The 288,358-nt window shown below is 30.4% G+C and overlaps 21 protein-coding genes and 4 long non-coding RNA genes across 55 annotated transcripts; 22 read left to right on the top strand and 3 right to left on the bottom strand.

The window, feature by feature from the left end:
- Positions 1-2,389: 2,389 nt before the first annotated feature.
- Positions 2,390-5,810, bottom strand: LOC105674671 (G-protein coupled receptor Mth2-like). Of its 7 annotated transcripts, none has more exons than XM_012371175.2 (6): positions 5,717-5,810; positions 4,603-5,572; positions 4,081-4,159; positions 3,318-3,499; positions 2,978-3,143; positions 2,390-2,878 (listed from the first exon to the last, which is right to left on the bottom strand). In XM_012371175.2, the coding sequence occupies exons 2-6, from the start codon at positions 5,420-5,422 to the stop codon at positions 2,506-2,508; spliced, it is 1,620 nt and encodes a 539-aa protein (XP_012226598.1). In that variant the 5' UTR covers positions 5,423-5,572; positions 5,717-5,810; the 3' UTR covers positions 2,390-2,505. The 7 variants fall into 7 exon arrangements, with proteins under 7 accessions (XP_012226598.1, XP_012226597.1, XP_067203247.1 ...); XM_012371174.2 differs by having other exon boundaries at positions 5,672-5,806; XM_067347146.1 differs by having other exon boundaries at positions 4,603-5,509; positions 5,717-5,731.
- Positions 5,811-8,760: 2,950 nt separating this feature from the next.
- LOC136997028 (uncharacterized) lies at positions 8,761-11,594 on the top strand. 2 transcript variants are annotated; one of them, XR_010887840.1, is made up of 5 exons: positions 8,761-9,198; positions 9,431-10,603; positions 10,910-10,978; positions 11,067-11,156; positions 11,374-11,594. It is a non-coding gene; the product is annotated as an uncharacterized lncRNA (long non-coding RNA). The 2 variants fall into 2 exon arrangements; XR_010887839.1 differs by lacking the exons at positions 8,761-9,198; positions 9,431-10,603 and having other exon boundaries at positions 10,628-10,978.
- An 8,797-nt stretch (positions 11,595-20,391) lies between these two features.
- LOC136997025 (uncharacterized) lies at positions 20,392-23,563 on the top strand. Its single transcript, XM_067347152.1, has 6 exons — positions 20,392-20,915; positions 21,297-21,449; positions 21,608-21,851; positions 22,134-22,202; positions 22,274-22,363; positions 22,580-23,563. The coding sequence occupies exons 1-6, from the start codon at positions 20,656-20,658 to the stop codon at positions 22,649-22,651; spliced, it is 888 nt and encodes a 295-aa protein (XP_067203253.1). The 5' UTR covers positions 20,392-20,655; the 3' UTR covers positions 22,652-23,563.
- Positions 23,564-23,644: 81 nt separating this feature from the next.
- LOC136997024 (putative gustatory receptor 28b) lies at positions 23,645-26,939 on the top strand. Its single transcript, XM_067347151.1, has 7 exons — positions 23,645-24,031; positions 24,256-24,524; positions 24,903-25,055; positions 25,219-25,462; positions 25,739-25,807; positions 25,883-25,972; positions 26,191-26,939. The coding sequence occupies exons 1-7, from the start codon at positions 23,738-23,740 to the stop codon at positions 26,260-26,262; spliced, it is 1,191 nt and encodes a 396-aa protein (XP_067203252.1). The 5' UTR covers positions 23,645-23,737; the 3' UTR covers positions 26,263-26,939.
- Positions 26,940-26,962: 23 nt separating this feature from the next.
- Positions 26,963-40,995, top strand: LOC136997272 (uncharacterized). The gene is made up of 12 exons (XM_067347828.1): positions 26,963-29,683; positions 29,907-31,310; positions 31,506-31,772; positions 32,151-32,303; positions 32,489-32,663; positions 36,198-36,466; positions 36,808-36,960; positions 37,126-37,369; positions 37,646-37,714; positions 37,792-37,881; positions 38,111-40,546; positions 40,833-40,995. The coding sequence occupies exons 2-11, from the start codon at positions 30,955-30,957 to the stop codon at positions 38,180-38,182; spliced, it is 1,848 nt and encodes a 615-aa protein (XP_067203929.1). The 5' UTR covers positions 26,963-29,683; positions 29,907-30,954; the 3' UTR covers positions 38,183-40,546; positions 40,833-40,995.
- Positions 33,006-35,221, top strand: LOC136997030 (uncharacterized). The gene is made up of 3 exons (XR_010887842.1): positions 33,006-33,079; positions 33,151-33,240; positions 33,466-35,221. It is a non-coding gene; the product is annotated as an uncharacterized lncRNA (long non-coding RNA).
- A 3,538-nt stretch (positions 40,996-44,533) lies between the features above and the next one.
- Positions 44,534-46,826, top strand: LOC136997023 (putative gustatory receptor 28a). Its single transcript, XM_067347150.1, has 6 exons — positions 44,534-44,937; positions 45,275-45,439; positions 45,705-45,954; positions 46,156-46,224; positions 46,322-46,411; positions 46,663-46,826. Exons 1-6 carry the CDS (start codon positions 44,807-44,809, stop codon positions 46,765-46,767), a joined length of 810 nt encoding a protein of 269 aa, XP_067203251.1. The 5' UTR covers positions 44,534-44,806; the 3' UTR covers positions 46,768-46,826.
- Positions 46,827-46,901: 75 nt separating this feature from the next.
- Positions 46,902-50,035, top strand: LOC136997029 (uncharacterized). Its single transcript, XR_010887841.1, has 4 exons — positions 46,902-49,028; positions 49,230-49,298; positions 49,397-49,486; positions 49,738-50,035. It is a non-coding gene; the product is annotated as an uncharacterized lncRNA (long non-coding RNA).
- Positions 50,036-50,360: 325 nt separating this feature from the next.
- Positions 50,361-59,908, top strand: LOC105674302 (uncharacterized). Its single transcript, XM_012370517.2, has 18 exons — positions 50,361-50,598; positions 50,785-51,050; positions 52,436-52,685; positions 52,888-52,956; positions 53,054-53,143; positions 53,395-54,267; positions 54,619-54,884; positions 55,149-55,301; positions 55,639-55,894; positions 56,109-56,180; positions 56,308-56,397; positions 56,778-56,816; positions 57,767-58,032; positions 58,300-58,452; positions 58,593-58,845; positions 59,063-59,131; positions 59,225-59,314; positions 59,477-59,908. Exons 6-18 carry the CDS (start codon positions 54,004-54,006, stop codon positions 59,564-59,566), a joined length of 2,061 nt encoding a protein of 686 aa, XP_012225940.2. The 5' UTR covers positions 50,361-50,598; positions 50,785-51,050; positions 52,436-52,685; positions 52,888-52,956; positions 53,054-53,143; positions 53,395-54,003; the 3' UTR covers positions 59,567-59,908.
- Positions 59,909-60,057: 149 nt separating this feature from the next.
- On the top strand, positions 60,058-63,019 carry LOC137000470 (uncharacterized). The gene is made up of 7 exons (XR_010890692.1): positions 60,058-60,322; positions 60,514-60,594; positions 61,171-61,439; positions 61,739-62,331; positions 62,393-62,461; positions 62,560-62,649; positions 62,890-63,019. It is a non-coding gene; the product is annotated as an uncharacterized lncRNA (long non-coding RNA).
- Positions 63,020-63,252: 233 nt separating this feature from the next.
- Positions 63,253-67,616, top strand: LOC136997145 (uncharacterized). Of its 3 annotated transcripts, XM_067347559.1 has the most exons (7): positions 63,253-64,417; positions 64,928-65,196; positions 65,502-65,657; positions 65,949-66,201; positions 66,263-66,331; positions 66,415-66,504; positions 66,761-67,616. In XM_067347559.1, exons 1-7 carry the CDS (start codon positions 64,124-64,126, stop codon positions 66,845-66,847), a joined length of 1,218 nt encoding a protein of 405 aa, XP_067203660.1. In that variant the 5' UTR covers positions 63,253-64,123; the 3' UTR covers positions 66,848-67,616. The 3 variants fall into 3 exon arrangements, with proteins under 3 accessions (XP_067203660.1, XP_067203662.1, XP_067203661.1); XM_067347561.1 differs by lacking the exon at positions 64,928-65,196 and having other exon boundaries at positions 63,256-64,145; positions 66,761-67,615; XM_067347560.1 differs by lacking the exon at positions 64,928-65,196 and having other exon boundaries at positions 63,257-64,272; positions 66,761-67,614.
- Positions 67,617-67,980: 364 nt separating this feature from the next.
- Positions 67,981-71,403, top strand: LOC136999791 (uncharacterized). 2 transcript variants are annotated; one of them, XM_067354586.1, is made up of 7 exons: positions 67,981-68,028; positions 69,616-69,884; positions 70,204-70,353; positions 70,536-70,785; positions 70,847-70,915; positions 71,006-71,095; positions 71,191-71,403. In XM_067354586.1, the coding sequence occupies exons 2-7, from the start codon at positions 69,625-69,627 to the stop codon at positions 71,284-71,286; spliced, it is 915 nt and encodes a 304-aa protein (XP_067210687.1). In that variant the 5' UTR covers positions 67,981-68,028; positions 69,616-69,624; the 3' UTR covers positions 71,287-71,403. The 2 variants fall into 2 exon arrangements, with proteins under 2 accessions (XP_067210687.1, XP_067210678.1); XM_067354577.1 differs by lacking the exon at positions 67,981-68,028 and adding an exon at positions 68,078-68,303.
- A 4,779-nt stretch (positions 71,404-76,182) lies between these two features.
- Positions 76,183-81,881, top strand: LOC136999793 (uncharacterized). Of its 2 annotated transcripts, XR_010890111.1 has the most exons (5): positions 76,183-77,060; positions 78,171-79,224; positions 79,291-79,359; positions 79,458-79,547; positions 79,786-81,881. XR_010890111.1 is itself a non-coding variant. In XM_067354598.1 (4 exons), exons 1-4 carry the CDS (start codon positions 79,045-79,047, stop codon positions 79,861-79,863), a joined length of 417 nt encoding a protein of 138 aa, XP_067210699.1. In that variant the 5' UTR covers positions 76,183-79,044; the 3' UTR covers positions 79,864-81,881. The 2 variants fall into 2 exon arrangements, 1 of the variants encoding a protein (XP_067210699.1); XM_067354598.1 differs by having other exon boundaries at positions 76,183-79,224.
- A 668-nt stretch (positions 81,882-82,549) lies between these two features.
- On the top strand, positions 82,550-85,082 carry LOC136999792 (putative gustatory receptor 28b). The gene is made up of 5 exons (XM_067354597.1): positions 82,550-83,658; positions 83,758-84,010; positions 84,073-84,141; positions 84,241-84,330; positions 84,569-85,082. Exons 1-5 carry the CDS (start codon positions 83,474-83,476, stop codon positions 84,635-84,637), a joined length of 666 nt encoding a protein of 221 aa, XP_067210698.1. The 5' UTR covers positions 82,550-83,473; the 3' UTR covers positions 84,638-85,082.
- A 4,756-nt stretch (positions 85,083-89,838) lies between these two features.
- LOC136998402 (uncharacterized) lies at positions 89,839-94,479 on the top strand. Of its 2 annotated transcripts, XM_067350978.1 has the most exons (6): positions 89,839-90,423; positions 91,549-91,817; positions 92,084-92,592; positions 92,655-92,723; positions 92,823-92,912; positions 93,151-94,479. In XM_067350978.1, the coding sequence occupies exons 3-6, from the start codon at positions 92,413-92,415 to the stop codon at positions 93,217-93,219; spliced, it is 408 nt and encodes a 135-aa protein (XP_067207079.1). In that variant the 5' UTR covers positions 89,839-90,423; positions 91,549-91,817; positions 92,084-92,412; the 3' UTR covers positions 93,220-94,479. The 2 variants fall into 2 exon arrangements, with proteins under 2 accessions (XP_067207079.1, XP_067207086.1); XM_067350985.1 differs by lacking the exons at positions 89,839-90,423; positions 91,549-91,817 and having other exon boundaries at positions 91,829-92,592.
- A 4,263-nt stretch (positions 94,480-98,742) lies between these two features.
- On the top strand, positions 98,743-116,763 carry LOC105674385 (uncharacterized). Of its 2 annotated transcripts, XM_067350959.1 has the most exons (11): positions 106,307-110,994; positions 111,243-111,486; positions 111,549-111,617; positions 111,706-111,795; positions 112,031-113,272; positions 114,003-114,271; positions 114,571-114,726; positions 114,969-115,218; positions 115,281-115,349; positions 115,438-115,527; positions 115,764-116,763. In XM_067350959.1, the coding sequence occupies exons 5-11, from the start codon at positions 112,976-112,978 to the stop codon at positions 115,827-115,829; spliced, it is 1,197 nt and encodes a 398-aa protein (XP_067207060.1). In that variant the 5' UTR covers positions 106,307-110,994; positions 111,243-111,486; positions 111,549-111,617; positions 111,706-111,795; positions 112,031-112,975; the 3' UTR covers positions 115,830-116,763. The 2 variants fall into 2 exon arrangements, with proteins under 2 accessions (XP_067207061.1, XP_067207060.1); XM_067350960.1 differs by lacking the exons at positions 111,243-111,486; positions 111,549-111,617; positions 111,706-111,795; ... (5 more) ...; positions 115,438-115,527; positions 115,764-116,763 and adding exons at positions 98,743-100,899; positions 101,179-101,334; positions 101,435-101,687; ... (1 more) ...; positions 105,341-105,609; positions 106,143-106,298 and having other exon boundaries at positions 106,402-106,654; positions 106,721-106,789; positions 106,887-106,976; positions 107,212-107,442.
- A 762-nt stretch (positions 116,764-117,525) lies between these two features.
- On the top strand, positions 117,526-121,033 carry LOC136998393 (uncharacterized). Of its 2 annotated transcripts, XM_067350974.1 has the most exons (6): positions 117,528-117,899; positions 118,208-118,363; positions 118,603-118,849; positions 118,915-118,983; positions 119,073-119,162; positions 119,399-121,033. In XM_067350974.1, the coding sequence occupies exons 1-6, from the start codon at positions 117,646-117,648 to the stop codon at positions 119,462-119,464; spliced, it is 882 nt and encodes a 293-aa protein (XP_067207075.1). In that variant the 5' UTR covers positions 117,528-117,645; the 3' UTR covers positions 119,465-121,033. The 2 variants fall into 2 exon arrangements, with proteins under 2 accessions (XP_067207068.1, XP_067207075.1); XM_067350967.1 differs by having other exon boundaries at positions 117,526-117,899; positions 119,073-121,033.
- A 2,446-nt stretch (positions 121,034-123,479) lies between these two features.
- LOC136997130 (uncharacterized) lies at positions 123,480-128,688 on the top strand. 2 transcript variants are annotated; one of them, XM_067347483.1, is made up of 7 exons: positions 123,482-124,007; positions 124,606-124,874; positions 125,206-125,361; positions 125,612-125,861; positions 125,968-126,036; positions 126,127-126,216; positions 126,451-128,688. In XM_067347483.1, the coding sequence occupies exons 1-7, from the start codon at positions 123,711-123,713 to the stop codon at positions 126,517-126,519; spliced, it is 1,200 nt and encodes a 399-aa protein (XP_067203584.1). In that variant the 5' UTR covers positions 123,482-123,710; the 3' UTR covers positions 126,520-128,688. The 2 variants fall into 2 exon arrangements, with proteins under 2 accessions (XP_067203583.1, XP_067203584.1); XM_067347482.1 differs by lacking the exon at positions 126,451-128,688 and having other exon boundaries at positions 123,480-124,007; positions 126,127-126,334.
- A 303-nt stretch (positions 128,689-128,991) lies between these two features.
- On the top strand, positions 128,992-137,084 carry LOC136997131 (uncharacterized). 3 transcript variants are annotated; one of them, XM_067347486.1, is made up of 11 exons: positions 128,992-129,247; positions 129,497-129,743; positions 129,805-129,873; positions 129,962-130,051; positions 130,287-131,859; positions 132,457-132,725; positions 133,023-133,178; positions 133,410-133,659; positions 135,017-135,085; positions 135,175-135,264; positions 136,433-137,084. In XM_067347486.1, the coding sequence occupies exons 5-11, from the start codon at positions 131,566-131,568 to the stop codon at positions 136,466-136,468; spliced, it is 1,164 nt and encodes a 387-aa protein (XP_067203587.1). In that variant the 5' UTR covers positions 128,992-129,247; positions 129,497-129,743; positions 129,805-129,873; positions 129,962-130,051; positions 130,287-131,565; the 3' UTR covers positions 136,469-137,084. The 3 variants fall into 3 exon arrangements, with proteins under 3 accessions (XP_067203587.1, XP_067203585.1, XP_067203586.1); XM_067347484.1 differs by having other exon boundaries at positions 129,497-129,873; positions 135,493-137,084; XM_067347485.1 differs by lacking the exons at positions 128,992-129,247; positions 129,497-129,743; positions 129,805-129,873; positions 129,962-130,051 and having other exon boundaries at positions 130,054-131,859; positions 135,493-137,084.
- Positions 137,085-140,014: 2,930 nt separating this feature from the next.
- LOC105674640 (octopamine receptor beta-2R-like) lies at positions 140,015-165,918 on the bottom strand. 6 transcript variants are annotated; one of them, XM_012371121.2, is made up of 5 exons: positions 165,324-165,873; positions 164,677-165,250; positions 144,142-145,486; positions 143,635-143,868; positions 140,015-142,283 (listed from the first exon to the last, which is right to left on the bottom strand). In XM_012371121.2, exons 3-5 carry the CDS (start codon positions 145,134-145,136, stop codon positions 142,193-142,195), a joined length of 1,320 nt encoding a protein of 439 aa, XP_012226544.1. In that variant the 5' UTR covers positions 145,137-145,486; positions 164,677-165,250; positions 165,324-165,873; the 3' UTR covers positions 140,015-142,192. The 6 variants fall into 6 exon arrangements, with proteins under 6 accessions (XP_012226544.1, XP_067203582.1, XP_012226545.1 ...); XM_067347481.1 differs by having other exon boundaries at positions 164,677-165,606; positions 165,793-165,860; XM_012371122.2 differs by having other exon boundaries at positions 164,677-165,292; positions 165,793-165,849.
- Positions 165,919-167,666: 1,748 nt separating this feature from the next.
- Positions 167,667-170,502, top strand: LOC105674367 (BTB/POZ domain-containing protein KCTD9). 4 transcript variants are annotated; one of them, XM_012370625.2, is made up of 7 exons: positions 167,667-167,849; positions 168,113-168,234; positions 168,391-168,564; positions 169,069-169,229; positions 169,311-169,537; positions 169,633-169,965; positions 170,089-170,502. In XM_012370625.2, exons 1-7 carry the CDS (start codon positions 167,841-167,843, stop codon positions 170,203-170,205), a joined length of 1,143 nt encoding a protein of 380 aa, XP_012226048.2. In that variant the 5' UTR covers positions 167,667-167,840; the 3' UTR covers positions 170,206-170,502. The 4 variants fall into 4 exon arrangements, with proteins under 4 accessions (XP_012226048.2, XP_012226047.2, XP_012226049.1 ...); XM_012370624.2 differs by having other exon boundaries at positions 167,667-167,888; XM_012370626.2 differs by having other exon boundaries at positions 167,669-167,907.
- An 815-nt stretch (positions 170,503-171,317) lies between these two features.
- Positions 171,318-176,466, top strand: LOC105674365 (enolase-phosphatase E1). Its single transcript, XM_012370622.2, has 3 exons — positions 171,318-172,031; positions 172,678-174,775; positions 175,569-176,466. The coding sequence occupies exons 1-3, from the start codon at positions 172,029-172,031 to the stop codon at positions 175,916-175,918; spliced, it is 2,451 nt and encodes an 816-aa protein (XP_012226045.2). The 5' UTR covers positions 171,318-172,028; the 3' UTR covers positions 175,919-176,466.
- A 91-nt stretch (positions 176,467-176,557) lies between these two features.
- On the top strand, positions 176,558-185,755 carry fs(1)N (female sterile (1) Nasrat). The gene is made up of 16 exons (XM_012371072.2): positions 176,558-176,804; positions 176,988-177,495; positions 177,577-177,875; positions 177,943-178,247; positions 178,381-179,073; positions 179,323-179,577; positions 179,642-179,960; positions 180,334-181,173; positions 181,269-181,784; positions 182,030-182,235; positions 182,777-182,915; positions 183,104-183,375; positions 183,760-184,128; positions 184,372-184,719; positions 184,891-185,041; positions 185,154-185,755. The coding sequence occupies exons 1-16, from the start codon at positions 176,597-176,599 to the stop codon at positions 185,351-185,353; spliced, it is 5,628 nt and encodes a 1,875-aa protein (XP_012226495.1). The 5' UTR covers positions 176,558-176,596; the 3' UTR covers positions 185,354-185,755.
- Positions 185,756-186,233: 478 nt separating this feature from the next.
- Positions 186,234-204,950, top strand: DAAM (disheveled-associated activator of morphogenesis-like protein). Of its 4 annotated transcripts, XM_067347477.1 has the most exons (13): positions 186,234-186,470; positions 186,557-186,738; positions 196,861-196,968; positions 198,033-198,341; positions 198,619-198,843; positions 199,103-199,700; positions 199,927-200,201; positions 200,386-200,718; positions 201,055-201,530; positions 201,707-202,143; positions 202,402-202,529; positions 202,705-202,875; positions 203,017-204,950. In XM_067347477.1, the coding sequence occupies exons 3-13, from the start codon at positions 196,927-196,929 to the stop codon at positions 203,281-203,283; spliced, it is 3,261 nt and encodes a 1,086-aa protein (XP_067203578.1). In that variant the 5' UTR covers positions 186,234-186,470; positions 186,557-186,738; positions 196,861-196,926; the 3' UTR covers positions 203,284-204,950. The 4 variants fall into 4 exon arrangements, with proteins under 4 accessions (XP_067203578.1, XP_067203579.1, XP_012226585.2 ...); XM_067347478.1 differs by lacking the exons at positions 186,234-186,470; positions 186,557-186,738 and adding an exon at positions 188,116-190,639; XM_012371162.2 differs by lacking the exons at positions 186,234-186,470; positions 186,557-186,738 and adding an exon at positions 191,556-194,550.
- Positions 204,951-205,275: 325 nt separating this feature from the next.
- Positions 205,276-256,623, bottom strand: LOC105674684 (visual system homeobox 2-like). Of its 3 annotated transcripts, none has more exons than XM_067347479.1 (7): positions 254,003-256,623; positions 242,755-242,796; positions 228,601-228,690; positions 226,559-226,689; positions 210,190-210,364; positions 209,088-209,339; positions 205,276-208,497 (listed from the first exon to the last, which is right to left on the bottom strand). In XM_067347479.1, the coding sequence occupies exons 1-7, from the start codon at positions 254,487-254,489 to the stop codon at positions 208,334-208,336; spliced, it is 1,341 nt and encodes a 446-aa protein (XP_067203580.1). In that variant the 5' UTR covers positions 254,490-256,623; the 3' UTR covers positions 205,276-208,333. The 3 variants fall into 3 exon arrangements, with proteins under 3 accessions (XP_067203580.1, XP_067203581.1, XP_012226613.1); XM_067347480.1 differs by having other exon boundaries at positions 209,088-209,264; positions 254,003-256,622; XM_012371190.2 differs by having other exon boundaries at positions 226,559-226,682; positions 228,600-228,690; positions 254,003-256,619.
- Between the last annotated feature and the right edge of the window lie 31,735 nt (positions 256,624-288,358).

The raw sequence follows: 288,358 nt of genomic DNA, 5'->3' as shown, positions 1-288,358 counted from the left end.
TGTATAATAGATTAACCATTTATCTTTAATTCATGAAATTTTCTAGTTTATTGCATATTTAAATTCTTTTATAATAATGTACAATAAAGTACTAATTTTACACAAGATTTTCTTTAAGTTTTTATTTATAATTTTTTATGGTATTCATATTACATGTATGTACCCACTTTTTCTTATTTATTTATTTGTAGATCAGACCCGAATATATTGGGTTAGTAAGTCGTAAAGTTTGTAGATCTTTTTTAGGACAAAATTAAAAACAATCGTTATATGTTTATATGTCGATTTTTATTCACTAATGTATGCTTTGTGGTTAGAGATGACTCAAAGTTGCCGAAAACAACGATACATACATTGTTGAATAAAAATGGACCTAAACATATAAAAATTGCTTTTAATTTTGTAATAAAAATTGCTACGAACTCTTCGAATATCTCAATATATTTAGATTAACTTGAATCATATTTAATTTTTATATACTATTTAATTTTTTTTATATAATTTTTTTATATAATTATTTTTATAATATTGAATTTTATTCGTGTGTTTATTTAAATTTTTTTCATATTTTTTTATGTATGAGGAAATAACAAAAAAAGAGAAAAATAATATAATAATAATCTTAAATAAAATTTTATTTTAATTTTTTTTATTTATATATTTTGCTATATATATTTTTATATGAGAAAATAAATGACAACAAATTTGTTCCCTTCTTTCTTTTCCTTCAACACGGTAAGTGATTTGCATTTTTATATCCAGGGTTAAATTTTGTTAAAATTGGCGTAGAAAAGCAAGTATTTCAGAGAAATTCAAAATACATATGTGTGTATTGCAAATATGTTAATTAAATTAAAAATAAAAAGCATGTTTTACAAAAAACATAATTTAAAAATTAACATTATATTTGAAATAATTTATTTGATAAATAATGCATTTACAGTTAACCATTACTAAATATAGGTATATGATTTTTTGCTATACGCCAATTTCCTCGTAATCTTTCCTAGCTTATCTATGCATCCGTGGCCCCATGGCGTAATTGATTCCATGGTTCAGCACGGTCATTCGAAATTCGTGGTCCGGTCAAGCACGGATCTCGAAACAACGTTGATACGATCGATCATTGAATAATGGTTAGATATCAACATCAATTTCGGACGCAACTAGCGGAAACTGAGCTGAGCTCTGCGCTAGCGTCTTGCAAAAAACTCCCTCTCGAATTTCAAATGCAAATAGCGGTAACTGAGCTGAGCTTTGCGCTAAGCATCTCGCGAAAAATTCCCAAACGGTTGCGTAAAAAACTTCCAAATGGTTTCGCGAAATATTCAATCTCCTTAAATCTTATCGGTTTACGATTTTTTACGAACTTTTAGGCATACAATTTTTTATTAGGTAGGTTTTTCTGTTAGGTAGAATTTTTATTAGGTAGGATTTTCTATTTAGAGTCGTCGGGTAGGTAGGATTAAAAAATTTTTTATTACTTCTTATTTTTTTTTTATTTTTTGCTGTCGATAAACTTTGAAACTTCTGCCTTGGCAGTTAGTTTATTGCAGTTTATTGATGACAAAAATAAAACTTTGGGTAGGTAAACAGCAAGATTCTTTTCCGCGAGAGCGGAAGAAGTTTCTTACATATCAAAATTTTTAAACTTTTTACCACTTCTATATTTTTTTAATTCTTTGCTATCGATAAACTTTGAAACTTCTACCTCAATAGTTAGTTTGCAGTTTATTGATGACAAAGATAATGACAAAACTTCGGGTGGGCAAACAAGATTCTCTTTTGAGGAAAAGAAATTTCTTGTATATAAGAAACATTGGCTTAAAAGTTTTTTTTCAAATTTTAATTGTTAAGAGAAAATGTAATAAGATAAATGTCTTAGTGGTTAGATCTCCAACTATATAAAAAAGACAATTTTTAAATAGTTATAAATATAACAGCCAGAAGTTGGTACATATAAATATTCTATATTTTTTTGCAAATATTTAATTTTAATAATTGTCGTTCATTAATTATAAATTTAGTTTTATTTTTGTTAGATAAACTTCAATCTTTACTCATTTTTTATTTATTATATAATCAGAAAGATGAGAAAAATATTATCTTGATAGAAAAAAAGTTATATATTTAATAATGATTAACTCTTAATTGTTCAGCTTCTGGGACATTTAGCTTACATGCACTAAATTTGTCAAAATATTGTATAATATATATTTTATTGTTTATTTATTGTATTGTATATTTATTGTATTTATAATAATATATTTATAATAATATATTATATATTGTATATATTGTAATATTTATTGCATTATAATATATTGTATTATGTAAATATTATGTATTTTATATTTTTACTATTTGGCATTTGATTTTATTAAAACACTTTTGCGACAAATAATGCGTTTTATTTGGCAACTTTCTCGGAAAAACATGCATTTTTATGGCACCATAATAAAAAACACATTTTTTTCTTGTATTGCAATATTAAACTGTAGAGACCTATTGATCTTTTTGGATAAACTTTTCACATAATAATTGGTTTACATGTTGCAACTGATTTCTCGCACGAACTTGGTTTTTCGTGGTAGAAGAAGTTTGTAAAGACGTACTATTGCAATTGTTACTCTTTGAATTTTTGCAACACAGACCGCTGTTCTCGTAACCGAATTGTTTTAACAACAGCTGCATAATCCTCTTCCTGCATACAAATACAACGAAAATGATGAAACCTTGTAGGGCACATGTCATGACCACTAAAAACCAGATAAAGACTGGTAGTTGATCGACAAAATTCCGTGCCACTGTTTCCATTGTCCATTTTATGCTTGTAGTTGTATCCATTAGAATAAATAATTTCAAATACATGATAAACCTATAAACAAATATATTAATTTTTAAATCTTTTGTAGTTATAAATGTTTTTATTATTAAGAATTATTATAGATAAAATGGTATCTGTTAAGTTTAAGACCTTTGCTTATTGTTATCGTGACATTTGCTCTCCAAGCTTTTTAGATAACGGTCAGTGTCTTTCTTGGTATACATGATTTTTAATGTTGTAAAAATGAAGAAGCAGATGTTGCAGATAATAATAATTCCTACGGGAATGTAAAAGTATGCAAACTTTGCTTCCTCCGCTGAAACAGAAAATAAAGTTCTTACATTATATGTTTTGTAAATGAATACCATGTTATGTCATTAAATTTTTTATTCTGCGATTCCTCTCAAATTTATTTTATAAAAAAATGTAAAAATTTTGCTGCTTTCCTATAATCAAATTACGAATTTCATATACAAATGTCATTTATTACCGATTCCCTGTTGCTTGACGCAGATTTTTGGTTGAATTAAGTTCTTAGGTATATTGGAAGCAAAATTGATAGTGGTCAAGATGATAGCGTAAATACCAGTGGTACCCCACGCATAAATCGAACATATCACGAGCATTTTCATCTTTCGTCGTTTTATGTTGCCTTGTATCGAATGAAATCTCCTGTAAAATGTTACTTATAAATACATAACCAGTGGAGTTGAAAAGAGCGAGAGAGTAATAGCATTGTAAATTTTAATTAAAACAATTATTGACTTAAGTAAAAATTTTTTTATTGTGAGTTGCACTTGTGTTACTTTTAGTTTGGCATGTACAGCTAGAGAGCAGAAGCTTTACTTTTCAAGTATATTATGCTATCTAAGACAAATTATCAGAATATAATAAATTATATATAAAAATAATTTGCTAATTTTTTGCTTTAAAAAGTAATTTTTTTACTTCAACTATTAAAAAGTTAAGCTAGATAGCTTAAGATTAAGCTATCAAAGTTATTGTAAAAATAGTGTATATGTAAGTCAAAGCAAAAGATTCATAATACTAAAAGTTTTTGTTATTTTTTTTTACTACATTTTACTTCCAAAAATATTTTTTTTGTTCCAACTTTTTAAAAATACCAAGAACAAAATGTGCCGTTCAAGAGTAAAGTGCATTAAAGAAATTAGTTGCTTGCAATAATCCCAATGTGAACTTCCGAATTAAATAAAATTAAAAAAAGAAATTGTATGAGATATTTAATCGCTTACCTAAATGTCCATAAAATATCGAAGCATATCACATTTTGCCACAAGAAACTTGCTACCATAAAGACATTGTATATAAAGGCTGCAACAGTCAAAGAAGTAGTTTTAGCGCGCATTATAATACTGATGAAACTTATAATTATCATATTGATCCATAGAAAAACAAGTTTTGCTATCTTTTTGCAATTCAACACAAGTGTATATATTTAATAATACGTTAATATTATTAAGTGATTAATGAGATATATACAATTTTTTCAATTTCGGAACAAATATTTTACTACACAAATGTTGATTCGTTACACATGTATGTAGATCTAAGATTTAAATATTATATATATATCTACTATTTATTACTGTACTTTTAAAAATGTAATAATTTTCTGATTGTCAAATTATCATTCAAATTATGTATCATCAATTAAAATAATGTAATCAATTATATAGAAAAATTGACGCGTGTATTTATTTAGCTGATGTAAGAAATATATACGCTGCATTACTATATTGTTGCGCAAGCTGTACTTAGTGTAACACAGGCAAAATGCTCCGCTTCATTCATCGTAGGATGGAAAGAAGGAGAGAAATAAATGCTCGTGTATGCGAGAAACAACGAGCTGACGTATGAACGCAATGCGTATCCGTGCATGTTTCGAAGTTCCGGACATATGGAATACACGATGAATATTATCAGCAAACACAGCCAAGATGTTAAGAGAGCTACTCTTATAAATATTTTATATGGCAATTTGGTTAACACCATTTTGATGTTGCCAATAGTTTTGTTATCTTGACATGTTATCTTGACATCCAAGCACTTAGTCATCAACAAAATAAATTTATCTTGACGTGATTGGTAGTCATCATCAAAGAGCATTGTATTCTGGTTATTTGTGTAATTGTCAAACGGGAATTCACTTTCTTTGCATGAATCGATTATCTGTTGAAACACTTTATTCAACGATCTAGACCCGTTGACGTCCTGAAAGGAAAAATTATTCTTCCCAAAAATACAATTGTCCTGAATCAAGCGACAGCAGAATTGAATACAGATATTATCAGGTTCCATCAGTATATTATTATTTGTTTGATAATTTTTTATAGAATGTGAATTAAGTTTATATTGCACTGAATTATTATTCTCTTGATTACACCAAGTAAAGAACTCGTACTGTATTGTCTCATCATTTTGGTTTCTTATGTCATTTGCACGAGGTTCGTATTGCACTGTTGAATTGTCATTCTGTTTATCGCCATTCACAAAATTTTGCCACGATTCTTTTCCCAAAGATGGAACAACAAGCAGAAGCACGCAGGACCAAAATATAAAACGTCGAACACACATTGTCGAACTTCTGACGCGTCGAATTTAGTAAAATTACTTGATCTTTTTTTATTATCAAATGTCCAATAATTGTTGTAATATCGTTAACTGTAAAAATAGAATTCACGTGATAACTTCAATCTGCAGTGATTTTGCCGGTAACTGTTTCATCTGAAAAGCGAAGGATAAAGTCACTTTAGCAAGTACGTAAGAGCATATCTGAATAATAAATGGCAAATAGGTGCCAAAAACTGTTTGCTAAAAAGATACCGCGATAAAACAGATTTCTCTCTTCTAAAAATGTTATTAATAAACCTTATTAAATAAAAGCCGACACTATATTTGGTTTAACGACTTCTTTCCTCGATTGGTAGAAGAGCGCGCGAAGTGTGTATCCACACGAATGGAAGATAACTGAATTACAAGTGACTGTCGGCATTAGAAAGACGGTCTATCCACTTGCTGCAGAACTATGTGTACAGAGTGGTCTGCAAAAATATTGGCGATAAACTTTTAAAGATAATATGTTTTATCAAAATACGGATCATGTAAATTTAGATATTTCGGTGTGTGGATATTTTCAATAAAAAGCGATCATATTTTCAAGAACAAAAATTCAGAATGGATTTATTGTACTGGACACACAAATTTATTTGCATTTTTATCACACCTTATGTATTACAATGCCTGTCAGTAGAAAAGCAGACAATCAAATGTTATGTAAATTAGTTTGCAATCGCCGTCCGTATCTTGGAATTCCGTTTCCTCGTATTTTAAAGGATACAATGGTAAATAATGTCAAGTAATAAATTTCAAGTAGATTGTTAGAATAAAGTGTGCGGAAATACACAATAATAAAAAAAGAAAGGAAAGAATAAAACGCACATTAATAGTGTATAAACATATGCGGCGATCATCTTGATTTATGCTTTCTTATAACGAACAGAATCCTCTATAAAACGCGACTTAGCCAGTAAGTAAGAAAAAGGTAATGGCAAGTTGGCTAATAATAACACTAATAATTATTACTAATAATTATTATTACTAATAATTATTATTACTAATAATTATATTATATAGACAGCAAAATTTAACATAATATGTGAAACGATAAAAGTGATACACTCTTTATGTAATCGTTCCTGTTAAGGAAAATGCTGAGACAACAGACGAGAGATTTTAGAGAACCGTCGATATGAATTATTTTTAGAAATTAAATACTCTAAATAAAAACGAATAGTGTTAAACAGGTATTGTACATTAGTAAAGGAAATTGATCATAAATAAACAAGTCGTAAGTATTAATTAAAAATTGTAAGTATTTATTACGTCACTTTTGTTTTCCGTGACCTGTATGATAATAATGAGTATCCTTGATCAAGCTTAAGTTCCGGGAAACAAGTTTTCTTGAAAATCTGGTTTCATGAGCGCAGTACTGAAGACAATCGTCTGTGATATCACGTGTTTTACAAATGTTAAAGATTATTCATTAGCTGATACTTGATTATCTGATTTTTTAATCGCGTATTGAAAAAGTAGGCAGTTTGAAGATGCATCGCAGAAGATACATATATACATATATTGTCGAAACGAATGATAATCGGATGGATTATATACAGTTTCATTATAAATTTTAACGACACATAATAGTAGCTTTATAAAAAAGAAATAGCATTTTGAGGATTAGTTTTTTAACTCACATAATAGATTATATGATTAATTAATTAAATGATTGTCTTGAAACACAAATTTTACAGTGATGGTCAGTAAAACAAAACTTATAAGATAGTCAATGTAATTATTGTTGAGTATTTTTATTTGATTTTTCGATAAGAAAATAAGTTTAACAGTTGAACACATTTATTGCACATAATACAAATTTCACTGATAGCAAATAAATTACGATAGATAAGAGTTTTTTGTACTATTTCTCGCAACCGACGAATCGCAGGAGAAGAAGAAGAGGAACAGCTTCGCATACTAAATAAGCACGCTATCGATCTGTGATCGTACCGATAAAACTAGTTCACTTTCACAAATGAAGGATTATTTTCTCTTTCAATATCAATATAGATAAGTGACATAATGAACATATCTAATTATTATGAAAAAAAAAATTTACAAATTGATGTAACAGCGGACCTTTTGACAAATGAGTTTAAACAGACTCTGTTAGTTTGCAATAGTAATAGTCATGGCAACTGCTATTCAACATGGCTTGCGTTCTTTTTTAATCATGCATTTCATTATCGGTTTAGGTGTTTATCTCATACAGCAATCAAAGTCAAAGATTGGAAGAATTGTGCGTTTAAGTGTTTTATATTCATTGATAATCTAGTTTAGTTATGGTTATCTTTTTTACTATACAATAACTTTCTTTACACCAAGAGTACTATTTTTGACCATCATTACTAAAGTTGTCCAGTGTATTAACATCTTTATGACATTCACGTCCGTGATTATAAATTTCTATTGTGAAGAGGTACAGTTACGTATTATTATATTATGTAATATGCATGTATATGTATATATGTATGCGTTATATGTATATAAAAAAACTATTTTACGCTTATATCAATGTAACATCTCAACGAATTTATATTCAATTTAAGTTATTTATAAAATTAAAAATTTTTTTAGTCTAAACAATGAACTTCTTAATCATTATCATTTAAATACATATTTATATTATTATAGAAACACAATCGATTATTTTAGAAATTTCAAATATGTATGAAAAAAAAATATATTATTAATAATATTTACATTACATTTATACTATTTTACTTCTATATTGTATCATACGTAGCATGAATTATAAAAATCCAATTTTTGTATTTATCTATTTTAATTTTATATCATATTTTGTACTATGAATTATAGAACTATACGAAATTTAAGATTATGTATTATTATAATTATTACTATCTTTTTTTATTTTATATTATGCTATATTTCTTATTAAAATTTTTTATTTGTTAATAATACGTATTAATAATATATTGCTTTTATAAGCGTTAATATTAATAGGTACCTTTTTTCCAGTTTTGCACGACAATTGTAACATTTGTGATCATTACGATACTGATAAATATATACATTAATTTAAAATATTTTACAACTTAAAAGGTAATAATGAAAATAATGGCTCACTAAACTAGCATTGCAACAATGTACAATATTATTATTAAACAAATATTATTAAACATATTATTTATTTTATATATACATTGATAAGAACAAAATTGAATGTTTACTTCAAAAATATGCACAAAATAGATTAACATCAATTTAATAATTTGTAGCATTCAGAATTTAATAATAAATTATCTCTTTCGCCAATAAATTATCACAAAATGCATCGATTATTTTAATATAAGTGCTGTAATATAAATAATTATTAACATCATAAAACAAAAAAGTATCTAGAAATCGATACAATTATGCTGCTTTCAACAAATGAGTTTCACTCAACAGACATTCAGTATCCGTTTACAATAGTAATAGTCATGGCGTCTACCATTCAAGAGGTTTTGCGTCCAATTTTTGTTACGTGCTTCGTAATAGGTATAGGTGTTTATCCCATAAAACAACTAAAGCCAAAAGTTAAAAAAATTATATACTTGAGTATTCTATATTCTTTAACTATCTGGTTTGTTTATGGATACTTCCTTTATTATACAATAACAATGTTTACATTGAAAGATTTATATCAATCCGTTATTGGTATAATTATATTAATAATTAACATTGTTATCATAATTACGTCCGTAATTATGAGTTTTTATTATCAAAAGGTATTATCACGTTTTTAATATATTTACTAGGTGTACAATATATTTAAAAAATATGATGTGATGTGATGCATGTGTGTGTAATATGCGTAAATTATTGTGATTTTAGACAACAATTTTCAATATAAAATAACAGTTCAATATGACATTAAATATTTTAATTTTTACATAAATATACATATTTTATGTCGTAGAAATATAATACATTTTGTGTTATTGCTGGATATTTTGTTAGAGATTGCAGATGTGCATAATGAAGTTTACTGCTGTGGACGATACTTTAGAAAAATTAGGCACTCCAAAAATCTATCAAAAAATGCATACATTGTCGAAACGAGTGATAATCGGATGGATTATATACGCTCTCACTATATATATTCTTAACTTGACATGGTGGATACATAAGAAAGAAGTTTCACCTTGGAGAATAGCTTTATCATATATATCCAATCATTGCGTTAATATGAACACATTAATTGATTTATTATTTATTACTTTGTTATGGTTCGTTACATTTATAATATTTACCGTTCAATCTACTATTCAATCTATCTTTCGCAATTATTCTTATAAATTATTCTTATAAATTCTTATAAATTAACAAAGTGTAGTGGTGATCAAAATTGTAATTTTTGCTTTAACAAAAACTTTTTAAAAACATTTTTGATAGCTAGCAACATACTTAATGATGACGTTTTTATTTCTTGATTATCTGTAACATTTTTAAACAAAAAATTAAATTTGTATGTATTAGAAACCTATTGTCAAGATAATAATTAGTCGATCTACTATTTTACAATTCTTGAGACATCTATTACAACGCAGGCATATCGGCATTAGATTTGACAAAGTGAATGAACATATACGACGTCTATTAGTAAAAAAAGATCATCAGTTGAGATGTACGTGGAAAAAACCTGTTGTAACTCTTCTTCAACAATATATGTGGAATTACAAACAAACATTATGGACGTTAATGTAAATCGGCACAGTATATATTTAGATACATCGAGTACATATTATGCTAATCATATAATTCAATATTTGAATATTACTTAAAACCGCATAAATAATTTGTCATAAATAAATTGTAAAATTTATAGATTATAGATTTTAATACCTATATTTTTTAATAAAATTTTTTCTAGGCAGGCATCTTTATTTAGAATTATGTCGCATTGCTCGCGAATTAAATTTGATATTTGGAATGCGAATGACTTTCGAAATGCTATCACATTTGTTACATATAACAATAATGTGTGATTTTTTCTACTTACAATGGACATATCAAATTAAATCATCAACGTTTAATTTAAATTACAGTATATTTAATATTACAGTATGGATTCTTGTATTTTTCATAAGATTTTGCATAATAAATTTAATCTGTGAAAATGTCAGTATTAAGGTAAATTTATACAATCTTGATAACAAAAATTTATACATATATTTATTATTATTATTTAATAAGTTATTTAGTAGGTTTGTAGCAATTTTTAAGAGAAAGCAGTTGAAAACAGTTTAGTTTTCATTAAAATTAAAAATACTTATAGTTAGGTTTATTTTTATTCAGTAGTGTGTGCACCGTTCTTTTCGATAATCTCTAGACAAGACATATAATAGCTTTTACAGTAAGATGTTCTGCTATTTATTGCAAATTGTTATAAACTTTTTGAACACTGTAATGTTAAAAATAACTAGTTTAAAATTTTAGGCTAACGAAATTGGCATAGTAATTCATCAATTGACGGATATTCTTCGATATGCTGATGTTTGCAAAGAGGTATTGAATATTTTAACATATTGCAACAAATATATGTTAAAGATTAAAATATATTATTTAAAGTTAACTAATGAGTATTTATTTACAGATTTGTCAGTTTGTTTTACAAACAGTGCAACAACCGTTAAGATTCAACGGGATAGGTCTTTTCCGTTTCGGCACCGTGTTTATTCTAAAGGTTTCTGTCTATATTTAATTATTTTACTTTTACGTTATAAATGATGTGAAAGTTAAAATTATATATCATCAAAATTGTTATTTGTTTTTTAAACTTTATAATACTTCCTAACTTTTAGTTTTTTTAAATTTTTAATAATGATTTTATAATGCATTTTTATAATAAAATAATGCTTTTATATATAATTAGTAAAAATTAATAGATATTTTCTTTTCAGTTTTGCACGACTGTATTAACATTTATGATAATTACGATACAAATGAAAATATATGTCATCATTTAAGTGCCTGATAATATGCTTATAAAGATAGTAAAAAAAGTAGCATGTGATTGATTATGATCAAAATATTGCATACAAAATAATTCCTTGTAGTTATGCCGATTAAATATAATTCATATTGATCGTGTTAATTAAATAAAGGGAAATTGCAATGACTCTATTATATTAGAATATTTATTTTTTTGCCAATAATCTGATATTTCTGAAGATAATTCAAAATTTATATAATATAATTATAATAATTAAATAATAAGTACTTTTTTTTAAATAAAAAAGAATGCAATGGTTTCGAAACCTTTTTCATGATAGCAGAAAAATTTTACATCTTTATACTCTTCTAAATATTTATTTGATGCATTTATACGCCTTTGAAAAATTGCATAAGCATATACGTATACAATATATATAGATAATGATTTTCTAAGATAAAAGGCATTTGATCGAGTTCAGGGATAGCAAATCTTTTTTTGCTTACAATAAATTAAAAATATATACAATCATAATATAATAGGTGACATATGCAAGCAATATTATTAAAGAAATCAAAATTTTAATAAATTCAGAACAGCATTTTTTATAATATTAGTAATGCATTTATAATTACAAATTTTATTCAAATTTTAAAACTATTACGCTTAAATGTTATTTTTAATTAAACGATTTAAAAAATTAAATTTAATTAATGCTGTTTTTGAAAAAAATTAGAAACATATTTACATCGAAAACATACACAAAATGCATAAACAGCATCAATTCAATGATTTCTAGCATTCAGAAGTTAATAATAAATTATCTCTATTGCACATCACAAAAGTGCATTAATTATTTTAATATAAGTAAGTGCTGTAATGAATAACTGTTAACATTACAAAACAAAAAAAGCATCTAGAAATCGATACAATTGCGATGCTTCCAGCAAATGAGCTTCGACATTCAGTATCCGTTTGTAATAGTAATTGTCATGGCGTCTACTATTCAAGAGGTTTTGCGTCCAATTTTTGTTATGTGCTTTATAGTAGGAGTCTATCCCATAAAACAACAAAAACCAGAAATTCGAAGGATTATATGCTTGAGTACTCTGTATTCTTTAACTATTTGGATTATTCTTGGATATTTCCTTTATTATACAATAATCATATTTACATTGAAAAAATTATTTATGTCTATTATTACTGCAGTTGCTTTAATAATTAACGTTGTTATCACTATTACAAGCGTGATTATAAATCATTTTTATCAAAAGGTATAGTACAGGTTTAATACAGTTTTTGTTATTAGATACAATATATTTAAAATATATGACATGATGTAATGCGTGCATATATGTATATGCATAATGTGACGCATGCGTGCGGCGTGAGCGTGTGTGTTTCCGCGCGCGCGTCTAAATTATTGAAATTCTACATAGCAACCATTAATATAATATGATAGTTTAATATAACATTAAATATTTTATTTTTTATATATTTTATATCTTAGAAGTATAATTACATAACTTATTTGTAAAAGCTCTTTGTATTATCGATTAATATTTTTCTAGAGATTAGAGATGTGCATGATAAAGCTTACTGTTATAGACGATACTTTAGAAAAATTAGGTACTCCAAAAATATATCAGAAGATGCATACATTATCGAAACGTGTGGTAATCGGATGGATTATATACAGTTTTATTATAAACTTTTTCGACATAAAATATTGGAATCAGAAAAAAGAAACTTCATCTTGGGGATTAGTTTTACCTTATATATTGAATCATTATGTTCATACCATTACACTCGTTGAATTACTATTTATTATCTTCTTATGGTTCGTATAGTATTTGAATTTATAATTTTAAGTTAATAATTAGTATTTATAAGTTATTAACAAGCTAAGCAAATAAAATGCAAAAGTATGAAATTAACATATACTTTTTTATATAAATCCATTTCCAGATTTAATTTGCGTTTTGTAATTTTTTCATTAATTGGCAAAGTGTAGTTATAACTAAAATTGCATTTTGTGCTTTAACAAAACTATGAAACATATTTTTGGCGGATTACAAAATATTATTCAAATGATGTTTTTATTTTTTATTATTTATGACATTTTTCAACAAAAAATTAGATTTGTATTGATTAAAACCTATTATCAAGATAATAACAAGACAATAATTGTTCTATGAATCTACAATTTCTAAGACATCTATTATAACGCAGGCATATCGGCATCAGATTTGACAAAGTAAATGAACATATGCGAAGTTTGTTAGTGAAACAAGATCATCAGTTGAGATGTACGTGGAAGAAACCTGCTGTAACATTTTTGCATCAACATAGATGGAATTACAAACAAACGTTATGGACATCAATGTAAATCAGCACAAGTATATGTTTAGATACATCGAGTTTATGCTAATCATATAACATAATATATTAATATTGGTTAAAATAATCATAAATAAACTTTAAAAATTATAAATTATAGATTTCCATGTCTATATCATTTAATAAACTTATTTTCTTGGTAGGCATCTCCATTTCGAATTATGTCGTATTGCTCGTGAATTAAATTTGATATTTGGAGTGCAAACGACTATCAAAATGGTGTCGTATTTGTTATATATAACAGCCATATGCTATTATTTGTATATAATATGGAAATATCAACTCAAAATATCAATATACAATATATCAAATCTTACAGTATGGCTTGTTATATATATTATAAGATTTTGCGCTATCAATTTGGCTTGTGAAAGAGTCTGTAATAAGGTAAATTTATGCATATTTGATAATAAAAATATATATTGAGTTATTTAGTAAGTTTGCAGCAGTGTTTATATATATATATATGACAAAATTAAAAACAGTTTTTATACAATTAAATCCATTTTTATTCAGAAGCATATGTATCATTATTTTCGATTATTTTTAGATACAACAATTATTCGATTTTAATAGCTTTTATACACGTTAATGTTTTTCTGCTAGTTATTGAAAATTTTTACGAAATTTTTGAACAACTTAATATTTAGAAATAACAAATTTAAAATTTTAGGCTAATAAAATTAGGGTAGTAATTGATCAATTAACAAACATTCTTCGATATGCTGACATTTCAAAAGAGGTATACAGTTTTGTTAATAGTTAATAATATATAAAATGTATTATTTAAGGTTAAATAATGGTTGTTTATTTACAGATTTGTCAATTTGCTTTACAAATAGTGCAACATCCATTAAAATTCAACGGGATGGGTCTTTTCTGTCTCGGCAATGTGTTTATTCAAAAGGTTTTTTTTTTTACATTTATTTGTTTTATTTTTACTTTATAAGTTGCATGAAATTTTAGAATACATGTTATTTAAAATTTTTGTTGTATATTTTTTAATTTTGTGCTATGTCAGAATTTTTAGTTTTTTTTTTATATTATTATTATCATTTATATTATTGTATTTAATAATGATCTTATAATGTATTTGAATTAAATAATGCGTTTTTATATATAATTAATAAAAATTAATAAATTTTTTTTCCAGTTTTGTACGACGCTGTTAACGTTCGTGATAATTACGGTACAAATGAAAATATATGTCAATGACTTATTCTAAGTGCCTAAGTAGTAGAAAAATATCATCTTACTTATTGTGAGTGTGTCACTGCAACACTATACAAAATAATTCTTTGTAGTTATTCCGATTAAAGATAATTTAAATTGACATGTTGCTAATAAAATAGAGGGACATTGCAATGAATCCATTATATTGTAATATTTTTTTTGCCGATAATTGATATTTTTGAAAACAATGGTATCCAAAATTTATATAGCATAGTTATAATAATTAAATAATAAGCACTTTTTTCAAAATAAGAAAGAATGCAATAGTTTCGAAACATTTTTTATGTTAATAGAGTAATTTTATATCTTTACACTTTTTGAAATATTAATATAATGCATTCAAGCTTTGAAAATTTGCATAAGTGTGTGTATATATATATAAATAATGATTTTTTAAGATAAAGTACATTTGATCTAGATCAGGGATGGCAAATCTTTTTATGCTTACAATAAATTTAAAAAATATATATTATATCATAATAGGTGACACATATCAGCAATATTATTAAAGAAAACAAAATTTTGATAAATCGAGGACAGCATTTTTTATAATATTAATAATGCATTTATAATTTCAACTTTAATCGAATTTTACAACTATTACGCTTAAATGTTATTTTTAATGATTTAAATAAGAGGTGGGAATGAGTTGCAACTTTCGGCTTGATTTCCTGATATACGCCTCCTGCCCCATCCTTGCCGCTTGCATGCTAGCAACGAGTCGCCAAACGCGCTAATAACGCGCCTAACTAAGGTGCGCGATACTAAGCCTCAGGAATTTTGATATTATAAATGCAACAAGATAATAAATACGGGATAAATATAGATTTTCACATCACCTGTGAGGTACTGTTGTTGAAAAACGCGTTAATAATAGTACCTCACAGGTGATGTGGAAATCTATTGCCTCATATTTATTATCTTATTGCATTTGTGATATGGACATTTCTGAAGCTGAGTATCGCGCACCTTAGTTACGGGCGTTGTTAGCGCGATATAGATTCGTTGCTAGCATGCGAGCGGCAAGGAGGGGACAGTAAGCGCCAATCAGAAAATCGAGCCAAAAGTTGCAACTAATTCCCATCTCTGATTTAAAAAATTAAAATAATTAATGCTGTTTTTATAAGCAGCATTAATACGCCTTTAATACATTAGAAAAAATTAAAAATATATTTACATTAAAAACATACATAAAATAGATTCACATCTTCAATTCAATGATTTCTAGCATTCAAAATTTAAGAACAAATTATCTCTTTTGCCAATCATAAAAGTGCATCAATTATTTTAATATGACTAAGTGTTGTAATGAATAATTGTTAACATTATAAAACAAAAAAAGCATCTGGAAATCAATAGAATTGCGATGCTTCCAGCAAATGAGCTTCGACATTCAGTTTGTAATAGTAATCGTCATGGCGTCTACTATTCAAGAGGTTTTGCGTCCAATTTTTGTTATGTGCTTTATAATAGGAGCCTATCCCATAAAACAACCAAAGCCAGAAATTCGAAGGATTATATGCTTGAGTATTCTGTATTCTTTAACTATTTGGATTATTCTTGGTTACCTTTTTTATTATACAATAATCACGTTTACATTGAGAAAATTATTTCAGTCTATTATTATTATAGTTGCTTTAATGATTAACGTTGTTATCACTATTACAACCGTAATTATGAATCATTTTTATCAAAAGGTATAGTACAGGTATAATACAATTTTTGTTATTAGATATACAATATATTTAAAATACATGACATGATGTACTGCGTGTATGTATATGCATGGTGTGATGCATGCGTGCGGCGTGGGCGTGAGTGTATCCGCGCGCGTGTAAATTATTGAAATTTTACATAGCAACCTTCAATATAATATGACAGTTCAATATAACATTAAATAATTTATTTTTTATATATTTTATATCTTAGAAGTATAATTACATAAACTATTTGTAAATGCTCATTGTACTATTGATTAATATTTTTCTAGAAATTAGAGATGTGCATGACGAAGCTTACTGTTATAGACGATACTTTAGAAAAATTAGGCACTCCAAAAACATATCAGAAGATGCATTTATTATCCAAACGTGTGATAATCGGATGGATTATATACAGTTTTGTTACAAACTTTTTCGACATGAAATGTTGGATTCAGAAGAAAGAAACTTCATCTTGGGGATTAGTTTTACCTTGTATATTAAATCATTATGTTCATACCATTACACTCGTTGAATTATTATTTATTATCTTCTTATGGTTCGTATAGTATTTATAATTTATAATTTTAAGTTGATAATTAGTATTTATAAGTTATTAACAAGCTAAGCAAATAAAATATAAAAGTGTGAAATTGACATATACTTTTTTGTATAAATCCATTTCCAGATTTAATTTGCAATTTGTAATTTTTTCATTAATTGGCAAAGTGTAGTCATAACTAAAATTGCATTTTGTAATTTAACAAGAACTATGAAAAATATTTTTTGCGGTTCACAAAAGTTAGTCAAATAATGTTTTTATTTTCGATTATTTATAACATTTTTCAACAAAAAAATTAGATTTGTATTGATTAAAATCTATTGCCAAGATAATAATTAGTTGTTTTATAAATCTACAATTTCTAAGACATCTATTACAACGCAGGCATATCGGCATCAGATTTGACAAAGTAAATGAACATATGCATAGTTTGTTAGTGAAACAAGATCATCAGTTGAAATGTACGTGGAAGAAACCTGCTGTAACATTTCTACATCAATATATGTGGAATTACAAACAAACGTTATGGACATCAATGTAAATCAGCACAAATATATGTTTAAATACATCGAGTCTATGCTAATCATATAACTTAATATTTGAATATTGATCAAAATAATCATAAATAAACTTTAAAAATTATAGATAAAGATTATAGATTTTAAATTCTATATCTTTTAATACAATTATTTTCTTGGCAGGCATCTTCATTTCGAATTATGTCGTATTGCTCGTGAATTAAATTCGATATTTAAAGTGCAAGCGACTATCGACACAGTGTCACATTTAATAAATATAACAGCCATATGTTATTATTTGTGCCTAATGTGGATGTATCAAATTGAAGTATCAATATACGATGTATTTCAACCATCAGTATGGCTTGTTATAAATATCATAAGATTTTGTGCTATCAATTTGGTTTGTGAAAGTGTCTGTATTAAGGTAAATTTATGAATTATTGAATAAAAATATGTATTGAGTTATTTAGTAAATTTGCAGCAGTTTTTATATGAGAAAATTAAAAACACCTTTTGTACAGGTAGATTTATTTTTATTCAGAAGTGTATGCACCATTATTTTCAATTATTTTTGGAGACAACAATTATTCGATTTTAATAGCTCTTATAAACATCAACGTGTTTTTCTGCGTGTTCTTTATTGAAAATTGTTACGAAATTTTTGAATAACCTAATATTTAGAAATAAAAAATTCAAAATTTTAGGCTAACAAGATTGGTATAGTGATTTATCAATTAACAAACATTCTTCGATATGCTGACATTTCAAAAGAAGTACTACATTTTTTTAATAGCAAGTATATAAAAATATATAAAATGTATTATTTAGGGTTAACTAATATTATTTATTTACAGATTTGTCAATTTGCTTTACATGCAGTGCAACATCCATTAAAATTGAACGGGATGGGTCTCTTCTGTCTCGGCAATGTGTTTATTGAAAAGGTTTTTTTATATTTATTTGTTTTATTTTTAGTTAATAAGTTGTATGAAATTTTAGATTACATGTTATTAAAATTCTTGTTATATATTTTTTAATTTTGTACTATGTCAGAATTTTTAGTTTTTCAAATATTATTATTATTATTATTATTTATATTATTATATTTTAATAATTATCTTATAATGTATTCAAATGAAATAATGCGTCTTTATATATAATTGATAAAAATTAATAAATTTTTTTTCCAGTTTTGCACGACGGTGTTAACGTTCGTGATAATAATGGTACAAATGAAAACGTATGTCAATGACTTATTCTAAGTGCCTATAGAGTAGAAAAGTAGCATTTCACTTATTATGAGTGTGTGCAACACTATACAAAATAATTCTTTGTAGTTATGCCGATTAAATATAATTCAATTTGATATAGTGCTAATAAAATAGAGGGACATTGCAGTGACTCCATTATATTATAATATTCAAATTTTTTGTCTATAATTTGATATTTTTGAAGACAAATTTATCCAAAATTTATATAGCATAGTTATAATAATTAAATAATAAGTACTTTTTTTTAGACAAATAAGAATGTAATATTTTCGTAACATTTTTTATGTTAGTAGAGTAATTTTATATCTTTACACTTCTTTAAATATTTATTTAATGCGTTTATATGCCTTTGAAAAATTGCATAAACATATACAATATATATATATACAGCGTGTCCGGTAATTGCTGAATTGCCATATACATATAAAGAGAGATTTTCTATGATAAAAGGCATTTGATCTAGATCAGAGATGGCACATCTTTTTATGTTTACAATAAATTAAAAAATATATATTATATTATAATAGGTAACACATGGCAGCAATATTATTAAAGAAAACAAGATTTTGATAAATTAAGGACTGCATTGTTTATCATATTATCAATGCATTTATGATTTTAACTTTTATTTAACTTTTACAACTATTACGCTGAAATGTTATTTTTAATTGCATGACTTAAAAAATTTTAATAATTAGTGCTGCTTTTACAAGCAGCATTAATACGCCTTTGATACATTAGAAGAAATTAAAAACATGTTTACGATTATCGAAAACATACACAAAATAGATTAACAGCTTCAATTAAATGATTTCTAGTATTCAAAATTTGACAATAAATGATTTCTTTTGCACATCACAAAAGAGGGCATAAATTATTTAATATGACTAAGTGCTGTAATGAATAACTGTTAACATTATATAACAAAAAAAACATTTGGAAATCGATACAATTGCGATGCTTCCAGCAAATGTGTTTTGACAGATATTCAGTATCCGTTTGTAATAGTAATCGTCATGCCGTCTACTATTCAAGAGGCTTTGCGTCCATTTTTTGTTATGTGCTTTATAATAGCCTATCCCATAAAACAACCAAAGCCAGAAATTCGGAGGATTATATACTTGAGTATTCTGTATTTTTTAACTATCTGGATTATTTTTGGTTATCTCTTGTATTATACAATAATCACGTTTACATTGAGAACATTGCATCATTCCATTATTACTACAATGGTTTTAATGACTCACATTGTTACCATAATTGCAACCGTGATTATGAATCATTTTTATCAAAAGGTATAATTCAGAACTTTTATTATTAGACATAAAATATATTTAAAACATTTGACGTGATGTAATGCATGCGTGCGTGCGGGAGCGCGTGCGTTTGCGCGCGCGTGCAAATTATTGAAATTTTACATAGCAATGTTTAATATAATATGACAGATCAACGTAGCATGAAATATTTTATTTCTTATATATTTTATATAGTAGAAGTATATTTACATAAACTACTTGTAAATACTATTTGTATTATTAATTAATATTTTTTTAGAAATTAGAGATGTGCATGACAAGACTTACTGTTGTAGACGATACTTTAGAAAAATTAGGCACTCCAAAAATATATCAGAAGATGCATATATTATCAAAACGGGTGGTAATCGGATGGATTATATACTGTTTTACTATAAACCTTATCGATTCAAAATACTGGATTCAGAAGAAAGAAACTTCATCTTGGGGATTATCTTTATCTTACATATTAAATCATTTTGTTCATATCATTACATTCATTGAACTATTTTTCATTATGTTCTTATGGTTTGTATAGTATTTATAATATATAATTTTAAGTTGATAATTACTATTTATAAGTTATTAAGTAAATAAAATGCAAAAGTGTAAAATTAACATATACTTTTTTGTATATAAATCCATTTTTAGATTTAATTTGCGTTTTATAATTTTTTATTAATTGGTAAAGTGTAGCCATGACTAAAATTGCAAATTTGTGCTTTAACAAAAACTATGAAAAATATTTTTGACGGTTGATAAAATATTATTTAAATGATGTTCTTATTTTCAATTATTTATAACATTATTCAACAAAAAATTAGATTTGAATTGATTAAAATCTATTGTCAAGATGATAATTAGTTGTTCTATGAATCTACAATTTCTAAAACATCTATTACAACGCAGGCATATCGGCATCAGATTTGACAAAGTGAATGAACATATGCGAAGTTTGTTAGTGAAACAAGATCATCAGTTGAGATGTACATGGAAGAAACCTGCTCTAATATTTCTGCATCAACATATGTGGAATTACAAACAAACGTTATGGACATCAATGTAAATCAGCACAAGTATATGTTTAGATACATCGAGTCTATGCTAATTATATAACTTAATATTTGAATATTGGTCAAAATAATCATAAATAAACTTTAATAATTATAGATTATAGATTTCAATTTCTATATCTTTTAATAAAATTTTTTTCTTGGCAGTCATCTTCATTTCGAATTATGTCGCATTGCTCGTGAATTAAATTTGATATTTGGAGTGCAAACGACTATCAAAATGGTGTCGTATTTGTTATATATAACAGCCATTTGCTATTATTTGTACCTAATATGGAAGTTTCAAATGAAAGTATCAACATACAAAATATCTCAACTTTTAGTATGGCTTGTTATATATAGTATAAGATTTTGCGCTATTAATTTGGTTTGTGAAAGTGTCTGTATTAAGGTAAATTTATGCAATTTTAATGATAAAAGTATATATTGAGTTACTTAGTAAGTTTGTAACAGTTTTTAAAAGAAAATTAAGAACATTAAGAATATTTTTATACAATTAGATCCATTTTTATTCAGAAGCGTGTGTACCATTATTTTTGATTATTTTTAGACACAATAATTATTCCATTTGAATAATTTTTATACACACCAACATGTTCTTCTACTATTTATTGTCATTTTACGAAATTTTTTAACAACCTGATATTTAGAAATAACAAGTTCAAAATTTTAGGCTAACAAAATTAGCATCGTAATTCATCAATTAACAAACATTCTTCGATATGATGACATTTTAGAAGAGGTATTAAATTTTTCTAGTAGCCAATAATGTATAAAATGTATTGTGTAGGGTTGACTAATATTTTTTTACAGATTGCTCAATTTGCTTTACAAACAATGCAACATCCATTAAGATTCAACGTGATGGGTCTTTTCTGTCTCGGCAATGTGTTTATTCAAAAGGTGTTTCTTTACATTTATTTGTTATATTTTTACTTTATAAATTGTATGAAATTTTAGATTATATGTTATTAAATTTCTTGTTATTTATTTTGAATTTTGTGTTAGTCGGAATTTTTAGTTTTTTTATAATATATTTTAGTAATATCTTATAATGTATTCGAATGAAATAATGCGTTTTTATATATAATTATTAAAAATTAATAAGTTTTTTTCCAGTTTTGTACGATGGTGTTGACGTTCGTGATAATTACGGCACAAATGAAAATGTATGTCAATAACTTAGAATGAATGCCTAAGTGGTAGAAAATTAGCATCTTACCTATTGTGAATGTGTCACTGCAACATTATACAAAATAAGTCTTTGTAGTTATGCCAATTATACGAGTATATAATTCAAATTGATATAGTGTTAATAAAATAGAGGGAAATTGTGATGACTGCATTATATTATATTTTATTTGTTGCCGATAATTTGATATTTCTGAAGAGAATTATATGAGAATTTATATAATAAAATTATAATAATTAAATAATAAGTACGTTTTTTTTTAAGACAAAAAAGACTGCAATGGTTTCGAAACATTTTTTATGTTAGCAGGGTAAATTTATTTCTCTACACTTTTCTACATATTTATTTAACGCGTTTATTCATCTTCAAACCATGAAAAATTACTTAAGCATGTATAACTAATAATTTTGTAAAATGAATGTGACTTTATCTTAATCAGGGATGGCAAACTATTTTGTGCTTGCATGCCAAGAAATTAAAAATATATATATTTTAGATTTGCTCGCGTCGCTTCAGCATGTTCCTACTCGCTCCAATCTATAGTATACGCAACGTAATACTATAGATTGAGGCATTTTGAAGCGAGTAGGAGAATGTTGTGGCATACAACGGAAACAAAGTTTATAATACGATGGGTGACGCGTTCCAGCGGTATTATTAAAGAAAGCAAAACTTTAATAAATTACAGGAAGCATCATTTTTAATGAATATTAGCATATATTTATAATTTTTATTTTTATTTAAATTTAAAAACTACATTTAAATGTTATCTTACAATCAAATGTAATTTTTGATTGAATGATATAAAAAATTAAAATAATCAATACTGTTTTTGAAGATGTTTACATTAAAAACATGCACAAAATGGGTTAATAACATCAATTCAACGACTTAGCATTCAGAATTAAATAATAAATTATCTCTTTGGTACATCACAAAGTACTTCAATTATTTTAATATAAGTAAGTGCTGTAATGAATAACTGTTAGCATTAAAAACGAAAATAACATCTGCAAATCGATACAATTACGGTGCTCCAAGCAAATGAGTTTCAGCAGACATTCATTATCCGTTCCTCAATAGTAATGGTCATGGCGTCTACTATTCAAGAGGTTTTGCGACCATTTTTTGTTATGTGCTTTATAATAGGTATAGGTGTCTATCCCATGAAACAACCAAAGCCAGAAATTCGAAGGACTATATATTTGAGTATTCTGTATTCTTTGACTATTTGGTTTGCTTATGGCTATTTCCTTTATAATACGCTAAATATTTTTACATTGAAAAAATTATACCGGTCCACTTTTACTATAGCTGTGTTCATAATTAACATTGTTATCACAATTACATCTATGATTATGACTTTTTTCTACCAAAAGGTATAATTCAGTTTTTATTGTTAGATATACAATATGTTTATAAATAGGACGTTATGTTGTGTGTGTGTGTGTGTGTGGGTTTGTGTTTATAAAATATTGCAGTTGTACATAGCAATCTTAAATATAATATAACAGTTCAATATAATATTAAATATATTATTTTATATCCAAAAGTATAATTACATCGTAAATGCTCTTTGTAATATCGATTGATATTTGTCTAGAGATTGGAGATGTGCATGATGAAGCTTACTGTTGTGGACGATACTTTAGAAAAATTAGGAACTTCGAAAATGTATCAGAAGATGCATATATTGTCGAAACGGGTATTAGTCGGATGGATTATATACTGCTTTGCTACAAACATTTATGATATGAAATGGTGGATTCAGAAGAAAGAAATTTCATCTTGGGGATTAGTTTTACCTTTTATATTAAATCATTGTCCTCATAGCAATACATTCGTTGAATTACTGTTTATTTTTATCTTATGGTTCGTATAGTTCTTATAATATATATAATTTTAAATTAATAATTAATTTATTAACAAATTAAGCAAATAAAGTACAAAAGTGAAAGTAACATATTCTTTTTTGTATAAATCCATTTTCAGATTTAATGTGCGTTGTGTAACTTTTTTATTAATTGGCAAAGTGTAGTTATGGTTAAAATTCCAATTTTTGCGTTAACAAAAACTATAAAAAACATTTTTGACGATTTATAAAATGTTATTTAAATAATATTTTTATTTTTGATTGTTTATAAAATTTTTTAACAAAAATTAAATTTATGTTTGTTAAAATTTTATTGTTAAGTTAACAATTTGTCGTTCTGTCATTCTGCAATTTCTGAAACATCTTTTACAACGCAGGCATATCGGCATTAGATTTGACAAAGTGAATGAACATGTGCGATGTCTGCTAGTGAAAAAAGATCATCAGTTTAGATGTGCTTGGAAAAAACCTGTTGTAACATTTCTTCATCAATATGTGTGGAATTACAAGCAAACGTTATGGGCATCAATGTAAATCGACACATGTATATTTTTAGATATATCAAATATATGCTATGCTAATTATATAATTTAATATTTGAATATTGGTCAAAATAATCATTAATAAGTTATAAAAATTATAGCTTATTGATTTCAATATCTATATTTTTTAATAAAATATTTTTCTTGGCAGGCATCTTCATTTAGAATTATGTCGCATTGCTCGTGAATTAAATTTGATATTTGGAATGCAAACGACTATCGAAACGGTGTCGTATTTGTTAATTATAACAGCACTATGCTATTACTTATGCCTAATATGGATACATCAAATTAAAGTGTCAATATATAATATGTCTCAACTTATAGTATGGATTCTTATATATTTTGTAAGATTTTGTGCCATCAATTTGATGTGTGAAAATGTTTGTATCAAGGTAAATGTATCCATTTTTGATAATAAAAATATATTTAGAGATATTTAGTAAGTTTATAGCAGTTTTTATGAAAAAATTAAGAATAGTTTTTAAACAGTTAGATCGATTTTTATTTAGAAGCGTATGTACCATTATTTTAGATTATTTTTAGACTCAACAATTATTCAATTTTGAGAGCTTTTATATACGCTAATGTGTTTTTCTGCTATTTATTGAAAATTTTTACGAACTTTTTGAACAACCTAATATTTAGAAATAACAAGTTTAAAATTTTAGGCTAACAAAATTAGCATGGTAGTTCATCAATTAACAAACATTATTCGATATGCTGACATTTCAGAAGAGGTATTAAATTTTTTAAATAGCAAATAATGTATTAAATGTATTATTTAGAGTTAACTAATAGTTATTTATTTACAGATTTGTCAATTTGCTTTACAAGCAGCGCAACATCCGTTAAAATTCAACGGGATAGGCTTCTTCTTTCTCGGCAATGTGTTTATACAAAAGGTGTTTCTTTACATTTATTTGTTTAATTTTTGCTATATAAATTGTATGAAATTTTAGATTATATGTTATTAAAATTCTTGTTATTTATTTTTTTATTTTGTGCTTTGCCGGAATTTTTAGTTTTTTTACATTATATTTTAATAATTATCTTATAATGAATTCGAATGAAATAATGCGTTTTTATATATAATTAATAAAAATTAATAAATTTTTTCCAGTTTTGTATGGCGGTATTAACGTTCGTGATAATTACGGCACAAATGAATATGTATGTCAGTAACTTAGAATAAGTGCTTAAGTAGTAGAAAAGTAATATCGTACTTATTGTTACTGTGTCATTGCAACATTATACAAAATAATTCTTTGTAGTTACGCATATTATGTATAATTCAAATTGATGTAGTATTAATAAAGTAGATGGAAATTGCGATGACTCCATTATATTATAATATTTTATTTTTTGCCGATAATTTGATATTTTTGAAGACTATTACATCCAGAATTTATAAAATATAATAGTAATAATTAAATAATAGGTACGTTTTTTCAGACAAAAAAGAATGTAATAGTTTTGAAATATTTTTCATGTTAACAGGGTAATTTTATTTCTCTACACTTTTCTACATATTTATTTAATGCGTTATACGTTTTTAAGTCTTGAAAAATTACATAAACATGTACAGCTAATAATTTTGTAAGATGAATGTCATTTCATCTTAATCAGGGATGGCAAATCATTTTGTGCTTTTATGTCAAGAAATTAAAATTATACATATTATAGGTTTGTTTGCGTCGCATACCTTAATATGCTTCTACTCGTTCCAATCTATAATATACGTAACGTAATACTATAAATTGAAGTAGGTGTTCATTATACGTAACGTAATACTATAGGAGCATATTGAAGCGAGTAGGAGAATGTTGGGGCATGCAACGCGAACGCTTATAATACGATGGTTGACGCGTGCCAGTGGTATTATTAAAGAAAGCAAAATTTTAATATATTGTAGAAAGCATTATTTTTAAAAAACATTAGCATATATTTATAATTTTTATTTTTATTTAAATTTAAAAACTATTACATTCAAATGTTATTTTTGATTGACCGATTTAAAAAATAAAAATAATTAATACTTTTTTTGAAGAAATTAAAGATATGTTTACATTCAAAACATGCACAAAATGGATTAATAATATCAATTTAATGATTTGTAGCATTAATGTAGCAGAATTGAATAATAAATTATCTCTTTGGTACACCACAAAGTGCATCAATTATTTTAATATAAGTAAGTGCTGCAATGAATAACTGTTAACATCATAAAACGAAAAAAAACATCTGCAAATCGATATAATTACGGTGCTCCAAACAGATGCGTTTCAGCAGACGTTCATTATCCGTTCGTAATAGTAATGGTCATGGCGTCTACTATTCAAGAGGTTTTACGACCACTTCTTGTTATGTGCTTCATAATAGGTATAGGTGTCTATCCCATGAAACAACCAAAGCCAGAAATTCGAAGGACTATATATTTAAGTATTCTGTATTCTTTGATTATCTGGTTTGCTTATGGCTATCTCCTTTGTTATACGATAAATATTTTTAAATTCGGAAAATTATGCCGGTCCATTTTTACTATAGCTGTGTTCATAATTAACATTGTTACCACAATTACATCCATAATTATGACTTTTTTCTACCAAAAGGTATAATTCAGTTTTTATTGTTAGATATACAATACGTTTAAAAATATGACGTGATGTTGTGTTTGTGTGTGTGTGTGTGTGTGTGTTGTGTGTGTAAATTATTGTCGTTTTACATAGCAATTTTAAATATAATATGACAGTTCAATATGACAATTCAATATAATATTAAACATATTATTTTATATCCAGAAGTATAATTACATATTAAATGCTCTTTGTAATATCGATCGATTTTTTCCTAGAAATTGGAGATGTGCATGATGAAGCTTGCTGTTGTGGACGATACTTTAGAAAAATTAGGTACTTCCAAAATGTATCAGAAGATGCATGTATTGTCGAAACGGATATTAGTCGGATGGATTATATACTGCTTTACTATAAACATTTATGATATAAAATGGTGGATTCAGAAGAAAGAAACTTCATCTTGGGGATTAGTTTTACCTTATATATTAAATCATTGTGCTCACAGCAATACATTCATTGAATTATTGTTTATTTTCTTCTTATGGTTCGTATGGTATTTATAATATATATAATTTTAAGTTAATTGTTTATTTATTAACAAATTAAGCAGGAAAAGTACAAAAGTAAAATTAAAAATAAAATTTAAATTAACATATGCTTTTTTGTATCAGCCCATTTTTAGATTTAATGTGCGTTTTGTAACTTTTTCATTAATTGACAAAATGTGATCATGGCTAAAACTGCAATTTTTGCTTTAACAAAAACTAGAAAAAATGTTTTTGATGGTTCATAAAATATTATTTAAATACTGTTTTTAGTTTTTATTATTTATAAAATTTTTTAACGAAAAATTAAATTTATATTTGTTAAAATCTTATTATCAAAATAATAATTAGTCCTGTCATTCTGCAATTTCTGAAACATCTATTACAACGCAGGCATATCGGCATCAGATTTGACAAAGTAAATGAACATATGCGAAATTTGTTAGTGAAACAAGATCATCAGTTGAGATGTACGTGGAAGAAACCTGCTGTAACATTTCTGCATCAACATATGTGGAATTACAAACAAACGTTATGGACATCAATGTAAATCAGCACAAGTATATGTTTAGATACATTGAGTCTATGCTAATCATATAACTTAATATTTGAATCATACTATTGTATTTTTAATATTTGAATATTGGTCAAAATAATCATTAATAAGTTATAAAAATTATAGCTTATTGATTTCAATATCTATATTTTTAATTAAAATATTTTTCTTGGCAGGCATCTTCATTTCGAATTATGTCGCATTGCTCGTGAATTAAATTTGATATTTGGAATGCAAACGACTATCGAAACGGTGTCGTATTTGTTATATATAACAGCACTATGCTATTATTTATGCCTAATATGGAAATATCAAATTAAAATGTCAATATACAATATTTCTCAACTTATAGTATGGATTCTTATATATTTTATAAGATTTTGTGCCATTAATTTAATGTGTGAAAATGTTTGTATATATATATATATTAAGGTAAATTTGTGCATTTTTAATGATAAAAATATATATTAAGTTATTTAGTAAGTTAGCAGCAGTTTTTATGAGAAAATTAAAAACAGTTTTTATACAATTAGATCCATTTTTATTTAGAAGCATATGCATCATTATTTTCGATTATTTTTAGATACAACAATTATTTGATTTTAATAGCTTTTATATACACCAATGTCTTTTTGCTATTTATTGAAAATTTTTACGAATTTTTTGAACAACGTAATATTTTGAAATGACAAGTTTAAAATTTTAGGCTAACAAAATTAGCATGGTAATTCATCAATTAACAAACATTCTTCGATATGATGACATTTCAGAAGAGGTATTAAATTTTTCTAGTAGCCAATAATGTATAAAATGTATTGTGTAGGGTTGACTAATATTTTTTTACAGATTTGTCAATTTACTTTACAAATAGTGCGACATCCGTTAAGATTCAACGGGATCGGTCTTTTCTGTTTCGGCAATGTGTTTATTCAAAAGGTGCTTTTTTACTCTTATTTGTTTCATTTTCACTTTATAAGTTGTATGAAATTTGAGATTATATGTTATTAAAATTATTATTATCAATTTTTTAATTTTGTATTATGTAGGAATTTTTAGTTTTTAAATATATATTTTAGTAATTATCTTATAATGTATTCGAATAAAATAATGTTTTTTTATATACATATAATTAATAAGCATTAATACATTCTTTTTTCAGTTTTGCACGACGGTGTTAACGTTTGTGATAATTACGGCACAGATGAAAATGTATGTCAGATCTTAAGTGTCTGATTGTTTGCTTCTAAAAAGTGGTAGAAAAGTAACATCTCACTTATTGTGAGTAGCAACTCACTTATTGTAAATATATCAGTGCAAAACCCTACAAAATCATTTTTTGTAATTATGCCAATTAAATATAATTTAAATTGACATAGTCGTAATAAAATAGAGAAAAATTGTAATAGCTTTATTATATTATAATATTTTGTTTTTTAATTTAATATTTCTGAAAACAATTATATTTAAAATTTATATAATATAATTATAATAATTAAATAATAAGTCCTTTTTTTCGGGACAAAAAAGAATACAATAGTTTTGAAATATTTGTTATGTTAATAGAGTAATTTTATATTTCTTTATTTTTCTACATATTTATTTAACGTGCTTTATGTTATTTGTTTTTAAGTCTTGAAAAATTGCACAAGCATGTATAGATAATAACTTTGTAAGATGAAAGTCATTTTCAGGTATAAGAAGCTTTTTTTATGCTTGCGTGCCAAGAAATTAAAAATATATGTATTATAATAAAGTAGGTGACGCGTGCAAGCTGTATTATTAAAGAAATAAAATTTTAATAAATCAAAAACCGCTTTATTTCTAATAATGTTAGCAATACATTAATAATTTTAATTTTTATTTAAATCTTAAAACTATTATGGTAAAATGTTATTTTTAATTGAATAATTTAATTTAAAAATTGATTAAAAAATTAATATAATTTCTAATATAGTTTTTGAAGAAGTTAATAACATGTTTACATCAAAAACATGCGCAAAATGGATTATTAGTATCAATTCAATGATTTGTTGCACATTCACAATTAAATAATAAATTTTTACTTTTGTAGAAAGTGCATCATTTATTTAATACACGTAAGTGCAATTATGAACAATTCTAACATTACAAACAGAAAGTCTGAAAATCGATACAATTACGATGCTCCAAGCAAATGAGTTTCAGCAGACATTCAGTATTCGTTTGCAATGGTCATGGCGTCTACTATTCAAGAGATATTGCGTCCACTTTTTGTTATGTGCTTTATTATAGGCATAGGTGTCTATCCTACAAAACAGCGGAAGTCAGAAAGTCGGAGAATTATATACTTGAGTATTCTGTATTCCTTAACTATCTGGATTATTTTTTGTTATCTCCTGTATTATACAATAATCACGTTTACATTGAGAGAATTATATCGTTCCACTATTACTACAACTGTTTTAATAACTGAGATTGTTACCATAATTATCACCGTGATTATGAATCATTTTTATCAAAAGGTACAGTACAGGTATAATACAGTTTTTATTATTAGATATACAATATATTTAAAAAATATGACGTGATTTAATGCGTGCATGCGTGTTGCGGGCGCGTGTGCAAATTATTGAAATTTTACATAGCAATCTTTAATATAATATGACAGTTTAATATAACATTAAATATTTTATTTCTTATATATTTTATATAGTAGAAGTATAATTACATAAACTATTTGTAAATGCTATTTGTATTATCGATTAATATTTTTCTAGAGATTAGAAATGTGCATGATAAGGCTGACGATTGTAGACGATACTTTAGAAAAATTAGGCACTCCAAAAATGTATCAGAAGATGCATATATTATTGAAACGTGTGGTAATCGGATGGATTATATACTGTTTTACTATAAACCTTTTTGATAAAAACTACTGGATGCAGAAGAAGAAAACTTCATCTTGGGCATTAGTTTTGCCTTACATATTAAATCATTTTATTCATGTTATTACATTCGATGAACTATTTTTTATTATCTTCTTATGGTTCGTATATTTGTAATATATAATTTTAAATTAATAATTAGTATTTATAAGTTATTTACAAGTAAACAAAATGCAAAAGTGTGAAATTAACATATACTTTTTCTGGATAAATCCATTTTTATATGTATTTTGCGTTTTGTAATTTTTTCATTAATTGGCAAAATGTGTCGTAACTAAAATTGCTTTTTGTGCTTTAACAAAAACTTTGCAAAATATTTTTGATGGTTGATAACATATTATTTAAATGATGTTATTATTTTTATTATTTATAACATTTTTTAACAAAAAATTAGATTTGTATTTATTTAAACTTACTGTCAAGATAATAATTAGTTGTTCTATCAATTTAAAATTTCTGGAACATTTATTACAACGCAGGCATATCGGCATCAGATTTGACAAAGTCAATGAACATATGCAATGTCTCTTAGTGAAAAAAGATCATCAGTTGAGATGTACGTGGGAGAAACCTGTTGTAATATTTCATCATCAATATATATGGAATTACAAAGAAACATTATGGACATTAATGTAAATGGGCACAAGTACATGTTTAAATACATCGAGTACATGCTCTGCTAATCATATAATTTAATATTTTAAAATTGGAAAAAATAATCATAAATAAACTTTAAAATTATAGATTATAGATTTTATTTTATATAAATTAATTAAAAATTTTTAATGAAATTTTAATAAAATCTTTTTCTTGGCAGGCATCTTCATTTCGAATTATGTCGTATTGCTCGTGAATTAAATTCAATGTTTGGAGTGCAAACGACTATCAAAATGGTTTCGAATTTATTATTTATAACAGCCATTTGCTATTATTTGTACTTAATACGGAAATTTCAAATCGAGATATCAACATACAAAATATCTCAACTTACAGTATGGCTAGTTTTATATATTATAAGATTTTGCACTATCAATTTGGTTTGTGAAAGTATCTGTATTAAGGTAAATTTATGCAATTTTGACGATAAAAATATATATTGAGTTATTTAGTGAGTTTGCAGCAGTTTTTATATGAGAAAATTAAGAACAATTTTTGTACAATTAGATCCATTTTTATTCAAAAGCATATGCACCATTATTTTCGATTATTTTTAGACACAACAATTATTCGATTTTAATAACTTTTATATACGCTAATGTGTTTTTCTGCTATTTATTGAAAATTTTTACGAACTTTGTGAACAACCTAATATTTAGAAATAACAAGTTTAAAATTTTAGGCTAACAAAATTAGCATAGTAGTTCATCAATTAACAAACATTCTTCGATATGCTGACATTTCAAAAGAGGTATTAAATTTTTCTAGTAGCAAATTATATATAAAATGTACTATTTAGGATTAACTAATATTTATTTACAGATTTGTCAATTTGCTTTACAAACAATGCAACATCCATTAAGATTCAACATGATGGGTCTCTTCTGTCTCGGCAATGTGTTTGTTCAAAAGGTGTTTCTTTACATTTATTAATAAAACATATTTTTACTTTATAAGTTATATGAAATTTGAGATTATATGTTATTAAAATTATTATTATTAATTTTTTAATTTTGTGTTATGTAGGAATTTTTAGTTTTTTGAAATATGTTTTAATAATTATCTTATAATGTATTCGAATAAAATTGTTTTTTAATATACATATAATTAATAAAAATTAATACATTCTTTTTTCAGTTTTGCAGGACGGTTTTAACGTTTGTGATAATAACGGCACAGATGAAAATGTATGTCAAATCTTAAATATATGATTATTTGCTTTTAAAAGTAATAGGGAAGTAGCATCTCACTTATTGTGAGCAGCATCCCTTATTGTAAGTATATCAGTGTAACACTCTACAGTGGCTCACTAAGGATATTTTTCTGGTGGGGAGGCGGGGGGGGGGGGTTTAAAATTCACACACAAAATAAAACAGTATGACCAAAAGTCAGGATAATTTTATATTGTACACTAAAAAATATAAAGATGTTACATCGTTTAATAAAAAATATAATTTATTTTTATATTAACATAATTATAAATTGATATCGAGTTTTCTTGGTTTTTCTTAAATAATCAGATTAACTGAATTGCTTAAATAATCAAAAAATTTGTCTATATATGTATATATATGGCTACTAGATGTTTTTTAAGTAACTCATTTAATCCTTTCACAATATGAATATTTTAAAGTAACTGTTATATGTATACGTTCGAACAGCAATATGCTGAAGAAATAACAGCTGGAGAAACTATCATAATTTTTTGTGTGCAAGGATATTGGCGTGAATTTTGAATTATTAAAATTGTGACTATAGTTAATAACAGACAAAAAATACAAATGTTAAAACGTATTTTATTTAACTACAGATTTTTTACTTTTTGCTATTAAGTTAATAAAAAAATAAGGTATATTAATTAAATTTCGGGGAAGGGGGTTTAACCCCCAAACCCCCCCCCCCCCATGGGTGCGCCACTGACACCCTACAAAATCATTCTTTGTAATTATACCGATTAAATATAATTCAAATTGACATAGTTTTAATAAAATAAGGAGAAATTACAATAGCTGTATTCCCTGGTAGAAAAATCACCATGGTGCTAGGCTGGCGCTAACTTACTTGCCCCACTGCCTGATAAGGAGCTAGTATGGCATGCAGACTATCGCCAGACACAAATTCATTACATTTTTCCAGTCTAATACCCGATTTAATCGACTAGTCAGGCGTTAGCTAGCTCTAGTGTAGTGCTATCTAGCCGTGGTGTGGCGCACGCTAGTTCTGATGTTGTACTATCTAGCCGTGATGTAGCGATAGCTAGTTCTCACGCAGTTCTTATTTTATTAAACTAGAAGTAGTCTGGAGTAAACTAGCATCAGGCTACTTCTAGTCAGACATTATTAACATAGTATATTTCTAGCGCCTCGCTAGAAATAGCTTGACGCTGATTCGAACCACGTCAAAACTAAATTTATTATATTAAATGGGAATACAACATGACAGTCAAGATGGGAGCTAGCTAGACATCAGGATCTAGCATGGCACTTTCTACCAAGGATTATATTAAAATTATTTATTTTTTAATTTGATACTTCTGAAAACAATTATACTCAAAATTTATATAATATAATTATAATAATTAAATAATAAGTTTCTTTCAGGATGAAAGAGAATGCAATAATTTTGAAATATTTGTTATGTTATTAGAGTAATTTTATATCTCTTTACTTTTTTACATATTTATTTAACGTGCTTTACGTTATTTGCTTTTAAGTCTTGAGAAATTGCACAAGCATGTATAAATAATAACTTTGTAAAATGAAATTTATTTTCAGATATGAGAAGCCTTTTTCATGCTTGCGTGCCAAGAAATTAAAAATATATGTATTATAATAAAATAGGTGACGCGTGCAAGCTGTATTATTAAAGAAACAAAATTTTAATAAATTAAAAACCGCTTTATTTTTAATAATGTTAGCAATACATTGATAATTTTTAGTTTTATTTAAATCTTAAAACTATTATGGTCAAATGTTATTTTTCATTAAATAATTTAATTTAAGAATTGATTAAAAAATTAAAATAATTTCTAGTGTTTTTTAAGAAGTTAATAATATGTTGACATCGAAAACATGCACAAAATGGATTAATGGTATCAATTCAATTATTTGTTGCACATTTACAATTAAATAATAAATTTTCACTTTCGTATTAGAAAGTGCATTAATTATTTAATATACGTAAGTGCAATTATGAACAATTTTAACATTACAAACAGAACGTATAGAAATCGATACAATTACGATGCTCCAAGAAAATGAGTTTCAGCAGACATTCAGTATTCGTTTGCAATGGTAATGGTCATGGCGTCTACTATTCACGAGATATTGCGTCCATTTTTTGTTATGTACTTTATAATAGGTTTGGGTGTCTATCCTACAAAACAGCGGAAGTCAGAAAGTCGGAGAATTATATACTTGAGTATTCTGTATTCCTTAACTATCTGGATTATTTTTTGTTATCTCCTGTATTATACAATAATCACGTTTACATTGAGAAAATTATATCATTCCACTATTGATACAATTGTTTTAATAACTGAGATTGTTACCATAATTATCACCGTGATTATGAATCATTTTTATCAAAAGGTACAGTACAGGTATAATACAGTTTTTATTATTAGATATATGATATGTTTAAAAAATATGACGTGATGTAATGCGTGCATGCGTGTTGCGGGCGCGTGTGTGTATGCGCGCGCGCATGCAAATTATTGAAATTTTTTACAGCAATTTTTAATATAATTTAACAGTTTAATTAATATAACAGTAAATGTTTTATTTTTTATATATTTTATATTTTAGAAGTATAATTATATATAAACTATTCGTAAATGCTCTTTGTATTATCAATCAATATTTTTCTAGAGATTAAAGATATGCATGACAAAGCTTACTATTGTAGACGATACTTTAGAAAAATTAGGAACTCCAAAAATATATCAGAAGATGCATATATTATCGAAACGTGTGGTAATTGGATGGATTATATACTGTTTTATTACAAACTTTTTCGATATAAACTACTGGATTCAGAAGAAAGAAACTTTATCTTGGGGATTATTTTTATCTTACTTATTAAATCATACTGTTCATGTTATTACATTCAGTGAACTATTTTTCATTATCTTCTTATGGTTCGTCTAGTATTTATAATATATAATTTTTAGTTGATAATTAGTATTTATAAGTTATCAAGTTAATAAAATGCAAAAGTGTGAAATTAACATATACTTTTTTATATATAAATCCATTTCCAGATCTAATTTGCGTTTTATAATTTTTTTATTCATTGGCAAAGTGTAGTCATGACTAAAATTGCATTTTGTGCTTTAACAAAAACTATAAAAAATATTTTTGATGGTTGACAAAATGTTATTTAAATAATGTTATTATTTTTATTATTTAAACTTATTGTCAAGATAATAATTAGTTGTTCTATCAATCTACAATTTCTGGAACTTTTATTACAACGCAGGCATATCGGCATCAGATTTGACAAAGTGAATGAACATATGCGATGTCTCTTAGTGAAAAAAGATTATCAGTTGAGATGTACGTGGAAAAAACCTGTTGTAATATTTCATCATCAATATTTATGGAATTATAAAGAAACGTTATGGACATCACTGTAAATTGGCACAAATATATGTTTAAATACATCGAGTATATGCTCTGTTAATTATATAATTTAATATTTTAATATTGGTGAAAATTATCATAAATAAACTTTAAAAGTTATAGATTAAAAAGATTTCTATTTCTGTATCTTTTAATAACATTTTTTTCTTGGTAGGCATCTTTATTTCGAATTATGTCGTATTGCTCGTGAATTAAATTTGATATTTGGAGTACAAACGACTATCAAAATGGTGTCATTCTTGTTACATGTAACAGCCATGTGCTATTATTTATGTCTAATATGGAAATATCAAATTAAAATATCAACATACACAATATTTCTACTTATAATATGGATTCTTATATATTTTGTAAGATTTTGCGCCATCAATTTGATGTGTGAAAATGTTTGTATCAAGGTAAATGTAACCATTTTTAATAATAAAAATATATTTAGAGATATTTAATAAGTTTATAGCAGTTTTTATGAAAAAATTAAGAATAGTTTGTAAACAGTTAGATCGATTTTTATTTAGAAGCGTATGTACCATTATTTTAGATTATTTGTAGACTCAACAATTATTCGATTTCGAGAGCTTTTATATACGCTAATGTGTTTTTCTGCTATTTATTGAAAATTTTTGCGAACTTTTTGAACAACCTAATATTTAGAAATAACAAGTTTAAAATTTTAGGCTAACAAAATTAACATGGTAGTTCATCAATTAACAAACATTATTCGATATGCTGACATTTCAGAAGAGGTATTAAATTTTTTTAATAACAAATAATATATAAAATGTATTATTGAGGTTTAACTAATAATTATATATATTTACAGATTTGTCAATTTGCTTTACAAGCAGTGCAACATCCGTTAAAATTCAACGGGATGGGTTTTTTCTGTCTCGGCCATGTGTTTATTCAAAAGGTGTTTTTTTACATTTATTTGTTTTATTTTTACTTTATAAGTTGTATGAAATTTATTATTATATGTTATTAAAATTTTTATTATTTATTTTTTAATTTTGCGCTATGTAGGAATTTTTAGTTTTTATTTCAATATTAATTAGTTTATATTTTAATAATTTTCTTATAATGTATTTGAATTAAATAATGCTTTTGTAAATAATTAATAAAAATTAATATATTTTTTTCAGTTTTGCACGTCGGTGTTAACTTTCGTGATAATTACGGCACAAATGAATATGTATGTCAGTGACTTATTTTAAGTGCTTAAATAGTAGAAAAGTAGCATTATATTTATTGTGAGTGTGTCACTGCGACACTATACAAAATAATTCTTTGTAGTTTTGCCAATTTGTTAGAAGTAAAAGAGTAATTAAGTTAATTTAACAAGTGTATGTTATGTATTGTATATGCGGCAGCACTTTGCGGTATACCGACACGTAATTATATACCTGTGTTTAGATCGATGAATAAAGCGAACTAAAGTAAAAAGCGCGGAGCTCTCATTCACGTCGTCGATACGGGAGCGAGCACACGTGAATAAAGAGAGAGTGAGAGACACGCGAGTACAAGAGAGATAGATAGATTCGTTACGAATTGCGAATCGTGCATGATTTTTTTTTGTTACTGTTAATCTGCAGTTTTGTTTTTTTTCTTTTGTAATACATCGCACAGCTGTCTGTTGTGCGGAATTTAGTTTTGTGTGTTCTGTTGTTTTGTTCAAACATAACATATTAAATTTAATGATTACGCGCACGAGGACTTCCATTCCAACGTTAAATATAATTCAAATTGACACAGTGCTATTAAAATAGAGAGAAATGTGCAATAACCATTATATTATAATATTTTATTTTTTGCCGATCACGATTTTTCTGAAAAAAATTATATCCAACATTTATAGAATATAATTATAATAATTGAATAATAAGTAAGTACTTTTTGCAAGACAAGAAACAATGTGGTTTTGAAATATTTTTTAAGTTAATTTTATACTTCTACACTTCTCTAGATATTCATTTAACATGTTAAACACATTTAAGCCCAATAAAAAATGTAATATCGCAAAAATAATTGTTTATACACATTTATGTCTTGTAAAATTGCATAAGCATGTATAGTTAATTATTCCGTAAGGTAATAGGTATCTGATCTAGATTATCTATTTGTGTATATTCTCTTGTTCAATAAACGGTTGTGTGATACTTTTGAGTTAGTTAGTTATAGTATAATTCCCGCAAAGTTTCTCGGTGGATCAACGAAAAGAAAGTAGAAGTGTTTTTGAGGTTTTTACGAAAGGTACGAAAGGTATTGAAGAGTGTTCGTAGTGTTTCTCGTAGCTAAAATTAATACAAATTTACAGTCAAAGATCATGACAAGAACTATTCAGACAGCGCTAGCACCATTATTCATAACTTGCTCGATCTGCGGTTTGAGCTATTTAGAAAATTTTTTTGAACGATCCAAGTCATATTTTACTTACCTGTACTTGTTAATCAAATGGAGTCTTTTCTCGCTTCTTTTCTACTACTTAATTTGTACTAATCGTATGGCGCTGATATATTTTAACTTGTGGGATAAATTAGAAATATTCATCATGATTGTGTCGATGTTGGTCAACTTATTACGATGCAAGGTAAAATTTCTGAAGTATATATTTCGAATTTGTGCAGTATCTTAATTTTTTTGTCTTTTTTTATTAATTATTTTGCCATAATCATAGATAAACAATGAATTTTTATGAGACTTTTTGATCATAATCTGTCGATATCGAATATTTTTATATCTTAAATTAGCGAATTCTATATTTAAGACTGATATTAATGTTATATTCGGCACGTCTTTAATTGAGCAATGTTATCTTTAAGGAATTAAAAATGTGTTTACATAAACTTTCCATTTTGAATAATACATTAGAAGTGTTCGGAACACCAAAGGATTATCAATGGTTGCATAAATTGACAGTTCGAGTAATAATTATATGGATTGCACTGGTTTGTCTCTTGGATATATTGGACTGTCTTTGGTTGAATTACAACTATTTCAGCATTGTTCGCATATTTGCTCCATTTCTGGGAAATTATATACTTCATATCAATGTGCTTGGTAGTATAATGTGGGGAATTATTTTGAGGTCGGTAAATGTACATTTTGTAAAGCTACAGCAAAATAGACAAATATCTAATAAGAATATTTTTTTAAAATGAATAAAACATAGAATTTTTGTCTTTTTTTCTTAAATATTTTGAGATTTTTTAATGAGATTTGGAATAAAATTTTATCAATATTGTTATTTTGACAAGTGTTATGAATTTTTGTAGTAAAATAATAAAATTATACTTATGAACAATAATTGAAATTAAAATAATGAGAAGAAAACAATATTAATAATGTCTTGAATGATGTAAATTTACCGTCAAATGTAAAATTTTCTTATAACTGTAATTTTTTACTAAATTCAGGTATATAGGCTTCAAATTTCAGCGAATTAATGAGCAACTTGAAAATCTGCTAAAAGGCGATATAAAGTATACAAGACGAGAAAATTTAATTTTAGGAGAAAAATATCAACGAACAATAAAATTTAATAAAATCAAGGAACGCAGGAAGTTTATGTGGATTATAATGTAATTTTTAAAATTACTACTTATATTTAATTAATAATTAAGATTACTATATATTAATTATGTTTTTAAAAAACGTGTTCATATATGTTTACTTGAAGATTATAATATATTTACAATATACTTTAAAAATTTAATTACAAAACAAGTAAATTAAACATTTTTTTTTTAAGCTTGAATTGAACATGTTTTTATTGATATAATATTTTTATCGATTAAAATATTCTTGCCTTTTATGTGTACGTATTAATAATTTAATTTGATTATAGAAATTATAATTTGATTACAGGCATGTTCATCTGCAGCTATGTCTCATATCACACGACCTGAACAAAATATTCAGTGTACAGATGACGCTACAAATGATGTCTATTTTTCTATTTGTCATAGGAAATTGTTGCATATTTTATACATCGCTACTAAGAAATAGAGTTACAATTATACAAGTCTTAGATAGCTTGATAAATTATTTCTGGACTATCCTATGTAACATAAAATTTCTCATAATAAATTATGTTTGTCAGATTGTCTATGAGAAGGTAACAAAGTTCAATAGTAAATATATAATAATATAAAATTAATAAAAACTTTAACAATATTTTGAGCTTTTCAACAATAAAGAATATAGGCAGCGAATAAGGCTAATGTTGAATATATTTTTCCAAATTATTTGATCTTATGTTTTTCGTATAAAACTTTTGATATAAATGGTGAGTTTGAATTTTATATGAACATAATTTCAGGAGAATGAAGCAATCATAATTCTTTACAAATTATCTAACGACAGTTTCGACAAAGACTTACGCGAGCAAGTAAATTATGATACTGTTATATAAATATTTTTCAATTAATTTATGTGCTTAGTGTGTTTAAATTTTGTATTTATTCGCTTTTTTATTCGAATTCAGGCTCTACAATTTATATTACAAATAAAACAGAGAAAAGTTCAGTTTTCTGGTATGGGGCTTTTTTACTTTGGTAACAATTTTATTCGTCGGGTATGTTCTACATTTTGTAAAAATATAAATTACTATAAAGTATAATCATAAAGTATTATTTTCGATTTCTTTCAGATTTCTGTAAATTTTGAAATGATGATATTGTTTGTTACTTAATTGCGTTTTTTTATAGTCGTTTTATTACTGCATTGAAATTCTTTTTTATACTATGTATATAAGCAGTTTATATTTTCATTTTGTAAAATAACAATTTTTTTCAGTTCTACAAATCAGTCTTGACTGTCTTTGTGATTATAATACAGATGCATATAACTTTTACGTATGATGATGTAATCCCTACTAATTCATCTACTAACAGTAAATAAACGTAATAATAAAGTACGTAGAAGTCCTAATGTATATCTACTATAATTAATCTAAAAAGGTATGTGATTTGTTTTGTATGATAAATAAAATGTGAATTTGTTTATTTGTTAACTTTCAAATTACTTAAAATTGCCTATTTTTAATACATAACTACACAAAAAATGGAGAACACATTTCAGGCTCACAAAATTGAGTAATTTTTAAATCGCTAAAATTTGGCAAAAATCATTGCAGACTAAAAATTAAAAAAGCATTTTAAAGTTTGAAATTTGTACTTTTACACACTTTAGATCGTTTTTTGAAACATTTTTTATCTTTACACTTTTAAGCTCAAAAAAAGCATATTTTATTTTTAAGATTTTATGCGTTTTACTTTCTACAGCTCGATACAAAAATTTATGACAAATGTCAAAACCTACAACAATTTATCTACAAAACGCGTTTTTTTAAATTTTGCTATGATTTTTTTAGTAAAATTACACGACTTTAAAGTTAAATCTATATTTTTTAAGTTAATGTTATTGTTGATGGAAATTGTAATTTTTTCACAAGATCTAAGGTGCGCAAATTCGTCATTATCTCATTTTTATTTTCTTCTGTTCACTTTCTTGCAGTTCTAATTACGTTGAATTTTTTATTTATTAGTGAATAACTTTTTTCAACAGAATGATTCTTTTAATTTGCATAAGTGCATAATTTCCGTAAGTGGATAAAAACAATTTATTATTAAAATTATATGATTTTTATCTCATAAGATCTTAATATCGAGGTACATTTTATTATACTTTATTATTAAATTGTAAAATATTGTTAATAATAAGATAAAACTTTTACTTGTAAGTAAAAATATGACAATAAACATAAATATCTCTGTCTTTTTACTTGTTTTAATAATACATGATATACATTATTTTGCAATGTTATATTTTTTGCAATGTTATAATGTTATATTTTTATTGTTCTCAACTACATAAAAGAATATTCAGCAATATTGATATCTTTTGCTTAATATTTAAAAGATCTCAGATAATAATTCCGTGACAGCAAAGTTATCTCATTTAGATTATCTATTTTGTCGCTCGATATTAAATGGTCAAGGATGGCAATTCTAACTCGCAGTATAATTCTTGCAAAGCTTTCAGGCGGATCTGTTGCGAGATAAGTAGTCGGGTGAATAAAAAAATCAATATTTTTTTATTATTTATTTACAAATATATTTTATCACTCATGTAAAAGTGTTTAGAAACAACAAAAAAACCTAAACTTTTTCCAATATTATATTACAATTATATCTTGCAACACAAATCCACAAAAAGAAAGTAGAACTATGTTCTCTAGGTTTTTATACAAAGTATCTAAGAGTGTTCTAGTTTTCTGTAGCGAAATGCAATTTGTGATCGATGACTCAGAGATCACGACAAAAACGCTTTAAAGAGCGCTGTCACTATTATTGGTCATCAGCTCATTCTGCAGCTTGTGTTTTAGAATATATTTTTGGACAACTCAGTTTGTACGCTTGATCATATGAAACATTTACACATATTTTTTCTATTAATTTATCTACATCAGTCATACCACATATGTATATATGATTTTATCTAATAATAGTAGCAGTAATAGCAGTAACATCTCACTTATTGTGAGTATAACACTGCAACACTATAAAATCATTCTTTGTAGTTAAATATTAAAGCCGATTAAATATAATTCAAAATGACACAGTGCTAATAAAACAAAGAGAAATATGCGATGACTCTATTATACTATTATACTCTATTATAATATTTATTTTATTTTTTGCCGATAATGATTTTTCTGAAAAAAATTATATTAAAAATTTATATAATATAATTATAATAATTGAATATTAAGTAAGTACTTTTTACAATACAAGAAAGAATGTAATAGTTTTCAAATATTTTTTAAGTTAATAGAGTAATTTTATACCTCTACATTACTCTAGATATTCATTTAACATGTTAAACACATTTAAGCCTAATTAAAAATGTAATATCGCAAGAATAATCGTTTATACGCATGTAAACCTTGTAAAAATTGCATAAATATGTATAGATAATTATTCCGTAAGGTAAAAGTTATCTGATCTAAATTATCCATTTGTGTATTAACTTGTTCGAGAAACGCCGGTCGTGTAATATATCCGACACTAAATTACAATAGTCTCGCAAAGTTTCTTGATAGATCAACGAAAAGAAAGCGAACGTGTTTTTGAGATTTTTATGAAAAGTATTCAAGAGTGTTCGTGTTTCTCGTAGCTAAAATACGTAATACAAATTTACACTCAAGAATCATGATAAAAAATATTTCTACAGCGCTAGCACCATTATTCATAATTTGGTTGCTCTGCGGTTTAGGTTATTTAGAATATCCCTTTGAACGATCCAGGTTATATTTTACTTGCTTATACTTTTTAATCAAATGGGGTCTTTACTCGTATCTTTTCTACTACTTAATTTATACTAGTCATACGGCGTTCGTATATTTTACCTTGCTGTGTAAAATAGAAATATTCATCACACTTGTGTCAACATTTGTCAACTTAATATGCTGCAAGGTAGAATTTCTGAAATATATATTTCGAATTTGCAGTATCTTAATTTTTTTGTTCTTTTTTTATTAATTATTTTGTCATAATTATAGATGAACATGAATTTTTAAGAGACTTTTTGATCATGATCTATCGGTATCGAATATTTTTATATTTTAAATTAGCAAATTCTATATTTAAAATTGATAACAATGTTATTCGGCACGTCTTTAATTGAGCAATGTTATCTTTAAGGAATTAAAAATATGTTTACATAAACTTTCCATTGTGAATGATACATTAAATGTGTTCGGAACATCAAAGGATTACCAATGGTTGCATAAATTGACAATTCGAGCAATAATCATATGGACTACATTGGTTTGTCTCATGGATATAGTGGATAGTTTTTGGTTGAATTACGACTATTTTAGCATTACTCGCATATTTGTTCCATTTGTGGCAAATTATATATATCATGTCAGCTGCCTCAATAGTATAATGTGGGGAATTATTCTGAGGTCGGTATATGTATACTTTGTAAAGTCTATTGCAAAGTAGACAAATATCTAATAAGAATATTTTTAAAAAATGAGTAAAACATATAATTTTTTCTGTTTTTCTTAAATATTTTGAAATTTTTTAATGAGATTTGAAATAAAATTTTATCAATATTGTTATTTTGACAAGTGTTATGAATTTTTGTAGCAAAATAATAAAATTATATTCATAAACAAGAAACAAAATTAAAAGAATGAGAAGAAAACAATATTAATAGCAATGTCTTGAATGATATAAACTTATTATTAAATATAAACTTATTTTACAATAATTACTGTAATTCTTTATTTAATTTAGATATATAGCCTCCAGATTCCAGCAAATCAATGAGCACCTTGAAAATCTGATAAAAGACGACATAAAGTATACCAGACATGAAAGTCTAATTTTAGGAGAAGAATATCAACAAAGAATAAACTTTCATAAAATAAAAGAACGCAGAAAATTTATGTGGATTATAATGTAATTTTTAAAATGACACATGTTTAATTAATAATTAAAGTTACTATATATTAATTAGGTGTTTAAAAAACGTAATCATACATATATTTTTTTAAAGATTATAATATATTTACAATGTACTCAAAAAATTGAATTACCAAACGAGTAAATCTAAAATTTTTGGTAAAGCTTGAATTGTACATAATTTTGTCGATGAAAATATTCTTGTTTTTTATATACGTACTTGTAGTCTAATTTAATTATGGAAATTATAATTTGATTACAGGCATGTTCATCTGCAGCTATGTCTTATATCACGTGACCTGAACAAAATATTCAGTGTACAGATGACATTACAAATGATGTCTATTTTTATATTTGTCATAAATAATTGTTGCATAATTTACACATCACTACTAACAAATGCAACTACATTTGGACAAGTCTTAGATCGCTCATTCAATTATTTTTGGACTATCGTGCATAACATAAAATTTCTCACATTAAATTATATCTGTCAGATTGTCAGTGAACAGGTAACAAACTTAAATAGCAAAAATATAATAATATAAAATTAATAGTAACGTTAATAAAACATTTCCAATTTTTTAACGATAAATATAGGTAGTAAATAAAGCTAATGTTGAATAATTTTTTCCAAGTTATTTGATTATATGTTTTTTGTATAAAACTTTTGACATGAACGGCGTTTTAATTTCATATGAACATTATTTCAGGCGACTGAAGCAATTGTAATTCTTTACAAATTATCTAATAGCAGTCTCGACAAAGACTTGCGCGAACAAGTAAATTATAATAACGTTATATAATTATTCTTCAATTACCTCATGCGCATAGTGTGTTTAAATTTTGCATTTATCCGTTTCTTTTATTTGAATTCAGGCTCTACAATTTGTATTACAAATAAAACAGAGAGAAGTCCAGTTTTATGGTATGAGGCTTTTTTACTTTGGTAACAATTTTATTCGCCGGGTATGTGTTTCACATTTTGCAAAAATATAAATTATTATAAAATAGAATCACAAAGTATTACTTTATATTTCTGTCAGATTTTTCTCAGAATCTTTTTTAGATTTCTGTTAATTTTATAATGATGACATTGTTTATTATTTAATTGCTTACTTTTATCATTATTTATTGTATTTACTGTATTGAAATTCTTCTTCATACTATGTACATAAGCACCCTATATTTTCATTTTGTAAAATAACATTTTTTTTTAGTTCTACACATCAGTGGCGACTGTCGTGGTGATTATAATACAGATGCATATAACTTATACGTATGATGATATAAATACATCTACTAACACAGTAAAAAGTAAATAAACGCAATATAAAAATATGTAATAATCATAATGTATATCTGCCAATGTATATCTAATTAATCTAAAAAGATATATGTAATTTGTTTCGTATAATAACAAATAAAATGTGAATTTGTTGTTAGAAAGTATGCATGGCATTTTCAACATTTTTTATTCGGCATTAAATGTGTTGAATATTTTAAACTTCAATATAATAGCGTGAAATACTAAGATATAATTATTTTTGGTCGTTAATGCTTAATAAAATTGCATATACATAAAGATAACAATTCCGTAAGGTACTTATAATCTATTACACGTCCGCTTTTTCTATTGTACAATACTTGCTGGTCGAATAGCTGACTCGACGTTTCTCGCAGTGTTATTCTTGCGATGTTGGAAGATCCATAAAAATAGCAAAAGTGTTTAAACAGTCTTGCAAAAAATATTGAAATGTATTTTTCTCTCGCTCAGCAAATTGTAATTCAAATTTGTGATCAATGATTCGGAGATAATGACAAAAACAATCCAAGCAGCGCTAGCACCATTATTCATAATTTGGTTGTTCTGCGGTTTAAGTTATTTAAAATATTCCTTTGAACGATCCAGGTTATATTTTATTTGCTTGTACTTTTTAATCATATGGGGTCTTTACTCGTATTTTTTTTACTACTTAATTTATACTAGTCATACGGCGTTCGTATATTTTACCTTGCTGTGTAAAATAGAAATATTCATCACACTTGTGTCAACATTTGTCAACTTAATATACTGCAAGGTAGATTTTCTGAAATATATATTTCGAATTTGCAGTATCTTAATTCTTTTGTCTTTTTTTTATTAATTATTTTGTCATAATTATAGATGAACATGAATTTTCAAGAGACTTTTTGATCATGATCTATCGGTATCAAATATTTTTATATTTTAAATTAGCAAATTCAATATTTAAAATTGATAACAATGTTATTCAGCACGTCTTTAATTGAGCAATGTTATCTTTAAGGAATTAAAAATATGTTTACATAAACTTTCCATTGTGAATGATACATTAAAAGTGTTCGGAACACCAAAGGATTACCAATGGTTGCATAAATTGACAATTCGAACAATAATCATATGGACTACACTGGTTTGTCTCTCGGATATAATGGATAGTTTTTGGTTGAATTACGACTATTTTAGCATTACTCGCATATTTGTTCCATTTGTGGCAAATTATATATATCATGTCAGCTGCCTCAATAGTATAATGTGGGGAATTATTCTGAGGTCGGTATATGTATACTTTGTAAAGTCTATTGCAAAGTAGACAAATATCTAATAAGAATATTTTTAAAAAATGAGTAAAACATATAATTTTTTCTGTTTTTCTTAAATATTTTGAAATTTTTTAATGAGATTTGAAATAAAATTTTATCAATATTGTTATTTTGACAAGTGTTATAAATTTTTGTAGCAAAATAATAAAATTATATTTATGAACAAGAAACAAGATTAAAAAAATGAGAAGAAAACAATATTATTAGTAATGTCTTGAATGATATAAACTTATTGTTAAATATAAAATTATTTTACAACTGTAATTCTTTATTTAATTTAGATATATAGCCTCCAGATTCCAGCAAATTAATAAGCACCTTAAAAATCTGATAAAAGACGATATAAAGTATACAAGACATGAAAGTCTAATTTTAGGAGAAGAATATCAACAAAGAATAAAATTTCATAAAATAAAGAAACGCAGGAAATTTATGTGGATTATAATGTAATTTTTAAAATGACACATGTTTAATTAATAATTAAAGTTACTATATATTAATTAGGTGTTTAAAAAACGTTATTATACATATATTTTTTTAAAGATTATAATATATTTACAATGTACTCAAAAAATTGAATTAGAAAACAAGTAAATCTAAAATTTTTGGTAAAGCTTGAATTGTACATATTTTTGTCAATGAAAATATTCTTGTTTTTTATATACGTATTTGTAATCTAATTTAATTATGGAAATTATAATTTGATTACAGGCATGTTCATTTACAGCTATGTCTTATATCACGTGACCTGAACAAAATATTCAGTGTACAGATAACGCTACAAATGATGTCTATTTTTATATGTTTCATAAATAATTGTTGCATAATTTACACATCACTACTAACAAATGCAACTACATTTGGACAAGTCTTAGATCGCTCATTTAATTATTTTTGGATTATCGTGCAAAGCATGAAATTTCTCACATTAAATTATGTCTGTCAGATTGTCAGTGAACAGGTAACAAACTTAAATAGCAAAAATATAATAATATAAAATTAATAGGAACGTTAATAACATTTTCAATTTTTTAACGATAAATGTAGGTAGCGAATAAAGCTAATGTTGAATAATTTTTTCCAAGTTATTTGATCATTTGTTTTTTGTATAAAACTTTTGACATGAACGGCGAGTTTTAATTTCATATGAACATTATTTCAGGCGGCTGAAGCAATTGTAATTCTTTACAAATTATCTGATAGCAGTCCCGACAAAGACTTGCGCGAACAAGTAAATTATAATAACGTTATATAATTATTCTTCAATTACCTCATGCGCATAGTGTGTTTAAATTTTGCATTTATCCGTTTTTTTCTATTTGAATTCAGGTTCTACAATTTGTATTACAAATAAAACAGAGAGAAGTCCAGTTTTATGGTATGAGGCTTTTTTACTTTGGTAACAATTTTATTCGCCGGGTATGTGTTTTACATTTTGCAAAAATATAAATTACTATAAAATAGAATCACAAAGTATTACTTTATATTTCTGTCAGATTTTTCTCAGAATCTTTTTTAGATTTCTGTAAATTTTATAATGACGATATTGTGTATTACTTAATTGTTTACATTTATTATTATTTATTGTATTTATTGTATTGAAATTCTTCTTTATACTATGTACATAAGCAGCCTATATTCTCATTTTGTAAAATAACATTTTTTTTTAGTTCTACACATCAGTGGCGACTGTCGTAGTGATTATAATACAGATGCATATAACTTATACGTATGATGATATAAATACATCTACTAACACAGTAAAAAGTAAATAAACGCAATATAAAAATATGTAATAATTATAATGTATATCTGCTAATGTATATCTAATTAATCTAAAAAGATATATGTAATTTGTTTCGTACAATAACAAATAAAATGTGAATTTGTTGTTAGAAAGTATGCATGGCATTTTCAACATTTTTCATTCGTCATTAAATGTATTGAATACTTTAAACTTCAATATAATAGCGTGAAATACTAAGATATAATTATTTTTGGTCGTTAATGCTTAATAAAATTGCATATACATAAAGATAACAATTCCGTAAAGCACTTATAATCTATTACACGTCCGCTTTTTCTATTGTTCAATACTCGCTGGTCGAATAGCTGACTCGACGTTTCTCGCAGTGTTATTCTTGCGATGTTGGAAGATCCATAAAAATAGCAAAAGTGTTTAAACATTCTTGCGAGAAATATTGAAATGTATTTTTCTCTCGCTCAGCAAATTGTAATTCAAATTTGTGATCAATGATTCGGAGATAATGACAAAAACGATTCAAGCAGCGCTAGCACCATTATTCATAATTTGGTTTTTCTGCGGTTTAGGTTATTTAGAATATTCTTTTGAACGATCCAGGTTATATTTTATTTGCTTGTACTTTTTAATCATATGGGGCCTTTACTCGTATCTTTTCTACTACTTAATTTATACTAGTCATACGGCGTTCGTATATTTCACCTTGCTGTGTAAAATAGAAATATTCATCACACTTGTGTCAACGTTTGTCAACTTAATATGCTGCAAGGTAGAATTTCTGAAATATATATTTTGAATTTACAGTATCTTAATTCTTTTGTCTTTCTTTTATTAATTATTTTGTCATAATTATAAATATCGAATATTTTTATATTTTAAATTAGCGAATTCTATATTTAAGACTGATAATAATGTTATATTTGACAGTTTTCAATTTAGTAATATTATCTTTAAGGAATTAAAAATGTGTTTACATCAACTTTCTATTGTGGATGATACATTAAAAGTGTTCCGAACACCAAAGGATTACCAATGGTTGTATAAATTGACAGTTCGAACAATTATCATATGGATTATACTGGTTTGTGTCATGGATATTGTGGATAGTTTTTGGTTGAATTACGAGTATTTTAGCATTGCTCGTATACTTGTTCCATTTGTAGCAAATTATATATATCATGTCAGCTGTCTTAATAGTGTTATGTGGGGAATTATTTTGAGGTCAGTATATGCATACTTTGTAAAGGTACTGCAAAATAGACAAAAATGTAATAAAAATATTTTTTTTAAATGAATAAAACATAGACTTTTTTCTCATTTTCTTAAATATTTCAAAATTTTTTTATGAGATTTGGAATAAAATTTTATTAATATTGTTATTTTTATAAGTCTTATGAATTTTTGTGGCAAAAAAATAAAATTATGTTTATGAACAAGAAATAAAATTAAAGGAATGAGAAAAAAACAACCCATACAGCACACAAAGATTGCATACACATTGCATCAATCTTTCATCGCAATGTTGCAATATTGCAAATTTACTGCAAAATGTTGTTGCATTATTGCTGTGGAATTGCAGCAACGTTAAAATGTCCGCTTTTAGGAAGATTGTAACGAAATATTACAGTAATATTGCAATGTAATAAATTTGCAATAATGCATTGTTATTGCAATCTTAGAATAATGTTGCATATATTTTTATTTATTCGGACATTTATCTGTTCGATTTTTGAACAATCAGTTCAATATCTGAATTCCCTGTGTTGAGGTCGTATCAGAAAAATTAAACTGATAAAAATAATTACTATGTCTTTAATCTTACTAGCCACTCTTTGCAAGTTTCATATAATCATCATGACTAAAACTTAAATACGAGATAGATTTTGCAATTAGTGTGCGCGTCGCATAGCGGTAAACGAACGAACTAGCGATCACCGAATATTGCTATTGCAATGTTGTTGGAATGCTGCTGTCACATTCTCATGAAATATTACAATTACAGGTTGCAATAATGTTTCAACAATATTACATTGCAACTTGCAAGATTGTAACATTGCTGCAATGTAATTGCAATGTTCTGTGCTGTATGGGAATATTAATAGTAATGTCTTGAATGATATAAACTTATCGTCAAATATAAAATTATTTTACAACTGCAATTCTTTATTAAATTTAGTTATATAGCCTCCAGATTCCAGCGAATTAATGAGCACCTTGAAAATCTGATAAAAGACGACATAAAGTATACAAAACAAGAAAATTTAATTTTTGGAGAAGAATATCAGCAAAGAATAAAATTTATCAAAATTAAGGAACGCAGGAAATTTATGTGGATTATAATGTAATTTTTTAAATTATATATGTTTAATTAATAATTAAAGTTTCTATATATTAATTAGGTTTTTGAAAAACGTAATCATACATATATTTTTTTAAAGATTATAATATATTTACAATGTACTTAAAAAATTGAATTACAAAACGAGTAAATCTAAAATTTTTGATAAAGCTTGAATTGTACATATTTTCGTCGATGAAAATATTCTTGTTTTTTATACACGTATTTGTAGTCTAATTTAATTATGGAAATTATAATTTGATTACAGGCATGTTCATCTGCAGCTATGTCTTATATCACGTGACCTGAACAAAATATTCAGTGTACAGATGACACTACAAATGATGTATATTTTTATATGTGTCATAGAGAATTGTTGCATGATTTATACGTTTCTTCTAACAAATGCAACTACATTTGGACAAGTTTTGGATAGCTCATTCAATTATTTTTGGATTATCGTACATAGCATAAAATTTCTCGCATTAAATTATGTTTGTCAGATTGTTAGTGAACAGGTAACAAACTTAAATAGCAAAAATATAATAATATAAAATTAATAAGAACGTTAATAACATTTCCAATTTTTCAACAATAAATATAAGTAGCGAATAAAGTTAATGTTGAATAATCTTTTTTCAAGTTATTTGATCGTATGTCTTTTGTATAAAATTTTTGACATGAACAGCGAGTTTTAATTTCATATAAACAATATTTCAGGCGACTGAAGCAATTGTTATTCTTTACAAATTATCTAATAGCAGTCCCGACAAAGACTTACGCGAACAAGTAAATTATAATAACGTTATATAATTATTTTTCAATTACCTCATGTGCATAGTGTGTGTAAATTTTGCATTTATCCGTTTCTTTTATTTGAATTCAGGCTCTACAATTTGTATTACAAATAAAACAGAGAGAAATCCAGTTTTTTGGTATGAGGCTTTTTTACTTTGGTAACAATTTTATTCGCCGGGTATGTGTTTCACATTTTGCAAAAATATAAATTACTATAAAATAGAATCACAAAGTATTACTTTATATTTCTGTCAGATTTCTCTCAGAATCTTTTTCAGATTTCTGTAAATTTTATAATGACGATATTGTTTATTACTTAATTGTTTACATTTATTATTATTTATTGTATTTATTGTATTGAAATTCTTCTTTATACTATGTACATAAGCAGCCTATATTCTCATTTTGTAAAATACCATTTTTTTTTAGTTCTACACATCAGTGGCGACTGTCGTGGTGATTATAATACAAATGCATATAACTTATACGTATGATGATATAAATTCATCTACTAACACAGTAAAAAGTAAATAAACGCAATATAAAAATATGTAATAATCATAATGTATATCTGCTAATGTATATCTAATTAATCTAAAAAGATATATGTAATTTGTTTCGTATAATAACAAATAAAATGTGAATTTGTTGTTAGAAAAAATGCATTGCATTTTCAACATTTTTTATTCGGCATTAAATATGTTGAATACATTGAAGTTCAACATAAAAGCGTGATAAATGAAATACTAAGATATAATTATTTTTGGTCGTTTATGGTTTATAAAATTGCATATACATAAAGATAACAATTCCGTAAGGTACTACACCTATAATCTATTACACGTCCACTTTTTCTATTGTTCAATATTCGCTGGTCTAATAGCTGACTCGACGTTTCTCGCAGTGTTATTCTTGCGATGTTGGAAGATCCATAAAAATAGCAAAAGTGTTTTAACATTATTGCAAGAAATATTGAAATGTATTTTTCTGTCGCTCAGCAAATTGTAGTTCAAATTTGTGATCAGTGACTCGGAGATAATGACAAAAACGATCCAGGCAGCGCTAGCACCACTATTAAACATCGCGTTTTTGTGTGGTTTAGCCTTATTGGAATATCCTCTCGGACGTCCTAGATTGTATCTCACTTTTCTGTATTTGTTAATTACATGGAGTTTTTATATATTTCTTTTCTACTACATAATTTACTCTAGTTATGCGGCATACATATACGTGTCTTGGATAAATATCACATTTATGTTCATCGCGATGGTGTCCATATTTGTCAGCCTGCTTCGTTTTAAGGTATATATTATAAACTCTCCAGAATATAAACACTTTATATTTTTTTATATCGCTTTATTTATTGATAATCGAATTTTTTTGTGGTAAAATTTAATTTTGATATTTTTTGATTATATACAAACACAAATTTTTTAAAGAAACTTCTGAATAAATCAATTTAATCCATTATATCATTATTTATCACGAATAAAATACTTAGACAGATTAATATTTTTGTTTATATTTTAAATCCGCTAGTTTTACGTTAGTCAAAGATTACTGATATTAACAATTACATTTTAATAATATATTCTAATAACATATTTTTAATATTTTACTATTGTATATGATTAATTTGTATAATGTTTTAAGGAATTGAAAATGTGCTTAAATATAATTTCTATTGTGGATGAAACATTGGAAATGCTTGGAACATCAAAGGAATATCAACGACTGTACGATTGGACAATTCGAATAATAATCGGATGGATTGCGCTGATTTGTTTCATGAATACTTTGGACAGTATATGGTTAAACTGTGATTATTTAAATATTGCTCGCATTTTTGCTCCTTTTGTAGGAAATCACTTCCTCCATATGAGCACTTTTAGTGATTTAATGTGGGGAATTATTTTAGGGTCAGTATATGTATGTTTATATATTTCGTTAAATTATATTTTGCATACAAATGTGTAATAAAAATATATAAGAAAACGTGTAAAGATATTTAAATTGTTTCAAATTTTTTAGATTTCTTTAATATTTTGATGTTCTTTAAGCAAGAAAAAATTTAGAATATAGTTTTATTGTTTGAAATTATAGATATAGTGTTACAAAGTGTCTTAAAACTTAAAAATATAGATTAGATACTTTTCCTAATTACTATTTTTTAATAAAACCAGATATATAAACATCAGATTTCAACGAATCAATAATTGCATCCATAACCTATTAGAAGAGACCATAGAAGATAGCAACAATCGAAAGAAATTAATCTTACTCAGACAGCGAAGAACAGAAATCAAGGAATGCGGGCCATATATGTGGACTATAATGTTATTTATATTATTTATAAAAGTTGAATTGGCTGCGTGTGCATGTTGCCTAAAAAAGATATTTTTTACTTTTTGTTTTCTCACATATCCTTAGTATATTTGCATTTCTCTCGATTATGGTTGTTCTTGAAACGACCAAATGAATGCTGGGTATCTTTTTATTCTTAGCGTACACGTCTCTTTTTCTTGGTGTCGCAATATCTTCTCCTCTTACACTAGCGCTATCTCGCCGTAAGCGGCGATCCACGAACCTATTCTTTGAGGGCGTTTCTAACTGTAATAACAGTAATATAATGCTAACGAAAACTAAACAATGGTAATTATATTTTATTTACAGGCACGTCCATCTACAACTATGTCTTATATCACGCAAACTAAACAGAATATTCAGTATTCAGATAACGCTGCAAATGGCATGCTATTTTACATTTTTTGCGGAGACGACTGTCGAAGTTTACACGTTATATATAAACTGGAGAAAAGCACTGACAATTCGACAAATATTAAGTATTATTTGTATTTATGGCTGGACTTTCGCATTTAGCGCAAAAATTTTGATATTAAATCATATCTGTCAGATTGTGTGCAATAAGGTAAATAATAGAATTAATGAAAATTTAATTAATAATATGTAACAATAAAATGATATGTACATATTTGATAAAAGTAAGCATTTTGCAAGTTTTGAGATTATAAAAACGTATTAGCAAATTAAATCAAAATTGAATAAATTTTTTTATAGTTGTCCGATTTTACTTTTTATACTAAACTATAGATTGCAAATATCAATTTCCAATATAATTTTAGACAAAGGACACAATAGCAATTCTTCACAAATTGTCAACAAACAATAATCTCGACAAAGGCTTGCGTGAGCAGGTAAATTATAATTATTCCATGTAATAATTTAATATATATAATATTATATATATATTTAATAATTCAGTATTTTATATATAGTGTAAATTTGTATTGTAAATTTACTTAATTATTTATTTAAATTTAGACACTACAGTTTATACTACAAATAAAACAAAGAGAACTAAAATTTTCTGGTATGGGACTTTTTTATTTTGGTCATAACTTTATTCGTCAGGTATGACTCACATTTTTATTATTAATTATTTAATTATACTCCACATTTTTTACATCGTTGTGTTACAAAGTTGTTTCACAAAGTTCCTATCACGTTTTGTTCAATAACATATAACGTTCAAAAAAGCTGTTAATCGTATAAAGCAGGAAAATATTTTTTAGTTCTACGTATCAATTGCAACTATCATGGTGATTACAATACAGATGCATGTAACTTATGATATAAATTCAACTACTAACACAGTAAAAAGTAAATAAACGCAATATAAAAATATATAAAAATCCTAATGTATATCTGCTAATGTATATCTAACTAATCTAAAAACATATATGTAATTTGTTTTGTATAGTAACAAATAAAATGTGAATTTGTTGTTGCAGAAAGAATGCATTTCCAACATTTTTCATTCGGCATTAAAGGTACTGAATACATTGAACACATTGAATACAAGTTCCACATAAAAGCGTGATAAATTAAATACTCAAATATAACTAGTTTTGGTCGTTCATGCTTTATAAAATTGCACATACATAAAGATAACAATTCCGTAAGGAATTACACTTATAATCTATATTACACGTCCGCTTTTTCTATTGTTCAATACTCGCTGGTCGAATAGCTGACCCGACGTTTCTCACAGTGTTATTCTTCAATGTTGGAAGATTCACGAAAATAGTAAAAGTGCTTTAATATTTTTGCGAGAAATATTGAAATATATTTTTCTCTCGCTCAGCAAATTATAATTCAAATTTGTGATCAGTGATTCGGAGATAATGACAAAAACGATCCAGGCAGCGCTAGCACCACTATTAACCATCGCCTCTTTGTGCGGTTTAGCATTATTCGAATATCCTCTCGGACGACCTAGATTACATTTCACTTTTCTGTATTTGTTGAGTACATGGAGTCTTTTTATATATCTTTTTTACTACGTAATCTTCACTAGTTATACGACATACGTATATGTGTCCTGGTCAAATTTCGCAGTAATGTTCATCGCGATTGCGTCCATATTTGTCAGTCTACTTCGCTTTAAGGTATATGCATTATGAACTAAACACTTTTTATTTTTTTATAACTCTTTACTTATTGATAATCGAGTGTTTTATATAGTGAGATTTAATTTCAATATTTTATGATTATATACAAACACAAATTTTTTTCAGAAATCTCTGAATAAATCTGTTTAATTCATTATTTATCACAAATAAAATGTTTAGACAGATTAATATTTGTGTTCATATTTGATCCGTTAGTTTTACATTAGTCAAAGATTAATGATATTGACAATTACATCTTAATTATATATTCTAATGACATATTATTGATTTTTACTATTATATATGATTGATTTATATTATGTTTTAAGGATTTAAAAACGTGCTTATATAAAATTTCTATTGTGGACGAAACTTTGGAAATGCTTGGAACATCAAATGAATATCAACGACTGTACGATTGGACAATTCGAATAATAATCGGATGGATTGTGCTGATTTGTTTTACGAATACTTTGGACAGTATATGGTTGAACTATAATTATTCAAACATTGCTCGCATTTTCGCTCCTTTTGTAGGAAATTACTTCCTCTATATGACCACTTTCAGTGATTTGATATGGGGAATTATTTTAGGGTCCGTATATGTATATTATTATACATATTATTAAATTATATTTTACATAGAGTGTATAATAAAAATATTATATAGAAACACACGCGTGCGTATAGGATTTAAATTATTTAAATTTTTTTACATTTTTTAAAATATTTTGATGTTCTTTAAACAAAAAAAAATTTAAAATATTTTGTTGTCTAAAATTGTGGATATAATGTTATGGATATAAAGTGACCTGAAGCTATAAATATATATCAGATTTCATTTTTTATTACTATCTTTCAGATATATAAACGTTAGATTTCAACGAATCAATGATTGCATCCATAATCTGTTAGAAGAGAGCATAGAACATAGCAACAATTGGAATAAACTATTTTTACTTAGACAGCGAAGAACAGAAATCAAGGAATGCGGGCCATATATGTGGACTATAATGTTATTTATATTATTTATAAAAGTTGAATTGACTGCGTGTGCATGTTGCTTAAAAAAGATATTTTTTACTTTTTGTTTTCTCACATATCCTTAGTATATTTGCATTTCTCTCGATTATGGTAATTATATTTTATTTACAGGCACGTCCATCTACAACTATGTCTTATTTCACGCAAGCTAAACAAAATATTCAGCATTCAGATAACGCTGCAAATGGCATGCTATTTTACATCTTTTGCAGAGACGACTATCGAAGTTAACACGTTATATATAAACTGGAGAAAAGCACCAATTCGACAAATATTAAATATTATGTCTCTATATGGCTGGACTTTCGCATTTAGCGCAAAAATTTTGATATTAAATCATATCTGTCAGATTGTGTGCAATAAGGTAAATAATAGAATTAAAGAAAATATAATTAACAATACGTAACAATAAAATGATATGTACATATTTGATAAAAGTAAGCATTTCGCAAGTTTTGAGACAATAAAAGAACATATTAGTAAATAAAATCAGAATAAAAGAAATTTTTTTTAAGTTGCTTGATTTTACTTTTTCATATAAAACTATCGATTGCAAATATCAATTTCCAATATAATTTTAGACAAAAGACACAATAGTGATTCTTCACAAATTGTTAAACAATAATCTCGACGAAGGCTTGCGTGAGCAGGTAAATTATAATTATTTTATATAATATTTTAAGTATTCTATATATAGTATAAATTTGTATTGTAAATTTATCTACTTATTTCTTTAAATTCAGACACTACAGTTTATATTACAAATAAAACAAAGAGAACTAAAATTTTCCGGCATGGGACTTTTTTATCTTGGTTATAATTTTATTCGTCAGGTATGACTCACATTTTAATTATTAATTATTTAATTATACTTCACATTTTTCATTATAGTATTACAAAGTTATTTTGATGTGCTTCCTATCACATTCTGTTCAATAATGTATAACATTCAAAAAAGTTGTTCTAATTGTATAAAACAGGAACATATTTTTCAGTTCTATGTATCAGTTGCAACTATCATGGTGATTACAATACAAATGCATTTTATTAATATGACAACAGATATAATTCCGAAAAATAATTAACGATCTTACTAAAATTGTTAATTATATAGAAACACAAAATTATGCATTATATCTATGTTATATTTTATTTTCTATTAACAAACTGATTAAAGTGTTAAATTATTATTAATTGTCCAAATCAAATTTTGGAAAATTTACAAAGTTTTATAAAGGTAACATAATTGATATAAATAAAATTAATACATTTAATGCTATTAACATATGTATTAACAATCAAATGTGAGAATATAAAAACATATAAAGAATTGTTATTACACAATAAATGTAAAATATATTTAATTAGAAACTAAAACTTGCTGTAAAATGATAATAAACATAAGCATTTATTTTTCTTTACCAAAATAATTTTTATATAACCAAATTATTTGATAAGCTTATAATAATATGCATATAGAACAAAATATTAATGCACGTAAGCCTGTATTATATACATAACAATATTGAAATAAAAACAATATTAAAAAAAAAGCGAAGGTTGATTAGTAATATCACTTTATAGGTTCGAAACATGCACAATTTATCTGTGAATCATCTTTTCGTTTATCTGAAAGAGTTGATCAGTTTAATATGCTTAAGTGCCACGATAAATATATTACAATTAAGAAAATGTACTATCATTATGATGCGGCGTAATTATGTGACAGGGGAAAGTGGAGGAAAGAAAGAAAGGAGGCGATTCACTGAGCAAATAAATTTATTCAAACCTTCATTGTTCGCTCGCGGTAGTGATAATTATGACGACTACTATCCAACAAGGTCTGCGTCCTCTTCTTCTTATGTGTTTCATTGTGGGTTTAGGCGTATATCCCATAAAGCAACCAAACAAATCAAGATTTTATAGATGGATTGTATACTTAAGTTTTCTATATTTTTTGGCAATCTGGTTTGTTTATGGCTATGTCTTTTCTCATATGTTTAATATTTTTTCACCGATAGTCTTATTTCAGACTATCAATATTCTCGTCATGACGGTGATTAACAATTTTACTGCAATTATGTCTACAATTTTAATTTTTTATCACCAAAAGGTACGTTCAATATTATATTTTTCTGTAGTTATAAAATATATACTAAACATATATGTTATACTCATATTTTATATATATCTAATATCATTAAAATAATCGTAACTTTTAGACATATATATATGTACATTAAATTAACTATTGACAAAACTATGTCAGAAAATGTTTTATTTTTTATTACATCAGAGTTTACATCTGATTCTTAAAAAATTATTAAACTTTTTTACTAAATGAGAAATACTATTTAAGGTTTTTATTATTTAGATGCGTTTTAATCCAGAATTATTACTGTGTTTCTAGTGAACGTTATCACTACTGTGTTGTAATTTTCACAACTATATAAATTAGTGATTTCAAATATTTATGTTAATTTGTAAGACAAATTTAGTTTTAGTTAATCAAAACAAAATGTAGTTTATTTTTACTTTATTTCTTAGCAAAATTTCTTAGAAAAATCTTTACTTTAAAAATTATATGCACTAATGCAATAAATTATATTCAATAATCTTCACTATCAAATATTTTGGGGTGTCGTAAAAAATACGGTAGTAATCAAATTATAGCTTAATGTGGTTCTAGAAGCTTCACATATACATGAAGAAACTTGCCACAGTGGATGATACTTTAGAAAAGCTAGGTACTCCCAAAACATATCGAAAGTTGCATATGTTATCAACAGGCGTGATAATTGGATGGATTGTGCAGACTTTCATCATATATATTTATAGCACAATATGGTGGTCAAAATTTACGAAACAAGTTTCTTGGGGATTTCTTGTATTTTACATATTGCAACATCCTACTCATATTAATGAATTCGCAGACTTAATATTTATTTTCTTGTTATGGTTTGTAGAATATTTATTTACTCTGCTAATTAACGCGTATCTACCTAAATTCACATATTTATATGTATTTTTATTTATAGATTCGACATATGTAATTTTTCTTTGATTGATAAAATGCAATTATTACTATACTAATAATTTTAGTATTTTTTTACGCAACCTGTAAAAAATTTTACCAGTATTTCATGATATATTATTTTGCGAGCAAAATTGCTATAAAAATTAACAAACTTATTATTTAAACTAATTTGTAAAATTGCTATATATTTTGTAATTCATAAGACAATCTCTTTACACAGGTATATCGGCACCCGATTTGATAAAATAAACGACTATGTGCATTGCTTATTGTTAAAAGAAGAGCATGGAATGAAGTATATGTGGAAGATACCTATTATTATTCCTGGATATTTCATTCATAGATATAATTACAAGCGAACATTGTGGACCTCAATGTAAATCAATACACACTCATATCATTTGACAGATCATTGATTTCATATTAATTTAATAATAATATTTTACAAAGATTTATTTCTGAAAATAATAATTATATTTATAATAACTAAATTATATACTATAAAATTTTATAGTTTATATAATATATAGCATTTTTATAATAAAACATGTTTTTCTTGTTAGGCATCTTTATTTTGAATTATGCCATATTGCTCGTGAATTAAACATGATATTTGAAGTGCATATAATTTTTGAAATGGTGACGTGCTTTGCATACTTAACATCACTTTGTTATTATTTATGCCGTATATTGGAGCAGAAACATATTGATAAAAAATCAGTACAACATTTGATTGGCTTTGGTTCTGCGTTTTTTACATATTTAATCAGGCTCTATGCCGTAAATCATATTTGTGAAAGTGTTAAGAATAAGGTAGGAAAAACATACAAAATATGCATGAAAAGTTACTAAATTTCAAGATACTAAATTTCAGGCCAAAAATATTGACAAAATAATTCATCAATTGACAAATACTCTTCGATATTCTGATATTTGGAAAGAGGTAACAAAATTTTTACAGCTAAAATTATTTGAAATAAATATTGATTAAAATTAAATAATAATATGTTATATATAATAATATATATTGTATCCTTATAGATTGATTTCTTCGTTTTGCAAGTAACGCAACATCCCTTAAAGTTTACTGGATTGGGTCTCTTCTATCTTGGGAATCAGTTTCTTCAAAAGGTTTACTTTTGCTTTCATATTTCTGACAGTTTTATGTTTATATTTTGTTTTATATTATAAATAACTGAAAAACCAAAAATTATGCCAAAATTGTTTTTATTATAAAGCTGTAATTGCTGTGTTTTTTATCACACGTCATGTAATATATTATATTTTCCATTCTGGTTTGCAATATATCTCAAAATAAGTTTTTAGTTTTAGGCATATATACACAAATATTAATAAATACGTTTTTTACAGTTTTTCATAGCAATTTTAACATTTGTGATTATTATGATACAGTTGAATATGCAATCAGCACATAATACTGAAATAATGGATTAATAAAACTACTCATTTAGTTTAAAATGGCAACATCAAAAATATTGCAATGGTAACAATTAAAAGTCATTCTTCTAATGTATTAATTAAATATGTAGTAATATAAAGTTGCAACAATTTCATTATACTACAATATTTTATTTTTCTTTAATAAATTGATCATGTTTAGATAATTTTGGACGTAATTATGTTCAAATAAATTTTATTTTTAAATGTACATTTTGTTTATTATTGGGCATTAAAATCTTATAGTATAAAAATTGATAGGTTTTAGGAATTTAACATTACAATGCATAGACATCTTATATTTAAAACGAAGAAATGTTAAAATGTCCACAATGTTAAAATGTATATTTTACTCATCGCATACAGTAAAGAAAATGTGAATTCTAAAAGTCTAGGATGTCTAGGATGTCTAGGATTTCTATCAAATGTTATGATAGCAAATTCTGAAGCATAAAAATGAATAAAAAACTTGATTAAATAATGTTTCAATTATAATAACAAATTGATTAAATAGTACCAAATATTATTAGGTAACCAAATCAAATTGTGAGAAATTTGTAAAGTTTTATAACGGGTTTATAATATTAATAAAATTAATACATTTAATGCTCTTAACATATTAACACTAAAATGTGGAAATATAAAAACATATAAAGAACTATTATTACATAACAATTGTAAAATATACTTGATTTGAAACTAAAACTTTTTTGTAGAATGATATTAAACATAAATCTTCATTTTTCTTCACCAAAATAACTTTTTATATAACTTAATTATTTGCTAAATTTATAATAATATGCATATAGAACAAAATATTAATGCACGTATAAGCCTGTATTATAATATCGCAATGAAAACAATATTAAAAAATACGCGAAGACTGATTAGTAATATCATATTACAGGTCCGAAAAATGCGAAAGTTATCGATGAATCTTTTCATTTATTAGAAAGTGTTTATTATTTTAATATGCATAATATTAATATGCCGCGATAAGTATATTATAATTAAGAAAATGTACTATCATTATGATGCAGCGCCATTATGTATCAGGGGAAAGGAGAGAAAAGGGAGGAAAGGAAGCGATGCACTCAGGAAATAAATTTATACAGACCTTCAGTGTTCGTTTGCGATAGTGATAATCATGTCGATTACTATCCAACAAGGTCTGCGTCCTCTTTTTCTTATGTGTTTTATTGTGGGTTTAGGCGTGTATCCCATAAAGCAATCAAACAAATCAAGATTTCATAGATGGATTGCATACTTAAGTGTTCTATATTCTTTGGCACTCTGGTTTGTTTATGGCTTTGTCCTTTCTTATATATTCTCCATTTTTCCACTGATAGTCGTATTTCAAACCAACACTAATATTGTCCTGATAGTAATTAACAATTTTACTGCAATTATGTCTGCAATTTTAATTTTTTATCAGCAAAAGGTACGTCCAATATTAACCTAACCACTTTTCTGTGGTTATAAAATATATGCTAAACATATATATATATATATATATATATATATATATATATATATATATATGTATATTACATCAACTATTGTATGACCGAAAATATTTTATTTTTTATTACATCAGTTTACATCTGTTTCTTAAAAGATTTTTAAATTATTTTAAAGATGAGAAATATTCTTTAAGCTTTTTATAATTTAAATGTAGTTGCATCATTTTTATCCCCTGATTTGTACTGTGCTTTTTTGTGAACATTATCACTACTACGTTGTAATTTTTACAACTATATCACTATATACAATAGTGATTTCAAATAATTATTGTTAACTTCTCAGAAAAATTCAGCTTTTTTTAATTAATCAAAATAACTTGTAGTTTATTTTAACTTAATTTTTTTAGCATCGAAAGGTCTTCACTTGACAATTAAATATTTCGGGTTGTAAAAAATACGGTAATAATTATAGTTTAATATGATTTTAGAAGTTTCACATGTACATGAAAAAACTTGCCGCGGTGGATGATACTTTAGAAAAATTAGGTACACCCAAGACGTATCGAAAGTTGCATATGTTATCAAAATGTGTGATAATTGGATGGATGGTGTATATAATTATCTTTAATATTCACGGCACAATATGGTGGTTTAAATTTATAAAACAATTGTCTATTAGATTATTATTATTTTACGTAGTCAATTGTCCTCTTCATCTTAATGAATTCATGGACATAATATTTATTTTCTTGTTATGGTTTGTACTATATTTATTTATTCTGCTAATTAACGCATGTCTACCTAAATTTACACATATTTATTTCTATTTATAGATTCGATATATGTATCTTTTGTAATTTTTTTTTTACTGATTAAATGCAATTATTACTATTGTAACCAATTTAGTATGTTTTCACGAAACCTGTAAAAAGTTTTATCACAATTTTATAATATATCATTTTGCGAGCAAAATTGCAATAAAAATTAAAAAATTTATTGTTTAAATTAATTTTTAAAATTTGTAATATATTTTGTAATTCATAAGACAATTTCTTTATACAGGTATCTCGGCACCAGATTTGATAATATAAACGACCATATGCATTGCTTATTGTTAAAAGAAGAGCATGGACTTAAGTATATGTGGAAGAAACCTGTTATTATTCATGGATATTTCTTGCATAGACACTATTACAAACGAACATTGTGGACCTCAATGTAAATCAATACACACGCATATCATTGGACAGAGATAGATCATTCATTTCATATTAATTTAATAATAATAATATTTACAAATAATATTTTACAAAGATTAATTATTTTACAAATAATATTTTAGAAAGATTTCTTTTTATTATAAAAATAATAGTTACTCTTAATAGTAGTTACACTTAATAATAGTAGTTACACTTAATAATAGTTACACATAATAATAAAACAATTATATATTGTAAATCCTTATAGGTTATATCCCTTTTTATAATAAAAACGTGTTTTTTATGTTAGGCATCTTCATTTAGAATTATGCCATATTGCTCGTGAGTTAAACGTGATATTTGAAATGCAAATAACTTTTGAAATGGTGACGTATCTTGCATACTTAACATCAATTTGTTATTATTTATGTCGTTTATTGGAACAGAAACATCAAGATAAAAGATCAATATTACAACATCTTATCGGCCTTGGTTGTTTGTTTCTTACATGTTTAATCAGGCTCTATGGCGTAAATCATATTTGTGAAAGCGTTAAAAATAAGGTAGGAAAAGCATACAATATTTGCATGAAAAGTTACTAAATTTCAAGATACTAAATTTTAGGCTAACAATATTGACAAAATAATTCATCAATTGACAAATACTCGTCGATATTCTGATATCTGGAAGGAAGTAAGAAAAATTTTAACTGCTAAAATTACTTGAAATAAATATTGATAAAAATTAAATAATAATTATATATTGTATCTTTACAGATTGATTTCTTTGTTTTGCACGTAACGCAACATCCCCTGAAGTTTACTGGATTGGGTCTCTTCTACCTTGGCGATAAGTTTTTTCAAAAGGTTTATATTTTCTTTATATTTTCTTTTATATTTGTGACAATTTTATGTTTGTATTTTGTTTTATGTCATAAATAATTAAAAAAAAGAAAATTACGTTAGAAATTATTTTGATTATAAAGGTGTAATTACTGTATTTTTATCACACATCATGCAATCGTTTATATATCCTATTTTAGTTTACAATATATCGTAATAAAGTACCGTCTTTATTTTTATGCGTTTATGCATAAATATTAATAAATACGTTTTCTTACAGGTTTTTACAACAATTTTAACGTTTGTGATTATAATGGTACAGTTGAATATGCAATCAATACCTGAAACTTATAACTCTGAAATATAGAATTAATAAAACTACTCGTTTATTTTAAAATGGCAGCATCAAAATTTTTGTAATGGTATCAATTAAACGTTATTCTGTTAATGTATTAGTTAAATAAGTAATAACATAAAGTTGCAACAATTTTATCATGCTACAATATTTTATTTTCCTTTAATAAACTTATCATGTTTGGATAATTTTAAATTATGTTTAAATAAATTTGATATTAAAATGTACATTCTGTTCATTTTTACGCCTTAGAATTTTATATCATAACATTTAATTGTAATTTTAGAAATAGCGTAGAATTTTAAAATGTACATTTTATTCATTATTATGCATTGAAATCTTATAGTATAAAAATTTGTAGGCCTAGAAATTTAACTTTACAATGCATCGAAATCTTATATTTAAAACGAAGAAATGGTCTACAATGTTAAAATGTATATTTTCTCCTCGCATATAGTAAAGAAGATGTGAATTCTAAAAATCTAAGTCTATCAAATGTTATGATAGAATGTTATGTTTAAATTAGCATAATAAATTCGTAAAATAATGTTTAAATTATTATTAGTTGTCCAAATCAAATTTTGGAAAATTTGTAAAGTTTATAAAGGCTTTATAATAATATAAATAAAATTAATAATTTAATGCTCTTAACATATGTATTAACAATCAAATGTGAACATATAAAAATATAAAGAATTATTGTTACACAAGAATTGCAAAATATACTTAATTAAAAACTAAACTTTATGTGAAATGACAATAAAGCATTCATTCTTTCATCGAAATAACTTTTTATTTAACTTAATTATTTGCTAAATTTATAATAATATGCATATAGAACAAAATATTAATGCACGTAAGCCTATATTATAATATCGAAAAGAAGACAATATTAAAAAATACGCGATAGCTGATTAGTAATATCATATTGCAGGTCCGAAAAAAATGCAAAAGTTATCGGTGAATCTTTTCATTTATTAGAAAGTGTTTATTATTTCAATATGCATAATATGCCGCGATAAGTATATTACAATTAAGAAAATGTACTATCATTATGATGCAGCACCATTATGTATCAAGGGAAAGGAGAGAAAAGGGGTGGAAAGAAAGCGATGCACTCAGCAAATAAATTTATACAGATCTTCAGTGTTCGTTTGCGATAGTGATAATCATGTCGACTACTATCCAACAAGGTTTGCGTCCTCTTTTTCTTATGTGTTTTATTATGGGTGTAGGTGTGTATCCCAGAAAGCAATCAAACAGATCAAGATTTCATAGATGGGTTATATACTTAAGTATTCTATATTTTTTGGTAATATGGTTTGTTTATGGCTGCGTTCTTTTTTATGCATTCACCATTTTCCCACCGAAAATCTTGTTTCGGGGAAATTTCGCTATTACAATCCATATAATGATTAACATATTTACTACAATTACGTCAACAATTTTCATTTATTATCATCAAAAGGTACACTCAATATTATACTTTTATATACAGGGTGTCCGATAATTGCTGAATCATCTCTCGGGTGCAGGTAGAGTGGATTAAACTGAGTAGAAAAGTCCTCTACCGTTTTGCGATTTTTGCAATAATTAATGAGAAATTAATTAAAGAAGATCGGCCAATTTGCGCGAGTCTAAGCGCGCGACGAGAAGAGACAACCCACGTGGTCGCTAGAACGCAAGGATCTAGCGTTACCCACCGCTCCTATGTTGCCGTTGTCATTTGTAGAGCGCTCCTTCCAACGCTTTGTTGCGCGCCTAGTAACCAAATAACAATAGACTGTACTGCCACGGGTCTCTTCTCGCCGTGCTTTCAACTCGCGCGAATTGACCGATATTTTTTAATCAATTCCTCATTAATTATTGCGAAAATCGCAAAATGATAGAGGACTTTTCTACTCGGTTTAACTCGCTTTACCTACACCCGAGAGGTGATTCAGCAATTACCGGACACCCTGTATTTATAGAATATATGCTAATCATAAATGTTATATTCATATTTTTAGTATACTTTATATCATTAAAATAATCGTAACTTTTAGATATATTGAATATTAAAGCAAAACTAATTATTTTATGACCAAGAGTGTTTTATTTTTTATTATATTAGTTTGCATCTGTTTTTTTAGAATTATTATACACTTTTACAATTCTTTAAGCTTTCTGTAATTTAGATGTAGTTGTGTTATGTTATATATATAATAATTATGCAAAAGCACTATATATATATATATATATATATATATATATATATATATATATATATATATAGAGCACAACACAACTACATCTAAATCATAAAAAGTTAAAAAAATATTTGCTAATTTGTAAGAGAGTATAATAATTCTAAAAAAACAGATGCAAGCTAATATAATAAAAAATAAAAAATATATATACATATATAAAATATATATAAAATATATATATAATATATATATAATAATAATATACATAATAATAATATAATAAAAAAAAATATATATATATATATAGATGCGTTTTAACCTTGGATTATTACTATGCTTCTAGTAAATGTTCTCACCACTATATTATGATAATTTTTACATCTATAGTAAATAGTAATTGTAAATACTTATTGTATGTTTATAAGAAAACTTCAATTAATTAATTAAAAATTTAAATGATTAATCTTAATTAATCAAATCAACAAGTAGTTTTTAGGTAAACTGTATTTTCTAGCATAGAAAAGTCTTTACTTCATATCAAAACCTTTGTACTATCATAAAAAATCTAATTGTAGTTTAATATGGTTTTAGAAGTTTCAAATGTACATGGAGAGACTTGCCGTAGTGGATGACACTTTAAAAGAACTAGGTACTCCCAAGATGTATCGAAAGTTGCATATCTTATCAAAAGGAATGATAATTGGATGGATTGTGCATACTGTTATCACAAATATTTACAGCTCAATATGGTGGATAAAATCTGTAAAACAAGTTTCTTGGGGGATCCTTTTACCTTATATAATCAATCATTGTTATCATATTAATGAATTCACGGACATAATATTAATATTTTTATTATGGTTTGTACATTATTTATTTATCTGCTAATTTAGTTATCTACCAATTAATGCATGTCTACCTAAATTTACATATTTTTATCTTTTTTTGTTTATAGATTCAATATACTTTTTCCAATTTTTTCTGTGATTGACAAAATACAACTATTACTATAATAACAATTTTAGTATTTTTTTACAAAACTTGCAAAAAGTTTTATCAATATTTTATGATATATTATTTTGCAAGCATAATTGCTATAAGAATTAAAAAATTTATTATTTAAATTAGTTTTTAAAGTTTGCTATGTAGTATGCAGTTCATAAGAGGATTTTCACACAGGTATGTCGCCACCAGATTTGACATAATAAACGACCATATGCATTGCTTATTGTTAAAAGAATATCATGGACTGGTGTGGAAGAAACCTGTTATTATTCCTGGATATTTTTTGCATAGACATAATTACAAGCGGACATACTGGATCTCAACGTAAATCAATACACTCATATCATTGGATTGATCATTGATTTCATATTTATTTAATAGTAACATTTTATAAAGATTTATTTCGAAAAATACTAATTATAATTATAATAATTAAAAAATTATATATTGCAAATTCTTATAGTTTATCTGCTCTTTTTATAATAAAACGTGTTTTTTTTTGTTAGGCATCTCCATTTAGAATTATGCCGTATTGCTCGTGAATTAAACATGACATTTGGAATGCAAATAACTTTTAATACGCTGTCGCATCTTGCATTCTTAACATCATTTTGTTATTATTTATGCAGTATATTAGAGCAGAAACATCAAGTTAAAAAATTACTGCTACCTCTTAGCGGTCTTGGTTATCGGTGTTTTACATGTTTAATTAGGCTTTGTGCTGTGAATCATATTTGTGAAAGCGTTGAAAATAAGGTAGGAAAAGCATACAATATATGCATGAAGAGTTACTAAATTTCAAAGTACTAAATTTCAGTCTAATTATATTGACAAAATAATTCATCAATTGACAAATACTCTTCGATATGCTGATATCTGGAAGGAGGTAACCTGGAAGAACAATTCAGACAGCTAAGATTATTTAATATAAATTTTGATTAAAATTGTATAATAATTATATGCTGTATCACTGCAGATTGATTTCTTTCTTTTGCACGTAACGCAACATCCCCTGAAGTTTACTGGACTGGGTCTATTTTATCTTGGTTATAAGTTTCTTCAAAAGGTTTATATTTGCTTTCATATTTCTGACAATTTTATGCTTACATTTTGTTTTATATCATAAATAATTAAAAAATTAATAAATACGTTTTCTTACAGTTTTTGACAACAACTTTAACGCTTGTGATTATTATGGTACAGTTGAATATGCAATCAGTGATTGATATACTTATAACTCTGAAAGTTAGAATTTAATAAAACTACTCATTTAGTTTAAAATCGCAGCATCGAAATTTTTGTAATGGTATTAATTAAACATTGTTCTGTTAATGTATTAATTAAATAAGTAGTAATATAAAGTTGCAACAATTTTATCATGCTACAATACTTTATTTTCCTTTAATAAACTGATCATGTTTAGATAATTTTAAATTATATTTAAATAAATTTCATATTTAAATGTACATTTTGTTTATTTTTACGCCTTAGAATTTTACATCATAACATTTTGAAATTTATTGAAATTTTAGAAATGGCCTAGAATTTCAAAATGTACATTTTATTCATTATTAGGCATTACAATCTTATAGCATAAAAATTGATAGGCCTAGAAATTTAACATTACAATGTATCAAAATCTTATGTTTGAAACAAAGAAATGGTTTAGAATATTAACATGTATATTTTACTCCTTGCATACAATAAAGAAAATTTGAATTCTAAAAGTCTAGGCTTATTAAATGTTATTTTTATAACTAATGTTATTATAATATTTAATGTTATTTATTAAATGTCATTATATTTAAATTGTTATAACAAATTTATTAAATAATGTTTTAATTACTATTAGTTGTCCAAATCGAATTTTGGAAAATTTGTAAAGTTTTATAAAGGGTTTTTAATAATATAAATAAAATTAATACATTTAATGCTCTTCACATATGTATTAACAATTAAATGTGAAAATATAAAATCATATAAAGAATTGTTATTACACAAGAATTGCAAAATATACTTAATTAAAAATTAAATTTTTTATGGAATGAGAATAAACATAAACATTCATTTTTCTTCACGAAAATAATTTTTATATAACCTAATCATTTGCTATATTTATAATAATATTGATATAAATAAAAATATTAATGAATATAAGCCCGTAGTGTGTGTGCGCGCGCGCGCGCGCGTGTGTGTGTGTGTGTGTAACAATATCGAAAGAAATAATATTAAAAAATACGCAAACGCTGATTAGTAATATCAGTTTAAATTCGAAATATGCACAATTTATCGATGAATCATCTTTTCGTTTATCAGAATGAGTGATTGATCATTTTAATTTGCATAAGTGCCGCGATAAATATATTACAAATAAGAAAATAGACTATTATTATGATTGACGCAATTGGGTGGTAAAGGCAAAAGGCGACACGCGCATGAAATAAATTTATACAGACCTTCAGTATTTGTTTACAGTGATAATCATGTCGACTACTATCCAACAAGGTCTGCGTCCTCTTTTTCTTATGTATTTCATTATGGGTTTAGGCGTGTATCCCATAAAACAACCAAACAAATCAAGATTTCATAGATGGATTGCATACTTAAGTGTTCTATATTCTTTGGTAATATGGTTTGTTTATGGCTGTGTTCTTTTCTATACGTTCACCATTTGGCCACTGGAAATCTTATTTTGGGGCAATTTCACTGTTATAATCATTATGGCGATTAACATATTTATTACAATTACGTCTGCAATTTTAATCTTTCATCATCAAAAGGTACATCCAGTATTATATTTTTCTGTATTTATGGAATATATGCTAAACATAAATGTTATTTTCATATTTTGTATATACTTAATATCATTAAAATAATCGTAAATTCTAGACATATTGTATATTAAAGCTAAACTATTTATTTTATGACCGAAATTGTTTTATTTTTTATCACATTAGCTTACAACTGTTTTTTTTTTAGAATTATTATACTCCTTTACAAAATAACAAATATTCTTTATGCTTTTTATAATTTAGATGTAGTTGTGTTGTTAAGTCATGTATAGGTATAAGAATTATGCAGAAGCACTATATATATGCGTTTTCATTCTGGATTATTACTATGTTTCTAGTAAACGTTATCACCATTGTATGGTGATAATTTTTACATCTATATGTAATAGTAATTGTAAATACTTATTGTAAGTTTGTGAGAAAAGTTCAGCCTTAATTAATCAAATCAAGTAATTTTTATATAAACTTTATTTTTTTAAGATTTAGCATTCTTTTAGGAAAGTGTTTACTTCCCCTTCAAATACTTTGTGCCGTCATGAAAAATACGGTAGCAATTTAATTGTAATTTAATATGATTTTAGAGGTTTCAAATATACATGGAAAAACTTGCCGTAGTGGATGATACTTTGGAAAAACTAGGCACTCCCAAGACGTATCGAAAGTTGCATATGTTATCAAAACGTGTGATAATTGGATGGATTGTGTATACTCTTATCATAAATATTTACAGCACAATGTGGTGGTTAAAACTTGTAAAACAAGTTTCTTGGGGATTTCTTTTACCTCATATAATCAATCATTGTTTTCATATTAATATATTCACGGACTTAATATTTATCTTTTTGTTATGGTTTGTACTATATCTATTTATCTGCTAATTTATTTATCTATCAATGACTGCATGTCTACCCTAATTTACATATTTGTATCCTTTTTTGTTTATTGATTTGATATATTTTTTTCTATTTTTTCTGTGATTAGCAAAATACAGTTATTATTATAGCAACAATTTCAGTACTTTTTTACGAAACCTCTAACACTTTTCTAAAATTTTATGATATATTGTTTTACGAGCATAATTGCTATAAGAATTAAAAAATTTATTAATTAAATTAATTTTAAAAGTTTTCTATGTATTATGCATTTCATAAGAGAATCTTTCCACAGGTATATCGGCACAAGATTTGACAAAACAAACGAACATATGCATTGCTTATTGTTAAAAGAAGAGCATGAACTGAAGTATGTATGGAAAAAATCTGTCATTATTCATGGATATTTCTTGCATAGACATAATTACAAACGGACATTCTGGACCTCAATGTAAATCAATACAATCATATCATTGGATTGATCATCGATTTTATATTTATTTAATATTATAATAACATTTTATAAAGATTTATTTTGAAAAATACTAATTATAATTATAATAATAAAAAAATTATATATTGTTGATTCTTACCGTTTATATGGTTTTTATAATAAAACGTGTTTTGTTTTGTTAGGCATCTTCATTTAGAATTATGCCGTATTGCTCGTGAATTAAACGTGATATTTGGAATGCAAATCACTCTTGACATGCTGTCGTATTTTGCAGCCTTAACATCATTGTGTCATTTTTTATATCGTATATTGGAGAAGAAACATCAAATTAAAAAAATTCTACGACCTTTTATCGGTGTTGGTGTCCGGTTTCTTATATATGTAATTAGGCTCTATGCTGTAAATCATATTTGTGAAAGCGTTAAAAATAAGGTAGGAAAAGCATATAATATACGCATGAAAAGTGACAAAATTTCAAAATACTAAATTTCAGGCTAAAAATATTGACAAAATAATTCATCAATTGACAAATACTTTTCGATATTCTGATATTTGGAAGGAGGTAACAAAAATTTTGACAGCTAAAATCATTTGAAGTGAATATTGATTGAAATTAAATAATAATATGTTATATATATAATAATATATATTGTATTTTTATAGATTGATTTTTTTGTTCTGCAAGTAACGCAACATCCCCTGAAGTTTACTAGACTGGGTCTAGTCAATCTTGGCTATAAATTTCTTCAAAAGGTTTATATTTCTTTCCTTATTTTTGACAATTTTAGGTTTACATTTTGTTTTATATCATAAATAATTGAAAAAAAAAAAATGCTAAAAATTATTTTAATTGTAAAGCTGTAATTTTTGTGTTTTTTATCACACATCTCGCAATATATTATATACCTTATTGTTGTTTTTAATATGTCACAATAAAAGACCGTTTTTATTTTTATGCGTGCATGCATAAATATTAATAAATATTCGTTTTCTTACAGTTTTTCACATCAATTTTAACATATGTGATTATTATGATACAGTTGAATGTACAATCAATGATTGATAGTTATAAACCTGAAATATAGAATTTAATAAAACTACTTGTTTTGTTTAAAATTGCTGCATAAAAATTTTTGCAGTGGTATCAATTAAACGTCATTTGCTAATGTAATAAATATAAAGTTATATGTGTAGTAATGTAAAGTTGCAACAATTACATTATGCGACAATATTATATTTTCCTTTAATAAACTGATCATGTTTATTTGATTTTCAAATAAATTTTTCATTAAAATGTACATTTTGTTCATTTTTGTATCATAGAGTTTTATGTCATAACCTTTTTATTGAAATTTTAGAAGTGATCTAGAATGTTAAAATATATATTTTTGTTTTTGTGCAGGAAAACTCGTCACACACGTGCTTTTATGCTATAAAATACTCACAAAAATTTTAATCTTAGATTTCTCCTTGTTATAATATGTTTTTACACTTTCTGTGTATATATAGATACTGATTATGTCATGTACATGTACATGTATACATGTAAACATATATGTTCATAAGAACATTTGCAATATGCATAAACATTTGCATAGGAATTGTGAAGATCGGTTTTTATAGCATGTCACTACATTAATTTTTCGCTAAGTTATAGAGTTTTAAAAATTCAGCAAATGCATCACTTTAATTAGATTGGGATAGCATGCGTCGCAATGCATATGCGAAATTAATGCGCAGAGCACGTAGTGACTTGAACTAATCAACCGTAGTGGCAAGTGGGGCATTGATTTTTATAGAACACAAAGCGTATAAAACAGAAAGATATTTTTCAATACTACGTATCAATTGCAACTATCACGGTGATTTCAATACAAATGCATTTTACTTACGTGTATGATTACATAATTTCAGAAAATAGGTAACGATCATTGTAGAATTATTAACTACACAGTAATACAAAATTTTGCAATACATCTATGTCATATTATTTTATTTTCTATTAACAAATTGATTGAATAGTGTTAAAATTATTATTCACTGTCGAAATCAAATTTTGGAAAATTTGTAGAGCTTTATCAAGGTCGCATATTAATATACATAAAACTGATACACATTTAATGCTCTTAACGTATATATTAACAATCAAATGTGAGAATATAAAAACATATAAAGATTTGTTATTACACAACAATTGCAAAATATATTTAATTAGAAACTAAACTTTTTGTGGAATGACAATAAATATATACATTAATTTTTCTTTACCAAAATAATTTTGAATAACCTAATTATTTGCTAAAATAATAATATACATATAAAATATAATATTAATGCACATAAGCCTGTATTATATATATAACATTATCGAAAGAAAACAATATTAAGAAATACGCGATGACTGATTAGTAATATTAGTTTAGATTCAAAATATGCAATTTATCGCTGAATCATCAGAATGAGTTGAATTTTAATTTGTATAAGTGCTGCGATAAATTGTTATTACGATTAAGAAAATGCATTATGATTCGGCACAATTGGGTGGAAAACGAAACAGGCGATGCGCTATGGAAATAAATTTATACGGACGGTTAGTATTTGTTTGGAGTAGTGATAATCATGTCGACTACTATCCAACAAGGTCTGCGTCCCCTTTTTCTTATGTGTTTTATTTTGGGTTTAGGCGTGTATCCCATAAAACAACCAAACGAATCAAGGTTTCATAGATGGATTGCATACTTAAGTTTTTTATATTTTTTGGTGAAATGGTTTGTTTATGGCTACATTATTTTCTATACATTCACCGTTTTTCCACCGAAAATCTTATTTCGGAGCAATTTTATTATGATTATTATAACAATGAACTATTTTACTGCAATTATGTCTGCAATTTTAATTTTTTGTTATCAAAAGGTACGCCTAATATTACATTTTTCTTATTTATAAAATATATGCAAAATATATATGTTATGTTTATATTTTATATATACAATATGTCCGAAAAAGAACTCCGGGGTGTTTAAAGCAAGTATTTTGACCACCATGGGATGGTGTTTTGAGTATATTCGTGAAGCAAAAATATTCCAGTTTTAGTTCAAATATTGTGCAGATTGTGCTCAACAACCGTTTCCCAGGAAAATGTCTAGACAGAGAAGGTCCCATTGCTTGGTCACCGTGAAGTCTTGATTTGACGCCCATGCCTTTCTTCTTTTGGGGATACATAAAGACATTATGTATCAAGAAGAAATTCAGTTTTTTCAACATTTGCATCGTAGAATAACATAAGCAGTTCCTATCAATATCATTCGAGAGTGGCCTGAAGTGAAACACCGTTTTGATATCTGTGGGGCTGTAAATTGATATAATTGTAAAGTGATTGGGTCACACATTGAGTCACATTTACGGAGAATAAGACTTGTGATATTGTACTTTAATAATATATGTTACATACCTTTCTGTTTTAAAATGTAACAAATTAAATTAATAAAAAACCCCGGAGTTCTTTTTCGAACAACCTGTACTTAATATCATTAAAATATTCATAGCTTTTAGACATATTAAATTGTCTATTGATGTATATTAAATCAACTATCTATTATATGACTGAAAATGTTTTATTTTTTTTACATTATTTTACATACATTTTTTAAAGAATCATTAAACTCCTTTACAAAATAAGAAATATTTTTTAAACTCTTTATAATTTAGATATATGGTGTCATATATATAATAATTATGTTGAAGCACAACTAAGTATAAATGCATTTTAATCCTACATTACTACTGTGTCTCTAGTGAACGTTATAATTACTATTGTCGTTTTTGCAACTATATAAAATAGTGATTTCAAATACTTATTGTAAGTTTATAAGAAAAATTTAATTTTATTAATGAAAACAATATGTATTTTTTATATAAACTTAATTTTTTTAGTATATGGGAAAGTCTTTACTTGACATCAAATACTTTAGGGTGTCGTAAAAAATACGGTAGTAATCTAATTGTAGCTTTACATGATTCTAGAAGTTTCAAATATATATGAAGAAACTTGCCGCAGTGGATGATACTTTAGAAAAACTAGGCACTTCAAAGACATATCGAAAATTGCATATGTTATCAAAAAGAGTGACAATTGGATGGATTGTGTATATTCTTATCACAAATATTTACAGCACAATATGGTGGTTTAAATTTATAAAACAAGTTTTTTGGGGAATTCTTTTACTTTCCATAATAAATCATCCTACTCATATTAATGAATTCATAGACTTAATGTTTATCTTTTTGTTATGGTACGTTTGTACTATATTTATTTATTCTGCTAATTAACACAGGTCTATCTAATTCATATATTTATATCCATTTATATTTATACATTCGATATATTTTTTATAATTTTTTTTTTAATTGATGAAATGCAATTATTACTATAGTAACAATTTTAGTATTCTTTTACGAAACTTCTAAAAAATATTTCCAAAATTTTGTGACAAAAAATATATCAATTAAATTAATTTTTAAAGTTTTCTGTGTATTATGCACACACACAATTTATAAGACAATCTTTACACAGGTATATCGGCATCAAATTTGACAAAACAAACGACTATATGCATTGCTTATTGTTAAAAGATGAGCATGGACTGAAGGATGTTTGGAAGAAATCTGTTATTATTCATGGATATTTCTTGCATAGACATAATTTCAAACGGACATTCTGGACTTCAATGTATATTAATATACACATATATAAGTATAAAAAATTATATATTGTAAAGTTTTATAATTTATAGTTTTTTAGAATAAAACGTATTTTTTTTTTAGGCACCTTTATTTAGAATTATGCCATATTGCTCGTGAATTAAACGTGATATTTGGAATACAAATAGCGTTTGAAATGATGATGCATCTTACATACTTAGCATCATTTTGTTATTATTTCTGGCGTACATTGGAGCAGAAACATCTAGATCACAAAAAATTACTACCAAATTTTATTGGCTTTGGTTGTGCGCTTTTTACATGTTTAATCAGGTTCTATGCCGTAAATCATATTTGTGAAAGCGTTAAGAATAAGGTAGAAAAAGCATACAATATATGTATAAAAAGTTATTATTTTCAAGACAAGTTTGCAAAATTTTAGGCTAAGAATATCGCCAAAGTAATTCATCAATTGACAAATACTCTTCGTTATACTGTTATCTGGAAGGAGGTAAGAAAAATTTAGATAGCAAAAATGACTTAAAACAAATGTTAAAATTTGTTTATTAAAATTATATAATAATTATATATTGTATTCTATCTCTATAGATGGATTTCTTTGTGTTGCACGTAACGCAACATCCCCTGAAGTTTACTGGACTGGGTCTCTTCTATCTTGGCTATGAGTTTCTTCAAAAGGTTTATGTTTGCTTCTTTATTTCTGACAGTTTTATATTCATATTTTGTTTTATTTTATAAATAATTGAAAAACCATAAATTATGCTAAAATTATTTTTATTATAAAGCTATAATTGCTGTGTTTTCTTATCACAAATCATGTAGGATATCATTTATTCTATTTTGGTTTATAATATATCTCAATAAAACATTATTCTCGTTTTTAGTTTTCAATATTAATAAATATGTTTTTTTACAGTTTTTCGCAACAATTGCAACATTTACGATTATTATGGTACAGTTGAATGTACATTCATTTTCTGAAACTTACAATTAGCTTCCAAGAATAGAAGTAATAAAACTTCTCGTTTAGTTTAAAATTGCAGTATTAAAATTATTTCTTGTAATTGTATCAGTGAAATGTCATTTAGCTAATGTATTAGTTAAATATGTAAGAGGATAAAATTGCAACATTTTTATTATGTTACAATTTTCTATTTTCTTTCAATAAACTAATGTTTAGATAATTTTAAACGTAATGATGTTTAAATAAATTTTTAATTAAAATGTACTTTTTCTTTATTTTTATACCTCAGAATTTTATGTCATAACCTTTTTATTGAACTTTTAGAAGTGGTCTAGAATGTTGAACTGTACATTTTTGTTTTTGTACGAGAGAACTCTTCGTATGCGTGCTTTTTTGCTGCAAAATAATCACGAATATTTTAATCTTAGATTTCTGCTTGTTATACAATATGTTTTTATACTTTCTGTGTATATATTGATATAGATAGTATCATGTACATGTACATGTATACATGCGCGGAGAAAATTTTATATCAGAAATTACTATGTACGATAGTAGCTGCAGACCATGAAGAAATTATAAAAATTTTTAATATGTTTTCCACATGTAAAACAGTAAAAATTTTCGGTCCGCGGTTTCATGGTCCGCGATTACTGCCGTACATAGTAAATTTTGATATAAAATTTTTTCCGTGTGTATACATATATGTTGATAAGAGTATGTGTAATGTTTATAAACATTTGCAGTATAAGAGGTATTGAGAAGATGGGATTTTATTGCATGTCACTACATTTATTTTTCGCCAAGTTATAGAATTTTAAAAATTCAGCGAGTGCATCACTTTAATTAGATTGGGATGGCACGCGTCGGAATGCATGATATGTGAAATAAACGCACACAGCACGTGGCAGTTTAAACTAATCAGCCGTAGTGGGAAGTGGGGCATTGAAAACGATTTCATAAAACAGATCCATAGAACGCAAAGCATATAAAACAGAAACATATTTTTCAATACTACGTCAATTGCAACTATCAATTGCAACTATCATGGTGGTTTCAATACAAATACATTTTACTTACGTGTATGATTACATAATTCCAAAAAATAGTTAAGATTATAATGAAATTATTAAGTATACAATAACACAAAATTTTGCAATATATCTGTCATATTATTTTATTTTCTATTAACAAATTGATTGAATAATGTTTAAAAAATTATTATTGACTGCCAAAATCAACATTTGAAAATTTTGTAAAGAGTTATCAAAATTGCATAATAATATATTATTATTATTGATAAATTTAATAATCTTAACATGTATATTAACAAATGTGAAAACATAAAAACATATAAAGAATTGTTATTACACAACAATTGCAAAATATATTTAATTAAAAACTGATTTTTTTATGGAATGGCAATAAATATAAACATTTATTTTTGGCATCAAAATAACTCTTTATATAACTTAATTATTTGCTAAATTTATAATATGCATATAGAACAAAATATTAATGCACATAAGCCTGAATTATAATATCGAAAACAAAACAATATTAAAAAATATGCGAAGGCTAATTCGTAGTATCACATTACAGGTTCGAAATTTGCACGAGTTATCGGTGAATCTTTTTACTTATTAGATAGAGTTGATTTTAATATGCATAATACATCGCGATAAATATATTACAATTGAGAAAATGTACTATCATTATGATGCGGCGCAATTATGTGACAGGAGAAAGGAGAGAAAAGGAGGAAAGAAGCGATGCATTCAGCAAATAAGTTTACATAAACCTTCAGTGTTCGTTTGCTATAGTGATAATCATGTCTACTACTATTCAGCAAGGTCTGCGTCCTTTTTTTCTTATGTGTTTTATTGTCGGTTTAGGTGTGTATCCCAAAAAACTATCAAACGACTCAAGATTTCATAGATGGATTGCATACTTAAGTATTCTATATTTTTTGGCAATCTGGTTTGCATATGGTTGTGTCTTTTCTTATATGTTTACCATTTTTCGATTAAAAATCATATTTCAAAGTAGTTCTACTGTTGTAATTAAACATATAATTAACCATTTTACTGCAATTATGTCTGCAATTTTAATTTTTTATCATCAAAAGGTACGCCCAATATTTTACTTTTCTACTTAGAAATTATACTAATCATATATGTTATATTCATATTTTACATATACAGCATGTCCGAAAAAAAATTCCGTGGTGTCTAACACAAATATTTTGGTCATCATGAGATGATCTTTTGAGCATATTCGTGAAGCATAATATTCAAGTTTTAGTTCAAATGTTGTGCAGACTGTGCTCAACAACCAGTTGCCAGGAAAATGAATATGCAGATGAGCTGCCATTGCTTGACCACCGCGAAGTCTTGATTTGACGCCAATGGCTTTCTTCTTTCGGGGATACATAAAAGACAATGTGTAGCAAGAAAAACTCAGTTCTTCACCATTCGCGTCATAGAATAACATAAGCAGTTCTTATGAATATCATCCGAGTGTGACCTGAAGCGAAATTCCGTTTTGATATCTATAAGGCTGTAAATGGTGCACACATTGAGTTACATTACAGGGAATAAAACTTGTAACTAGAACTTTAATAATATATGTATGTTACATACCTTTCTGTTTTAAAATAAATTTAAAAATATTAATAGAAAACCCCGGAGTTCATTTTCGGACAACCTGTTGTTAATATCATTAAACTAATCATAACTTTTAGACATATTAAATTGTCTATTGATGTATATTATATAAATCAACTATCTATTATATAACCGAAAATTTTTATTTTTTTTACATCAGTTTACATCTATTTTTTAAAGAATCTTGTGCTAAAGCACAATTAAGTATAAATGCATTTTTTTTCTGGATTACTATTGTGTTTCTAGTGAACGTTATCACTACTATTGTAATTTTTACAAATATATAAAATAGTGATTTGAAATACTTATTGTAAGTTTATAAGAAAAATTTAGCTTTAATTAATCAAAACAATATGTCGTTTTTACATATACTTAATTTTTTAGCATATGAGAAAGCCTTTACTTGACACAAATACTTCGTGTCGTAAAAAATACAGTAGTAATCTAATTGTAACAATATGGTTCTAGAAGCTTCAAATGTATATGAAGAAACTTGCCGCAGTAGATGACACTTTAGAAAAGCTAGGCACTCCAAAAACGTATCAAAAATTGCATATGTTATCAAAAAGAGTGATAATTGGATACATTGTGTATGCTCTTATCAAAAATATTTACGACACAATATGGTGCTTAAAATTTGTACAAAAAGATTCTTGGAGAATTTTATTATTTCCCATAATGAATTATCCCAATCATGTTAATGAATTCACGGTGTTAATATTTATCTTTTTATTATGGTTTGTACTATATTTATTTATTCTGCTAATTAACACAGGTCTACCTAATTTATATATCTGTATCTATTTTTATTTATACATTTGATATATTTTTTGTAATTTTTTGTCTAATTAATAAATTGCAATTATTACTATAGTAACAATTTTAGTAATTTTTTATGAAACTAAAAAGTTTTTTCAAAATTTTGATATAAAAAAATTTATTTTAAAATTAATTCTTAAAGTTTGTTGTGTATTATGCAATTTATAAGTCAATCTTTACACAGGTATATCGGCATCAGATTTGACAAAATAAACAACTATATGCATTGCTTATTGTTAAAAGAAGAGCATGGACATAAGTATGTGTGGAAGAAATCTGTTATTATTCGTGAATATTTCTTGCATAGATATAATTACAAGCGGACATTCTGGACTTTAATGTAAATCAATATACGCATATATAATAATAAAAAAGTTATATATTGTAAAACCTTATAGTTTATAGTTTTTCATAATAAAACGTGTATCTTTTTTGTTAGGCATCTTCACTTAGAATTATGCCATATTGCTCGTGAATTAAACGTGATATTTGGAATACAAATAACTTTTGAAATGGTGCAAAACCTTGGATACTTAACATCAGTTTGTTATTATTTCTGGCGTACATTGGAGCAGAAACATCTAGATCACTGGACATCATTAATAAGTCTTATCGGCTTTGTTTTTTTCTTTCTTATATATTTCGCTAGGCTCTATGCCGTAAATCATATTTGTGAAAACGTTAAGAATAAGGTAAAAAAAGCATAAAATATATAAAAAATTACTAAATTTTAAGACAAGTTGCAAAATTTCAGGCTAACAATATTGGCAAAGTAATTCATCAAACGACAAATACTTTTCGATATGCTGATATTTGGAAGGAGGTAAGAAAAATTTAGACAACTTAAAATTACTTAAGAGAAATGTTAAAATTTGTCAATTAAAATTGTATAATAATTCTATATTGTATCTTATCCCTATAGATGGATTTTTTTGTTTTGCACTTAACGCAACATCCCCTGACGTTTACTGGATTGGGTCTTTTCTATCTTGGGGATAAGTTTCTTCAAAAGGTTTATGTTTGCTTTGATATTTTTGACAGTTTTATGTTTATATTTTGTTTTATATTATAAATAATTGAAAAACCAAAAATTATGTTAAAACTATTTTTATTATAGGTAAAGCTGTAATTGCTGTTTTTTCTTCTCACACATCTTGTAGAATATCATATATTTTATTTTGGTTTACAATATATCTCAATAAAATATTGTTTTTATTTTTAATAAATATTAATAAATACGTTGTTTACAGTTCTTCACAGCAATTGTAACGTTTGTTATTATTATGGTACAGTTGAATATACAATCATTGGCTGATTAACTTTTAAGGATAGAAGTTATAAAACTACTCGTTTGGTTTAAAATTGCAGCATCAAAATTATTTCTTGCAATTGTATCAGTGAAATGTCGTTCAGCCAATGTATTAGTTAAATATGTAAGAATATAAAATTGCAACATTTTTATTATGCCATAATATTTTTTTCTCTTTTAATAAACTAATCATGTTTGCATAATTTTAAATGTAATTATGTTTAAATAAGTTTTATGTGAAAATGTACATTTTATTTTGTATTGTTAGGCGTTAAAATTTTATAATATAAAAATTGTTAAGCCTAGCAATTTAACATTTACATTTTCTTTATTACAAAGTATTAAAATCTTATATGTATTTTAATCAAAGAAATCTGATCCGGAATGTTAAAATGTACATTTTACTCGAATGCAGTAAAAAAATGTGAATTGTAAAAGCCTAAGTTTATTAAATGTTATGATAGAAAATTATAAAGCATAAAAATGAATAAAATGTAATTAATTTAAAATTTGATGTTAAAATGTACATTTTTTGGGGGGAAATTTTGTACATTTGTTTTATTATTAGCAATTTTTTTCTGAGATGATTTCTAACAAAAAAAGAGCAGGAAGTGAACGATATAAAAAAATCATCGAAAAGCTAAGAACTTATTTCATTGTTAGTCAATGTTATGTTATATTAATTACAATTAAATGTCCATATCAAATTTTGAAAAATTTTAAAAGTTTTATAAAGGTTACATAATAATATAAATAAAATTAATACATATAATTGTCTTAAAATATGTATTAACAATTAAATGTGAAAACATAAAAACATATAGAGAATTATTATTACACAAGAATTGTAAAATATATTTAAGTAGATGCTAAAACTTTCTTGTAGAATGACAATAAACATAAGCATTTGTTTTTTTTACCAAAATAACTTTTCATATAACTTAATTACTTGCTAAATTATAATAATATGCATTTGGAACAAAATATTAATTCTTGCAAGCCTGTATTATACATATACATAGCAATATCAAAAAGAAAACATTATTAAAAAATACGCGAAAGCTGATTAGCAGTATTACATTATAAGTTCGAAATATGTACAAGTTTTCGGTGAATCATCTTTTCGTTTATTAGAAAGAGTTGATTATGTTATTGTGCAAAAAATACCGCGATGAATATATTACAATTAAGTAAACGTACTATCATTGCGGCGCAATAATGTGCCAAAGGAAAAAAGCGAAAAGAAGGAAAACAAGCGATTCAATCAGCAAATAAATTGATACAGACCTTCAGTGTTCGTTTGCGATAGTGATAATCATGTCGACTACTATCCAACAAGGTCTGCGTCCTCTTTTTCTTACGTGTTTTATTCTGGGTTTAGGCGTGTATCCCATAAAACAACCAAACGAATCAAGATTTTATAGATGGATTGCATACTTAAGTGTTCTATATTCTTTGATAATATGGTTTGTTTATAGCTGTGTTCTTTTCTATATGTTCACCATTTGGTCACTGGAAATCTTATTTTGTAGCAATCTTACTGTTATAATCAATATGGTGATTAACATATTTATTACAATTACGTCTGCAATTTTAATCTTTTATCATCAAAAGGTACATCCAGTATTATACTTTTCTGTATTTATAGAATTTTATATGATTTATATGATTTTAGAGGTTTCCAATATACATGGAAAAACTTGCCGTAGTGGATGATACTTTGGAAAAACTAGGCACTCCCAAGACGTATCGAAAGTTGCATATGTTATCAAAACGTGTGATATTTGGATGGATATTGTGTATACTCTTATCATAAATATTTACAGCACAATGTGGTGGTTAAAATTTGTAAAACAAGTTTCTTGGCGATTTCTTTTACCTCATATAATCAATCATTGTATTCATATTAATATATTCACGGACTTAATATTTATCTTTTTGTTATGGTTTGTACTATATTTATTTATCTGCTAATTTATTTATCTACCAATGACTGCATGTCTACTTAAATTTACATAATTGCATCCTTTTTTGTTTATTGATTTGATATATTTTTTACTATTTTTTTTGTGATTGAAAAAATACAATTATTACTATAGCAACAATTTCAGTACTTTTTTTCGAAACCTTTACCACTTTTCTAAAATTTTATGATATATTGTTTTACGAGCATAATTGCTATAAGAATTAAAAAATTCATTAATTAAATTAATTTTAAAAGTTTTCTATGTATTATGCATTTCATAAGAGAATCTTTTCACAGGTATATCGGCACAAGATTTGACAAAACAAACGGACATATGCATTGCTTATTGTTAAAAGAAGAGCATGAACTGAAGTATGTGTGGAAAAAACCTGTCATTATTCATGGATATTTCTTGCATAGACATAATTACAAACGGACATTCTGGACCTCAATGTAAATCAATACAATCATATCATTGGATTGATCATCGATTTTATATTTATTTAATATTATAATAACATTTTATAAAGATTTATTTTGAAAAATACTAATTATAATTATAACAATAAAAAAATTATATATTGTTGATTCTTACCGTTTATATGGTTTTTATAATAAAACGTGTTTTGTTTTGTTAGGCATCTTCATTTAGAATTATGCCGTATTGCTCGTGAATTAAACGTGATATTTGGAATGCAAATCACTCTTGACATGCTGTCGTATTTTGCAGCCTTAACATCATTTTGTCATTTTTTATATCGTATATTGGAGAAGAAACATCAAATTAAAAAAATTCTACGACCTTTTATCAGTCTTGGTGTCCGGTTTCTTATATATGTCATTAGGCTCTATGCTGTAAATCATATTTGTGAAAGCGTTAAAAATAAGGTAGGAAAAGCATACAATATCCGCATGAAAAGTGACAAAATTTCAAAATACTAAATTTCAGGCTAAGAATATTGACAAAATAATTCATCAATTGACAAATATTGTTTGATATTCTGATATTTGGAAGGAGGTAACAAATATTTTGACAGCTAAAATTATTTGAAATAAACATTGATTAAAATTAAATAATAATATGTTATATATAATAATATACATTGTATTTTTATAGATTGATTTCTTTGTTCTGCAAGTAACGCAACATCCCCTGAAGTTTACTGGACTGGGTTTAGTCAATCTTGGCTATAAATTTCTTCAAAAGGTTTATATTTCTTTCCTTATTTCTGACAATTTTAGGTTTATATTTTGTTTTATATCATAAATAATTGAAAACAAAAAAATGCTAAAAATTATTTTTATTGTAAAGCTGTAATTTTTGTGTTTTTTATCACACATCTCGCAATATATTATATACCTTATTGTTGTTTTTAATATGTCACAATAAAAGACCGTTTTTATTTTCATGCGTGCATGCATAAATATTAATAAATATTCGTTCTCTTACAGTTTTTCACATCAATTTCAACATATGTGATTATTATGATAAAGTTGAATATACAATCAATGATTGATAGTTATAAACCTGAAATATAGAATTTGATAAAACTACTTGTTTTGTTCAGAATTGCGGCATGAAAATTTTTGCAGTGGTATCAATTAAACGTCATTTGCTGATGTAATAAATATAAAGTTATATGTGTAGTAATATAAAGTTGCAATCATTACATTATGCGACAATATTATATTTTCCTTTAATAAACTGATCATGTTTAGATAATTTTAAACATAATGATTTTTAAATAAATTTTTTATTAAAATGTGCATTTTGTTCATTTTTATACCATAGAATTTTATGTCATAACCTTTTTATTAAAATTTTAGAAGTAATCTTTGAGAATGTTGAAATATAGATTTTTGTTTTTGTACCGGAAAACTCGTTATACACATGCTTTTCTGCTGCAAAATAATCACAAAAACTTTAATCTTAGATTTCTCCTTGTTACACAATATCTTTTTATATTTTCTGTGTATACATAGATAGATGCAGGTAATATCATAGACAATGTACATGCATACGTGGATACATATACAGGGTGATTCAAAATAACCTGATGTCCTTGCAATGCCATATTCTTGAGCGAATTCTGAGACGATTTTTCCTTTTACAAAATTTTGTCCGAAGCTTAGTTTTCGAGTTATAATTGAAAATAAGTAGTAACTTACGAGTTGGGTACAACGGGCAGGCAGGGACGCGCAACGTATGACACTGTCAAGTGTTTACTATCGTCTTATGACGCATTGCACCATCCCTGCCTGTCCGTTGTATCGAACTCGTAAGTAGCAAACTATTTTCAATTAGAACTCGAAAACTAAGCTTCGGACAAAATTTTGTAAAAGGAAAAAACGTCTCAGAATTAGCTCAAGAATATGGCATTGCAAGAACATCAGGTTATTTTGAATCACCTGTATATTGATAACAGCATGTGCAATGTGCACAAACATTTGCAGTATAAGAATTGAGAAGAATGGTTTTTATCGCATGTCACTACATTAATTTTTTGCTATGTTATAGAATTTTAAAAATTCAATAAGTGCATCACTTTAATTAGATTGGGATGGCACGCGTCGGAATGCATATGCGAAATAAACGCACACAGCATATAGTAACTTTAACTAATCAACCGTAGTGGGAAGTGCAGCATTGATTTTCATAGAAAACGAAGTATAAAACAGAAACATATTCTTCAAAACTACATGTCAATTGTAACTATCATGGTGATTTCAATACAAATGTATTTTACTCATGTGTATGACTACATAATTCCGAAATATAGTTAACGATTGTAATATAATTATTAACTATACAGTAACACAAAATTTTGCAATATATCTATGTCATACTATGTCATTTTCTATTAACAAATTGATTAAATATTGTTGAAAATGTTATTGACTGTCCAAAGTAAATTTGAAAAAATTTGTAAAGTTTTATGAAGATTGCATATATATATATATATATATATATATAAATAATATGCATAAAATTGATACATTTAATGCTCTTAACATATGTATTAACATCCATATGTAAAAATTTAAAACATATAAAGAATTGTTATTACACAAGAATTACAAAATATACATTAGAAACTAAACTTTTTGTAGAATGACAATAAACATAGGTATTTATTTTTTGGCCAAAATAACTATTTATATAACTCAATTATTTGCTAAATTTATAATATGCATATGGAACAAAATATTAATGCACGTAAGCCTGTATTATATATATAGCAATGTCGAAGAGTAAACAATATTAAAAAATACGCGAAGACTGATTAGTAATATTTCTTTTTAGGTTCGAAATATGCACAAGTTATCGGTGAATCTTTTCATTTATTAGAAAGAATCGATCATTTTAATATGCATAATATGTCGCGATAAATATATTACAATTAAGAAAATGTACTATCATTATGATGCGGCGCAATTATGTGACAAGGGAAAGGAGAGAAAAGGAGGAAAGAAGCGATGCACTCAGCAAATAAATTTACATAGACCTTCAGTGTTCGTTTGCTATAGTGATAATCATGTCTACTACTATCCAACAAGGTCTGCGTCCTTTTTTTCTTATGTGTTTTATTGTGGGTTTAGGTGTGTATCCCAAAAAATTACCAAACGAATCAAGATTTCATAGATGGATTGCATACTTAAGTATTCTATATTTTTTGGCAATCTGGTTTGCATATGGTTGTGTCTTTTCTTATATGTTTACCATTTTTCGATTGAAAATCATATTTCAAACCAACGCTAATATTGTCCTGATAGTAATTAACAATTTTACTGCAATTATGTCTGCAATTTTAATTTTTTATCATCAAAAGGTACGCCCAATATTTTACTTTTCTACTTAGAAAATATGCTAATCATATAAATATGTTATATTCATGTTTTATATATACAGCATGTCCGAAAAAGAATTCCATGGTGTCTAACACAAATACTTTGATCATCATGGGATAATCTTTTGAGCATATTCGTGAAGCATAATATTCAAGTTTTAGTTCAAATGTTGTGCAGACTGTGCTCAACAACCTAATCTAACCTAACCAGTTGCCAGAAAAATGAATATGCACATGAGCTGTCATTGCTTAACCACCGCGAAGTCTTGATTTGACGCCAATGGCTTTCTTCTTTCGGGGATACATAAAAGACATTGTGTAGCAAGAAAAAATCGGTTCTTCACCATTCGCGTCATAGAATAACATAAGCAGTTCCTACGAATATCATCCAAGTGTGACCTGAAGTGAAATTCCGTTTTGATATCTATAAGGCTGTAAATGGTGCACACATTGAGTTACATTACAGGGAATAAAACTTGTAACTTGTACTTTAATAATATATGTATGTTACATACCTTTCTGTTTTAAAATAAATTTAAAAATATTAATAGAAAACCCCGGAGTTCTTTTTTGGACAACCTGTAGTTAATATCATTAAACTAATCATAACTTTTAGACATATTAAATTGTCTATTGATGTATATTATATAAATCAACTATCTATTATATAACCAAAAATTTTTATTTTTTTTACATCAGTTTACATCTATTTTTTAAAGAATCTTAACTCCTTTATAAAATTAAAAATATTCTTTAAACCCTTCATAATTTGAATACAGTTGTATCATATATATATACATATATATATATATATATAATAATTATGCTGAAGCACAATTAAGTATAAATGCATTTTTTTCCTGGATTACTATTGTGTTTCTAGTGAACGTTATCACTACTATATTGTAATTTTTAGAAATATATAAAATAGTGATTTGAAATACTTATTGTAAGTTTATAAGAAAAATTTAGCTTTAATTAATCAAAACAATATGTCGTTTTTACATATACTTAATTTTTTAGCATATGAGAAAGCTTTTACTTGACACAAATACTTCGTGTCGTAAAAAATACGGTAGTAATCTAATTGTAACAATATGGTTTTAGAAGCTTCAAATGTATATGAAGAAACTTGCCGCAGTAGATGACACTTTAGAAAAGCTAGGCACTCCAAAAACGTATCAAAAATTGCATATGTTATCAAAAAGAGTGATAATTGGATACATTGTGTATGCTCTTATAAAAAATATTTACGACACAATATGGTGCTTAAAATTTGTACAAAAAGATTCTTGGAGAATTTTATTATTTCTCATAATGAATTATCCCAATCATGTTAATGAATTTACGGTGTTAATATTTATCTTTTTATTATGGTTTGTACTATATTTATTTATTCTGCTAATTAACACACGTCTACTTTATTCATATACCTGTATCTATTTTTATTTATACATTTGATATATTTTTTGTAATTTTTTTTCTAATTAATAAAATGCAATTATTACTATAGTAACAATTTTAGTAATTTTTTATGAAACTAAAAAGTTTTTTCAAAATTATGATATAAAAAAATTTATTTTAAAATTAATTCTTAAAGTTTGTTGTGTAATATGCAATTTATAAGTCAATCTTTACACAGGTATATCGGCATCAGATTTGACAAAATAAACGACTATATGCATTGCTTATTGTTAAAAGAAGAGCATGGACTTAAGTATGTGTGGAAGAAATCTGTTATTATTCGTGGATATTTCTTGCATAGACATAATTACGAGCGGACACTCTGGACTTTAATGTAAATCAATATACGCATATATAATAATAAAAAAATTATATATTGTAAATCCTTATAGTTTATAGTTTTTCATAATAAAGCATGTATCTTTTTTTGTTAGGCATCTTCACTTAGAATTATGCCATATTGCTCGTAAATTAAACGTGATATTTGGAATACAAATAATTTTTGAAATGGTGCTAAACCTTGGATACTTAACATCAGTTTGTTATTATTTCTGGCGTACATTGGAGCAGAAACATCTAGATCGCTGGACATCACTAACAAATCTTATCGGCTTAGGTTTTTTCTTCCTTATATATTTCGTTAGGCTCTATGCCATAAATCATATTTGTGAAAACGTTAAGAATAAGGTAAAAAAAGCATAAAATATATAAAAGATTACTAAATTTTAAGACAAGTTGCAAAATTTTAGGCTAACAATATTGGCAAAGTAATTCATCAAACGACAAATACTTTTCGATATGCTGATATTTGGAAGGAGGTAAGAAAAATTTAGACAACTTAAAATTACTTAAGAGAAATGTTAAAATTTGTCAATTAAAATTGTATAATAATTATATATTGTATCTTATCCCTATAGATGGATTTCTTCGTTTTGCACTTAACGCAACATCCCCTGAAGTTTACTGGATTGGGTCTTTTCTATCTTGGGGATAAGTTTCTTCAAAAGGTTTATGTTTGCTTTGATATTTTTGACAGTTTTATGTTTATATTTTGTTTTATATTATAAATAATTGAAAAATTAAAAATTATGTTAAAATTATTTTTATTATAGGTAAAGCTGTAATTGCTGTTTTTTCTTCTCACACATCTTGTAGAATATCATATATTTTATTTTGGTTTACAATATATCTCAATAAAATATTGTTTTTATTTTTAATAAATATTAATAAATACGTTGTTTACAGTTCTTCACAGCAATTGTAACGTTTGTTATTATTATGGTACAGTTGAATATGCAACCATTGGCTGATTAACTTTTAAGGATAGAAGTTATAAAACTACTCGTTTGGTTTAAAATTGCAGCATCAAAATTATTTCTTGCAATTGTATCAGTGAAATGTCGTTCAGCTAATGTATTAGTTAAATATGTAAGAATATAAAATTGCAACATTTTTATTATGCCATAATATTTTTTTCTCTTTTAATAAACTAATCATGTTTGCATAATTTTAAATGTAATTATGTTTAAATAAGTTTTATGTGAAAATGTACATTTTATTTTGTATTGTTAGGCGTTAAAATTTTATAATATAAAAATTGTTAAGCTTAGCAATTTAACATTTACATTTTCTTTATTACAAAGTATTAAAATCTTATATGTATTTTAATCAAAGAAATCTGATCCGGAATGTTAAAATGTACATTTTACTCGAATGCAGTAAAAAATGTGAATTGTAAAAGCCTAAGTTTATTAAATGTTATGATAGAAAATTATAAAACATAAAAATGAATAAAATGTAATTAATTTAAAATTTGATGTTTAATGTACATTTTTTGGGGGGGAATTTTGTACATTTGTTTTATTATTAGCAATTTTTTTCTGAGATGATTTCTAACAAAAAAAGAGCAGGAAGTGAACGATATAAAAAAATTATCGAAAAGCTAAGAACTTATTTCATTGTTAGTCAATGTTATTTTATATTAATTACAATTAAATGTCCATATCAAATTTTGAAAAATTTTAAAAGTTTTATAAAGGTTACATAATAATATAAATAAAATTAATACATATAATTGTCTTAAAATATGTATTAACAATTAAATGTGAAAACATAAAAACATATAGAGAATTATTATTACACAAGAATTGTAAAATATATTTAAGTAGATGCTAAAACTTTTTTGTAGAATGACAATAAACATAAGCATTTGTTTTTTTTACCAAAATAACTTTTCATATAACTTAATTACTTGCTAAATTATAATAATATGCATTTGGAACAAAATATTAATTCTCGTAAGCCTGTATTATACATATACATAGCAATATCAAGAAGAAAACATTATTAAAAAATACGCAAGAGCTGATTAGCAGTATTACATTATAAGTTCGAAATATTATTATTATTATATTATTATTATTAAATATTATTATTATATTATTGCATACTTAAGTGTTCTATATTCTTTGGTAATATGGTTTGTTTATAGCTGTGTTTTTTTCTATATGTTCACCATTTGGTCACTGGAAATTTTATTTTGGAGCAATCTTACTATTATAATCAGTATGGTGATTAACATATTTATTACAATTACGTCTGCAATTTTAATCTTTTATCATCAAAAGGTACATCCAGTATTATACTTTTCTGTATTTATAGAATTTTATAAGATTTATATGATTTTAGATGTTTCAAATATACATGGAAAAACTTGCCGTAGTGGATGATACTTTGGAAAAACTAGGCACTCCCAAGACGTATCGAAAGTTGCATATGTTATCAAAACGTGTGATATTTGGATGGATATTGTGTATACTCTTATCATAAATATTTACAGCACAATGTGGTGGTTAAAATTTGTAAAACAAGTTTCTTGAGGATTTCTTTTACCTCATATAATCAATTATTGTATTCATATTAATATATTCTCGGACTTAATATTTATCTTTTTGTTATGGTTTGTACTATATTTATTTATCTGCTATTTTATTTATCTACCAATGACTGCATGTCTACTTAAATTTACATAATTGTATCCTTTTTTGTTTATTGATTTGATATATTTTTTACTATTTTTTTTTGTAATTGAAAAAATACAATTATTACTATAGCAACAATTTCAGTATTTTTTTTCGAAACCTTTAACACTTTTCTAAAATTTTATGATATATTGTTTTACGAGCATAATTGCTATAAGAATTAAAAAAATTCATTAATTAAATTAATTTTAAAAGTTTTCTATGTATTATGCATTTCATAAGAGAATCTTTCCACAGGTATATCGGCACAAGATTTGACAAAACAAACGAACATATGCATTGCTTATTGTTAAAAGAAGAGCATGAACTGAAGTATGTATGGAAAAAACCTGTCATTATTTATGGATATTTTTTGCATAGACATAATTACAAGCGGACATTCTGGACCTCAATGTAAATCAATACACTCATATCATTGGATTGATCATCGATTTCATATTTATTTAATAATAACATTTTATAAAAATTTATTTCAAAAAATACTAATTATAATTATAATAATAAAAAAATTATATATTGTTGATTCTTACCGTTTATATGGTTTTTATAATAAAACGTGTTTTGTTTTGTTAGGCATCTTTATTTAGAATTATGCCGTATTGCTCGTGAATTAAACGTGATATTTGGAATGCAAATCACTCTTGACATGCGTCGTATTTTGCAGCCTTAACATCATTTTGTCATTTTTTATATCGTATATTGGAGAAGAAACATCAAATTAAAAAAATTCTACGACCTTTTATCGGTGTTGGTGTCCGGTTTCTTATATATGTAATTAGGCTCTATGCTGTAAATCATATTTGTGAAAGCGTTAAAAATAAGGTAGGAAAAGTATACAATATACGCATGAAAAGTGACAAAATTTCAAAATACTAAATTTCAGGCTAAGAATATTGACAAAATAATTCATCAATTGACAAATATTGTTCGATATTCTGATATTTGGAAAGAGGTAACAAATATTTTGACAGCTAAAATTATTTGAAATGAATATTGATTAAAATTAAATAATAATATGTTATATATAATAATATACATTGTATTCTTATAGATTGATTTCTTTTTTTGTTCTGCAAGTAACGCAACATCCTCTGAATTTACTGGACTGGGTCTAGTCAATCTTGGCTATAAGTTTCTTCAAAAGGTTTATACTTCTTTCCTTATTTCTGACAATTTTAGGTTTATATTTTGTTTTATATCATAAATAATTGAAAACAAAAAAATGCTAATAATTATTTTTATTGTAAAGCTGTAATTGCTGTGTTTTTTATCACACACCAGAACAATACAGGCGCGCGCTGCGCGCGCGCACTTATTATAGTAATTTAATAATTAGGAAATCTAAATATTTAGATAAATTTTTTTTATTTTAAATAACCGTCAAAATAACCTTCGCTATCAAGCTATCAAACTATGGCTGCGTTCCCATTTCGTCTCACTCAGTGCAGTATCCAGTGGCCGCCATTTTGCTGGATACTGCACTGGAGAAGCGTTCCCAAATTACTGGACCAAATATTTGGTAATTAGGACGAAATGATTTAGTTCCCATTATTAAATATTTGGTAATTAGGACGAAATGATTTAGTTCCCATTACCAAATATTTATTAATTAGGACGAAATAATTTAGTTCCCATTACCAAATATTTGGTAATTAGGACGAAATAATTTAGTTCCCATTACCAAATATTTGGTAATTAGGACGAAATGATTTAGTTCTCATGGTTCTCGAGATAACCAATCAGCGACGCGGAAAAGTGTCAACAATAAACTTCGAGACTTTCGATACATTCGAGTATCGATCTATCATGCCTTTTTTAAGAGTGGATACAACTTGACAGCTTGAGGTAATGTAAACAATTGTCATAGAAACATTTATAAATTGCTAATCAATATTGCCTTGACAACCATTTAAATATAAACTGTCAAAATATATTTTTTGCACATGATCAATATTGCCTTGACAACCATTTAAATATAAACAGTCAAAATATATTTTTTGCACATGACATTGAGATAACCAATCAGCGTCGCGATAAAACTGCAACAATACACTTCGATACTTTCGAAATTTCGATATATTCGACTATCGACTTCTCATGCCTTTTTTAAGAGTGATGAAATCACGCAATATATTATATACCCTATTGTTGTTTTTAATATGTCACAATAAAAGACCGTTTTTATTTTCATGCGTGCATGCATAAATATTAATAAATATTCGTTTTCTTACAGTTTTTCACATCAATTTCAACATATGTGATTATTATGATACAGTTGAATGTACAATCAATGATTGATAGTTATAAACCTGAAATATAGAATTTGATAAAACTACTTGTTTTGTTCAAAATTGCGGCATGAAAATTTTTGCAGTGGTATCAATTAAACGTCATTTGCTAATGTAATAAATATAAAGTTATATGTGTAGTAATATAAAGTTGCAATCATTACATTATGCGACAATATTATATTTTCCTTTAATAAACTGATCATGTTTAGATAATTTTAAACATAATGATTTTCAAATAAATTTTTTATTAAAATGTACATTTTGTTCATTTTTATACCATAGAATTTTATGTTATAACCTTTTTATTATAATTTTGGAAGTGATCTTTGAGAATGTTGAAATATAGATTTTTGTTTTTGTACCGGAAAACTCGTTATACACATGCTTTTCTGCTACAAAATAATCACAAAAACTTTAATCTTAGATTTCTCCTTGTTACACAATATGTTTTTATATTTTCTATGTATATATAGATAGATGCAGGTAATATCATAGACAATGTACATGCATACGTGGATACATATACAGGGTGATTCAAAATAACCTGATGTTCTTGCAATGCCATATTCTTGAGCGAATTCTGAGACGATTTTTTCTTTTACAAAATTTTGTCCGAAGTTTAGTTTTCGAGTTATAATTGAAAATAGGTAGTAACTTACGACGCGCAACGTATGACACTGTCAAGTGTTTACTATCGTCTTATGACGCATTGCACCATCCCTGCCTGTTCGTTGTATCGAACTCGTAAGTAGCAAACTATTTTCAATTAGAACTCGAAAACTAAGCTTCGGACAAAATTTTGTAAAAGGAAAAATCGTCTCAGAATTAGCTCAAGAATATGGCATTGCAAGAACATCAGGTTATTTTGAATCACCTGTTATATTGATAACAGCATGTGCAATGTGCACAAACATTTGCAGTATAAGAATTGAGAAGAATGGTTTTTATCGCATGTCACTACATTAATTTTTTGCTATGTTATAGAATTTTAAAAATTCAATAAGTGCATCACTTTAATTAGATTGGAATGGCACGCGTCGGAATGCATATGCGAAATAAACGCACACAGCATATAGTAACTTTAACTAATCAACCGTAGTGGAAAGTGCAGCATTAATTTTCATAGAACACGAAGTATAAAACAGAAACATATTCTTCAAAACTACATATCAATTGTAACTATCATGGTGATTTCAATACAAATGTATTTTACTTATGTATGACTACATAATTCCGAAATATAGTTAACGATTGTAATATAATTATTAACTATACAGTAACACAAAATTTTGCAATATATCTATGTCATACTATTTCATTTTCTATTAACAAATTGATTAAATATTGTTGAATGTGTTATTGACTGTCCAAAATAAATTTGAAAAAATTTATAAAGTTTTATGAAAATTGCATAATAATATACATAAAATTGATACATTTAATGCTCTTAACATATGTATTAACAACCATATGTAAAAATATAAAAACATATAAAGAATTGTTATTACACAAGAATTGCAAAATATACATTAGAAACTAAACTTTTTGTGGAATGACAATAAACATAGGCATTTATTTTTTGGCCAAAATAACTTGTTATATAACTTAATTATTTGCTAAATTTATAATATGCATATGGAACAAAATATTAATGCACGTAAGCCTGTATTATATATATAGCAATGTCGAAGAGTAAACAATATTAAAAAATACGCAAAGACTGATTAATAATATTACTTTATAGGTACGAAATATGCACAAGTTATCGGTGAATTTTTTCATTTATTAGAAAGAATCGATTATTTTAAGATGCATATAATGTCACGATAAATATATTACAATTAAAAAAATGGAACTGTCATTATGATGCGGCGCAATTATGTGGCAGGAGAAAGGAGAGAAAAGGAGGAAAGGAAGCGATGCACTCAGCAAATAAATTTATACAGACCTTCAGTGTTCGTTTGCGATAGTGATAATCATGTCGACTACTATCCAACAAGGTCTGCGTCCTTTTTTTCTTATGTGTTTTATTGTGGGTTTAGGCGTGTATCCCATAAATCAATCAAACAAATCAAGATTTCATAGATGGATTGCATACTTAAGTATTCTATATTTTTTGGCAATCTGGTTTGCATATGGTTGTGTCCTTTCTTATATATTTACCATTTTTCGATTGAAAATCATATTTCAGACTAACGCTAATATTGTCCTGATAGTAATTAACAATTTTACTGCAATTATGTCTGCAATTTTAATTTTTTATCATCAAAAGGTACGCCCAATATTTTACTTTTCTACTTAGAAAATATGCTAATCATATAAGTATGTTATATTCATGTTTTATATATACAACATGTCCGAAAAAGAATTCCGTGGTGTCTAACACAAGTATTTTGGTCATCATGGGATAATCTTTTGAGCATATTCGTGAAGCATAATATTCAAGTTTTAGTTCAAATGTTGTGCAGACTGTGCTCAACAACCTAATCTAACCTAACCAGTTGCCAGAAAAATGAATATGCACATGAGCTGTCATTGCTTAACCACCGCGAAGTCTTGATTTGACGCCAATGGCTTTCTTCTTTCGGGGATACATAAAAGACATTGTGTAGCAAGAAAAAATCGGTTCTTTACCATTCGCGTCATAGAATAACATAAGCAGTTCCTACAAATATCATCCGAGTGTGACCTGAAGTGAAATTTCGTTTTGATATCTATAAGGCTGTAAATGGTGCACACATTGAGTTACATTACAGGGAATAAAACTTGTAACTTGTACTTTAGTAATATATGTATGTTATATACCTTTCTGTTTTAAAATAAATTTAAAAATATTAATAGAAAACCCCGGAGTTCTTTTTCGGACAACCTGTAGTTAATATCATTAAACTAATCATAACTTTTAGACATATTAAATTGTCTATTGATGTATATTATATAAATCAACTATCTATTATATAACCAAAAATTTTTATTTTTTTTACATCAGTTTACATCTATTTTTTAAAGAATTTTAACTCCTTTATAAAATTAAAAATATTCTTTCAACTCTTTACAATTTGAATACAGTTGTATCATATATATATATATATATATATATATAATAATTATGCTGAAGCACAATTAAGTATAAATGCATTTTTTTCCTGGATTACTATTGTGTTTCTAGTGAACGTTATCACTACTATATTGTAATTTTTAGAAATATATAAAATAGTGATTTGAAATACTTATTGTAAGTTTATAAGAAAAATTTAGCTTTAATTAATCAGAACAATATGTCGTTTTTACATATACTTAATTTTTTAGCATATGAGAAAGCCTTTACTTGACACAAATACTTTGTGTCGTAAAAAATACGGTAGTAATCTAATTGTAACAATATGGTTCTAGAAGCTTCAAATGTATATGAAGAAACTTGCCGCAGTAGATGACACTTTAGAAAAGCTAGGCACTCCAAAAACGTATCAAAAATTGCATATGTTATCAAAAAGAGTGATAATTGGATACATTGTGTATGCTCTTATGAAAAATATTTACTACACAATATGGTGCTTTAAATTTGTACAAAAAGATTCTTGGAGAATTTTATTATTTCTCATAACGAATTATCCCAATCATGTTAATGAATTTACGGTGTTAATATTTATCTTTTTATTATGGTTTGTACTATATTTATTTATTCTGTTAATTAACACACGTCTACCTAATTCATATACCTGTATCTATTTTTATTTATACATTTGATATATTTTTTGTAATTTTTTGTCTAATTAATAAAATGCAATTATTACTATAGTAACAATTTTAGTAATTTTTTATGAAACTAAAAAGTTTTTTCAAAATTATATATAAAATTATATATAAAAAAATTTATTTTAAAATTAATTTTTAAAGTTTGTTGTGTGTATTATGCAATTTATAAGTCAATCTTTACACAGGTATATCGGCATCAGATTTGACAAAATAAACGACTATATGCATTGCTTATTGTTAAAAGAAGAGCATGGACTTAAGTTTGTGTGGAAGAAATCTGTTATTATTCGTGGATATTTCTTGCATAGACATAATTACGAGCGGACATTCTGGACTTCAATGTAAATCAATATACGCATATATAATAATAGAAAAATTATATATTGTAAAACCTTATAATTTATAGTTTTTCATAATAAAACATGTATCTTTTTTTATTAGGCATCTTCACTTAGAATTATGCCATATTGCTCGTGAATTAAACGTGATATTTGGAATACAAATAACTTTTAAAATGGTGCAATACCTTGGATACTTAACATCAGTTTGTTATTATTTCTGGCGTACATTGGAGCAGAAACATCTAGATCGCTGGACATCACTAATAAGTCTTATCGGCTTTGTTTTTTTCTTCCTTATATATTTTGTTAGGCTCTATGCCATAAATCATATTTGTGAAAACGTTAAGAATAAGGTAAAAAAAACATAAAATATATAAAAGATTACTAAATTTTAAGACAAGTTGCAAAATTTCAGGCTAACAATATTGGCAAAGTGATTCATCAAACGACAAATACTTTTCGATATGCTGATATTTGGAAGGAGGTAAGAAAAATTTAGACAACTTAAAATTACTTAAGAGAAATGTTAAAATTTGTCAATTAAAATTGTATAATAATTATATATTGTATCTTATCCCTTTAGATAGATTTCTTTGTTTTGCACTTAACGCAACATCCCCTGAAGTTTACTGGATTAGGTCTTTTTTATCTTGGGGATAAGTTTCTTCAAAAGGTTTGTGTTTGCTTTGATATTTTTGACAGTTTTATGTTTATATTTTGTTTTATATTATAAATAATTGAAAAACCAAAAATTATGTTAAAATTATTTTTATTATAGGTAAAGCTGTAATTGCTGTTTTTTCTTATCACACATCTTGTAGAATATCATATATTTTATTTTGGTTTACAATATATCTCAATAAAATATTGTTTTTATTTTTAATAAATATTAATAAATACGTTGTTTACAGTTCTTTACAGCAATTGTAACGTTTGTTATTATTATGGTACAGTTGAATATGCAATCATTGGCTGATTAACTTTTAAGGATAGAAGTTATAAAACTACTCGTTTGGTTTAAAATTGCAGCATCAAAATTATTTCTTGCAATTGTATCAGTAAAATGTCGTTCAGCTAATGTATTAGTTAAATATGTAAGAATATAAAATTGCAACATTTTTATTATGCCACAATATTTTATTCTCTTTTAATAAACTAATTATGTTTGCATAATTTTAAATGTAATTATGTTTAAATAAGTTTTATGTGAAAATGTACATTTTATTTTGTATTGTTAGACGTTACAATTTTATAGTATAAAAATTGTTAAGCTTAGCAATTTAACATTTTACATTTTCTTTATTACAAAGTATTAAAATCTTATATATATTTTAATCAAAGAAATCTGATCCGCGGAATGTTAAAATGTACATTTTACTCGAATGCAGTAAAAAAATGTGAATTGTAAAAGCCTAAGTTTATTAAATGTTATGATAGAAAATTATAAAGCATAAAAATGAATAAAATATAATTAATTTAAAATTTAATGTAATAATGTATATTTTTCTTTTGGGAATTTTGTGCATTTGTTTTCTTATTAGCAATTTTTTTTCTGAGATGATTTATAAAAAAAAGAACAGGAAGTGAACGATATAAAAAAATCATAGAAAAGCTAAGAACTTATTTCATTGTTAGTCAATGTTATGTTATATTAATTACAATTAAATGTCCAAATCAAATTTTGGAAAATTTTAAAAGTTTTTAAAGATTTTATAATAATATAAATAAAATTAATACATATAATTGTCTTAAAATATGTATTATCAATTAAATGTGAAAACATAAAAACATATAGAGAATTATTATTACACAATAATTGTAAAATATATTTAAGTAGATGCTTAAACTTTCATGTAGAATGACAACAAACATAAGCATTTATTTTTTTCACCAAAATAACTTTTTATATAACTTAATTACTTGCTAAATTATAATAATATGCATTTGGAACAAAATATTAATTCTCGTAAGCCTCTATTATACATATACATAACAATATCAAAAAGAAAACAATATTAAAAAATACGCGAAAGCTGATTAGCAGTATCACATTATAAGTTCGAAATATGCACAAGTTATCGGTGAATCATCTTTTCGTTTATTAGAAAGAGTTGATTATGTTAATGTGCAAAAAATACCGCGATGAATATATTACAATTAAGTAAACGTACTATCATTGCGGCGCAATAATGTGCCAGAGGAAAAAAGCGAAAAGAAGGAAAACAAGCGATTCAACCAGCAAATAAATTTATACAGACCTTCAGTGTTCATTTGCGATAGTGATAATCATGTCGACTACTATCCAACAAGGCCTGCGTCCTCTTTTTCTTACGTGTTTCATTCTGGGTTTAGGCGTGTATCCCATAAAACAACCAAACAAATCAAGATTTTATAGATGGATTGCATACTTAAGTATTCTATATTTTTTGGTGAAATGGTTTGTTTATGGCTACGTTTTTTTCTATATGTTCACCGTTTTTCCACCGAAAATCTTATTTCGGAGCAATTTTACTATGATAATTATAACAACGATTAACCATTCTACTGCAATTATGTTTGCATTTTTAATTTTTTATCATCAAAAGGTACGCCCGATATTATACTTTTTTGTATTTATTAATTATATGCTAAACATATATGTTATATTCATATTTTATATATACAGCATGTCCGAAAAAAACTCCGAGGTGTTGAACGCAAGTATTTTGGCCACCATGCGATGGTGTTTTGAGCATATTCGTAAAGCAACAATATTCAAGTTTTAGTTCAAATGTTGTGCAGACTGTGCTCAACAACCGGTTCCCAGGAAAATGAATAGGCAGGTGAGCTTCCATTGTTTGCCCACCGCAAAGTCCCGATTTGACGCCAATAATTTTCTTCTTTCGGGGATACGTAAAAGACGTTGTGTATCAAGAAAAAATCTAGTTTCTTCACTATTCGCGTCATGGAATAATATAAGCAGTTCTTATGAATATCACTCGTGTGTGGCCTGAAGTGAAATTTTGTTTTAAGTTATATTAATAGAGAACCTCGGAGTTCTTTTTGGGACATTTTTTAATATCATTAAAATAATCGAAACTTTTAGACGTATTAAATTGTTTCTTGATATATGTTAAATCAACTATCTATTGTATGATCAAAATGTTATATTTTTTTTACATCAGTTTAAATCTATTTTTTAAAGAATCAGTTAACTCTTTACATAATGAAAAATATGCTTTAAACTCTTTATAATTTAGATCTGTGGCGCACTCAGGATATTTTTTCGGCGGGAGGAAAGGGGGGGGGAAGAGTTAAAATTCACACACAAAATGAAACAGTATGACCAAAAGTCAGGATAATTTTATATTTCACACTAAAAAACATAAATATGTTACATCGTTTAATAAAAAATGTAATTTATTTTTAAAGTAGCATAATTATAAATTGATATCGAGTTTTCTTGGTTTTTCTTAAATAATCAGATCAACTGGATTGCTTAAATAATCAGAAAAATTGTCTATATACATATATGGCTGCTAGATGTTTCTTAAGAAACTTATTTAAATCCTTTGACAATATAAATATCTTAAAGTAGATATTATATACGTTTACACAGCAGTATAGCTGGAGAAGTTATTATAATTATTTGTGTGCAAAGATAATGGTATGAACTTTGAATTATTAAAATTGTGACTATAGTTAATAACAGATAAAAAATACAAATGTTTGAACGCATTTTATTTAACTATAAATTTTTTGCTTTTTGCTGTTAAGTTAATAAAAAAATAAGATTAATTAAATTTCGGAGTGGGGGATTTATCTCTTCCAATTCCCCTTCCGCCAATGGGTGCACCACTGATTTAAATATATAAGAAAAATTTAGATTTAATTAATAAAAACAATATGTAGTTTTTATATAAACTAAATTTTTTTAGCATATAGGAAAGTCTTTACTTGACACAAATACTTTAGAGTGTCGTAAAAAATACGGTGGTAATCTAATTGTAGCTTTATATGGTTCTAGAAGTTTCAAATATATATGAAGAAACTTGCCGCAGTGGATGATACTTTAGAAAAGCTAGGCACTCCAAAGACGTATCGAAAATTGCATATGTTATCAAGAAGAGTGATAATTGGATGGATTGTGTATATTCTTATCATAGATATTTACAATATAATGTGGTGGTCCAACAATTTAAAACAAGTTTCTTGGGGAATTCTTTTATTTCCCATAATGAATCATTCTACTCATATTAATGAATTCACAGACTTAATATTTATCTTCTTGTTGTGGTACGTTTGTACTATATTTATTTATTCTGCTAATTAACGCAAGTCTACCTAATTTATATACCTGCATCTATTTTGATTTATATATTCGATATATTTTTTGTAATTTTTTCACTGATTGATAAAACGCAATTATTATTATAATAACAATTTTAGTATTATCTTACAAAACCATTAAATAGTTTTTCCAAAATTTTTTGATATAAAACAGATTATTATTTAATAATATATTAGAAGGGCATTGAGAGCCGTCGCGGGATGTTAGTGCAAAATTTTTTATTTTTCTTAAAGAAATTAATTTATTAGTCTACATAAGACAGTTAAGTTGTACACCGATCTCAGATCGAAATACTTCAAGTGTACGAAAAGTTTAGTACATTGTTCTCACATATGGAGAATCATCATGTACTGATAGGAATTATTGGAAAGAAAGGAATAGAGAAAAAATATCAAGGCGCGAGCGGCTTTGTTATTATTTAAATTTATTTTTAAAGTTTGCTGTGTATTATGCAATTTATGAGACAATTTTTATACAGGTATATCGGTGTCAGATTTGACAAAACAAACGACCATCTGCATGGTTTATTGTTAAAAGAAGAGCATGGACTTAAGTATATGTGGAAGAAACCTGTTGTTATTCGTGGATATTTTTTGCATAGACATAATTACAAGCGGACATTCTGGACCTCAATGTAAATCAATACACGAATATATAATAATAAAAAAATTATATATTGTAATCCTTATAGTTTATAGATTTTTATAATATAAAGCATTTTTTTTCTTTTTTGTTAGGCATCTTCATTTAAAATTATGCCATATTGCTCGTGAATTTAACGAGATATTTGGAATACAAATAATTTTTGAAATGGTGCAATTCCTTGGAAACTTAACATCAATTTGTTATTATATCTGGCGTACATTGGAACAGAAACATCATGATCACAAAAAATTACTATTAAATTTTTTTCGCTTTAGTTCTTCGTTTTTTGCACGTTTAATCAGACTTTATGCGGTAAATCATATTTGTGAAAGTGTTAAGAATAAGGTAGGAAAAGCGTACAATATATACATTAAAAGTTACTAAATTTTAAAACAAGTTGTAAAATTTCAGGCTAACAATATTGATAAAGTAATTCATCAATTGACAAATACTCTTCGATATGCTGATATCTGGAAAGAGGTAAGAAAAATTTAGACAGCTAAAATTATTTAAAGACATGTTAAAATTTGTTGATTAAAATTGTATAATAATTATATATTGTATCCTATCCCTATAGATTGATTTCTTTGTTTTGCACGTAATGCAACATCCCCTGAAGTTTACTGGATTGGGTTTCTTCTATCTTGGGAATCAGTTTCTTCAAAAGGTTTACTTTTGCTTTCATATTTCTCACAGTTTTATGTTTATATTTTGTTTTATATTATAAATAACTGAAAAACCAAAAATTATGCCAAAATTGTTTTTATTATAAAGCTGTAATTGCTGTGTCTTCTTATCACACATCATGTAGGATATAATATATTCTATTCTGGTTTGCAATATATCTTAATTAAACATTGTTTTCGTTTTTAATAAATATTAATGAATACGTTTTTTTACAGTTTTTCACAACAATTGTAACGTTTGTGATTATTATGGTACAGTTGAATGTACATTCATATTCTGATACTTACAATTAGCTTTTAAGAATAGGAGTAATAAAATTGCTCGTTTAGTTAAGAATCGCAGCATCAAAATTACTTTTTGCAATTATATCAGTAAAATGTCATTTAGCTAATGTATTAGTTAAATATGAAGGAATATTAAATTGCATCATTTTTATTATGCCACAATATTTTATTTTTTTTTAATAAATTGATCATGTTTGGATAATTTTAAATGTAATTATGTTTAAATTTTATGTAAAAATGTACATTTTATGCATTGTTAGACACTGAAATTTAATAGTATAAAAATTAGTAGACCTAGCAATTTAACATTTACATTTTTTTTATTACAAAACATTAAAATTTTATATGTATTTTAATCAAAGAAGTCGGATCCAAAATGTTAAAACATTTTACTTGCATGCAGTGAAAAAAATGTGAATTCTAAAAAGCCAGGTCTATCAAATGTTAAGATAGAAAATTATAAAGCATATAAATGAATAAAATGTAATTAATCAAAAACTTAATGTTAAAATGTACATTTTTGTTTTGAGAATTTTGCGCATTTATTTTATTAATTAGCAATTACTTTTTTTTCTGGGATTATTTTTAACAAAAAGAGAGCAGGAAGTGAATGATATAAAAAAATCAAAGGAAAGTTAAGAACGTATTTCATTCTTAATTAATGTTATGTTATATTAATTATAATTAAGTGTCCAAACCAAATTTTTTTGAAAAATTTTAAAAGTTTTATAAGGGTTACATAATAATATAAATAAAATTAATACATTTAATTTTCTTAAAATATTAATTAATAATTAAATGTGAAAACATAAAAACATATAAAGAATTATTATTACACAACAATTGTAATATATTTAATTAAAATTTAAAACTTTTTTGTAGAATGACAAAACATATGCATTTATTTTTTTCACCAAAATAACTTTTTATTTCATTTAATTATTTGCTAAATTTTTAATAATTTGCGTACACAAAACATGCACGAAAGCCTATGTTATATATAATATATAACAATATCGAAAGCAAAACACCATTAAAAAATTCGTGAAGGCTGATTAGTAATATCACTTTATAGGGTCAAAATATACATAATTTATTGGTGAATTATTGTTTTATCTATTACAAAGAGTTGATTATTTTAATATGCATTAGTGCGGCGATAAATTGTTATTACGCTTAAGAAAATGCACTATTATTATGATTCGACGCAATTAAGTGAGGGGAAAGGAACAATAAGCTCAGGAAATAAATTTATACAGACCTTCAGTGTTCGTTTGCGATAGTGATAATCATGTCGACTACTATACAACAAGGGCTGCGTCCTCTTTTTCTTATGTGTTTTATTGTGGGTTTAGGCGTATATCCTATAAAGCAACCAAACAAATCAAGATTTCATAGATGGATTGCATACTTAAGTGTTCTATATTTTTTGACAATCTGGCTTGTTTATGGTTATCTTCTTTTTTATACGTTCACCACTTTGTCATTAAAAATCATCTTTTTTCAGAACATTACTGTTATGGCCATTATGGTGATTCAGTATTTTACAGCAATTGCGTCTATAATTTTAATTGTTTATCATCAAAAGGTACGTCCAATGTTATACTTTTCTGTAATTTCTCTGTCTATAAATATATGCTAAACATATATATTATATTCATATATTATAAATATACATATTATTTAAATAGTCATAACTTTTAGACATATTGTATATTAAATTAACTACTTATTGTGTAATCAAACTTTTTTTTTTTATTACATTAATTTGTTATTTTCTAAATAATTACTAAACTCCTTTACAAAATGAAAAGTATTTCTTAAGTTTTTTATAATTTAGATGTAGTAGTGTCATATACATAATTATAAAACCTAACCCAGTAAACACAAAGTAACGGCAACACAATATTAATATTATAATGTCCCACTCGACAATATAATTGTTATGTACAAGACATTTTATAATGCAGTTACATTGTTAAGTGAGAAATTATAACATTGATGTTAGTGTTACCTTGTGTTTACTGGGAAGTATAGATGCGTTTTGAGCCTAAATTATTAGTGTGTTTCTAGTGACCGTTATCACTACTATATTGTAATTCTTACAACTTCATTAAATAATAATTTTTAATACTTATTGTAAATTTGTAAGAAAAATTTAGTGTTAATTAATCAAAACGATACATAGTTTTTATATAAACTTTATTCTTTTAGCATATAGGAAAATCTTTACTTGATCTCAAATACTTTGGCGTGTCATAAAAAATACAGTAGTAACTTAATTGTAACTTAATATGGTTCCAGAAGTTTCAAATATATATGAAGAAACTCACCGCAGTGGATGATACTTTAGAAAAACTAGGCAATCCAAAAACATATCGAAAGTTGTATATGTTATCAAAAATAATGATAATTGGGTGGATTGTGCATACTCTTATCATAAATATTTACAGTACAATAAGTTGCTCCCAATTTTACAATCAAATTTCTTGGAGATTGCTTTTACTTCCCGTGCTCAGTCATCCTATTCATATCAATGAATTCACAGACTTAATATTTATGTTCCTATTATGGTATGTTTGTACTGTATTTATTTATTCTACCGTATTTATTTTTTACTTTATTATTTGATTAATATAGGTTTACTTAAAATCATATATTTGTATGTATTTTTAATTATATATTTGATATATATTTTGTAATTTATTCTGTGATTTATAAATTGCAGCTATTACTATGGTAACAATTTTAGTATTTTTATATGAAACAGTTGTTCTTGAAATTTATAATATAAAAAAATTATTTAAATTAATTTTTAAAGTTTGATATGCATTATGAAATTCAGAGAGGGGTTCAACTGCCTATATTCCCATTTGCCAACAGCTTTGTTTGCTTACAACATTTTGCCGACAGCTTCAATTGCCGACATTCTCGATTGCCTACAGAGCGATTGCCTACAAGCATTATTGCGCACATTTAAAAATTAAAAATACAAACGTACGTTTGCACACAAGACATTATTGCACACATACACATTGCGCACATGATATTATTGTGCACATGACATTATTGCGCTTTGTGTAGAAACTCGTAAACCCATGTTGAACCTCGCTTTGTTTAAAATTTCACGCGTAGGCGGCGGAGGACTTCGCCCCTACGGGGCGAAGCATCTCCCCCGCGTAATACAAATAACAAATCCTACTCAGGTTATACCTAACAAGGTAGACCTAATAAGGTTCACAAACAAAGTTGTAAACCCATGTTGAACCTCGTTTTGCATGAAAAGAATATGCGCAATAATATTATGTGTGCAATGTGTATGTGCGCAATAATGTCATGTGTGCAATGTGTATGTGTGCAATAATGTCTTGTGTGCAAACGTACGTTTGTATTTTTAATTTTTAAATGTGCGCAATAATGCTTGTAGGCAATCGCTCTGTAGGCAATCGAGAATGTCGGCAATTGAAGCTGTCGGCAAAATGTTGTGGGCAAACGAAGCTGTTAGCAAATGGGAATGTAGGCAGTTGAGACCCTCCCGAAATTTAAAAGAGAATCCTTACATAGGTATATTGGCACCAAATTTGACAAAATAAACGACCATATGCATTGCTTAAAAGAAGAGAATGGACTGAACTACATGTGGGAGAAACCTGTTATTATTCATAGATATTTCTTGCATAGATATAATTACAAGTGGACATTGTGGACCTTAATGTAAATGCACACATATCATTAAATAAATCATCGGTTTTATATTAATTTAATAATAACATATTTTATAAAAATGTTTAATAATATTTTATATAGATGATATTTTATATTATTTATATACAATAATAAAATAATAATATTTTATAACAATTTCTAATAATACTGATTATAATTATAATAATAGAAAATTATATATTTTTAATTCTTATAGTTTAGATAGTTTTTTATAACAAACCGTGTTCTTTTTTTAGGCATCTTCATTTAGAATTATGTCGTATTGCTCGTGAATTAAATGTGATATTTGAAATACAAATAACTTTTGAAATGGTGTCGAATTTTGCATTCATAACATCACATTGTTATTATTTCTGTCGTATGTTGGAGCAGAAAGATAAAAAAGTATTACAATCTTTAATAAGTCTTGGTTTTTCGTTTCTTATATGTTTCATCAAGCTGTATGCCGTAAATCATATTTGTGAAAGCGTTAAGAATAAGGTAGGAAAAGCATATAATATATAAAAAGTTATTTAATTCAATTTCAAGTTGTAAAATTTTAGGCTAACAATATTGACAAAATAATTCATCAATTGACAAATTCTCTTCGATATGCTGATATATGGAAGGAGGTAAGAAAAATTTAGACAGCTAAAATTTTTTTAAAAATATTAAAATTTGTTGATTAAAATTGTATAATTATATATTGTATTCCTATAGATTGATTTCTTTGTTTTGCACGTAACGCAACATCCTCTGAAGTTTACTGGATTGGGTCTCTTCTATCTTGGGGATAAGTTTATTCAAAAGGTTTATATTTGCTTTCATATTTCTGATAATTATATTTTAACATTTTGTTTTATACTATAATTAATTAAAAAACCAAAAATTATGCTAAAATTATTTTTATTATAAAGCTTAATTACTGTATTTTTTATCACACATCACGTGGTATATCACATATTCTATTTTGATTTACAATATATTTAAATAAAATACTGTTTTTATTTTTAGTAAATTTTAATAAATACGTTTCTTTTTGCAGTTTTTAACAACATTTGTAACATTTGTGATTATTATGGTACAGTTGAATATGCAGTTTTTGTTTTAGACTTAGCTGTGAAAAATAGAAATAATAAAACTACTAACTTTAATTAAAAATTGCAGCATTAAAATAATTTTTTGCACTTGTATCAATTAAACATTATTTTGCTAATGTATTAGTTAAATATGTAGAAATATAAAATTGCAATAATTTTATTAAGCTATATTATTTTATTTTTTTTTAATATAAATGATCATGTTTAGATTATTTTAATCGTAATTATGTTTAAATGAATTTTATTTAAAAATGTACATTTTTTCATTTAAAAACAATAAAATCTTATATGTATTGTAATCAAAGAAATCTGATCCAAAATGTTAAATTGTACATTTTACTCGCATGCAATAAAAAGACTGTGAATTCTAAAAGGCCAGGCTTACCAAATGTTATGATAGAAAATTATAAAGCATAAAAATAAATAAAGTGTAATTAATTAAAAATTTAATGTTAAATTGTACATTTTTGTTTTGGGAATTTTGCGCTTTTATTTTAATAATTAGCAATTACTTTTTTTCCGCAATTGTTTTTAACAAAAAGAGAGCAGGAAGTGAACAATGTAAAAAATTTAAAGGAAAGCTAAAAACGCAGCCTATATATTATTTATACAAACAATATCGAAAGAAAACACTATTAAAAAATACGCGAAGGCTGATTAGTAATATCACTTTATAGGTTCGAAATATACATAATTTAATGAATCATCATTTCGTTTATTAGAAAGAGTTGATCATTTTAATATGCATTAGTGCGGCGATAAATTGTTATTACGCTTAAGAAAATAGACTATTATTATGATTTGACGCAATTAAGTGAGGGGAAAGGAACAATAAGCTCAGGAAATAAATTTATACAGACCTTCAGTGTTCATTTGCGATAGTAATAAACATGTCGACTACTATCCAACAAGGTCTGCGTCCTCTTTTTCTTATGTGTTTCATTGTGGGTTTAGGCGTGTATCCCATAAAGCAATCAAACAAATCAAGATTTCATAGATGGATTGTACCTATAAGTGTTCTATATTTTTTGGCAATCTGGTTTGTTTATGGATATGTCCTTTTTTATACATTCACCACTTTTTCGTTAAAAATAATCTTTTTTCGGAACATTACTATTATGGCCATTATGGCGACTCAGAGTTTTACAACAATTGCGTCTACAATTTTAATTATTTATCATCAAAAGGTACGTCCAATATTATACTTTTCTATAATTTCTTTGTTTATAAAATGTATGCTAAACATACATATATATTATATTCATATTTTATAAATACTTAATATTATTAAAATAGTCGTAACTTTTAGACATATTGTATACTAAATCAACTACTTATTGTGTAATCGAACGTTTTATTTTTTATTACATTAATTTACTGTTTTTTAAATAATTATTAAACTCATTTACAAAATAAGAAATATTTTTTAAGCTTTTTATAAATTAGATGTAGTTGTGTCATATATATAATTATAAAACCTAATCCAGTAAACGCAAAGTAACAGTAACACAATATTAATAATATTATAATTTTCCACTCAAAATATAATATAATTGTTATGTACAAGACATGTTATATTGCAGTTACATTGTTGAGTGAGAAATTCTAACATTGATGTTATGTTACTGTTAGTTTTTGTTTACTGAGATGTAAACATAGATGCGTTTTCCGGATTATTACTGTGTTTTTAGTGACCGTTATCACTACTGTATTGTAGTTCTTACAACTACATTAAATAATGATTTTTCAATACTTATTGTAAGTTTGTGAGAAAAATTTAGTTTTAATTAATCAAAAAGATACATAGTTTTTACTTAACTTTATTTTTTTAGCGTATGGAGAAGCTTTTACTTGACGTCAAATATTTTGGAGTGTCGTAAAAAATACGATAGTAACTGTAGCTTAATATGGTTTTAGAAGTTTCAAATATATATGAAGAAACTCGCCGCAGTGGATGATACTTTAGAAAAACTAGGCAATTCAAAGACATATCAAAAGTTGCATATGTTAACAAAAAGAATAATAATTGGATGGATTGTACATGCTCTTATTATAAATATTTACAGTACAATATGTTGCTTTGAAGTTAACAATCAAATATCTTGGAGATCTCTTTTACATCTCGTACTCAGTTATCCTATCCATATCAATGAATTCACAGACTTAATATTTATCTTCCTGTTATGGTATGTTTGTACTGTATTTATTTATTCTACCGTATTAATTTTTTACTGTATTATTTATTTTACTAATATAGATCTACTTAAAATCATATATTTGTATGTATTCTTAATTATATATTTGATATATTTTTTGTAATTTATTTTTGTGATTCATAAATTGCAGTTATTACTATGGTAACAATTTTAGTATTTTTTTATGAAACAGTTTTTTTTGAATTTTATAATAGAAAAAAAATTATTATTTAAATTAATTTTTAAAGTTTGATATGCATTATGAAATTTATAAGAGAATCTTTACATAGGTATATTGGCACCAAATTTGACAAAATTAACGACCATATGTGTTGCTTATCGTTAAAAGAAGAGCACGGACTGAACTACATGTGGAAGAAACCTGTTATTATTCATAGATATTTCTCGCATAGATATAATTACAAGTGGACGTTGTGGACCTCAATGTAAATGCACACATATTATTAGATAAATCATCGGTTTTAATTTGTTATTAATTTAATAATAACATATTTTATAAAAATATTTAATAATATTTTATATAGAAAATAATTTATATTAATAAATTAATAATATTTTATAACATTTTCTAATAATACTGATTATAATTATAATAATAGAAAATTATATATTTTTAATTGTTACAGTTTAGATAGTTTTTTATAACAAAACGTGTTCTTTTTTTCAGGCATCTTCATTTAGAATTATGTCGTATTGCTCGTGAATTAAATGTGATATTTGAAATACAAATAACTTTTGAAATGGTGTCGAATCTTGCATTCATAACATCACATTGTTATTATTTCTGTCGTATGTTGGAGCAGAAACATAAAGATATAAAAGTTTTACAATTTTTAATAGGTCTTGGTTTTGCGTTTTTTATATGTTTCATCAGACTCTATGCCGTAAATCATATTTGTGAAAGCGTTAAGAATAAGGTAGGAAAAGCATATAATATATAAAAAGTTATTTAATTCAATTTCAAGTTGCAAAATTTTAGGCTAACAATATTGACAAAATAATTCATCAATTGACAAATTCTCTTCGATATGCTGATATATGGAAGGAGGTAAGAAAAATTTGGACAGCTAAAATTTTTTTAAAAATATTAAAATTTGTTGATTAAAATTGTATAATTATATATTGTATTCCTATAGATTGATTTCTTTGTTTTGCACGTAACGCAACATCCTCTGAAGTTTACTGGATTGGGTCTCTTCTATCTTGGGGATAAGTTTATTCAAAAGGTTTATATTTGCTTTCATATTTCTGATAATTATATTTTAACATTTTGTTTTATACTATAATTAATTAAAAAACCAAAAATTATGCTAAAATTATTTTTATTATAAAGCTATAATTACTGTATTTTTTATCACACATCACGTGATATATCACAAATTCTATTTTGATTTACAATATATTTAAATAAAATACTGTTTTTATTTTTAGTAAATTTTAATAAATACGTTTCTTTTTGCAGTTTTTAACAACAATTGTAACATTTGTGATTATTATGGTACAAATGAATATGCAGTTTTTGTCTTAGGCTTAGCTCTTGAAAATTGAATTAATAAAACTACTAACTTTAGTTTAAAATTGCAGCGTCAAAATAATTTTTTGCACTTGTATCAATTAAACATTATTTTGCTAATGTATTAGTTAAATATGTAGAAATATAAAATTGTAATAATTTTATTAAGCTATATTATTTTATTTTTCTTTAATAAACCGATCATGTTTAGATTATTTTAATCGTAATTATGTTCAAATAAATTTTATTTTAAAATGTACATTTTTTCATTTTAAAACAATGAAATCTTACATGTATTTTAATCAAAGAAATCTGATCCAAAATATTAAATTGTACATTTTACTCGCATGCGGTAAAAAGACTGTGAATTCTAAAAGGCCAGACCTACCAAATGTTATGATAGAAAATTATAAAGCATAAAAATGAATAAAGTGTAATTAATTAAAAATTTAATGTTAAATTGTACATTTTTGTTTTGGGAATTTTGCGCCTTTATTTTAATAATTAGCAATCACTTTTTTCCGCAATTATTTTTAACAAAAAGAGAGCAGGAAGTGTACAATGTAAAAAATTTAAAGGAAAGCTAAAAACGCAGCCTATATTATATACATATATAACAATTTCGAAAGAAAACACTATTAAAAAATACGCGAAGGCTGATTAGTAATATCACTTTATAGGTTCGAAATATACATAATTTAATGGTGAATCATCATTTCGATTATTAGAAAGAGTTGGTCATTTTAATATGCATTAGTGCGGCAATAAATTGTTATTACGCTTAAGAAAATGCACTATTATTATGATTCGACGCAATTAAGTGAAGGGAAAGAAACAATAAGCTCAAGAAATAAATTTATACAGAGTGTTCGTTCAGTGTTCGTTCAGTGTTCATTCTTCAGTGTTTGTTTGCGATAGTAATAATTATGTCGTCTACTATCCAGGAAGGGCTGCGTCCTCTTTTTCTTATGTGTTTTATTATGGGTTTTGGCATTTATCCCATAAAACAGCCAAGCAAATCAAGATTTCATAGATGGATTGCATATTTAAGTATTCTATATCTTTTGACAATTTGGTTTATTTTTGGTTATGTCTTTTTTTATATGTTCACCATTTTGTCACTAAAAATTATTTTTTTTCGGAACATCACTGTTATGGCCATTATGGCGATTCAGTATTTTATTACAATTACGTCTACAATTTCAATCTTTTATCATCAAAAGGTATGTCGAATTTTATATTTTTCAGTAATTTCTTGGTTTATAAAATGTATGCTAAACATATATGTATATTATATTCTTATTTTATATATATACTTAATATTATTAAAATAATCGTAACTATTAGACATATTGTATATCAAATCAACTACTTACTGTATGATCGATCGTTTTAGTTTTTATTACGTCAATTTACATCAGTTTTTTAAATAATCATTAAACTCCTTTACAAAATGGGAAATATTCTTTAAGTTTTTTATAATTTAAATGTAGTTGCGTCATATATATATAATTATGTAAAAGGACAGCTAATTGTAAGTATAAATGCGTTTTAAGCCTGGATTATTATTGTGTTTCTAGTGACGGTTATCACTACTATTGTATATTGTAATTTTTACAACTTTATTAAATAACGATTTTAAATACTTATAGTAAGTTTGTAAAAAAAATTTAGTCTTAATTAATCAAAACAATACATAGTTTTTATATAAACTTTATTCTTTTAGCATATAGGAAAATCTTTACTTGATCTTAAATACTTTGGCGTGTCATAAAAAATACAGAAGTAACTTAATTGTAACTCAATATGGTTCTAGAAGTTTCAAATATATATGAAGAAACTCACCGTAGTGGATGATACTTTAGAAAAACTAGGCAATCCAAAAACATATCGAAAGTTGCATACGTTATCAAAAATAATGATAATTGGATGGATTGTGCCTACTCTTATCATAAATATTTACAGTACAATATGTTGCTTCAAATTTTTCAAACAAATTTCTTGGAGATTTCTTTTACTTCACACAATCAATTATCCTTTTCATATTAATGAATTTGCAGACTTAATTTTTATCTTCTTGTTATGGTTTGTACTATATTTATTTATTCTTCTAATTAACGCGTGTCTATTTAAATTCCCACATTAGTATCTACTTTTATTTATAGATTCAATATATGTAATCTTTATAATTTTTTCTTTGATTGATAAATTACAATTATAACTGTTGTTACAATTTTAGTATGTTTTTACGAAACCTGTAAAAAGTTTCACCAAAATTTTATGATATATTATTTTATGAGCATTATTGCAATAATAATTAAAAAATTTAATATTTAAATTAATTTTTAAAGTTTGATTCGTATTATGCAATTCATAATAGAATCTTTACACAGGTATATTGGCACCAAATTTGACAAAATAAACGATCATATGCGTTGCTTATCGTTAAAAGAAGAGCACGGACTGAACTACATGTGGAAGAGACCTGATATTATTCATGGATATTTCTTGCATCGATATAATTACAAATGGACATTGTGGACCTCAATGTAAATGCACACATATCATTGGATAGATTATCGATTTTATATTAATTTAAAAATAATATATTTTATAAAAATATTTAATAATATTTTATATAGATACATGATATTTTATATTAATAAAATAATAATATCTTATATTATTTTCTAAAAATACTGATTATAATTATAATAATAGAAAAGTATATATTTTTAATTCATATAGTTTATACAGTTTTTTATAACAAAACGTGATTTTTATTTAGGCATCTCCATTTAGAATTATGTCGTATTGCTCGTGAATTAAATGTGATATTTGGATTACATTTAACTTTTGAAATAGTGTCGTATCTTGCATTCTTAACATCAAATTGTTATTATTTCTATCGTGTGTTGGAGCAGAAACATAAAGATGAAAGAGCACAAACTTTAATGGGCCTTGGTTTTTCATTTCTTATATGTTTCATCAGGCTCTATGCCGTAAATCATATTTGTGAAAGCATTAAGAATAAGGTAGGAAAAGCATATAATATATAAAAAGTTTATATTTAATTCAATTTCAAGTTGCAAAATTTCAGGCTTACAATATTGACAAAATAATTCATCAATTGACAAATACTCTTCGATATGCTGACATCTGGAAGGATGTAAGAATAATTTAGACGGCTAAAATTGCTTTAAACAATTTTAAAACTTGTTGATTAAAATTGTATAACCATATATTGTATCCCTATAGATAGATTTTTTTGTTTTGCACGTAACGCAACATCCCCTGAAGTTTACTGGATTGGGTCTTTTTTATCTGGGGGACAAGTTTCTTCAAAAGGTTTATATTTGCTTTTATGTTTCTGACAGTTTTATGTTTACATTTTGTTTTATGTTATTATTAATTGGAAAACCGAAAATTATGTTAAACTTATTTTTTCTATGAAGCTGTAATTACTGTGTTTTTTTATCATACATTACGTAGTATATCATATATTCTATTTTGGTTTGCAATATATCCCAATAAAACACTGTTCTTATTTTTAGTAAATTTTAATAAATACGTTTCTTTTACAGTTTTTAACAACAATTGTAACATTTCTGATTATTATGGTACAAATGAATATGCAGTTTTTGTCTTAGGCTTAACTCTTGAAAATTGAATTAATAAAACTACTAACTTTAAATTAAAATCGCAGCGTCAAAATAATTTTTTGCATTTGTATCAATTAAACGTTATTCTGCTAATGTATTAGTTATAATAATAAATATGTATAATAATAAATATGTATAATATAAATATGTAGAATTATAAGGTTGCAATAATGTCATTATGCTACATTATTTTATTTTCTTCTAATAAACTGATCATGTTTAGATTATTTTAAACGTAAGTATGTTGAAATAAATTTTATTTTAAAATGTACATTTTTTTCATATTAAAACAATGAAATCTTATATGTATTTTAATCAAAGAAATCTCATCCAGAATGTTAAAATGTACATTTTACTCGCTTGCAGCATAAAAAATGTGAATTCTAAAAGACTAGGCGTTTCAAATGTTATGATAGAAAATTATAAAGCGTAAAAATGAATAAAGAGTAATAATTTAAATATTAATTGTTAAAATGTTAAAATGTACCCAAGTAGCATATGAAACTTTAAAAAGTCTGCGATAACGTTGTCGCAACTTAAACCGCAGCATTTTTGTCTAGCACAGCTACTGCCACAACGTCACTGCGTCGTTTTGACAAAGTTGTAGCAGCAAAAATGGGACAACATTTTTAGGCTTTGAAAACGATGTCGCAGCTATTTGGCTGCACAACTATTTTGCTATAAAAAAGTTGTCATAGCCACATTACAGCAAACACATGAAGCTTCAAAATGTTTGCAATAACGTTGTTGTAGCTTAAATCGTAGCATTTTTGTCTAGCACAGCTACCGCCACAACGTCGTTGCAACGTTTTGACAAAATTGTAGCAGCAAAAATAAGACAACATTTTTAGGCTTTAAAAACTATATCGTAGCCATTTGGCTGCACAATTATGTTGCCGTAAAAAAGTTGTCATAGCCACATTACAGCAGTGGCAGTAAAATTACGTAAAAATATTTAAAAAAAATTTTTTTTTTAATTTTTGCTTCAACTGGTATTGAACCTATAACATCCCGGAACATTCGCCTCACTAAACTTAGATCAAATTTAAAGATTAATTAATCATTACAAATTATTACAATTTATAAAGTATATTATAAGTATAGAAGCGCGAACGCAAATTCATAAGAGACTGATTACAGAATTACACATAGATCTTTAAGTATTAATATTAGAGCCGCATAAATGAACGCATAAGTCCGCTTGACCATCGCTGATACATGCTAAATTTAATATAAAACTGATAGTCACGTTACTCTGCTTTTGCTGTGACATACAAATTACAGCCAGATTACAGCTATTTTGGCTATATTTTAGCTTCTATCCATGCGCATGCGTGATAACAATGTACGGTGTACGTACATAATAAACTTCCTAAATTTTCTAAACTTTTGCAAGTCAATAGTCTTTTTTTCATTTTGAAAACTTGTCACCTATTCACTTTTTAATCCCAAAAGTAATAAAATGGCTGAGGTTTTGACTTTTCTTTATAGTTATCATAATGCTTTTACAACTATTCATACAGCTAAAATAGCTGTGGCTGAATTTTGTCTTTTGTTATTGCTGTCACAGCGACTTCATACCAATTAATGCAGTTAAAATGGCTGCGGCTAATTTTGGTTTTTTTGATAGTTGTCACAGCAATTTTATAGCTATTAATACAGCTAAAATAGCTGTAAGTGGATTTTGGCTTTTATTATTGCTGTCACAGCGACTTCATACCAATTAATGCAGTTAAAATGGTTGCGGCTAGTTTTGGTTTTTCTGATAGCTGTCACAGCGACTTTACAGCTATTAATACAGTTAAAATAGCTGTGGCTGCATTTTGACTTTTTTATTAGTTGTCACAGCGCTTTTGCAGTTAAAAGTTTAGCAAAATAACATTTGCTGCCAAATAGCTGTAATTAAGACTAGTAGAACGTTGTACTAACAGCTGATTGAAGTTTGGAACGTTCCTAGAACGATTTTTTAAAAATAATTTGTCGCTCTTGTCCTTTTGCAGGGAGGAAGTTTTGAGACTCACAAACAAAGTACAAAAGAGACCGATTCGATACATGCGTCGAAAGACACCCTTATACCCAAAAAACCACCCCCAAAATCACTTAAACAATTCTAGCCAAGCTAAAAATGATTTGTCGCTCTTTTCCTTCTGCACGGAGAAAGTTCCGAGACCCTCACACGACATGCAAAAGAGACCGATTTGATACATGCGTCGGAAGACACTCTTATAACCGAAAAACCACCCCCAAAATCACTTAAACCATTCTCCTCAAGCTAAAAATTATTTGTCGCTCTTTTCCTTCCGCAGGGAGGAAGTTTCGAGACGCTCACACAATATACAAAAAAAATCGATTTAATACATGCGTCGGAAGACACCCTTACACTCGAAAAACCACCCCAGAGCGTCTAAAAAACTCTCGCCTAACAAAAAATAACTTGTTGCTTTTCTCCTTTTGCATAGAGAAAGTTCTGAGGCTCTTACATGACATACATAAGAGACCAATCCAATACATGCGTCGGAAGACACTCTTATACCCAAAAAACCACCCCCAAAATCACTTAAACAATTCTAGCCAAGCTAAAAATGATTTGTCGCTCTTTTCCTTCTGCATGGAGAAAATTCCGAGGCCCTCACACGACATGCAAAAGAGATCGATCCAATACATGCGTCGGAAAACACCCTTTTACCCAAAAAACCACCCCCAAAGTCACTTAAATAATTCTCGCTCAGCTAAAAATAACTTGTCGCTTCTCTTTTTGCGACAAATTATTTTTAACTAAGCGAGCATTTTTTTGGCAATTTGGAGTGATTTTTTGAGTATAAGGATGTCTTCCGATGCAAATATCAAATCGGTCTCTTTTGCATGTCGTGTGAGAGCCTCGAAACTTCCCCCCTGCGGAAAGAAAAGAGCAACAATTTATTTTTAGTTTGGCGAGAATTGTTTAAGTAATTTTGAGGGTGGTTTTTCGGGTATAAGGGTGTCTTCCGACGCATGTATCGAATCGATCTCTTTTGCATGTCGTGTGAGGGCCTCAAAACTTCTTCTATGCAAAAAGAGAAGAGCGACAAGTTATTTTTTGTTAGGCGAGAGTTTTTTAGACGCTCTGGGTTGGTTTTTCGAGTGTAAGGGTGTCTTCCGACGCATGTATCAAATTGGTTTCTTTTGTATGTCGTGTGAGAGCCTTGAAACTTCCTCCCTGCGGAAGGAAAAGAGCGATAAATAATTTTTAGCTTGAAGAGAATAATTTAAGTGATTTTGGGGATGGTTTTTCGGGTATAAGGGTGTCTTTCGACGCATGTATCGGATCGGTCTCTTTTGTACTTTGTTTGTGGGTCTCAAAACTTCCTCCATGCAAAAGGACAAATTATTTTTTTAAAATCGTTTCAGGGACGTTCCAAACTTCAACCAGCTGTACTAACTACATTTTTGCTGTCGCAGCAAATATAGCCAGACTGTGTTACTTGGGTACAATTTTGTTTTGGGTATTTGGCGCTTTTATTTTATTAATTAGCAATTACTTTTTTTCTGCGATTATTTTTAACAAAAAGGAAGCAGGAAGTAAATGATATAGAAAAATTAAAAGAAAGCTAAGAACGTAATTCATTTTTTGTCAATCTTATGTTATATTAATTATAATTATGTGTCCAAATCAAATTTTAGAAAATTTTAAAAATTTTTTAAAATTTACATAATAATATAAATAAAATTAATACATTCAATACTCTTAAAATATGAATAAACAATTAAATGTGAAAACATATAATGAATTATTTTTACATAACAATTGTAAAATATATTTAATTAAAAGTTAAAATTTCTTTGTAGAATGACAACAAACATAAGCATTTATTTTTTTCATCAAAATAACTTTTTGTATAATTAATTATTTGCTAAACTTATAATAATTTGCATACACAATATTGTGACGCACGTAAGCCTATATTATATATATAACAATATCAAAAGAAAAACACTATTATAAAATACGCGAAGGCTGATTAGTAATATTACTTTAGAAGTTCAAAATATGCATAATTTATTGGTGAATTATCATTTAGTTTATTACAAAAAGTTGATTAATTTAATATGCATTAGTGCGATGATAAATTGTTATTACGCTTAAGAAAATGCACTATTATTATGATTCGACGTCATTATGTGAGGGTAAAGCGGCAATACGCTCAGGAAATAAATTTATACAGACCTTTAGTGTTCGTTTGCAATAGTGAGAATCATGTCGACTACTATCCAACAAGGTCTGCGTCCTCTTTTTCTTATGTGTTTTATTATGGGTTTTGGCATTTATCCCATAAAACAGCTAAGCAAATTAAGATTTCATAGGTGGATTGCATATTTAAGTATTCTATATCTATTGACAATTTGGTTTGTTTTTGGCTATGTCTTTTTTTATACATTCACCAATTTGTCATTAAAAGTCATCATTTTTTGGAACATTACTAATATGGTCATTATGGCGATTCAGTATTTTACTGCAATTGCGTCTACGATTTTAATTTTTTATCATCAAAAGGTACGTCCAATGTTATACTTTTGTGTAATTTCTCTGTTTATAAATATATGCTACACATATATATTATATTCATATTTTATGTATACCAAATATTATTAAAATAGTCGTATCTTTTAGACATATTGTTTATTAAATCAACTACTTATTTTGCGATTGAACGTTTTATTTTTTATTACATTAATCTACTGTTCTTTAAATAATTATTAAACTCCTTTACAAAATGAGAAATATTCTTTAAGCTTTTTATAATTTATATGTAGTTATGTCATATATATATATATATATATATATATGTATAATTATGTAAAAGCACAGCTAATTGTAAGTATAGATGCGTTTTATGCCTGGATTATTACTGTGTTTCTAGTGATCGATATCACTACTATATTGCAATTTTTACAACTATATTAAATAATGATTTTAAATACTTACTGTAAGTTTGTAAGAAAAATTTAGTCTTAATTAATCAAAACGGTATATAGTTTTTACATAAACTTCATTTTTTTAGCATATAGGAAAGTCTTTACTTGAAATCAAATACTTTGGACTGTCGTAAAAAATACGGTAATAATTTAATTGTAGCTTAATATGGTTCTAGAAGTTTCAAATATATATGAAGAAACTTGCCGCAGTGGATGATACTTTAGAAAAACTAGGCAATCCAAAGACATATCAAAAGTTGCATATGTTAACAAGAAGAATAATAATTGGATGGATTGTGCATACTCTTATTATAAATATTTACAGTACAATATGTTGCTTCAAATTTTTCAATCAAATTTCTTGGAGACTTCTTTTATTTAACGTGATCAATCATCCTTGTCATATGAATGAATTCACAGACTTAATATTTATCTTCTTGTTATGGTATGTTTGTACTGTATTTATTTATTCTACCGTATTAATTTTTTACTGTATTATTTATTTTGCTAACATAGATCTACTTAAAATCATATATTTGTATGTATTTTTAATTATATATTTGATATATTTTTTGTAATTTTTTTCTGTAATTGTTAAATTGCAGTTATTACTATAGTAATAACTGTAATTGATAAATTGCAGTTATTACTATAGTAATTTTAATATTTTTTTATGAAAAAATTTTCCTTAAGTTTTATGATATAAAAAAATTATTGTTTAAAGTAATTTCTAAAGATTGATTTGTATTGCAATACATAAGAGAATCTTTACATAGGTATATTGGCACCAAATTTGACAAAATAAACGACCATATGCGTTGCTTATCGTTAAAAGAAGAGCATAGACTGAACTATATAAGGAAGAAACCTGTTATTTCTTATGGATATTTCTTGCATAGATATAATTACAAGTGGACATTGTGGACCTCAATGTAAATGTACACATATCATTGGATAGATCATCGATTTTATATTAATTTAATAATAATATATTTTATAGGAATGTTTAATAATATTTTATATAAATACATAATATTTTATATTAATAAATAATTATATTTTGTAACATTTTCTAAAAATACTGATTATAATTATAATAATAAATATTATATATTTTTAATTCTTATAATTTATATACAGTTACATACAGTTTTTTATAACTAAACGTGTTTTTTTTTTTAGGCATCTTCATTTAGAATTATGTCGTATTGCTCGTGAATTAAATGTGATATTTGGAATACAAATAACTTTTGAAATGGTGTCACATTTTACATTCTTAACATCACATTGTTATTATTTGTGTCGTATATTGGAGCAGAAACATAAAGATGAAAGGTCATTACACATTTTAATTGGCATTGGTTTTTGGTTTTTTGCAAGTTTAATCAGGCTGTATGCTTTAAATTATATTTGTGAAAGCGTTAAGCATAAGGTAGGAAAAATAATACAATATATACATAAATATATATATATATATATATATATATATATATATATATATATATAAAATTACGAAATTTTGAGATACTAAGTTTTAGGCTAACAATATTGACAAAATAATTCATCAATTGACAAATGCTTTTCGATATGCTGATATCTGGAAGGATGTAAGAAAAATTCAGACAGCTAAAATTACTTTTAAAAAATGTTTAGATATGTTAATTAAATTTGTATAATTATATATTGTATTTCTACAGATTGATTTCTTTGTTTTGCACATAACGCAATATCCCTTGAAGTTTACTGGATTGGGTCTCTTCTATCTTGGAAATGAGTTTTTTCAAAAGGTTTATATTTGCTTTTATATTTCTGACAGTTTTATGTTTACATTTTGTTTTATATTACAATTGATTAAAAACCAAAAATTATGCTAAAATTATTTTTATTATAAAGCTATAATTACTGTATTTTTTATCACACATCACGTGGTATATCATATATTCTATTTTGATTTACAATATATTTAAATAAAATACTGTTTTTATTTTTGTAAGTTTTAATAAATACGTTTTTTTTTACAGTTTTTAACAACAATTGTAACATTTGTGATTATTATGGTACAGTTGAATATGCTGTTTTTAAAACTATAGTTTAAAATTGCTGCATTAAAATCATTTTTTGCTATTGTATCAATTAAACGTCATTCTGCTAATGTATTAGTTAAATATGTAGAAATATAAGTTTGCAACAATTTCATTATCCTACATTATATTATTTTCCTCTAATAAACTGATCATTTTTTTATTATTTTAAACGTACTTATGTTCAAATACATTTTATATTAAAATGTACATTTTCTTTATAAAACATTGAAATCTTGTATGTATTTTAATCAAAGGAATCAAATCGGGTATGTTAAAATGTACATTTTACTCGCATGCAGTAAAAAAAATATAAATTCTAAAAGGCCAGATCTATCAAATGTTACGATAGAAAATTATAAAGAATGTAAATGAATAAAGTGTAATTAATTAAAAATTTAATGTTAATATGTAGATTTTTGTTTTGGGATTTTGCGCCTTTATTTTATTAATTAGCAATCACTTTTGTTCCACAATTATTTTTAACAAAAAGAAAGCGGGAAGTGAACAATATAAAAAAATCAAAGGAAAGTTAAGAACGCAATTCATTCTTAGTCAATATTATGTTATATTAACTATAATTAAGTGTCAAAATCAAATTTTGGAAAATTTTAAAGGTTTTATACGTCACATAATAATATAAAAAAAATTAATACATTTAATTCTTTCAAAATATGTATTAACAATTAAATGTAAAAATATGAAAACATATATGTAAATAATTGGTATTACACAACAATTGTAAAATATATGTAATTAAAAACTAAAATTTTTTTATAGAATGACAATAAACATAAGCATTCCTTTTTTTCACCAAAATGACTTTTTATATAACTTAATTATTTGCTAAATTTATAATAAAATGCATACACAAAACGCACGAAAGCCTATATTATACATATAACAATATCGAAAAAAAACACCATTATAAAATACGCGAAGGCTGATTAGTAATATCACTTTAAAGGTTTAAAATATGCATAATTCATTGGTGAATTATCTAGTTTATTAGAAAGAGTTGATCATTTTGATATGCATTAGTGCGACGATAAATTATTATTACGTTTAAGAAAATGCACTATTATTACGATTGGTCGCAGTTACGTGAGGAAAATGGGGCAATACGCTCAAGAAATATATTTATACAGACCTTTAGTGTTCGTTTGCGATAGTTATAATCATGTCGACTACTATCCAACAAGGTCTGCGTCCTTTTTTTTTTATGTGTTTTATTATGGGTTTTGGCATTTATCCCATAAAACAGCCAAGCAAATCAAGATTTCATAGGTGGATTGCATTAAGTATTCTATATCTTTTGACAGTTTGGTTTGTTTATGGCTATGTTTCTTTTTATACGTTCATCCTTTTGTCACAAAATATCATCTTTGCTCAAAACATCACTGTTAAAACTACTATGGCACTTCAGTATTTTACTGCAATTGCGTCTACAATTTTAATTTTTTATCATCACAAGGTACGTCCAATGTTATACTTCTCTGTAATTTCTTTGTTTATAAAATGTATGCTAAACATATATGTATATTATATTTTTATTTTATATATAATTAATATTATTAAAATAATCGTAACTTGTAGACATATTGCATATCAAATTAACTACTTAATGGATGAACGTTTTATTTTTCATTACATCAATTTACATCTGTTTTTTAAATAATTATTAAACTTTTTTACAAAATAAAAATATTTTTTAAGCTTTTTATAATTTAGATGTAGTTGTGTCATATATATATATATGTAAAAGCACAGCTAATTGTAAGTATAGATGCGTTTTACGCTTGGATTATTACTGTGTTTCTAGTGACCGTTATCACTACTATATTGTAATTTTTACAACTATATTAAATAATGATTTTAAATAATTATTGTAAGAAAAATTTAGTTTTAATTAATCAAAGTTACATAATTTTTATATAAACTTTATTTTTTTAGTATATAGGAAATTCTTTACTTGATATCAAATACTTTGGGGTGTCGTAAAAAATACAGTAATAACCTAATTGTAGCTTATTATGGTTCTAGAAGTTTCAAATATATATGAAGAAACTCGCCGCAGTGGATGATACTTTAGAAAAATTAGGCAATCCAAAGACATATCAAAAGTTGCATATGTTATCAAAAAGAATAATAATTGGATGGATTGTGTATACTCTTATCATAAATATTTACCGTACAATATATTTCTACAAATTTTTCAAACAAATTTTTTGGAGATTTCTTTTACTTAACACAAGACATTATCCTCTTCATATTAATGAATTCGTAGACTTAATATTTATCTTCTTGTTGTGGTTTGTACTATATTTATTTATTCTGCTAATTAACGCGTGTCTACCTAAATTCACATATTTGTATCTATTTTTATTTATAGATTTGATAAATGTAAATTTTATAATTATTTCTTTGACTGATAAATTGCAGTTATTACTGTAGTAACTATTTTAGTGTCTGTTTATAAAAAAGTTTTTCTTAAATTTTATGATATAAGAAAAATTATTGATTAAATTAATTTTTAAAGTTTGATTTCTATTATGCAATTTATAAGAGAATCTTTACATAGGTATATTGGCACCAAATTTGACAAAATAAACGACCATATGCGTTGTTTATCGTTAAAAGAGGAGCATAGACTTAACTATATGTGGAAGAAACCTGTTATTATTCATAAATATTTCTTGCATAGATATAATTACAAGTGGACATTGTGGACCTCAATGTAAATGCACACATATCTTTAAATAGATCATTGGTTTTATATTAATTTAATAATAATATATTTTATAAAAATATTTAATAATATAGATACATTTAATTATATAGATACATGATATTTTATATTAATAAAATAATAATATTTTATAATATTTTTTAACAATACCGATTATAATTATAATAATAGAAAATTATACATTTTTAATTCTTATAATTTACATATTTTTTTATAACAAAACTTGTTTTTTTTTAGGCATATTCATTTAGAATTATGTCGTATTGCTCGTGAATTAAATATGATATTTGAAATACAAATTACTTTTGAAATGGTGTCATATTTTACATTCTTAACATCACATTGTTATTATTTCTATCGTATGTTGGAGCTGAAACATAAAGATGAAAGAGCAGAAATTTTAATTAACCTTGCTTTTATGTTTCTTATATGTTTTATCAGGCTCTATGCCGTAAATCATATTTGTGAAACCGTTAAGAATAAGGTAAGAAAAACATACAATATATAAAAGTTACTAAATTTCAAGATAAAATGCAAAATTTTAGGCTAACAATATTGACAAAATAATTCATCAATTGACAAATACTCTTCGATATGCCGATATTTGGAAGGAGGTAAGAAAGATTTGGACAGCTAAAATTTTTTAAAAACTGTTACAATTTGTTGGTTAACATTGTAAAATTATATATTGTTTCCTTATAGATTGATTTCTTTGTTTTGCACGTAACGCAACATCCCCTGAAGTTTACTGGATTGGGTCTCTTCTATCTTGGGGATAAATTTCTTCAAAAGGTTTATATTTCCTTTCATATTTTTGACAGTTTTACGTTTTCATTTTGTTTTATATTATAATTAATTGGAAAACCAAAAATTATGTTAAAGTTATTTTTATTATAAAGCTGCATTTACTGTGTTTTTTATCATACATCACGTAGTATATTATATATTCTATTTTGGTTTACAATATATCCCAATAAAACATTGTCTTTAATTTTAGTAAATTTTAATAAATACGTTTCTTTTACAGTTTTTAACAACAATTGTAACATTTGTGATTATTATGGTACAAATGAATACGCAGTTTTTGTCTTAAGCTTAGCTCTCAAAAATAGAATTAATAAAACTATTAACTTTAGTTTAAACCGCAGCGTCAAAATAATTTTTTGCATTTGTATCAATTAAACAATATTTTGCTAATGTATTCTGTTAAATATGTAGAAATATATGGTTGCAATAATTTTATTAAGCTATATTATTTTATTTTTCTCTAATAAACTGATCATGTTTTGATTATTTTGAACGTAATTATGTCCAAATACATTTTATATTAAAATATACATTTTCTTTATTATAAAACATTGAAATCTTGTATGTATTTTAATCATAAGAATAAAATCGAGTATGTTAAAATGTACATTTTACTCGCATGCAGTAGAAAAAATATAAATTCTAAAAGGCAAGGCCTATCAAATGGTACGATAGAAAATTATAAAGAATGTAAATGAATAAAATGTAATTAATTAAAAATTTAATGTTAATATGTACATTTTTGTTTTGGGATTTTGCGCCTTTATTTTATTAATTAGCAATTATTTTTTTTCGCAATTATTTTTAACAAAAAGAAAGCAGGAAGTGAACAATATAAAAAAATAAAAAAAAAGTTAAAAACGCATTTCATTCTTAGTCAATGTTATGTTATATTAACTATAATTAAGTCAAAATAAAATTTTGGGAAAATTTTAATGGTTTTATAAGTCACATAATAATATAAAAAAATTTAATACATTTAAATCTTTCAACATATGTATTAACAATTAAATGTAAAAATATAAAAACATATATGTAAGTAATTGGTATTACACAACAATTGTAAAATATGTAATTAAAAAATAAAATTTTTTTATAGAATGACAATAAACATAAACATTCCTTTTTTTCATCAAAATGACTTTTTATATAACTTAATTATTTGTTAAATTTATAATAATTTGCATACACAAAACGCACGAAAGCCTATATTATACATATAACAATATCGAAAAAAAAACACCATTATAAAATACGCGAAGGCTGATTAGTAATATCACTTTAAAGGTTTGAATTATGCATAATTTATTTGTGAATTATCATTTAGTTTATTAGAAAGAGTTCATTTGATATGCATTAGTGCGACGATAAATTGTTTTTACGTTTAAGAAAATGCACTATTATTATGATTGGTCGCAATTACGTGAGGAAAATGGGGCAATACGCTCAGGAAATAAATTTATACAGACCTTCAGTGTTCGTTTGCGATAGTGATAATCATGTCAACTACTATCCAACAAGGTCTGCATCCACTTTTTTTTATGTGTTTTATTATGGGTTTTGGCATTTATCCCATAAAACAGCCAAGTAAATCAAAATTTCATAGGTGGATTGCATTAAGTATTCTATATCTTTTGACAATTTGGTTTGTTTTTGGCTATGTCTTTTTTTATACGTTTGTCATTATGTCACAAAAAGTCATCTTTGTTCGGAACTTCACTGTTGGGGCTATTATGCCGTTTCAGTATTTTACTGCAATTGCATCTACAATTTTAATTGTTTATCATCAAAAGGTACGTCCAATATTATACTTTTCTATAATTTCTCTGTTTATAAAATGTATGCCAAACATATATATTATATTCATATTTTATATATATTTAATATTATTATAATAATTATAACTTTTAGACATATTGTATATTAAATCAGCTACTTAATGTGTGATCAAATGTTTTATTTTTTATTACATTAAATTATATCTGTTTTTAAATTATTATCAAGCTTTTTTACAAAATAAGACATATTCTTTAATTTTTTATAATTTGGATGTTAATAGTTGTGTCATATATATATACACATATATATATATAATTATGTAAAAGCACAGCTAAGTATAGATGCATTATAAGCCTGGGTTATTACTATGTTTCTATTTACCGTTATTACTACTATAATATATTGTAATTTTTACAACTATATTAAATAATGATTTTAAATACTTAGTGTAAGTTTGTAAGAAAAATTAAGTCTTAATTAATCAAAGTTACATAGTTTTTATATAATCTTTAATTTTTTAGCATATAGGAAAATCTTTACTTGACGTCAAATACTTTGGGGTGTCGTACAAAATACGGCAGTAACTTAATTGTAGTTTAATATGATTCTAGAAGTTTCAAATATATATGAAGAAACTCGCCGCAGTGGATGATACTTTAGAAAAACTAGGCAATCCAAAGACGTATCGAAAGTTGCATACGTTTTCGAAAAGAATGATAATTGGATGGATTGTGCATACTCTTATCATAAATATTTACAGTGCAATATGTTGCTTCGAATTTTTTAATCAAATTTTTTGGAGAGTTTTTTTACTTTACGTGATCAATCATCCTGTTCATATTAATGAATTCACAGACTTAATATTTATCTTCTTGTTATGGTATGTTTGTACTGTATTTATTTATTCTACCGTAATTATTTTTTACTGTATTATTTATTTTGCTAATATAAATCTACTTAAAATCATATATTTGTATGTATTTTTAGTTATATATTTGATATAATTTTTGTAATTTTTTTTGTGATTGATAAATTGCAATTATTACTATAGTAACAATTTTAACATTTTTTTATGAAAAAATTTTTCTTAAATTTTATGATATAAAAAAATTATTGTTTAAATGAATTTTTTAAGTTGAATTTGTATTATGCAATTTATAAGAGAATTTTTACATAGGTATATTGGCACCAAATTTGACAAAATAAACGAACATATGCGTTGCTTATCATTAAAAGGAGAGCATAGACTAAACTACATGTGGAAGAAACCTGTTATTATTCATGGATTTTCCTTGCACAGATATAATTACAAGCGAACATTGTGGACCTCAATGTAAATGCACACGTATTGGATAGTCATCGGTTTTATATTAATTTAATAATTATATAAAAATATTTAATAATATTTTATATAAATACATGATATTTTATATTGATAAATTACTAATATTTTTAATAACATTTTCTAAAAATACTGATTATAATTATAACAATAAAATATTATATATTTTTAATTCTTATAGTTTAGATAGTTTTTTATAACAAAACGTGTTCTTTTTTTCAGGCATCTTCATTTAGAATTATGTCGTATTGCTCGTGAATTAAATGAGATATTTGGAATACAAATAACTTTTAAAATGGTGTCATGTTTTACATACTTAACATCACATTGTTATTATTTCTGTTGTATATTGGAACAGAAACATAAAGATGAAAGATCACTGAAAGGTTTTATTGGCCTTGGTTTTTGGTTTTTTACAGGTTTAATCAGGCTGTATGCTTTAAATCATATTTGTGAAAGTGTTAAGAATAAGGTAGTCAAAACATACAATATATAGGGAGGGTCTCAACTGCCTACATTCCCATTTGCCAACAGCTTCGTTTGCCCACAACATTTTGCCGACAGCTTCAATTGTCGACATTCCCGATTGCCTACAAAGCGATTGCCTATGTTTGCACACAAGACATTATTGCACACATACACATTGCACACATGACATTATTGCGCACATACACATTGCACACATGACATTATTGCGCACATGCACATTGCACACATAATATTATTGCCTACACTTAAAAATTAAAAATACAAACGTACGTTTCACACAAGACATTATTGCACACATACACATTGCACACATGACATTATTACACACATACACATTGCACACATAATATTATTGCGCATATTTTTCCATGCAAAACGAGGTTCAACATGGGTTTACAACTTTGTTTGTGAACCTTGGTTAACCTTGTTAGGTTTACCTTGTTAGGTATAACCTGAGTAGGATTTGTTATTTGTTTTACGTGGGGGAGAGGCTTCGCCCCGTAGGAGCGAAGTCCTCCGCCGCCTACGCGTGAAATTTTAAACAAAGCGAGGTTCAACATGGGTTTACGAGTTTCCACACAAAGCGCAATAATGTCATGTGCGCAATGTGTATGTGTGCAATAATGTCTTGTTTGCAAACGTACACCAGGTCACACAAATGCCTTAACATATGAAGTTGCACGGGTGTCAAGGCATATCGAGTCGGCGTGTTCCGACTCTACATATTTTTACATCATGACTGGTTATGAACATAACGGCAATGCTGTTTTGGCTATTTCAAAGCAACTGGAGCAATTGATTGATATTATAAATATTAACCTTTATTTGTCAATTGCTCCAGTTGCTTTGAAACAGTCAAAACAGCTTTGCTGCTGTGTTCATAACCATAGTCATGATGTAAAAATATGTAGAGTCGGAACACGCCGACTCGATATGCCTTGACACCCGTGCAACTTCATATGTCAAGGCATTTGTGTGACCTGGTGTACGTTTGTATTTTTAATTTTCAAATGTGCGCAATAATATTATGTGTGCAATGTGTATGTGCGCAATAATATTATGTGTGCAATGTGTATGTGCGCAATGATGTCATGTGTGCAGTCTGTATGTGTGCAATAATGTCTTGTGTGCAAACATACGTTTGTATTTTTAATTTTCAAATGTGCGCAATAATGCTTGTAGGCAATTGCTCTGTAGGCAATCGGGAATGTCGGCAATTGAAGCTGTCGGCAAAATGTTGTGGGCAAACGAAGCTGTTGGCAAATGGGAATGTAGGCAGTTGAACCCCTGTCCAATATATACGTAAAAAATTACGAAATTTTTGAAATACTAAATTTTAGGCTAACAATATTAACAAAATAATTCATCAATTGACAAATGCTCTTCCATATGCTGATATCTGGAAGGATGTAAGAATAATTTAGACGGCTAAAATTACTTTGAAAAATATTAAAACTTGTTGATTAAAATTGTATAATAATATATTGTATTCCTATAGATGGATTTTTTTGTTTTGCATGTAACGCAACACCCCTTGAAGTTTACTGGATTGGGTCTTTTTTATCTTGGGGATAAGTTTCTTCAAAAGGTTTATATTTCTTTTATATTTCTGACAGTTTTATGTTTACATTTTGTTTTATATTATAATTAATTAAACAACCAAAAATTATGCTAAAATTATTTTATTATAAAGTTATAATTACTATTTTTATCACATCACGTAGTATATCATATATTCTATTTTGGTTTACAATATATCCCAATAAAACACTGTTTTTATTTTTGTAAATTTTAATAAATACAATTTTTTTTACAGTTTTTAACAACAATTGTAACATTTGTGATTATTATGGTACAGTTGAATATGCAATTTTTTAAAGTTTAAAATTGCTGCATCAAAATAATTTTTTGCAATTGTATTAATCAAACGTCATTTTGCCAATGTATTAGTTAAATATGTATAAATATAAGTTTGCAACAATTTCATTATGCTACATTATTTTATTTTCCTTTAATAAACTGATCATGTTTAAATAATTTTAAACATAATTTTTAAATAAATGTTATAATAAAATGCATAGTTTATTTGATATTAGACATTGAAGTTTTGTAGTATAAAAGCTAGTAGGCCTTGTAATTTAACATTTACAATTTCTTCATTACAATGCATCGAAATTTCATATTTTAAACAGAGAAATGGTCTAGAATGTTAAAATGTACATTTTATTCATCGCATGTAGCAAGAAAAATATGAATTTTAATAGTCTATAAATGGCAGTATATCTTAAGCTAACAATAAGTGATACAGTGAGGAGTGAAACATTGGTCTTCATAGAACACAAAGCCTGTGGCGTCGCAATGCATTGGTCGACTTCAGCCTATGTTGGAATCACTTGAAGAAATATAAAGTATAGGAAAGGAAATTCAGAGGAAAAGTAGATCAAGTCCATGCCCATACAGCACAGAATATTGCAGCAACATTGCGGCAATATTGCATTCTAGCAACATTGCAAGAACATTGCAAGAACATTGCAATATTGCCGCAATGTTGCTGCAATGTTTTGTGCTGTATGGGTGTAGATATGCATTCGATTATGATATTTTGTATTTTATATATCTTTTTAAGCGATGGTATATTTAATCAGCTATTTGTTGTTTACGTATTTATTTGTAAATAATTGTTTTTAAAAATACTTTTGATAATTATGTGAGTATGCCATATCAAGTTCTGTTATTAACTCTATGTTTTATTATAGCTAAAGGAATTAATTACGACATGGCTAATTCCATAACCAAAAGAATTTGCGAAAGAAGAATGGCCAAAGGATTGCACGATTTAGCTGCATGAAGGTGCATGTTATAATCCACCTAACCTAAAATTTTAAAAATGGCTTAGAATGTTAAAGTGTATATTTTATTAATGTTTATGTTTCAGAATCTTATATCATATTGATATTCATATTCCTGAAAAAAAACTCAACAATTCTTATACACATTACTGATCGACAAGAGCGGCGAGAAAACTGTTTCTCACAGCAGATGCCGTTGCTATTATCAACTATGCTTTTTCTGCCGATCGCACAGCAACGATGACAGGTATTTATAATTTTAATTGCTTTTATGCATATTGAAGTAATCGATTTATTGAATTTTACATGTTATTAATAATTGAAAGTCTATTAATGGGTATATAATCGTGTTTCACACGAAACATATATTTATGACGCAAAATGATTCTTCTCAACATTTTTTATATTTATTATCCTAGACTATAGGACTAAAGGAATTTCTATATTTATTTATAATTTTTTAATTCATATTTTTAAGTAACAAATAATTTTTAATTAATTTGCGACATATTGGACATTACTCAAACTTTTTCAGTAACGTAGATTTTTGGACACAAATGAGAAATCACCATTTATTTTATACAAAATGTTTTTGTGCACATTTTTTCGCAACATGGCATTGATATGTCCTTATTAAAACAGATGTTAACACATATCTTTTTACAAATAAATTATCAATTTAACTTATCTTTCTTTTCATCTGAAAAATTGTCTTTCAGCTAACAGATGCGCATTTATTTTATTATTTAGCAATCACTTTTTTTCTGCGATGTTATTTTTAACAAAAAAAGAGCAGGAAGCGGATGATTTAAAAAATCAAAGGAAAGACCTAAGAATATACATTCTTAGTCAATGTTATGTTGCGATATAATAAAAAAATGATTAGAACTAAGTGAAATAATTATTTTACATTATTTCTCCGTAGCTTATATATTTTACATTCAATACACTATTTGATTGTTAATACGCGTTTTAAAATTAATAAATAGATTATTAAAACAGGATATTTTTTGAAATAATTATTGCTTAGCTAGTCATTTCGATAATTATCACGAAATATATATTAAACGTATATATTTACATACTATTTACAATAATGAATTATAAGATGCGATAATTTTTCTAATCATTATCACAGAAGAAAAACAAATAAAACATGTATAAACAAATTTTCTATATTGAGCGAGGAGAGTCGATTACTAATACCAAATTTTTCTTATTTTTTTCTTTCTTTGAAAATATTACGCTATTGCAATATTCGAAAGTGTCGCATAAACAAGCAGTTATAAATTATTTTAACACAATTACGAATGCAAGATAGCGGATTATTGTTACAAGATACACGATACAAGCAACAAATCAGTACAGAAACGTTTAATTGAATAAATTAGAACTAGAAACTGTTGTATTATCTCCGCGAGAGAAACTCGAAAAAAATCCGAAATAAATTCGATAAATTTATTAATCGAATAAGTGATTTAATGAAATGACATTATTGCATCGATTCAGTTTTTTCTTTTGAAAAAAACTTTTTGCAATTATAATTCTGCTTCACGAGTTAATTATTTGCGAAAAGAACTTTACATATGTAATGGCCCCGCGAAATTGCTTTTATGGCGCGTGCCCGCGCGTGTGTTACACGCTACGATGCTGATTCAATTCTTTATCACTATTATGACATTCTGTTCCACATTAGATATTATAATACTCGAAAGAACGAATGTGTGCGTTTTTACTGACAAAATATCAATAAAAAGCAGAGATGAGCAATTGTCTTTTTATTCTTGTATTTGATTTACATATAAATAATAAAACAATTGATATAACAATGAAAAGTAACAAAACAAATCGTTATACGCGTTTTTAATCAATCACATAAATATTTAAGATAATTTTACAGTTTTATTATCATAATTATGTCTGTCAATTATTATCGTAGTCAATGCAACAAACTCAATAATGCACGTAAGATTATTTTTACAATTGCTCGTCTCTGACGAGATTACAAAGTTAGAACTGCATAATCAAGCCTTACGCACGTCGTAGATTATCGGTATTAACACTGTTGAGCATTTTATCGACATCATACATATTAAATATGATTTTTTTCGATTAACTACTGCGATGATAATTGGCAATTAGCATAGTACCGTTCGATTGTGCCACGTTCGATCGCAAACGCGTTACCGCAATTAATAGTCGACAGAAACGCTTGATAATACATCGCGATCGCCAATCGTCCATGTTGCAACAATCATTCGCACACGTTTACACATACATCCTTAAACATTAATTAATCCTAATTTTACACCGTCACCAACGACTGGCGCAAAATAACGACGCGATGATAATCGATGATTACTAAAAAAAATCGTATTATTATCAATTCTGTATGACTAGATTCTAGATTCGGGGTTTTCTTAAATATCATGGACACACAAACAGTCGAATATTCACACTAAAAGTCGATATTTACATAATGTTTTTTATCGAATGCGGTGAGACAATGGAAGAAACAAATGAAACACACGCTCGTCGGAACTGAATAAATAAGGTCAGAGAATCGTCGCCATCTTGGAAAGTGAGTTTTTCTATCTGTTTCTCCTTTATTCATCGCTTGACTGATCAAAGAAAGTCGACGTTCGCGTGTCGCTTATACAGAAACGAGAGCCGAAGATACGACGTTCCGCTGAAAAAGCGAGAAATGGAATAAATATTTGCCTAACAACAATTTATTCCTACATCTTGCTGGTGCACTATCTTGAATATCTATTTTTGTAAAAGAGAGTATCTCCGGATGAAGTCGTAACTGAAAGTAATTGCCTGCAAAAATAGACATTTTTTTTTGTTAAACGATATATATATATAAACGCGAAATATAATTTTCTATAATTTTTTTTGTCCGCTAAATCGAAATCCGACCTAGAAAAGTGCGTATCACATCAAGAAAATAAATGAGTGACATTTGAACATTTTATTCAGAAACTTCTCCACAATCGGAATAGTTTTTCAAAAATGATCTTTGATTAACTATAGTCGGAACTTGGAAATATCTTTCTCAATGTATTTTATGAACTCGTTTGTGATATGCGATTTGTCGTTCTGTGTGGGCAGGCAGAAATTGTCAGTTGGAAAAGACCTTGGACTGATTTAGGAATAGTCGTTTTCGTAAGATTGGCAAAGCATCTCTTCCGCAAAATGAGAACTGAAATAGGTGAGTGATTTTCAAAATAACACTGTAAATATAGTAAACATTTCTATTTTTGGCATTTCTTTTCTTTCATTTTCCCAAAATGCTAATGTAATACGCACTTTTTGTATTTCTAACAGATTTTGATTTTTAATACGTGTCTTGTATTTTTTTATACAGATTCAGATTCAACGCATAAAAAGTTACGGAAAACTATTCCTTTCCAAACATATCTATACGGAGCAGTGTTATCGGATTGATTACAAGTAGAATACAAGAAGAAGAATGAAAGAAAGATATAAAACTATATAATTGTAATTTATAATTATTTTTACAATCACTTTTGTAATTACAAGAATTAAGAATCACAATGTTGCATTCAGTACCGACAACGGCATTGATTGGTACGTAATCTCAATATTGTCTATATAAAAATTATAATTAAATAGCTTTAGTTAAATAGCTTTTGCTAAAGTTGCGTTAATAAAAACGTAACAGCGCACAGTTGATTTTGTATCTATAATACATTTAGCGATACTATAATAATACTGTCATGACTTGTCGGTACCAATTACGAAACGCGACGATTACGAAGAGCGACGATCAAGAGCCACTCAAATGTGCAAAAATTCTATCTACAACGATTACAGTCTCGAGAAGGCTTTTAATTATTTATTGAGCTAATTTTTAAAGTGCGCGGATGCCGATAAAATAAATCGTGGCACTTTCATTAACAATAAGCGTCGTTACAAATTTTAAATTTTGCTAAATATCAATATCGTGTCTCACGCATGGCTCTATTTTAGTTTTACACAATTAATATAACCATTATACAACGCAAATTAAAAAAATATAATTTATAAAAAATAAATATAATAATGTAACGATTAAAATAATCAATTTAAAGCCAATTCAGGTACTGCAGAACAATAATTTTATATATATATATATAAATAAAACTAATCGAATTCTTTTTAATCCTAAGAGAATAATCTTTTATAATTTTGGGGTATTCAGTACCGCGTAATTACCGCGTAGTTTAGTGCCATACTATACACTATCGTGTTCTCAGCTCATTTTTAACCGAAACTAAAAAAATAAAATGCACATAGGTCCCACTTAAAGATAGAATTTATCACGAGAAAAAAAACAATCGGGCATTTTTACGCTTATTCGTGATATAAAAGTATATGAATCCAGCGTAAATCGCCAATTAATATCAGATTGGCTAAAGTATTGTAAGTATTTGGACCTTCACATTTGGTGATTTTTTTATTGCAATAAATGAATTTTTATTTAATTAATTTCTCGAGACAACATAAACTTTTTACTTGCCAAATATAATTACAATTCTATAAGCCACGTAAGTAAAAAAATTCTCGAAATAATATACACATATGCATCATTAATACTGGCGATCAGTTTTCAAATGACGTATATATGCGTTAATACTTGAAGCGTTAAGTAGTTGCTTTTGGACATCAATACTCGGTAATGCAATCGATTGCTTTTTACCATAGTAAGGTACATATTAAATAACACAAATATACTACGTCATGTAATATTCGTGTAACACTTCAAACAGTTAGGTGAAACAATTCTTCGATTCAATGTAAGACTCGCTATAACGCAAATGAGAGCTAATCCTGTCGGTAACATCACGATCAAAGAGAAGCTGTTGGATTACGCCAGGAAATTACGATTTTTTTTTTTTTTTTCTTTTAATCTCGACCAAGGAAGTAGATGTATTGAGAGATACACAGGGCCAATTATCGCCTTGACTTCTCGAAGTTATATTCGTTCAGATATATTGTACTAGGATAACCGGAGCGGAACGTCTCCTCTCACGAAGTGCTCAATAACGTTCGCCATTCAGTCAGAACTTCCTTCGTTCCTCCGTGGGTACAATATTATTGATCCTCGCGCGAGGCACACAGACACACTTCTTCATTGGCTACGAAAACTTATTTAAAAATCTAACTTTGGCAATATACGACGATATTCTATGTATATACATACATGCCTTAAGCTTCGCGCATGTAAATCGTCACCGTGAGAAAAAACGGACGATCTCCTTTGACTTCTTTCATGCTCGGTTTTTTTTCTTTTTTTTTCTTTTTTTTTTTTGGCAACGTAACGGAGAACGTTTCTCAGCGGGACAAATCCGTTATATGGATATGTGAGTGAGTAAATGTGCGCACGCGTGCATGTGTGTGATATGGATCCGTACACACACATGCACACGCATGTGCACGCGCAAAACGCACACACACACGCATACACGCACGCACGAACGCATACACACACATACAGAGACAGAGAGAGAGAGAGAGAGAGAGAGAGAGAGAGAGAGAGAGAGAGAGGAAGGGGGAGAGAGAGAGAGAGAGGGGGGGGGGGGATGCGCGCATCTTTGCAACTACGTAGATGCGTGCAATTTTTCCACTCGTACGTGATTAAAATCTAAATGTAGTTTCGTCTCAAAGACTGCTCCCGAACTCACTCGATCTTCGGCGGTCGATGTGCTTTATGTACGTCTCCGAGTATATGCTCTTAGTGCGATCATCGTACCTGAAAGCAAAATTAAAGATCAAGAGCTTTGTCTTCACTGTAACGTTGGAATAAATGGATTTGTCTGTAGAACGCTCGCCTTTGTACGCACGTTAATTATGAGACGTCAAGAAAATTTAGATCAGCGCTTGATTTTTCAAAAGTTTTTTTTTTTTTTTTTTTTTTGTCAAGTAAGACGAAAAGAATCGACCTTTCGCCGTATTCACCCTCTTTGGTTTCTCCGCGACTACTCTCTATTTTTCAAATTCAAAATTCCGATAAGAAGGATTCGCTGCGATGGCATTCCAACCAGCCGAACAACTGCGACAAGACATTCCCGAAGCAATTTCAACAAGCAGATTTCTAAGAAATCTTACCGCACATTCGCGCCCAATGCTGTATCGATGCCGAAGGGACACACTTTAAATAAAATGAATTTTCGAATTGATACAGCATGAATTCCGTAATTTTTCAAACATACTGTGTCTAGTCCTGAATTGAATGATCGTCGCGCATCATCGCGGATATAGCTCGTGCGAGATACGCAGTATACGTAATTGAACAGAATAATGGAGTAATTGGCGCAGGAAATGAAAATAGAGATACATGACGCCATACGTCCACGTGAATTAAATTAGGTTTAATTTATGAGTTTAATGATCGTTTCTCAGAATCGTGAACGTTGTTGCAACATTGAAAATATATACGAACTTTGCAATAATTGCCTTGCGATACTCGCTGTTTCATTATTTAGAATGTATCTCATTATTTTATTATTTAGAATGTGACTGCTCATCGTTAACTGTAATTAAGTTTCGTGCAACAATCGAATGAGCATATGAAATATAATAAAATCGATATGACGCTAATAAAGTACTATTAAGTTTGTGGATGCAAAATCAAGTGTCTATTAGAATGTCGAAAAAATCAATGAAAAATATGATAAAAACGATATAGAAAAAGTATGAAGTAACAAAGTAAATATCGATTCAAAAGTAATATGTATGTATTAAAAATTTTTTTAATATAAATAATTTAAGCTGATGGAATAAGAAAATAAAATAACATCCATTTATAAAAAAAAATAGAATTTATAGATAGAAGAGTTTTTAAACAAAATTGCAAAAATAATATTTTTTTATTATTTCGAATTTCTGATGTGTACAACACGCACTTTTTGAGACTTGATTCGAATATGTGTTGAAGTAATATTTTTATCGATTATGAGTAACAGTAGTTAAATCAATTGCCGACACATCAAAAACAGCGTTTCTTTTGCGAATACTAAACATAACAATACAAGCAATAAACCTTCAAAAGAAAAAAACAATGAAACAAAATGCATACCTTAATATGTCAGACCAGATCGTACCTGAGGGATGGCCGACGGAAGTCTAGCGCTTCGAGATCCGACGGCTCTCGTCTACAGAGCGAGCAGAAGGCGCATTGCAGAGTATTTTTAAACGCCTCTCGAAAGTCACGATTAAAATACGCGTAGATCAATGGATTCAATGCTGAATTCGTATATCCAATCCAGAAGAGAATTGCAATCACGATGTGCGGGCTTGGACAGCTGTGCTCACCGCACAGCGCCGTAATGACGTACCTGACGATCACACAGAACTGAGAGTTAATTATTTATTTAAACAACGAACGCAGGAAAGAGACAAAAGGGAATGGAGGAAAAAGAAATATTTAAGAGAAATAAAAAAGTTTTAAGAAAATGGAGGAAGGAAAAGGGAAGACAGGAGGAGAAATGGAACAAATCAATCAAAAGAAATGGAACGATCAATTTTGAAAAATCGCTCCAGGAACGCTCCAGGCTTCAACCAGCTGTAGGAGGAAGGTGTAAAATTATTAATAAATGTAACACACCTACCAAAGAAAAAATGGCAGCCAGCAGAGAATGAAGGTACCCATAATGATACTCAGCGTCCTCGCCGCCTTGTGCTCTCTCTTCATCTTCATCATGTTCTTATCTTTCGTGGGTGTATGCAGATATCGCTCGGTGTTGATGTCGTTCAAAGTTAACGTCTTGGAAGACCCGTCGTTGTTCAGCTCACCGTTTAAATTATTCAGATCCTTGCTTGGTCTGTGACTGAGCAGCATGGCATTACCCATTCTACTGTGCATTTGTTCCTCCTGCCTGTTAGCTTCCTTAAATATCGCGAGGTACGTAACTGTCATGATAGTGCACGGTATCCAGAAAGATATACTCGATGATAGTATGGCATATATCGTGTTGACTTTGAACTCGCACAGCTCCGGGTGCGTGTGCCTGTACACGCTGTTCTCTTCCGTAGTGTACCAGCCGCAGAAAATTGGCACAAAGGAGATGATGGCCGGCGCCAGCCAGCAGGCGAGCAGCATGTACGCCACGACTCTCTTCGTCATGTTGATGGGATATTTGAGCGGCTTCACGATCGCGTAGTAACGATCCACCGAAATGCACATCAGATGGAGGATCGAGCTGGTGCTGAAGTAGACGTCCAGGGAGTTCCAGACGTCGCACATGAAGTAGCCGAAGAGCCACCTGCCGGTCACCTGCACGCTGGCGTTAAAAGTCATCGCGAACATCGCCACCAGCATATCGGCCAGCGCCAGCGAGACGACAAAGTAGTTTGTGATGATCCGCAGCTTCCTGTGCCGCATGACCGACACCATCACCAGGAGATTGCCAAATAGAGCTGTGGCGATGATCGAACCGAGAATGCAGACTTTTACGATGGCCAACGGCATGTCCGGCCAATCAACTTCCGTGGCATTTATTTCGGTTATGTTGCTGTAAGGATTTTCCTCAGTCGTGACGACGTCCAGCAGCGTCATGTCGAACGGGGGAATTTCTCCCGGGTCAAACGTCGTCTTTGTGGTCATCCTTGCTCAATAGCGATTTCTATCGAGGTCAACCGTTTATTGATCCTCTTTTTAATAAAAAAGAGGAGTTCTAAGGAGGCGACTCTTTAAGTAACGGAAGTCCCAATCAGTCGATGTGCTAGATAGGCCTTCATCTTTGATCTGAGAGAGAAGACGTCACTTTTTTTTTATGCAGTTTTTATGCAGTCTTTTTGGATCTCTCTTGTCAACGAGCGTTATAAAGTAATTAGCGTTATGAAGTTTATGAAGCTAAAAGACTCGGTAGAAACGACTCGTAAAGGAGCTTCGGCTTGTTTCTGATTCATTTTAATGCTACCATGCCATTAATGCCACCACGCATTCTCGTAGATCTGTAAATGAGAAAAGCAAAACATTTTTAAAATCAAGAAATTTATTTTTATTACGCTAATGTAACGCAAGTGAATAAATGAGCATTATAAAGATTTCATATGTTACATAAAGCATTTTTTTTCGTGAATATAAATATAAAATATTTAATTTATGTAAAATGTAATAACGTTCGAAGTTGCATGGCGATAATAAGCATTTCATTATAAAACATGTTTCATTACGTTCAATGATGTGCAGTATAGAATTTTGAAATATTTTCAATAAGTTTTTGCAATAAATTATATTAGCACAAAATTAACAAATTGCCGTATTTATGTCAGATTTAATTACAGCGTGTAAAATCCTTATTCACACACACATTAAATTAATAATTTAATTAATAAAGAAGACAAGACAGATGTTAATGTATAATATTCGATGTATTTATTTCAAAATTGTATTCTTTTATATATCTAATATCTAATATATATAGAATAGATCGATATAAATTGGTCACCTTGTATGTACAGGGTGTTCAATTTCATCTATCCATGCCAATATATCGGAAACGAGAGAGACTCAATCGAAAAATGAAAAGAACTTTTTCAATAGAATTATTTGGAAATGATTTTAGCGTGATGAAATCGTATCCTCTTCTATTAAGTTTTTGAGAAGAGAGGGAAGAGTAAAATTTTTCAAATGGAAACTCTGATAAGAAGAACATCAATCCACAAGTTTTGAAGAGACAAATTCAACGACCTATGATTATACGATTTCAACTTCAAAATTACGATAGCAATTAATTTTTAAAGATCGCGTTTCTACTTTATTAATATCAGCTGATAGATTTTTTAAACCCCATTTTATAGATGCGATCTCATAATCAAGTACAGATAACATGTCAACAATCATTTGTCACTGTGCAACAACCACTCCAGCATAAATTATAAGTTTCGATGATGTTTGCATATCCAGATGCGCTTAAGTGACAAACGCAGCTTTTTTAAAATAAAAAAAAATTAACTCTTATATGCGTGAACAACTTCTAAAAATTTTAATGTGTTTTAATATTGTACTTTATTTCTGCGATGATGCAGAAAATGGTCAAATATGCGACCGAAACGTTTATTTGTAAATTAAATTCATTTATAAATGTTAAATTGTAAATATAAGAAAGATTGATTCATAACAACTTGTCACAGCTATTGAGCCACTTTATGTTATTCAATTTTATAATTGTTAGAGCTTTTTACGGTTTTTAAAAAACTTTTAATTTTATAAGATTAATTTTACAATTGTGAACTATTAATATCGCACGAATGATAAATGAACGTATTAAACGAACTGGAATGCAACAGACGATTCATATGAGCGTGCGACCTTTCGGCATATAGATGTTTCGATCGTTGGTGTTCCTTCGAGGTTTACATATCAGCTAGTATGGCAGTTTTCCATTCGTTCCTACTCAAAATGAGGACACAACGGAAGAGAGCTCGCAACCTTCAATGGAATGTCCTCTTCTCTCTCTGTGCCATCTCTCTCACTGTTTCTCTATCTCTTGACTCTGTAGTCTTTCTGTCTCTTCCTGCGACATAGTGGTCGTGTGGCGACAGTGTCGTGTCAAGTGCACTCTCGTCGAGTATGTGTAATTTATGATTCGCTATTTTTGCGGTACATTTGGGTCAATTATTCCGAGGATACCGTAGGCCGGCCTGCGAAGCAGGCCGTGAAGAAGACAACCAGGCTGCAAAAGCTCGAAGATGTCATTTTTATTTTTTCATGAGTGTGCCAAAATCAATATCAAGACACATTGAAAAGAATTGCGTCATATTGAAAATAAAGATACGAGCCGCCAACTAATTTACGAAGGAAAATTGGGATTCCAGTAAAAGTAATGCGAGTATTTTATTAATGTTTCTAATAAAAACTGTATTTCAATTTTATCCTAATTACCAACATTTTTTTTTGTGAAAAGAAATCTCTCTCTCTTTTTATACGACGTTATTTATGCTCATTTCGTTCTTATTAGACTTCTCGCATTAAGCGATGCATACGCCGTGCAAATCACGGTAAATATTTGTCATTTAAGTGTTAAATATTTCATTATATTATTTGAATATTTTATATAAATGTTTACAGTTCATGATGACTAACTAACTTGAGTTTGTATTGTAACGCATTTATTACGCTTTTTCCATTTCTCAAAATATGCGCTTTAATATGCGCTTAATTAGCGTGATAGTATTACTCAAGCCCACGAGAAAAAGTTAATGAATATTTTTGCATTTGGCAAGAAAGCCATTAAAAAATACATAATCTGCAATAAAATAATATAAATATTCGTGCAATCTATTAAATATTGAGTTCTGGCGTTACATTAAATGAGAGTATAGAAATAATTCACATACTTTATTTCTCAAAATTGGTGATAATATTAAAAAAGTTCTTATACAGATTTAAATCAAATGACTACATATTTCGCTTTTAAAGCTAAATAATAGAAAAATATATTTGCTCAACATAGTTTTATTCAGAAATGGTAAATAGTAACAATGGTAAACAGTGTATGAAGAGCGCGCGCGCTGAAAATAAAAGTAGAAATTATTCTAGTTTCTTTATTTTTTTAATGTGCATTGTATAAGTAATATTATTGCAAAAATAAAAATAAGATTGTTATTGCATACATTTGCATACAATCATCAAATTAAAATCAAAAGAAATTGCGCCATAATTTTCCGGCAATGGAAAAACTCTACGTCGTATAACTTGCGTTTTTTCAGCACGATATACCGCTTTTCCCGTAAAATGGAACAGGAGAGACTTACGAATAAACAGTAAAAATTGTAGTTGGTTTTACGTGAAAACAAAATTAGATATGAAAATAAGACGAATGATGAACAAACTTACTGAAGTTTACGTGCGTAATATTCTACTTTAATGCATACTCGTGTAAATAGTACAAAAAGTTGTATAAGACCAAGCAAAAGTTTTATATTTATATAATTCGACTTATATGAGTTCGATAAAAAGAAAGTATTTTATTTTCAATAAGTGAAAAACTTGAATTACAGATATTCTTTTTTGCCTCTTCTTCTAAATTCCATTTTCGACACGATAAAGAACAGAGAAGTATACTGCAAGATAACAAATAAACGCAATAATTTTCACGACAGTAACAATTTCCACGAATTTTATCTACGCGATAAAGAAACTGCGTCGTCTTACATTGTTATCTTTTTCCTCCTTTTTTTAATTATATGATACAGGTGGATACAATCGCAGCATTGCAACGTGCTATAATTGCTTTATCAGAGCGTAAAAAAGTTGCTGTGTGTGTGGTAAATATTGATGCACCTGCTGTCCGAGCAAAATTATATCATTCGATGGTGCCTCATTATTTACACGAACAACATGAAACTTCTATTTTCCAGTGTCTTCGAGAAAATTTTGCATATGCGAAGAATATGTACCGAAAGGAAAGGATCGGAATGTATATGGAAGGATCAGAGTGCATATCTCATCCATATGCGAGTCACGTAACGATGCCGAGCATGTAAATCGCACGCAGTCATCTGCTGAATATAAGTAGAATTCTCAACCCTAAGACTGGCCAAGGGCAGACCTCGCGGAATTCAAAAGATCGATGATGAACCGGCCTCGTATCTCACTGTGTTCTGCACATCGTAATGAAAATTTCTCGCATTTCCGAGTACAGCGCACGCGTATAGTGACGTTAACGCAATTTCACAGTTGTGGAATGCATTAAATATGTCAGAATTAATAAACTGAGAAGTTGTAGTTTCACCGAAACGTTACTACAAAAATATCCGACATTTATTCGTTATAATTCGTCAGCGTATTTTTAAATGCTAGACGTGTACCTTGTGTGGAAAAAATGTTGCGAAAATGCGGTAAGAGTTATATAAAGTGGTTGGGACACTGGATTCTAGCTCGTATCATTTTTGAATAAATAAGAGAACTGTGTTGTAAAAAATTATATATTTATTAAACAATGAGCTATTACAATATTTATTATTAACAAGCGTTTTAATCTGTTTTAGGTTATCGTCAGTAATAAATAATTTGACAAAATATTGAACCAAGAAAGAACAGCGAATATATTGAACCGTCACATATAAGTAATATTGGGCTATCACCGTTTCTATCAAGACAGAAAGATTTTCCAACAACATGCTTTGTTTTCTTTCACTATATAATCATATGCCCGTCTGAGATTTTGCAAACTCTATATGGTCTTTCCGAACACTGCATTATTTATTAACTTGTAACAATTTTTCTGAAACTCGTTGCTCGTGCATGTTGGAAATCGTGTTTCGAGTTTGATGTATTCACGAAACTACGGATGTAATATTCGAATCTTGTGACACGCCGTTTAAATGCATTAATGTTAGTTATAATAGTGCACAATGTTGCGATGCTTATCGTACAGTATAGTGAATAGCTTATCCGTTTACCGGGTGGCTTATCACATGTCAGGCGAAACAGTAGGTCAACATGCGCGGTTGATCGGATACGCAAGGCCGTCTTTTAACACATAACCAATAGATAAATCGAAAATTACATTCAGTCAAAGTTTGCAACATCGTCGCGACCCATCGGAAATCTGCGTAAGGTAACGTAAGATTCACGTCGAAATACGGTCGACGGTTTCGATTATCATAATTATAAGCGTTTTTATCTTTTTTTTTTTTGCATGCTACAGTACATGCCGGAGTCGAAATTTTTGTGCTACCTTCTGATACCCTTGTCTGATACGTTGTTAAGAATAGTTCCTGCCTATTTAGATAGGCAATAAACACTAATAAAAATCAACTCTATTTTCTAGTCAATTTTTTTTTCTCCACTTTCGAGTTTTTCAATAAGTCGATGGTTACCAAGATATTTGGGGTAAAAGTTTAATTCCAATTATTTGTGCAAATTCTTATAAAAGAAACTTACATTTACAGAAGATATTTAAACTGATCGTTGATATCAGTGCAATACTGTAATATTCAATAATACAATAAATTGTTACTTTGAATCCGAAGTTCATCGATAAAGTTCGATCGATTCGTGAAACGTGTACCACTCAATTCTTGTTGGAGACCGAAGTGATATGAGTGATATTTATTGCGATGAAGAGCACGGAGTACACTTCTCCGACTAACACCACATTCGCATGCGATTTGACGCGAACTAACGGGAGGATTTCGACGCACAGTCGCGAGAATATTGATTTCATTTTCTTCGTTAGTTGCTCGCTTTCGCCGCTCACTTTTACGAAGGACTGAACTCCTTTGTCAATTTATTTTGCACAAATTTTAATATACGACCTCTTTTGTCCTCATTACTGATATTCTCCGTAAAAAAATAAAAAAACATGTCGACTTGCTCTTTAAAGTACTTTATTAACTTCTAAATAAGTACTTTAAATACATTGTGAATAATCATACAATCAGCTAAACCTGAAATTATAACCGTTGATTATCTCTCAAAATGGATTTATTTTATAAAATAATTAAAAAATTATTTAATTAATATTTCAATTTATAACATTCTGTATAATGAATATTTCTCATGTAACCTGAACTCCTTTTCTCCTTCCATACATTCTGTTCCGTAATTATGAATACCGACATTTGTAATGTTATATGTAATATTAATTTATGATATGTTTTGCGTTTCGCTATTCACGCTGTTGGTTTTTATCGTCCTTTTTGTTACTGTTTGTCCTAAAAGACCATATTTTATATTATTAATTTTTAAACAAAAATATTTGTTTACTTCAAATATTCGATATCGCGGAGTTTGGGCGACATTTTTCGACGTGAAGCGTGCGTTTGACAGCACGCTTACAATTCTCGTCAGTCTTGCATGAAGTCCCGCGTTTTTGTCACTTATTATCGAGGAGCGGGGTAGTTCGTCAATGTTAGCTCGAACAAAGTTGAATTACACCCGAGAGAAATGGACGCAGTTGATAATAAAAGTTCGCGTTCCAAAATCTCTTTAGCAACTAAATTTAATTTACGCTAGGTCAACGGTGTTCCGACGTCTGGCCACAGTTCCATCACTAAATCCAGCTTTTCTATTAGCACAACCACGGTAGATTAAAGTGCCAGTGAGTTGTATCGTACAAATATAATGTGTCTACGACAATTCGCGATTGTTAGTTATTATCACAAATTTGAAACAAATGTGAAGAAACATTAAAAATGACGCAAATACGTTGTTGCAAAATTATCGCTCAAAAATAATAATATTTTGTTCATAAAAAAAAAGGAATATATAGCTAAATCCCTACATAATTAGCTGTTCGCATATTATAATGTGCAATAAAAAATTTTTTTTTAATTTGAATGTAATTAAAATTAAAGAAGCAGAATAAAAGAATTTAAAAAAATGTATATTAACACGCGACATGCTCGCGCGTGTGTGCATTTACTTTGTCTGCGAGCAGCATTTAACATAAAACCAGGACTTTGTCTTGCAGTCCTCATAACACGGTATCATGAAAATTAATTAACCTACAACTGCATTCGTAATAATATAATAATTTACACGCTTATATTCAAATAATAATTCGTGGTAATGGTATATCTTCTTTTTAGAAAACCATTATTATTGCAACAGTATTGTAGCTATTTATTATAGAATTATTTCATATTTATATATATAAATATATAAATATATATATAAATTATTTCATGATTCTGTAATAAAATAGCTACAAAACTGTTACATTAATAATGATTTTATAAAAAGAAGATACGTTATTACAAATAATTTTTCAATATGATAAATTTATTAATTTATAAATCTAATAATCGATTCTTTAAAATATCTTTTAATAATTGCAATTTAGACAAAGATTTATTAATTACATATTACTTATTATTAATTATTTTTTAAATATTTTATTCTAGTTTAAATTACACCGTTTATACTTATCGTATTTTTTAATTTTCAACTGCGTGCAGCTAAGTAATTATATTGCACTTGTATTGTCGATTTTTGATAAAGAGAGTTATCGGAGAAATGATTTAATAAAGTAAAATTTTTTCCACAAAATTCTCAATGAGAGAATATTGCCGATAGATGAATGCTTTGTGACGTGATACTCCTCACGTAATTAAATCGTAATTTGCGCGATTAAATTTTATGTTTGTCATGGTTTAAATATAATCATTCTTACTTCATGCAAGAACGTCAACAGATCCGTCGCGCTTAAGAATAAATAATTCCATCTTCATCTTTGTCAAGAATATATCATTACTATAATATATTGTTTATTTCTTTAATTGCGTTATATGAAATATCTCGTTATTTACTTTTTTCTGCTTCATAAATTAAACTGATTCAATAATAATGAATAATTTATTTATTTAAATTATAAAATTACTCGCATGTTTTAAAATTTATAGATAATTTATAAATATTATTCTATAGGAAATATTTATTAATATACTCGGCTCTGTGCAATTTTATTTTTAACTGTACATGGCGTATATATGCAGTTAAAATACAATATACAGTACATGACATGGTCACATCACGATGCGTTTTGCAAAATCGTGTAATTTATTTAAATGTGCTGAGATTGGAAAATCTAGATGTACATATACCTATAACGCGCGCTCCTATTCAGTAGCTGCAATGCAGGTCGCGTTGTAGAGCGATCGATTTAACGAGCGTGAGTACGGAGGTATGTAACGTAGTGCTTAGTACCCTTGAATACGAAATTTGTAATCCGACCTTCGAGCCGGCGGACTTCTCAAAATAGATAATCCGATATGTCTGTTTATTTTGAGTCGTTCATAATCATATAAATAGATTGTCATTACTTGATCCAAGGGAAGCGACGAACGGAGGCGCGTGTCATCGCGTCAGAATATCACCTCACAATGCAAGCTGTCATTTTTGCTACTAACAAACGTATTGTGCTGATGTCATTAATTATACGAAATCAATAATGATAGAACAATATTTATTTTTGTGCTCAACTACCGTGTCCCCACACTATTTTTATTTTGTTAATTGCTATCGCAAATTTATTTTGTATTTTATTTTCTTATAAATTAATATATTTAATTTAATAATACTTCTAGCAATCTTTATTTCTCATCGGGTGAGAATTCAATGAAGGGAGAGATCGTTCTTTTAATGTTAAATAAAATAATATAATAATATAGCGTGAAAGATGATAACGCGATTGACTAAAATAACGATAAACATTGTACATAAACATCAATTCAATGCGGTAGTTTAATTGCAAGTAGAAATACATTACAAAAGCGTGGCATAATACACACTTTGATGCAGCAATCTTGCCAATGTGATGGTCTCTTGCGTAACCAAGCACGACGTTATTCAATTGTAACATCTCAAGGCTTTCTGCTTTGGCGTTCACGCGAGCATTCGAAAATATTGCACATTCCACGGTAGCAGCGTATCCTAAATTTTGCGAAAATTACGTTTTTAAAGTATTTGCTGCCGGTGTTTGCGAATCGAAATTAACCTTTTGTATTTGATCTCGTGTTGAAACGCGTTAAATCATGAAAGATTATTTGCGACATCAATTTATCTGTCCTGATTCTCTTGTACAAGAGAAGATGAGGAGAAAAACATGATCTTTTGAAAAATAGCATAAAATAACGATTGCTAGAATTAATGCTTCTTGTTAACATTTATTTTTCTTGAATATTTGAAGAATTAATCTTAGAATAAAATCTCTAAAATTAATGCAAGATAAACAATTGAACAATTAAATGACATGTATTTGTATGAATAAATGAAAGCTATAACTAAAATAGTTTTCCAGATTTTATCTCCAAATAAATTAACTGGTTTAATGTTTCAGATTACTCTGTATCTACGATCGAGACCATCCTTGAAATTTTCAAGGTTCAAAAAACAGGAAAAAATGCTCTTGCTCGAGTAATTGTAGTATACATCAAGATTCGCATGCAAACTTAATGGTCTTATCGCTTACGAGGTGACTTTAGAACAATCAATGCTGTAAGAATAAACGTCATTCAGAACTCGTTGAAAATTTAATCGTCTTTTACTAACCTTTATGTCACGCTATATATCAGAAAGTTACGTTTTAGAAAGTTATTCTATTTGACCAGATCAATTCTTCCGATAAATGATATTAATTTTGCACTTGCCATTTTGCAAAATGCACCAATTCATTGCACAAAAAGCAATGGAGTTTTTTTAGATAATTTTTTGTGCTTTTTTTTACATTATACATATCTTTTTATTATTATTTTATATAAAAAATAGTAAAAAAAGTGAAGAATTTACAAAATATTTTATATGTTATGTCTAAAAATATCATGATCAAATATCTTAGGAAATTTTTAGAATGGTTTAATGGCACTATTATTGTTATAAGTTTAATTACATTATTATTATTTCGAAAACACTTAAACGTACAAAGATATGTAAAAAATTGAAAGTTTTTGTTTAAAAAAACATTAAGGTGACTTAATTGCGTGTATTTTAAAGAATTCTTGGTTGAGACACGAACGGAAAATATACGCAATGCTGGGCTACCAACCAACCTTGCATGATGCTGAATATCGATTTAACCCTCCAGCAATGACAAGAGTTCGAGAAGCGAGACTTAAAATTTCAGACGGACATAAATTCGTATGTAGTATCCAAGAACAACAATTTTCTTCAATTATAAAAAATAATTTATTATAACAAGCAAAGCCGAGTGTTTGCTAGTGACGTTTAAATAATGAAAGTTCAGAAAAAATGAAGTCAAAAGTACATTCACACACAAATATACACACGCGCGCGCGCGCGCGCGCGAGTACACAGAATACATTTGCCATGTGCAAGAATCTTACATAATGAAAATGTCCAGATATATTTTATGTGAAGACCTATTTTCGATTAATTTATATACTTATACATATTACAAATTACCCATTTATTTTATATAAATTTTTTGTCTCTACATTGTCTATTTTTAAGTACTTAACACAATACATAAATATCGTTTTTAAGCATAATTCAAAGAATCGTTTTTTTCAGTAGCAGTTTACTTATTTGTTTGCAATAAGAATTTTTTCGTTGGCCAGTTGTAAATTATTATTCATCAAACAAAATTAAATACATACGATTAATAAATAAATATTGTAACTTGTTTATATTTGATATATTGCAGACAGAAGGGAATGAAACACAAAGCTCAGTAAACGAATAGCTAAGCTCTTTTAGATTTATTCATCCGTAGAAATGTTTGCTAACTTCATATGTGGATACCCAAAATCAATTGCAACTATCTATTCATGAAAGCTGGAATTCAACAAATTTCTTCAGGCAGTCTTTTTAGAGCGTCTTTTGTTCTTACTCATTTATTCATTCATTCATTCTCTTTCATTCTCTAAAAATTTTCAAAAATTTTTTTCCGTTATTAAATTCTGAAATATATACAATACATAAAATATAATATGCAAGCAGAAGCCAGCTTTGATCTTGGAATGAAAATTAAATGCTACTTAATTCAACATTTCTGCACTAGCTGCAATGTAAAAGACAGCAGTAGAAGCTTATAGCTCGAGTTCGGCCTTTACGCTCAATATCGCCTTGAGATTATCTCGATAACAGCACTTATTACCTTTTGTATTATACCTCGTCGTAGTGTAAATCCGCTATTAACAAGCGCATTCTATTTCGCGATTTATAGCTATAAGACAATAAATATTAATGCCAAGCAAGTACCATTGCTATTCATAACTTGATTTATATTACTATTTCTGTTACTGTTGCCGTGTATAAGTTATTAACTATAACGTATGTTATTCTATCTTATCATCTTCGATGTTTCGACCATGAAACTTGCTTCATGCTTTGACAAGCTTATAAGCAGTCAAATATTCAAGTGGAAAATATTTGAAAGTCACGAACAATTATTTAAATCCAGCATATGTTGCTTAATTAAAATTTAAATTACTTAGGAAACATAATATTTTATTACTTTTATTGTAGCACAAAATTAATAAAGCAAAAACTGAAATTTAAATCTTTTAGTCGAAAAAACATTGAGAGAAAATTTATACGCTTTCTCAACACGAAAATAGAATGATTTGTACGACTTAAAGATGTATATAAGAAGGAGCTAAGTATTCTTCTCAAGTGAATAATAGTCTATCGAATATATCATAATCAGACGAGCAATTCAATCGCAACATAACGCATTCATGTCCGCTCGAATTTATAACGTTTCGAGTGCAAAGTGCTTCATTTATAAATGTTTGATAATATCCGATTATTTACATAACGTGTTCGATATCTTTAAAATCTTCACGTTTTAAATGTTCATATTGATGTTTAAATAATATTTGAGCGATTCTTTCGTATTAATATCTCGATTCAATATCTTGTAATAAATAGTGACAAATATAATTATTTCATTAACTGATAAACATTAGTTGACATTAAATTTCCGCTTTGCGTTCGTAAGATATTTGAATAGTCGAGAAATACTACGTAAATATGTAAAAAGAAGATATTTGAAAATATAATGTTCTCATTTGATTTTCTTTTATAGTGTTAGAATTTTACTAAACGGTGAAGTTGTCGATTAAAACCGAATAAATAAATACGTAATGGCTTATTTTGCATTCACGCCGCCTTAGTGTGTAAGAACGCGAAATGGTTTTGCTATTATGAACGCGCTGTATACTCCAACACAATGCCATTGTTAATTGCCCGACAGTCATTCTCGGTGCTCGACACACGGTGCTCAGATTAATTGCAGGGAATCTGTTACGAGTACATGCATTCGTCAATCGAAATGCATCTCGCGCGATTACTGCGTGCTAACGACGAGCATTACAGCATACGACAAATAACTCGCGGCTATTAAATGAAATTCGGTGACGTTCTTCTTTACATTTTGTAATGAAAACTGCATAAAAAATATGATTTGTACAAAAGTTTGTAAGACTTTACGATAAAAGTGTTTTATGCAATAATTGTTAATTTGTCACAAATAAATTTATTTAATTAAATATGAAGAAGTAATAAAAAATCTTGTATAGTTATAGATATAGCTCGCATTGTTGACTGATTTTCTTTACAAAAAGATTTTATAATATTTATAATACACATAATGTTCAAAACACTAATATAACACAGATAAGTATTTAGAAATGCTTATTAGCAGATTGTAATATCGCTAATGTGAATAATAACAGCCATGCTGAAGCGTACATTACCATCAGAGTTATTTTACGTATACTTTGTGCATATTTTCGGCTCTCGATAGAATTTCGTCATTTGGACATAAGCCACGCATCATTATAATGTCGCAAGTGTCTCTAAACACTATGACTGAGCTTTAATATGATTTTGGCAACAGTTGCGAGGAAAATTGTCACATTTTAAAATAACTTTGGAAAAGCTCGTGTATTTTCCCTCCAAAATACATATATGTACAATCAAACAATACTTTATTGTTTATATTTTGTGTCATAAATTTTGTTTAACTTGATTTGTTGCAACTGCGTTTCAAAACTATGATTTCTATCTAAAGTTATTTTTGTTATCGACAATTTAATGAAAAGTTTTAACAATTACAAATTCTATTTTATTATAAAAACTTGTTACAAATTAATAATTGAAGAATTAGGCTCTCTTCATTTGTTTGTATGATATTTTTCTATATATTTTGTAGAAGTTTACAAAGATGCCATTTGTATCATTATACGTTGAGCACATCCGAAGTCTTAAGACTGAAAAACACGTAATGACAGACCTCTGATCTTCCATTAAGAAGTCATTATCATCTGATCTTATGAAGACAATTTAACACAATATTGTGAAAGGTCATTGATTATTATAACTTTATTGTCATAACATTATGTAAATGCCACTAATATTATAATATTATGATATAAATTTACCAATATATTAATAAAAATTAAAATAATTTAATTTTTTAACGATATATGTTGCATTGTAACACAGCAAACACAGATGTGATTTATCGTTGTAATCTTTACATAATGCTTACCATCTTTTTCGTACGATTGTTTGTAATCTTTTCGTCAAATAACTTATTTTGTTTGATAACATTTTTTTTTAGAAAATATAAAAAATCTATTCGCATTTATTTAACGTGTCAAATCATAAAAATACATGAAGCAAATATCGCAGCTGCGTTAACACAGTAAAAGATATGAAATGCACGATTTGCAATAGATACGAGAATATTTATTAGCGCCGTCAAAGCACAAGGTTAAACACATTGTCTCTCAAGGCATTGTGCATTGCGCTTAAGTGCAGGTTATTCCCATCGTAATGGATATTCCCTACCAGCCGGCCTCGTGTGCATATAAGATGCAATAACGCCAAGTTATGTTAGAACTAACTTATGCAATTGCGTATCCATGTTGAAGTAACGTTAAACGACTTGCGGATTATCATATTTTGTTTCGCTATTCTAAAATAATTGCGTTTTCCTGTGTCGGTTGTTATCGTTGCACAATTTACTGTACATTATAAAGTTCTGATTTTAAATTATGCTTCTGTTCAAAAATCTGTACAGGAACATCGCGAACGTGTGCTGGCTCTACGTGATTAAATAATTATATAAGGCTTTTGTAATCCAGTAATCTTTCTAAAAGTTCTTCTAAAAGGAGCTGCGCGGAAAAAATAACTCTTCTTTCCTAAACAATAGATTCATGCAAGACAATGTACTCACTAATAAGTAACTGTATGTAATTTGTATCAAATTTCAAAGTCACTGTATGTAATTTGTATCAAATTTGATACAAATGCATCTACAAAATAAAATGTAATTTTTTAAAATAATCCTTTGCAGTATTTTTTATATCAATTAATTTTTTGTTATCCTATAAAATTTTAATTGTAATAATATAATACACTTTATCTTATTATTCATCTTCAAAGCTAGATGTGCATTGAAAAAATAACTCTTTATTTGATACAATTGCATTAATTGATACAAAATGATGAATTGATACAAATGCATAAAATTATACAGATTATGCAAAAATTATTTTTTTTTTTTTAATTTATATATAAAAATGTTAAGATACGATTGTCGAGATTCGGGTATGCGATTCGGAAGATACGATTGTCGTGATTATCGAGATTCTCAGATTCGGAAAGACTTTTCTTTTTATTATATATCATCTGTCAACCTTCAATCTTGCTGAGGTTCATTGTTCAATTCTTGACTGATGCCTGCAAAGGAGGGATAATAGCGTCTTATAGAATCGTATAGAATTAAATTTCATACTAAATAAAATGACGAGCCACTAGAGAATCATTCTTTCCTCTAGAGTCAGACAGTGAGAAATCAGTGACAAGGAGTACGCTGAAGCCTGTTGAAATAGGATAGAATGAAAGTCGATGTAAGAATAAATTTTTCATCACGCCCGAGACATGTCATGATATCCTCGTCAGAAGAAAGGAAGACACGTAATATGCGACATATTTGATCCACAGACATTTCCACACTAAACCATTACTTTTATACATTTGTGTCTCTATACATATATTTAAATAACACTTCTTGACGTATGAAACACCGTACAAAAAAAATATTACATTCCTTAAAACTTTCTAAAAATGTTTAAAACTTTTGACACGAATTTTAGTTCTATTTTATTTAATACTTAAAAATTTTCTTATCTCAAATTATATCTGCTTATTAATTAATAATGAAAAATTAAATTGTGATATTATATATATATGTTGCTTACGAAACAACAATTTATCAATATCTAAGGAAAACGAGCACACCTTTTCAATTACAGTAAGTCGTGACGTAACGATAGTAGTACAATCGTACGTCGCCGAGCGGAAAACCAATAACGAACAACTTTTGGCACAGAGATTTCGTAAACAATGGATCACTGTCCTTTGTTATCGCTTGGCGAAGCACTGATAAAGTTGATCGCAATAGTGTCTATCAACCCTTATGCTAAAGAATAAAAGAGAAATTGTAATTTAAACAAGCATTGCTATTTAATTATAGTATTTGACTTATATTCTTTTCTCTACCAAAAAAAAAAAAAAAAAAAACTAGTAATATTAGACTTATTTTGCATATACTGTTAATAAATATCTTGTTTTCAAAACATTTCTTTTTCTCAAATATCATCGTTCAGTACAATGATTATTAAACTAATTTATTTTTCAGATAAACATCTATGCAATTTGCAAGCAGTTCTCTGATTTAACAGAATTACTCAATTACAAATATTGATTAATTGTGAACAAAAATGAACGGTAGTTATGTTATGTTTAAAATATGATACATGCATGATTCTGCGCACAGTGGAACATAGAGATTATTAAATTAATCTGTTCGAATAAACATCACTGATAATCACCATGTCAATAAACATAATATAAGCACTGTTTAACAGTTTTAATATATACATAATACATGATTACATTACATAATATAATGTTTTATTAAGTAATCAATGTGTCCATCCAGTAATATATTAATTCATCTGTATCTATGTTATTGTTTCATTATTTTCTATATTAAAAAATATAAAAACATAAATTGGAAAATAAAAACAAAAGATAAATTAAAAAATACTTTGACAATTAATAGTAATTTTTCACGTAATTGTATATGTATGTAATTGTATACGATAATTGTATATATTGCTGAATATTTGTTTTTTTTTTTTTTTTAGTTTGGTCAATTATGAGTTTTGAAAACTCATCTATCTGTGAAAATCGCACGTAATGCTCACTTCTTCGTGAATTTAGTAGAACGATGCAGAGTCTTCATTATTTAAATTAATAGATATATGCATCAGATTGATCAGAGAATCAGAGAGAATCATTAATATTGAAATTGCAATGGGCAAGGAGATATTCTATTTTTACTGTAGTAAAATAAAACTAAAAAAAATATTTTTCACATGAGATATGTGTATGGTTAACGAAAACGAGCAATTGAACCGCAGACTGTTTTTTTGCAACGTTTCGAGCTCAACTGCAAAAAGATAAATATTGAACCGCAGACTTTTCTGTTTTGAAATATGCCAGCAATAGGTATATTTTTTACTCGTATCGTGCAGTTCACATAACATTGCTAGCTAACGAACATGTATGTAGAGAAGAGGAAAATTCTTCATACTAAATTCATACTAAATTCGTATGCGATATATATTGATATTCAGCTCTTTTTATTCTAACAAAATGTACAAAAATCAAGGTAAAGAAACACGATATAGGAAAGAAGCGTTGTTATTGTATTATTGTTATTTCAAGTGTTGTTGCAGATTTTCCGACACAGACAATAATAATATTCTGGCATTTCTCTGGAAATTCTCTAATAAACGTTAAATCGCGAAACTTATCGAGAAGGCCGCTTTCAGATAACGTATCAAAATAATTTTATCTATTTATATTCAACTATTCATGTTGATAGCATAAAAAAAGTAAACAATAAAAATAATTATCCTTTTTCTCGATTTTTCATCTTTAAACCGTGTTATTATTAGATTGCAATAATGAGAGATTTATTTTTAATTGAGTTTAGCGTTAACGATGATTCCTTTATCTTAAATTAATTGACAAATTAGTTGTGCGTACGTATCTCGTTTCCAATTTGCAACGTTAATTAATTAACTGCTCGTTGAGTATGTATTTTATTGGAAATCGCTTTGCGGCGTGATCCTACGTTATCTATCACCCTATAATTGGTATTATTATTCTGCGATAACAACAGCAATTTTAAAATGCGCAATAACCAATTGATAATTACTTATCGTCGGAAAATATGTTAATATTATGATTTTGATTTGCTTCAAACTAAAAATTGTATTAAACAATGAGTAATACCTCTCAAAAGAACATTAATTAAAAAAATAAAACCCGAAATTTAAAACACTTCTAATATATTATACGTATACATAAATATAAATTTTATGATGCAAAAGTTTTCAATAAAAGTTAGCATTTTAATGTAAAACTGCTTTTACAAAATATCAAACTCGCGTAACGAGAAATTCAGTTCATGTCTATTCATACAAGTACGCAAAGTTGAATAGAAATGCATTCGTAGAACACAGTTTTATATCAATGTATTTCGCAGAATTTATGTATTGTACAAACCACCTTTTCAAGCCGTAAACTAGTTCACTCAAGTTCGCTCACGTCAAATTTGTTAGGATTCCTCTAATGATATGCTGAATGTTGGACTTGAATATTGGACTTGAAGTGCAAAGGCGCAAATTACTATTATTTCTAGCTAGAGTTTCTCTGAACACAAACACATTTGAATGTATAACATCTCCTATTGTAACTGATATGCGGCAGGTGTTTCGTGTTCCAAAACTGCACTTGTAAATACACCTTATGCATATTTTCACGACAAATTGCATAAATATTGTCAAAAATAATAAATACAAACGCTGTCTGTCAAAATATACACAAAATATTAAAAGTAAAGCTTGAAATCAAAACAATATGTATTAATAAACAAATCGGCAGTAAAAATGTAAAACTTGCTAATGTTTTTGACGCGAGATGAAACATTTTATATAAATATTTTATAATAATACAGATTTTATTTTCTGTTTATTTTGTTGTTTACGCCTCAATAGCTTTCTGTGTCATAAATTAATTTTATTAATCGTACAGATTTGATCGTCTCAAATGATTTTTAGCGTGCACAGACACATATGCGTAGCGCATGCCGATGATACTGCATCGAAAGCCGCAAAACGAAATATAGCACAGGCGCAAGCGGACAAATAGCCGCAAATACTTATTTCTCATGTCACGCGAAGCAATACCGTGCAACACGATAGGATCTCATTTGCTAAATATAATTTTCTCGCTTCGCGACCTCGCTAAGCTAGTAAACAAATTTAGTTTGTCGACACGATAGTGAACGTATAGATGTATCTAGAAATCTGTTAATAGTTTTGCAACGCATGAATTATTTATTAAGTTGACAATAATAACAATAATAATAACATAAATTTAATTTATAATTATTTAAGTTTATGGTAAAACGTCTGTCCGACGATCCGTTTTTAATTAGTAACAAAAATCTGTTGTGTTTCTTTTTAATTAAATGTAACTTGTCAATCAATACAATTCATATCATTACTATTTGATCGTTGCTTAAGTTTCATTATCACGTGAGATTTACGCGATTATATCTCGTTCGTTTTATTTTCTAAATGTGATTAAAGTTTGTAACAATCGCAATATCAAACATGATACAATAACAATTGCCATTTAACACAAGCATTTTTTTATTACTATGTTTTTATAATTCAAGAGCATATACTCAAATTTATAAATGAAATAAACGAGAGTTCATCAATATTTTTTTTACCAAAACCGATAAAAATAAACAAAATTTTATTGTCATAACTGTAAAACAATGATCAAATCAAAATTGCAATATTGTAAATAAATCTTTAATTCTACAATAATAGTAGCTGAAATAACAAAATAAATTCGATTTCAGTGATCAAGTTTCTCTAACAATAACTCAACTTATCAGAATTTCTAGTATTAACATAGTTTTCAAACATATCAAAATTTTACATTCTACGTGAAAACGTGTTTGACGTTAAATTATACAAAATATTAATTTGAAAGTTAACTAACATTTTGAAGCATTATTTGTGTGAAAAATTTTATAACAAAATCTAATACGTAAAGTTAATTGCGTTTGCTATTTATGTCTCACGTACAAAATAAAATAAAGAATATTTGTATAAAAAGAAAGAAACGACTTTAATCAAAAGCTACGTGATATGCAATTAACTACAACAATCAAGATGAAACATTTTATTGTAATGGACAAATCCGCCCGGCTCCATGACCTGTGTCAAACTCTTTATCTGTTATTTATTCATTGCCATAGAAATGATTTTTTCTTCTGTTTTGTGTCATTTTTAAGTAGAGAATTCTAATTTGGCAGTTTTAATAGATAGATTGAGTGTTGTAGGGCTAATCTGACCGTTTGAAGTATTGAAGTAAGCATTTGTAATTTTAATTATTTGCAAATTAAGTGAAAAAAAGTAGAAAAAAGATTTCGACTCGGGATTTGAGGCAGGTTTTTATTAGTCTATCTAAATAAATGTGCGATCCTTGAGAGCGTGGAAGCTCAAATCATTCTTAAACGTGATAAAATTTCAACTCGAATGGTATCACGTAGTATCACAAAACTCACACGTAATGCTGCTCTCGACGTGATTCTCCACATCTCAATGTCTCGTAATTTCCAGTACGATTGGCACTGTCAGGTGCAGCAGCACGACAATGTACTCACAGAATGCACTTGCACTACTCGCCACTCGCGCACGTGTACTGTATAGGCGTTATCACAACTACTGAATCACTGCATTATCGCGGCATGTCGCTCACTGAGTCGTGTATCGACAGCGCATATATACTTTCTTCAACGAGAGTGAGTTGTCCAGGCCATGATCGCGCGGCTCTCGGCAAGCATCTTTGGATACGTCGCTCTTCGAAGCACTCGATGCTTGCACCGTTCCTCGCGCGAAACGTCTTAGTAGCCTTCGAACGGAAGTCACTCGATCTGAAGATTCTTTATCTCGGTTAAACGTAAGCGGAAATCAACATGATCCGAAGCATTCGCTTCAGCCGTACAGCTGAATAATGCAGCAGTCGCAGATCTCATATTCTAACATTTTAACGTTCTTCTTATCTCCACAATTGCGATCATGGCGTTCTGAAGGTGCTTACTGCAGGGCATCCGTGGTGCGAAATCGACATTTCGTTCACTTAACACCGTTCGTTTACACATAAGAAATTGCCGGGATTCGCTGCGAATTGGAACGACGAGTCGATACTTACGATGCGAGAAATTGGAAAAAATCGCTGTGCCTGTCGCGTTCAAATCTAAGTTCGCCGACAAACAAGTGCAAACTCCGAACCTAGAGCTTCGATTCTCAAAGTTAATTTTGCAAGCGCGCGGAAACATTTGTCTTTCTCTCTCTTTCTTGTGCCTTCCTTCTCTGTCTTCCCTTCTCCGTGGAGAAATGTAATACAAGATTCGATTCCCAAGTTAAAATTCTCTCGCTTGGCGAGTCAAAGAGTGAGTAGAAATCGTGTCGCCTTCCAGGACCGCGTTATCTTTCTTAAAGAACGATAGCTCGATTAGGATAAAACAAGATCAAAAAAAGGACAGAGAAATAGAAAGAGAAAGAAAGAGTATACATATGCGATAGCACAAGAAGTAATGCGACAGTGAAAAGGAAGGAAGAGACAAAAAACGGAAGGTGAAGACAAAGGAAAGAAAAGGTAGCTCGAAACACACGCGTACCCAACAAAGCTCGCAGCGTGGCGGGTCGACCGCGACTGAATCGTTGTCGAGTCGACTGGGGTCGAGCTTGAATGAGTGAGCGTACCTCGAGCTCGTGAGTAGGAAAGAGAGGGAGGCAAACACGATACGAAAGGGAAGTGAATAGGGGGATGGATATATAGCGCCAAGGGAGAGCTTAAGCCACCGACCAATAGCATCGGCAAAATTTCGAAGACCCTACAATTTTTAAAGAGATCACGTTTTTTTCTACAGTAAAAGCTTTACGATGTCTTCCGAAGTGTCGTGTCGTAATTCAACCGCGATTTCTAATTGAAATGTCAACAGAAAAATTTTGACTTACTGTTACCGTTTCTGTTATTACATTATGGCAATCTTTTTTTAAAATCTTGAGTATTTTCTTTCAAAGTATAAATTGTTTTCTATTATTCAATACATCGAAACACATGTATAAAAATAATATATAAGAATAATAGGCGCGAACAAAGCAATGGGAATTACTTATTTACAATTAGATACATATCTACTTAGAAAATTATTTACTTAAAAAGGAAGATTACTTTGACCGCCCAAAAATATAATGCAAAGAAACAGAATATAAAATAATTTATTTAATAATTGTCCTTTATATCAATCAAAATGCAATAATTAATTTTAAACAATTTGTTGACAAATGGGCATGATTCCGTTTGACGTGTTTCACAGCTGCACTGTATGTTCAGTTTAAAATCGAGACTGTGATCGAAAATACGTTAAAATTTTACGTTACTTTTGCAATTTTTTTGTTACAAATATTTGCATAAAAATATAAAAACGGAAAGAAAATGAGCTGAATCGATGATTATGTCTTCGAATTCATTGTCTTTTAATTTTTTCGCAAACGCACTCGTGAATGATATTTCCCGTTCTTGCATAAATTAATTGCAAAATTTTTCTTGGCGGTTTAAACGCTCTTATCAATACTACAGTTACTTTTTTTAATTACTTTTGACTTTTTAAATGTTAAGTACTTTCAACGGCGGGGACAAGAGCTGAACTCTCGTTGAACGATCAAAATAAAAAAATATGATGAATCTTTTTCGAGAGCACTTATATAACAATAGAATATAAATGCATTTACTACAAATCGATGTGAGCTTGTTAAAAGAAGGTATTCAATTGTCTGACAAAGCCGTCTTATTTCTACCTGCGCTCCTACTTGTCTACCTGAGCGTACGAATTTTGCCATTACACCTCGCTCTCTCCATTCAATTACTCCAAAAATTTTTCGAAAAATTACTTTACACATATCTTTTAGATACACAGTGGATCTTGAAAATATAAAAAAATCAATTTTTTAATTTGCTAGACCAGAACTACCTTTTAACAAACATCTGATAAGTCTTTCATTATTGAAGATATTCTCGAAATTATTTTATAATTCTCCTATGCATTGTATGTATCTGCCATTGATTGAAATATTATGAATATTCATTTATTGATCAATTTTTATAGTACGTCTTGTACTTACAACTACGGAATTTATGTTCTATGGTCCAAAAAATAGGAGATTTTTACGAATTTTTTTTAAAGAAATGAATAAAGATATCAATATAGGAGTTTGATCATATTATTTATCATTGTTTTAAGTACAAAAAAATTATTAAATAGATTTTTCAACTGTTAAGTTTCAGTCTAAATATTTCGTTAATGATTACGGCTACTTAAGTGAGGTAAGATGTGTGAGGTTCTACAATCTAAAGTTCAGTTTTCATTGGACCACGATGCTTTACAGCTACGGTCAATGCTTACGATTACAGAATTGGTGTGCTGCGGCCTTAAACACTCTAGTGTGAACTGGGCATTAGACTTCACTGCTCCTTTTTTCTACCTAGAATCTCTGCTCGGAGTGTAAAGAAATTTGGCAGCCCTAGTTCTGATCAGTTTTGGTAAAACTGCACGCGAGTGATCTGCTGTGGCCGGATATTGTTTATATTGATTTTGATTTATTCTTCACATTGTTCGCTCTGTCCATGTTGGTTATAGATTCCAGTTATTGAACTAAAAGAGCTATGAAGAGAGTAATTATTTTTGTTAATGGGACCGATGTTAATGGCAAGGTGCCATATTTAACTCATAGTAAATTATATTTGATTTTATGCTTTATATTTATTGCTTATATATTAAATATTTAATTTCTTATTTTTTCAAATTCAATTCGTACATGTCTATTGACATGTAAGTTTGTCATATATTTTACATAAAAATTGTAACCACCTGATGAAAGTATTACATGTAGCAAATATTTTATTATATGTAATTCATTTATGTGTGTGTGTTGTAGGTATTTGTAGTGACTCATTCATTAGATGAATTATTGGCAGCAGCTAGTGCAAAATTTAAAATAATTGCTAGAAGAATTTTTACACCACAAGGTGGAGAAATCGATGATATGAAGTTAATTAGGTAAAATATTTATTTACTCTTTTATTATAAAAATTTCACTTATACAACTGTGTCAAATGCATACTGTATCTTATCTCCTTTTATGGCACAAATACATCTAGCTTTAACATTTATTTTTACAGACTATTAAATAATGTTCCACAATTTTTTTCACAGAGACGATGATATTTTGTACATTTCAAGTGGAGAAGATTTTATACATACAAATAAGATACGTAGTCATAATCAATTAAATAGAAATTCCGAATGGATTACACTTAATGTAGGAGGAAAATATTTTACTACAACTAGGGATACTTTAAAGAAAGAGCCTATGAGTATGTTAGCAAGGTATGTAGCTGTATTTAATTGTATCTGTGTGAGATGCACATAGAATTTAACGCAGCAGTGTGACCGAGATGGACACAGTAAGTCGGCCACATTCCGTACACACTTTTTTCTTTTTGTGTCTGCGACCTTCGATAATGTGTCAAATTTTTCATGTGTTTGTTTGGAATGTATTCGACTTATACCGTATCCGTTTCACACTGTATCCGTCCAGTAAAATAGATATAAAAAGATCTCATTTCAATTTTTAGTATTTTTGACTGAATGGATTTTTATCCATTCGAGATCAATTAATCACTATTTTATTATAAATTTAAGTCTTTTATCAGCGAAGATGATACAGTGATGTTATTAATCACTCTTAGATCAATGAAAATCTGTTCAGTCGAAAATGCTATACGTGAGAATAGCATATTGAATTATGAAATTCAATAATAAACACAATAAAGAATAAGTAGAATGTTGGAGTTGTATTATGATCATATAATAATGAAATCTTCTACATAGAATGTTTACAGAGACTACGAATGCTGAAAATGCAATACAGCCAAGTAGACAAGATCATAATGGAGCATATTTAATTGATAGAAGCCCTACTTACTTCGAACCACTGTTAAACTATTTGAGACATGGTGAAATAATACTTGATTCGAATGTTAATACAGCTGGTATGTATGATGGTTAAATATTATTTGTTGAAATCGGTATAAGAAAAAATGTTTTCGATATAGTAAAATATTTTAATTCAGGAATACTGGCGGAGGCTTATTTTTATGGCATCGAAGGTGCGATTCGAATTCTTACTACGATGTTGGAAAAAGAAAAATTGCAGAGAGAGGGTCTTGTGTCTCTAACTCGTAAAGACGTACTTAAAGCAATTATGTCAACGCCAACTAACGCAGAACTTAGGTTCCAGGGGGTTGATTTTGTAAGAGCTGATCTTTCAAAATTAGACCTCCGAAATATTAACTTCAAGGTACGTTCCACTTCTCGTATTAAAAATAAATGAATCAATATGGAGGAAGTAATATTAGCAGGGAATTGTGTCGATTTATTTATGTATTGTTGCAGTATGCCATTATGCACCATTGTAGTCTGGCGGGTGCCAATTTATCAGGATGCTGCTTTGAGCGCGCCGATTTGTCTCACGCTAATTTACAAGGCGCGCAGCTTGTGTGTGTCAAAATGTCATGTGCAAATTTAGCTGCAGCCAACTTGCATTCGTGCAATTTCGAGGATCCCGGTGGCTTGGTCCCGGCGAATATGGAGGGCGTGAATCTGAAAGGTGCCAATCTCGAGGGTAGTAATATGGCAGCTGTCAATCTGCGAGTAGCAACATTAAAGAATGCTATTCTTAAAAATTGTGTCTTGAGATCCGCTGTTTTAGCCGGTGCCGATTTAGAGGTAATTGTATTATTAAATGTGTAGTACTCTCTTTCTCTCTATTCTTAGCATTAGTGGTATACTTCACTCTCTAATTGCATTATATAATATACATACACAATATACATTTGTATTAATTTTTAGTGCTGTGATTTATCTGGCTCCGATCTGCAGGATGCAAATCTGCGTGGTGCAAATTTGAAAGACGCCGCTTTTGAATTAATGTTAACTCCACTACATATGTCCCAAACAATTCGATAACAATGAATGTGCTGCATGTATTATTGCAGCTAAAATCCTGAAATAATGATTTTGTCATGATTGACATACACAAACACACCCACACATACACACATTATTTTTTTCATACGTTATATACAATATGAGAGTACATAATTATTTTCTACAAATTATTAAGGTGATTGTGACAATGCAAACGCAGTATTTATTCGGGCATGATAATTTTTACATTTCTTTTTATTGTAAAATTATTTATAAGATTACCATGTACAAATTGTAATATTGATGCTTAAAATGTAATGATATTTTTAACTTAAATTATATTTATCTTATATATTTATACAATTAACGGAATGACAGCGCGTTGCACGTGGCCAGACCGTGGACTGTGCGATCTAGGTGGGTCAGCGGCGTGTCGCATGGCAACGAAAAATAACAGCGGTACGAAGATCCAGCCTCACGCGTCGTTTCTGCCCGTTCGCTGCTCGCGTGTTACTCCCCTCGCCCTGCGCTGTTGTTTTTCGTTGCCGTGCGATACGCCGCTGACCCACCCAGATCGTACAGTCCGCGATCTAGCCACGCGCGACGCGCTATCATTCGTCAATCCTATAGCCTATAGTTTTAGTAATAATAAGCAACTCATTCGGATCTCGTTCATACTCGTTTATATCTCATTCAACCCAATATTTGCCTTTCCTGTAAATTTATCATAGCGCAAGCGGATAAAATTAATATAATATATACATTATGTGATATAAGTAATATAATTTGATTCGAAATTCAATAGCTTTCTAGAAAATAAAACTACATTTCATCACATATATTTTGCACATTTTCTCATATGTATATTCTAATTATATATTAATCTTAATCTAGCGCCAAAAATATGTATTAGATCAGTATTACGCTTTAATTAGTAATTTTAGGAAGAGATAAATAAAATTTATTATAAAATAATATTAAATTTATTGTAAATGAAACTGTTGATATTTGTAATCATATGATTAATTAATTTTATTTGTTATGTTGCAATTATTTTATTTGTTATATAGAATAAACTTATAATAAGCATAATAAATAAGACACATTTAGGTCTCTTGTTATGCATATGTCTCATAACTAATACTTTTATTTTTTCTTCAATTTTTTTACGCTTTTTGAAAGTATTTCGAATAGAATTATATAGGAAAAAAGAAATGTTTATTTTATGAAAACATTTTATAAAAATGACTGGTGTCATCTTGACAGAAGCAAAAGAGAGATAACGATCCGAATTTAATAATTCATTTCTATTCCATCAATCTTTAAGCATATGCATTTGTGTGAACGGAATATTCGGACGTACAAACACATAAATCAGAACTTTTTTTATTCATGTTAGACTTCTTTAATCTCTCCGAATCCGGAGTTTCTGAGTTTCTCCACATGAGGTCTTCAGAATCATTTCAGATTTGGACCGTCATTTCTGTTATGTATGCGCGCTCGTATACATATACGTATACACACACGCACTAGGTATGAGTCGAACCGGGATACACTTTGGGTAATGTTAACGCCGTGTCAAATATTCACGAACAATAGATAAAATATTTATTTTGCGTTTTACATTTATAAGTAATAAATGTTTTATTTAATGTATGTTTGGAGATTGGGATTTGCCACTGAAATATTTATCTTAGTGTGTTTTAGCCTTAACAGTCCGCTCGATTAACGAGGTAAACGTGCATTCGTACGTCAGCTCGGTTAAGGAAAATCAAGCGAGTAAGATAGAGGGAGAGTTCGAAAGTAGGTCTTACACCGCTCAGTCAGTTGTTGACTACGTGTCTGAACGATTGGTTGGCATAATGGTGAGTTTTTGAGTATTGTCAATTGGAAAACACACTCATCAGTAAAAAGGCACGAAGTACCTACTCAATTTTTGTGAACACAATTTTTTTTCGTGCACATACTATCGGATTTACAGCGTGGTGCCACATCGATTTATTGCGTACGAAAATAAGTAAAAGTGTCTTGTATTGTGTTAATTGGTCACAGTCAAAATTAAAAAGTGTAATTTTTACACATGGAAATAAGTATTATTAGAATAATCATTTTATTAATTAAAATAATAATTTTTATTTTTATAAAATTAATATATTGTTATACAAATACACCGCTTAATTACCTAAGTTTCACTCAGTGATTATTGTCCATATATCTTGATTATGTTTATTATCTTAGTCAAAATTTGAAATTGATACACTTCACCGAGTTCATTCGATTCGAGTAACTTTCTCGCGATACGCTCTTTGGGTAATGCTAATGCTATTCCTTCTACTTGTAACAAAAAATATGATTAATTATTGTTTTGATAAATTAGAAATTTTTTAAAATTGCTTATCTTATCATTCTTGAATTAAAATCATGTAATTTCATAATATTTTGTATGTAACGCCTAATTTACTTTCTTTTTTACTATTTATTGCTTAATTTGAATAATTATTATTTCTGTAGATCGCGCTATTCTACGTACTGATTATCTTCTTCGGCCTAAGTCATTGTGATGATGTTCTATCAAGAATCGAAGTTGAGAATTCGATCAATCGAACGATCAATGAGGTCGAAAGATTGATCCGCCAGAATTCGACCTTACCGCATCTCAATAGACGCGAGATCGTCGATATTCTCCGTAATATTACGTCCAAAGATCTTGAGGCATACAAGGATAAACAGAAAATCGAGGAAGCAAGAAAAATCTACCAGAGAGCGTTGATGGTGGTTTTGCCTTACAACGCAGAAGACGCAGAAGAAAGCATTAAAGACTTGTACACCAAACCGCCTATAGTTGAAATAATAGCGGATCCTCTTCATAATCAGGAAAATTACGAAACGTGGAAGACCGCAAAGCTGCAGCAAGCAAACAAATTCACGCTGCACGATGAAGAATCTATTAAAAATCTAGTAGAGACACACACTTCGGAGAGGACAACGTCCAAGGAAAATCCACCCGAGAAAACATGGTATAAAAATCACAAAGAAACATATTCGGAGATGAATATGAATATCAAAGAGAATTTGAAGTTAGACTCCACGCCACTCAAGTTCAGCTTTAACTTGGAAAATCTACAGAAGCAATCGATGACTACCGAAGAACCAATAATTACCACTAGACAACCAGTGTACGTGAGATCAAGCAATGAAGACGAAGATGAAGATGTCGATGTAATATATAGCACAAGTGTCACAACAGTGCGATCGGTAGCAACGAGTCCCAAGAATGCCTTGATCGATTCGAAAGAATCGCAAACGTTGTTTCGTCCTTTAAAACACAACGAAAATGTTTTGTCTGCTGATCAATGGCGTTATCACGCGCCAACAATTACGCAAAGTCCCATGGCGCCGGCGAAAATTCCAAATTCCTTTAAAGTTTCCAGTAAACAACCATTTTCCTCAATTGCTACGTTATTATCGGAAAATATTATGGCGCCAACGGTGATTAACAAAATTGAAAGCGCTTCGGAGACAGAAGCCTCGGAGATAATATCAGAAGAGATGGAAATCGAGGATGTCGAACAAACAACTTCTATTTACGTGACACCGATGTCTTCTTCCTCCTCTCCTCTTTCCGAGAAATCAAATTATAATTCCACTTACAATTTGAATCTCGGAGGATTCCGTAAGATCACGACGACGACGACGACGATGCGTCCGGAAGTGATGGATCTGATCGCTTCGATCGGACTTCGACCTGAAAATACTATACACATAGAGAAAGTGTTCGAGAAGAATAAAGAGAATTTCGAGAATAAATCCCAAGTTCTCGACAGTAACGGTTTAATCTATACAACGACTTCCAGCTTGACGGCTGGCGAGCCCGACTCGCCATCAATAACCGGTCAGAACACTTTTGAAAGTTCCGTTTCAGAAATCGGGAAAGGGATGAACAATCTAACGCCGGATATACAGCTACTTTTTCAACGATTTGGCCTGCAGACGTCCAATCTCGTGACGCCGGAACCGACGTCAACGTCGAGACCGATCGTGAACACAAACTCTTACACCAATTTTAAACTTTTGCCGGCGTCCAACGTAAAAGATCAGGATATGAAAGAGTTTTTGGCGAGATTTGGGCTCGGCGTCAGCGATAGGCACAAAAAGGCCATGCCGATGTCGACGGAACGCTCGTCGTTGATCGACGTTGTTCCGGATAGTATGAAACCAATCTTAGAGAACATAGGTCTCATTTCCCGCAAGGCAGCGCCAAAAGTGGAGAGCACAGAACCGATGAAAATAACCAAGTTCCACGTGTTCAAACCGCACGAGGTTATAATAAAAGACGAGAAGCAAAAGATGCAGATCAATGAGCTCCTAGACACGATCAGGTTGGTTCAGGAGGGAAAAGCAAGCGCAAAAGATGTTCGGAAAATAGCCAACGATTTGCTCGTGACCACGAAGACTCTAAAGGATGGACCAGATCCGTTAAGTCTAGAAAAAATCATTACAGTCTATAACAATGATATGAAAAATGAGGTGAAAAGACAACAGAACTCGCAGAAAACTGTCGAGACGAATAGCGATCAGGATCTCGCAAACGTCACGGCAGCATCTACTGGTATAAAGAGATTCATGATATCTATTTTGGGCACTTCGGAATTCTGGGTTGAACGGATTGTTCAGAATCTGATGGGAATCAGGTGTATGCTAATTAAAATCAAATCATCTCTTGATTAAATTAAATTTATTTCGGGAGATATTTTTACTAAATATCTCTGCAATTTTTTCTGCATTTTTTCATTGATTTTCTCTGATTCTATAAATTCTTTTGCTTCTACTTTAATCTTTGCTTTACATCTTCAAGCGTTCGAATATAAATCTAAAATTACGAGTAAAATATTTATCTGACATATTTACAATGCTATTCTAAAAAACAATACTGCTTGCAGTTTTGCTTATATTATATTAAAATATGAATTTTTCTGGTCACATATATTGCTACCATTTAGATATATAATTTTCATTCCGCGTTCTTTGCTGCAGCAATTTGCGTCATAAATGTTGCATGTGAATGCTAGATGCATGTGATTGCACGCAAACCGGTTAATGTCACGAACGATCTCATCATCGATGCCAATCGCATTGGAGATGGACAAACAAAATTTATTATCTGCGAGAATATTTTCTTCTCTAATACTGCCGCAATAAAATAACAAAATAAAATAATGCTAACATCTTTACTCACGTGTCAGTATTTGCAAGATTTATCGAATTTTCTAATATTGTTTTGAATTATTAATTCTAATACTACGCGATTTTTGTATTTTTTGCTACAAAGTGTAGCAAATTCACTTAAAAATGTAAAATAAAATAGTAATAAAAACAGTAATTCATCGCGAATCTTTTTGTAGAATCTATGGATGTTTCTTCGACAACGATTTCAACTACAACCACAATGATGCCTTCAGATTCCGCGAAAGATAGCTCGGTGTTCACAGATACAACTTCAGAAAGGGAAAAAGAGAGAGAGAAAGAGTCATCGACATCTGCAGATACAAATCTCGTGGCACTGGAGGAATCCTTTGATACCACTCTTGCACCGGATCCTATTTTACCAAATAAGCGAAAAAGTGGTTTGTATTTTCTCGTAGATTTAAATACCTTCCTCGAGGTCGGTGATGAAAATAGCGAGAAAGTGAATCTGAGATTCCAACCGAAAGTTGGCGACAGAACGAAATTTTTGCGGGTCAGCGTGCCGTAATTCATGAAAACTTACCAAGTTTGATATGATATTGCTGATAAATATCAATCTAGAATGTTTCGTTATTTTATATTTTTTATGTAAAATTGTTTTTTACCGTATTTATCATAAGCTTACTAAAATAATGTATTATATAAAGATAATTTACATTTCCTTTTTACATTACAATTCTTTTTTTTCTGTTTTTTTAAATTTCTTATTTATTTATTAAAAAAATTAGTCATTATAGTTATTAAAAAAAATTTATTTTTTTGACATAGCATCATAAATATGCAAAAATTTTTAACAGCATCTTTTGATAATAAATTATTTTTTTTACTAATATGTAATTTATATATTTATTGTTTTCAGAACATGTTGTATATTTATTGTTATTGTTAATAAGAAAATAATAAATGGGATAGAACTTGTATTGTATTTTATTAAGAGAATCACTGGTCACATGAACATTTTCGAGCTTAATAATAAAATTTTTTAATTATCAACTTTGCGTAGTTAAGAGTTGCAATAGACAGGCTTGGCAAATAATTTCATTTTAAAACAGAACTTAAATTTAGAGAAAGCTAAATTAGATGTCAGCACATCAGCTCAATAAGAATCAAAATATGCGGCGTATGAAAATATTTACACGACTTCCATCGTGAGAATTTCACGGTTCAACCTCAGTCAGTGTCCACGATGTTACCAAGTAAGGATCTTGTCGCATATTTCTTCTTTCTATGGGTTTTTATAAATGGTGGAGAATGTCAAAATATCGAAGAAATGTCTAAAACATTGGATCAAATACTCGTCAATACTAGATCATTTCGACGACCGCGAGATCACGAAGATGCATCGTTAATTTGGCAGCAGTACGAATTTGATACTGGAGTTGGAAATCGAGAAGGTGAGTATTGAATATTTTATAATTATAATTAAATATTGTAATATAATTTTGATTTATTTTAAAATTAAAAAATATATTTTTTTAATTAATTGGGGTATAATTGACCAAAATGTTGAAAAAAATACTTCAATTACTTTATTTTTACTATTAATAATTTAAAAAAGTATTTTTTTTAATTTTTAGATGTTGTTGTAACGAATATCTCATCGCATACGCTTGCCGACATACCTGAAAATATTGATTGGCATTTTTCGCAAACTGAAACCGTTTACTTTATTCGTGTCGAAGATTCAACATTGCTTTTCTATAAGCTTAATTTGGATGATTTGTCGATTGAACATGCTTTAAGTATAATTACGAACGGCCGTATATTGAAGTTTAAGATTCTCAATTTGAATATCGAAGAAACATTTAATGAAAATCGCGCAGACGATTTAATGGCAGTTCTGTTCATTGAATTCCAACAAGGTTATTTTCTGTATTGGTATAAGATTTCCGGAGATACATATACATTGTATTCAAAGTTATCTGTGCAAAAGCAAATTCAAGACATGGAATTTGTGCAAGAAGAAAACCAACATGAGTTATTAATACTCTATAACGATACATATTACGAAGAACAGACGTACATCGATATTTATGGCTTCACTATTGATCATTACAATTCTTACAAACGTGGCATCAATATATGGTAATTATATTTGTTCAGTTGTGCATGTTGTTTATTTTTTTACTGTAATTGTCAATGGAGATCGCATATTTCTATGTGCAGGCATTGTCAACGGTTATTTGTTCCAAAAATATCCGACATTCAAATCTGTTCAATTTACGGACGCGCAGTGTTAGCTTTTCAACGAAACGACAGCGTTATTTTGTATGAATCGAAAAAGGAAGATAAATTGTGCCAGTTTGAAAAGTATGAAGTTATCAAGTTCGACAAGCTTACAAATTTTGTCTGCTTTGAGAGCGGTTACATCAAGTATTTAGCAATTGGTGGAAAGAAATTGCGTTTGTTTCGCTTTTTTGAGGACGAATTTAAAAATAACGTTGAAATGGATCTACATTTCAATGGTGAGACAATAATAATTTCCAGTTTCAAAAATATAATTTCACAAAGTAAATGTTGTTTATTTTACAGAAAGCACCGAAATCTCTTGGGTCACCGCTATACCATTGAACACTTATCGGGACGAATCATTGTTGCTGGTTCAATTAAAAAATTCAACGGTAATTGCTCTGGCTTGGCACGGATCAAAATATAAGAGAGTGTCTTTACCCAACCAGATTATGGATAACTTTAATCTGTCGAAAATCATCGCTATTCCCAAAATCGGATTCATACATACAAACATGCTCGTACGTGTAGAAGTGGCCTTGAATGAATTAGCACATCCTATTCACGACGAAATGGAAAGCATACTGAAGACTCAAGCTTTATTGGAGGTACGTTCAAATATATAACATTTTATACAATAATGTATATTATTTAATAAACCTTTTATTAGTGAATAATACATTTCGTAATTTTTATATTAAATAAATAAAAATATATATGTATATGTTGAAAAATTTTCAGGAAGTTTTTCGAAAACAGGAAGCCGTCTTTGACGAAACTGAAACACGATTCAATCAAAGTTACTTAAAAAGTTCCATGATAACAGGATTTTGGAATCTTTCGATAGCAAATGTTTCGAAAGTTACAATAGAAAATGATGTAAATTATGGCACTATTAAAGTCGGCTCGGTTGATTTAGAAACGGAAGATATGTTGATAAACGCGACATTAAATTTAAAAAGAATAGAGAAACTTAAATCGAAGCTTGATCAAATTTATTATTTAAAAAATAATTCAACGAAAATTAATGTACCGTTTAATGTCGAATTAATCGGAAGTTTTCTAGTAAATAGTACTTTACACGCGAAAAATGTAACTGCAGCTTTCATAAATGACGCATCAATTTCGATCGCAGCGAATGATAATGTAAATTGCATCACTGATATCTTTAAAAACGGCGAGAAATCTTTTCCTCCAATTAACACTGATAATTTAATGACGTTCTTTTTAAATGGAATCCCACTAAATGAAATCGTTTTCGATACTTCAATGAAAAATTATAGCAACGTAGATTTTGCGAAGTTAAAGCGTTTGAAGGTTTACGGAGACTTAAACTTTTCCGAACTAAATAACGTTCAGTGGGAGAATCTGATGCAAAATATTGTATGGAAAGATAAATCGGCAATAATTTCTGGAGAGACAATCGTAGAAGGGGTAAGATTATGCAATCACAAAGGATATTTAAAATTCAAAATTGTGGTATATTTGATGATAAAATTATTTCTTGTGCAAAAACAAATAACGTCAGTAGAGAAAGTAATTTTACTTTTATTGATTAAAATTAACTCAAATAATTCTACTCTTTTTTAATGAAAATCTGCAATTGTACCACGATTTACTGAATGCTTTATCAATATGGCGCTTTTGTGACTTTTTCTTTAATGGAAGATAAATTTCTTTCAGGAGCTCATCGCTGAAGAGGGTGATATTAAAAGTCTGAATTATCTACAATATCCAGAAGATTATGTTCTACGTACTAATAAATCACCTATCAATGTTACGGGCGAAAAAGGCTTTACTAATCTGTCTACAACATACTTACTGGGCATTGATACGATAAATGAAATAGATATTGGTGATTTTATTATTCTTAACAAATACGAAGTTCTCGATCACGAAATCACCTTTGAGAATTTGGAAATCAGTGGACAGCTTCAGGTACTATTCGATAAATATACTTTACAATTAAATATAAACACTATTTTATGTCTCACAATTTTAGATCGATGGAAATATAACAGGTGTTAATATAAGCAATATAGAGAATTTTGTCAATGAAACCGACAAGCTTTTATCAGATGTCATTTTTGAAAATCTGATTATCGAGGGAAACATTGTGCTCCGAGATTCGATTGATGCAAAAACATGGTCAGATTTTGATGATATTCTGTTAAAAACTGAGGAAAATGCCGTAATCACTGGAAATAAACATTTTTTGAATAACGTTACTGTGCTGTTTAACGCAATGATTACATCTGAACAAATTAATGGTCACGCACTTTCGGAATTTATGACATTAAACACTGATCAACACTTTCCTCGTAAGTATATCAATTCAACTTAGATATAATTTTTTAATTATAAATTTCTATAACAGGATGTTTCAAGAAATATCGGAAGTCACTGCATTTATATCAAGATAAAGTATCTAATATCGACGCATGGTTTAGTTCGTATTATTTTTTAAGTTTCAGAACTTTTTGAACACGTCTTGTAATACATTTTTTATTCTAGTTTTTCAATAAAATCGTAAAATAAGAAGTAAATAAATATATAGTCCATAACGTAATTAAATATACGAAAGAAATAAGAAATAGTTAATTTAAACTAAAAAATTAAAAATATTTATACAAATAATGACTTAGTTTGCAATATAAAATATTTATATTAACAATGCTACTTTATCTATTTTAGACTTGAAAAAAATATCTGCGGATGTTACGTTTGGCAATGTTACTCTTGATATTATAAAGAAATTAGAAAATTACATGATGAATGAGGAAGATATTGCTTCTAGTTGCTCAGAAAAAATACTATGGTTTGTGAAATCACCAATTGTCGATGATCTATCTTTTAATACTCTGCAGCAAACTATTTCACGGATTGATTTCTTTGAAAAATGGAATCAAACTTTCAAAGAAGCGTACTATGAAAATTTGACACTCTCGACACTGATAGCCGACGAAATCTTACCAAATACAATCAATGATGAGATCAACTACGCGGATTTAGCCGAACGTGTGCTAACAACTTCCACACAGCAAAATTTAACAGGCGATTTTATCATTGATAATTTAGAAATCGACGTTTTGCACGCGGAAGTCATAAATAATATGCCGTTGAATGATTTCAATCGATCATTAACACACATGACATCACTTAATCGTGATATTTTCAACGGAAACGTGTTAATAAGATCGCTACAAGTAACAGGAACGATAACAGCGCCTTCGATCAACGGGAACAACATCATTGATATTTACAAGGAAGACAGCATGGGAACTATAATTTTTAATAATAACATATTGATCGAGGATTTAACAGTGAATGGTTTCCTGAACGGCATGAATCTGTCTGAGCTTGTTGCTGACTCCGTGCAGAAAAGCGATAAGAACGTTACATTTACAGGTCGCAAAATCTTCGAAAATATTACGTGCGAGTTTTTGGAAACCTGGTTTATAAATGAAAATTTTGTGGATGATATTTTGGATTCCGACAAGGCGCAAGTGTTAAAAGGACCGGTCGTTGTAAACGGTGTGCTTCTTTAAATCAATTTTTTTCATAATTATTTATTTTCTACATTTTTCTTGTCGCAATTGTAATATATGAATTAAAAATGATTTTTTTAGGTTTGGTTACCGTTTCAAGAGATTTCAATACAACTGGCAAAATTGGAGATGTATACTTCAGCGATTTCGCAAATAGATTTGAGTCACTTGAAGATAACTCTTATGTTCTTCGCGGTAACTTTTACTTTACTGAGAACAGTTGTATAACAAAACTGGATGTAAATGGAACAATTCGAGGAGAGCTATTTGACACTTTTCTGCAGAAAATAATTCTTAAGAGTAATGCAAATATTACAATATCTGGATCGAAATTATTTAAAAGTCCAGTTACGTTTAACAATACATTCATTGTCGACGGTAGCTTGAACGATTTAGATTTGTACAAATTTCACAAAAGTGCTGTTTATATCGATAAACCTTTCTCGATTAATTCTAAAATCGTGTTCAAAGAAAACGTTCATGTACAGAAAGATCTCGTAATAAACACAAAGTTACAATCAAATACTATTATGGGAGTCAATATAAAAAGTTTGCAGGAGAATGTTATCGCTCTTAATGAGCCAATCTCTTTATCAGGTAATTAATTTTTATTAATTATTGTAATTATAAAATTAATTTTTAAATGATGGCTTAATCATTCTGCGACTGTTGATCGTAAACTATGCGGGATTACATTTTGCACATCGTTTGCAACTAACAGAAATATCATCACGGTTGCTAAATTGAGTATCCAGGTTATACATTAGTTTCTTTGCGTGACAGGATGTTGCCTATTATATCGAATGATTTCGTCGTGTAACAAAGAGCATTTTGTGTTTCAGCACGGATAACACTCGACGATGTGAACTTCGAGTCAGATATAAAAGTCGTACAGGTCAATGACTTGCAAATGAATCTGTCGATTCCATTACATACAAAACAGTTAATTGATAGACTCAACTGTATTAATGTTACTGCAAAGAACATTCAAATATTAGGACGTGTCAATGCCCACAATCTAAAGGACATTTATACAAACACTTTCATGGTATAAGTATTAAATAAAAATAACGTTTTTATCGTTTTAGATATATTTGAGCAATGTTTAAAACTGAAACTCATAGTAAATCATTACTTGACACAAACAATCATAGTTTTATTAATTTTTTATTATTTATTAATTTGTACTTAAATTTACAAGGCTTCACATAAGCTTCAAATAATTTTTTATCTTACGAAATACTTATTCATAGATTATTTATTATTTCACTAATTACAAATTCTACAATAATACAAATATCCTCGTAAAACATGAACATTTGTATTGTTTTATATCAAAAGTAATACAAAAGTTGAGATTTTATTTTAAATCAGGAAAAAATTTTTGTGTCAGAGATTATATATTTTAATGAACCGGGTTATACGAGGGCTTTTTCAATTTTCGGATAGTTATATAGTACAATAAAATATCAAAACTGTGTTCTCAGATGATCGTCTTGTACGAAGACCTGTGAATCTAATTATTCTATTATGTAAAAAATCTACAATATTATATAAGTATACATAATAATATTTAATATTTATTGCAGATATATGGCAACCAAAATTTTACTGGATATATGAAGATCCGTGGAAATGTTTACGCGAATCATGACTTCAACGCTCATCTCATCAATAATTTTAGTCCCAAGCGAATTATTTCTTTAACTGCCAACGATACTTTAACTGGTAAGAAGCTGACAAAAATACACTACTTTACAAAAAATAGAGATAATCTTTCAGGTTTCACTGAAACTCGCACATTCAGGCGCTTAAAATTGACCAGTTTCTCATCTAATGATTTCTTGCCGAATTTCAGCACTTTTTAATCAACTATCTGTAACAGTTGAAATATATATAACATATAATTTTTTTAGGAAACTTTATATTTAAAACTCCAGTTACTCTCGATAAAAATCTGAGAATTTTGAATCTGTTAAACGAGATTAGACCAATTAATTGGCAAGGAATAATGGCAACGGATGAGACGAAACAAATTGTGTTTGGAAAGTGGAAAGTGTATGGAAACGTTCACTTCAAAAAAAATATTACAGGAAGTAAATTTTTGAATGAAATTGATGTCGCAAGTATATCAACTGGCTTAGCAGAAGAACATCCTCAAATAGATGTCACCCTCGAGGAAGCATATGTAAGAAAAATATTTTCTGCAGATATTTAGTACAATATCACTTTCTTTCAAAATCGTCTCGTTTTTTAAGCAATTTGTCTTAATTCTTTAATTGTTGTGCTGAGTGCATATTAGAAAATGTTTAATTGTTATATTAATTCTTTAAATTTAACTTTTTTTATATTTTTTATGCAATTTGAACTTTTCTTGTTTTTGCTTAATTCTCAAACTGAAAAAAGCCCGAAATTGTAGCCAAAAACTGTTTTTTTATATTATACATATATTAATTTGTAATAATTTTTGCTGTGTTCTATGGAAAATGCGTTTTTGGTTTTTCTCTCTTTCAATCAAATTAAAAAAATTATTTATACATATTTTTTAAACAATAATTTTGTTTTTTTGCAGAATGTTTTGCATAATATATGCGCAGAAAAGTTAGATATGCTTAAATACAATGCTGCACACCAAATATACAAATTTGATACATTTGACTATTTGAAAATTTTGAAACTCGAGGGAAATATTCATGATATTCGTTATGTCGAATTAAATGATCTGCATTATGTGCTAATAAATTATGACACATGCCGCGTACAGGTCGTATTGTATACTCAAATTGATTTTCAAGTGGTTGATGATGTGTCTGATTTCGGATTAATCGATCAATGGACTTTTTTCAAATCGACTGACGCTTTGTACTTGCATACTACCGCAAAGCACACTTGCGGTAGGAGTCTTAACAATATATGGAAATTGGAAAATAATAGATTGGTGGTAAGTTTATTACAATACTTAAAAAATAAGTAAAAGACATATGCATAAAATAAAGTCGAAGCTAGTTGGACGGAATTGATAATCGCCAATAATCTCTCGAATTTATCATCGATCAGCCCTGTGATTTTTCTTCAGTATTTTAAGCTATATAAATTTTGTTTTTCATTAACAAAAATTGAAAAGTTTATAAAATAATTAGTTTTTGCTTAAGATAAATTTAGTTTAATTTTTTTTCTTTTGTAGCATGTGTTCGAATTTGATAATTTCACGGATTTGTACCAAGATGTACTTGTAGCGCTAATGCAACAGAATATTGAAGCTATCCCTGAAGATGTGCAGTCAAATATATTAGAAGCTCTTACTTCGTATGATAATGAAAGACCGACAACTTTTCAATACTCAATTTCCAATAATGATCCAATTGAGTCATTAACTAACCAATCTTTAATCTACGAACTACAAGGAACATCTTCAAATGATATATTAAAACATAGTCACAATTGTAGCAATTTTTTGAATTTTAAAGTAGGTATTTATGAAAAAGAAGAATATATTTATTATAACGAAGAAGTCAGCCAGGATTATATATTCGTAAGTTATATAAAAAGTATCTTATCAATATATTATTATTTATAAAAAATTGTATTACTTGATATTTATTATTTATTCACATTACAAAAATTTATTTTTACATAACTAAAACTTATACTATATTGTATAATATTGATATATACATGTCAACTTAATATTATTTTGTTTTAGATATGCAAAAATGACACCTCACAAACAAAGATTTTGCAAACTATAAAAGCACATCGGCCGAAGTCATTATTGGTTTTGAATTTCGATGATTTTATCGAAACATTACTGATTTTTGCAGAAAATAACACTATCAAGATTTATGAATATCGAGGTAAAAAAATTTGCACCGCAAAATTAATAAAACAAATAATTTAAGAAAAAAATACCAATTTGAAAATGATAAAGTGATATAAAATTACTATATTTTATAAAATTTTTGTTAGGTATTGAAGGCTTTGTGTACAGAAATGCTATAAATATAAAAGTTGACAAAATGTACACCTTCAAATTAAGAAAGTACACTAATTTGGATAAAAGACACTGCTTGGCTATAATTCGTGAAAATCAATTAACAATTTTGGAAGCAAAAATGTACGGTGAGAAGTTGGACTGGAGAACGTTAGCTATGGATAATTCCTGTTAAATACGTTTAATATATTGAAAAATGTAAGTAAAGATATACACATATTTAAAGTAATTTAAGAAATAACTCTGCAAATATGTTGTATAATATTAAAAATTCCTATTTTACGACAAATTTTTTTGCTTACGACGATACATCGCAGAAGCAATACTTATGCATCAGAATGCATTACAACGATTATTATTATTATATCATTATTATTATGATATTATTATTATTATTATATTTTTTCATTTGATGTCTCGAATAATGATGTGGACCTTTTTCCACGTACGTATTCTTTAGCATATAACCTAAGATATGCTATACGTTTCCATTGCACAATCAATTTATAGAATATTAGTATTTCTAAAAATTGATAAAAATCGGCACATAGAAATATAGTCAATATATTAAATTAAATTGTTATTATTATTGCAAATAATTATATATTATATTTGTTGTTATATATTAATTGTATAATTACATTAAAGTATATATGAAAAATATCGAATTTTTATTCGATTAAAATACTTGTATTTTTATTACAGTGCAATGCACTATGTCTGAGCGTGTGAATTTGGAGCAACTTGGCTGATTAACTTTAAATGTTTTTCGTTTAAAAACTTATAGCCTCAACGTTAAAAATTTTTATCTTTAAATAATCTCAGGAATGCTATTAATGTGTGGTGCGTTCGAAACGAGACACTCTTCTGTATGTATAGTTGCGCTCTAGCCTCGCACTTTGATAACTCGCACTTTGATTTTTCGCACTTCGATATCTCGCACTACAATATCTCGCACTTCGATATCCCGGCGCTTCGAGAAACGCTCGCTTCGAGAGATTGATTCAGACCGATATGCGACGCGCGAGAAAAAAGAGCCCGGCGCGCCGTCGCCTTGACGACGACGTCGACGTCGCTGTGACGTCGGCGCAATGCGTTGTCACGAAACTAGAGTCGCTGCGCCGAGTCGACGGTTCTATCGATGGCAGGCCAGTGTCCCGACTTTTCTCGGCTTTCGCGCTGCGCGTCCCGCCTCCGTCCCGACGCTGCCGCTCTTGTCATATCGTCAACGCCGTTATAGTCTTATCCGATCGTTAACGACACAGTTCCGTCTATTCGCATAAGTTTCAGCGGTAAAGCAATGGCATCCGTCGTGTTATTTACGTAGATCTAATGCGTTAGCCAGACAATACGCCAAAACTTGCACTGTCCGTTTCAGTTCGCCGATGACGCGCGACGTCGTCAGGCGACGCCGTCTTGGGGATGCCCGATGTTGATCCTTGTTGAGCGCTACGGCGTGAGACGTCATTGGGACATGTGCTTTTTTGCCTCTTATTGATCGGCGCGTTCCGACCGGTGCGACCAAGAGATCCCCACATTTCGCAGCCTGCGAGAGATCTGGTAAGGCTCGGCCGATCCCTTCATTGTAATCCGAACCAACTGTTCACTTTCCGCAGATAGAGTGTTGCTCTACTGAGCACGGAGTTGATTGCAAATTCGATTAATAAATGAAACGAGTGTTATTTAATACTCTTAAGTACATTACAACTATTACAATTGTAGTAAAATATTTAAATACGATGATTTAGGCTGTAAATAATTAAAAACGCATAATGCTAAGATATGCTTATACCTAAATAATAAACTCATAATAAATAAAGTTTTGTTTAAAGATATTATTTTATGTTTAAAACATTTGAATTGCAATTATACTCGATGTGCTTAATAAGATATATACACTTTATCTAGCAAAAGATTAGTGACGATATATTATTGTTTATAAAAGACAAATATGTTGTATATTTGTACTATTTAATCATAGTGACAAGTCGATAGCAGTCCTTGTGCCTTATTTTTATGATAACGATAATTGTCATTATTACAGTAGTAATGTGAGAAAACATTGGACATTTATTAATCATGAGTGATTAATTGCTTCACACATACGGCAGGAAATTAGCTGCTTGCTTATTGAAAAGTGTCTTGCACTAAATTGATTAATTTCTTAATTCTAATTTTGCTTGCATTCAATATTTTATGTCGCGCTAATGAAATGATTTTAATTATTTGCGACCTTACATCCAAAAGTTAATTTATTTTAAACATATAAAAGTTTTTGAACGTTACAGCTTAATATATTTCAAATAAAAAACTGTATTAAAAGATTTTTAATTAATATTACATTATTAATAACTTTAATACATCATCGAAATTTTAAATACATTAATGAATTTTAATTTAACGGTTTAATTTGTTACATTTAAAGCCGGTAATCGTTCAAAACTTTAATTATCTACAATTTCTGTTAGAACATTTACAATGTATTGTAATATTTTTAACATGTTTATTATTCAAAGTTGTTAATGTCCTAGTAAAAGCTATCGAAATTTCACATTTTGCTAATTACAACTGCTATTTGCAGCTATACATTGTAGACATTGCATACTTTAATGTGAGAGTTGAATGACAATTTAAAGATGCTGAAGCCGATTATACGAGTAGGTAAATAAGACACGCAAGAGTTCTTCTTAGTACTTTCGCCTTTCTTCGCCTTGTACAGTTTAAAATCAACGTCTTTATTACAACTAAATGAATTTATTTGATTTGCGCGGTATTTGCATTTTTTATATAACTGTGAAAGTTTGGAATTTTATTATAATTGATAAATTAATTTATATATATATAATTTTTATATACTTGGTGCACAAAATGTTCTTCCACGTTTCTCAATTTTATCACGTCAAAATATATACGTTTTTCAAACAACGGCATTCATAAAAGCATGTTATAAAGATATTTATATGATTTTTGTGTAATTTTTGAAATCTAAATTCCTGCAATTTTTGAAATTCTTTCTTGTGACGCTCGTTGAATGCAGGTATATAAGCCTATGGGTTCGTCGTAACCCAAATGATAAGCTGCACATTGTAAGAGGGCCCGCTGACATTTGAAAATGTCAGTGACTTCCTACACAATTTCTACATGTAGGCTTATGCTTATTGCTATTATACTGACATTCGGTATTGAAAACTGTGCACCATTGTTGTTTGACCGACGAGTGCATTACACGCCACGCATTCGTCTCTGCCTCCCTTCAGCATATTTTTTTTTTTTTTACGAAATGACATTACTAAGATACATATCATTTCGTAACTGTTACATTACAAAATTAGACTGGAATTTAACTCACTAATGTTAAATGTGTCTACAATTCTCTACAAAGTAAAATATGAAGTTCCTGAGAATATGTTCTTGCTACTATTTCATTTAAATTATAAAAAACAAACTTGGAAACAGTATTTTTAATGAAAAAAGTTAGTATATCTATGATTTTTTTGTTTTAATTTCACTTTCTGCGTTTCTGCATTTTTTACATCAGGAAAAGTGCAAAAGAGCGCTCATATCATTATTATTAATAATATAATAAGATAATTATTAATAAAAAATTGATATCTGCCATAATAATTCTGCACGGCTCGTCGAATATGAGGAATTTTACATATGCTCTTCTCATAAAGAACAGAGTTTTCCGTCTCTTCTTAATAAATTATGCTTTCTCTTTTTCTCTCCGCGCTCATATTCCCTTCATATCGCTTTCACCTTTCTTACATGTATTTACGAAGACTCGTAGCGCGAGCTCCATATGAGTATGTATGTATATGCATACCTCATTTTCATATGTCATGCATAAACGCACGAATTTGAAATTTTGATTAGGACTTTTTTATCTCAATTTTTATCTCAAAATAATCTCAGCAATGCGCTATTCAATACGGCGTGTTTAATCTGGCGTATCTATTGTATAATAATCTGTCATATCTGCTTTAGTTAAGAAATAATTATTATGAATACTTAGAAGAGGAAAAAGACCAGCAGTTGAACTGCTATATATGATTAAAGCAATCATCGCATGCTAGTGCGCTCGTATTGCGTACGCGACGATTTCGCGATGTAACGATAACATTCACTCGCGAGATCGTCCAGCGTGCAATACGAAGCTGCGAATATCATCACTACGCGAGCCGCAAATTAGAGCTGCAGGAATACTGCAGTCAGTCGACAATTGGTGGCAATTCACAGCAATTAGAACTAGGGGAGTCTGGACGGTCGTGATTTCACGTCGCGCCGATAATAACAGACAACGCCTTTGAACTTTGGGTTTCGGCATATGCAACTTGACGAATGCGACCTTGAAACTTTCTTGTAATAGTGTGCGCACACACAGAAAGTCCTTTCATTGAGAAATACGGTTCAATTATTGATTCAATTATCACAAGTGAAAATAAGTGTTTCTTTACACATGTAACGCGGCGACTTATGTGGTCGAACAATATTTACCTCAAATAATGAGTTAAAAAATAAAAAAAAAATTAAGATATTTATTTGGAAATATTTTGTAAAGACAAAAAAACTGTTATTTTTCTAATTAATACATGAAGAGTCAAAATTTAATTATAAAGAGAAAATATTCTGACTCTTTACGTTTTGGCCAATTTATGTTTGTAATTGAAAGTAAAAGAATGAAGTTTATATAATATTCCAGACTGATACTTTCTAAGAGAAATACATCAAGCAAATAAAAAACATTTGTGGATCTCGATACGGGCGCAAACGCTGGTAAAGTTCGAAGTTTGCAACTAATCCGGCATATTTAGTTCGAGTCTGTGAAGTTTAAAAAAAAAATAGACCACATCTGAAGGCAATAGGGCAGATGATGGCAGAGCAGTGGGGTGCTCAGACAGATGTTTAGTCCACAGCACGAAGGTCCAGTTTCCCCCTAAAAGCGCCGAGAACTACCCTTCGTTCGACGATTCGAACACAGCATCGGCAGTACCCACTACAATGGGTCCCACCACCACTACCTTCCAGCCCTTATGTGAGTTAGGCGTAAAGGCCACGTGCTCGTCCGAGGACAAACGCACACAAATACGTACGAACATATGTACGATCACGTTCTGGGCAAAATATTACGGGAGACTCTTGCGGACCGTTGCGGCGTTCAGTTCGACACGTGAAAATGTCGCTGGTGAAAATGCATGAAAATTATACAGGAAGCGTTAAAGGCGGGATTTCATTTCCTTAACGTCCGTGCGCGCTGCTTCGATCGATAAAATGCGAATGCGTGCTGGGATAAAAGTATTGGTTCGGCTCTCTCACACTACATTGGAGAAGAGCGTAAGAAGTGAAGTGTGATCAGTGCAAATAAAGTAATAAGTGGTGTGAAGAAAAAAACAGTACATAAGTGATTTAAAGTGTGTTTGAATTATCGTTGAAAATAACGAAATTAAAATGTCTTTACAAGGTACATATTTTTAAGTATCGGAATAAATTACGGCATTAATTTAATGCACGTGCTCTTTGCATTCTAACAATAAGTTTATACAATATGGCTTGAAATAGAAGGTATAGTTTATTTAAAAAAAAATAGTAATGTTGTAATTATATTGGCCTGCTATATATATATATGTGTGTGTGTGTGTGTGTGTGTGTGTGTGTGTATTATAATTTTAATGACAATATATATTTATTTATATAATAATTAGTAGGTTTTTGCGCATCAATAACCACATTTCTGACTTTTAATGCCTTCTGCATCATTATTGATCTTTGAAACACCACGTGTTATGCATATTTTAAAGAGAAACATAAGAGAATCGCGTATAAAATATTGACTTCCGCGAAAAGTAATATTTAATTTGTGTGGGTGGATGAGCAGCTATTTTCTAATATAAACAAATATGCACTAGACAGTTCACAAGTATCAACCGGAAATAACCAATCTTTTCGTTGTCCGCACTCCGCAGCATGAATCTCTGCGACACGGAGTTATTCTCATTCTTAATAATATGTACATATAATGCGCAGTATATTTATATTACACCCGCCATTCACAGTGCTATATTATTATTTTATTTTGTGCTATATAATGTTATTTTGTATTACGCACGCGCGTAATACAAAATAACGTGTAAATATACACGTATGTCTGAGAAGAACAAAACATTAAATATGCACGACAAACTTGCAGACCATTTACGTGTCGGGAAGTCACAATTAGTCGTCTTCTTTGCGTCTCGGCTCGCACGTCAGCTTTTTACCGCATCTAGCAAATTAAAATGCGTCTTCTATATTGGAACACACCGTTAACGTACGTGCAGCGCAGCCACTGAATTTATTTTAAAATCGACGGGTCAGTATGTCACGATTTGTATCGGACAGCAGGTATACGTAAGATGTGTCTTCTGGGAATGTGTTGCGCGTGGCTTACTGAATACACGGCTCTCGGTCGATCGTCAATGACAATTATCTATACTTGTTTAAAATGCCAGCGCGCGCCCGGACGCGGCGGATCTTCGCGAATACAGTCGCTTGTTGCGGTTGAAACATGCGAGAATATGCCAGAAAGTACGTAATGGAAAGAGAGCTCTTTTGCAAACGCAAAACTTTGTTGAAGAATTAGGAACCGGTACGTCGCGAACGAGAACGGAATTGCAAAATAATTCATGAATGACCTTCGCGGTTATGAACGCACCCACGCTGAATATTAGACGAGTTGAATATGAGCCGTGTGTCTTAACCAGATTCTATCTATAGCGCGAGTCGATTCACGTTAAAAAAAAATATATGCAATAATGCTTAACGGGACGTAAAATATTAGTGACCGAGGAACTTGACTTGAGAAACGACATATGAATCTCTAAATGATCTTTGTTATACGAATAAAAATCCGCTGTTCGCCTTTCCTTTGTGACTCATTGATATTTTATCTCCGATTTATTATTCTCATTCGTAATATATTTTTTATCCATTATTTATTTGTCCGATTAATTTATTAAATTGATTTAATTGTTGTTATTATACATTTAACAGTAGCTTAAATGTTACTTTACTGCCGACGACTGAGATTAAATAAAATTCGCGTACCAGTTAGATTGCGGCTGAGGTATTTCTAGTACAGTCACGACTCCATCGTGATAACGCTACCTACAAATTAATATTCTGTTGATTTAGATATAACGACGTCAGATCGTATCCGGCTATACATCGTCGAAGTATGTACTAAAAGTGAAACGAAGAGGGCGATAACTACTGCGGTGGAAGGGAGAGGAATCGCGTAACGGGTCTTCTTCAGTAGGTCGATACGTGCAATAGTAACATGATTAAGTCGCTATGGAAAATGCACTTAAGGCGCTCTTGGAGTGCCTGGCAAACTCCAATGCGAAAGCGCTGTCACTTAGATAAAACGGAAAAATGTCGAGATCGACATCACTGATATTATACTAAATAATGCTCGGCGATATTTCACGCGAGCCGAATTCCTGAGCGAACGCGACACGAATCGAGAACAGATAAGATATTCTGTTTATTAAAATTTGTTGTTTAACATGTTGTGAATTTGCACAGTCATGTTCGAGTTGAATGCTAATGTTTGACGGACCCGTTCTTGCGTCCAAGTCCGTTTTCAAACACCCCGGCGCGCTCGTCGCGCGTCTTTCGCATCTTCTGCTGTCTCTAAATCTGGTCAAACCAGTGAAAAGTCTATATACAAAGTAGATAATTATCTCCATCGAGCTTGTTACAATATTTCATACTTTCGCGTCGCGATTCTACTGAGTTCGAATCGTTCTCATTAATATGCAAAAGAGAGTATCAGAGCTGTGTTTTGATTCGACTTTTCCTCGCGCTTATCTCGTGGCCCATTAATAACTCGTATCTATCCTAAGCGTAGATTGGTATTTCGATCTTTGTGTGACGGGAATTGCGGACGATATTCTCGAGTTTCACGTTGAGTCCGCGCGCCGGTCGAAGTATTTGTGACGAAGAAATTCTAGCGCGCAAGTAGGCCCCCCTTCTTTCCAGGTGCCCGACTGGGGGCCTCCATGTGCACCTGTGTAGGTTGAGAGGTGTTGTGTTTTCACCTGGCAGTTCAACCTACAATCGTGAACAAGAACGTTCTGCGGACGAAGTGGTTCGCTGTCTCGATCGAAACCAGAAAAGAAGTGTGATTGAAGTTTTGATCAGTCATTGTATTTTTTTAAGTTTCTGACTTTTCAATAATTACAAAGTATTTTTGTGAGTGAAAAACTTAAGTGAAAGCAATGTTGTACACAGTTAAACAATTTTTTTAAACAAAAGTCAAATTAAATCTCAGAAATGGACGAAGAGGATCTATGAGAGACCAGGAGAAATTTCTCTTTTTTAGAAGAAGACAAAGAATAGTGAATCGGCGAATAAAAAGAAAACAATCTCTCTTTTTTTTCTCTTTCTCTTGTCTCTTTCTCTTTTTCTCTTTCTTCCTCTCTCTTTCTCACTCTCTCTCTCTGGTGAAAATTAACATTGCTGGATAATTTGAAACCAAACTTCGGAAGTTGACATAGAGTTTAGAGAATTGATTAAAACAAAAGAAAGAAAAACAATGACAAATTTTGTTACAATTGATGAAAGTTTATTGGAATTATTCTCTACGGTGAAAGAAAATCTTGGAATTTAGAAATATTTAATAAAGAGAAAATTGATGTGACATCTTGTTGAAATGACTAGCATTGCGAAAAAATCTAAAAAATTAAAATCCTATAAAGTGATTAAATGATAATGCAAGTGCATTCTTAGATATTACATCTAACATGTGTTTGCTTTAAGTAGTAAAGAAAGTTGTTTATTCGATTTAGAATTCAAGCGAAAATCTTTATGAAGAGAAAAATAATAAAATGTTTTAAATAAAGTTTTTCATAATTAGTTTTACACAAACTAATCAAACTGCAAGAAAAAAATAGGAATTAACGGAATTAACTTGATGAAAAATATCGTCAACTTCATATCAGCGTTTTTTGAAGTACAACCACTGTGAAGCAAAAGATATTCATCAAATATTTTACTCTACTCAAGAACTATTCTAAAAAAAAGAAAACTTCTACGCCGAATATAACTTCCGCAATATCTGCAAGCAGTCTAGCAAAGCAAAATCGAGTTTCATCTTCGCAGGATGAAACATTAGGATATAGCCGAATGCTCAGCTGTATGTTTTATTCTGGAACGCGATGTATTTCGATGGTAGCCGTCGGCAAATATTAGTAATCCTCGCGTGCTAAGCGAGTAACTTTCAAACCCAAATACCTCGACACGAGACATCTTGGTTCAAAAGGGCAAACGTTTACATTAGACAAGAAATTCAAGATGGACACCTTACTGGAGAAAATGGAAAAGCTGAATCTGGTAATATTTATAGTTCAAGTTATAGTTTTGAGCTATTAGAAATGTATCATTATTTGCTATTAATCGTAAGTGCAATTCATGTCGCCGTTATCATTTGCCATGAATTGCAATTAAAAGCTTTTGGAGCTGGTTTTGGAAGTTGTATTTACATTAAATTTTATGGAAAACTGTGTATTGTAGCAATTATTGAAAAATTAAATAAAGAAAAAACACACACATAGCAAAGAGGACTTGAAATCATTAAATGATTCCGTGCCGGCGGCATATTTGACATTTTCGAAAAAAATTGTCCAAAATGCATGCTTTTGCAAACATGCGATAAAACAGCGAAAAAAATCGCAGATTAATTTTCAATAGCTTATTTTAAAGAAAAGATTTAAATTTTCAAATTTGTGTACATTTGAGTCGCGAGAAATTTTAACAACTCCATAGAGTCGTTTAAATTTGCAATTTTGCATTTTTCGGGGTTTAAATCAGGTTTCAATTTTTCATCTCGCTTCCTAGTGCAAAAGCATCTTCGGAGGAAAATCGATTTATAGGGGTAAAAGTTTACTTTTAGAGGTTTCGGCCTTTAAAATAATCGCAAGAAAACTGTTGTACGAATTATTTTTTGCAAAATTATAACAGTTTAAAAATCGAGCAGCACTTTTGTTCGAACGCGATGTAACGCGCGCATGGCGCTATTACGTTTCACGCATGACAGACTGGTTTTACCTGGTTCATTTGTTTTTATGTACTGTACCGTGACCACTTGGCGAACAAATTGAATCTTCAAGTCCGAGAACATAAGGAAGAGAGAAACGGCTATTTTATAACGTACGTGTTCCGCGTCGTGCTCGTAACATACTGGCGATCCGTCAGACACCTGTTCGTAAGGTTACATTTTTACGTGAACGCAATTACCACAAATATTGCACATCAATACTGATCGCACGATGTCGCTTGACGTAGCAATTTTACAACAACAACGTCATTGCGATGATCGAAAAATCCACCTCGCCTTCTGAGCCTATCGTTTAGGCGTTTATTTCATCCGACAATACAATACGTCGGATAATTCGCATAGACATTTGCAAAAGTGCGATATTATGTGACGGAATAAGATGCAATTATACCGATAATTATCACTCTACTTATAATTTGTACAATACTTTAACATAATTTACATTTCTTTTACAAATTTTGACTTCACCATTCGAAATTCATTTTTCACCATCAACGCAAGTGCATAAATACGTAAAATTTTTATCAAGTTATTTGTTATCTGTATTACATAAGAATAGTATACCTTTGCAAAAATGTATTGTACTACTCGCGTGCGACTGTTGATCAGCTGATTTCACCGAGGACGTCACGCTGATATGCATAGCTGCCGATAACTAAACGCACGATAATTTCTGACATTGTTCTGTTTTCTCCGACGCGATAAGAATTTCAATGTGAGATAAAACGAATTCTCGGTCGACGTAGTCGACTGCAGTTTGAGTTTCTTATTCGCGTGCGAGCAGAGTGACTTTCAGTTTGAGACGTGCAAAAGTAAAAATCGTAGTTCATTGTAAAAACAATTACGATTGAAATCGCGTCTCTTTCACTAAATTGTGATGTACAAGAAAAGTGATTTAATTGACGCCGGCCATGTTTTCTAATTATGACGATCAGAATATTATGCCCTGCCCGAAACCCGAAGTTGAAAAGCGGCGTTTTTTTCACGTAAATTATTGAATCAGCGAGAAATTTTCATTGCTTGTGAAACAACGCTATTTGCTATTATATAATGTTGCATTATGGGCGATCCGCTCGTTGCACCTTGCTTAGGAAGAGAGAGTTTTAATTATGAAGTGCACGAGAAGTTTCTTATTATCATGAGAAGTTCATAATGCGTTATAAATAAATTTTTGGCATCTTTGATGTAATATAAATTGGTATCACTAAAAATTCTCTTCTGGCTTGCAAATTATTAAATAATCATGTGGTCTAACTGATATGATTAATTAAAATCCTATATTTGCAAGATTCTAAATAATTATTACGTAATTTAAAAATATAGAGTATATGTAGATTTAATTATATGTGCATAAATTAATGCAAGACTAAAAACATGGAGTTTTTGATATATTTTATCAATCAATAGCAGACAAAAGAATTGATTTATTTTCACGCATCGAAAGTATTCTACGTGATTTATTTCTTACACAAAATTTAAAAAATTATGAATCCTCTTTTATTTCAGATATATTATCGTTATTTTTCATTGTACGCGTTGCATAGCAATGATAACAAAAACTATATAGAAGATCTTATAATTTGCAGAGAATTCCAAGCTGTCCTGCTAAAAGTTCACAGTCTCTGAAGGAATTTGTCGGCCGCTGCCAAACTATGCCATCACGAGTAAAGAAATCGTTTTGCGGTTGTCTTCAGGTAAGATTCTAAGTAATTTGTATGCAAAAAACGTAAAAATCTATCAATAAAATTCAAACAAAGGTTAATTAAATTGTTGCGAGGCAGCAATGGAACAAAATGGTTCTGGTCGGGCAATTGGAATGAAACAAAATTTGCAACAGTTTTTACTGACCACTAAAATATATTTTGAACTTTACACAGAAACTGTTTACAGTACAAAATAACCATTTAAACTTTTCGTTATCGCGAAATGGCAATTACAAAGTCAGATAATAACAAAAACCAAGTTGTGCATTTTTTCATCTACATGCTCGCGCTGTTTTTACTACTTGCTTCTTACTGGTCTGTCTTGATCGATCTGGAACTACTTTATTTTAAAAATATCAAATGTAGTTCGATTTTTGTTATGAAGAGACACAGTTGTCTCAAAACGCAGATTTGCGTGGAATACCAACAGCATGCAATATCAACAACATCTTAAAGTATTGCTGTATCTGGCACATCCACTTTATGTAAGCGCAAATATTCGAGGTCTCTGACATCGTGACCGCAATAGTCGATCGGGACAAGAAAATCGCTGTGCCGCTTCCTCCAGAAAGGCGGCACAATCCACGGTCGTCCTTAGTTAATCCTATGATATGAGGATTCCGTTATCTCGATAGATCCTTAATTTGTGTTTTATTAACACGTTACGGGACGTGTTGACTGTGAATTCGAAAACAATTTTACATTATATAAATATAATCGTAATTTCAGTACAACTTTTACAGTCTTTTCTTCTTGGAGTGCAAAACGGGTATTAAATGTGTATCTGACTGGGACAGGCGGGATAAAACGAAAGAAAGAAACGAGAGAGATTGATATCGCAAGAATATCGTGTAGTTCCTTTTTTAGAATTGCAGGTTTAGATTTGATAGCTACGGAACATATTTTACAGATAATATACACGTTAAAGCGCCGCACGAGTCTTTTAGGATTCCATTCTTGCCAAAAGTGGCATGAATTTTTAAAGGATTTTTCAGAACAACTCGTACTTGAAAGAAAATTTTTTGCTCACACTAATTTTGCATTACTTTTCGCAGGATGACGAACCACCGGAAATCACGTATTGCGTCGTGGAGCACACGGGTACGCTCACGCTACAAGCAATGACGCCGACTTTGCCGATGCCGGCCGAGGAAGAGCTGAACAAAATGTTTCTCGAACTTGTCGACGAGTTGGATCTGACCCAAGCAAATCGGCAAGCAGTTTTGGCACTTCCAGCAAACAAAAAGTGGCAGATATATTGCTCCAGAAAGGGCAACGGCACGTTGGACAACGGAAGCTTGCGGACTACTGACCTTAGCGGCGACCCTGAAGATTATATCAACAGATTGAAACTGATAGCAAGCGTGAGTGAATGAGACTTTTTTCACAAAATCGGCGACCAGCTGTCGACGCGATTTGCTTTGTTATGTTTTTCTATGAATTATCGCATTTCAATACTTTGAAAAGAAAGGAATGATTTTATCGCTTTGGAAATAATTCTTCACAGAGAAATAGATATAGAATTTATACTAAAAGAGAAAGTTGTTATCGGAATTGATAATTATTTCTTTCCATAATGCATTTTTCTTGCCAAGTTATTTTTAACTTTATAATTAACATATTATATCTTTCGTGCGACAGAGTCCTTTTCCCGAGGAAGATGAGGAGGTGTCGAATCAAATGCGCCAAGCCGAAGCCCTAAAAACTGCGTTGAGGACGCAACCGCACAGCTTTGTCCTCAGATTCATAGAGCTAGATGGTTTAAACGCTTTATTGCAAGTACTGGGCACAATGGATGCTGAAGCAGCTAATAGCAATCTTCACACTAGCGTCATAGGATGTTTGAAAGCTTTAATGAACAATTCGGTAAGCTACGTTATATACATTTAATATTTTATCCTTCTTCAATTATTTATAATCTATATAAATATTTAATACAAACAAAAATGTGGTTTTTTTAATTATAAATACTTTTTATTTTTCATATGTGCGTTACAAAAATTAGATATCAAAATTGAATAAATTTTTTTATACCTATGTATTTAATTGTCCAATCTTATATATTTTTTATTTCTTCACGCGTTACCTTTTTCTCATCATTTTAATGTACGTCTTGTCTTTCTAGAACGGCAGAGCACACGTATTGGCACACCCGACAGCGATCAACACAATATCTCAGTCGCTGGCGTCTGAGAATATTAAGACCAAAATCTCCGTGTTGGAGATTCTCGGTGCAGTTTGCTTGGTACCAGGCGGTCACCGCAAGGTTTTAGAGGCCATGTTGCACTTCCAGCAGTATCATTCCGAGAGAACGCGCTTCCAATGTATAATTAACGATCTCGACAAGAACTTCGGCATCTACAAGGACAATCTATCTCTAAAAACGGCAATTATGTCATTCATCAACGCCGTGCTGAACTATGGACCCGGTCAAGTGACGTTGGAGTTCAGGCTGCATCTGAGATACGAACTATTGATGCTCGGCATTCAGCCCATTATCGAAAAGCTGAGAAAATACGAAAACGAGACTCTTGATAGACATCTCGATTTCTTCGAAATGGTGCGGAATGAGGATGAGAAAGAACTCGCTAGGAAGTTTGAAAAGGAGCATGTGGACACCAAGAGTGCTAGTGCCATGTTCGATCTTTTGCGACGGAAACTCAGTCATACTGCCGCTTATCCTCATCTTCTTAGTCTGCTTGAGCATTGTCTTTTGTTGCCATGTAAGATTGATTTTGAATTTTTTATTAATAGATTTTATCACATTGGCCTACAAAATACTTCGTAGTATTGAAAAAAGCATTTATGATTAGCTGTATAAAAATCGCTATTTTTAGTATATATTTTTTTTAAAGCCGGATATAACACTTATTGAAACTCTAAAAAAATATTCTTTTTGCCAAACAAACGAATGCAGAACAATGTTATTATTAAAGATATTTTTTTCAGTGGATTACGGTTCGCATCCTCAGCATTGGTTACTGTTCGATCGAATCGTGCAGCAAATTGTCTTACAATCCGAAAGTAACGAGACGGGATTAATAAAAAATCCCGATGTAACGCCAATTGAAATAAATGTGAAAGAGATTGTTCACCTTCTCGCAAAGGAAGAGGAACTTGTGGCGGCAAGAAAAAAAGCCGAAGAGTTGGAGCGTGAAAATTCAGATATGTCGACGAGACTGGCTAAAAAAGAGCAAGAACTAGATCTGAGAACTCAAGAAAAAGTAAGTTCAAAAATTAATATACAATTAAAACAAGAAGTTAAATGAATGCCAATGTTTATTGTAACATTTTTGCCCTGACTATTATAAACATTTTTAATTTGAACAAAATTTTCTGTAAATTTGTTAATTTGGAATATGGAAAAAATTATGTAGCTATTAAATTAATAATTAATGCATTTTGCAGGAAGACATGGAGGCCAGTTTAGCGAGGATCAAAGAACGTCTTGAAAAGGAGACGTCAATGCACATAGAAACAAAGCAACGAATCTCCGAATTGGAAGATAATCTTGAAACATTGTCTCGACAAATAAATAACGAAAAATCTGAAAGGAAGCGTCTAGAACAGTTGGTGGCTTCGGGAAGTTTGCCAGATGATGCAAAGGCCACTTTGAAAATTGTAGAAGACGAAATGTTGGAGAAGATCGAAACAAAACCCGCACCACCACCGCCGCCGCCTCCTCCATTAGCACCTCCGCCACCCCCTTGTATGATGTCGGCTGCTCCTCCACCCATGAAGGTTATTATTCACTACTTTTAATATGTATACTATTACAAATAATATTTCATAGTAAAAGATAAAATAAAATTTATTTTAAAAGTGAAAATTAGTATTTCAAGATAAAATTGCAAAAAAGTATTTTGTTTCCGGAATGGCATTGTAACAAAAATTTTATGCGTAGCTTTGGATTTAGTATATAAAATAGTGCAAAAAAATATTTTTTTCCTAAACAAACTTATGAATTAGTTTAATAATTCAACATATTTGGAGCTAGATTTGTCAAGCCAGATAAATAATTTTTTTTGCCAGATAAATAATTTTTTTTGCTCAAATAATTTTGATTAAATATTGCAGGTGGAAATAATCAAGAACGTGCCGCAACCGAGCAATCCTTTGAAATCATTCAACTGGTCCAAAATACCCGAGCAAAAGTTGCAAGGCACAATATGGTCGGAACTGGACGATTCGAAACTTTACAACGTGATGGATCTCGAGTCCATCGATAAGATCTTTTGCGCTTATCAGAAGAACGGCGTTTCTACGGAAGGCTCGATAGAGGATTTAAGGACTCTGGGAAAGAATAAGAAGACAATGTCGGTAATTGATTCGAGGAGAGCGCAGAATTGCACGATACTGCTTTCGAAACTGAAGATGTCCGACAACGAGATCACTAGGACAATATTATCGATGGATCAGCAGAACATCTTGCACATCGACATGGTGGAGCAATTGCTGAAGTATACGCCATCCTCGGAGGAAGCTGCTTTGTTAGATATGCATCAGAAGGAATTGCAAAACAGGGCTGATTGTTTCCTGTATCAAATATCAAAGTACGTTGAATTTCTAATGTTTGTAATCTAAAATCGTGATTATGAAACTGAATAGATCTAGTAAATCGTACTTTACTTAGACATACATTTTGAGTATGTGAAATAAATTTAAACGTTTGCAATATTTTTAACACTTTCCTCGCATTTGCAAATCAATAAAACTTAACTTTTTTTAGGGTGCCGCATTATGAACAAAGATTGCGTTCTCTGCATTACAAAAAGAAATTTGCGGCTAGTATTGCGGAATTAACGCCGAGGATGAGAGCGGTTTTGGAAGCAAGCCGGCAAGTGGCCAGATCGAGGAGGCTCAGAAAACTTCTCGAACTAGTCTTGGCGTTGGGAAATTACGTGAATCGCGGAAACGCGCGGGGTAACGCATGCGGTTTTCGATTGGCTTCTTTGAATCGTCTAGTCGATACGAAATCTTCTTGTTCCAAGGGCACAACTCTGCTACATTATCTTGTACAAATTCTCGAAGCCAGATTCAAAGAAGTTCTAGAGATCGAAGAAGACATGCCGCACGTTAAGACTGCCGCTAGAGTCAGCATGGCTGATCTGCAGAAAGAAGTGGCTAACTTGAAAAATGGATTGCAAGATGTTCAAAGAGAAATAGGTATGAATTATATATTATGTCTATCAAATTTTGACTTTGTCCAATTTGTTAATAAATGTTATAGTATAGAATTTTCCTATAGATCTTATCTATAATATAAATTTCATAAAAATCAATGTAGCATGTCAAAATCTAATCAAAATAGCATGTCTAAGGTTTTCATAGATATCCGGAATAAATAATAGTACAAAGACAAATAGATAAATTTTTACTGTACCATTTATATTATTCCCGTTTTTTATTCCTTTTTTTTTTTAGAATTTCATCGAGGTCAGTCTCAGGTACTTCAGGGTGATATGTTTTTACCGGCAATGAGGGACTTCCAGGCGCAAGCCACATGTAGATTAGCAGAGGCGGAAGACTTATTCCAAGACATGAAGACAAGAGTAAGAATATTAATTACGATTAAAACCTTACGTGATGGATTTATATTGTTTTAATCTGTTAAATGAACCCTTGAAGCAGATATTTGTGCATGAAAAATTATATATGAATATCAGTCTTAAAACTAATTATCATTGTAACAAACGTTTAGTCATAACACTTTTGTCATCAATATAGTTCGATCGGGCGGTGAGATTATTCGGTGAAGATTCAGCTGGTGTTCAACCAGATGAATTCTTCGGCATATTTGAGAATTTCCTGCAAGCTCTGACTGAAGCGAGACAAGATGTGGAAAATATGAGAAAGAAGGTTGAAGAGGACGAACGTCGAGCAAAACAGGAACAGGAGGTAAATCATTTTATTCTATCGATCGATAAATGTATTGCATTAATGTATGCTGTTACGTTGTTAATTGTTACAAGTCCTGTAGCCTGCCTTTATTTTATTTTATACAATTTAATAATCTCTATTTTAAAATCCCTATTGCAGCTTCGAAAGAGAACGATAGAGAGGAAGAATTCACGAGAGGGTATATTGAATAGCATATCACTTAGCAAGAAGAACGAAGCGAACAGCAATGGACAAAGTGACAATAAGGGCGAGTTTGATGATCTAATATCCGCTCTTCGAACGGGCGACGTGTTCGGCGAAGACATTGCCAAATTCAAACGATCAAAGCGACGGCCTGTTACACCCAGCGGTCAAGAGTCACGTAGACACAGCACTCATAAAGAAGATTCTCGAGAACGCCATTAAAATCACGATGGATTCTGATTATCACTAATCTCAATAGATGGATCATTTTTTCAGTATTATCATAAAATTTGTTTTAAAAGTTTATCACGTTTAAAAGCAAATTATAGGCAGTGTTAAACATACAGGAATTTAATATATAGTATGAATATTGCTATACACATATAACATTTTCCACCGAATTTTCTATAAATTTATTCGTGGGATTTTATAGCAACTCAAGAGGGATTTTAGATTTCCGCACATTTTTAAAGAAATTTTGTACGAAAACCGCTTTTACAAAGAAAAGATTAATCAAATGTAAGATTGATATCAACCTTTTTACAGCAAGTTTTTACGGAGACTCAAGTGTGACGCTTTGAATTTTGGATTTGGTTAATAATAATTAAATAATTAATTATAATGTGACAATCTGATAACTTAAGATATGTTTTTAAAAATAAAAAAATTTTATTTTTTTTTTTTTAAACACAAAAGCTAGTAAAACATATTTTCTAAAATTTGAAATATGTTTCGATCAACTAGTGATAGTTGAAAATTTTTATAAAAGAAATATGATTAAAAATAGTACAATATACGAAACAATTGTCGGACAACGGAAATTTCTTTTATTTAAAAGAAGTTTAAACTTTTAAGTTTAAAAAATGAATAGAACATGATCAGCAATAGTCATACAACGAATACTGAATGTGTGCAATGTATCTTAGAGAAATAATTATCTTATTATTTTTTATGAGAAGCATATCAAATTTACGAAATTTTAAAAATATCATGATGCATATTAATATAGTGCAGATTTTTATTTATGTGGCATAGAGTATTTTTAAATAAATTGTATACTAATAGTAAATATTAATTACATCTGATAAATTAGGCAAATTTTACTTTGTATATTGCATATTTATTTTTTGTGGAATAATGTATTTCGTTAATTAAGTACGATTTTAATTAATCACAATTCATTTTGCGAAGCCTCGGTAACAGCAATTATCAGTCGTTAAACATGAGGAAAGCGAAACAAGGCATCCATAAAGTTCCTATCAATGCATCATATATCATCGATAACGTACACATAAAGATATATGTATCACTTATATCATTTTATATATTATTTGCGCAATACACAATTGTGATTTTATCTCTGATTGTATTTCATTAAATGACTGACTTGAGCAAGTGTGATAAGAATTTTATGGACACCTTGTGCGATAAAATTCGTTTTTACACGATAAACGGTGCTGATCAAAAGAAGTAATTTTCTAGCCATCGAAATAATACCACCCATCGTCAATACACACATAAAAGGCCTAGACAAGCAGTTTGCCAACTGCTTCCAGAAATGTTAAAAGTCTGATTTTCTAATTTAGTGAAGCAATGCGCGATATTAATACAATTTAAACAATTAGAAAACTACGTTACGTCAGCTAATATCATTGTTAAGGCTAGTTTCCAACATATAGAAAAAGAAAGCTATTAAAAATAATTAGAAAAGTTCGCTGTATAGTAGTCAATGTTTTGTAAACTTTTGTACTTTTGTAAATATATATTGATATATTGATCTTCTCGTTCCTCAGAGCATAGCCATTTAGCAATGTCCAGTTAGTATATTATACATCATCAATATCACATATATGTATTAATATATAAAGAAATATATCAATTGAATGTCAGATGTTCTTTCTTAACAATTTTGTAAGCAACCTTCTTTATTTTATTTTTTTTTCGGGCAAGATAGTAAAATGGTCTCGTATTCAAAATTTTGTTTGATTTATAATTATGTTAAAATTTTTATATTTTTCTAATATTAAAATAGTTAAGGCATATCTTTAATTTATTATAACTCGATAAGAACTTTATAAAATATCTTTAAAATGTAAATTATTTTGCAAACTTAGCACACATTTCTTGTTTTCATAAAATTATTTAGAATTGAAAAATTACTTGATTTAAAAAATCTTTAAAATTTTTGGGGAGGACAACGAATAATAATGCGCATTTGTTCAGAAATTTTATTTATTACGTATACTAGCCAACTACTATGCTATACTTCGGACCATTCGGATGCAGGGATATTCGCTGCATATCCGAAGTCCGTCGTTAAGTGTCTTCATAACAGCGGTGTTATTTCCATTATGACTCTTGACTTGTTTCTTTTTCGAAAGAATGTACGATTACTTTGTTCGTCATGATCGAGTCTTTTAAATTATAATATGTTACGTTACGTATGTAACTTAGTAAGTGTATAACTAACAATAAGCCAGACGAAACGCTTCGCTCAATCATCGATCATTGATCCTCGCAGAGATCCCATTAAAGAGAAAGACAAAATCCGATCCATCCCATTGCAGAAATACGTTGTCATATCTTAAATCTAATCATAGATAATCATGGGTATTATTGATTAGTTTTCTAACGGGTCTGTGTACCAGGAATTAAACGTATTTTTTTTTTTTATAGTTTCCAAAATGCTCCAATATAATGTGCTTGTTTTTTAACATCTTAACTGTTAAGAAATAAGAGAGCGCTTTATTACCAAAAATAATTTTTATGAAAAAACAATTAAATAAATAGCACGGCGATCTTACAGTAGAGTGGAAGAACGAATTAGAAATATTCTGATTGCCTGATTTCTTTCTTTTTTTTTCACGCGACACGCATAGAGATTTTAGTAATAAAGCTTTTTATTTCCTTTTGAAGATCCTGCAAGCTCCCAATTACGCAAACTCGCTCAAAGATTTTCGTCCGGCTCAGCGTGTCTTGCAGCCACATTTATAATTTTAGTCATCTTTTTTTTTATATTTGTATATATATATATTTTTATTTATATATTTATATACAGCGGGCGGGCGCCCCGAGGCGATGCAACGCGGGAGCGAGTTTTATTCGCAGCAAAAACGGAAAGTATAAAGAAGTAGCGATACTCCGCGAGCTCTTTCTCTCTGTTTTATACACAGGATCGTTAATAGATCGTTGATGTATCTTGTAAAATTTGTTTATAACAATCGCCCGACGAGACGCCGGCATCGTTGCGGCCGCCTCACGTAGACGTACCCATTACTAAAGTATAATGTCTTATCGAACTAGAACTTATATCAATATATTGCACATTTGACAACAGTTACATTTTTTTAAGTACTTGGATACAGGAAGTCTTTGCTAATAAATTTTTGCATTTTTCTCTTTCTCTCTCTCTCTCTTTCTCTCTCTCACGCGCACACACACACACACTTTCTCTTTCTCTCTTTGTTTAACGTATCTATACACACAAATTATCTCTCTTTCTTTCATATAAGATAAAGTAAATATTTTCGTGATGTAAGTAAATTCGTCATAATTTAAAAAAAAATACAAAATTTTCTTAACTCTTAAAAATTTGGTTTCTTGTGGTACCAGACGGTACAGATATGTTACCATGCTGTGCCGAAAAGTTATCATAGTATTGCCTGGCCCCGCTTCTTCCTCTTTAAACAAACTAAAGCTTCTAGCGCGAAATTATCTATATCACGAAAATATCTCGCTTTATCCTACGTAAGTTTAACGGTCGAATTAACTTTCGATGTTGTCTTAAATTTGTAAGTCTTATGGACGCTTTTTTGTATATGTATAGCAGTAGTTTTCGGGTATTTTTTTTTCGATGTGTTCGTATAATCTGTTAGCTTGCTAAATATTTTGCAATTTTTCTTTCCATCTATTTTCTTCACCGTTGCGTTGCTTAACATTCGTTGCAAGTTGATGCTGTGAAAACAAAATCTATAAGTTCTTTGTGATGCTCTGCTTTGTGCTTTTGCGTGTATGCACACAACACACACACACACACACACACACCCCCACACATACATGCGCACACATACCACGTGCGCGTGCACATACGTATGCGTATGCACACATATAATTAGGTGGTTTTATTTGTTCTCAATTTGCCAATTTTATTTGATTTTGGGGCCGAATTAAATCAAGATCTTTCCATAATTTTCAATTCAGTGGATAATATTATTTTAGATCTGTTTGAAAAAAAGAGTAATTTTTAATGTGTTAAATCTAAATGTAGCCAGTTTAAAGCTTTGAAAAAAAAGACAAAGAAAAGTATACGAAAAATATTGCTTAATGCAAAATTTACCAATTTATTTTTGTATTTAACTGTTATTATTCGATAATTATAAAACCCGAAAGTAACATTTAAAAAACTTTACTAAATTAAATTTGCATATGAAAAAAAATTAAATATTAATTGTGAATTGAATACGCAATTATCATACGCACTTTTTGAGGTCAAATTTGGATCAACGCACAAGAAACTACTCTTCTTTTTCAGATAACGAGAAAAGTGCCCAATTGATTGCAGACCAATGTAATTTTTCGTTATGTTATACCGATCGTCTTAGTAGGCTTATTTCGTTGATCAGGATGAAGCTTAATAATTAGTTTCATTGTTTATTTCCCACGGTATTCTCTCCAGTGGCGTTTCGCTTTTTTCTGCGAAACGTATTATGTGAGTGCATCGTAAAAGCGTCTTTCATCATTGTACATCAAGTCGTTGCAAAAGATTTATGTAAATCCGTATCGATCTATAGGCCCGCTTCGATCACCCGCGCCAGACACGCAGATATACTATATCTAATAGTACGAATCAGATGCGGAATCAGTTGGTTCGCCAAGCTTCGTTGTGTTTGTATGTGTCTTCGATCTCCACGATTTACTCTGTGCATTACGAAATTTTGATTTCAATCGTCGCGAGAATTTGCGAGACCGCGCTAGAAAAGCACACGCGAGGAATGTAATAACATCGGAATCGCGCCGAAGCGATCGATGATCCTTTTGTTTTTGATTTTTTTTTGTTTTTCTTTCGGGATTAATCTCAGAAGTAATCCACACACATCCCCCTTATACCTTGAAAGAGTCCATCCGCCGAGATACCTATTAAAAAAATATTACTAGTTTCGAAATCGGTGCTGCCGATTCATTCTAGGACAGGCAGGACGATGTGCTTCCGCGTCAGCGGCAAAAATATCAGACACGGAACTATCAGGAGGAGAGCGTCTGTATAATCACGATTTTAAACCGAAGCGTGTAGCGTGTTGGATTGTGCTTGCGACGAATACGATCCGCTTGGCGGTGCCGATGTCGGCTGCAGGCTCAGTTGCAGCTGATGCTGTTGCGCCTTTGCCCTCAAGCAGGCGATACTTTCGTTTCTGAGTTGTTCCGTGTCCTGTACGACGCCTGTAAACATTGATAACATTATTCGTATGTCTGTAGTGCATCCAAAAAGTTGGTAGATAATTTTTGTAAGTAGCAACACTATCGCGATCAAGAGTGTCGCATATCGACTTACGTCTTTGTCTACGATCGATAAAATTTCGAGCTCGCTCGCGATTGTCGTAATTTTTTAATCAACATTTGCAGACGTGTGGTCGAGATGTATCGGCGCGCTTCGATACACACAATCTTGTTTGCAAATTTATCGGGAAACACTCCACGATAGTGATAAAACACTCGCTCGGATTTAGCCTCGTGTGACTTCTTTTTGATTTTTCAAAATTAAAAATAGTCATGCATTTCGCAAACGCGAAAATTATCAAGAAAAAATTAATGTGCATCTTGAAAGGGAGCCGAGAAGTTCCAGAGATATTTCCAGCAATAAAGAAAACGCTTAAATAAATGTATAGCTTTGCGAAAGGAATATTTGAAAAGAAATACACTTAACGCGCTCGATAATTAAATAAATGTTCTTAAAAAAATTATTGTCTACGAACTTTTTAGGCCGCGCGCTCATAAACGTATGTATGTTGTTTAGGTAAAAAGAGACTTACTCGTGGATGACGAAGGTCCCATACCATCTTGACTCTCCTGTCCACTCTCCGAACTGGTCGGTCCCCCTTGATGATGATTATGATGGGGGCTGCTTCCACTTCCGTTTTGATCGTTACCGCTGTCCTCTCCGCCGGATTTGAGATGCTCCGCTGCCTCGAGCGACTTCCGATGCATTCCTACAGGTCCACAGTCAATCAGTTCTTGATTATATTCGAAATCTTGGTTAAAGCTGCTTGTCTTAGATGACTGAGCTGATAGAAACCAACAGAAAACATATTCAAAATTTGTTGGGCCGCTTATTTGAAGTATTCTTATCGAGGTGTGTGGAAAGCTAGGATTTTATTTTTATTATGGTTTCCATCTATATATATGAATAAACAAACAGCACCGATAATTGATTGATCTATGAACCATCAGTCAAAAATTCATTATCTAATACTGATCTATTATTGGCCCATTAATGACTCATTACTGATAAATAATTGGCTACTCAGTCCTTTTAATAATCGGACAAAAATAATAAGATAAAATTTAAAAAAACTTTCTTATGCTTGCAAAAAGACATAAAAGTTTTCCATTTTGTCGGGCTCTTCTTTTTTTATTAATTACATTAATTATTAATGACAGCAATCAGAAATTTACAGCTTCAAATGCTTTTTTTTATACTTGACATAATTATTTGTTTCAAAATTACAGTTATTTGAAATTTGCTTCGCTTTTTTGACGAATAACAAACAAGTCCTTAATTAACAACCATTTAAAAAAATTCTTAAACAGTGCGTACCTTTGCTCCGATTTATGTTAAGTAACAGAAATGTTGTGAATATTACAAAATACACACAGAGTAAGTCTAAAAAATAATGTGATTAATGTTTTTTACACAAGCATTTTTATACAAGCGTTATCTATAGATAATGAATGACGTTTTGAGGCATCGTGTTTACTTTAACATTCTAGTTTCATGAACCAGTATGTATGAATAATCATTAAACTAATTCTCTCGGCCCAACTTTGAAAACAAATTTGCGAATGCGTGTTATTAAAGTTATCGAAGCTGCTAATTTATATTTCGTTACAATTTTATCAGATGTTCTTTCTTACCTAGCAGCCATGGTGCAACGGATTCGTTTTCCTTGGCACTTCTTAGAATCGTTTCCGGGAGTGGTAAGGAATGTCGGACCATCGCTCCATATAAACCATATTCTGCCATTATGGTACTTCTGCCCCAACATTTCTCCGTTTTGCGCCATTTTGCTCTTCGATTTTGAAACCACACCTACAAAACCGCACAACAAAAATGTGGACATTTAGTTTAGAAACATAATTTATACATTCGGGATTTTTTAGAATGTTTAATTTTAATGTACAGTCAAAATTTTAGAATTATGAATTCTATTACGACAATTAAAACAGTAATATGTGCACATTAACATTGAAAAGTTAGTTAAAGAGTTAAAAATGTCACGAAAGATAACAAATTATTTTGCGGCCAAGACACCCAATTTGTATGCACTAGTGTCAAAGAAATATTTGCGCTTAGTTGTCTCACTCACATTATTCCTTAATTGGAGTTCTATGATCATGCCGGATGATCAGTTACTTTATCCAGTTAGTTATTCGCGCGACACGCGTCACGATGCTGCCCTACAGTTAATTAGCATGCTCAAACGACTTTCTCGAAAGCCACTATCCTATTTTTCATGCCCGTTAGGCTACTTGTTAGCAATCCTGATGATGCGACCTCCTACAGCGGAGACGCGTGTCGTTTTCTCCGAGCACGCTTGCATATAATGAACCACATTTCCGAAAAATAACAAGCATCGCTTTATTTAGCGAATTGCACATGTACTCGTTGGCGATTCATTAATTTTATTATCTATTTATTTTAAAGTTTTTTTTTTTAATTTCTCGGAAGACCTTTCAATCTCTTGATAATTGAAAAACTGAATGCCCGATTTTTGTAGAGACAAGATTGATTCGGAAAAATTGCAGTTCGAAGGAAGTCCGCTTAGCAGAGTATTGTGTAATGCGTAATCACACGAGAATGTTATTTAAAAAGCTGGACACACGCATTGGTTCATTCCGCGAGCGCGTGCATGCCCGGCAGAAGAGGGCGGCCGGAGGCTAGGGCGTGGACCAATTTGCAGCAACAATGCCAAAGTCACCAGCAGAATTGGTGCGTAATTCGAGTGAATGGGAACGTGTCGCCGTGTCAATTTGCGCTGCCACCCCAAAATTATCTTCCGCTTAGATTTTACGGACGCGCGCGGTTTTTCACGATTTACATGCGTTTACGTAAAAACATCGGCGCAAAGTAACGTGCACTATTAGCACTAAAAAGATTAAATTTATCGCCACGTATGCTCTTATAAAGTATTTTTAAAATAAAAGATAAAGTAGTCATTTCTCACGCCACAGACTTTCTTATGCGCAATAATTTTCCCCTAAAAAGAATTAAAACATTATTTTGCGCCACTTGTGTCATTTTTTACAAGTTAAATTAAATTTCAATTTTTTCTGCACTGCAATGTTGAAAAATATAAAAGAGAATGCTTAATAAATATCTTAAGAGACATCAAATACGTTCAACATCGTTTTTTGAGCAAAAGCGGAGAAAGCTATGAGATTTCCGCTAACAATAAGACGGTGAAGTAAAAGAAGAGAAGAGAAAGAGAAAGAAGACGGAAGGGCAAGATTGAATATCCTATTATCAGTCAATCGTAAATTGAAGTTATCGATAGGAAGTAACGAGATCTTCAATTATCCTTGGGATATAGTGACATTCTATCTATCATATATACAATACATACAAATCGCGAAGAAAAGAAACAAGCGACATTGGGCAATTCTTACTTTCGTTTTCCACTGTCGCTCTATTTTTCATGCATTCTGATTAGCACAAGTTTTTTCATAACTTTTTCAATACTTTCTTAAATTCTGGTAATTATTATTGCAAAGTTTTTTCCCATTTTGTAGATCGAACAAAGTCTTGTGTACAAATATAATGAATAATTTGATATCGTGCTAAATAAAGATAACAATTTTTTTATATTTAAATATGTGCGCATTAAGGACGTATTTCTTCATTTGTGATTTATTTGAGCAATAGGAATAAACAATTTCTCTAACATATTTCAAGTTAACTTAATTATTCATTTCGTACAGCCGACAAATTTAATGTAAACATAAAAAGATGACTTTTGAACTCATCAAAAAATTATGCCTAGATTTTGCGATGTTCGAAATAGATAATAAAACAATCCGTAGCAATATTTCGAGATGAGTGAGTTAATTCATTGATTGTTATCATTATACTGATTACTCGATATCGGCATTTGGCTATAAACTCGTTTCTTCGTCTTTGTAGCAAAATCCACCTTGTTTGTCCGTATAATTCTAGTTAGGAGCCGTTCTCTTTGTGGCTTCGCGACAATCCCCGCCTCGGTTTTGCAATGTATTCGATCCTTTCTACTTTTCCTTCTTTTTTTTTTCATCTTCTCCACTCTCTACTTTTTCGACTGTCTCCGTTGTATTTTCCGCTAGCAAGCACTCTCTCTTTATTCCTATTTCCATTTCCTCTTGTTTTGGTCCAATAGTGAGTCGCTGGTCTGATCGATGATACGCCAACAGGCAGTACTGCGCATGGCCGACTAAATACAAACTCGCTCCTTATTATACCGGGTGTGCCAATAAAGGGAATGTAGTAGAGGAGAAAGAGAAGGGTGGGGGAGAGGAGTGAAGGGAGGAAAATGCCGGGGAAGCGGAGTTCAACGTTCCTGCGAGTCAAAGCGATCATAAAGGATCCTCTTCCACCGTCTTGCTGCTGAGGCAATGTAGTCTCGTTGCACCCCTTCCTTATATCCCATCGCTATCCTAAGCAGCATGTCTCCGTGATATAGGCGGTAGATGCCCAAGGATAATCCGGATACCCGATTTCCAATCCCGATGCTGCGAAACGACACCTCCCCACAGCACCGATCCTTCCTTAATGGACTTCGCCGGCGACTCTTTTCAACGCGACTTTTCTCCTCTGCCCCGTCGATGTTGGCATATTTTCACATTCTGCGTTGTTTTGTAGATATAACTTTCCTTTTATTTCACTTATATCTATGTTAAAGAGAAAAGCTAGTACGTTTTGTAACGATTATTGAAGAAGAAGTGTATCTCTTGTATTAAGTATTTCGGAATAACATTACGAATATTGCTAAAAAAAAGAAGCTTTTGATATTTTTCTTTGATTTTCTCGAAACTCTGATATGACACATATTTTTGAAGATTCTATTTTGATTCGCTGGCGAAAACTGTTTTCAGATAAAAAATGTCTAATTTCATAGACTAATGTAATTGTTAACTTTGTGTTAAGACAGATGCGATAGATTTAAATAAAATCTTGAGTAATTTTCAAATAATACTTGGCAAAAAAGAAGTATATTTACATATGTAGATCCTAATAGAATGATAATGGCGAAATGCAGTGAAATCTCATTACCCGCGGTAACGTGATATTATGCGCGGGAAAGATGACTCCGATGCGGCTGATGCGTAAGCGCGCAATATATCAGGATATAATGAAATACCTAAATAATTTACGGCTATATAATTTTCGTGTTATTATTAGCGCGAGTGTTATCGAACTGTGCGCAAACGTACAAACGGCCATTACATAATTCTGCAAAATTGCCACTGATTTCTAACATTGTAACGTCAAATAAAAAGAAATTTACTGCGCCGCGATGAAACAATTGTAAATAAGTCGTCAACATCATCATTTATTAGTTTAAATGATCAAAATTAAATATTAATTATACGTAATAACTGTATAAAGTGTCCGGTAAAATATTTATATTTTTTCGTGATCCTTTATTCTTTTTTCTACATTGACAGTAATGATCGACTATATATTCTAGTCCAGAAGAATTATTTATGTCGCGTGTTAAATTATTCAATAAGACGTAAAATTTGAAGTGAAAAGAGCGTGGCTACGATGCGTGTCGCGTAAATTCCCACAATTTCAATCGGGGATTCGTAACCCAATTAATCTTGGCAAATAAAAGTAAAAGAAGTAGGGTAGAGCGCGCGCTATCCCTCGGAGAAACGCATGATTTATTTGCCGCATAATACGCGCATAAGAGACCGGTGTCTAGTCGCAGCCCTTCCTTGACCATTGGCTGGCAAATAGTTAAGTCGAATGGATCGTCCGGGGACCCCATGCTGCGAAACGGCACGCGTCAGGACATCATTACGTGAGACACTTGCCGAGCAGAGGGTGGCCTGAGAGGGATGTGCCCGTTAGCCGTCAGTCGGCGTCGATAAGCAGGAAATAATTCAGATGAACGTACGCGTATTAACAAGTGAACTCGACCTCGATTGCGCTTTCAAATAACGAACGGTGATAAATGAATGGCCGTCGGCCGACTGTGTCGAATCGCGAAATTATCGAACAGTTAGGATGAGGCCACTTTTGCAACTTAAGTTCGCGCCCGAGTCCTTGTATTTGAAATTATGTTGATTGTGCGCCATTCACATCGCACTATTTCAGCAGCAGAGAAGAAGAAAGTGATTTCGTTAATTTTATTTTTAATTGTTCCTCTCGTAAAAATTATTTTTAACAATACGGCGTTTTTACCCGCTTACGGATTGAAACATTATCATAAAAGGAAGTGGATTGATGAAAATCATCAGGTCACGCTGAGGCCGAGAACTTTGGAAATATTCCCAGTGATAATACTACACGAAGATAATCTTCCAAGCGAGACGCTTTTATTTAATTGACATTGTATTTACGGCGTATCTTCTTGTTATTAAATTTTCTTTTCAGTACATACTCAGCGCTGCCGTGCTTCCGTTTCTCTCTCGCGTCCTCGATTTTCACCACGCAGACTCGGTTTCGACAGCGTTTCATCGGCAACATGGGCGTGGCAAAACTTCAGCCCATACTTCTAACATAATTCGGTTAGGCGAGATTTATATCCGCCACCGAGGTAGTATTCCCTTGTTCAAAGTCGTCGTCTCGACATGTTTCTCTCTTCCGCGACCTCCCCAATTCCACTCCCCAATTCGTCGTGTTTTCCTCCGACCACGAGCGGGGGTTTATTAGAATTTATAAGCGGTCTTGCTGACAGTAGCGCAACGCCCAAACTGCCGCGGATATTCCGCGACCTCGCCTACCACGATTTTCGTCGGATACCCTTATTTATTTGCCACCCGGTACGCTCAGTTTCGACTCAACGAATACTCCCGCGATGTGCATTATTGGTCAATTTTTGGGGTGAAATGCGCCCATCCGGAAATCATCGCTTTGTTTGTCGGTAGTTTTATGACCGGTAGCGACGCGGTGGCGAGCCTTCGTCCTGAAAATCACGAGAAGAAAATCTCTCGCGTAAATTTCAACAACAATGATTCTCATTGATCGTCATTGTGTGATCAATCGGTCATAAATGTTAACCCTAAACAGTCTTGAACGAGATTTAATCTGTTATATATTTGATTTAATTGGACAAAACATGAGTTAATTGGTTTTTTTTTTTTGCAAATGCCTTTACAATGAGCGAAATGAGTTTATTCGTTATAAAAAATAAAAGGTTACACCATTGCATTATTTGTATGAAAAATAAAGCCGCATTTTCTGTGGCGCAACAAATTTATTATAAATTAATCTCACCGCATGGCGTTTACGCGCGATCACCGTTATCGGTTACAATTCTAGATTGAAGAGAGCCCGAAAATTGGACTAAAATATTTCTGCAATTTAATACGTTTGTTACAATAATTTGTGTAAATTTGACTCATTACAAGTAAATGTCTCTCAGTCTTAGAGGAAAATTAAACAAGAATTCGCTGGAAGAGAAGCGAGTGGGGCATTTACTCGTGATGGTCGATTCGACGATAGGAGAGACTGCGCGGTGCGCATTCGTTCGTGTTTTCCATTCGTGGTGTGAAACATGCGAGGACGCGTGTGCTCGCTCGACGTTGCCCCTGGATTGTCGGATCCAGAATCGTCTATTAATATAAATAATTGATGAACGCATTAGGGGGGGTGGGGTGGATGCCACTTGTCACCATCGCGCTAAATATGCAAAAGTCGAAAAGACCCCCTAGATCATTTAATCATTTCGACGACAACGATAGAAAATTCATGAGTCCAAGCGTCACCGACGGCCGCAACCCTATTATCGGCGGGTGGGGGAAGAGGGAGGCTGTTCGGGCCGTGGTGTATTGCGTGTGCGAGGGTGATGATGCCCTGACTTCATGCGCGAAAGATAGCCACTCCGGTATACACACAGTCGAGAGATTATAGCCACTTCATCGTGGGAATGCTTGTGCGCTGAATCATACGCGCATCATTCTCTAATTCGCTTTTAATTTGATTTTCTCGACGGGCGTCTGACTTCGGCATCCGACGTCGCGTCGTAAGTTCGATCTACTTCTGCGTGCCAAATAAAAGTCGCAATGAAAACGTCAAAATGCAATTTAGAGAAGCCGAAACAAGACCTTGCTCGAGGAAACAATTGTGTAACGTATTATATTTTATAATTATTAACGTCTTTACTATCTAAAAATATAAATACATATGTATGATCTAAACGACATATAGGACAACGACAACCTACGAATGTGTTAAATTTTTAGCAATTTAAATTACAAATTGAATATATTTAAATACTGAATAATTCACTCAACCGCATATCAAGGGTATATTAAACGATAAAAGATTTGCGATAAAAATATTTATTCATAAATGAAAATATTTATAAATTATTAAATGTCCTAAATCCGTAAAACAAGAATTTCCAGATTTCTGCATTTTTATTGCTCGACAAAATTATTATATAATAAATCGGATCTGCTAAATAACAAATTTTATTACATTTATCGTAATTATTGTGCGAAATTTTGCCGTACAATTTAATACTTTTAATTAAATTAAACTTTTTATTATGATATATTCATGTCTTTTTCAAAATAATAATGTTTGTAGTTATTATTCAATTTTTTACGTATCATAGAAATCACATAAAAGTTTTTGATGGACAGATTACTCAGCATTGTTCTCTGTATTCTTAAAAAATTTATATATTTGTATTACGGTGTAAAGACGAGAAGCAAAAAAATACCATTATAAACAAATTCGCGTGGAAAGAGCAAAATGTTTTAGCAGAAAAGGAAAAAAGCTTTGAGTTAAAACCCCGAGGGCGAGAAAACCTAAGAAAAGATAGAAGTAGAGACTGTAAAAAGGAAAAAGAGGCTAGAATATATAATCTCTTCCGCGTAGTGTATTTTCAAACATACAGCTTACGCCACAAAGATTTTTGTGCGATGATATCGAATTTGAGAAAGCCTTTTCGTCAGATTATACACGTAATTAATTTAAAAGCTATTCCGGTACGCGTGTGCGTGTGTATGTGTGTGCCATCGTACACGAGACACATCCAGACGCTACATTCTTGAGTATTTAATGCATTCATCGTTTTCTCACCCCTCGATATCATGCACGATCATACACGCGCTTATTGCACGCACACGACACTCGCACGTTCGCTACACGCTGGTCGCTGACATTCAAAAGATAAAATCAATAATTGGTCAGTGGCGTCGAAAATTTCTCTCTAGCTGTCGTTATTCGCAGACACGTGGTCTAAATTTGTAGCGTGTTGAGCATGTATCGAGATTGGAATTCATTTTTCTGAGTTGTGAATAACAAGAAGATTCTTATTTAAAAAACAATATTAATTTAGAACATTCGTAAGCCTGGTTTTTTAATGCACATTAAGTGTATGTGCAGATTATATGTATTTAAATACATAACAGAAGTTCAAAATATTCTGTAATATATTACGATAAAATTAGATTTAAATTTTTTTATTAAAATAATCGATATTTATTTACAAACATCATTTAGAGTTTAATATTTAATAAACAATCAAATAATATATATGAATAGAATTGATTAAATTGTCTTTTCGCAGCAAAATAAGAAATTTTGAATTTGCATTGCAGATAAAATATATTCCTTGCTATTTTATATTTCCGACTTCTTCATTCATTGAAAAATAGCATTATGATTATGTAATCAGTACATAAAGTTTATAATTATAAGAATACAAATATTATAATGAAAGGCGGCATGTAAAACGTAGAAATAACGGGATTTATCACAGACGAGCTCTACGAGGACGAGATACATCAGACAATCAATCGAGCCGTCACATACATATAAGTATTTATACTACGTAGATTTTCATAATCCCTTAACCATAGTCCGATGTAAAAATATTTATTTTACTCAGTTAGAAATAGCTAATTTCAGGTCTCAGCGTTATTTACTTAGCGTGAGTCCTATTTTCAGAGATGTTAACATCTTCTCTAAATACTCAGAATCGAATTTTTATGAGGTCCTTAAACCAGGATATCTACTTATCACGCCTCGCGTTGAAGTATGAAAGAAAATCATTTTTTTGAAAGATATAAAGAGCTTTCAGTATTCATTGATTTCCATTAAAATATATTATAATATAAATTTTACACGAATAATTATTTACAATCAGCGATTGCAAAAAATAATCTAGCAATAATGACGTTTATTTCAGAATAAGGCTTCCGATGAAAAATGACAAGAGTTGATTATTTATATCTGTCAAGATAATACGAACACAAAATGTCAAATATAAAAAAAGAAAGTTTCCTGAAAATAATTTTCATTCAATATAATTTGAATAAAATAATAATGCGAGAATTTGCGTAACAAATTTTATGTTTTAAAATATCTTGTAAAAATATTACATAAAAATGTTGGTTGAGAGAAGATTTAATAAAACAAAGATGAAATATTAAGTAAAAATATAAATATTTTTATGAAAATATTGAATGAAAATTTTACATGACTCCCGCAAATGTAAAGCTAGATGCAACAAACGCCAAAAGATGCTGTATAAAATCGGCAAAAAATAAAATCATATTGATTCATTTTAATAAGACAAAAATATATCATTTTCAATCTTTTATTACTATAAAACAAATACAAATAAACAATATCAAATTTCATGATAAAACACCATAAATATTATCTTCAAAAATCAAGTTGATGAAAATAAAATAATTCCGACTTGTGCGTTGGCTATATTAGATCTGTCTTAAATTCGAACAAGGTTAACTAGAGATTCAAATTCTGCGAAATCAAAAACCTATGAGAATGCATTTTGCAAAACTTTTATATATGAAAAGTACATCTTTGAAATGACGTACATACTGTGTGGTTTGGGGTAATAATTTTTCAAATGACGCAAATGTGCACCATTAATACGCAAGGAGTTAACACGATAACATTATTCAGAAGAAATGAAGGGACAGAATTAATGATCGTCGGAAAAAGTATGAGAAGTCCGAGAATATCATGTCGATACCGATAATAAAGAAAAGATCCTGCGACCGATTCGTAAATTACCATAAATTTTCCGTACCAATGGTAATATCCCAACATAATTCTTCGCGACTTATGACGATGGGTGTCTACTAAACATAAACACAAGTAGGAAGTCTCGTCCGCCTGGTGAAAATTCGCGGGTCATTTGAGCCGTTTCCGCACCATTACCCTTTCTTAGCACGATTCCTCGGCGTGGCTCTTCGTAAAGTCCAAGAAGAGGCGGAGGATCGTAAGACGTTGTAAATGGAGATCGAAGAGGTTGAGATAGAGAAGGAATGGTGAAGGAGGAAGAGAGGACGAAGAAGAGGGAAGGACTTAGTCATAGCGGCGCGCGGACGTGACTCGATTCCTCGTTACGTCATTCCGGAGAATTATATCCTCCAACGAGTTTTCTTTTCTTCACATTGCCGTTATAAATGTCGACAATACTTGGGAACGCTCATTTTGCAGCGCATGATACACGCGATGCAGCGTATACATTTGATATGTCAGAAAGTACGTAATTTTGCGAAGTCACCATCGAGATGAAAGCGCGCGCTCCTACACAACTTATGTATTTTTCTGTTAAAAAATTAGAAAATTGTAATATTTCTGTTCTTTTAGAATAACACTTTCTTACTTTCTCTCTCACTCTCTCTCTCTCTCTCTCTGTCTCTCTCTTTTTCCTCTTCTCTTTAGCATGTAATTCCTATGCGCTGGTACATGATTATAAATCAAAAATTGCATTGTTCTTTAGACGCTTGCTAAAAAATATATCCATAACTTTTAAGAATATTTATAAACTGTATGTAGTCAAGTATACAATAAATTTAATAATATAATGAAGTAAGTAATAATAAATATTTCGTTATTGAGTATATGAGACTGCAACGGTGCAACGATAAAACAAGAATTCCGCCGATTCCGCCGTGTTGGCTCGATCACGAATAATATAGCAGCTGTGGCCGCAACAAACGCATTCGCGGAGGAAGCTACGTACTAAAGGAAGATCTTCCTTCAATGGAACCGAATTCGAACAAGCCGCTTCCACCGTTTTACGAGCGATGCTTCTCGCGTTGACTCCCCAAGTACTAACTTGAGCTGCCATTTTGTCGATTGCACCCGGTTGTTTTTCCAGCACGGAAGGCATGATGCGCTCGTGAACCGGAGATGACGTTAAGTTTTAACGCGAGCTGTGTTACGAGGGAAACCTAACAGTGTTGCTTTTAAATTATTTAATGCTCCCGCTGTTTGTCGAAAGCCACAAATCCCTTTTTGATCTAATCGGATTCTTTTACTGCGGTTTACTGTTATCGCGATATTATTATATATACTGACACACATCACATTTTATCATATTATATATACCTATCGATCGCGATAATAATATTACAATTTCGGATAATAGAATGCTGCTATAATACGCTTCAAAAATAAATATTGTAATATTGTAAAAAAAATCAAGACACTGTTATATTACGAGTTAAATAAAATAATTGCCTTGTCGTAATCATCTTCTCTATTTCTAAAATATCATCATATTTTTATTAATAACATTTTTCTCGAGTAAAGCACATTCTATGTAGAAAGTAAATCTTCAAATATAAGTCTTATAAAATAATCTACTGTATTGACGCTAAAACGGCAAAGTGGTAAATTTAAGTGTCGTGAGGATAAAAATAGGAATAAACTCTAGTACTAAAACTGAACTTGCTTTACCAAGTCTGCTATTATTGGTGCTTGCAATTGCAAAATTGAAAATTTAACACAGAGCCCAAAGTTTAACTCAGAAAATTATTTTATACACACATACACACACATATGCGATATATTTATGTATATATTGTAGAACGTGGCAGGGTGATCTTGCAGAATGAGAAGGAAATGTCGAACGCCTCGTTGGAGAAGCGACTCACGCCTTCTACCTGGCAGATCGTTCCAACGAATTCTCAATGGCGCCCGATGCGCAAACGGGGCCTTGACAATGGGGCCTTGTTGTCAGGAAGGGGGATTCCTTCAGAGAAACTTTTGTCAGAGAACTCATGTGGAACTCTCGGGTAAGTATCCTCGAGAGCACCGTGGATGACTTGCGATATCACAAGCCCGCTCGCTGCTACTTGAAGTAGATTTTTTTTTTTTCTTAACTCGGCACGAAGACGCTTTTCCATCCTTCTGCTTTCTGCGGCCAAGTGAACGCGTGACGCGATTGTGTGAATCGCGTCAAAATTCCTTGCTAATGGGCTGCTCGCGGCGAAACGCGCTAATGCAATCTTACGCATCTCGCGCCTTTTTTTCAACAATCTCGCTTACAATCTTGTTAATTCGCACGGCAGACCAATGAGAAATCATAACGATAGATCGTTCTTGCAAAAATATCAATCTCTGCTTACGAGAGACAGCGGAATGCAAAATAGCATTGAGATGTACAAAGCAAAATATTGGTCGACTTGTTCTCCCTCAACATTTGCGTAGCTTTAATCGCATAATAAGTTAATACTTATTTTTTTAATATATTTACTTTTATTACGTAACGCAGAACGCTTTTTGTGTATATTGATCGCGGCGAAAGAGTCGGCAAAGAGACAGGGTAGAATTTTTGCACGTTTCCCATAAGAGAAACCATAACCCTCCGATCGCTGAAATTACATCCGTTTGTGCACAATTCTACCCGCCAATCAAACACAGCCAAGTTGCGAACACGATCGCTATAATGAGTCGCCTCCCTCATGTCATTTACAGAGAAATCGATTGTGCGGTAAAACTTCCGAGCGGTTAAGGTTCTTTTGTAATAATATAATATACCAATGCGCCACAATGTGAAATTAGAATAAAAAAAAATTATCAACGCTATCGCAGAACTCAAATACATATTTCTTTAGCTGTTTGTTGCTCGAGCATTATGTGAAAAACAGCAGTTTATTTTTACAACATTTTTCCTAGTTTATCCGATCACTGCACTGTTAATTAAAATAGATTTCATGCAAATATTGTGTTCCCAAAGGAAATCAGTAATTTTAGATTATAGATATCTTAAGGAAATTATAGCTGCACATCTATTAGTAAACTTTTGAATTAAAATTGCAATCTTAATTACGTAAATATCACACTATAATTCTTAAAATTACAATCTTAAATACGTAAATGTCACACTATGAATCTTAAAATTACTACAAATCCCTTTCGTTGTATGGTATTTTGTGCATAAAGTTTTCGCCGATTGTAAAAAGACGAGCAGTCTGACGAAGACATTTCGATTAACTTCGCTACAGGAGGCTATCGACTGCTTCTTCTTTCATTGTAATTTCAACGTGAATATAGTATTGATAAAAATGGTAACAAAGCTATTAACTCTATTGTATTTATAGTAATAGAAGTGCTGATCAGTGAAAAACATGCTTTGTAAAAATTGACAACAATGCAAAATTACACTCTACTGCAGTTACATCGAGTAAATTTAATACTCAATATAAATGACACAGTCCTTTTCATATCAATCATACAAATGCTATTATATAAGTGTGAATTTTAGAACGCATAATTTTTATTTATAATTTTATACGTCGTGTAATACAGAAAACGTGAGAAATCAGAATACTCGTTCTGAGAAAGAAAAGTTCACGCATAATTAAATACATTTAATTTATATAATTATTTCTTTTGCTCAAATATTTGTGTATTTATGTTAAACATATGCCAGCAATATTAACAGGCTCGTATAAAATAATAACGATTTCATTGACATGTTCAACTTAATAAATTATAAAATTTATAGTCCAACTAACATGCAGTTAGTCTGTGAATAGCGACAATACTGAAGTAAATAAATTCTATTGTTATTTAAATAAATTGCGTTTTTATCTTACTACGTAATAAAGTAAATTAAATTTTTATTTTTAATATTTAGTAAAATTATTATAATTTCCACTTTGCGCGAGAAATTTATAGATAGTTAATATTTATTTAAACGATCTCTATCCAATTAGATATATCTACGTGCATGGACTACCTAAATAGCAATGACTAGCAATTTCTAAAGTTCAATAAGCATAATTAATTAATCTGTCCAGACACTAGGTCAATGTATCCATAACCATTAATTTCATCGAGTAATAACGCTTCGATGCCATTTAAACTGACAAATAATCTGCTGTCATATTATCGAGCAAATGTAGCAATTTCGTCAGCAAAAATATTCTTTTGCATTTATACCTTATGATCGTTATATCAAAAATTTTCGAAATGTAATAAATGTAAAAAACATCAATTCTGTCAATCTTCAGTTTTCTACTTGCATTGGCAAGTGTAAAATATTTTATGATTAATTAAAGCATTAGTATTTTTATTTCTTTATATATTTTATTAACATTAAAAAGTCTTATTTCTTAGATAATTCTAATAATTTTTATTTCTATAATCTTACCGACGCCAATTTTTTTTTAATTAGTTAAATAATTGCTTACAAATGAATAACATCAACAGTTCTAATTTACTAATATTAAAAAGCTTTTTTCCAAAATTGTTTAAGCTAATTATGTCAGTGAAGTCTTTAACCAAATTTTTAGAAACTTTCAAGTATTTAAAAATAAATAGTGTGTGTAAAAATAAAATTAAAAATGCAACAATACTTTGTGTTTTACAAAAAAATTAAAAAGTGCAAATTAATCAAATGTATTTGATAAAATAACGAACATAGTAAATGATAATAGCATACACAGAAAAAAGTTTAAGCTATTAGATGTAATGTTTTTCATTATGTTACTTATTCAAAGATAATATACAAATTACATCATTTCTTTAACTAATCAATATAAAAAAGAAAGATTAATCTTATTTCGAAGTATAAAATAATATGTACAAAAAAAACGAAATATAATAGAAAAATAAAGTTTTACGGTTTTTAAATTAATTAACAGTCTTTTAACAGGTGTACAAAATATGAAAATGCATAGAACATAAAAATCAGATTATGTACGAAGACGCCACGGCATTTAAGTAACTCGTGTATTCAGCCAAAAGAAGACAAAGACAGGCTCGAGAGTAAAAAGCGAGGCAAAAGGACTAAGATGGTGTTAGCAAGTGAGAGAGACAGAGAGAGAAGCGAAAAATGGGGGTGGAAAGGGATAGAGGGAGGGGGGAAAAGAGAGACGCCTCCCCACGCGAAAATATCCCCGTTAACGATTATCAGCTCTTCTTTCCATCTCGCGCCTCGTTATATTGTGTCCCCGTCCCGCGCGCAAATTTAGAAACAAAAGACGGGTGGAAGGCGCGTTCTGATTGGCCAACTGGTCCCCGGCACCTCTCTCTGATTGGCCCGTGGGACCGCACCCACCCTGTAATGGCCGCTTTGTCGTTCTACGGCATACTCTGTGTGTACGCGCCTGTACGCTTCAGCTTCAGGCAGCCTCGACAACCCCGTTACCGTCACGAGTCTCCAACCCTCCCTCCCAGCCTCTTCCCGCCCTCCTACTTGGCTCACCAACCACCCCCCGCCATTCGCAGTGGTGGTGGCGGCCGCCCTCGTATCTCGAATTATATCAAAATATAATCACCGGCTGCTGCGTATAGGTCGCCATGCGTGTATGCACGCGTTTCTACACGTACGCGTGGCTGTATGCGGGAAATACTCATTCATTTATGTACAGAGATGTCCGCGTCGCGGCCTGCAAGCCATTTTCTCTGCCCGTGCACTCCCTCTTTTCTTTTTCTGGTTTGCGATGCGAATCGACAGACGTGATAAGTTAGCAGCAATGGAAGCGTACAAATGACGCAAAGAAACTCGCTCCTTCTGTCTTTTAACTAAATCTACTTGGGTTTTCTTTTTTTTTTCTTTTTTTTTTGACATACGATATGCACGAGCTAAGCTAATACACGTGACACGCACGCGACCACGTCGTTTTGGTGTGATGCTTACGAAAAATCTTCCGTTCCGCTTTTCCTCCTCTTCTCATTGGAGTGGAAGAAAGATGGGAACAAAACAAAACTGTGTAAAACAACAAAAATATGCTAATTAAAAAATTATAACAAAAAATTAGTGTACAATAATAAAATACATTAATAACTACTTTCTCTCACATTTTATCTATTTGTGAAATAGAATCGTATGTAATTCTTCTTATGTAGATTTAATGGTGAATTTGCATCGCGTTCATTGCACAACAATATTGAAGAAAGGCGGCTTACCTCAGCCGTACCTTCTGCTTTGTCATGGCATGAATTTCGGGCGGAAAACTCGCAATGACTCTCACTTATGTTGCCACTCGCTCGCCGAAGTTGCACCGTACAATGGCTGAATGAAGAGCACCAGTGTCTCATGTATCTTTTATACATCTGCGTTAAACGCCGTTGTTGCTTGGCAGCGTACGGAGAGGAATGAATGAGAAAACGTTGAACGTCGGCGAAGAAAGGCAGGGAAAGGAGGGCAGGGAACGAGAAGTGTAGCAAAGAAAAAGGGGTCATAAAGAGAGGACACCAAAAAGGGAGTGAAAAAGAGAGATCTTGTTCCGGGTTTGCCATGCGGAAACCGATCTCAGCCTACTGCTCTTGCGGCTCTGCGATAACTAACCGTCAGCTTTGGAAAATTCTCTCTTTTACAATCGTGCCTTTTAGCAGTACCACACTCCGCTCTCGACGATGAATCGCCGGTTATTGCGATACCATTTCCGCCAAGCCCGCGACCATCGCGTCGATAATCCCGAAAATATTCGTAAAATCGTGAAGAGAACCGTGCTCGGGAAATCAATATACACAGAACTTGCAAATTGTGTTGACCGGAACTACCTCCTTCCACTCACACACATACTCGCGCGCGCGCGAATAAAATGACAGTTTCTTTATATCAGAGAATATTGTTAATCTTCTTTGAACCTACTGTTGATTTATACACCATACAAATTAATCGGGACATATTCCATCTGTTTCTACAGATGACAATTTGAACAATAAGATAATTTTTAATAGCTTCTTCTTACCCTTGATTTGTCTAATGATAAGAGTGTTTGCTCGCTACTTTATCTTATTAAATATAACCGTCGAAAGTCATACGCGGAGATAAATGTTCTAATTTTCGCTCACCTGTATCCTGTCTTCGGGTAGATCGGTTCTCAGACTTAGCATCTCGCGGGCATAGACGTCAGGATAATGGGCTTCTTTGAAGGCTGCCTCCAGCGCCTCCAGCTGCTGTGACGTGAAGATCGTCCTGGAGCAACAACCATATGAACCTAGTTATATGCCATTACAACTTCTATCTTAAATCTATCTTATTTTCTCCCTTTTTTCTCGCACGCCCGGGCGCACCCGGAAGATTCTATCAAAATTAACACATTCCGTATTTACTAAAGAAATTAATCAGAAGTATCAATCCTTATCGATTACTCGACTACGTAAAAGTCACGTAATATTTTATATCAAAATGTATATGTAAAATTTTGCACAATTCAAGCCATCGAATTACAAGCGATTATGATTTTTTTCTCGAATTTCTCAAATATTGGCAAGCGTTATATATTATAATAAAAATATTATACATATTTATAATAGTATTTATAAACACTATAAATATTTAATAATAAAAGAATGTGTTAATACTTAGATAACAGTCGCTTTAGAGAGTTGTAAGAACAATCGTTTAAAAAGAAGCATTAAAGAATTGCGCTCTAATTTCGCGCAGATATTTATAAATAATAAATTCTATACAATTTTGTTAACAATACGACTTGTTATATAATGTGACACATATATCCTTAATAATGCTATTCTCATTCTCGTTAACGCGAGTCTGCATCAACAATCGCTAGCTGTATTTTCTTCTTAACTGGTCGCAAGCATGTTCCCACCATTAGCTCTTAATTAATCGCGAACGGGCACACATTTCGTCAGTGTAGACACGATGCAGATACAAGACGAACGTCAGTAACCGATAATTATTTCGTTTCTTTTTTTTTTCATAAGCAAGATGCATAACCATCGCAACGAAGTTGAACGATCATCGATGGTAGACGAGTGTCTACCATCTAACCAGCAGACGCTTATGCGCGTGATACGACAGAAACTGGAAAGGCGAATTTGACGGCAAGATGTCCAATTAGTCTTGTGATTCAACAAATTGTAGGTTGTGCAGGGATCAAGCTGGCATCTGCCTTTGTAGGACGAAAGCTTCGAAATTGAAAGTCATTTCCCGGACGATCATCAGCTCATTAAGCGCAGACACGCGAAAATTGTCGACAATTTTGTCTCGGTTTTGTACGCTCGTTTAAAGACTGCCATGTAATCGTTTCAAATTCTACAGGATTCATTTCAGATCTTTGAACGGTGATCGCATCGAACTGCGAAATGTGTCAACGTGAATGCCAGTTCAAAGTTTGTAAATGCTGTCACAAATAACGCTTTCTTGATTATTGCGGTTAAATAATATTTAATATTATTTGCATAAAATAAAAAAATTTGTTTATAAAACATATTATTTCTGAATTTATTTCTTTAATATTAAAATAACTCCGATTGTTAAACACAAAAAGATATAGGATATAAAGAAATACCAGAATATCTTATTGGCGGCGTTTTTGCAGATAATATTAAAAATGATTTTATTTTGTATTGTTAAATTAAAGATTTGCACACAAAATCATAAAATTATATAATTACTAGATTCATATTTTTATAGTCATAAGTAATTTGCAATCTCTTTGAAAATATAATTAATTACAGATCCTAAAAGTGCAATTAAGTTTTCTATTCATTTGAAGTATCGACATTTATCTCTTGCAGAATTTGTGATCGTATTCAAACATTGATTTCATGTCGATAGTCGCTCAAGCTAAATGGCATTTATTGAAGAATATAAATGAACATAATAAAGGAGCGTAAAAAGTTTGTATTTCTTTTTACGTTTCGACTGTTAATTGAAGCTGAGATTTTGTATAAATTAACAATTATTGATGCGATTAATAATTTTAAGAAACAACAAGATTTTTATATCTTGACTAAGATATTTGTCAAATTTGAGTTGCTATTGATGAGCACAGACATTTCCGTAATAAAAGTATTAAATAATTGATTAGCGTATAAAAAAATGACGTGGCTTTACAAAAAATTATCATTTCTGTGAGAAACTCACCTATGACGGCGTTTCTTTTTCTTCTTTTTGCTAAAACCTGAGAGTCCGTCTACCGTGAAGTCCTTCCCCGATTCTATATTGTGTCCAACACCTGTAATAATAGAAAAACAGGTATGAGCATTTCCTATCGTTATATAGCTATAAGAAAATAAAAGTTCGGTTAAATAAAAGTTCAGAAAAGGTGTTTTCATGTATGTTTATCATTATTATGTATCATTATTATACATCGCGATTTTATTTTTTAATAAAAAAAGATAAAAAATAGAAATATAATTATGAAATACAAGCGCGCCGAATTAACAGAATTAATGTTTTCAAAAATCAGAATGTTACAAAAGTCGGAGCGTGGCGAGATTAATATTTCACTAAATTCGCGGCTCATTATTTGATAGTATTATCTAATTGATAATTATACAGCTTTGTGTGTTGAAACCGCGCGCGCATGCATCACGTATCAAATTACCTATTATACCAGACTTGGCAATGAATTCGACTCTCTGGCTAACGTGCCCAGAAATGAACAGGCTTTGAAGTTCCGTGATTGCTTTTTTATCAATTCATTTTTTGCTTAGAGATAAAAATGTCGCGTCGGGTTAATATATATTATTTTTAAATTAATTCATTTATATATAGCATTACACTTATATTATTTTTTATATTAAAAAAAACGATAAATTTTGATCTTTCTCTCTCTATAAAATAATTTATTTTAATAAATAATATATATTTTTAATATTCTCATAAAGATCTTTATGAAGAATATTCGCACATATTTGGTCAATATTTTCCTACATTCTTTTCTCTTCAAATAATAGAAATATTATTAAATGTTAAAAATGTTAAAAAATATTTAAAACATTAAGAAATTTTTTACTAATATTTATATTATAATAATTATTAAGATATTATAAATATTAAGATATTAAAGATATTTTTATACGTATAAATCGCAACTTCTGCAGATTACAAAAGCATTGATAACGTATTTATATAAGTAACGTATTTATAAATAGTTTATCTCCATTCAAAAGTTAAATATCTAATCTCACAAGATATTCGCGGACTTGAAGAAATTAATTAATTATATCAGTTTATCATTATCTGCCGCGTGCGCATTCGATAAAAAAGACTTACGCGTTGCAATTATGTGATTTGTAAAATTTTTTGATTCAATTATCGTGTAAAAAGGCAATTTTTCCAGCGCAGCAAATTGGATGACGTGGTAATATTGTATGAGCTGATTTGTACGCGCGTCGTGAATAGAATTCGGCCGAAAATAATTATCAATTGTAAATTAATGTCGAATTACGAGCGCGAAAAGCAGCCCGGAACACTGTCTGTGCGCACAATGAAGCTCTTCCCTAAGGGTAACTCTCGTTACTACTGTTCCCGCTGGTGCTGCCGATGGCTAATTAACTAGTAATTAAGAGCTTAATTCCAATTATGCGTGTCCCTCAACTAATTGGAGTCTGAAACGTTTGCTGACGTCACTGTTACTATATAGGAGACTGGTTGGCGGCTTTTCTCGCTCCGCCATTTTTACGTAAATGTTATTGTTGTGCAATACACCCGTTTCTCGTCGTTATGTAATGCGAACGTAAAGATGTACAGAATAATTGCCGCAAGAAAGAGTAAACAACATAAATTTTGTAAAAAGTAATTATATTCTTTACGAATGCTTGTAATAAAAAATTTTTATGTTGTCGCTGCACAATTCGTCGAGAAAAATTTTAAGCGCATTGCAATTTATAACGCATAATGTAAACAGCAGCGCAAACTTGTGTCTATTGACATTTACGAGTTGTCTTCAATGTGAGCGAACTTCATTGCAAAATATTCTCACAAATTGACGACTAAAGGTCTATAGTTCCTTGTTATTGCTGTTGTATGATAGATAAACAATGTTACTGCTTTTTTTACAAGTTATCACAGTTGAGAATGCTTATTCACACATGCAACCGAGTGCATTCGTATGTAGTGCAGCAATGGAGAAATAGCGGCGCGCGTCGAAGTGAAGAAAGAAAAAATAAATATTTCAAGCTCAGAATATGGCGACGCTTACAATTTGCGTAATGCATTGTTTTCAGTGTTACAAAGAGGCCTCTTTATGCTCCCTGTCCCGCATTGCGCCCTTGTTAGAGTCTTTTAAGTGCGCTTATTTACTTCAAAGTGTCGAATCAATCGTTTTGTTCGAACCAAAAACATTACATCACACTAAAATAAATATTTTTATCCGCATTGAAAAATTTTTTTTTAAAGAAATTTTTTTGAAAAAATAAAAGTATCCGAGTATCAGATAAATAAAAGTAAAAAATAAATATTTAAAAAATTGTTTTTATTTGTGCTATTTCAGTTTTTCTCTCCCAGCCTACAGTAAATATATTTTATAAATTACTTTTTTTATAGTTGAATAAATTTTTAACTCCACGGAAAGAAATATTATTCATAAGTAAGAAATACTTATTCGTTAAAATAAAAACTTATTTGAATAAATCTTCTTATCTGAATAAAAGTTACTTTGAAATAAAGAAGAAAAAAGTTTTTGCCTATAAATAACAGATAATTTTTGCTTAAAAAATAGAAATATAATTTTGAATATAATGTTCTACAAGGTGACAATATAAAGAAACCTTTTTCATTTTACATCTTACAAATGTCTAAAAATATCGATAGTACAACTAAATTCTGTCGAACGACCGATAATATACAATAAGCACTTTTGTTGAGTCTAAAAACGCTGCTAGCAATCAAAAATTAAAAGATATATACAAATATTATATTTTATCTTGTTATTTTGGCTACAATAGTGAGTGCTCGACGATGCCAAAGTGATCGATATTGTGCGCGCAAGGAAACAACGCGTCGTCGTTACTAACGAGTCGTTAGTAGGAACCCGTAACCCAATCGATTAATCAAATCTAGTTAGCTATTAGGTAGTAACATGTAGTGCGTCAATATTTAAAGCGTCAATCAGATTGTCTAATTCGCTCTCGATCTAACTCCATCGCAGTATTTTCGACATAATGCCACTTCCTTTTAAAATTTTTCCTTAAAAATATGAACTTCTGAAAAATAATATCGATGTCTGTCCACACTTTGTAACAATTTTAATATAATACAAGTAATTAATACAAAATTATGTTCTTAAAATAGCATTGTATACTAATTTAATGCGTATATATATTAGTGCATAGTTTTGATATTATAATTTTAGTATCATCGATCTAAATTTTATTATTTAATCTATAGTGTCCAGCTTCATAAAATTGACTATCAAGAAATTTGGACATTCAAGAATTTTGAAATCTCAAAGAGCCGCACTTACTTTCGTTATTCCGGAATAAGATTTACAGTTTTATTTATATATTAGCTATGCATAACTCGAACAAGATGCGAGATTTTTTAACTACATGAATATTACATCACATCCGAAATCGGCACTCGCGCATTATTGACCTATATTGATCAAATCTTAAAATATTAACAAAAATTTCATAAATTGCTTCACTATTATGCTGTTTCCAGTATTGTTTGAAAAAAGCATTGTTTTCAAATTCCGACAATTTTTAGCTAATATTCTATAGCCAGCACATCTTTAAAACAATGGTAGCTTTCTTGTTAAATATACATATATTCACGCTACGCGCGCCCTATCCCGTGATACACATTGGCGATGATCGGGGCGAGTAGTGAAGGGAATGTGCGTGTACGCGCGGGAAGATCTGCGGAGAGGGTTGCCGCCAGTAATGCGCGACGCGGTGAGTTACGCTCGTCTACATGCGATAGTGTGCGTCAGCGGCTGCGGGGTGGTTTTCCGTCGGGGTGGGTTTGCGTGTGTTGGTGGCAGACCGGTTACCAGGCAACCGGCGATAAGGAGCGTGGATGGCCAATGGCGGCTCTCAAAACACCCCTTCGTCTAACGCGGTTCGTTTCCCGTGCTAAAGAGCAAGACAGAAGCATGTTTTCGCTTTAGTAGCTGTTAAGGCTTTAAGCTTGGCCAGCGTCGGATCGCTCTCGTTTTGAAATCTCGGAGAGCTCCCACCCTGGTCTTCCGGATAATTGATATTCTAATCCGTGACGCTGCGCGCCGCGCTCATGATTATACTTTTTATTCAGAGGCGAAATAATTGGGAAGGCTGCGCATGTCCTTCGGCGCTTCAATACATTTTAAGTGTCAAAAGGGAAAAAAAGAAGTCTGTACTTACTGAAGAGTGAGTGATTAACGCGGGACTTGGAGCCTTGACCTTAAAGCGACGTGCATTTTAATGCATTTTATTTATCGAACCCCGCAATTTTCCAGCCACCACGCGTCCACAGCTAATGACGCAATCAATTATTCGCCAGATGACGCAGAGATGTCCCGAAAACGGAGCGGGATTGCGATTTCGCTGCAAATCCGCGTATCGCGTTTTTCACTGTGCTTAACAGCGGCACCCGACATACCGGGCTTTTTGCATGAACGAAGATCAGACGAGGTAAGAGAGAAAGGAGCGGAATGAAAGAGAGGGAGCGAGTTTACATCCAGCAAATGGAAACGCGTGAAGTGTTGCGAGCGCGAGGGAGAAACGGCACGTAGCCGTCAGTCGTTACACAGCGAGGCTGTGCGTATGATGGTCCCATAGGAGTGGTAGGAGGATCAAGGTAGCGCGTAGCACACCCTTGGGACGTCTTTTGCTATCACTTGTCCGCATTAAACTCGGGTACTAATCCCGAAATTTAATTTGGAAATCTTTTCAGGCTGACTCGCCGCGCTGCTCCGCGGTGTGCACGTGCGGCGAAGACATTTTAAATCGGGAATTACCCGCCCTTTTGTACGTGGTAATTGAAAATTCGTTTCCGTTCTTCCGACCTTTCTCCCTCTCCCCCCTCCCCCTCCCCTCCGCCCCTCCTCCTCCTTCTCCTCCCCCGCCCACCACTTCCACCCTCTCTTTCTTCGCGGCATAAAGATAGGATAAATAGCTCTTTGTGGATTTATGTTGGAATTGCCTTGTCATGAGGCGAATGAGTCAATCCAAACGCGTTCTCATTTTCTACTTCTCTTCTATTTTATATCAATCACAAATTATGATGGGATTTAGGCCACGTCCAGAAAACAAATTAGTTGTTTAATTAGTAAATTATCGGATAACTTTTTTCTGTGCAAATAAAATTATATCTGTATAGATTTCTTTTAGAAGTAAACAAAATTTGCACGTCTTGCATTACAGCTCTTTCTTTTATGGCAGATAATTATTATTAATAATATATATAAAATGCGAGTAATTACGATACAGGTGGATATTGAGCGATTTCTTGTTAAAAAATAAGTCAAATTTTTGCAATAATGTTTCTTTGTACGAGGTTTTATTTTCGAGAAAAATGACTTCAGAAACTCCATTGAGTATAAAATATTAATAAATCGCTATAAAGAGATAATTACTTTTTCACGTCTTTTGCACATAAAGTATATAAAGCCATAAAATGAATGATAATGGTAATTATATGATTTTAATGAAGATGAATAAAATTCTGATTCAAAAAGAATTATACGTTAATAGCATTAATATAATATTCGTACACTTCTACAGCTTACTGAAAAAGCTGAATTATTTTGCTTGTTTGAAAATTTTATCAGTCACTAGCTGTTTGCAACAAATTGTGTTACCCTAATAGCCCTTGTGCCAACGAAATCGCATTACTCGTCGATTTCGCACGCTGTCGCTAACTTTAGTCACGCTATAATGTCAACCCTTTTCCTCCTTTTTTTTTTGTAAGAAATTGTTACAAGTCTATTTTAGTTGTTGCATCTTTGCAACACACGTAAATCCTTTAGAATTTTCTTTATGTATTTATGTCATATATTCTAAAAATAAAAAATTATCGAACGTGTAACAAAACAGCATCGAACTTTTGTTTTAAAAAAATTGAACGCTTAATTCATCGAAAAAAATCTATTATCAAAAAATAAAAAAGAAATAAGTTTGAAGGAATGAAGAAACGCTTTATTAAGTATAATAAATATACAATTTCGCAGCAATCAAGAAATCCTTAAATTATTCTTTGGCTAATAAATGCTGCATTTGCTAGCATTTTCATGTCGACACCAGAGGCGTCAAGCGCCAATCGCCAAGGTGTTTCTTAAAAATGCATCGGGTTATTTATAGAGTGCATGAAACGTGTAACGCGGTCGTTTACATAGTCAGAAGGGCGAGTGGAGCGTATTCGAGCGTAGTCGAAGTCTAGATACATCCCAAGGGATGTTTCGGTAGATTAGGGGTCCTCCGCCCTGCGTAGTTTCGCTACACCATGCTATGGCGTGTAAAACACTTGTAACGGACCGACCAGTTGTAACTTTAGGGTGAGCTGTTAATGCTCCCGCGATGTTTTTGGGGTCGAATTAATTTGGTTGATTCGATCGTCGAATTCTCTGGAGAGTCATGCTCTGCGCAAGATTTTTTCGCGTCCGATTAATCCGGTGCTAAGTATGTCTCGACGAGGGTAAGCTTTATGTGACGATAGGCAGTGCATATGTACGGAGTGAGTAAAAGATAAATCGAATTTCACATTTGTCTTTGAACATTCCTAAAGAAGAAAATAGCTTTCACATCGGAGATATTATTCTTGTTATTTAGAAATTTGATAGCAACGAAAAGAATATATTGATTTATATTTACAAATAGAATTGTGCAACAAACAAAATTTGTTTATGCTCAATTATCGAATTGTGCCTGTTATATGCTGATATTTTTTACGAGATATTTCTTACGTGGATTGTTGATTCGTGTGTAAAAAGCATCGGAGCTTTTCAATGCGACGGATTACGACAAAACCTAATAATAGAATCCAAGCTCCAATGAAGAGTTCTCAGAACCTTCAACCTTTCTCAATCTCTAATGTTAAGTTTTGGCCATCCTAATCTTTCTTTTTTTCTCAACGCAAAGTTCACACCTCACGTGTTTTCACGCGCGTAACTCAGTCCGTTCTTATTCTCGCGATGGTCATGCTTGAAATTCACGCGTAAGAATAGTGTGAATATTGTGATGCCTGGTACATTCAAGTGCCAAACAAGAACAAAGAGCAAAGTGTTGATTGTCCGAAAACAAGACATTTTTTATCGACATTCTTAAACTCTGCCCTGTATTTGTTCGAAATGCTATAAGAGCAAACGATTTCTTGATTGCCTGTCCATGATGCACTGTTGGCTTCTGATAAAACTAAGCGGGATAAATTTATTATATTCAAAAATAATTTAGGTGCACAGAAATTTGTTAAAAATTTACGTTTATTTTACACTTGTTCCGGATTTAATTTTTAATTGCAATGCGTTTAATTTTTATCTTACACTGCGGACAAGTCTCAATAATGTAAAAAAATTACACAATAGAGAAATACAATCAGCTGTTTTTCCAAGAACAGAGATTATTGTGTGCGATATCAATGATAATATTTATTGTCATAAAGAATTAAACACAATCGGTCACAATCTCGTCTACAAGCAGCCGAGTAACAAATGAAACAAGATCAAACGCAATGTACACGCACTTTGCACGGAATATCGAAACGGGGAAGATGAGACGCGCGCGGTTTTTAGCGAGTCGTCCGTCGGAAAACAAGGGACGCCCGGACACTAACGTCCTAGCAATCCCCGAAATAAATTCACTTCCAGCACGTGTGCGGTATAGCAATACGTAGGAGGCACCCTTATGTAATATAGCAACGGGATGGGAGAAAGAGATACAGAGAGAAAGAGAGAGAGAGAAGAAGAAGAAGAGAACCGAGAAAGAAAGAGAGAGAGAGAGAGAACGACGCGGCTACCCCTTTCGACTGGGCAGTACCGGCATAAGTCAGGAATTCCTGGCACGCAGTATATTGCGCGGGGATGGAGGCACGGCGGTTATAAGCTATAGTCCCAGGCGTGGCATGGCATGCACAGCCATTTACTTCATTATGTCATTAAGCTTAATGGCCCTGGCCCTAACACGGCTCTAGGCTATAGCCACTTCTACAGTCCGTCCCCATTGATTCCTCTCGCTCTCCTCACCACCTTCTGCCGCTATCACCGTCGTCTCTCTCGGCGCCGCCGCCGCCCCCGCCGCCGCCGCCGCCGCCGCCACCTCCCGTACACCCATCGGCGCCGCCGCCGCCACCTCCCGTCCACCCATATCGGCGCAGTGCACTGTCGGGGGCCATCCTCGCGCCGTTCTCGCAATGAGCATTGACTTTACACCAATGACCGGGGAAATTGTCGACGGCTATCGTGGAAAATTTAGCGCCCCGGCGTGGCCACAATCGACGTGAGCGCGGCCGCATTCGACGTGAACTCTCGACGAATTATCAGAAAACAAAATGCCCGTTAATAAAATGGTTGAATTTCATTGGGAACTTGATCTATTATAATTATCAATTATTAATTTTGTTTTGGGAAATTTCTGTTAAATGACATACGTCCTGCTTTGCATTAAGTTTGCGGAAGAGAGAAGTAATTTTCTGTAGTTTTACACGCGCTGAATTCGAATCCAGCTCCAAAAGGACGTATTACATTAGAATTTTGAGAAAATCATAGAAAAATATTGTTGGACCTTTTATAGTATTAATTTAATCAAAATTTTTTACCCCTTTACAATGTGTGTTTATGTTAATCGAGAAATATGTTATAATTTCGTTAAAACAATGCTCTCTTTTCAGTATTCAGCTATTTCAATACATGTTCTATTACACACACATATTCCTTCTGAAATTTGACCTTATTACTTCCATTTCTTTTAAATAGCGAGTATATCTTTGTGAAATCTAATTATATGTATATTATCTACTGCTTGATTTTTGAGAAAACACTCTTGTACCAGACGTTGCAAGAAATGTTGAAAGTAGTCTGTCCCAAGCGTGATAACACACGTTTCAAAGGCATATGTAACGTTTCAGGAAAGTGTTGACTGCCGGCTGTTTTCAATGTAACTTTATATTTCTGAACTTGTGCTGCATATTTTGTTCGTTGGCGCCAGACAAAGTTACGCTTACATATGTTGATCTAAACATAGCTCGCGAACCGACTGATGGAGGGGAATATGTGGTGTTATAGAACTTCATTTAGCTTTTAACATTCTATAAACGTCCAATATTGGTTAATATAAAAATTAAAAATTTTATAACTTACACAATAATATCGCAAAACAAATGTGAATATTGTTTTAATGACAGATTTTTTTTTTTTCGTCAATTTAAAATCGATTTCTTCTGTCGAGAAATTTACCTCATTTTACTGCTATTATCAGTGTGTCCATAAAGTAAAATGATCCAAAACTTGTTGCGAAACATAAAACTCGCGCTGAGAAATGGCATATCTAACATTCACATCGCGTTTTCGTCCGCCCTCTGATCTCTCGTCTCGTTCTCCAGCTCACCTTCTTGCGCTCAATGGAGCGCGCATCATGGAAAATCGCGCCTGTGAAAAGGTGTGAATCTCCGGTCCTCGAAAAAGCGCGACAATGCCCATGGTACCGGACGCACAATGAACTCTAAACTCACAATGTAGTCACTGTATCCGTATAGAGGACAGGCAGGAGTGAGAAGAGGGGTCCCCCTCTCTTCCCGCCTCGTCCATCTACCTTTCTTCGTAATTCCGCCTCGAGGAGTCGAGAATGGCTCGGAGGTGCTCTTGACGGTGCATTTTCAGGCGAGCAATATTTATACGAATCGTGTATCGCTTTAAAGCGCCAACCATACGGTGTAACCCAAAACCCCTCACGTGAAAAATTTACCCGACACGCCACGTGCAACCACCGCCGTCGTTTGCGGATGTCAAAATATTTCAGTAAAGGAAGACTCGCCCCTGCGTATTTTCCCTTCGCACATTTCTTCATTCCACTTCTCACTCTTCACTTTTGATCTTTTATTCTTAATCAAATGTACGTAGTGAAACAAGTCGAACAATATATTTAGGAGGCGTTGTGTGCACGTGGGAAGAATTAAAAAAATTCTATTCTCACATTTCATTTCTGAAGTCCAGAAAAATTGCCGCACGGTTCTCTAACGGACCACCCCGCGTATGCGCTTTGAGAAATAGAGAAGAAGGCTTATTTCTCGGGTGGGCGATAATTGAGTCGGCCTCGCGTCGCCCGGTCCGCGCGCGATTCGCGCGGGTATGCGCGGGGCTTTCACGGGGGGTAGGCCTTTGGAAACGGAAACCGTTTACGACGACGAAAATGTTGGCAAGGATCCCGTACTTGAGCGGGCGCCAGTAATCAGGCGCGAGCTCCTTCACGGCTGAACGCACTTAATTTTTCAGAAGAAAAATACGAGCGGTTCTCCTGTTTCCCGCTTCACCGCATACCCTACGCCCGACTCCCGGCTTCGATTTCCGCCGTCCCTTCCTGCCTTCGCTAGCTGTCTCGCGCTTCCGCCTCCTTTTTGTCCCACCGTCCCCGTGTTTCGAGGCTTCTAGTCGTGAGCTGAGACGCACACTATTTCAAAATCGTTTATAGAAACCGGAGTTTTATCCCCCGCCCCTCTCACTCGCTCTCCTCTCTTCTCCTCTCCTCTATCTCTCTCTCTCTCTCTCCCTCTTTCTCTTCTCTACCCTCTCCCTTTCTTTTTTTTCCTTTTCTCACCCCTTTCTCTGTCTCTCTCTTTCTCTCTCTCTTTCTCTCTTTCTCTTGTTCTCCTTCTCGCTTTCTTTCTCTCTCACTCTTTCTCGTCATTCGCCTCGCGAGTTACCGCCTGCAATTCCTTGTCCCGTCGCTCGTCCTCCCCAACCCCAAGCTGTCTTGTGCGTTTCTTTTCACGAAGGAAATTTCTAGCGGACGGTGAAATCGATACGGGAGGAAACGAGATGATTGGATTGGAGTACGGCAATACTTCTGGCGCTGCACCGAACGCTCCACAAACGCGCGTCCTCCTTTCGACAGGACACGCGTTGGCTTATCCGATAGGTGAAGACCTCCTCGCGATGCGGTGGAACAATATTTGACAAAATAATTAGCAAAATTATGATTGTATTCTGCCAGATTAATATATATAATATTTTAGTGTTATTTCATTTAAATGGAATTCATGGAGTGGGAATTTAATGCAGAGTTACGGTAGAAGTTATTGATTGTCGCGATGGCGTTACGAATAATTAGAGAGCCATTCTTGTTGATTTCGTCATAATTGGAAATATGCTACTACCGTTTGATGCAAATCGAACAAAATATGCATGCTTCTCTATATGTCACGCATAATTCGGTCGCTAGTGGAATAGTCGCTAGTCAATATTAAATGTAAAATTTATCAATTTAATTACATTGTTTAAGGATGTATTGACTGTGTAATATTATGAATTTTTTATATCTCACACTTGTATTGATTTGTAATAAATAGATTTCGATTATAAAGAAAATTACAATATTACAAACTCACACTTTCGACTGTTCAACATTCAAGTTTAACTGAAAAGAATATTTATAATTAGTATTTTTTCCTTAATTTTTTCTAGTTAATGAAAAGAATAAAAAAGAATTTTTGCGAATACAAATTTACTTCTTAAATTAGTGTTTCTCAAGCTGCTTAATTGTGTACTAAGCCGCTTAAAGCACAAATAAATATGAAATTTGAAATATTTCAAGAAAAATGTAACATTTATCGTATGACCCACATACAAATAACATTGAAACAATGATTATTAATACGTTAATATTTTAATATTACTTCTTGCAAAAATATCGCAACTTACGGCAATATCTGGAGACAATTGCAACTGCGTCATTGGCTACGGATAATTTCAAAGACCAATATTTATCAGATGAAGCAATTTTCGCGAGTCTTTACGGGCGCGCAGCGTCTTCTTTTGCGGGTTCGAAGTATCTTCCGTCAGAATTACGGAAAATGCCTCCGGCAACGGCAGACACCCGGTAACGAGGAGCTTCTCTCGTCAGAATTGGTTGTTTTAACAACTGCGCAGCACTTTGAGATGCGACGGAGCTACGTGAGAGACAGAGAAAGAGAAAAGGCGCGAGAACGAAATACAGTGTGAAGGATCTCCCAAACAGCGGACAAGCGAGAAAATACGCGGTTCTCGCTAGAACGCGCTTCTCAGATGCGGAGTTGCGAGCGTAATAGTCCAATTTGTCGGCAAAGGAAAATACCGCGGAGGATCCTACGTGTAAAAGGAGACTCGCGTTGCCGCCTCCGGCAGTAGCAGCGGTACTGCGTTCGGAAAAGACTTCTGGAAAATTGAAGATGTGCGGAAACACGATGTGAAAAGAGCCCGACACCGTCCGACACCAGCGCCGGTTTTCCGCGGAAAGCGCTTGCAGATTTCCAGCGGCTTACGATCCGGCGTAACATTCGATTATGTATGTGTACACAACCCAAGCAACATTTCGTGTTTTAAATGCGAGAGAACATCTGACAGAAAATTGAGACGCTATGGAGTCAAGCTGGAAGATTGTGATATATTTTCGCCAAAACTTTCAACTGCGAATTTGAATTTAACATTCTAAAAATTCCGAACAATCTTTACGTAAACTTGATAGGCGAGAGGTTTTTAATTACTAGTAAACATTTTTATTCTTTCAGCTAAACAATTTGATAAGCAGTTGTTTGTACGATATTAGCTTCCGTGAAAATTCAAGAACACATTCACTATACGAATTACGTATAAAGATATCGTGTTCTACATCAAAATATTTTGAGAAATCGGTGATGCTAGTCACATTGAAACGCTAATCGGTAACAGGAGACTTTCTTTATTCGAAATTCGAGTATGTTTCCACGCCCGCTGTCAAGTCTTAAATCGTCTTTTCGGGAGTGATTTGGGATATCATCACTTTGTTAGGCCTGCACCCAACGTACAAACGATGTTGTCTACCTATCTTTCATCGAAACTGGAAAATATTCTATTTAGCACCAATTTTGTTACAAATTTTACGCATAATTACTTAATCGTTATTCTATTGCTCGTTAGAAAAATATTATTTGATGATACTGTTAAAATTTTTTCATTCCTTTTAATTTCGATAATAATGTATTGATTATACAATGTGATATTCATAGCAAGTAATGTGAAAACTCATCCCCCTTACATACGAAGCCCATTCTCGGTAATTATTTTCAACTTGTCGTCTCACGTTTCAAGCGACATCGTTTTGCGGGCCAAACGGGCCGCGCTTAATGGCTTGGAAAAATCGGAATCATCGCGTGCACATGAATACGTAAGCAGGTTTTTTTTTCCGTCCTCCACATGTGCACATGATGTCATCGTATGGCGCGATAATAGTCACGGCATCTGTAGCACTCATTATCGAAGAATTGTGAGAGTGATAATAGCCAGTATCATCCATTATTACCATTCTGTGATTGTATTTCGTCCTCTTTGTATTCATATCAATTTACCGACAGAATTGATATTCTTTGTAACGTTTTATAATGGCTAAATCGATAACTATTTTTAAGCTAATAATTAAAGTTTAATCAATTATAAATTTTCAAAAATAAACAACGATTATTTGTTGACTGAACAAAAATTCGTGAAATATTAATTCAAATAGCTAAATAACGATCTACAAATAGGAATCTGCAATTAATTATGCTTTAAATCAAAGATAAGGAATTATTAGCGATTATGAATAAATATTATAACTGAAACGGTCTTGAAAGCTCTATATATTTATTATCTAGCGTGATCATCTACTGTCGACATAACTAACACAAATTTACCGTTTGCATAATTTAACACTCGTAAATAAAATATGTAACTTGACAGTATTTTATGACAAGCAAAGGAGCAAGTACCATACAAAGAACACAAGTGCAATCAATTTCTGACAGCGCTCACGCATCCGGAAAGCGTCATAAATTCGATGCGACGACGCGAATACATTTATGATTTTGGCAGTTATTTGCCATCTCTAGAAAAGACTGAATGGTGAATTTCCGTGCACACCACATTTCGTTATTGCGTATAAAAATGTTATATCGTCATGTCTTGTTATCTTATTACATTTTGAATAAGATATGATTTTTCAAAAAATGTTTATGTTCTCCAGATAAAATCAGTTATTCGCTTATTTTTACTCGTATATTTTATGGAGTTTTCTTCAATAAAAAACTTCTACATTTTGTTATTGAATAACTAAAATCATGCTTTGCATTATTTCAACATTATTAATATATTAGAAGTCTTATACTTTTATCTTACCTGGACTCGTGTTCGAAAATGATCCTTTTGATTGCGAAAATCCTAAAACAGAGAAAGAATATTTTAATCAAACATCAGCAATAAAAAATTATCACAAATTTTAAACAATAAATTTTAAAACATTAAAAGTGTTACTACATTATTAGTAAGCATATAAGCGTATATATGTTTGTAATTAATATTAATACATCACAATGTCAAATCTTAAGTTGAAATTATTTATTTTGTTCTATTAAATCAAATAATCTGCTTGCAGTTACACAAATAGATCGTCATTCATATTTACTAAAAAAATAAAAAAAGTAAGATCAATTGACAATTTTTTAACTTTATATTCCTTTCACGCGCCTACAACCGCGTGTTAACGCGCACTCTGATTAACGAGCGTGCGAAATTAACTCTGCGATTATTTCATTAGTGCCTACTAAGGTATTTCAGATCTCAATGCTCTTTATCTTTCCACAGAAAGTTACGTTATGGTCGCGCTCGAATACGCTACTCTTAATTACTCCGCATGAAAATTAACCGTAATTAAATTAATTAAAATCTCATAAAAAAGACTTGCCTCTGTCTCAAAGGAAAGGCGGCTCATAACCTAGGTTTGTCTCATTAGAATAAATTATCAAAGAAATTCCTTTTTGTATCTTTCTCCCCTGTATCGATGTTAAACTGATCAATACGCAATTCATGTCGACAATCACCCAAAATCTTTATTAACTCAAAACGGTTTCCATTGCGTTATTCACGCTTGATTTCAAACACGCTTTGTTTGTACTGTGTGTATGTGTGTTTTTAATAACTTTTATTAATAAAAATAATTTGGCGTAAATAATCATAACATTAGCATTATTAATTGTCTTACATTTCCAATTAGATAGAATTTGTATCAAATCGTGTTTGAATATTCACGCATAATAATTAGAGCGCTATAAAAGAAGAAATATGCGTTTAATAACGCAAAGACGACGCTGTTAAAAGAGAAATAAATACCATGTATTAAGACGTTTCACAACGCAGCCATTTTCTAATAAAGTCATCCCACCGTGCTCGGCGAAGATGTTGGGGTGGTGAAAAACAGGGGCTGGAAAAGATTTGCCTGCCTTCCAAGAAAGTCGAAGGGAGCTCGTGGTTGCGAGATAGACTTCGCGTTTTCACGGAGGGAAGCGATTACGATGGCGAAGCAGCACCCTCAAATGACTTTAACGAACCGGCATCTTAAAATGGGGATGCCAAGCTTGACCCGGGTTTGCGCGTTTGTTTAATAAATTAATCTAGAAAAGTACGACCTGTCGGCGGGAGCTTTAACAAGCCAAACTGATCGTTCTGCGAAAAGTGGTTCATTCCTTAGAAAGAAAAATTGATTTCAATCAAAATGTTTCGTATTATAATATTAAAAACGCATTTGTAGGTTGTGTATTTTTCAAATATTTAATGGCTTCTAATTGATTTACTTCCAACAATTATACCATCTAAACTTAATGATTCAATATGAGTATTTGTTCATTTAATTTTGTGATTTCTAATCAATTCGAAATATATATTGAAGAGTATCCGTGCCGATATTAGAATAAAAAGTACAATATTATTATTCATCATTGTTTCATTTAGTAATATCGTCGAATAAATTGTTTGAAGGATCATCATCGTACACACGGTAAAACTGAGTGCCTAAAAACTACCCTAAAAGAAAACGTTGCCGAAAATTGAGCCCGTATTCAGCGTAAATCGCACGTAAATAGGTACATGCACTTGAAATCCGAACAGTATATGTCAGGCTGATATCGTCATTCTTCGGTTTTTCCTATTTGTCCTTCCTTTTTTCGCGCGGTCGACGGCTGCCGCGGTGAAACTTAAACCCCAATCACGTACCCGGGTGGAAGGTTTCAGATTTTTTTGAAAACCCCAATAATGTGCATCGCCTCATACCCAATTGACGCGGGAGAGGGAAGAGGGTGACAGACAGACCCCCATTGAGAAAAATCCGCTTTCTAGGCTCGTGTTACCCGACGTATTTTGACAAGATCTTATTGTCGTCGCGCGGCTAAGCCCTATTGACCCTATTATGGCCCTATTAGTATTATACTAGGATTTGCGGTTACTCCTTGAAAAGGCGTCCTCCACGGGTCTCTTTTACGATCTCTCGCAGGCGTGCACGCGGACGGCTGTGAAACACGCCGGTCCATTCAACACGTTACTCGAACGTGTCTTTTCGATAGCCTGACATGCGATTTCCCTTGAAAGAGTCGAATCGCGGTTTCATACTTGCTGCAAAATATGCAGAACGTTCTTGGAAGCCTCAGAACTCTTAATCGTTCGAGAAGATAATCGATTGCTAAGAAATTACTTAATAAAAAAAATAAAAAAAAAAAAAAAAAAGAAACGGTGACAAGATAGCTAAGAAAAGGAAAAAATAGAGCAACCGCGGAAAGCAGATATGCGCAGAAAACGCGACGTACGACAGGGTACGTGAGAAAGAAAGAGAGAGAAAAAAAAAGGGAAACAGAGAGTGCGAGCTTCGTGAGTGAAGGGATGAACGGATGAGAGAAAGGGTGGTACATGTGTGAGCAAAGTAGGGATCAACAAGGGAGGGATCTTGAATGCAGGGGAGAAAAAGACAATTATACAGTAAAACAATGTAAAAGAGAGAGAGAGAAAGAGAGAGAGAGAGAGAGAGAGAGAGAGAGAGAGAGAGAGAGAAGGAGAGAGAAGGAGAAAGACAGAGAGGGAATCGTAGAAAAGAAACGCAGAGGAAGTGTGTTGTGGCAAGAGCTGCTGAAGGAAGTTAGAGGGTGTAGTAGAGGGAGAGGGAAGGAACAACAACGACTTCGTGTATTCGAGGCATGAATTCACGTATGCCCGCAAAGCACTCTTTAGCGGAGGACAATCGAGGTGTTGGGCTGGAAATCCGTACCAATTTGAGCGACTTACGCGCGCTCGCTTGAAAGCTCATAGCGATGATGCATGCGCGTATATGTATGTGTACGCGATATTCGCAGAATACAAGGGTACCGCGCGTCGTAGTGGTCGTATGAATGCCGCGAATGAGTGTCGCGCGCTACGCGTATGCCGAGCAACGGATGAAGTCTCGGAAACGCCGGGGGCTGCATCAACGTCGATTAGCATTTTTCTATTTGATTTACTCGCGCTATCCGTGTTGCGAGTAGAAGCGTTTTCGAAAAAAAAAATTTTAGAAACGTATTACACACGATATTTTCGATCATTGATACACTTCCAATTAGATATTTTCAAATTGACACGCATCGTGTCTAGAGATTTACATATGGCGATTATTGATCAAAAAATTTAAAGCTCGATCGAATCAAAGACTGATCAGAGTTCAATTGATTCTCGGACAGTGTGTATGATGTGCTTCATTTTTCTCATCCGGAGTGCCGTATTTGAAATTAAACAATACGACGCGCGGACATTTTAATAAAGTATAATTATAATCTTAAGTGAAAAATTGTACGCAAACGTAATTTGGCGCATACGATCTACGAGAGAAGTCACAATTTCCACTGATTCTTTTTTAAATCCTTTTCTCAGCTCGCGCTGGCGTAGCGGTCCTCAAAGTTCAGCCTTCGTGGAACGCTACACCATCGCGGGGTGCAGTAATGGACATAGTTTGTCGGTAATGTCCGAGACTAATTCCCGTGTTATTTCATTAACGTCCCGCAGGTCCCGAGGGGTTGAAGCTTCTGCGCCAACGGGGTTGCCACTGTCGCGCCGACGCGCACCGCCATAGCTGGGTCCCCGATCCCCGCTCCGGGCTCACGGGGCTCAGCATCGGGCGCGTGTCAAAGGGTGAAAATTTACGAGGTGAGTGTCCCGCGCGAAAAGGCCGATTGATAGCCTGGCCGTGTGTACGCGCCGCCTTGAAACAATGCTGACAAGTTTACGGTACGACGAGCCATGGTTGTACCTAGCCCGTTAACGCGCATGACTCTGTTGGAGGCAGTAGATCGATATACATACGTTTGCGTATCCGATGTTGCGACAACAGACCGGCGATTCACAATCGAATGCGGCTACGATTGCGCGATATTAAGGATATCTTACAATTAGCTGTACAATATTAACTGAAAAAACAGTGAAATTTAAAAACAACGCGTGTGTCTTTTATTTTGTATTAAAACATCGAATACACAACGTTGGTTTATGCAAAGAATTTTGTAAATATATAAAATAAAGAATCAAATCATGTATGAAAAACTTGCCAATATTTTAAGATGTTATTATACATCTTTAAGTGCATAATTAGGTATGCGATGGAGATTAGATTGTCATATTTTACGACACATTGATTAAAACATTTATCAAATGTAAATGAGAAAACTAAGTATTATGAAAGAAATCATGAACTTTGTAATAAATATACAATGTGCTAACTAAACTTTTAGTTAATAATTTCTCGAAAATCTGATGTAAGAAACGCTTCGTAGCAATCGCGTCTTCTATTGATTACATATATTTTTATAAAAGTAAAATACAGATTTTGTGGGGAAAATAATATCCTGCACAATAAATTTGTATTCTAATATTAATCGAATATAAAATAATGTAAAATGCCATGTTTGTTTCATATTATATCTATTGCATTTTATTTTTAATATATCGTTCATGAACAAAACAGTAATTAGCAATTAAATATTAATAACTGTTTCTTATGTTAATCCAATCTTTTTTACATCTTGTGCAAATAATTATACGTTTGTGAATATTTTAAAATTAACATTTCACAGATACGCATAAAACCATTATCGAATGAATTTGGCATTTTAATATCGTGACTCGAATCAAAATATATTTTATGATTGATTCAAACAAATTCACACAAGATTCCGCATTTGGTAATCGGTATAGTTGCTAGGCAAAAGCTATAGAGCGTGAAGTGGTGCTTTTGGTTGGGAGACCCGAATTGATTTGTTGGAGCGGATTATACGATTAGGCGATTAGGTGAGCTACTGGCGGCGACGAGGGTCAAATGATTGACATCGCGACGAGAGTGTAATAAGAGAAAATCATTTCTCTCCCCGAAACTGCAAAACCTGTGATAATCAATCGGTGGGAAAATATGAATTAGATTGTCACGCACCGAATAAAGATATAATATTCGGAGACCCTCGAAAATAGCAAATCACTTTTTTATCTATAAACTCTGTTTTTTTCTGAGGTTACTTGAAGACGAAAATGTTTATACCGAAATATTTAAGCATATAAGAGGCAAAAATAGTTTTTACATAACAAGTGCTTATAGCTGATTGCTTAATCAAATTGTCAAAAATTCATGCGCTCATTGTTGGACACGTCGCATATTGATTTTTATATCTTTACTATATGAGAAATCTTAAAAAATATTTTTAATTAATAAATCTTAATATTTCGACAAATTTTATATGTTTATTTTACAATATTGATTGTATTAAACAATGTTTTAATTATTATTAAAATAATATATTTGTAATAAAAATATACGCTGCAATCTAAAATATAATCATTAAAAAATGCATTATAAAATGTACATGAAGTTTTTGCTTTTGTTGGATTAATCGAAAAAATAAATTATCAAATTACAAATGTTATTTTTAAAATAATATATTTGATCTTTATATATTATAAATTTTACTATTTATTTTGCATGCATATACATATGTGTTATTATATTATTATAAAATTAATAATTAAATATTTTTTAAATAAAATTAAAAAACAACAACGTTGCAATTAAACTCGCAATAAAATAACTAAAATAATTATACGTATATTAATATATTTATGTAGGAAACTATATTTTTGAGATTAATCAGCATGGTTCAATGTAAATAATACCCAAGATCATTATTTCTGTGTTACATTCAGAAATGAAAATTTTACCAATCGCGCCGCTAATCCAAAAATTGGAGAATCGTTATTTTGTAGCAAAGGAAACGGAAGAAGAGAAGAAGACAAGAGGGAAAGAGTAGTAGAATAAAAATAAAATCAATGTAAAAATGCGTTATTTTGCTCTCGATTACGAATGACGCACTAGCCTGCAAGTAAGAGTTTTCCTTGCGGAGGAAAAACCCGGCAAAATTACTTTAAACGCGTGAATTGCGACGCGTTTAAAAAAGAGACGTCCATGCTAGAAGACTAAATTTTCCTCCTTCTAGCGTTAAGTGTGCCTCGGCAGTGGTATCCAATTATTCTAAGTTGTTAAGGCGAGTTAGGGCGCTTAAGGAACTAAATTAAGACATTCCGCGCGACAAATCTCCCAAGAATCTCAATTAACTTCTCCAGGGGCGTCGGGTACTTTAATTAACTGTTTAATTTCATTTAATTTGCATTTGCAATTGCATAAGCCGGGCCAAGTGCCGCGACTGCGTTGCATTTTCTTGTATAATAAACCAATGAAGTCCTCGGAATATATTTGAATCATATCGAGAAAAATGCAAGATACTCATTACAACAGGAATGCCATTTATTTTCTTTTTTGCGCGCCACACTGCAACTTCGGACTTTTCTAGTTTTCATGCACAGACTGAACAAATTGCTTTCTTTTATGTTTTTTTTTTTTGTCAGAAGTGCATCTTATAACTTTAAAAAATACTTTAAAAGCCATTACGTTTTTATTCACTATAAAAATTGTTTTACACACAGTCGTCAAAAGACAATCGGAGAAGAAGAAAAAAGAAGCATGTACGGAGAGATAAATTTTTAAATGTAATAGATTAATTAAGATATTAAGATTATTTACAAAATGCATACTTGTTATTACTTTTCCATATTAAATTGTGTTATATTTTATCTCACGCACATAAATATTCACACAGACGTTTTCAAAGACTGATAACTGTTCTTTATATCGGCGAACACTTTTCCAAAAGCGTAAAGAATCCGTTTTGCATTGGTTTTTATTGCAAGTGCGCTAATTTACATCGCGAGCCACTTACTCACGCGTGGCCGCGCAAAAAAATCGCGCATCCGCACGTGCAAATGTATGCAAACGTAGTCGGCACCGCGAGTCTCTTACGCGTTGAAGCGCGGCACTTTTCTCGGAAACAAAGCGCGCTGACAAATTTGTAGCCTTGCTAATTCATTCGAGACTTCTTGGCTGAAGCACTTTGTCGCGCGAGAGTCGTCGTCGTATCAAACGCGCACGCACACAAACGATGCGCGCGTGAATGCGCGAAAAATACAGGCCTCACACTTTAAAGTACTAATCAGTATCGATCTGTTACTGAAGACCGTATCCCTTCGCTTTGTCACTCCGCTCTATTTTTTCCGCTTCGTCGCCGCGACTTTTCAGAGGAAGCCATTTCGCACAGGGGCGAGTACCAATGACGGACGTCGACGGGTTTGACTACGTGCGAAGGCAGAAACGCGAATATATATACCTATATGAGTTCGAAGCTTTCGATGACACTTTCGATTCGTCGATTTGCGCAACAACCGCGGAGCATAATCCTTTTGCCTATCGAATGGTCTGGAAAGCAATTTTCACGTGAGCGCTTCTTTCATAAAGACATATTGAATTTATTGTGTTGCACTTATTGTGTGAATTTCGGTATTTCGATGTCGCATTCAAATTTCGCAATTTCAAGAACTCTTGGATGTAAAGTTTCATAAAAATGGCAGCAAATTCTCTTTCTACACACATATCTATATTCATTGCAAGCAAAAAATGTAATATTTACATTGAAGATTAAATTAAAGTTACACGAAGAGTTAAATTTATGTTTCATTCTTAACAATTTTTAATGTGTTATTTAAATGTATGTTAATTGAATACTGAACAAAATAAAATTAATTTTTCTTTTAATTTATTATCAACTATACACATACATAATATTTGCGTATCCAATATTTATATTATTTTAAGATAGTTCCAACGATTCCTCAAGGTATTCAAGATTTATTTGAAACTTTAAGAAATAAATGTATATACAATCAGGCAATCTTTCAAATTTTTTTAGAATTTTTTCATAGTTATTAAAATAACCTTTTTGTTAACAATGTGTATATCGTTTACGTGTGAAAAGTACAGTCAAGTCAAATAAAAACTGCTTTGTCTGCTGATTTTACAGCATTTTCTTTATACATCTAGCCCTACTTATTTTCAATATTTTTGTATCGTTGGAATTACCTTAAAAGAATTAAAAAAGAATTTATTATTTTTTTGTGAACGATTTTATTGCTTATGTTATTTGTATTATGTGCAAATCAGTCTCGCAGAAAACAAAAAGATTCGGTACAAGCAGAAACATTGCCTATTGTGTCGCGCATAAAGCAGTTTGAAATGCTTGCAGTAGTTGCAAACGAGGAAGGCAGTCAGAACTCGCGTTGTTCTAAAAACTCCGATTCGTAAAATCGTTTGATTCGCACTTTTATCTTCCTAGCAGTCGTGGCTCGAAGTTGCTTTTTCGTACCGTTTAATGTCCGTAATCAACTAAATTGCCTATCAACATCTGAGAATCCCTCTCATGCACTTCTTTTCCCAGCGGTTTTTTTCCTTCACCTATCGTTCACGTATTTTTCTTGCCTGAGCTCGTTCCTGGTGATAGTATAGTTTACTGTGACTCGTCATTCTCAATGTTGCATCTCAATATGGTTTTCTATCTTATGAAACTTTAAATAATTTTATTAATAAAAAGGATAAGCTTGTCAGTTACGACTTTTGCAACAAAAATAATTTTTTAATTTTAAATTCTTTGCTACTGTCTAAACTTTTATACGCACCAGATTGTTTTTCATAAAACTAGAAATAAGCGAGAAAATTACAACGAAAATTAACATCGATAAATCATATCTAATAGTTCTTCTTTTTTAACTTCCTGATGTGACGCTGAATTTTATTTTCATATAATTTTTTTATTTATTGTAGTTGGTTTCGTGCAATAAAATATAATAAACAAAATTTTAGATGTACTATAGTTGGATAGATAAAAGCGTGCAATAAAAGCGTTCAGGAGTTTTAAATCGATGTGTTTATCATTAAAAACGAAGCGAACGGTTCGTATACTAACGGTAGTAAGATCCTTGGCCTGTGCCCTCGTCTTTAAATCTGCCTAAGATTTAAGACAAAAACGAACGAACAGAGCACACCGAGTAAATGCTGTAAGACAAGGTGCCAGAGAGCGACGTTTGAATGGAACGGCAGATCTTTTGTCCCGCGTCGGGAATCCGATACCCGAAAATCGTTCTCAAAATTCGTTCTGCGTCGCAAAATTTAACGCTATGTTAGAGCTACTCGTTGAAATCAACTTCTACAATTTAATAAAAATTAAACTGGCACAAATTTCTATGTAATAAGATAATTTGCGTAAGTGAAATATTTCAAAGTTCTAACGCAGACATTAAAAATGTAGCGTAAAAATTTTATTATATACATACATTCATACAACTCATATTCATAAATATGTATATCACACAAAAAGAAAATAATGCATCTATTACACTTTAATTAAAAAATCTGATGTAATTTTTTAATTTATGTGAATCGTTAGTGAATCGTTTGTGCTATTGATGATAATATATACACGTATTATATACACATTTCTCACTTCTGCATTAACTTAATAGAAGTTGATATGTGGTATTATTTTAATCAAGTTAATATTTGTAAGTAAATAAAATATTTAATGTTCAATAACTTTAATGCTTTAAAGTGTCGACGTCACGAACATGCAGGTTGAGAACAATCGGGTGGAACAAATGGCCATTTTGTCGACGCTCTTTGTGCTATGGTGAAACATTGCAGGCCTACTTAACACTCAACTCATTATACCACTAATTATTCATAACGTTAGGGATTATTCTGACGAAAATAATCAATTCCCACACGGTGTGCCCGCTTCTCTCTTCGCCTCTTTTCTTTCTTTTTTTTTTTTGTCATCTAATATCAATATTCATAAAATATACGCTTTTCTTGTCAACAAAAATTGATTACAATCTTTGATATTTTATATAAAGCATTACAATATTATAATATTTTGTTAATTGCTTGTATTTTAAATGCAGAGAAGAATAATATAATGTGAGTATGAAATGCAAATATAAAAACTTGTGCTTATGCGCATTGCTATTTGATAAAAGACACAATTGCACTTGTGAAAGAATTATACTAGAACTTTTCGAAGAAATTTTTGCAGAATAATATAAATTATAACCTATGCGATATTTACTAAATAATCATCGTAGAAAATAAAATTGTATTTTACAAGTAAACAAATTTTTAAACGAATTACTTTTTCACATATAAACAAATTAGACACAAAAAATTTAATTTTTGAACTACTAGATGCATCGATTTCTGCTTTATTTAGAGGTAAATTACTATGCCTATATAATACAAATAAAAGTTTCTACTTTGATCGAGTGCGGATGTTCGAAAGCACATAATTGACGTTTGTGTGCATTGAAAATATTACAATAGCTATGCAGCTGCCGATTGAATAGAGTTTTCCCAAAAATTTCCACAGATTCTGTTAACGGCGTACAATGTCGACGGCGTGCATGGATGCGCGACAAAGGTATATGTCAATTTTCGGTAACCTGATCTTGAGTAGCTCTCTGTTAAGTGATAGCTATAAGTGGCAGTTAAGTGCTCGTTTCACGCCAGGACGACAATACGCCTATTAATTTACTTCGATGCTCGTGGAACAGAGGGTCATAAGTTCAATCTTGTCTACAATTAACGCACAGTTTCCCGATATATATTTGCTGCTAGATGATACTGTGCAAAAGGAATGTATTGATAGCATTGTGCATTATGATCATATTACCTATGTATTAACAGTGATAGTTATTTGTAAAAATTGTTTTTATAGCTCTCAAATATCTCTCTCTCTCTCTCATATTGAATAAAAGTTTTTAGTAAATAACATGTGATCGCTATAAATATTGTAATGCTTTATAAAGAAAATAACTCACTTTTTGTAGAATAAATTAAGTGACTACTTAACAGTTTGCGAAATTGCTATAACAAAAGTTTCACAAAACAATCGTATATTGCTAAAAACACAGCGTAAATAAAATTTGAAGTCACTGTTACGGTGAAAATAGGAGTACATTCTGTTACGGAAACTCATCTTGTGCTTAGCTCTTACAGTGGAGTTAAAAATTTAATATAGAGCCGCACAATTCGAAATACAACGCAAAAGATTTCATTCTATTATTCGAATTGTTGAAAAAAAAAAAAAATCAGAACAGCAGACGTGGCTGCAACAAACCCGGATGGTGATTGCTGAGCAGAGAATCAAAATTGACTCACCGTGAGGCGGCGTGTGCTGAGTTGGGCTATGCTGATGATGATTCGCGGTGACGGCCGTGCCAGGAAGTACGTGCTGCGCATGTGCTGCAGGATGCAGGTTAACGCCGGGCGGCGAAGCCGGAAGTTGGCCCGATTGATGCACCTGATGGTGCGGTACGTGATGAGCCGGGTGGGGGTGAGGCGGCGGCAGAAAGGCGGCTGCGACGGCCGCCTGCGCGTTCAGGTAGGCCATCCTCGAGGCCGTGAGATTGCCTAGATTCCCGAGATTTCCCAGATTCCCCAAATTGCCCAAGTGATTCAGGCCGGGCATGTACTCCCATAATTTCGAGTGATGCGGCGCGGCCGGGGCGTAAGAGACCGCCGAGACCCCGGCGGGCGGTGAACCTTGCGGCGACCCGCGATCGGTCCCGCCGCTTCTGTTTCCGGTGCCATCCAAGCCCAGCAGCTCCTGAATCGCGAAGGCCGATCGTTGCTGTTGCTGCGGCATCTTTTTATTTGATATCAACGACGGACTCAGAGCGACATCCTCGGCCACGGAAGAAGGTGAGGGAAGGTTGATTCCCGTTGCTTCTCAAACCGCGAACTTGGCAATAGGCGCGCGATAAAAACTCTGCGAGGGAACACGAGCCGTACGGAGCCGCCGGCCGCCGCGGCTCTGAATGCGCATTCGAGAACGCGAAACTTATGTCTACGGTGTCTCCTCGGTTGCTTGAATCGCGAAGCGATTAGGTCTTTCGGATTAATCGTTGTTTAATCTTCTCAGAAGGCTCTTCTTTCAATGTTTAGGAACTCAATCAAAGAGAGTCGTTGTATTTCTTGAATTTTTATCAATTCTATTTCTTCTTTCTAGCTCTTACACGGATAATATCGTAAGATTTCTCGTGCGACTTACAAAGCCGATGCTTTGGTGCGATTTTTTACTTACGGAACAGCCCGTCTTTGCAGTTTATTCTAATTGGTTTTCCTTCCTCTTCTTTTTCGTGGTTTTAAACACAGAAAACAGTGAATATTGCAAAATCGTTGGCGCCGCTTATGAAGTCGACGGTACTTTCAGTGGGATTTCTCACGAAGTTGTTGAAACAGATGAAACATTGTCTTCATAGTTTATTCTAATTGGTTTCCTTTCTTTTTGTAAATTAAACATAGAAAGCAGCGAAATTTTCGATGTGATTTACAAAGTTAACATTGCTTTCAGTGAGATTTTTCGCAAAGTCGCCGGAACTTTGACTTTAAATTTGACAAGCCTTGACATTACGCTCGCTGTCTGCCAACAATTATTGATCGCAGGAATATTTGTTTGAAATTACAAAGATTTGCTTTAAAACTGTTTGAAAATTTGATTTCTAGTCGTATCGCGTGCAATTGGCATGAAAAAAAGCCGAGCGACATGAAGATCTAACAGATTCTAAGTGTTTTTATGCATGTCCATAAAAATTGAAATTTTTGAACCAATACCTGTGCGTCAACGTGTTCGACGGCGGAATATCAGTTGTTTCGATTTGTTATATCTTCGTTGTACTTCGGGTAAATTGTCGCTGGCAAACAAACTTTCGACGATATTCGCTGACCGTCGGCAACGTGCGAACAATACGCGTTCTTCAAATGGAGCGCGGAGTTTTCGATGTTTTCTCACTCATATTACAACACTCCACGATTTTTATTTGTCGCTTGTCTTTCACTTCATTAAAACGAGCGTTTCGTTGTAATCAGGTACGAATTATTCTGTCTATTGCTCGTCGCGATATCGCTCCATGCGATATCTTTTCTCGATTTCTCCAAATTCAAATTCAATTCGAAATCTAAATTCGAATTAAACTTGAATTCTCTTTATTCGAAGCTTCGCCTCTCCTTGACATACGCACATAGAACACGCGCACAAGAAGGCCGTGCAAATGGTAAAATTTCAATCATGGAAGCGCGTGCAAGCTGGAGCGAGCTGCTTCATGCGGTTCCGCGGAACCATTTTCCTTCATTCTCTTCGAAAAGGGATTGATGTCAAGGACGAACCAGGATGATGCTGACGTGCCGAAACCTTGATGATTGTTTTTTGACGTGAACACGCCAACGGAATGATCAAGAACTGATTGATGCTGGAATTTCTGGAGTTCTGGCGGCAAAGTTTGTTAGCGTCTTTGACAAGAAGCGCCATATGTAGTCATATTATCGGCAATTGAGGTTAGATTTTTTCGCGTCACAAAACAATGCTCGGTGCGAGATCGGAGTTTTTCGTATTTCGTTGGATGGGGCGCGCGCACGAAATTATCGTCCCCGGTTGCGACTTCACGTTCGAAGAGGCACGACGTAACGCAAGCGGAGGGTAGGTCGCCCCGGAGGGATGATCCCGGCGTTGAGCGAACTCGTAGTGCAACCGTATCGTCGTCGCGGCGTTAGGCAACTGAACTGTCGTGCAGCGTGGGGTTGCTCGGATGCGCGACGGCGAACGAAGAAGGGAAACCTCCGGGGGCGGCTGGTACGAATGCTAACGTGCACCCACACACACGTTACTCCTCGCACGAGAGAGCGGAGGGTGGTGTTTCGCCCCCATCCGCGCTCACCGACTCGCCGTCACTCGTCTACCCCTCTCTTCCGCCTTGCTTGCCACCTCTCTCTCCACTTCGTCCTGCGTTTCGTTCTCCGTCCTGCAACCCCTCGCGCGCGGACCTGAACGACAAAGGCGCCTCCGCTACTTTACGCAGTTGGCAGTGGCCGTCTCGTATCGCGGATTGGTCGGCTTTTTGAGACGGCCAGCCGAGTAGACATAGCCCTATTTACCAGCACGAGAAGGTGGGGTTTAGCAATGTCGACGCCTCGATGGCGGCTACGCCTACGGCGGCGGAGTGGTTCACCATGGAGAAAAGAGGGACTTTTCGCGCCTGGTGACTGTCGCGGATGCTTTGGAGAGCTCGAGCTCTCGGCCAGGCAGCCGTGAATAAACGTGAACCTAGATTGCGAGATGGTGAAGTGTAAGAGTCTAGCTCTCTGTGTGACCTCCGATACTTTCTTCAATCTTATTTTTATTGTTATACGAGTTATCTTATAGCAGTATATAAAATAATAATAATAATACATTTTTTAATAAATAAATTTTACAAATGAATTAATTGTACTCATTTTAATTAACAAAATCTTTCTTCCAAATTTACGACTTCATTGAAGCTCTGTGAAAACGACAGGAACCATTGTCATTTATTTCGTGTCTTCTGACTTTTTGTGCATTATGTACATTGTGCATTATGATAATACATTGTAAAAAGAGAAATGTCGAACAGAATTTTCAGCGTAACACATGACATTAGTTAGGCAAATAATTTATCAATTTATTGTTACAGCACAGATCTGTGATAATGGCTAGATTTATTAGATTACAGATTCATGATGTAACGAAATTGTTTATTTAATTAATTGATAACATGAGCTGAAAATGATGTGGATCATATTGAATTCATTGCACTGCCATTATATCATAAGCTATCGGTATTTCCAGGTAATTATAAATGTGCGCTCTCACGTTTCTATTGTTGAATAACTCATCCGTAATACCACAATTACGAATATCAAATGATTATAATGTATGTTTCATTATGAAGGCACTTTTCATAATATCGACTAATCTTTTGTCGTAAGATTGATATTGCTACTCGAATATTTATAAAACGAGAACATTTGTATTTATTTTTATAACAATAAGCAATTTATAAATTCTTTTATATAATGACATATCAAATGTGTTTTTACTATTATATGATGCTTATTTCATATTTTGATACTCAGAATTATGTTTTCTGTTGTTTTTCTTTTTCTTATTTGCATAATATAAATATATAGCTACACATATATACGTATAAAAATGTATTACATTAAGACGATTGTATATAATAAACTTACCAATTCTTTATATATTTGACATAAATCACAGAGAATAAATATACACATGGTTTATACAATAATAACATCAATATACAATCGATATCTACAAGAGTGCATTGAAATCATAGCTACAGTGCATTTTTTATGTAAGTATTTTTTTAACTTTGTATCATAAATATCAGTTATTATCTTTGCATGACAGAAGCTAAATTCGAACATCTAGCATCGTTGACATGCACTGCGTCATATGAAGTAACGATTGTGGCGTTGTGAACTGGTTTTCGTTCGGAGGCTTTATTAACACTGTGGGAGTGGTCTGGGCAGCGGCCAATCAAAACGCGCCATTTCCACCCCTCATTGGCCGGGGTACAAATCGATTTATAACTTACTCCGACAGTGAACGAGCGTGGATATGCGCTCTTAATGCTGCTTTGCTTAAGGTTGACTCTTCCAGCAAACCCCCATTGCGACTTCCAACATCGCCAATTCAACCGTACGGTAGGTGGTGGTGGGCTTGCTGGCAGCTGTTGACGGGAGGCTGTTGGATGATAAGGGCAAAAACATTTGATTCCCGACGATAATGTCGAAGAGTATTTTTTTCGAAAGTCCTGCCCTGCAGTCAAGTCTGTGATTAATATAGAGCTATTTTTGAAAGATAAACATTTCTCTGCGCTCTTTTACTCTTTCTTTTTCGTGAACAATCGCAAAAAAGCAATTGTAGTACGGCGCACAATGGCACAAAGTTTAGCATTCGTGTAAACGGACCGGAGTTCCATAGTCCGGAGGTCTCTTTGCAGCCGAAGAAATGTCTCGCGTTTGTAGCTTTGTTTCGCTGAAAAAATCCCTGACTTCTTCATTCATTTTCTCAGTCTGTAAGAAAAGTACGGCACAAGTCGGACCCTCCTTCGCGACTCGCTCTTATTCGCTACTAACATCAAGGGATTATTGTGCATTTTGCGCTGCGTTGCGTTTGCAAAAGGCGCTAACTCGCAGCGGGGGAGAAGCTTCCGTTGACGCGTCGCGCTGCTTACGGAGACGTATTTACGTTTAAGCCACTGTGCTTGAGCGTACCTTCGGCACTTCAACACATTACAATTTGTTATATTGTCGTGTATTGAAGCCGACATAATTTCGACAAATTCATATTACTACAATACAGACATGCGAAAATGCGCGATCTCTCAATTTATTTGTGTGAATGGAAACAAGATAATGTGCGGGGATTAAATTATTTAGTCGAGATATTACATTATCCCCATATATTACGGTGCAAATTTAAGATTGCAAACCTGCTGCACAAAACAGTTCGATTAATCTTACTTTTAATATTGAATATATAATCTTGTTATTTTATTCCAAATATACATTCATAAATAGAATAGCGGTGTCATAATGCAAATAAAGAAACATATCAAAAGATGAAATTATATGATCAAGTCCACAAAATCATTAATTTTGTAATTAATATTTTATACTTTTGTTTGACACAAATTCTATGTTAACTTTTGACAAAAATAAAAATATATAAAATTAACAAAAAGTAATTACTTGTATAATTAATGTGTAATTTAAATGCCGATTAACGGGGAAATTAATAGTGTTTAAATGACAGCGGTGGTTTTGCATTATCCAAAATTTCGACGCTTCTAAAGTATTGCAACTAATTTTATACTTCCTGACAGCGTTTGGCGCGAATTTCCTGTCGTATAAAGTAAATTATCCTGCTATTGTAATTAGATAAATTAACAGACCGTGAGCGGAAGCACCGTGTTCACACGGAGAACGGGGCTATATGCGCACAGTGAAACGAAAGGACTCTTCTCTCTTGGAGAGTCCAGTTAGTTGAAATTCACTACTATCACTTAATTTACTATCCATATGTGAATACAATTATCCCGCAATATTTTTAAATATTACGGTTGATAACAATGATTAAATATCACTCCAAAAACTCATCAAGAAAGTTGAATTATTAATTAATCTATTAATTAACTTATTAAAAATTTAAAGATTGAAATGAAAGATGTCAATATTGAACACAAAATTGCATAAGAAAATTGAATACAATGACATAAAATAAATGTGAAAAAAAAATTAATTTTACAATTATTGCATTTACTTGACTTATTTTACATATCTAATATCTGTTTAAACTTAATTTAATTTTAATCATTTTTTATTACAATAGTGACTTTTGAATTATATCCGCAATTTCTTCCTGGAAATCTGCATTTTTACGTGAATTTTACAAAAATCCTTGGTTACTAAAACGGGTATTCAAATGAATTGTACTTGTGTGATCCCCGTTGAGGGAGGTTTAAACTTTAAAAGATGCGATTTGCCCCACTAAAGATATTTGCTGCTGGTCTGCGGGCGGACGCAATCTCATGCGCTCGCTAAGACGTGCACAATAGACCGAATTTAAAACAATCCGTAATCTGTTGAGGCAAGTAGCGGCCCAATCAGGTTTATTGATCGTTGATGAAGAAATTGCATTCAAGTAAAATATTTTTTAAAATTTTTTGTTTTCAAAGACATACGCAGATACAATTACACGTATAAAATTGTTGAGTTCTTTTAGAAATCAAAAAGAAAATCAAGAAAATATTTGAATTATGTAGCCTTTAAACATTCTTTATCTCTTTTTTTAACTTTTATATGCAAATGTGATATACTTAAAAATTTAATCGATATATTCGTATCATTCATGCACGTACGTTATATTTAAAGGTGTAAAGATCTAAAAGTTTTTTTATAAAAATTTTAGCACAATAGAAATAAATAATGAAAACTTGTTATGGTTAAAGATCGCGTGTTACAACAATTTTGATTTTATTTTCGAAAATACCCAGTAATATTCCAGCGTTTCTCCTCGCAGAACGAAGCATAAGTACTCGCATTTGCAAACTCTCGCGAGAAGCACATTTACTTGCACATTTATGAGAAATTTCTGCACGATCGCCACTTTAGCCAACTTGCTCAACTGTGGAGTCTCATAAATTAATTTCTCAAATCAGATTTTCTCGAAGAAGTTTGCTGCCAATATCGATAACTACATCCGTCTCTTTTGCACACGTACACGTGATGTATACACGTACAAGTGCAGAGCCGCGAAGATACCGGCGAAAGGATCTCGTTGCCTTGCCAATCCTCTTTTCGAGAACATTTTCGCCGAGTCTTGCAAAATTGTTAATCCCAAGCTTTTCCAATTACACGAACTCTCTCATACCTCCCACCTATTTCCTCCGTACTTTCTCTTTCTCTCTCTCTCTCTTTCTCGCGCTCTCTCTCTCTCTCTCTCTCTCTCTTTCCTTTTCTCTCTTCCTCTCTCTCCTTCTCTCTCGCTCTCTCTCTATATCTATATCTCTATCTATCTATCTTTCGGCTCTTTGTAAGCGAAAATATTCAATTCGGACGTTAAATTCAATTACAGCATTCCTGATTAATCCTAAGTATCCTCTGCTGAAGGAAGAAAGCCCGCCGTCTCTCCTTCCACGGATTCCTTCCTTCGGACGAGCTGGATCTCTTTCGGCTTAGCCCGTCCTTGAGTTGAATAACTGTTGCGAAGGATGTCCGACCATTAAAACTTGCTCGTCCCGTTTCTCACCACGATGGGTACCCGATTGTACGATCTCTCTATTCAAATTATTACGTTCCCGGATCGAAGTGAGAAAATAAATAACACCGACAGATTCAACAATGTCGAATGTTCCATAATAGCATCTACTCAAGCCTATCTAATATCGAGAATATTGATGTTGCTTTTATAAGTTATTAATTAATATGTAAAATATTCTAAGAACGTATAATACAAAACTTGCGGCTTCCCCCGATTCGTATCGTAGGTAGGTAACTGTAACGCAAGATTTTGAATATGTTGAATTCTATTCAAGATTCAAATGGTAATTGTTTCTAATTCCACCAATTTTTCCATTCGTGTAATTTTGTACATTTAATATCCAAATCGTACAATTACTTATAATTATATTTACATTCTTTCGTATGTTGTTCGATAATTAAGACGCGATCCTCTCTTTTGTTATTAAAACGGTTCATTAATGCCAGCCGCACTTCGCAACTTTCCGATGCGAGAGAACCGGACCACCCAGAGGACGTCCGAAGCAGGACAAGATAATTCTTGCCTCTCAAAAAAGTCATGCCCAGTCATCGCCTCTAACTGGTAGTCTTTCTCTTAATCTCTTCGCCCGGTGAGCCCTTGAGTATCCACTCGAGCCACTCGAGAAATTTTCACAATGTCTACACACCGATGCAATCGTGCCTTTAGTCTAGTTTTTGAAAAGTGAACTACGATTTCCGTTGGCATCGACTGCAATTTAACGAACTTCTCGGAAATGCAGTTCCTCGCTAGACTTTGCAGGGTGGATCTGGATAATAGCTTCAATTAAATTTTGAAGTGCTCTCCATCATTTGATATTATTTTTCAGGACAAAATAGGTTTCTATTTTATTCTCTGGATTTTTATATACATTTTACATGTAATTTTATTCGAAATACATGCTTTGCAGTAGTTGGATACCTTGCTTAATATTAATTTCAACTGACCTAAAAAAATCAATTACAACTTGACATAATTTTATATTTTTAATATACATACTTACTAAATTATTTTTTTTTAATTAATTATTTAATGTTAAATATACTAAATTTTAAGAATATTTTTATTTATAATAAACTTTAAAAGTACCGAATTTTGAAATTACATATTTAAAAAAAAATGTAGATAAAATTTATTAATGTTATGTTACGAATAAACAAATATATTTTTTTATTTAGACACATTGTTAAATTCGCAATTATTAGAAATCTAAACAATCTTATTTCATTTTGTATACTACTTGCAAATAAGTAAGAAAGTAATGTAAATATATTGAAAAATATATTTAAAAAATCCACATTAAATTGTCGAAAATTTTAACGTTTGTTTGAATTTTAAGGTTCGAAACAATGAGAATAGATGGCAGCAAGTATCTGGTCGGTAATTTTGAATGTGCTGCCGTCTGCGTGCTCAGGAACGAACTGAAATTCGGTCAACACTTCCCATTTAACTGCGTAAAAGCGTATCTCAAGACTCCTGCAGAGAAATACATTTGCATTCACAATGTGTATTCTCTATAGTCTCTTTATATTATTCATATAATACCCTTCATTAAAACGCATATACGCATTTACATTTATTTTAAGCGCAATGTATGTGCCTTGATCGTGTGTAAAAATTTTTACGCGGACAATGCAGCAATTTGCATCACTTCGACGCTTGATATTTGAATATTTTCTCTCGGAATAAACGATCAGTTTGTCAGCGTTCGTTACACATGGATTAACATCTCTGTAAAAGCGATTTTTGTAAAATGGACGGAAAAAGCGTGATTCGTTAATTATTGTTCAACTGCGCGCCCTCGATTGCTTCTGATGCACATCAGGATTATCATATTGACGTAAATGGTTTTGCATATTTTATTTCTTGCAAAGGTTTTGTTATTGAAATTTCCTTAAAATGACGCACCAAAATGTGCAGTAAATAACAATTTATGTTTCGCAAATTAGATATTTTACATGGTTGCTTGTTACATGTATATTTGTTGGCTGTTAATTTATCATCTAATGGTAGCGCGAGAATTTGCTTTTAATTATATATTTAATTATAATTACAATTAAATGTAAACAAGTCATAATTAATGCATACAAACACATTTTTATTTATTATATATTTTCTTCTTGTTTACAATATATTTTTAAAACGCTTATGTAAGTGTTTTATTATAAGCAAAAATATGCTTACAACACAATAGTTTATGAATATCTCTAATTTTGTTATCTTTTTGTATCTTGAAAAATTTTATAAAAGCCTATTCTTGAAACTTTAAAACTGCAAAAGCAATGCAAGAAAAAAAAATTAATTTTTTTTCAAAATTAGAATAAATTTTTAATACATAACAAATAAATATTTTTAAAATGATAAATCTTAATAAAAAACATATTAAATATTTTTAAATCGTATGTATCTTATTCAGAAATAAATATTTAGACAAGCACAACAAAATAATCGTATACGCGTTTCCTTCTGTTTCTAATCCACAGAAATGTTATTGATTATTCCAGTTAAAAAGTTCCGACATATTTATCGCGTGAAAGGATGATTATACTCATCAATATCGCAGATAAAGTCGTGAAATTTCCTCCGAAAAGCGCTTCTAACAATGAGACAGTAACACGAGCCACGAAGAGCTGAGGCGAATATCCAGAAGTTCATCAAAGTTCGAGGAGATCGCGGTCGTCCTTAATGGTGCACTGGATACGGCTTCAAAAGGAATTACGTAATACTTTTTTCACGAGCCGATCGAGCGAGTGAGTGGTAGACCGTCGGTGCGGAAAGGGGTGGAGGGCATCCTCGTTAAATATTAAACTTTAAGGCTGGCTTTCCCACGGCGCGCCTCTGTGGCCTTTATGTACAACCTTCTCTCTCTCGTTTCTCTCTTCGTAACGACATCGCACGATCGCTGGAAACGAGACATTTGAGAGATTATGCCAATCTCACGCTTTCTTGGAAGTAAGATACGAAGCTGCTCTTTTAGCCAGATCGACCGTTTATTCTTGATTCGCTGATGCCGCTTTATAATGTCGCATATTTAATACTTCTCTTGTACGCTACATAGCATTCGACGCAAGCACGAGAATGGCTTTGTACACGAGACAATTTTGAATGATAATTCTTTCTGTTTGTTTCAAATAAACAAGTCTTTTTGAATAATGAGGATATCGACTGCGCAGATACTCTTTGAATTCAGAATAATATTATACATTGCCTTGTATCAGTAAATTTTATGTATACATAACGTTGTCGAATACATTTCTTTTAATTCTTTTTCATCAATATACAAGACAAAATTTATATATTTTATTTTAAAAGCAACGTCTCTAACTTTATTTCAAAAGCTTTGACAGCTTGTACGTATCATTAGAACATTTGAATTTCTGCGTCGATGGAAATAAGTAAAATATATTTTCTACACATTCTCTTTGAAAAACAATATAAAAACACAAGAAAGTCTGAGATACGCGCAGAATTTAACAGACACAACAGTGCGAACGAAACAAACACGGGTAAGTTAGAAACGGACACAGTGACAAATTGTTCAAGTTTTCGCGCAAAGCGAAGTCCACCCTGCACGACCGATGCTTTAAGTACAAAACGAGGTTTATAATTGCATTATTTCACATTTGGGTTTGTTATTTACATGCAAGGAGATATTTCGCACTTTGCGTTTGTTTCTTTATTCGTTTGACTTACATTGTATTCGTTAAATTCTACGTACAACTGTGCTTCGCTATCTTAGTTTATCTTTCGCTGTATTAATTTTGATGATTCTTCGTGATTTACGATTGGGCGCTCGAATAATTTTGCCACGGGAAGTATCATTTTTATCACGTTCGACTTTAAAGTATCATTAGCACGTGTCGTGACACCCTGCGGATAGTGCGCGGGACTCAGAAGCGGGAGGAGGAGGAGGAGGGGCTTAACAAGAATCACCTCCGGGGCTTTCGCTACGACTTCGTTTCAGGACGCGTTTTAGTTCTGCATCGGCATGAGCTGACCAAGCGTACGCCCGTCCTCGAAAATTGGCCTGATTTGTCGTCCGTGTCAGATCTTGGTCTAAGCACGTCCGGTATTGGCCGAGGCATCGGCACGTCATTCGCTCATTATACGATCCAATTAAGGGGTAACGGACTGCGATACGGCAACAATCATAGTCCTTCTGTCCACGCTATTAGCTCTATTCGGAGACAACGCGTTCCGATGGGCGCCCCAGGCTGCCATCGACTGGTCGAAGTCGGTCGTTCCTTCCTCGATTCCTCCTCGACAGTCACGGTCCCGCAGCTATTAAATCGATCTTCCTCTCTTCGTGCGCGATTGCGGCGTTCTAATTTCCGAACTGGCCCCCATTTCCGTCGTGTCACGAGCTAAATCGGCAATGACGCAGCCTGGCAATGCCGTAAATTTGGCGGCCGTCGCATTTGTAATTTGCAATCAGTGCCATTATTGTAACAGAAACGTAAGATATCATCGAGAAATTAACTAATATTGTGATTCGCGCATTTTAGGAAACTGTCAGTAATACACGATGCAATGTTAACAATCCATAAAACTTATTATAAATTTTGACTTCTCAGACATGTTACTGATATTATTTGAACGATTTACGCTATTCAATAATCTTCAACAAGTTTTCATTTTACATATTTTCTAAACTCGTGACGAAGTTGATTATGTATTGTACAAACACATTTATTAATTGAAAAAGCACTTAGGTTTTGTCGGAGAATAATTAATGAAACGTGAAAACTTTAGACAAGTAATTATTATAATTTTAATTTTAATACATACCATAAAAAAAAATACAATGAAATATAATCCTAGTGTTTCTTTCCCGATGTGCCTAAGCGCATCCTTTTTAACACAACAGTACCGTTTTATATCCAGTTCGGATCTGCGCGGAAATATCTAATGGGATTTCGCGTTCTGGCCGCTCTCATTATCGTATCCCGCGCCTTTTCCTTCGGCATTTTAATTGCAGCAATGGGTTGCACGTCACCGCTAAGAAATAATCATGCCCGTCACGATAAAACTACACTCATTTATATATATATATATATGCACACACACACACACACACATACACACACACACATACAAAGAAACACACACCGCGCGCGTGTCAAAGCACGCTCACACGCGCATTCATATACCTACGCGCAATTACGTTGCGTTCGAGCGATCCTCTTCAGGGGTGGAGAACCTCCCGAAGAGTGTGCATTTCTTGTTCACGCGACCCCCCATCTGGCACGATATCACACGTGCCACGCCCCTTTAACGACAAAATTACAGCGGCCATGTTTGCCCAAGATCAAAGATCCAGGTGGAACCATGTGGGGGGATGTGCGGATGAAGAAAGGTGTGCGAATATGCGAACGAGAAGCCTATGTCCGGGACTCACGCTTTTTTTATCTTTGACACTTTACCAACTCATCGTTGAGACCTTTGTCATTCTAACGGCAAGGCGATAGGGATTATGATAAAGCACGCAAAGATGCGACAAGATCCTTTCAATGTCGCGGTCGTTTTATGATCGTTCGACATTCGTTCAAAGAGCGATTTAATGAAAAATCGAAGTATGTTTTATACGCTCTTTTTCTAATTATATAGCACATCCGGAGTTATATAATATATGATAACATTATTTTAAATATATATTTATACGTATAACTATAAAAAAATTTTAAATAATATTTTGTAAAAAGAAAAATAATTAATATTAATATGAGTATTATGCCATAAATTAAGTTATAAAAAAATAAAATATTTTAATCAAAAAAATCTTAACGATATAAAGTAAGAGTTATTAGACATTTTTCTTTTTACATGCGTATTGCGATGACATTAGCAGTCAAAGAATTAAATAGCGTAATAATAACGTAAGTCAACTTTTTAAATTCCTGAACTTTATTATGTGGCAAACCTAAATATTACAAATAATTATATTAAATAGAAAATAAGGCTCTGGTGATTTTTACACAAATAATTATAATTAAAATTTTCTCTTTTTGCTGTTCTTTTTTTATTATTCAGAGATTTTAAACTCTCTCTCTCTCTCTCTCTCTCTCTCTCTCTTTAAACTTCTCTTAAAACTATTTAAACTTTATTTATACTACCGTTGCATCTAATACCTTAATTTTCACCCAAATATCATGATATTGAATTTGACATTAATAAATGCGACTTTTGTAGTATTTTGTAATGCGTTGTAATTTTATAACAGCATTATAATGCGTTGTAATTTTATAATAGCATTGCAGAGAGTGAAAATCGAAGGCGGGAAAGTCGCGTCATCTCTGCCTGACACTTTCGAGCGCTCCCTGATAACTAATCAAGCAGTCAGTCGTAATTGCATCTACCCTGAACAACTTGCGTTTCTAACACGCACCATCGCTCCTAGTCTAATATGTCCATCACGTTGAAGATTGGGTGTAGAATCAGAAACTGTCGAACGCAGCGGACGTTAATTCGATTCCCATATACGTTTGACGCATATTTAATCAACGTCGCTCATTATCGTTATTATTATCATTATTATTAATTTGTTATGGCCAAGATACTAATATACAATATACTTGACACACTTCCGTAAAATCAATGACTTGCATCGATCGGAATTGGTTTTCATTTTGGTTCATGGCCTTTTTTAAGAGGCATCTCGAAAAACTGTTCTGGCGATTTTTCATATTGGGCAATTTTTACTTTTTTTTTAATCTTTAAATAAAAAGTCCTGATTTATTAACAATATCTATGAATAAATGAATTCTATATTTTCTCTTAACACATCTTCGAAAGTTGCAAACTATAAATAATTCTTCCCTTTGCCTGGCTTTATTTTATAGTAGCTTATGTACCAATTTGCCATATTTATGAATTATGAAATGATCATGCGAATATTCAGAATATTAGATGATTTACGATGAAAATTCCGACGCTGTTACCAAGAATAGTGTTTTGTGCTAGCAAAGGTCGAATTAGAGTGTCGGACGACGTGTCGTTGTGACTCGAGTACCTCGAGAGGCGAGAAGAGGGTCTCTGTCGCTTTCGGCACTTTCCGACATTTTCTTCTCACACACCCTCCTGTCCCCCCGCGTCTATGGTGATGGGCCTGCGCTACACCTCTTGCCAGAGGTTTTTCAGTGTAGCCCGAGGCTAGCGAAGATGCAACAGGCCTCTAACAAACCTGGAGAATCTTGTAGCACTTCTCTCTAGTAGCCTCGACGCGTGTAGTGTCATACATGGAAGCATGCTAGTTAGAGCTTGCAACTCTACTCGTACCTTTATTTTCGCAGAGAAAAAGAACCGCGACGACGATGTCGCCAGCGTGTGCGCCAGTGTATGCCATAAGACGCGCTTTGAATGGTTGTTTTAACGCAGCTCCAACAAACTTCATGGTAAATTATAAAAAGCGCATCATAATCTTCACGATAATATTAAACTACAAAGGGTCTTTTCGTAATATTTCATATATTATTTTAAATGTTCTATATATGAGTATAAAAAGTGCAAAATGAAATAAATGTATAGGCAAAACGATGAAAAGCATATCTCAATATAATTTAAAAAAAAACAAAAGAATTTATAAATTCTGTATAATATTTTTACCTTAAGCGAAAATCAAAACGACCAAAATGTAAGGATATTAATGTCTGACAATAACTATGCTAATGTAGACTTTGATATCAACAATCAAGTGATTCGCATCTTCGCATTATACACTAATTTTTATTTGGCCAATAATTATAAATTTATTAAATAATACTTTTCATCATTCTGCTTTTTCACTTTTGAGCGCGAATGTCCCAACACATTTTATTTAGTACGAACTGCAAAGACTGTTTAAGAATTTAATAATTCCTTTGGTCGCGATTTCCGGAAAGACACTTGAGAATAATTTCTAAGCTCCTCTTTTGACAGGCTAGCAATTTTATCACATCATAGAAAGAGGGCGGATAACATGTTTGTACACTTTGTGTGCTCGAGAAATTTTCAAAATGCGGTAGTACGTGTCGTTGCATGCGCGAAGAGATGACGGCCGAAATACACCGCAATGGAGAGACGCTTCTCGTGGCGTGCGCGGGGCACGTTCTCGCTATGAATATTAATGTGCTGAAGCAGCTAAACGGAAGGAGAACGAGAGGGTTCTTTGCTATTAATTCTCAACTTGCAATCTGCATCGGCGATACGATCACAGCCATTCGACGTCGCCATCGACATATCGACCGGAAGATCACATTACGGTAACGATTAAGAGAAAAGGACGAGGGATCTCCCACAGCAGAGAGCTCCATTATGATATTACGTCGTTTCCTTGAGTCGAGTGGTCGATCAGTCGAACTTTTGTGGCCTCGTTATGCGCCGAAAGTCCCAGATGGATCTTTCGTTCCGGTTTCTGATGAATGTGCCGCGGTCGCTCTTCACAAAAGCCTGTTTATCTTACGAATCGCTTAGAAATAGTGATTCTTGAGAAATAGCTTTATTATTATTATTACAACAATTTTTTTTATAATACTACACTTACGTGTGCTACTACATTGTACAGTTGCTATAAACTAACTCTCTTTTTTTATTTGCAGTGCAACCACTGAAGACGAATGGCGCGTCTATCTTGTTCGGTTTGCAATGCGATTCCTATATCAGTGATATTATCAGTTTTTATTACATAAAATTCCATCAGAGATTCTATTGCGAATTATAGATTGTTCAAAGCAGGTTTTAGATATAAATTAAAGTTTTCTAGAATAGTTGTAGTTTTCTAAACTACAATATAAACTCGAACGTTTGTTTGCACCATTGCATAAGATCTTGTTTGATCTGTAAGTTTCAGTTTTAGATATATAACTTTCATAGTTTAATAAATCTGAATAAAATTATGGAAATATTGGTTCTGTTAATCTATGAGTATATAAAATGTTTAAAATTTGTATCTATATAAAAATTAATCAAAATTACATGAAATTAATACGTGACAAGGATAACGACGGCGTAAATATAGTACGCGTACACAATTGTGTTTAATTATTTAAATAGGTTTAAATTGTATAAAAAGTTTAATAAAAGATGTTTTAATTTTACTGATTATAAATTATACACACTGAAGATACCAGCGACCGAAACGTTTATGCCAATGTGTCTTAATTCTAAATGCAAACAAGTGCGCAAAAATATCCAACATTAAAATCCGCTTTGCTTTTATAATTTGAAAAGTTTAATCTGGTTAGCAATATTTTTTCCTTGTCAAATTTGTCAAAAAAAACTATACTGCGCAATCTCCCATAAGAAGTAATGTAAATATAAGAATTAAATAACTTCAAAATTAATTTAAAAAATTATATCTAGGTAATTTGCGCAAGTATTTATTAGAATAAATAATAAAACAACTTAACATATATAATCATTACATTTTTAATTATAAATTTTTATTATTCAATTAAATATTCCTTATTTGTTCTGATCAACGACCGTAATATTGTGCAGTGTCATATAATCGATTATAAAGTTATTTAGCGTATCTCAATCGGCAATTATTTAACATTGGAGAAAATTTTATGCTTTATTGCTATTGTAGAAAGTCAGAATGGAGCTTTTTAATATTTCTCTTGTTTTTTCGTATGTGTGACAATAAGTATAAGTTTTTAAATAAAATCATGATTATTGCCTCACAAATTATTCCTCGTCGCGGATATATGTAGTGTAAATGTCATGCTAATAGCTCCGAGAACGAGTGTATTTTGTGTCTGCACATTTTGTCTAAAAGACCGGACTACCAAGGGAGAGGCGAACATAAGTAAAATTTGAGTGCAGCAAAAGATATATGTGTGCCTGTGCGTGGACGTCGCGCTTCGGGAAAAATATTTTCCTCCGTCGCCTCTCTCTCTCTCTCTCTACCACCCCCTCTTTCCCGCTTGTGACGGCCTAACGGAGGCTGCCAAGCGTTTCCGCATCTATTATGCACGTTATATTCGAGGCAGGCTTCGACTTCTCACAGTTACGTGCATTTTATGCATTCGTTCGAATGCAGGCGGTTGCAACGAGGGGTTCACGCGCGGAGAGCGGATGGCGGAATGGTAGGAGGAGAGGAGGAGGACGGGGGTAACGATGAAAACGGAAGGAAAGGAGGGAGGGGAGGGGGAGGGGGAGAAGAGTTGTTGGGCGAAGGGTGCGCCCGAGGAGAGGTATAAGGGGGGAGTAGCATCGACTGGATGGATGGACCAGCGCGTCGAGGTTGCGGAGGGGAAATGCTATGCTATCAAGAGGCTACATATAAAATCATAAGGCATCGTCGGGTGGGAGCCACGCCCACCACCCCGCACGTCCGCCAATCGGCGCCGAGTGCATTTAAATCGCAACCCTGGTTGCATTGTCGACTCGCCCTTTTTTTTTCTCACCGCGGGCGGAGTGTCACGGCCCCCCCGAACGGCGTCTGTCCCGCAGGCTGTGCCAACATCAGGAATAGGAATATGAATATTCCCAGCTGGGGCTGTCGTTTGCGGTGTCCCCCCTCCCTCTCGGCCCTCTCCCCTTTCCCTTTCGATCACCATTTCTGCCCGTACTGTACTCTCCTCCCTTGGTACCAACCCCTTTCACGGGCGCACACGTGTGCTGTACACACGTGCAACTTATTTACCTGTACAAGCGAATCGGCCATTCTCGTTTTTCTTCTTATAGCGAGCCGTATCTTCCTGTGGAGATAGCGAAGGTAGCGCGCGAAGGAGCGCTCTCCTAGCGAGCTTTCAATAGTATCGAGGATTCTCAAGGATGGCACATCCATGAGAATCCGAAAAGGGTTGATAGTTTGCGCCGGCGAGGGCTGAGGGAGTGTGGGCTGAAGAATGCGAGGTGAGATGAGATATGTTTTTGCGATGCGCGCGTGCTTCCATTCAGTTTCTTTATTCCTTTTTTATTTTTAACAATATCACATCGTCGCAGAAAATTATTGCACATGGTAGTAAATTGATGTAACGCAGAAATAAATGATTATGAAAACATACTTGTTAGATTTGCGATACGTTAACTGTAGAAGATACGCGTTCATGAATTTACAAATATGGGAAATGCCGGAGATGGCGATCAAAGTATATTATTTTGTTAACAAACAGAGTAAACAGTACTAATAAGATGAAATAATTAATCACTTGATGATATTAAACTCGAAGACGTCGCATATAAATTATACAGGTAGTTAATAACAGTTTAATCGATATTACCGATTTATACGTACAGATCCATTTATTTCTGCTATCCTACTATCAGCGAGTATTATCAGTCTACAGTAGTTTAGATCGACATCCATTAGATCGCAACTAGTGCATGCGTCCCCGGCGGATTTTCAATGTAAGGATCACCGGTGAGTCTGTCCTACTTTGCTCAAATTCATTCGTTCATAACTGCAACATATAAGTTTTGTTAATTCAATTGATCTCTCTTTCTTTCATTACATTTCATTAGACTGAAAAAGACCCGAAATTTAGCAAAAATCTATAATTTATTAATTTATAATATCTTTTGCGCTCCGCGCTTATGATTTTTATAGCTCTTATTTCTGTTATTTTATTCGTTTTTAAAGAATCATATGTCACACTATTAGCTGTATGTTATCCATTTATTATCTTACTATCGATGTGTATCATCAATCTACAATATTGAGATCCGTTAGGTTGATATTTGCAACTAGTACATGCATATCCAGTAGAATTTCAACTACCAATAAAAGTAAAATTTTATTTTAGCTTGTTTACATTTATAAAAAATAATTAACCATTATTAAATTGCCTTATCTTACATTTCAAAGTTTCAAATTAATGGCAATCTCATTGCATGGAACACGGCATTCACTGTTATGAGATTGCGTGCATAAGTAAACATATTTCCATATTTTTCGTAACAAAAAATATTATATTATGGAGACTCGATAAATATCTAAGTGACCAGAAAGTTCACGGACTGAACTTAAGGTAATTTCGGTAAGAGGCAATTTCATCCGTTGACCACATAATCTCGTTGTGATCGATCTAGCGTCAATATTTCCGACGCACTGCAATGCGAACGTGATTTCCGACATGATTGAACGTCCATCGATATTTCGCAGATGATCGGCAAGGAAGCGGAGGAAAAAACGGTGCAACATTCCGTAAAATTGTTAGAAGGGTACATCCAGAGTGCCGGGGAAAACTCTTATCCCTTCCTTGCTGCCTATCTTTAAGTACATTATCCTAAAGCCTCCGCCGTCCCCCATTCTACGACCTTTTCCTCGATATCCTGCATCGGTATCCATCGTGCGTTCATTTGATTTTTTCCTCGTACGGAAATGGTTGAACAGCCATTTGCGCAAGACTTCCGGCTGACTGGACACAGAAATGGAGTCCCTACTTTGAAAAAAAAAATAAGCGACGGGGTACATTGGAATAAAATTGCCGAAAATCGCGAGAAATTGATAATAAATTCGATAAAGCCGGTTCGCTGTGCCGATAATAAAATGAGATAAAAATACGAAAATATTCAATATATACAATATGCAATATTATAAAATATATAAATGTTTGGGCAAGTAGAGTCAAAGTTATTCGTGCATCTATAAATGTTTATTCTGTATTTTACGTATGCGTTTCGGTCATCATCGTGAGCCTCTTCAGTACCAAACATTTGTCTTAACAATTAATGTTTCTAATTATATAAAATTTTTCGCTGATGAACGCCTTTTTTCCAACAATGGATTTGTAACGCTACATACCGCTTTTATTCATATAATGTATCACCTATTTCTATTTATCTTCCTATTTTTATAGTTTACGAGTAATCTACGAGCACATCTACAATATTTTATATTATATTTATATGTTATTAATATTATATATATGTATATACATATAATATCAATAATATACCAAATATATTGATGCTTTGTTTCTATTTTTGCTTTTCGCTGCTTATTGTATTAAAGACTTCGAATAGAAAATATATATTGAATTAATATAAATCTTTATTAAATTCTAAGCTCCGTTTTCTCATCTTTAATTGAAGAATTTTTATCAAAGGCTTCTCTCTATCAGTGTAAATTATTATGTTTTGCTTTGCGAGTGTTTTATTATTTATGAGATATACAATAGAATAAATACTGTTACTGTTTGCGCACACATCATGTGTGCATTTTTACATTAAACTGAAAATATCCTAATTTTACGTTTATTCTTACGTTTACATTAAATTTCATATATTTAGCGCACAACTAATAACAAAATGTATGATCAATACACAAATAACACTATGTTCTTTTAAAATTTATTTCTAATTACTAAAATATTGTTACAGTTTTTTGTTGAAAAAATAAAACTCTCTCTTTCTAATATAAGTCAGTACATTTAATATTTAAAGATTATTATCGGAGAAAAATTTTTCAAGTTATAAATTTATATATATATATATATATATATATATATATATATATTAATAAAATATAAATAAATTATATTTAACTACATAAATTTTTGCCAATTTAATAAGAAAATTTAAAATGTTGTGAGATATTGTGTTTAATTTAAATGCTTATGATCAAAGAATTAATCAAGTTTGAAGAATACCCACTGATTTAATATTTGTAAATTTTGTGTGAAATGTAATTTTCATTGCGGAAAGCATAATTTTAGTACGCATATTCCGATATTGTGCCGATTTATTGCCAAAGGCATATTCTCGTCATCGCGTTTACGGTCGCCATTTTGCCACCCTTAATTTCTGGATTCAATCAAAATGACTCACGCGACTTTGTAAGGCAGTTCGACCACCCTCAGGACACAGTAGTTACGAGTGATGCAATTACGTTTAAACGAGCTAACTCTCAATAGAAAATGGCTGTATGCTCCGTTGCCTGCAAACAGTAAAGCCATTATGATTGCTTTTATCTAACTTTTTTTTATAATTTTTTTTTATTATCGCACAAAGAGCAGAAAGTTCCCTGAAAGCACATAATATGTGATTTTACAATATTTTGATTGGAACACCAAAATTTTAAACTGATAATTTAATTCTAAAGTAATATCAAATAAAAATTTATATAGTTGATTACCAATTGATTGGCAACATTATGCATATAAGATCATTATTGATAACATTATAGTGGCAACTCTTACAAAATTAAGTTCCTAATTATAATTATTTTACTATATAATCATAGTTCTAAATATCACACACTTTTATCTCAGTGAGTTTTTTAATTGACCGCTCAATTTCTCGCTCGACAAAGAATCCATTTAGGAAATTGCTCAAATTTTGATCAGCAATTTTCCGAAGGAGTCTATCTACACGAATGAAAGCCGAGGAAATACGGCGACAGAGACGGAAATAAAATAAAAGCAGGAAGCGTGGTATACAGGGTGTCTCCAGAAATCGAAATGCGTATTCACTTCGGATGGAAAACAAAAAATAACGGGCAAAATTAACAATCAAGTTTATTTTTTGTATTCATTATTTTAACTAAAATAAAAAGAGCAATTGCGAGAAAGCTGCGGAAAGAAATAAAAAAGAAATAAAGAAAAGTGTTAAGAGCGGCAAAGTAAATCACAAATATGTCAATTTATAATTTTATACTGCTGAATATCTCGACGCGATAGAAAATAAGAGACTGAATAGAAAACTGCTGTAGAAGAATTATATTCGAACTATTTATTAATGGAGTTTGAATGCATCAACATTGCGACGAGACACCCTGTATCTCCGACTTAGAACTGTCAAAGATTCGATACGGAAAAGTCGTTGTGTCTACTCGCCATTGTCGCGTGTCCTCGTCTGCGGATCCTAAGGATCCGCTATCGTGGTAGCGTACATCCCGCGGCCGATGTCCTTTCGATTCCGCAACGAATTTTCCCTCGCGTCCCGCCGAACAGTAGGGAGGATTTCCACTGAATGCTTGTCAGGAGCAGAAGACATCTTTTGTAGCGAGCTAGTGGTTCGGAGAAAATTGTGAGTTGTACTCTTCGATATCTCGCGAATGAAGACGCCCTTCGTTCCTTTCTTCGTCTCCGACTAAACTCTCGTGCTTTCTCCGACTTTTCTTCCGGGACGTTTCTTCCCTTAAGTGTAATTTCGTTATCTCACTAATGCCACCCGTAATATCGTATAACTTTGATTAATGTACGTACGTTTTACGCGAACATCCGAGCGGTCAAAAGTACACTTTTTTAATTAAGCAAGATAAGAGACGAGAATTAATGGTATTAAGTTAATTTAAATATTTAACTTTCTTGCAATGTATTATTTAACGTTATATGATTTTTACGTTAAGAAATTATCCTACATAAATTCAATAGTTTAAATGAGAATAAATAATTGGTCCCATCGCTTTGGATTTCTCAGCAAGAATTTTATTCGAAGTGAAAAAGAAGCACCATTGTTACCGGTTTTCTCTTTGAAAAGTGGAGTGTCTGGTTTACAGCATTAACATTACTTATCGCAGAAAGAATAATGGGCATTTCAAGAAGGGAGGGGAGTAAACATATAGCGGACAAAAGTTATGGAACGTGTTCTTTATGATAATATGCTGTGATTAGAGCTGCGATGGCATATGAATGGCGCGATTTTAATGCAGCTCTCAAATTCGCAGAGACTCCATATGTACGTCGGTGGGGTTTAAGATAAAGTTATCGACCCACCTCCGCAAAGGCAACGAATTTTAATAATGGATTTATGCGCATATGTCGAGCGCAAAAGCAAACCATTATTATTCTCACCGCGCGTGTCGGCCGGATAATGATACTTACCCAGGAAATATGCTGAAATTTTTATTCGCGACACGATTTTGTCAAAATAGTAGCTCGTATACGATTATTTCGTCTCACAAAGGATATACAGTTGACCACCATTTTAAAATCACATCAGTTTGCGATATCTAAAGCTGTGATTCCTTTCTCTCGTCTTTGACTGCGGACGAACGATGATTGAGTAATAAATAAATATACAATTGGTCATTTTTAAAATAAAAAACACAAAACAATAAAAATTGAAAAGAAAAATGGTAGAAAAGCACAAATATATATATTATTTTATTATCAATTATTTATTTATTTTATTTATTTTATCGAATGTAACATTAATCGGTATTTATCAAAAAACTACAAATATTACCAAAGCAACAAATAAATCCAGTTTACTTGTGCAAATTTTGTCGGATTTTGTCTCCTGCTTCGTCATCCTGTTTATAAATCACAGTGCAACGCCTCGCCATTTTGTCGTTAGAGTTTCAATTTGGATCTGTAAGTTATTTATAAGTTTATAACCCTCGTTGTTGCGCTGCATTCCTAAGTGGTTTACCCTACCCGTACTCGAGAGGACCCCTCGGAAAACATTTTTTTACTAATGGCTCCGGTTCGCCAACCCTTCGGTCCTTTCGGTTTAGGTCTAAGCTACCCACCCCCTTTATGCTTCCCCTTGCGCACGTGTAATTGAACGCGGGTACGTGAGGCAACCCCCCGTACATACGTTCGCCTGCAGTCAAAGACAAGAGACTGTAATCCCGGTGAACGGTCGCCTCCGGAAGGAAAAGAAAAATGGAGGACGGCAGAACGCCTACAGCAGACATGATTTGTTTGCCAGAGCTGCACTATCATTGCTTATATTTCAAAGATAACGTAGTTTTCTTTGTAGAAGATTATACAATATTACACATACGTGCGCGCACAGAGAGAGAGAGAGAGAGAGAGAGAGAGAGATATTATGAGAGGGAAAAAATATTAAAACTGTGTATTATATCAGAATCTCTTTATATATTTTTATCAAAGTTAAATATTAATTAATGTCTTTGGCTGATTTTTGAAATGTTTTTTCTACTTGACGAAGCACGAGACACGTACGCTGAAAGCGCATGATATTATTTTAATAAGAAAACTAACATTTAAGGTACAAGAAACAAAAGAAACACAAGTTCCATTAAGATACACAATGAATGAATTTTATTCTATTTATTCAATATATTATTTTTTATTTTAAAGTATAATAACCCTGGTAGAAATTTAATGCAGTTTTCGATTGATTATTAAGTAGATTATTAAGTATAATGGCTTCTTTCTAGTAATTGAACAGTAAAACTGTTAGGATCTCAATCAAAACGTAACGCTTTTCGCGCAGTTACTACATAGAAAAAATGTACAAAATCTGAACTCAATTACTTAGCAGTAAAAGGGCAATAAATAGATAATTGACAATTGTCACTTTTAACCTCTGTTGAAATTTTTATGACAGAATTATGTAAGTTACGTATTCTAAGCTGTTTTAATTCTGTAAGTTTTCTTTTTCTTTGCCCTATATTTTTGCACGCGTTCACACATTTTTATTAATTTTACACTTGATTATTTTACAAACTTATTAAACTTAAACTTAACTTATTATTAAACTTATTAACTTTCTATTATAAAAATTAATTAAAAACCTTTTAATGGTGATATATGATATATTTTGTTAAAATGTATTTTTGGCAATATTAGTTAAAGTAATTTTATTATACAATAAAATATAATATCATATAATAATATTTTATAATAAAATTGCTTTAACTAATTTTGCCTAGTTGCGATGCAGTATTTTTGTATATAAAGAAAAACCAGTAATATTAGATAATAACTGGCCGAGTGTTCAGTCAAACTGCACAAATTTCTACGTGGAAATAAAACAAATTTTACACAACATATAATAACTCTTTGTGCCAAAAATTTTTAATATATAATTATTTTTTTTATTGAAAAATATTATTAAATTGTATATCATATTTGTGTGTGAGACAATCTTATAGTTATACCAATAATAAGAAATAAAAAATTGCATGCAGTAAACAACATAAATATTACATTAAGCCATAACAAATAATAAAATACCGGACAATACAAATTGAAGCATAATAGTGAAACACAATTTATTCATTTAGCAAAATTAATAGGTGCTCAAGTAGGTAGTCGTCATGTTATTATCAAACTCGGCAACATACACTACTCTACAAAAAATAGAGAACACTTCTCAGACGTTCAAAATTGAGTAATTTTTAAATCGTTATAATTTAGCAAAAAATCATCGTAGACCAAAAAATCGAAAAAGCGTCTTAAAGTTTGAAGTTTATACTTTCACGTGCTTTAGACTACTTCTTAAAAATTTTTTTATTTTCATACTTCTGAACCCAAAAAAAGAACACATTGGTTTGTTCCTTAAAATTAAGTACCTTCAACATTCTGCAGCTCATTAACAAAATTTTTTTCAAAAAATTAATGACAAGTGGCAAAAAGTACAACTCTTCACCTGCAAAATGCGTGTTTAAAAATGTTCCTACCATTTTTTTTAGCCGAATTACGCAACTTTTAAGATAAACCTGTATTTTTATGCTAATGCTGCTGGTAAACGTTATTTTCTACAAAATGTAGATTTGACTTTAAAGTCACGTAATTCGGCCAAAAAATTCATAGAAACATTTTTAAACGCGCGTTTTGCAGGTAAAGAATCGTAGTTTTTGAAACTTGTTATGAGTTTCTTGAAAAAAATTTTGTTATCCAGCTGCAAAGTATTGAAGGTATGTAATTTTCAGGAACAAAATAATACGTTTTCTTCAGGTTCAGAACTATAAAGATAAAAAATTTTTTAAAAATGGTCTAAATGGTCAAAAAGCTCATGATAGTGCTTACAAACTTCAAGCTTTAGAACACTTTTTCAATTTTTGGAATGCGAAAATTTTTCAAGTTACAGCGGTTTGAAAATTGCTCAATTTTGAGCGTCTGAAAAGTATTTCCCATTTTATGGAATAGTGTATAATTGAAGCATAATAAAAATTAAATAAAAAAAGAATTTTATATATTTATATATTTATTTTTCTAAGTAACAACACAAATTTTTCATGCCACAAGATGTATTTAAGAATTTTTTATTCATTGTTACAATCAGCAGTAGAGTCGCTTTACAAGATCGCACCGCCTTCCAGCACGAATATAAACATGAATAAATACATATAAATAAATGAGCGATATTTTTTGCAATCAATTAGCAATCATTATACGACCAATACCAACATTTATAAATAATTATTTATATTTTTATTGTTTGATATAGATTAATATTTATTTTTAAATATTAGTATGATTATTTCTCTCGCAAAAATATGATACATGATCTGATAGTGTTTCTTTTATAAAAGAAAAATGTTAAAAACTTGTATACCCATAAAACTTTTGCTATAAAAAATTATATTACACACTATAAAATTATAATTACACAAAACAAAACGCAGCGAATAATTTTGAATCGTGCCAGAATAATTAAAATAACATCGAGGAAAGAATAAAGTCCAATTCAATATCTAGAAAATATTAAGTGACAAAACCATCCGATAAAATTGAAAATTCTGGAACAAAAGCCGGAAGCCGCTCACGACGGCTTTATGCAAATGGCTCGCGTCTCGACACCCTCGGTCGCCGAAGTCGCTGTTCATTGCGAACGAAGAATTCCCTCGTAAGTCGGCTCGTTAGCTCGTTATTTAGAAGCGATTTACGCGCGCTCGGAGTCTCGTACATAGTTTCGGATTCTTGAGTAATCGCGGCCCTCGCTATTTGATATTTAAATTCGATAATCGCGTTTTCCAGCGGCGCCTCGGCAAGACGAAGAGCGGCGCGAACCTGAAGCCGCCATAGTAATCCGCATTCTCTCTGCTATGTTGATTTTTGCACAAGCGTCAGAGGCTATCTATGTGAGAAGCTCTTTTGTTGCACAAAGCTGAGCGCAGAATATTAAATTATTAACGCTTTATTTTAAAATTTTATACAACAAAAATTATTGAATTTTGCATTTATTTTACAATTTTCTGAATCTTGTTTTACATATTAAATTGTTTATTAATTTTTATTAAAGATATTTATTAGATTTTTAAAAATAAGGTTTGTTTTTATTTTTTAAATAAGGTTTCAATTTTACCAAAATCGCAAAAAATTTATTTCTACATTTTTTAAATTAATTTTCATAATAAAAATAAAAGTTTTTAAAAATTTTCCCTCGCTTTTCTTTATTATTTTCCTCGCATTATTAGTATTCTTTAATTTTCTTTATAAACGACACCATTGCAGAGCGCATTACATTACCATTATAGTATCCCCAGTCAAAATTATCATAATTACGTTCATTTTTTAATTACATATTTCCACTCTATGTAAGCTTTTTAAACAATTAACGCACACGAAGCACGCATCTATGCCATTATTGCGCAGTCCTCGCACAGAAGCCGCGTGCAGCCGATCGAGGATCGCGATCACGATTTTTTATTTTCGATCTTGGATCTTGCCAAAAATTGGAAACGTTGAAAACGTCGCCAGATATCACATTTGGGAGGAGTGGCATCGAGAAGATGGAAGGAGAATTCGTAAAAGTGGCGGGAGGTGCTTCTCGCGGATTCACGTCGACCCTGCCGACACTCCACCGCCCAACCCCGTACTTTTTTTGCATTAATTAAAAGCTGCTGCCTCCGCCAGTGGCACAGCCATCTTGGCAGCAGGCACGCCCCTTCTCCTTTGTTTTCGGACTTTTTTAATGATTTCTCCTTTGCAGACGCGCTGCCTCTTTCTCTCCGTCCTTTTCTTTCCGTTTCCCTTGCCGCTTGTGCTTTCTTTCTCTCTCCTTTATCGCTTAATATTTCCACTCTCCTTCTCTCTCCGCCACTATTGACGTGCTCCGTCTCCGTCGACATTTATGCGCTACCATCTCCGCCTCTCGTGTGTGCGTGTATGTTCTAGCGCGCGCGAATGCACACCACGCGCGAAAATGTGCAGCGCGCGTAAATACATGCATGAGCGGGGCTCGCCTCTCTCCCGAGAGGGGCACCGCCGTAATACCAATTTGTGCAAAGTGCGCGTACGATGGATAAGGAAAGACGGAGATTCGAACAAACGGAACGAGAAAGAGGGAACAAGAGATTAACGAAGAAGGCAGAACACACGAGCAATGGCCAAAAAAAAAAAAAAAAAAAAGAAATAAACGGAGATCAAACAAGATGGAAGTAAATTTAAATGAGAGAGATAGAAACGGCGAGTGGATGAAGAAGAACGTAAGGGAGGGAGAAAAAGAGCCCGTGCGAGAGGGGCACAGTTTTCGAAATAGTTTACGATTGCGCGGGCCCTGCCTTTTCTGCGTTTAGTTTTTTGCCGGCAGCGCACGGAAGATCGGATTACGCAGCTTACACAGCATTAATACGCTTCCTTCTTGTGCTCTCCAGTCTTTATCTTTTTTTTTTTCTTGGAGGAGCCGCGAGAGGATACCAACGATCGAAGATCCGAAGGTCCGATACAAGATTGCTGTCATCGGTACATTTCGATTTTTTTTTTTTTTACATTTGCTTTTCTTTTGTTTTCAATTTATATATTATGCTCGCGCTGCTTTATTTATCCAAGACGTTTTCTCACGGTGTTTCGCACTTCGGCTTTAAACTTCAGAATGGAGAAGAAATTGGATATCAAAGCAAAGTGTGATTGACTTAAATAAAGATCTTTATCTTTTATAATTTGTAATACTCGTAGTTTTGTGAGCGTAGGATGATATACTTGTGCTACTGCATATTAAATCTGTTTTGAAAATTGTATTTTGCCGGCCCAATTATTTTATATTTTGCAATACAACATTAACAGACCACATGAAAACGTAAGTGTTATGCTTGAACATTTGATGAAATTAATTTAGAAATAACAGAATTATGGAATAATGGAAGCTTGCGAATATATGTTCTCTCTTTATACGATTTATCTATTATATATAATATATTTATAATTTACGCAACTTTGGATTTATTTAATCTTCTAAAATATTTGTTATAGTGATATTACACCTAAGCACGTTTACAAGTTTAAAAGCAAAGTCTTTTTAGAATGCTGAATCATCCTGAAAAAAAGTATTATATTTAACTCTGTATAAATTTTGTATTACAATACAAAGCAGTGCTTAAATCATGAGATTTTAAAACTTGCGTTATATATAAGTAAAAATTCCATCCCTAAATCTACGATATTATATAAGTAAAGTAAACTAACTATGTATTTAATTGTACAAAATTCTATTGAGGTTTACATCATCGATGCAAGTTACATCTATATTTTTTGTGGCTTAAGATAGAACATGGTGCGCAAAAACAAAAAAAAGGTAATATGAATTAAAGAAAAGTGTTTGGGTTTTGTAAAGAAAAGCGACCTGTTAGTTTTTACGGATGTTAAAACGCGTTTTGGCGTATTTCAAAAACTTTTGGCACAACGCGAGCGCGCGGCGCTGAATGAAGCGACGCGATAGTAAAAAGGGGAACGAGACATCTGCTCTCGACAATGTTTGGACATGTCGTCGACGACACGCAACTTTTGTCCATTGGGATTTCAATGCGGACGCCTCCACTCCAACTCCGAAGAATATAATGGAATATGTCGTAAATATGAAAATCCGAAACGTTCTCTGCGTCGAGGAAAGGCGTGACATTGCTGAGGAGCGTCGAGAAATTGCGACTCGTTTAACACGCAATACACAAGTTGGCCTTGCAATCAGTCGAGTTTTAGTAACATTTTATATTTATTATCTAAAATATTGAGTGATCATAAAAGTAAATAGTATAAAATCAATTCTTTGACACGATAATCGTCGATAAATGTCTTTCATACAGTAAATTGCATTGCAAAACAATTTATTAACTGACAATACGTTATAATTATAGATTTACTTAAAAATATAAATTTTTTAGTTGTTGTATTTAATTGAACAGAAACTGCAAATTAAATCACTGCAAGTGTCCGGTTTTGATAAGTACTTTTACACTAACTAGAACTACAGGGAATTATTACACGAGACATTTTTCATTAAAAACATTTGAAATATGTTGATAAATTTATTTTTTCCATGTTTTATAATTGAAATATTTAACAAATTCTATGAAGCATGCAATTCTCTTTAGAATTCCGTTATTATTAATTAAGAGAATTATATTTCACAAAGTGCTTTAATGCGCTGCACTTTATTTAAATTAAATACAAAATATTTATAATAACAAATAATAAATCTTTTAAATATTCCATGAAAATTTAATATAAATGATTGTCACATTGATAGATGTTATTATATTTTTACAGGTTTTTTCTACACTACAAACTTTTATAAATTTGTGCTAAAAAATCGTCAATTGCATTTATTTTATATAATATTTTGTTCAACTATATAAATATGTACAAACATGTAAATATATATAAACAAATCAAAGCTTCAATAAAATTACAAATATTAAAGGTTTATATTCGAAAGTTAACATTTTTGCTTTACATTCTTGATACATATTATCGTAATTATTGTAAGGATTAATGTGCAAGACGTGCTACAAATTCAATATTTCATTTTATATAAAAAAAGAATTATTACACAGTTCAAGGCACACGCAAGATCTTCGCTATGCGACGGTACTCGTCAGCCGTCGGCACTGCAATCGTTTACTCCTCTTCTCTCTCTATAAAATATTATATAATCAAATGTATAAATAACATTTTAAACAAAATATTCATAATTTCGCAGTAAAAAATAAAAAATAAAAAATTATGATAAAATAAATTATCGCAATACAGAGACCTTGTTAAATTGTCTAATTATCCGTGTTTGTCTTTTGTAATGTCGTCATCGTTTTAATCGCTAGATAAACGTACAATCATCACTTCGCACTTTCTCAAGTATATAATATAGAGATATTAAATAAATAAAGTTATTTATCATTTTATTCAAAGTATTTCTTTCTCTCATATCAAGTGTGTTTGGTGAAATTCTTTGGCCGATAATAAATAATGTTTTATGTGGGAAAAGATCCTGATAAGCTCCTTAAAGTGACCCCGATATTTTTTTCGCAACAGGGAACGATAAAATTCAATTTCCCAATTTTCCTGCCAAGAATATGTCACGCTGCAGCGAGGAGACGTGATTTCGTTGCGGATTTATGCCAGCCAGAACTTGCGATCAGTCTCGATACTCCGAAACGCAATTTGCGTAAAATTACATTCCTATCTACGGTTCATAATTTATCGCGTTACGACGAAATTCGAGAAATTTCCTTATCGGCAATATTCTCACTTCTACCGTTATATTTTAATTTAGATCACACCAGAACTTTTGATGATAAAAGGCGGAGATAATAAAATTACCCTGTACACGGTAAAAAATAGTTAATAATAATAATATATAGCGCACAGCCTTACATATAATTTTGTTATAACATATATTAATGTATTAAAAAAAGAAACAACTAAAAATGTGAATATAAAAAGAGTATATGTTCAATTTATTTATAATTTACTTATAAATTTATCATTCTTTTGTATTCTTCAAGATTGTAGATCAGAACAGAAAACATAATTTCTTTAAAATTTTAGATATTTATATCTACAATTTTCAAAAAAAAAAGGCAAACTTATTCTACAATCTGCAAGATTGTTTATAAATCAGTGGAAATTCAAATAGTTGTTTTATTATATTGTCGTTTGTTATTACGTCGCAAGCCCGTTTCTATCTGAATTGCAGGCACTTCTCTCTTATGTTGATCAATTGAAATCCGCAGATACAAAGCGCACGTCCCACGGTCGCAAGTAATCTAATGAAAACGGGACCCGTCTGTCACCTTCTCCAATGTACGAGCTAATTTGGAAAAGAATCGAGTTTTGAAACTTGAGATTTAGTCGGCTGCGAAAGCCGAGAGCCTTACGGACTTGTCAAAACGCCTTTTCACGTTTACTTCTCGGCTCACTCGCCATTCATTGTCGTCCGAAATGCTTCTTCACCCACCCCGATGTTTGTAGAATATTTTGAAATTTAAAATTTTCCTTCTATTTGGCGACATTGATGTTAACATGTTTTTTTTTACGTGAATCTGTCGAACGTCGTCGATTGACGAGCTTGTCGTCGTAATACTCTGTCAATCAGATGTTCTATAATGGCATTGCATCACGTTTGTATCTTTAATAAAGATACCTTTTTTCGAAGACATGTCTATGAAAGTGTAAATAATTCTGAGTTCACGAATTTTTATGCATCATCTATAAATTCATCATTCTGAGTTTTAAGAAGAAAGAAACGCAGAGAAGAAGAAAAATGCTAAATATTTGCAGCTGCCATTACAATAAATGTATAAATAAATAAAACAAAATTAATCAAGCAAAGTTCTATTATTCAACAAAAGCAGAACTAATTGCCGGTGAAAAAATTATCACATAAAACGTACTTGAAGCGCATTTATGTCAGTTAAAATAACACGTCTCCTGTTTTATTGTATTTCTTCCGAGTCTTTTCGCAAGTTTGAAGAAAACGCGTGGTTGCTCAAACAAACGCGCATTCTTCGACAACAAAAAAACGTGTGTTCGCGTTACTCGCGCGCTGTGGGGAGGAGAAAAAGGAAAAATTACTTTGGTGTCATTTTTTTTCGTTCTCGCAAAGTAGAAACGTCTCGTTTGTACGACACGATCCATAATAAACACCCTCCTACTAGGACCCAGAAATGGTTATTACGATGAGGTCCACTGACCTCATCGCATTAAAATCTTCCTCTCGCTCTCCTCGTTTCGCGGAACTTGCTTTTTTCATACGCAGCCTCGTATACCCATTCTTGATCCCGCCCGCCGCTCGATGAGCACGTTAGGAGTCCCCGGGCGAGGAAAACAACGGCGCCCGTTGTTGCATCTTGCTCGCCCGCTTCCCGAGAGTGTTTACCCCGTCGCTACCTGAGAAGCGGATTGGAAGTGCAAAGCAAATTGCGAACGCGAGTCGAAAAGCGTGTGTGCGTTTGTCGCTTCGTACGATGCTCGTGTCGTCGGATTTGCAGCTAAGCGGCGGAGCGGTCGTTTGCGAGCATCGCGAGCTTATTTCGCATGATAAACGTGGGCGATGGTAATTACTGTCCTTTCGCGGGGACGAAATTTGCGCTACTACCTTTAACGACGAGCGAGCGTACTCACTGCAAATTGCGAGCGCAGTCAATACTTGAATGTGGAAAAACATCGCAATGATGAGGAATAAACTTAACCCGAATGATGCAAATTTGACTTTCAAGATATTTTACCTTCTCAAATATTCCTTAGGTGTTCCTTTAAATATTCCTTTGATTTTATATTGTTGTCCTTGTTTGCCAATTGATCCGATTTTTGATACGATTTTTGTACCGATTTTGTTCGCTGCATTAAAGAAACGTTAATAATTTTTAAGCCACTCGGTAAATGAAATTTTGCACAAATATTTGTCAGAACTGTGTTAGCGTATATCGATTTCAGTAATAAGAGGCCGAACACAGTTCTATCTAGCGTCGTTTAAAAGTCAATTCAAATCGTAACTGTCAAAGTCGTCGGGTCGCCATTAGTAGTTTCCGGATCACAATTTCCGCCGGTGAATCATCTTGATTCTTGATGTGGACCGATGGATGTTTCCATGTGTTCATTCCCTCTTCTCTCTTCTTCTTTCCTCACCCTCTTCTTTGCCTCCTTTTCTTGTGCACACATACACGCGCATACATTACGCAGAGTCTTCTCGTATCTCGACCGTCAACAATCAACACCCTCAAAGACGGGGAAGGAAGGGGATGGCACAAGGGGGCGACAAGGAAACGAAAATGATTGCTGGTGGACGGTGACGATGTGGAGAGGAAGCAGGGAGATACGGAAAAATGTGTGTGTCGGGGGGGGCTATTCCGGCGGCTCGTGGGAGAGAGCTCGTTCGATTCTCAGTGTCTGGAAATAATTAGAAGCCGAGGTGGCCCGGGTGTTGCCACGGCAACCGCCAATCACAGGGCAAAGAAAAATTTTTCCCTTTTATAATGCGCATTTTTCTGTGCTCGTCTCCGCATGGACGCTCCGGCAGAAACGCGCGGGGGTGCGCGC

Source organism: Linepithema humile, chromosome 1, assembly GCF_040581485.1.
Source record: "Linepithema humile isolate Giens D197 chromosome 1, Lhum_UNIL_v1.0, whole genome shotgun sequence".
In the NCBI taxonomy this organism is placed as follows: domain Eukaryota; kingdom Metazoa; phylum Arthropoda; class Insecta; order Hymenoptera; family Formicidae; genus Linepithema; species Linepithema humile.
This window is presented reverse-complemented; position numbering and strand designations above follow the sequence as displayed.

Coding starts and splice junctions, on each gene's coding strand:
- LOC105674671 (XM_012371175.2), bottom strand. CDS start 5,422: ATGTGTGTTCGACGTTTTATATTTTGGTCCTGCGTGCTTCTGCTTGTT. Junction 3,144..3,317: donor CGTCAAGCAACAGGGAATCG/GTAATAAATGAC, acceptor TTTCTGTTTCAG/CGGAGGAAGCAAAGTTTGCA. Junction 2,879..2,977: donor CACGATAACAATAAGCAAAG/GTCTTAAACTTA, acceptor ATTTGTTTATAG/GTTTATCATGTATTTGAAAT.
- LOC136997025 (XM_067347152.1), top strand. CDS start 20,656: ATGTGCATGACAAGACTTACTGTTGTAGACGATACTTTAGAAAAATTA. Junction 20,916..21,296: donor TTTTTCATTATGTTCTTATG/GTTTGTATAGTA, acceptor ATTACAACGCAG/GCATATCGGCATCAGATTTG. Junction 21,852..22,133: donor GTGAAAGTGTCTGTATTAAG/GTAAATTTATGC, acceptor TCAAAATTTTAG/GCTAACAAAATTAGCATCGT.
- LOC136997024 (XM_067347151.1), top strand. CDS start 23,738: ATGGTCATGGCGTCTACTATTCAAGAGGTTTTGCGACCATTTTTTGTT. Junction 24,525..24,902: donor CTGTTTATTTTTATCTTATG/GTTCGTATAGTT, acceptor TTTACAACGCAG/GCATATCGGCATTAGATTTG. Junction 25,463..25,738: donor GTGAAAATGTTTGTATCAAG/GTAAATGTATCC, acceptor TTAAAATTTTAG/GCTAACAAAATTAGCATGGT.
- LOC136997272 (XM_067347828.1), top strand. CDS start 30,955: ATGGTCATGGCGTCTACTATTCAAGAGATATTGCGTCCACTTTTTGTT. Junction 32,304..32,488: donor GAAACATTATGGACATTAAT/GTAAATGGGCAC, acceptor TTTTCTTGGCAG/GCATCTTCATTTCGAATTAT. Junction 37,370..37,645: donor GTGAAAATGTTTGTATCAAG/GTAAATGTAACC, acceptor TTAAAATTTTAG/GCTAACAAAATTAACATGGT.
- LOC136997023 (XM_067347150.1), top strand. CDS start 44,807: ATGGATATAGTGGATAGTTTTTGGTTGAATTACGACTATTTTAGCATT. Junction 45,440..45,704: donor AAATTTATGTGGATTATAAT/GTAATTTTTAAA, acceptor ATTTGATTACAG/GCATGTTCATCTGCAGCTAT. Junction 46,225..46,321: donor ACAAAGACTTGCGCGAACAA/GTAAATTATAAT, acceptor ATTTGAATTCAG/GCTCTACAATTTGTATTACA.
- LOC105674302 (XM_012370517.2), top strand. CDS start 54,004: ATGACAAAAACGATCCAGGCAGCGCTAGCACCACTATTAAACATCGCG. Junction 54,885..55,148: donor ATGTGGGGAATTATTTTAGG/GTCAGTATATGT, acceptor TAATAAAACCAG/ATATATAAACATCAGATTTC. Junction 58,453..58,592: donor CCATATATGTGGACTATAAT/GTTATTTATATT, acceptor TTTTATTTACAG/GCACGTCCATCTACAACTAT.
- LOC136997145 (XM_067347559.1), top strand. CDS start 64,124: ATGTCGATTACTATCCAACAAGGTCTGCGTCCTCTTTTTCTTATGTGT. Junction 65,197..65,501: donor ATATTTATTTTCTTGTTATG/GTTTGTACTATA, acceptor TTCTTTATACAG/GTATCTCGGCACCAGATTTG. Junction 66,202..66,262: donor GTGAAAGCGTTAAAAATAAG/GTAGGAAAAGCA, acceptor ACTAAATTTTAG/GCTAACAATATTGACAAAAT.
- LOC136999791 (XM_067354577.1), top strand. CDS start 68,247: ATGATTAACATATTTACTACAATTACGTCAACAATTTTCATTTATTAT. Junction 69,885..70,203: donor ATATTAATATTTTTATTATG/GTTTGTACATTA, acceptor ATTTTCACACAG/GTATGTCGCCACCAGATTTG. Junction 70,786..70,846: donor GTGAAAGCGTTGAAAATAAG/GTAGGAAAAGCA, acceptor ACTAAATTTCAG/TCTAATTATATTGACAAAAT.
- LOC136999793 (XM_067354598.1), top strand. CDS start 79,045: ATGATGATGCATCTTACATACTTAGCATCATTTTGTTATTATTTCTGG. Junction 79,225..79,290: donor GTGAAAGCGTTAAGAATAAG/GTAGAAAAAGCA, acceptor GCAAAATTTTAG/GCTAAGAATATCGCCAAAGT. Junction 79,360..79,457: donor ATACTGTTATCTGGAAGGAG/GTAAGAAAAATT, acceptor CTATCTCTATAG/ATGGATTTCTTTGTGTTGCA.
- LOC136999792 (XM_067354597.1), top strand. CDS start 83,474: ATGCAATTTATAAGTCAATCTTTACACAGGTATATCGGCATCAGATTT. Junction 83,659..83,757: donor CGGACATTCTGGACTTTAAT/GTAAATCAATAT, acceptor CTTTTTTGTTAG/GCATCTTCACTTAGAATTAT. Junction 84,142..84,240: donor ATGCTGATATTTGGAAGGAG/GTAAGAAAAATT, acceptor TTATCCCTATAG/ATGGATTTTTTTGTTTTGCA.
- LOC136998402 (XM_067350978.1), top strand. CDS start 92,413: ATGGTGCTAAACCTTGGATACTTAACATCAGTTTGTTATTATTTCTGG. Junction 92,593..92,654: donor GTGAAAACGTTAAGAATAAG/GTAAAAAAAGCA, acceptor GCAAAATTTTAG/GCTAACAATATTGGCAAAGT. Junction 92,724..92,822: donor ATGCTGATATTTGGAAGGAG/GTAAGAAAAATT, acceptor TTATCCCTATAG/ATGGATTTCTTCGTTTTGCA.
- LOC105674385 (XM_067350959.1), top strand. CDS start 112,976: ATGTCGACTACTATCCAACAAGGTCTGCGTCCTCTTTTTCTTATGTGT. Junction 113,273..114,002: donor TAATTATTTATCATCAAAAG/GTACGTCCAATA, acceptor ATATGGTTTTAG/AAGTTTCAAATATATATGAA. Junction 114,727..114,968: donor TGGACGTTGTGGACCTCAAT/GTAAATGCACAC, acceptor TCTTTTTTTCAG/GCATCTTCATTTAGAATTAT.
- LOC136998393 (XM_067350967.1), top strand. CDS start 117,646: ATGAAGAAACTCACCGTAGTGGATGATACTTTAGAAAAACTAGGCAAT. Junction 117,900..118,207: donor ATTTTTATCTTCTTGTTATG/GTTTGTACTATA, acceptor ATCTTTACACAG/GTATATTGGCACCAAATTTG. Junction 118,364..118,602: donor TGGACATTGTGGACCTCAAT/GTAAATGCACAC, acceptor ATTTTTATTTAG/GCATCTCCATTTAGAATTAT.
- LOC136997130 (XM_067347482.1), top strand. CDS start 123,711: ATGTCGACTACTATCCAACAAGGTCTGCGTCCTCTTTTTCTTATGTGT. Junction 124,875..125,205: donor ATATTTATCTTCTTGTTATG/GTATGTTTGTAC, acceptor ATCTTTACATAG/GTATATTGGCACCAAATTTG. Junction 125,362..125,611: donor TGGACATTGTGGACCTCAAT/GTAAATGTACAC, acceptor TTTTTTTTTTAG/GCATCTTCATTTAGAATTAT.
- LOC136997131 (XM_067347484.1), top strand. CDS start 131,566: ATGTCAACTACTATCCAACAAGGTCTGCATCCACTTTTTTTTATGTGT. Junction 135,086..135,174: donor ATGCTGATATCTGGAAGGAT/GTAAGAATAATT, acceptor GTATTCCTATAG/ATGGATTTTTTTGTTTTGCA. Junction 135,265..135,492: donor GGGATAAGTTTCTTCAAAAG/GTTTATATTTCT, acceptor TTTTTTTTACAG/TTTTTAACAACAATTGTAAC.
- LOC105674640 (XM_012371124.2), bottom strand. CDS start 145,136: ATGACCACAAAGACGACGTTTGACCCGGGAGAAATTCCCCCGTTCGAC. Junction 143,869..144,141: donor TGGCTGCCATTTTTTCTTTG/GTAGGTGTGTTA, acceptor TGTGATCGTCAG/GTACGTCATTACGGCGCTGT. Junction 142,284..143,634: donor TTCCGTCGGCCATCCCTCAG/GTACGATCTGGT, acceptor TTTTGCTTTCAG/GTACGATGATCGCACTAAGA.
- LOC105674367 (XM_012370624.2), top strand. CDS start 167,841: ATGAAGAGAGTAATTATTTTTGTTAATGGGACCGATGTTAATGGCAAG. Junction 167,889..168,112: donor GGACCGATGTTAATGGCAAG/GTGCCATATTTA, acceptor TGTGTGTTGTAG/GTATTTGTAGTGACTCATTC. Junction 169,538..169,632: donor TCCGAAATATTAACTTCAAG/GTACGTTCCACT, acceptor GTATTGTTGCAG/TATGCCATTATGCACCATTG.
- LOC105674365 (XM_012370622.2), top strand. Junction 174,776..175,568: donor CGTCACGGCAGCATCTACTG/GTATAAAGAGAT, acceptor ATCTTTTTGTAG/AATCTATGGATGTTTCTTCG.
- DAAM (XM_067347476.1), top strand. CDS start 196,186: ATGTTTTCTAATTATGACGATCAGAATATTATGCCCTGCCCGAAACCC. Junction 201,531..201,706: donor TTCCTGTATCAAATATCAAA/GTACGTTGAATT, acceptor AACTTTTTTTAG/GGTGCCGCATTATGAACAAA. Junction 202,144..202,401: donor AGATGTTCAAAGAGAAATAG/GTATGAATTATA, acceptor TTTTTTTTTTAG/AATTTCATCGAGGTCAGTCT.
- LOC105674684 (XM_067347479.1), bottom strand. CDS start 254,489: ATGCCGCAGCAACAGCAACGATCGGCCTTCGCGATTCAGGAGCTGCTG. Junction 226,690..228,600: donor GAAAAAGAAACGCCGTCATA/GGTGAGTTTCTC, acceptor CATATGGTTGTT/GCTCCAGGACGATCTTCACG. Junction 210,365..226,558: donor TACCCGAAGACAGGATACAG/GTGAGCGAAAAT, acceptor GCGGTTTTGTAG/GTGTGGTTTCAAAATCGAAG.